The 282,653-nt window shown below is 30.4% G+C and overlaps 23 protein-coding genes, 5 long non-coding RNA genes and 1 pseudogene across 38 annotated transcripts; 14 read left to right on the top strand and 15 right to left on the bottom strand.

The window, feature by feature from the left end:
• The first annotated feature begins 2,920 nt into the window (after positions 1–2,920).
• On the top strand, positions 2,921–3,526 carry LOC114193080. The gene is made up of 2 exons (XR_003606221.1): positions 2,921–3,265; positions 3,378–3,526. It is a non-coding gene; the product is annotated as an uncharacterized LOC114193080 (long non-coding RNA).
• Positions 3,527–7,839: 4,313 nt separating this feature from the next.
• Positions 7,840–9,897, top strand: LOC114193116 (annotated as a pseudogene). Its single transcript, XR_003606225.1, has one exon. The product of XR_003606225.1 is annotated as a peptide-N4-(N-acetyl-beta-glucosaminyl)asparagine amidase A-like (transcript).
• Positions 9,872–19,644, bottom strand: LOC114193115 (probable methyltransferase PMT23). The gene is made up of 9 exons (XM_028082816.1): positions 19,372–19,644; positions 13,157–13,674; positions 12,742–12,891; positions 12,027–12,297; positions 11,804–11,914; positions 11,412–11,583; positions 10,771–11,025; positions 10,393–10,587; positions 9,872–10,279 (listed from the first exon to the last, which is right to left on the bottom strand). Exons 2-9 carry the CDS (start codon positions 13,619–13,621, stop codon positions 10,081–10,083), a joined length of 1,818 nt encoding a protein of 605 aa, XP_027938617.1. The 5' UTR covers positions 13,622–13,674; positions 19,372–19,644; the 3' UTR covers positions 9,872–10,080.
• A 6,093-nt stretch (positions 19,645–25,737) lies between these two features.
• On the top strand, positions 25,738–26,275 carry LOC114195576. Its single transcript, XR_003606512.1, has 2 exons — positions 25,738–26,089; positions 26,202–26,275. It is a non-coding gene; the product is annotated as an uncharacterized LOC114195576 (long non-coding RNA).
• A 9,991-nt stretch (positions 26,276–36,266) lies between these two features.
• On the bottom strand, positions 36,267–36,791 carry LOC114193136. The gene is made up of 2 exons (XR_003606227.1): positions 36,510–36,791; positions 36,267–36,394 (listed from the first exon to the last, which is right to left on the bottom strand). It is a non-coding gene; the product is annotated as an uncharacterized LOC114193136 (long non-coding RNA).
• Positions 36,792–39,436: 2,645 nt separating this feature from the next.
• Positions 39,437–40,821, bottom strand: LOC114193420 (ankyrin repeat, PH and SEC7 domain containing protein secG-like). Its single transcript, XM_028083210.1, has 2 exons — positions 40,010–40,821; positions 39,437–39,926 (listed from the first exon to the last, which is right to left on the bottom strand). The coding sequence occupies exons 1-2, from the start codon at positions 40,652–40,654 to the stop codon at positions 39,507–39,509; spliced, it is 1,065 nt and encodes a 354-aa protein (XP_027939011.1). The 5' UTR covers positions 40,655–40,821; the 3' UTR covers positions 39,437–39,506.
• A 138-nt stretch (positions 40,822–40,959) lies between these two features.
• LOC114193419 (sister chromatid cohesion 1 protein 1) lies at positions 40,960–47,515 on the top strand. The gene is made up of 21 exons (XM_028083209.1): positions 40,960–41,079; positions 41,174–41,247; positions 41,615–41,683; positions 41,789–41,847; positions 41,965–42,009; positions 42,141–42,160; positions 42,239–42,315; positions 42,514–42,634; positions 42,740–42,818; positions 42,898–42,976; positions 43,062–43,168; positions 44,024–44,097; positions 44,179–44,331; positions 44,529–44,694; positions 44,823–44,902; positions 44,991–45,132; positions 45,232–45,307; positions 45,467–45,585; positions 45,692–45,773; positions 45,865–45,977; positions 47,207–47,515. Exons 2-21 carry the CDS (start codon positions 41,195–41,197, stop codon positions 47,287–47,289), a joined length of 1,797 nt encoding a protein of 598 aa, XP_027939010.1. The 5' UTR covers positions 40,960–41,079; positions 41,174–41,194; the 3' UTR covers positions 47,290–47,515.
• A 1,299-nt stretch (positions 47,516–48,814) lies between these two features.
• Positions 48,815–49,869, top strand: LOC114193579 (uncharacterized protein At3g28850-like). Its single transcript, XM_028083436.1, has one exon. It carries the CDS (start codon positions 48,886–48,888, stop codon positions 49,630–49,632), a length of 747 nt encoding a protein of 248 aa, XP_027939237.1. The 5' UTR covers positions 48,815–48,885; the 3' UTR covers positions 49,633–49,869.
• Positions 49,870–57,067: 7,198 nt separating this feature from the next.
• On the top strand, positions 57,068–61,067 carry LOC114195380 (probable inactive receptor-like protein kinase At3g56050). 2 transcript variants are annotated; one of them, XM_028085823.1, is made up of 9 exons: positions 57,068–57,540; positions 57,613–57,751; positions 58,061–58,132; positions 58,222–58,365; positions 58,459–58,599; positions 58,783–59,237; positions 59,675–59,865; positions 59,962–60,094; positions 60,241–61,067. In XM_028085823.1, the coding sequence occupies exons 1-9, from the start codon at positions 57,426–57,428 to the stop codon at positions 60,825–60,827; spliced, it is 1,977 nt and encodes a 658-aa protein (XP_027941624.1). In that variant the 5' UTR covers positions 57,068–57,425; the 3' UTR covers positions 60,828–61,067. The 2 variants fall into 2 exon arrangements, with proteins under 2 accessions (XP_027941624.1, XP_027941623.1); XM_028085822.1 differs by having other exon boundaries at positions 58,040–58,132.
• Positions 61,068–63,173: 2,106 nt separating this feature from the next.
• LOC114195660 (sorting and assembly machinery component 50 homolog) lies at positions 63,174–68,619 on the top strand. Its single transcript, XM_028086206.1, has 4 exons — positions 63,174–63,792; positions 64,319–64,804; positions 67,257–67,775; positions 68,217–68,619. The coding sequence occupies exons 1-4, from the start codon at positions 63,253–63,255 to the stop codon at positions 68,298–68,300; spliced, it is 1,629 nt and encodes a 542-aa protein (XP_027942007.1). The 5' UTR covers positions 63,174–63,252; the 3' UTR covers positions 68,301–68,619.
• A 2,033-nt stretch (positions 68,620–70,652) lies between these two features.
• Positions 70,653–72,850, bottom strand: LOC114195281 (U-box domain-containing protein 1-like). Its single transcript, XM_028085699.1, has one exon. It carries the CDS (start codon positions 72,806–72,808, stop codon positions 70,748–70,750), a length of 2,061 nt encoding a protein of 686 aa, XP_027941500.1. The 5' UTR covers positions 72,809–72,850; the 3' UTR covers positions 70,653–70,747.
• Positions 72,851–83,145: 10,295 nt separating this feature from the next.
• LOC114193966 (LOB domain-containing protein 21-like) lies at positions 83,146–84,112 on the bottom strand. The gene has a single exon (XM_028083978.1). It carries the CDS (start codon positions 83,829–83,831, stop codon positions 83,286–83,288), a length of 546 nt encoding a protein of 181 aa, XP_027939779.1. The 5' UTR covers positions 83,832–84,112; the 3' UTR covers positions 83,146–83,285.
• Positions 84,113–92,144: 8,032 nt separating this feature from the next.
• LOC114193297 (taxadien-5-alpha-ol O-acetyltransferase) lies at positions 92,145–94,257 on the bottom strand. The gene has a single exon (XM_028083029.1). It carries the CDS (start codon positions 93,667–93,669, stop codon positions 92,347–92,349), a length of 1,323 nt encoding a protein of 440 aa, XP_027938830.1. The 5' UTR covers positions 93,670–94,257; the 3' UTR covers positions 92,145–92,346.
• A 12,920-nt stretch (positions 94,258–107,177) lies between these two features.
• Positions 107,178–108,497, top strand: LOC114195389 (ethylene-responsive transcription factor ABI4). The gene has a single exon (XM_028085841.1). The coding sequence runs from the start codon at positions 107,340–107,342 to the stop codon at positions 108,297–108,299; it is 960 nt and encodes a 319-aa protein (XP_027941642.1). The 5' UTR covers positions 107,178–107,339; the 3' UTR covers positions 108,300–108,497.
• Positions 108,498–120,001: 11,504 nt separating this feature from the next.
• Positions 120,002–120,750, top strand: LOC114195448 (RING-H2 finger protein ATL66-like). Its single transcript, XM_028085925.1, has one exon. It carries the CDS (start codon positions 120,126–120,128, stop codon positions 120,630–120,632), a length of 507 nt encoding a protein of 168 aa, XP_027941726.1. The 5' UTR covers positions 120,002–120,125; the 3' UTR covers positions 120,633–120,750.
• A 6,683-nt stretch (positions 120,751–127,433) lies between these two features.
• LOC114193269 lies at positions 127,434–129,093 on the top strand. The gene is made up of 3 exons (XR_003606245.1): positions 127,434–127,672; positions 127,781–127,846; positions 128,899–129,093. It is a non-coding gene; the product is annotated as an uncharacterized LOC114193269 (long non-coding RNA).
• An 809-nt stretch (positions 129,094–129,902) lies between these two features.
• Positions 129,903–130,401, top strand: LOC114193806. Its single transcript, XR_003606305.1, has 2 exons — positions 129,903–130,030; positions 130,145–130,401. It is a non-coding gene; the product is annotated as an uncharacterized LOC114193806 (long non-coding RNA).
• Positions 130,402–134,944: 4,543 nt separating this feature from the next.
• On the bottom strand, positions 134,945–135,973 carry LOC114193016 (transcription factor MYB73-like). The gene has a single exon (XM_028082703.1). The coding sequence runs from the start codon at positions 135,693–135,695 to the stop codon at positions 135,012–135,014; it is 684 nt and encodes a 227-aa protein (XP_027938504.1). The 5' UTR covers positions 135,696–135,973; the 3' UTR covers positions 134,945–135,011.
• An 8,905-nt stretch (positions 135,974–144,878) lies between these two features.
• LOC114193914 (transcription factor bHLH51-like) lies at positions 144,879–147,827 on the bottom strand. Of its 2 annotated transcripts, XM_028083900.1 has the most exons (3): positions 147,119–147,827; positions 146,029–146,461; positions 144,879–145,069 (listed from the first exon to the last, which is right to left on the bottom strand). In XM_028083900.1, the coding sequence occupies exons 1-3, from the start codon at positions 147,401–147,403 to the stop codon at positions 144,966–144,968; spliced, it is 822 nt and encodes a 273-aa protein (XP_027939701.1). In that variant the 5' UTR covers positions 147,404–147,827; the 3' UTR covers positions 144,879–144,965. The 2 variants fall into 2 exon arrangements, with proteins under 2 accessions (XP_027939701.1, XP_027939703.1); XM_028083902.1 differs by lacking the exon at positions 144,879–145,069 and having other exon boundaries at positions 145,838–146,461; positions 147,119–147,573.
• A 5,241-nt stretch (positions 147,828–153,068) lies between these two features.
• On the bottom strand, positions 153,069–167,103 carry LOC114194188 (clathrin heavy chain 2). Its single transcript, XM_028084282.1, has 30 exons — positions 166,745–167,103; positions 166,180–166,384; positions 165,233–165,321; positions 165,081–165,159; positions 164,814–164,941; positions 163,682–163,780; positions 163,466–163,574; positions 162,583–162,662; positions 162,282–162,509; positions 162,131–162,196; positions 161,441–161,557; positions 161,070–161,267; positions 160,551–160,667; positions 160,362–160,421; positions 160,098–160,184; positions 159,897–159,980; positions 159,674–159,808; positions 159,516–159,578; positions 159,311–159,415; positions 159,124–159,236; positions 158,744–158,996; positions 158,521–158,657; positions 158,162–158,440; positions 156,871–157,873; positions 156,129–156,614; positions 155,881–156,051; positions 155,615–155,800; positions 154,688–154,810; positions 153,643–153,753; positions 153,069–153,533 (listed from the first exon to the last, which is right to left on the bottom strand). Exons 1-30 carry the CDS (start codon positions 166,787–166,789, stop codon positions 153,366–153,368), a joined length of 5,124 nt encoding a protein of 1,707 aa, XP_027940083.1. The 5' UTR covers positions 166,790–167,103; the 3' UTR covers positions 153,069–153,365.
• Positions 167,104–172,362: 5,259 nt separating this feature from the next.
• LOC114194493 (anaphase-promoting complex subunit 1) lies at positions 172,363–198,384 on the top strand. Of its 2 annotated transcripts, XM_028084755.1 has the most exons (37): positions 172,363–172,693; positions 172,901–172,964; positions 173,480–173,564; positions 173,987–174,225; positions 174,378–174,483; positions 174,580–174,743; positions 176,464–176,651; positions 176,733–176,802; positions 177,750–177,917; positions 178,022–178,512; positions 180,857–181,316; positions 181,637–181,975; positions 185,250–185,333; positions 186,106–186,198; positions 186,308–186,367; positions 186,482–186,580; positions 188,505–188,645; positions 189,404–189,484; positions 191,551–191,622; positions 191,855–191,926; positions 192,366–192,459; positions 192,544–192,623; positions 192,818–192,871; positions 192,983–193,060; positions 193,178–193,299; positions 193,387–193,547; positions 193,763–193,839; positions 193,921–194,034; positions 194,122–194,223; positions 194,826–194,966; positions 195,067–195,240; positions 195,464–195,527; positions 195,614–195,753; positions 195,843–196,000; positions 196,707–196,785; positions 196,969–197,067; positions 197,886–198,384. In XM_028084755.1, the coding sequence occupies exons 1-37, from the start codon at positions 172,467–172,469 to the stop codon at positions 198,261–198,263; spliced, it is 5,418 nt and encodes a 1,805-aa protein (XP_027940556.1). In that variant the 5' UTR covers positions 172,363–172,466; the 3' UTR covers positions 198,264–198,384. The 2 variants fall into 2 exon arrangements, with proteins under 2 accessions (XP_027940556.1, XP_027940557.1); XM_028084756.1 differs by lacking the exons at positions 172,363–172,693; positions 172,901–172,964; positions 173,480–173,564; positions 173,987–174,225; positions 174,378–174,483 and having other exon boundaries at positions 174,626–174,738.
• A 714-nt stretch (positions 198,385–199,098) lies between these two features.
• Positions 199,099–202,363, bottom strand: LOC114193090 (protein ESKIMO 1-like). The gene is made up of 5 exons (XM_028082788.1): positions 201,512–202,363; positions 201,235–201,406; positions 200,162–200,367; positions 199,918–200,076; positions 199,099–199,744 (listed from the first exon to the last, which is right to left on the bottom strand). Exons 1-5 carry the CDS (start codon positions 202,147–202,149, stop codon positions 199,396–199,398), a joined length of 1,524 nt encoding a protein of 507 aa, XP_027938589.1. The 5' UTR covers positions 202,150–202,363; the 3' UTR covers positions 199,099–199,395.
• A 5,381-nt stretch (positions 202,364–207,744) lies between these two features.
• On the bottom strand, positions 207,745–209,858 carry LOC114195695 (gibberellin 2-beta-dioxygenase 2). Its single transcript, XM_028086245.1, has 2 exons — positions 209,031–209,858; positions 207,745–208,231 (listed from the first exon to the last, which is right to left on the bottom strand). Exons 1-2 carry the CDS (start codon positions 209,817–209,819, stop codon positions 207,923–207,925), a joined length of 1,098 nt encoding a protein of 365 aa, XP_027942046.1. The 5' UTR covers positions 209,820–209,858; the 3' UTR covers positions 207,745–207,922.
• Positions 209,859–212,584: 2,726 nt separating this feature from the next.
• Positions 212,585–226,538, top strand: LOC114195383 (syntaxin-binding protein 5). Of its 7 annotated transcripts, none has more exons than XM_028085828.1 (24): positions 212,586–212,946; positions 213,153–213,271; positions 213,765–213,849; positions 214,122–214,175; positions 214,639–214,730; positions 214,841–214,944; positions 215,553–215,625; positions 216,266–216,713; positions 217,542–217,877; positions 218,007–218,213; positions 218,366–218,464; positions 218,560–218,632; positions 221,373–221,500; positions 221,639–221,921; positions 222,000–222,223; positions 222,302–222,426; positions 222,957–223,074; positions 224,669–224,724; positions 225,038–225,131; positions 225,206–225,389; positions 225,459–225,524; positions 225,598–225,782; positions 225,856–225,918; positions 226,317–226,538. In XM_028085828.1, the coding sequence occupies exons 1-24, from the start codon at positions 212,899–212,901 to the stop codon at positions 226,422–226,424; spliced, it is 3,372 nt and encodes a 1,123-aa protein (XP_027941629.1). In that variant the 5' UTR covers positions 212,586–212,898; the 3' UTR covers positions 226,425–226,538. The 7 variants fall into 7 exon arrangements, 6 of the variants coding, with proteins under 6 accessions (XP_027941632.1, XP_027941633.1, XP_027941629.1 ...); XM_028085827.1 differs by having other exon boundaries at positions 221,370–221,500; XM_028085829.1 differs by lacking the exons at positions 212,586–212,946; positions 214,639–214,730 and having other exon boundaries at positions 213,254–213,271; positions 221,370–221,500; positions 226,317–226,537.
• A 2,502-nt stretch (positions 226,539–229,040) lies between these two features.
• LOC114193452 (40S ribosomal protein S26-3-like) lies at positions 229,041–231,131 on the bottom strand. The gene is made up of 5 exons (XM_028083260.1): positions 230,960–231,131; positions 230,765–230,857; positions 230,572–230,656; positions 230,345–230,478; positions 229,041–229,309 (listed from the first exon to the last, which is right to left on the bottom strand). The coding sequence occupies exons 1-5, from the start codon at positions 230,960–230,962 to the stop codon at positions 229,235–229,237; spliced, it is 390 nt and encodes a 129-aa protein (XP_027939061.1). The 5' UTR covers positions 230,963–231,131; the 3' UTR covers positions 229,041–229,234.
• Positions 231,132–233,886: 2,755 nt separating this feature from the next.
• On the bottom strand, positions 233,887–235,915 carry LOC114193628 (40S ribosomal protein S26-1-like). Its single transcript, XM_028083503.1, has 5 exons — positions 235,827–235,915; positions 235,620–235,712; positions 235,438–235,522; positions 235,210–235,343; positions 233,887–234,191 (listed from the first exon to the last, which is right to left on the bottom strand). Exons 1-5 carry the CDS (start codon positions 235,827–235,829, stop codon positions 234,117–234,119), a joined length of 390 nt encoding a protein of 129 aa, XP_027939304.1. The 5' UTR covers positions 235,830–235,915; the 3' UTR covers positions 233,887–234,116.
• A 9,336-nt stretch (positions 235,916–245,251) lies between these two features.
• On the bottom strand, positions 245,252–247,445 carry LOC114193404 (40S ribosomal protein S26-1-like). Its single transcript, XM_028083182.1, has 5 exons — positions 247,274–247,445; positions 247,079–247,171; positions 246,886–246,970; positions 246,659–246,792; positions 245,252–245,623 (listed from the first exon to the last, which is right to left on the bottom strand). Exons 1-5 carry the CDS (start codon positions 247,274–247,276, stop codon positions 245,549–245,551), a joined length of 390 nt encoding a protein of 129 aa, XP_027938983.1. The 5' UTR covers positions 247,277–247,445; the 3' UTR covers positions 245,252–245,548.
• A 7,919-nt stretch (positions 247,446–255,364) lies between these two features.
• On the bottom strand, positions 255,365–258,462 carry LOC114194571 (zinc finger CCCH domain-containing protein 29-like). Its single transcript, XM_028084897.1, has 2 exons — positions 258,201–258,462; positions 255,365–257,776 (listed from the first exon to the last, which is right to left on the bottom strand). Exon 2 carries the CDS (start codon positions 257,764–257,766, stop codon positions 255,733–255,735), a length of 2,034 nt encoding a protein of 677 aa, XP_027940698.1. The 5' UTR covers positions 257,767–257,776; positions 258,201–258,462; the 3' UTR covers positions 255,365–255,732.
• A 13,063-nt stretch (positions 258,463–271,525) lies between these two features.
• LOC114195608 (probable 2-oxoglutarate-dependent dioxygenase At5g05600) lies at positions 271,526–274,612 on the top strand. The gene is made up of 3 exons (XM_028086135.1): positions 271,526–272,249; positions 272,391–272,721; positions 273,926–274,612. The coding sequence occupies exons 1-3, from the start codon at positions 271,750–271,752 to the stop codon at positions 274,172–274,174; spliced, it is 1,080 nt and encodes a 359-aa protein (XP_027941936.1). The 5' UTR covers positions 271,526–271,749; the 3' UTR covers positions 274,175–274,612.
• The last annotated feature ends 8,041 nt before the right edge of the window (positions 274,613–282,653 follow it).

Genomic DNA, 282,653 nt, shown 5'->3' with positions numbered 1-282,653 from the left:
TGTAAAACTTCTAAAAATTGATTTAAGAAAATGAATAAAAATAAACTTACTTTGGTGAAATTTAAGATGTGACATAATTGATCTACTCTATTTACATATCATTTAGGTAGACTATGATTGTTAAAAAATGAAGCATCATAAAAAAAGAAAAAAAAAACTAAAAAAATAATGATATTTTTAAAGCAAAATTTGTCTAATAATTTTTTTATTTATAAAATTTTTATTTTAATAATAAGAATTTCAAAATTTATTGAAAAGAAATTAATATTATATTATGTTATATAATGTTATATTTTTTTATGTTAATATTATGTTATATTATACATATATATTATATTTTGTTATGTTATATTATGTTATCACTATAAGAAAATACATAATTAACAATCAGTTTTATTAACTAAAAGTTATTAGTTACTGTAGTGACCATTTAAATACCAATTCACACAATAAGAAATTATTGCTTATCAAGATATTCACCGTTATAAATAAATAAATTATAATTGATCGCCAAATTAGTCACTAATTAATTAGATATTAATTTATGAACTTTGGTAGCAAAAACTTTGATAACTAATGTTTAGTAACAAATTTCTTTTGATATTTAAAACATTGGTACTTAAATTTTAGAAATCAATTAACACCAATTATAATTTTTTATTCATAATATTAACTAATTTAGTAATCAATAATGTTTTATTCTGTAAATTAATATTTAAATTAGTCATTAATAAGACATTTAATGTATGTCAGGTGTATCATAAATTTTGAAGCTGTTAGTTTTACTTTATATAAAGTTGGGAGTTACTAATTATTTAATTTGATTGATATGATACCATAGATCAGAGAATATTTAAATTCTTTCGATTGTATGTTTCGTTTATAAATTGTTTTTCTTGGAAATTATAGCAAGATTTAACATACAAATAAAATTCTAGGATAGGTTTTAAAGATGGAAAGAAAAGTGATGATAAATAGTAAGATGCATAGTATTGGAGTTGTGATTATGATGATGATTATGTTGGGTTGCACAGGAGCTAAGGACTTTACTCCTAACAAAAAATGTGGTGCAAGATGTTACTTTCGATGTTTAATATCAGATGATCCATCATGTTATGAAAATTGCGAATATAAATGTCACCATCATCCTCCTCTCAATGTTTACGATGAATGCATTAATAGTTGCAGTGTCACCAAATCTAATATAGGTATTCATTGTCTTACAACATTATTGTCTATTTTAATCTTTTATATGTATTATTTATGATTCAATTTTGTTATATTTTTGCATCTTTTTAGTAACTTACTTTTGTGTATTAGGTTATCGTGTTGTTCTGACCGCTGCTATGAACTCTTGCTTACAAAATTGTCATGTCAAGATATAACTTTTTAAACAAGTATGAAATTAAGATTGTTATAAATAATATTACATGACTGTAATACATAAATAAATATGAGTTTGAGTTGTGCCCATTTTTCCTTCTTTATTTCTCAATAAACCTTTGTTCTCTTATTTTCTTTACATTTTTATGAAATGTTAAATATAAATTAAGAAACACTTATACAATTTAATGTATATTTGTTTCATTGAATGAAATATTAACATTTTCCTACTAATAACCCATTATTTTGCTTTTCTATTTTTAAGACAAATAAGACATCCAAAATGTATTTATAATAGTCATGTGGACCCATAAATTAGGCCTAAATTAACCCATATTTTGTATTTATAATAGTCACTATTTTAGTAACCAATAATTTTTAATGTTGTAAATTGGTATTTAATTGATCACTATAATGATTAACTATTTTTTGACACTAAAATTGGTTTTTAATTGATGATTTTCTTGTAATACACATATTCAGTCCATGCGGATATTTTTCATCAAAACGAATACGTGTTTTATTAATATCAATAGAGACAGATTTATTTGTCATCCTTACGTAAAACTGAATTAAACTATTTGTATGAAAAATATATTAAATGGTAATAAATGATTATTTATTAATTCATAATGATGCATTAAATGTTAGTATAATATAAATATAAGAGGATGAAAACTAAATAAATCTTGGCAATGACGTTTTATGACGTGACATAATTGATCTACTCTATTTACGTATCATTTAGGTAGACTATAAGCATCATAAAAAAGTCAATCAAAAGAAAAAAATTAAAAAAATAATGATATTCTTAAAGCAAAATTTGTCTAATCAATTTTTTTATTTATAAACTTTTTATTTTAGTAATAAGAAATTCAAAATTTATTGAAAAGAAATCACTTTTACTTCATACTTTTATATATATATATATATATATATATATATATATATATAATTATCTTATATTATGTTATATCATGTTATATAATGTTATGTTAATATTATACTATGTGATGTGATATTATGTCATGTTATATTTTGTTATGTTATGTTATATTACGTTATCACTATAAGAAAATACATCATTAACAATCAATTTTAGTAACCCAAAGTTATTAGTCACTATTGATTACTAAAATATTCACTATTATTAATAAATAAATAAATTATAATTGATTGCTAAATTAGTCATTAATTAATCAAAGATTAATTAAGAAACTAATTCCTTTAGTAGCAAAAACATTGACGACTAATGTTCAATGACCAATTTCCTTTGGTAGTTAAAACATCCTAGTTAAATTTTAGAAACCAATTAATACCAATTATAATTTTTTTTATTCATTTGAGTAATTTAGTAACCAATAATCTTTTATTTTGCAAATTTATGTCTAAATTGGTCACTATAGCGATTAAGAACTTTTATTACTAAAATTGATCATTAATGAGACATTATGTTATATCATAAATTTTGGAGTTATTAGTTTTACTTTATATAAAGTTGGGAGTTACTAATTTAATTTGATTGATATGATACCATTGATCAGAGAATAGTTAAATTCTTTCGATTGTATGTTTCATTTATAAATTGTTTTCCTTCTTGGAAATAACATACACACAATTCTTGGATAGGTTTTAGAGATGGAAAGAAAAGTGAAGACAAATAGTAAGATGCATAATATTGGAGTTGTGATTATAATGATGATTGTGTTGGGTTGCACAGATGCAAAAAAATGTGGTGTAAAATGTTACTTTCAATGTTTAATATGGTTAGATCCACGATGTTATGCTGATTGCATGAATAAATGTCACCGTGATCATGATCCTCCTCTCAATGTTTACGGTGAATGCATTAATAGTTGTAGTGTGACCAAATCTAATATAGGTATTCACTTTCTTACAACATTATTCTCTATTTTAATCTTTTATATGTATTATTTATGATTCAATTTTGTTATATGTTTACATCTTTTTAATAACTTACTTTTGTGTATTAGGTGATCATGTTGTTCCGACAGCTGCTATGAACTCTTGCTTACAAAATTGTCATGTCAAGTTTTTAAACAATGCATAAAAATAAGGTTGTTATAAATAATATTATGTGACTGTAATACACAAATAAATGAGTTCTGCCTATTTCTCCTTCTTTATTTCTTCAGAAACCTTTGTTCTCTTATTTATTTTTTTATTTTTACATTTTTATGAAATGTTAAATATAAATTAAGAAACACTTATACAATTTAAAATATATTTGTTTCATTTAATGAAAAAATAACATTTTCCTACACTAGAATAATAACCCATTATTTTACTTTTTAATTTTAAGACAAATAAGAGTCCAAAAACCGATTTAAAGTCGGTGGACCCATAAATTAGACCTAAATCTACCCTACATTTAGTATATTTTGTATTTATAATAATAACTATTTTAGTAATGTTATGAAATAAAGTGAATAATAGAGAGAATAATAGATAATAGAGAAGAGAAGAAATAATAGAGAATATAGAATAGGGAGCACCTCATTTGTGTATTATTATTGATAGGAAGAGCCCTATTTATAGATACAATATGTAATCCATAAAGGAAACAAATCAACTTAGTTAATACAAATATTTACCATAAAGACTAATGAATCATATGAGTAAATGTATCAAATCAATGGACAATCATTAATTCATAACACTCCCCCTTGAGTGTCCATTGATAAAAAATGTGCCTAGTTCAAACCTTATTAGAAAAAACCCTTTGGGATAAAAAACCTAGTGAAGGAAAAAGAGTACAACATTCTGTATTCTTTAATACAATATTGTTCATCACATATTCTATTTCTCCCCCTCATGTAAACTTACATCATTAAGGTGACAGAGTCCGAATTTGTGAGTCATTTGCTCAAAATTTTTTCTTGGCAAAAGCTTTACAAATAGACTTGTCATATTTTCAGATGAACGAATTTTTGGATATCTATATCATCCTTTCAATTGAACAATACACTATTGTCTTCATATATGGTTGTTGATTCCATCTTTCTCGGGGATAGTCACAAGTTTCTTGCACATGTTGAATTATAAACCTTAACCAAACATATTCACAACTTTCCTTATAATTTTGTATGATTAGACGATGTTGCTACTATGGTTTGTTTCATATACCTTCATGAAACCATTGTGCTACCACATGTGAACAAACATCTTGTTTGTGATCAACCATTGTGACATTGTGAGAATATGTAAAATAACATGCATATACATAACTCATTAGGTCTGATTCTGAATCATATTTAATGAAATAATCTCATTCGTAGTACCCTTAAGGTAACGAAACATATGTTTTACTCCAAATCATTTTCTTCTTGTAGTTGAAGAATTATATCTTGCTTAACAAATTTACAGCAAATGCAATATCAGGTCGAGTATAATTAGCAAGATACATTAGTGGTTTTATGACACTAAGATATGGTGCTTCTGGACCAAGAAGATCTTCATCATTTTATTGAGGTCTAAGAAGAACATTTATCAACATCTAACGACCTCACAACTATTGGAGTGCATAATGGATGTGTCTTGTCCATTTAGAACATTTTAAACACCTTAATCATATAAGCCTCTTGATGTATAAAAACACTTTTATTTAAATACTCAATTTCTGATTTCAAATAAGACTTTGCTCTTCAAAGATCATTCATCTCAAATTATTTCTTTGAGTAATCAGTTGCCTTTGTGAGCTCCTTAGGAGTTCCAACGATGTTTATGTCATCTACATAAACAATAATTATGACAAATTCATTTTTGGATCTTTTCATATAAATACAAGAACAAATATGATCATTTCTAGATCCTTCTTTTAATAAGTACTCAATAAGACGGTTATGCCACACACGTCTTGATTGCTTTAATCAATAAAAGAGCATGTTCAATTTTATTGAATATCCCTCTTGAGAATTTGTCTTGTTGGGTAAATAAAATCTTTCAGGGATTTTCATATAAATATGATTCTCAAAAGAACCGTACAAATAGGTTATAACATCATCCATTAGATGTAAATGCAAATATTGTTATGCAACTAGGATAATCGAATATTGCAATGTTGTTGCATCCAATACTAGTGAATACGTTTTTTCACAAATCAATACAAGATTTTGTGAACAACCTTGAACAACCAATTGTGCTTTGTATCTAACAATTTCATCATTCTTAATTTGATTTTTGCGCAAAAATCCATATGTACCCAACAAGTTTCACAACTTCAGGTGTGCGAACTATACGTCCAAAAACCTTTCGTTCAGTAAGCAAATACAATTATGCTTCTTTGCATATTTTCATTTTGGCCAATCTTTTCTTCGCCGACAATCTTCAATGATCATTACTTATTGATCCTCATTGTCATTCATAACATTCATCGCTATGTTATAAGTAAAAGTTTCGTCAATGTTAACTTTATTTTGGTTCCATATTCTATGATTCATGACATAATTTATTGAGATCTCATCATTTCAACCATTTCAGGTACTTGAGGTTCTTCTGGAACCGAACCATTAATTATGTCAAATGAATCTTTTGGGATTTCAACCTTTTCGATTAGGTCATTTTGCATATTAACTCATTTTCTCATTCAAGAGTTTTTATCTTTGGAACCAATAGGTCTACCACGCTTCAAACGTGTCCACATAAGTTTTTCAACCTTTTTTTTTCGTATCATAATAACTGATCATGTCAAACAAGGCAATCATTTTGATTTGTAAACTTCTAGTTTACCATGACATGCATTTCAATTGTACTAATAAACTTGTAGTACAAACTATAAGAGAATGTTGATAATTTCTCCAATACACTTTCTTTTTCAACTCAATCATAGAGATATAAAGATATTTCATATCTTTTTCATTGTTTGTCTCAATTTAATATCCATTTAGACAAATATCATTGAAACTTAATAAGTTTCTATTCAACTTCTTAGTAGAAGTATAATAGCTCTTCTACAGTCTTCAAATATATTTGTAGTACTATAAATAATACTAACATAGATGTCTCACATTATCAAACAAGAGAAAAATTTATTACTCTTGAGAATTGTATAAGTTGTTGCACTATCAATAAGATGCATATCTTTTGGTACTAGTGCAAACATTCGTTTTTCATATAAACGTAAATATCAATATGAGAATTTTTTTTTAACACTCTCATAATCAATGAGGTGATCAATGCTTCCATTTGCTTTAGCAAAGAAAATAACAATATCAAGATGAGTAGCATTCATATGGCCATAATCAGAATCACCATCTTCATAAGCAAAGTGTGTTTCTATGTTCTTATCATTATTTGTAAGATGCTTTGGTATACAATAAGTACAACTCAAATGACCTTTACCATCATAATGATAATAAATACTTTCATCTTTTTGTCAATATTTTCACATTTTCCTTTTCCTTTTTTTTCACATTATTGTGCCACTTCTGGTGACAAAATGTGTCTTTGAAATTTTCTTTATAACCATGTCCATAATCAAGATCACGATCACGAAAATATAAATAAAATGTTGCTGCATTCACTTCTGGGAATAGAGCAGAACCAATTTGGACATCTTTCATGATTTTCTATCAAAAGCTCATTGCTTTTTTTCATCCATACAAAGACATGAAATAAATTCATAATATTGATTGTTGCATTCACTTCTGGGAATGGAGCAAATTAGGCGGATCTCATGATTTTTCATCAAAAGCTTTATTGTTTTATCCAGCCAGCCATACATAGGCATGAAATAAATTCATAATATTTGTGAATCCTTTTTCACAATATTTTTGTCGCATGAGCAAATTAGTTGCTTAGATGCTTTATTTCTTGATTTAATGGTATCCCAATATCCATTGCATCTAAATATATTTCAACATTTAAAATCCAATATAAGGAATTCTTCCTTGTAATATCAAAGGTCACAATTCCAAATTTTGCAACATTTCGTGTGTTTAGAACTAGCACATAAAATAATTATATTAATAATAATAATAATAATTACCGTCAAAATAAAAATAAAAATAATAAGACGAAGATGAAAATTGATAAAGTTAAATAATTCTTATCACAAGAGGAAAAATATAAGGTAAAATTATAATTTGAGAAATGATTAGAAAGAGCCTGGATTAAGACACGCATAACAGTGTCGATATAGAGAAAAAGCTTCCACTAGTCCTCAATTGGTTGAAACATCGTGCTGATAACGTTATGAAATAAAGTGAATAATAAAGAGAATAATAGATAATAGAGAAGAAATAATAGAGAATAGAGAATAGGGAGCAACTCACTTGTATATTATTATTGATAGGAAAGTCATATTTATAGATACAATATGTACTCAATAAAGGAAATAAATCAACTTAGTTAATACAAATATTTACCATAAAGACTAATGAATCATATGAATAAATATATCAAATCAATGGATAATATAACAAATAATTAATAATTTTTAATTTTATAAATTGGTATTCAAATTGGTTAATAGAGTGACTAACTATTTTTTGACACTAAAATTGAGGATTTTCTTGTGGTGTTTATACTCACTTAATGCGGAAATTCCCACGAAAACGAATCCGTGCACAGATATATATTTATTTGTGCCACCGTGTCCTCCACCACTGCTTCGCTCACACCATCGACTCTCCTCCGTACACCACCTCCTACAGCCCTCCCCCGTGCTGCCCCGCCCCGTGGTCTCGCGTCGTGCTCCATTTCCACGCCCGCTGCAAGGGCGAGCAGTACGACCGCATCGCCGCCATCTGGATCGCCGGCGCCGAAATCCTCCGCACCAGCACCGCCGAGCCCACCGCCGACGGCATCTTCTTGAACGTCCGCAAGGACGTCACGAGATACTCCTCCCTCTTCGCCAAATCCAACCTCGACCTTACCATGATGCTAGAAAACATCGTGAACACAGTTCACAGGCGTCTACCACGTTACCGTCACTCTCCTCTACTACAACGAGTACGCCGTTAAGGCCCCCGTCAGGGTTCCGTTTGTCCCCTGCCCCGAGGAGCTTACTTTCAATCCAATTTCTCTGCCTAAATCTCGATCTCTTATCCAGGATCCTGGCTCCAGAGGCGTGAATGAGTCGCCGGCGGATTTGATTATTCCGATATCCGATGATGGACGGCGAGGGTTTTGGTTCAAGTTGGAGGAGGAGAAAAGTTCCTTCTCCCGGAAAGTTCGAATTCCGAGAAACACCTATCGCGCGGTGCTTGAATTATACGTTTCTTTTCACGGAAACGACGAGTTTTGGTACTCGAACCCGCCGACTTCGTACATCACGGCGAACGGTTTGGCGACGGAGCGTGGGAACGGCGCGTACAGGGAAGTTTACGCGACGATCGACGGGCAGGTTGTCGGGTCGGAGGTTCCGTTTCCGGTGATATTCACCGGCGGGATCAACCCTTTGTTCTGGGAGCCCATGGTGGCGATCGGGGCTTTTAACCTTCCCTCATACGACATCGATTTGACGCCGTTTTTGGGGAAAGTTTTGGATGGGAAGGAGCACGTGTTCGGAATAGGGGTGGTGAAGGGAATATCTTACTGGCTGGTGAACGCAAACTTGCATCTTTGGTTGGACCACGAATCAAAGGTGGTTCATGCTAATCCCGTGGTTCATCACAGTCCTGAAACTTCGATCGAACGGCAAGAGGGGTTTCGAGGGCTTGATGGGTCGTTTGACGTGGACGCGGAGCAGGAAACGCACATCACAGGGTGGGTCATGACCAGTGCAGGCAACATCACCACCACGGTTTCTCAGGGATTCTCGTTCAAGAACTTCATAAAGTTCCAACACAATGGGAGTATCAAGACCGTTAAGCAGAAGTTCAAGGCAAAGAAAAAAGTTAAGGTGATCGATGGAAAAGGTGAATCTATCACCAGGTTGAAGGTTAGACGAAGGTACCCTTTAAGGGTTGTCACCACCACTAAGGAGTTTCTCGATGGCACATACCGGCTTGTCACCGAGCTTTCTCATATTCTCAATGAGAAGCATGTAAGTGGGTGCTTCTCGAAATCCATTACCAATGCCCAGAATTCCAAGGGCTGGATCGATGTGAAGGGTCACTCTGTTGTGTCGGGTCAGGCAAGCACCACGCAGAATTATAGTTATGTTGATGGGTTCATGTGCTACTCCCGGAATGTTGCTGCGTCTAATGGAAGGATTGTCTTGGACAATTCAACGTTTGTTTGTGAATTGTGAAGATTCTTTATAGTTTCTTTTCTCGTACATGTATTATGTAGTTTCCTGCATAGGGTTTTAGTTTTATTTTTTCTAGGAAGAGGAATGTGTAGTGTCTTTTGAATCTGCATGTATGTATGTATTGCTTGCATTCAGCCACCGTGCCTGGATCTAGACACAGAAGGATCATAGCATTAGTATATGATTCCTGACAGAGTACAGCTTGCACATAACTGTGCATGCCAAAGTTATGGTAAACTCGTATCACAGCATGAGTATCCGGAAAAGAAAATATATCAGAAAAACAAAAATTCTCCGTATTACTATTACTATAAATAAATGTATGGCTAACAAATTTCACACTCGGACAAGATTACTTGTCGGATACAATATTCCTTTCTTCAAATTCAATCATTTTGCACCAACCTTTTATCCAGAATATACTGATATATATAATCCATGGGTGATTGAAGATTTCTTCATGCTCATAACCCAATGTACATTCAGTCTGAAGAGCTCGTAGGTCGCCATAAACCCTTCCTAGCTACAAGAAACTGATCCTGATGCAACGTTACAGACCAGTGAAGTGAACTAAAAATTGGAGTGAGCTTGTTAAGTATCTCCATTGAATCATGAACCACGAGATATCCATTTGGTCTCAATATGCGATCAATCTCCACAGCCACATCTAAAATGTCACATCTGACAAAAATTGTTCATTATCAGAATCATATACACTTACCTGTGTTGTGCATAAGTGACAGAGTCCTAGAATAACATGATGTTATAGATATTAGTTTCTTCAAGAACCATACCTTGGCTCAAGATATTTGAACAGAAAGCTAGAGTGAAGAAGATCGTATGTGCGAGGATAGGTACTAAAGGACTCGCACCAATCATGATACATTCCTATAAACCCTCTGTCCATTATAATACTAAGAGTATCAGGCACATCAATAGGTACTACATTCATCACCCACACTGGAAGATCAACGAGAGCAGCAGCAAATCTGCAAAATATAACAGACGTGCTATCAGTCTCAAAGAAACTTGGAGGAAACTGTCAATAACATGCCATTGTTACATCATGAGTAGGTCTGATAGAAAATCAAGGATATCGGTTATTACTACCAATGCCCTCAAGAATGTATGGGCAAAAGAGCTAGAATTTGAGAAAAAAAATGTTACTTTACCCTGCATAACCAGCATTCATGTCCATTACATTTCGAACACTTGACCAATTTATAGGAAGAGCTTTCACATAAACATCTGAAACTAATTCAGACCAGCGTTTGCTGTCCTTGAAGAACTTGTCTTTGGAAACTGAATCAGTAGGTAAGCTAGGTGGCTTACTGGTAAGCCTCTGGGGCCAAGACTTGGGCCAGCTCTGCAGTTTACCCTTATCATCGACCGGAAGAGGAGTAAGACAATTATTGAGCCTCGCATACCTAAACATAATCACAAGCATGAAGAGGAAATTAGCAAAGATAGAAACTAAACAGAAACTAGTTCCAAACAAATTAAGAAAATCAGTTTACTACATTAAATTTTGATTAGTATCTTAATATAAAGTTACACATTAATTAAAGTTAAGGGATTTTAGGAAAAATATCCTTAAATAAAACAAAAGTTGGCAAATTTGCTTATATTCAAGAAAAAAGGGTGATCTTTACTCAAACGAGAACAGGGTACTAACATCTAGCATTGCTCGCAATAGTCTCTCTGACCTTTTTCTTAGAGGTAATATTCATTTATTTTGTGTTGGAATAATGAAGTATAAATTGATAGAAACATAAGCATAATAGAAATAAGATCCCAAGAAAGGAGAAACTACCATGAGCTGTTCTTCCCATCTCCATTTTCACATAGAGGTGGATTGTTCTCTTTACGTTTCTCATAGCAAGAAGATGAGGTGGGCTTCTGGTATATAACAAGTCCAATTCCAGAAGAATCATGAGCCTTAGCCACAACCTTCCAGCACATGGCTTTTGTTATATCCACCATGGCTGCAGTTTGACAAAAAAATAAAATTCTTAAACATAAAAGCTGAGAAGACAGAACAAATTCATTTGGGACATCAAGGTCAGCTCATACAAAAATTCAACTTCTCTGTGTATTAAATAAGATACATTCTCAACACAGATGAAAAAATTATAACTAAAGAGGAAGGAAAGACAATGACACAGAGAAAGAGGATGAAGGTGAGAGAAAAAGAGAAAGACAAACCATTCCATACTTTCTGATCTCTTTCATCATCTCGGTAGACTGGTGTTGCAGACCATGCAAAGAAACCACCAGGTCTAAGAATCCTATTGAGCTCATACAAGGGCTTCCCACCTAAATTTGTGACAGTATTTGTGAATAAACATCATTATCATATATTGGTATAAACGGAACATAGAAGGAAGTCCTGATATGGAAAGTGGAAGCAAGAAAAAAAGATAAGTACCATCTGCATCCCAGTGAACCCTACACCGTGCACAATGGATCAAATCAAAGCCATTATCAGGAAAAGTCAACTTTTGTGTTCCAATGACTGAAAGAGTTGCAGGGATTCCTCGTTCCAAGGCAAACTGTATCTGAGCTTCATGTTCATCCTTTGGGGCAAATGACATAGTAATAACATTTTTGTCCAGCAAATAGCCACCAAAGCTAGCAACACCACAGCCAACATCTAGAACAACCCTGGTATGCTTTCCCCATTTAATTGCTGGTAATGTCTAGTATATAACCAAAAAATTAGCAAACTAGTGCTACCACCATAAATGTACTTCTTGAAGTCATTCATAAATCAAAACGAAACATTGCTATGCCCTCATTACAAGAAAATGTCATCGATTTTATTGGATAAAACAATATATGAATGCCAACTCTTTATATGAAATCTTAGACATTTCCATCAATCCTACTAGAAAGAAGCAACAAAGCATTGCATCTAAAATTCCTAATCAAATAAGCTCTGAGCTTTTTGATGTGTTCATTTGATATCAATATGTAGACCAAGCAAGATCCAAAAGTAGTAAGTTTCTTCTCAGTCACTCTCCGAGTCCTCCCAATTTTTAGGTTCTTCTTTTCAATAATTGATTAAAGTTCATCAGTGTATATAAAAGTCACATATATATCATAATCATGGTTAATCATGTGAATCCACATGGCAAAAATACCTTCTGTATGAACTCAATGTAATGATCTACTCCATCTTTGAATTGAGTACCACCACCTGGAAAAACCAGATATTCTCCAGACTTTACTACCCAGTGCTGATCTTTCTTGTACTCCACCAGCTTTGGATGAGGAACGTTATCATACCAAATCTGAAAATAAAGAAAATATAAAATTCCTTCTCCATTGACTTCAAGACTAGTTAAAAGACTCAAATGGTACTTAACAAATAACAACTCAACACTATTTTCATTACTTCATTAGAATAAATTGGTATGTGACAAATCATAAAGCAAAACCCGTTCAGAATACAAGTAAAGCTAAGAGTACAACAATTTCTTCAACAACCTGCATAACAATATGTAAATGACTAAAGAGTATCACAATAACAATTCATTCAACTTCTATGAATCTCACCTTATCCCTGCTCTTAGGCCACGGAACCGGGGCTTTATACCCTTTGGGGAGAGGCAACAAGCAGTGAAGACTGGTCTCAGGGCAATGTCTTTCCCTGTGCTCCATGTGCCTCCTCGACTTAAGAGCCTTAATGGCCACAAAATTATCCAAACATGGTATAAAATCAACATTCTGCGGGTCCTCACACAGCTTCCAATCAATGGTCACAGCATCCTCCTCTGGGGGCAAACCTTGGTCTTCATCAGCTGTGACATTGGTCACCTTTAGAGGAAGCTCTTGCTCTTTCGGTTTTGAAGCATGATGAGGAGGTGCTTGGTGTTGGATAACAGAATAGAAAGCAACAGGATTTGAGGTGGTGTTGGAGAAGCTGAAGAGGAAGAACGCGACACAAATGAACAAGATTAAGAGAGTGAAAATGAAAGGGTATTTCCTCTCCTTGAAGAAGTCTTCAACTACAATTGCCATTTGGGTTTCTCACTCTGCAGGGAGACACAGAATAGACATGAAGATGATGCTAGTGTTATTTTATATAATTTTATTATATAAAATTATTACTCTCTATTCTCTATTATTACTGTGGATTGACATTAATTAATAAATTATATTATTTATAAATATTAATTATATTGTACAATTGTTATTAATTTATGGATAATATATATTAAGTTTCTGATGAACGATCCGTAATAGATTGGATTGTTGAATGAATGGTTTATGATAAACTTAAGTATTCAGGAACTTGTTGAGAGGTCTCTGATCTCTGTTGGTAAGGATATAAAATTGATATCTCATTAGTCAGTTTTAAAAGAGACGACATCAAAATACATTTGAAAGATGTGCTCTAGAAAAACCTACCAGAAAGAGAGCAGTATAGTCTCACAAGTAAACAATTTCTAATCTTTCATTGATTCTATTTGAAAGATCAGGTACCACCACTCTTTCATATATATTATTCCTAATTATAGGTACGCTCTCACATTCTACTATTGTTATTAGAAACCGTTCTTAATATTTGGAAATAACTTATTGTATGAATGGTTTGATATTTCTTATTATCTATTTAAGATTTATAATCTAACAATTGGTATCATAGCAATGTTAGATTTAGATTTATGATTAAGATTTTGTTCTTTTTCTGCATAAACCTTAATTTGTTTTTCCCAATTTTATGACGAACCCTAATAGAAAATTTAGCAGTTTCTCGAACTGTTCTCTCACAATCAGGTTTAGGGATTTCTCTTCGAATGTTTTTTTTTTCGTGGAAATCCCTGATTAAAAGGTTTCAAACCCTAATTTTGGAAAACCTTTTGCACACGACCTTGTTCATCTTCCTCGCGGGTCTTTTATATCTTCGATCTCTTTCTCGCGATGTGTTCTCCTGGTTTTATCTCCAATCCAGAGCGTTTTGTGGCCAATCTAGTTTCGGACCTTCTCCTTGCATTCTCGCATTCCAGCAGCGGCGCGGTTTTGAACCCCCTTCGTCAATGTTCGCAGTGCCAATCAAGGTTGGTTCGCGGCGACTTTCCACACTCGTTTTGTGAATCTCGCTTCTTGCGTGTGGTGGTGTGCACGGTTCGTCCAGTGTTCGTTCCGGCGGCGAAATCGTGACATCACCAGTGGTGGTTTAATCTCCTGTAGTGGTGGCGCAAGGAGGATCTGCGACTCGCGACATTGATGCGCTAACTTCATCGTCCAAGGTTCACGGTGGTGCGGTGATTAACGATAGTGACATTTTAGTTCGTCGCCTGTGATGCTTCGCAATTTGCAGTGGCTGCTGAGAGGCGCTCTTGCAGATTTGGTTCGTCACCGACGACGGCAAGATGTTTTCCCTGATCTGTTATTGCGGTCTCAAAGATGAGGCACATTCTGCAGTAGGGGCGATTTTCGTTTGGTTTGCTGCGGTGGTCTCCATCTTTGTCACAATGGGGACCGGCGGTGGATCTGTTGGCGTCCCTATGTTATTTCAGGGTGATGGTTCGTGATATGGTTTGAGAAGTTTTTTTTTCGTTTCGCGATTTGTGTTTTCCATAAGATTGGTTGTGGTGTTTCTGCAATGTGGTTGCTTGATGGTCTTTTCTATTCCAATGGTGGCCTGAATTGTTACCATAATGCATTGCTCTATGTTGTTAAATAGCCATTATAATGTTACTGTGATGTTGAGCTCTTGGGAACCATGATTGTAACAATCTGTTATTGTGGCTGCTTTGGGTGTTGTAATTACATCATACGTCTTGTTGCATCCTCTTGGTATCTTCAGCAAACCTTTGGTCTGTGAAACTTTTGTGTAATATTTAGTGGTTACTGGTGAAATCGAGGAGCACGAGGCTTGCCTCAATGATAAGTTTCTTGTTATACGACTTATGGTCATTGGTTAGTCATGGAAGTAACCTTTCTCTGTCCACCAGAGTGTGTTTGTTTGACTTTATGAAATCCTACAATGGTGAGGTGCATTTCTTGACTTTTTAAATTAATAATCACAAACCTGAAGGTTTCACTTGATTGTGATTTAGCATCAGAGAGAAATCAATTAACATGATACCCTTATGTACTATTATTAGAATCTCTCTTGTTAAGCCATGTGTGAGTAGACTCATTTTGAACTATTTTCATTTCACCATATAAAAGGTTAGATTGAAATCGTGATCATAATGGAGAGGATTGGTTAAAACCATTTAAATGGTTTTATTTTCAATTGATGACAGATTCAATTTCAAATCAATATTAGCCATGACATATATGTGGGCTTTTCTTAAGTTTTCTGTTTACATTACTTTCACATTGTGTAAAAAGGTTGAAAAGGTCTGTGGGCATTCATATTCAATGACCTTGTTTTCAAGAATTATTTAATTAAATACTCAGTAAAAATTGGACAAGTCGTAATGATAGTGATATTTCGTTTATCTAAGAGTTATGATCAACACGAACCTATCTTGGGAAAAATTTTTTTTTTTGTTGTTATGTGATTTGAAAGTTTAATACCTTGTCAAGTGATTGGAAAATTCATAAAGCTTTTTTTTTTCTATGGAAAGTTTTTTCAACTTTTACGAGAAAGTTTTGTTCCAAGTTTCATTTGGTTTTGGACTATAAAATGTTTTCCTTTTACTTTCACTTGAATGTCATTTTGTATAGTGAAATCCGTGATGGATTTAGAGGAAGAAAATTATGTATTTATGATATATATAAGTTGCATGTGAAAATAATATAATTTTATATGATTGTGATCTCACCTATCGTGGGCACAATTATATAAAATTTTGTGTGAATGAAATAATTTAATCTTAATTATTTCATGAATACAACTTAATTTTATATATCATTCTCTCGACTTTTGGGTATGAAATGTTTTGTACAAGTTCTCTACTATTTTGGTGACGTGTTAGTATACTCTGCTCTCCAGTTAACATGACTATACTTGAATTAATTTTGACCCTTATTTGGAAATGTTATTATTTAAGGGATTGTTCATGCATAATATAATTTTATTATATTTTGTTAAGCATGGGTGATATAATTTTATATGATTGTGAACTCACCTATCGTGAGTACAATTATATGAAATTTTGTGCTAATTAGATATTTTAATTATCCCATTAATTAATTTTATATTACATTAATGTCAATCATGCTCGTATGTTATTTTGATTCAGGTGATATGATGTACTTTGAATTTTATCTTATGTCAATTATTTGTCTTGTACCTTATCGGTATTAGATTTCTTTATGACATGAGTTGCACATTGTCTTTTATTTCTTAATTATATTTCTTATTTATTATGATTCGGGACCCTCAGGCGGGATCATAGTGGATGAGAAATTTGGTATTATAGGCATGTTTGACTGTGTATTTAGAAACATTACATTTTATTGCACAATAATTGTGCATATTAGATGTTTATTTGTTGTTACTGGCTTCTTTCCTATGTAATTGAATTCGGTAAAAACTTTGAATAAGACAAATATTGAGGACTGGAAAGAATCTTTGGACTTATATTTGGCAAATACCGACATGGACTCTTCTTTGAGAGAAGAAGAGCCTCCAGCTCATACTCCTCAATCCACTACTGTCTAGAAAGCTTCTTGTAAGAAATTGGAACACTTAAACAAAGGGTCTTTGACGGTGTTGAAACACACCATGAGCAAGTCTATATGGTTCAACCTAATAGCTCTTGCTAAATAAGGCAAAGAGCATTTAGTTTGCAAGTTGAAGAAGTCTATTTATGACTTAAACAAGCTTCTAGACAATGACATTTGATATTTGGCCGGATGGTCACTTCTTTTGGCTTCAAGAAAAATACCACAAATCAATGCCTTTACTTGAAGGCTAGTGGGAGTCAATTCGTCATTGTTGTCTTATATGTTAATGATATTGTTCTTTCTAGTAAAAGGGTTGAACTTAACTGAGACAAAAAAATTTATGTTAAATAGCCACTTTGTTATGATGGACCTTGGCAATGCCTTTGTTGTTTTAGGCATTCAGTTTTTTGTGACAGGTCATGTGGCATTCTTGGATGGTCTCAAGGAGGATATATTGATCCTCAAGGTTTAACATGCATTCTTACTCCTCATGTGTAGCACCTATTCAATAAAGTGACAAGCTCTCTAAATGTCAATGTCCTCAAAATTGATACAATGATAGAGTTGAATTTGAAAAGTTCCATAATTACTTCCGTTGTTGATAGTTTAATGTATGCTCAAGTTTTGTATTCGTCCCTTTAAATCTTTTGCTTTAGTATTGTAGGGAGATACTTGAGTGACTCAAGTTTGGGTCATTGTAAAGCCGTTAAAAAAAGGTTTTTAGATATTTGCAGGGAACCAAGGATCACATGTTGACCTATAAGAAGTTTGATCAACTTCAGGTCATTGGTTATTCTGATTCTGATTTTACTGGTTGCCCTGACGACCGAAAGACTATTTCTGGCTTTGGTTTTATGATGAAAGGAGAAGCTATTTCTTGGAAGAGGGTTAAACGAACTTATATAGCTACTCCTGAAGGCAGTATGTTGCTTGTTATGAAGCACTTGTCAAACTATGTGGCCTAAAATTTGTTTTTTTGACTTTCAAATTGTTGAAAGTATTTCTAGGCTACTTGTAATATATTGTGGAAATACTACTGCCTAGGATTTCTCTCAAAACAACATACGTTCTAATGCTCAAAGCATCTTCATATAAAATTTATGTTTGTTAGAGAGAAAATTTTAGATTTTCGAACTCGGATTGAACATATTGCTACATAAGATATGTTAGCATATCCACTAACTAAAGGCTTAGCTAATGGAGTTTTTTCAAAATCATGTAACTCATATGGTTGTGGTTAAGTCTTTTGATGTACTGGGTTAGTGGGAGTCTGAAATGTACCCTTTATATTATCATGGTTTTCATGAGATGTAAATTTATAAATGACGTCAGGTTTATTATATCTCTTTTGGCATATAAAATGTATGAACCATTTTGGGATCACATATTTATTATGTTTGTTTTTATTTTATTTATTATCCATTATTTTTTAAATCTAAGCATATGATATGTATCCCTATCGGATATTATCTTTGTGATTCATGCTTATATTTCTTAATTGGTATTTGTGCTTATGTTGTAATTGATATAATTAATTTATTTATTAATGTTATCCAAGTGGGAGATTGTTGTATTTTATATAATTTTATTATATAAAATTATTACTCTATATTATTATTGTGGATTGACATTAATTAATAAATTATATTATTTATAAATATCAATTATATTGCACAATTGTTATTAATTTATGGATAATATATATTAGGTTTCTGATGAATGATCTGTGATGGGTTGCATTGTTGAATGAATGATCTATGATAGACTTAAGTATTCAGGAACTTGTTGAGAGGTCCCTGATCTCTGCTGGTAAGGATATAAAATTGATATTCCATTAGTCAATTTTAAACGAGACGACATCAAAATACATTTGAAAGATGCGCTCTAAAAAAACCTACCAAAAAGAGAGCAGTATAGTCTCACAAGTAAACAATTTCTAATCTTTCATTGATTCTATTTAGAAGATCAGGTACCACCACTCTTTCATCTATATTATTTCTAATTATAGGTACGCTTTCACATTCTACTATTGTTATTAGCTATTGTTATTAGGAACCGTTCTTAATATTTGGGAATAACTTATTGTACGAATGATTTTATGTTTCTTATTATGTATTTAAGATTTATAATCTAACTACTAGAGCTTACGAAGAAGAAGGGAACATGTCGCTGTCTGAACAAAATCAAAGGATACAAAAGTGAGGATCTTGTGGTTGTCCTTCGGATCCTAAAGACTGTGTACTTTGGTGGTCAGATTCAGAATTCAGAACTCAAAGCGCACGACTTCAACTCAACCCAGGTTCTTGCGCTCTGTAACCGACGCGTTGACAGTGACAATGGTAGCGTTGTGCTTTCTTTTACCAAGGTACACCTACCCCAGTTCATTAACCATAAATAGTAAATGCTCATTTTTTTTCATCGTTGAAAATGCAGCAGGACTTTAATATATACTCATGATATATACACTAATGTGATAACTATATTTTGTAATATTATGTTTTTTTGTTAAACTATTAGGTTTAAAAGGCTATCTTCGTTTTTCTTTATCTAGGGTTAAATTTCATAAGTGCGATTGTAAAATTATAATTATAAATTGGGTGCTTTAGTTTTTAACGTTAAACAATTTAAGTTTTATTAATATTATTTAATTTTCCTATTCCTCTCACACACACCATACCCTTTTTATTCAAACACCCGACCTCACGCACTTGATATATTAAGGGAAAAACCTATTAATTCCTCGGTTTGTTTATGTTTAAGATTTTTTTAATAATTAACTTTTTATTTGCCACATGATCGTGATAATGTGTTTCAAGGTGAATTCTTGTTTACAAAATTGTCATGTCCGATTATACTTTTTTAAAGAATGTGTCGAATTAAGGTTATTAAAAATAATATTATGTTATTGTAATACACAAATAAACATAAATTATGAGTAATATATCGTATTGATTTTTACAAAAGTCTTTATCTTATTATTTTCGTTATATACACATAAAATGGTAAGTGGTACTTGCAAGTAAAATTCCATTCATTTCATTTTAATTTGTATGCTACATGTATGATAATGTGGCACAATACGATCCATTAACATATAAGAAAGTTCCTTCATATTTTTAAACAATTTTACATAATAAGAGACTTTTTAAATAATATTAACCTCAACCAATTTAACCTAGTTAACCAAAAATTAGAGTATTGAAGACACTCAACATATCACACAACACTCAAGTTAAAACATATCAAATTAAATCAAACATATCAAACCGTCATAAAATCCAACAATCTATGACCACTCCACTTCTAAATTCAAATGCTCCAACCTATAATATTATCATAGCTAAAGTAGTTTTATTTACTTTCATGACTATAAAATAGCTCTAATAGCTTTTCACTATAAGAGAATGTAATATATGTACACTAATAATTCAAATTAATAATCTTAGCACATCTTAACAATTTTAAGCAAGTATAAATTCACCTTGAGCATGTGTTCAAGAGAATTTATGAAGACGGATAGTAATAACTTCGTGTTTTCTCTTGGGTTGATTTGCACGGATACTCGAGCGCAGAAAAGCGGGATACATCCACTATCTGATCACGACATGCATGCAAAGATTTGAGGGTGTTGCTTAGCATTTGGCGAGTTCAACCCTGATTATTCAGAGTGTGTGTGGCAGCGGTGTGTGATTGAGTGTATTGTTGAGTGTGTGTTGCAGGGGTGTGTGTTCATCTATTGCAAGGATATTTTGTGTGTGTGTGTGTGTGTGAAAGAAGGTGTTGTGTGTGTGTGCTAGTGCTTGTGTGCGTGAATGAATAATGTATGGTGTGTGTGCACCGATTAGGTAATTGATGTTATGTGTGTGAGTGTGTGTGCTCCGGTAACCACTGTTGTGTGTGTAATAATAATAAATATATACAATATAATAATTAATAATAATATATAATAAAAATATATATAATATAATAATTAATAATTAATAATAATATGTATTATTAATAATATGTATATAATATTTAATAATATATATATATATATAATAATTAAAATATTATTAAAATTTAATATTTTTAACTTATTTAAAAATTATTTGGTTTTATTTTTATCATAAGGGTAATTTTAAAATTCTATCTGTTAAAACTTATTTTAATTTATCACATCAATCAAATCACTCATTAACTTTTACAAAATTCATCTCCTGATCCATCCACTTTACCCTTTAAATCTACTCAAAAAATACACATATTCATTCCCTCAAATCAACACAAATTCATCTTCACACTTGATAAGTGTCAAGAATAAGTAATTTTTCCATTTGAAATTGAAACTTATCATGTATCAAATGGTGCTATTTGAGTATAAAACAAATCTCCTTAGCTTAAGATACAAAATGATGTATATAGAATTGGAGCTTTATGAATTATAATGATATTTAGTTGTTTTGCAGTAAAAATAAAAGAAAATATCAAGTATGCAGTTGAACCACAGTACTGTAGTTGAGCCATGGAAGTAGAAAAGACAGGACACCATATTTGGACTTTCTGACTTGACACAAGAAATGGACCTAAGCCTCGTGAGGAAACCCTTCCAAATCCATGAAGCTAAGGAGCCAAAAGAACCCTTCCAAGAAGAAAAGGTCACATGCTAAGCACCGGGACAAGGGGCTGAGATGAGAAGGAAACCCACTTGTGAAATAATCCATGTGGTTGAGCATCGCCTAAAAATTCCTATAAATAAATAGCTTGGGTCCTCATTTCAGGCATTGAGTGGAGACTCCACAATGTAGCAGTAGTGTAGAATAGGGTCTGTGAGGCACGAGGGAGGTGCTCTTAGTATAGATCTTATGTGTAGATGTTACTGGAATTGCATTGTAATATTCTATGAGTAGCTGAACTCCCTCGTGTCCAGGTTTGATGTAATCAATTTTGATTCTATTCACTTATACTTTTTGGGTATTTATATTTGCTTTCATTCAATTGTTTATGGTTTGATTTATGCTTAATAATGACTTGATCAATCATCTATTTAACTTGCTTGGATTGAGTTGGGAAACCAATCTCAATATGTGGTCCAATCAAATCATCATACATGTACTGGATGCTCCATGGCATACCAGAGTGGATGCTGGAGGAGAAAGTCTTGCACATTAAATCAAGGACTCATTCTACCAGGAGTTGAGGAATCACACTGGATTTGGAGTCCTTGTCCTTAGGTTCTAGTGTATCAGGGATGAACCTAGATCTACATAGAAAGAGTACTCCCATGACATTGAATGATTTCCAAAGTAAACAAGATAGTAGTGGTGTAGTAGAAGAAGATGAGATAAATCATTACATAGCCCCTACTCCACTCAATCTATCTAATAACTAATATATATTTTTACTTGCACCCTCTATCATAAATCAAAAACTCAAAAATCAAACTACCAATGTACTTGCTAAATTCTCGTGGATACGACACTTATTGATACTATTACGTACCAGTACACTTGTTGAAAAATGATTGTTGAGAAGCAGTCATCAATACTCTTCTCCAAATCCATCATACCAAAGGAACACGACCTGAATGCAATTAAGTCGCATGCAAACAACGTAAAGCACATGCATGTAAAACTTCTAAAAATTGATTTAAGAAAATGAATAAAAATAAACTTACTTTGGTGAAATTTAAGATGTGACATAATTGATCTACTCTATTTACATATCATTTAGGTAGACTATGATTGTTAAAAAATGAAGCATCATAAAAAAAGAAAAAAAAAACTAAAAAAATAATGATATTTTTAAAGCAAAATTTGTCTAATAATTTTTTTATTTATAAAATTTTTATTTTAATAATAAGAATTTCAAAATTTATTGAAAAGAAATTAGTATTATATTATGTTATATAATGTTATATTTTTTTATGTTAATATTATGTTATATTATACATATATATTATATTTTGTTATGTTATGTTATATTATGTTATCACTATAAGAAAATACATAATTAACAATCAGTTTTATTAACTAAAAGTTATTAGTTACTGTAGTGACCATTTAAATACCAATTCACACAATAAGAAATTATTGCTTATCAAGATATTCACCGTTATAAATAAATAAATTATAATTGATCGCCAAATTAGTCACTAATTAATTAGATATTAATTTATGAACTTTGGTAGCAAAAACTTTGATAACTAATGTTTAGTAACAAATTTCTTTTAATATTTAAAACATTGGTACTTAAATTTTAGAAATCAATTAACACCAATTATAATTTTTTATTCATAATATTAACTAATTTAGTAATCAATAATGTTTTATTCTGTAAATTAATATTTAAATTAGTCATTAATAAGACATTTAATGTATGTCAGGTGTATCATAAATTTTGAAGCTGTTAGTTTTACTTTATATAAAGTTGGGAGTTACTAATTATTTAATTTGATTGATATGATACCATAGATCAGAGAATATTTAAATTCTTTCGATTGTATGTTTCGTTTATAAATTGTTTTTCTTCTTGGAAATTATAGCAAGATTTAACATACAAATAAAATTCTAGGATAGGTTTTAAAGATGGAAAGAAAAGTGATGATAAATAGTAAGATGCATAGTATTGGAGTTGTGATTATGATGATGATTATGTTGGGTTGCACAGGAGCTAAGGACTTTACTCCTAACAAAAAATGTGGTGCAAGATGTTACTTTCGATGTTTAATATCAGATGATCCATCATGTTATGAAAATTGCGAATATAAATGTCACCATCATCCTCCTCTCAATGTTTACGATGAATGCATTAATAGTTGCAGTGTCACCAAATCTAATATAGGTATTCATTGTCTTACAACATTATTGTCTATTTTAATCTTTTATATGTATTATTTATGATTCAATTTTGTTATATTTTTGCATCTTTTTAGTAACTTACTTTTGTGTATTAGGTTATCGTGTTGTTCTGACCGCTGCTATGAACTCTTGCTTACAAAATTGTCATGTCAAGATATAACTTTTTAAACAAGTATGAAATTAAGATTGTTATAAATAATATTACATGACTGTAATACATAAATAAATATGAGTTTGAGTTGTGCCCATTTTTCCTTCTTTATTTCTCAATAAACCTTTGTTCTCTTATTTTCTTTACATTTTTATGAAATGTTAAATATAAATTAAGAAACACTTATACAATTTAATGTATATTTGTTTCATTGAATGAAATATTAACATTTTCCTACTAATAACCCATTATTTTGCTTTTCTATTTTTAAGACAAATAAGACATCCAAAATGTATTTATAATAGTCATGTGGACCCATAAATTAGGCCTAAATTAACCCATATTTTGTATTTATAATAGTCACTATTTTAGTAACCAATAATTTTTAATGTTGTAAATTGGTATTTAATTGATCACTATAATGATTAACTATTTTTTGACACTAAAATTGGTTTTTAATTGATGATTTTCTTGTAATACACATATTCAGTCCATGCGGATATTTTTCATCAAAACGAATACGTGTTTTATTAATATCAATAGAGACAGATTTATTTGTCATCCTTACGTAAAACTGAATTAAACTATTTGTATGAAAAATATATTAAATGGTAATAAATGATTATTTATTAATTCATAATGATGCATTAAATGTTAGTATAATATAAATATAAGAGGATGAAAACTAAATAAATCTTGGCAATGACGTTTTATGACGTGACATAATTGATCTACTCTATTTAGGTATCATTTAGGTAGACTATAAGCATCATAAAAAAGTCAATCAAAAGAAAAAAATTAAAAAAATAATGATATTCTTAAAGCAAAATTTGTCTAATCAATTTTTTTATTTATAAACTTTTTATTTTAGTAATAAGAAATTCAAAATTTATTGAAAAGAAATCACTTTTACTTCATACTTTTATATATATATATATATATATATATATATATATAATTATCTTATATTATGTTATATCATGTTCTATTATGTTATGTTAATATTATACTATGTCATGTGATATTATGTCATGTTATATTTTGTTATGTTATATTAAGTTATCACTATAAGAAAATACATCATTAACAATCAATTTTAGTAACCCAAAGTTATTAATTACTAAAATATTCACTATTATAAATAAATAAATTATAATTGGTTGCTAAATTAGTCATTAATTAATTAAAGATTAATTAAGAAACAAATTCCTTTGGTAGCAAAAACTTTGATGACTAATATTCAGTGACCAATTTCTTTTGGTAGTCAAAACATCGTAGTTAAATTTTAGAAACCAATTAATACCAATTATATATTTTTTTATTCATGTGATAATTTAGTAACCAATAATTTTTTATTTTGCAGATTTGTATCTAAATTGGTCACTATAGAGATTAAGAACTTTTGGTTACTAAAATTGATTATTAATGAGACCTTACGTTATATCATAAATTTTGGAGTTATTAGTTTTACTTTATATAAATTTGGGAGTTACTAATTTAATTTGATTGATATGATACCATTGATCAGAGAATATTTAAATTCTTTCGATTGTATGTTTCATTTATAAATTGTTTTCCTTCTTGGAAATAACATACACACAATTCTTGGATAGGTTTTAGAGATGGAAAGAAAAGTGAAGACAAATAGTAAGATGCATAATATTGGAGTTGTGATTATGATGATGATGATTGTGTTGGGTTGCACAAATGCAAAAAAATGTGGTGCAAAATGTTACTTTCAATGTTTAATATGGTTAGATCCACAATGTTATGCTGATTGCATGAATAAATGTCACCATGATCATGATCCTCCTCTCAATGTTTACGGTGAATGCATTAATAGTTGTAGTGTGACCAAATCTAATATAGGTATTCACTTTCTTACAACATTGTTCTCTATTTGAATCTTTTATATGTATTATTTATGATTCAATTTTGTTATATTTTTACATCTTTTTAATAACTTACTTTTGTGTATTAGGTGATCGTGTTGTTCCGACAGCTACTATGAACTCTTGCCTACAAAATTGTCATGTCAAGTTTTTAAACAATGTATAAAAATAAGGTTATTATAAATAATATTACTTGACTGTAATACACAAATAAATGAGTTATGCATATTTCTCCTTCTTTATTTCTTCAGAAACCTTTGTTCTCTTATTTATCTTTTTATTTTTACATTTTTATGAAATGTTAAATATAAATTAAGAAACACTTATACAATTTAAAATATATTTGTTTCATTTAATGAGAAAATAACATTTTCCTACACTAGAATAATAACCCATTATTTTACTTTTCAATTTTAAGACAAATAAGACATCCAAAAACCGATTTAAAGTCAGTAAACCCATAAATTGGACTTAAATCTATTCTACATTTAGATTTTGTATTTATAATAGTGACTATTTTAATAATTAATAATTTTTAATTTTGTAAATTGGTATTTAAATTGGTCAGTATAGTAGCTAACTATTTTTTGACACTAAAATTGAAGATTTTCTTGTAGTGTATATACTCAGTTAATGCAGAAATTTCTATGAAAACAAATACGTGCACATATATGGATTTATTTGTCATCTATTCATTGATAAAACTTAATTAAACTATTTGTATGAAAAGTATATTAAATGGTAATAAATGATTATTTATTAATTCATAATGATGCATTAAATGCTAGTATAATATAAATATAAAGAGGAGGAAAACTAAATAAATCTTAGCAATGAAGTTTTATATACAAAATAAATTTTAGCAATTCTCTTGTTATGATAAAATTGTCTCAAACTAAGATAATCTCTAAATTGTAACTCTATATCATATTAAGAAATGAGGAAATGTAAGTTTAAATTAATTTTAAAAAAATAACTTATAAATTATAAGATTTATAGTTATGTAAAATTTTAAATAAATTATGAAAAAACTTTCTATGTTAATAAACGATGTGCTTCGTAAATTATTTTAGTATAATAGGACTCTTCGTATTTTTAATATATTGGTTCAATTTTAAATCATATTTCTTTTTTACTATCATGTCTAAAAAATTATATGATGCATTACAATTAATTAATTTTAAAATATCTATTAACGAAAGTAAAAATATAAGATTAGTAAAAACTTTGTAGTCTTAAAAAATTATTTAACAGTAATGGGAGCAAGTAACATTTTAAGTCAAAAAATATTAAAAGTATCAACGGAATTTACTTATTGTTCCAAAAAAGAAAAACTGAGTGTTCTTTTCCGAATAAAAGATTTTAAGAATCCTCTGGCTTAACGTCAAATAAAGATTACTGAACCAAAAATAGTTTTTTTAATCCTGATAGTTAACCTTTTATTTATAGACAAAGAAGTTCCAAATATAATAATTGATTAACCAAAATATCTCTCATATACTAAATATCTTAATAAAATATCAATTGGTAATAAAGAAACTTAAGTCTGATTCCTAGGTCCATAGACTTTCATGAATTAGGTTGGATTCTGAACAATCAGGATGATACACGCCTTGAGCATCAGTATCTGAAGCGTAAAGGTCGCAAAAAGAAATCTTGATTTTGCATAGATCATCGATTTAGACTAGGGGTGGGCAAAAAATCTAATTTTCTTAATCCAATCCACTTTTGCTCCAATCCAATCCATTTATAATCCATTTTATTAAAAATCAAATCCATTTATAATCCATTTTATTAAAAATCAAATCCATTTATAATCCATTTTATTAAAAATCTAATCCATTTAAAATCCATTTAATGGATCTGGATTTCAATCTAATCTACATTTTATATATTTTATGGATTGGATATCCATATTATAAATCAAGATTTTTAAATATGGATAATCCAAAAAATCCAATCTAAAATTTCAATTTGAATTTTTAGTTGGGTTAGACTAAAGGTTGAGATGGACTATGCTAAATTCAGACTAGGACGGGCCTTGCTCGACGACCTATACGGATCGGGCAGGCCCGACGACCATAAGAGGTTGGATGACCTATACGGATCGAGCCCAACGATCCGGAAAATTTGAGTGAGCCCGATGAACCGAACAAGGCAGGTAAGCCTGAAAATCCGAACGGGCCAAGCGGGCTGGAAGACCCGAACGGGCCAAGCAGGCCTGATGACCTGAATGGCTCAAGCGAGCTCGAAGAACCGAACGGGTCAGGCAGGCCCGAAGACCCGAACAGGTTAGCGGGCCCGATGACCCGAACGAGTCAGGCAGGCTCGAAGAATCGAACGGGTAAGGCGGGCCTGAAGACCCAAACGGGTCAAGCAAACACGAAGACCCAAAAGGGTCACGCGGACCCGAAGACCCGAACGGACCAGGTAGGACCAATGACGAAAACAGGTCAGGCTGCCCAAAGACCAGAACGGGTCAGGAAAGCCCAAAGACCCGGATGAGCCCGATGACCCGAACGGGCCCGACGACCCGAACGAGCCCGAAGACCCGGATGGGCCCGACGACCCGAACGGGCTCGACGACCCGTACGGGTCTATCGACCTACATGGGCCTTACGACCCGGATGGGCATGACGACACGAACGGGTCGGACGACCCGGATGGGCCGAACGATCCGGGCGATCCGGACGGACCTGACGATTCAAATGACCCAGATGGGCCCGACGACCCAGACGAGCTTGACGACCTACACGGGCCTTACGACCTAGATGGCACAACGACACGAACGATGCGTCGACCCGGATGGGTCCTACGACCCAGACGGCCTCGACGTCTTGGACGGGGCCTACGACCCATACGGGCCCGACGACCCAAACGGGCTTGACGACCCGGACATGATCGACGACCTGGATGGGCCCGACAACTCGGACGAGCCTGACGACGTTGACATACCCAACGACCTAAACGAGCCCCACGACTCGAACCTGTATGACTACCCGATTGGGCCTGACTGTTTGGACGGGTCTATCCGGGTTGTCCGGCCCGTTCACGTCGTCGAGCTTGTTCGTGTTGTCGGACCCGTCTGGGTCGTCGGTCTCATCCGGGTCATCTAGGTCATCCGGGCCTTAATGACACAAGTTTTAAAAAATTCAATTTAAAGTTCTTTTATAAAAAATGGATTCTGGATTTTGAACTTGATCTAAATATTTGGATTGGATTAAAATCTTGATCTAAATATTTGGATCTGGATTTAAAAAGAATCCAAACTACTTTTGCTGAAGAAATGAATTTGGGTCAAAAATTTAATCCAATTATTTGGATATAAAATGGACGTGGATTGGATCATTAAAAATCTAATCCATGCCCACCCCTAATTTAGAAGGCTCTTTACCGCTTCTAAACTGAACTTGTGTCGTCAGCTATTCACCTTCCCGTATGAATTATTTATGTGGTTTATTTAATGAATTATTTATTATCAATTAATAATCATTTATTATCAGTTAATAATTTATGTGGTTTATTTAATGAGGTATTGAATGCTTACTTCACAAGAATAACGGGCAAATTACAAACCTAATCAAGTAGCAACGTTAATATTAAGACATCTTAAATTCATGGTCATATACCAAAAATCATAAATTTTGTAATATTTTTTCATTCGTGTTAATATGAGATATCATAAATTTGATATTAGAGCCCACATATAAGACTGTATAAATATAACTCTTCTGCCAGTAAATTTGGAACAAAATATTATCAAAATAAAGTCTTATAAGAATTTTAACAGTACCTTTATATTAGAGGGAAAAAGAATACAATATTCTAAAAATTGTGTGCATATTATTAGAGTATATACTATATACTTACATACATCCATATTTTGATATGAAAAGTTTGGTACGAACTTATAAAATATTGAGATATATAATAATGAAATATCTAAATATAAGAGATAATGTAATAAATCTTATATTGAAAAGACAGTTTATCTTATATAAACTTTGATATCAATATTTACAAGTTGAAAATTTCTCTTAATTATCATCGAATCAGATAAATCAAAACTAATTTAGTATTATTCATCATTTGACGCATTTTACAACATGATCGATTGACGATTGTACGTGAACGAATAAAAAACAACCATCAAATGACTTTATATTATTAACTTTTTTTAAAAATAAGGTCAACAAATTATTTATGCAATAATTTTTCTTTTTCAATTGTGAATTTAAACGAAATATGAAATTAAATTAGTATAAATTTAAATGAATATATATAATATTTACAAAATATAAAAAAGTAAAATTAAAAACTCATATCAAAATAACTTATTATCTAAATTTGTTTTCTCATATAAAGCATGAGAATTACAAATTAAAAAAAAAAAAAACTATAAGAACTTAGGTTACCGACTAAAAAGCTGATGGTTTAAGATAAACTGTATATACGTCACTTGTTTTATTTGTTTTTGTAAATAGTGATTATTTTTGGCATATTTAATAAAGTATCAAATTCTTTCGATATGTTTTTGACAAAAATCTTATTATATGCTAAAGAAATAAGTACTCAAGATTACTCACGTAAAATTCAAAATTTCAAAAAATAATTCCTATATTTATTTACTTTTTTCAACCAACTATCCAATATATTCTTTTTAACTTTTCACATTTTCTAATCAAACTTTACAAATGGAGCTTTTTCAAAACGTTTTTGACAGTGATATTGGAACCCTTTTTTCCTTTTTTTTTTATCTTTTCTCAATCTTTTTAACTTTTGTATATGGATTGGGTAATCCTTTTGACTTTTTTTATTTGATTTGTTATTGTTGTTTCAGAAGAAAAAACGAAAAAAAAAATTGTCAATATCAAATTTTTTTATATTATTATAATTATTTTTAAGTTAAATTACTCTTTTGGTAATTCTAGTTGTTATAAAATTTCAGTTTGTTCCTTAAATTGTTCGTTGTCTCAATTTGGTTCTCACTTCCTTAAAAATGACTCAATTTGGTCCTCACCGTTAATTTGAAACTGTCAATTTTTGATTTTTTTGAATTTTTTGAATTTTTTTAAAATTTTTTTGATTTTTTTTTGAATATTTTAAAAATCATGTGGTGTATTACAATTAATTAATTAGAAAATATGTATTAGCAACTGTCAACATTAAATTAAAAGTATCTATATAAACTAATTAATAAATTTTTTATTTAATAATTTTTCATTTTTTATGTAATGAGTAGAAGTTTTTGTCAGCATTAAAGGTATCAATATAAATTAATTAAGAACTATTTATTATCATATATTAATTTTATATTGTTTATTTAAAAAATTATATGTTATTTCCTTTTAATTGTCATATTTTAAAAATCATGTGGTGTATTACAATTAAATAATTAAAAAATATGTATTAGCAAGAGTCAACTTTAAATTAAAAGTATCTATGTAAACTAATTCATAATTTTTTATTAATACTTTTTCATTTTTCATTTAATGAAGTAAAAGTTTTTGTCAGCATTAAAGGTATCAATATAAATTAATTAAGAATTATTTATTATCATATATTAATTTTTTATTTTTTATTTAATGAGTTATTGAATGAAATTAGATAATAAAGATTTTAAAATTCATTTCAAAGAAAAGAATACATAATCAATCACATATATAAAATTGGTATTCTTTTTGTTGATATTAGAAGCCAATTCATATATTTTAATTTCTAAGATCAATAATAAATATATAATTAATTTTTAAAATAATTATTAAATATAAAATTAAAAAAACTATAAAAAAAGTTTTTAAAATAAGAGTTTAAGATAATTATTTTTAGAATAATAGTTCAAAATAAATTATTTATAAAATAATTAATTTTTAAATGATTAAGAATAAAACAATGTAAGGAAAAAATATCTTATTTATATATTGTTATAGATAATAATAAATAATCAGTATCTCTTACCTTTTATATATATATATATATATATATATATATATATATATATATATATATATATATATATATATATATATTTATATATATTCACATTATTTCTTTAAAATAGTCATTACTTTAAAAAAGAATAATTATATTTTCATTTTCATTATTTAAATAACTATTAATTTAAATTTAATTATTTTAAAATTAAAATAATTATTTTACATTTTATCCTTTTAAATTACATTTTATTTAAATAGTAATATGCTTCCATATAATTTTGACTTAAAATCAACTTTTAATACTTTTACACAAAAAATAAAATTTACTAAGTCTCTTATGATAAAATTATTTTCAAGTATGAAGGAACTTTCTTGTTAATCGATCATATAGTGCTACACTATCATACATGTAGTATACAAATTAAAATAAAATGAATGGAATTCTCCTTGTAAGTATCATTTACCATTAATGAGAATATAAAGAAAATAAGAAGATAAAGGCTTGAAAAAACTCATTGCGGATATATTACTCAAAATTTATGTTTATTTGTGTATTACAATAACATAATATTATTTCTAATAACCTTATTTCGACACATTCTTCAAATAATTATAACCTCACATGACACTTTTGTAAGCAAGAATTCACCTCATGGAACACATGATCACGGTCACCTGACAAATAAAAAGGTAATCATTAAAACGATGCTTAAACGTAATAATAAATTTGGTATTGAGAGATAATAATGTTTTATTTTGAAAAAAAAGATATTTGAATAAAATTGAAATAAATAGAATAGGGATTAAATTAAAATAAATAAATATATGTGCATACTAAATTGAAACAAATACACATATGTAAGGATTAAATTGAAATCAAGATAATAACATTTGGAATGTACTTTGCCATATGGCGATATCTTGTCACGTGGTACTGACAATGTCACGTGTCACACAAAGAATTTGACATGTGACATTTTTTTTAAATTCAAAAGTATTAAAAAATTAAAAAAATCAAAGGCCAATACGTGACACGCCGTTAACTGCATTAATATTTTTTTTTTCTGAAAAGGACCTAATTGAAATACTTTTTTAAAAATTAGGACGAAATTGAAACTTTTTTAAGAAACGGGTACAAAAAACTTCTGAATGAAAGCGACTACTATTTGACTAATTAAACCTTTTATTTATCATATGACAAGTAAAAAGAGAAAAGTAAAAAATTGAAAAACTCATAATTACTTAAACATAGTTATTGAGTCAACGACAATTTAAAAATACACCACAATAATTATTTTTAAATAAAATAAATTCTATATTGAAAATAAAAATAAAAAATCACATTAATAAATCCCTATGAAAAAAAAAAAACTTATTAAACCTAAATTAAATATTAATAATAAATAAAAGAAATTAATGTTATAAGAAATTGAATACCTATATTGTTGGGAGTAAATTTGGTGGCAATGCAGCTATTAAAACAATCATCGTATAGAGTGGGAGGAGAACCACGTTTGCATTTGTCCATGCAAATAGCATAACAAATTGGATATGCAAGGTTAGCAAATACACAACCAGGAGCACATTTTGCAGAACATGATTTTTTTTCAGGTGTAGTGCCAATGGCTTGTGTGCAACCCAAAATAACCATCATCATAATCATAACTCCAATAATCTTCATCTTTTATTATTTGTTATCACTTTTCTCGTTGTCTCTACAACCAATCTTAGAATTTTGTATAGTTCTCTAAAATCTGGTTGTGTTTCAAGGAAAATAAATACCAATTTATAGAAGAAAAATACAATCAAATGAATTTAAGTATTCTCTAGTCAATGATATTATTAAATTTTTTTGAGTAAATTTGGTCAACTTGTTTTAAAATTCCAATAAATTTAATTGTTTATTTTTCCTGATATGTCTCTATTATATAATTATATAATAATTATTTGTTTTGCTACTAAAGAAAGAATTTAAAATTACAGTTATGGAATGAAATTACATAATAAATATTTTAAAATACATTTTAAAGAAGAATACATAAACAATCAAAAATAAAATTAGTATTTTTTTACCGCTAAACATAATCGTTTGTATGTATTTTGAAGTAGTTATATTTTTACTTTGATTTTATATGAATGATGTGAAATGAGATAATAATGATTCCTAAGGTGAAAATGCTACTATTTTGATGATGTCCGGAGTATGTTGACTTCAAGATTTAAAGTGAGAATATCCTTACTTTATTAAGTATTGGACTCGTGTAAAGAAAAATATTTAAAATGAGACTTAAAGGGGGTTCTTATAGGCAAATTTGGCATTGAGGATCAAATCTAAGATACTTGGTAGAGGAAGTGGACCTATCATGAGATAACTATAACCATTGAGAGGTAAGGGGAGAATATGATAGGTGTAGTATCTTAGATTTTACTCAATATACCAAATCTTATGAATGTCGTGTCTAATGTATGATTGTGTATGAAAGAGCCATAAGGACCTTTATGTTTGTGATATTCTTTGAACTTTAATTATGGAATGTGATATTTGGATTAGCAATAAGATGCTTGATTTGCAAACGATTAATACTTTAAAATAGTAAGTATGATTTAAATTACTCTAGTTTACATCGTTGTTTGTTGTGTTGTGGTTTGTGCACATGTAATGATCATATGTTATATATGAGTAGATAATAATGTACGTGAGAGAGTTGTGAAGCAATAGGACTACAATAAATATTCGCTCAAGTCCGCATTTTGATCTTAAGAGTTTGATGCAGATTCAATTGGGATGCGAACTTATGAAATTTTAAGAGTCATCTTACAATTAGGAATATTAGGTATCATATAATATAATCAGAGTATGAAATATTAGATATAAGAGATATGTTACATGAGGAGGAACTTGTTATTTTATTTGATTAGAATATAAAGTCAAATGACTTGACGTGATTCTTCTCGGACAATAAAATTACCAAATTATTGATCTGAGAATTTTTCGTTTCTAAATGCGGATATAGACAGTATGTTAAATGAGTGCGAACTTAAGCAAATGTTTATTGTACTGATGGCCTTCCGAGAAAGTAATTATTGTTTATGTACATAATTTTTGTATTGTATATATCTTCCTAGTTGATGAAGTATTATTTATCTTTCAAAAGTTTTGTTTTTTTTTTCATGAAATATTTGTAAATATATTTTATATATTTATAGGCTGATTTATGCTTTTTATTAACTATGTAATGTTTTAAATTAGTAAGGTGAACCTACTAAATTAGGGTGTAACATGTTCCAACTAATTACAACAAAGTTATTTTTTAATCTATTGGATCAATTTCATATGATATTTCTTTTAATTATCATATTTTAAGAAGAATATTGTGTATTACAATTTATTATTTTTAAAACGTGTATTAGTGAAGGTAAAAGTATAATATCAATAAAAAAATTAAGATGAATTGATATTCTATTTACATTTATATTTAAACATTAACATTCAACTATTAAAGAGACACGAAAGAAAAAAAAGATTTTTTTAGTCAAAATAAAAATATTTTTACTTGGACAAAAATAAACTATGCACTTCCATGGATTCTCACCCTACCCATCCACACATAGCCACACCAATCCACACATATACAACACACACACACACAAAGCCATTCACACCACACACATTGCCCCACACACTCACCTCAAGCACACTTACACACCAACCTCCCACAGTCACACCCATATCCAAACATGTACAAATATTCACACATGTCCACACTCACACGCGCGCACACACACATATATTTATACATGTACACACTCAATCTATCTGATATGACATGTTATTATATATTGGGTGAAGAACGTATAATATTGTATATTGTCCTATACAGTAAAAGCATTTTCTCTCTATAAACAACATTATATTTACTTCGGTCCAGACTATTTATACTCATTACTTTGTTTAGTATTTTATTCTATATTTTTATGAGTATTATTATTTGTTATTTGACTTTATAAATACTTTGTTTTATTCGATAAAGATGGCCTTAAAATTAGAAAAGTAAAATAACGGAACATTAATATCTCATTAAATGAACAAATAAAAGTATATTAATAATTAATTGTTAGTTAATTTATATTTAACATTTGATAAGAATATAAAGAAAATAAGAGAAGAAAGGTTTTTGGAGAAATAAGGAGGAAAAATCAGGATAACACATACTTAAGTGTATTTTATAATCATGTAATATTATTTATAACAATCTAATTCTGAGATACACATGGTTTAAAGTCTTATACTTTGTCATGACATTTTTGTAAGCAAGAGTTTAAAACATTCCCTGTAGCACGATCACCTAATACAAAAAAAAAGTTAATTATTAAAAGGATACAAAAAATAAAATAAATTTAATTATGAATAAAAATATAAAAAATAAAAATAAAAATGAATGGCAGAAGAAAAGTGAATACCAGTATCAGATTTGATGGAGAAGCAAGTATTAACGCATTGATGGATGGCACTGGAAGGAGGAAGACGACCACTCTTACATTCATCCATACAAGTAGAATAACACACTGGAAATGCAAACATAGATGGTGCACAAATTTTATCACATCTCGCCTCACATGAATCGTTGGCTTCTGTGAAACCCAACAAAATCATCATCACAATTGCAACTGCAATACTTTTCATCACTTTTCTCTCCATCTCCAAAACCTCTAGCTTACTGTTTCGTAGAGGTGTTAAGTCTTGTTTTGTGTTTCAAGAAAAAAAGAATACCAATTTATAGAAAAAAATATGCAAGTATATGGAATTAAATAATGAAGTTAAATGTTTTCTGGTCAATGGTATCAGTCAAATGTTACCTGGTTAATGGTATCAGTCAAATCAAATTAATACTTATTCATATTGTTATTAATTATTAAATAATTTTAAAATATTAAATTTTAACAATATTTTAATTATTATTGATGAGTATATACACAAATTAATATAGTAATAATATTAATTATATATATTATTATTTTTTAAGAGTATTTTAATTAATATTAATTATTACATATGTTTATATATAATTAATATTAGTTATTAATACTTAATAGTAATTATTATTTTACGTATTATTAAATTATTAAATATGATATACTAATATATTAATTATTATATTTTTAACAGTATTTTAATTATATATATATATATATATATATATATATATATATATATATATAAAACTTAGTTTTTTGAATTTAAATTTTATTTTTATCACGAATCATAAATTTGAATCAATTTTATTATTATAGAAATAAAGAGGGATGTAAAGGTAAAACTTTTAAGAATCTATGCAAATCTTCACAGTTTTAAGAGATGAGATTTTGATATTATCCGATAAATTTATTACTGCATTCAATCACAAATTATTTTTATTGAATACAAAATCAATTTCATATCCATCTTTTCAATATTTTTATCACGAATCATAAATTTGAATCAGTTTTATTATTATAGAAATAAAAAGGGATATAAAGGTAAAATTTTTAAGAATCTATGCAAATCTTCACAGTTTTAAGAGATGAGATTTTGATATTATCCGATAAATTTATTACTGCATTCAATCACAAATCATCTTTATTGAACACAAAATCAATTTCATATCCATCTTTCCAAATTAGCTGATTTGTTGAATCTCTTCAAATATATTATTTAAACAACTATTTGACTGATATAAATTAAAAAAAATAAAAATATATATAATTATTCTAAGTTTTGGGTTATTTCTTTAGTGACAATTTTTTAAAGGTTAACATGATTGTTACAAAAAAAGTCATATGAAATAAATAACATGATAAGTAACACATTATTATCATTTTACATTTCAATGAATTCTGAATTTAGCAACCATATTTGGTGAGAAATAAAATTCTAACTACATGGGAGTTAGAGAATAAAAGACTTAAGAGGTAATTCTCAAATATCCGAGTATCGAGAATGGTTTAAATGTAAATAAAAGTCTCACATTGGGTAAAATAGATAAAATTAAATATTATATAAAAATGAAAGGCATGTAATACCACCGTTGCCTTAAGATTTTAGGATAAAAATAATATTAAATACCTTATACATTTTAATTTCTCATTTTCCCTTTTTCATCCAATTTTGTTCTGAGTTATGTAATTACAAATTTAATAGTCTGTGTTGCTTTACAACTGTTTTCAAGTGTTCGCAGGTTTGCTCCTTGACCTAACCTACATTCTAAACGATAATATACATGTTTGAGCTTTGATGTGTGTTTTTTTGGTTAAGTTATTATTGTATAACCTCATAGTGTAGTGGCTTAAACACATTATAAAACTTGGATGTCAAAATAACCAACCAAAATCCTCAATCAGCACCCATAATCAATCAAGCCCTATTGCCTCTACCTATACCGTCAAAACAGTTCTTTAGTTTTAGTTTCTTTTAGGCGTGTATATATGACTAGCTTTTCTCCTTTTTCGTAAACAGTAGAAAGTTTTTATCTCAAAATAGTACCAGTTTGGTTTTACTGCTTTTGCTTCCATGTGCATATCATTCGTCACTTCCGCTGGATCAATTACGTCTCTAATAATGAGAATCAGGTTCTTTAAGATTGGATGAGTGTTTGCCTATGTTGTTGTGACTTCGTGCTGGCCAAAACTTATATACTTGTATTATAGAATTAGGGAGTTGTAGAAGAATTTCGAGCTTCACATGGTTTTATGCCATGTTGATGCTTCAGGAACTTATTCAAACTTCTATAGCATCTACTTTAATTTATGTTTTCAAATTATCTATTTAGAAATTTAGCCTATGAAATCTCAATTTAGTCTAGCCTATGAAATGGGAAATGAAGTTGAGGGTTGTATTTAGCTCAAGCTTTGGAATACTGCAACAGTAAAGGAAAGACATTTTACCATGATCTTAATGCTTATAGAAATTTGTGTGTTTACTTCATCTTCTAACCTTTTTTTGTGCTTTTTTCATTATGTTTTGACAACTTATGTGGTACCATTTGTGTACAGGATGACAACACTAGACTCTCTTGTTTTGGACTCATAAAAAATAGTAGGGATGACAAAAGCTACAATACAAATATAGCAACCTTGACCCTTCTTCTGGTAGAGTAGCACTTGGAGTGCACATTTCAGCTTTTGACAAACAGAACATTTTAAAATTGTATTATTTGATGTTAAAATTGTAATGCACAATTTTTAATAGTTTAATAGAGTTTTACTTTAATTAGTTATTAAATTATTACTGCACTGGACTTGGATAAAACTTTTGTACACTAAACTATTTTGAAATTGATGTAACCCAGTGAGATTTTTTAATTTCTTTTATCATGAATATAACAAAAAAATAATCATATGAAACAATAGCATAGTAAGTAACACAATTATCATTTTACATGTCACTGAATTTGGCAACAATATTTGGTGAGAAATACAATTCTAGGTGGAAGTTAGAGAATAAAAGGCTCCCCTGTTCAGAAGCAATTCGCAGATATCATGGTGTCCCCAAATTTTGGCCATGTACAAAGGTGTAGCACCCCTCTTATTCACAACATTAAGGTTCACACCCTTCTCAACCAACACTTGCACCGTTCCTACATCGCCGCTCTCCACCGCCATGTGCAAGGGCACGTGACCTTCTTCATCTTCACATTCCAAGTCCAAACCTGCTAATTCAATAAGCACCGTCATCACATCCTTGTGCCCTTTAAAAGCCGCAGCATGAAGCGCCGTCAAACCGTATTGATCATGATACTTCACACTTCCACCACCTTTTCGCAACAACAGTGCCTTCACTTCATTCGCCTCTCCGTTCCTCGAAGCTTCAAATATTGCTTCTCCCAGCTCCACCACTTCTTTCTGAACACAAGAAAAAAAAATGAAAAAAAGCATTTTTAAGTGATGGGCCAATTATTTGGGTTGGGCTTGGCCTCTTCACTTACATTTGTGTTGGCATTTTCTGCCACGTGTACTTCATCGGTGGCGTTGGGGCTGGGGACTATTCTCAAGCCGGCTTCCAGGAGGAGGTGAACCATGTCGTCCGGCTTCAGCAGCTTTGTGGCGGCGCCGAGGAGCGATTCGGCTTCGGCCGGTGACAAATCCGCGAGCATGGAACGCTGTCGTTTGAGCAGGTTTCTAACGGCGTCCAAGTCTCCGCGCGTGACGGCATCGTTAAGGAGGAGGGGCCCCACGAAGGCCACCTTGAGTTTGATGTCCCGAGTTTTGAATCCGTAGGGGCAAGAGGCGAACCACGAGTTGATGGACTCGGGGTGAGTGGACCCGGACGAGTTCGCGGGGAACTCGGCGGTTTTCACGAGGAAGCGGTCGGAGGGGGAGCGAGGGAAGGAGCGAGGGAGATGGGACTGCGGCTTAAGGATGACTTTGAAGGTGGCGAAGGATAAAGGGGGAATGAGTCCACTCGGTGGGTTGACCAGAAACTTTTTCGGCGATGAGGTTTGGATCTTGAAGGCCACCGGTGCGGTTGGGTTTAGAGAGCGAAGCCGCACCGTGGCTCGGCATTTGCAGTTGAGTGCGAACTCTATGCGCACCTCTGCGGGCTCGCACACTTCCACCAGAGCCTCCTCCATCTACCAAAGCTCGATTCGATTCTCTCTGCGGGATTGGGATTGGGCTTGGTGGGTGAACGTGAAGTGTAGATGAGCACTGAAAGTGAGAGTCACGTGACACTGTGTTGTAAACCTAACGTCCCTCAAGGCGCGTGTCCAATTTCCATTTTACATGGTTTTCACCTTTTTCTAACGAATTCACCATCAATGGATAAAAATGAGAAAAATCGTTGATCATGTGGAGCCCACTCTAACAGGAAGAGTGAGGGAGCTAAACAACGTGCTACAGTACCTCTCCATTGACACGTGTTATAGTCACGCTTTGTTTGCTACATTCGTAGTGTTTGTTACTTGCTTGATGCGTTACATTACTACACACTGCATTTTGGCGGGTAGAAAGTGTTGCAAGGCGAAGCGAGCGCATAGTTTTGAGTCTCTTTTGCGAGGTTTACTTTCTAATTCTTCTTTCTATGCGTTTTTTAATTTGAGATAAACCGAGTTTTTTCTACTTTGGTGATACAGTTATGTATGTACATACAGATAGTTGAATTTCTCTTGAAGATGTTTTACTCTCACCAGCTTCTTGCTCGGAAGGCTCCTCTTGGCCAAATATGGTAACTCCGTTTCCATGTATTTCATTTTTGGGCTTCATGTTTCTGCTCTCTGTTTTCTGTTACTTCATCAACGATTCTAATTTTAGTCATCATGCTTGTCCATTTCTTTATTTATGTTTTCTGTTATAAAACATGCTTGTCCATAGTAGTGCGACGTTTCTATATCTATTCTCTGTAAAAATGTGATCATACAAAACTAGTTACGTCGTCGTTGATTTACGAATATTTTTGTTGCTGAGTTTTTTTTTTTTTTTTTTTCTGTTCATTTAAGTGATTCTGGATTTCAATTTTGTTTAACATCAGCGTTTTGTTTCTAAAATGAAAAATAAAAATATTAGTCGCTTTTTCTCACCGGTTCTTCATGAAGGATGGCTGCCACTATGCACGCAAAGATAAACCGAAGAAAGCTGGACAAGCTTAACATCATTAAGATCTGGTAATGGTTACTTGCGCGCTTATTTTGGTGTAGCCTAGAGTTATATACATTGCCAACTAAAGGAGCTGATATATTGTCTTCTTGTTTCTTGTACTTGTTTTATAGCGAAGAGATTCTGAACCCATCTGTTCCTATGGCTCTTAGACTTTCTGGAATTCTCATGGGTGCTCTCTCTTTCTCTCTCTCGTTGCTATCTTCAGCTTCAATTTCTATTTCAGTTAATGGGTAGAAATGTAGCATATCTCCGCGCCTCTGCTTAATTGTTGTTGCGTTTTTATCAGGAGGAGTGGTGATTGTGTATGAGAGAAAAGTGAAGCTCCTTTATGGTAAACTTTGAATCGCTGTTCTCATGATTAATGTAACATTAAAATGTTGAAAGTCCATTTTCATTGCACAACGATTTTATCAGAATTCTCTACTTTTTGTTTATAATTTTATCTTCCTTTTTTTCTCGCAGATGACGTGACCCGTTTTCTGGTACGAAGCTGAACTTTGACATTTACTGAGAATTCAGTTTTTTTTTTCTTTTTTATATTTTTTCCCTATGGGTACAAGGTTGAGATAAACGAAGCATGGAAAGTCAAGACTGCCCCTGATCCTACATTGCTCCCCAAGGCAAAATCCAAGGCCAAGTTAGTCACATTTGTATGCTCTGTTATTCAAGTTATCCGTAATATACTTCCTTTCAGATAAATATGTGACTCAGTGAGTAATTTCATTATTTTTTTCAAAGATTTAAGGAAAATATATACTTAAATGGGTTGTCTATACATCATTAATCAATATTTAACTCACCTATGCTCTAAAGTAACTCCTTTTCTCTTTGACAGGAAAGAGGCTGTTACTCTGCCAGGAATCCGTGAGACGAACGTGGCAGATATTGAACAGTCCCTTCAGTTTTCCAACACAGGCACCACAACGGGATTCCAACATAACGCCTATTTCACTATGGTATACGTATCTGGTCTCACTGCATGGAATTAGAATGGGAAAGACCTAATCAATAAAATTGTTCGTCAATTAGGTTGAGCTAATCCAAACCCTTGCTTATTGCAGCGACTTGATAGTGTGGATGAACCCTTCATTAGTAATGGAGCAAGAGAGGACCAAGATCCATCTGAATTTCTCCATCAAGGTTTTCGTCCTTGGATTTGCAAAACATATATATGTATAGTTCATGCAAGTGTCAATTTGCTCACTCTTATCATTCTCAGCTGACGTGGAGAATATTACCTTATTTGAACGCTTTGAAACATTCCAAGCTAATGCGGATCCATACAATCGCTTTGAGAGGTTTTTAGTTTCAATCATCTTTATTTTGTATTGTAGTCTTTAGTTTCTAGCGACAATCCATTTATTTTTTGGATGATTGTGGCAGGTTTGATATTGAAGGAGATGAGGAAACACTGGTAAATGTAACTTCAGGAGATCAAATTCCAACTGCGCTTATACCCTCCCCACCTCATCAAGATGAGCCTACCAGAGGTGATTAGGATAACAATCATTTGTCTGTATGTAAACATGAAAGCTTTAAATAATGTTATAGAAAATTATATATTTACGACTAGGTACCAATAATTTTTTTAGTTAAAAAATTGCAACTATGAAGTAGTTTTGGCTGTTACTCTAATGTTATTTTAATTTTTAACATTTTCCCTTTTTAATTATTGGTAGACTTTCCCAACACCTTAACTGCGTTTTTTATTTTTTAATTTCTCAGCATTTCCCTAGTCGGTACTCTACGCATGTAGCTTATGGCACTGGGTTTTTGATGGAAGAATAATGTAACATCTAGACCAAATTGGGCCATCACCTGGTCTTAGAAGCTTGAATAGTTGAGTTTTCCGTATTGAGTTAGGCTACAATTTGAAGTGTACTATAGCTTAAGGATTGTGGAGGAGTAATGGAGTGTCAGATTACTAGTGTTGTACAGGAATAATGGAGTTTCTGTACTGAATTGTATATAATACAACTTGTGTATCTCTCAACGTCCTGTTTTACTTTTCCTACCAGAGAGGAGGTTTAGTCTTGACAAATGACTATGGAAGATAAGCAATTGTCATTTTTAGTTGGTGGCGTGTAGGTAAAAATTTATTTTGGTATTATAAGTTGACTTGTAAAAGGACATCTTTCGCATAGAAACTGAAGTCTTATTATGGAAATTTAGTGATCATGGGATTACATTTCAGCTATATTACCATTTATTGTGAAGATAATATAAGGTATAGTTTTTCCCTTATGAGTCAGTCAAATATTAAAAGTAGAAATAACTAAACACTGTCAATATAAAAATTAAAAAAGAAAGAATGAAATTTGTTTGCTGACATATAACTTCTGCAGCTGATATGTTTGAAGACCTTCATCCTGAACAACAGGACATTCGGCAACCTGATGAAGCCATGCCACCCAGACAGGTTGACTACTATTTAAAACTACAATGACCGTTACAACTGATGAGAAAAGAAATGACTAAACTTAGAAGTGCAATGCAACAGGAACCTAGAAGGCGAGGACCAAATAAAAGGAAAAGAGGACAACGCTTGCATATCGAAATGGATTATGAGCAAACCATTATTCCTGTGCACATATATCAACACTGGCTTCAGAACGCTTCTGACATTGTCTCGCGAAGGGGAAGAAAGAAACAGGTTTTGTTTCTTCCATTTGTTGTTTTCCATATTTGATATTTTAGGGAACCAGACAATTTTTTAAGGAAAGATGAATGAAGAGTCCAATATCATAAAAAATAAGAAAAATAATAAAAGTGAAGCAGATAAAAGTTGAAATCCAATAATATGTTCAATAAAATACTTCCACTATAAACACTATCTTCTCTCTGTTGCAGCAAACTAATGTTTTGTCTTCAACAAAGATAGCCAACCTCATGAAGCTGCCACCTGTTGCGCTCAGTGGTGATTTATTTACAGCTGAAAATAACGATATATATTATCCAGCACCTATTCTTGACTTATGGATTAAGAGCATTCAACCACCCCACGATTCACCTTCAGGTCAGCATAGAGTCTCTCTCTGGGATGTCCGGGGAGGGGGCGATTTAAAATGGTATTAGTTGATCGTAAGAAGCTAGCCAACCTTTATATGGAACTTAGCAGAAAGTAACAAACTCAATTTTATGCAGAAAGGATTTCAGCCCACCATCCTCCAGAACCATCATTTTCATCCCCTCCAGGAGTACACAGTGGAGATTTCATGCAATTTGTTAGTCTTAAACTCCATCTTTTGGTTTGCTTTTCTTCATTTTAGGAGGATATGTAGCTTATTTCTGATAAAATTTCCAAATGTGAAGCCTTCTGAAGATTTTGACAGTAGGCTAGACAACCAGGCACCTCCAGTAGAGAAGCAGAGGAAAAATGTCCTCATGGATGAACTGACGGCTAGCCTTTTGAGAGGGCATGACTCTACTCCGCATGTCTCATCTGTGAAAGCCGGTAATTTTCATTGATTTGTTTATTGGATCTTTCAATTCTCTAATGGACGTCCATGTGTAAGAAAACACGACATAATTGTTCTTGGATATGTTTTTGTAGGAGACAGTGCACATTCCTTTCCAAGACCAGCGTCTGAACATGGTCCTGCCTCACTTTCAGACTTTGATTCCGGGAGGTAGTTGGTTCAATTTATAACCTACCAAATATTGTTCAATAACTCATTATAGTTTCAAATGTCCATTTCACCTTGATATCTAAAGGACAAAAAGATATTATAGTTCTGCACATGTTGAGTAAAATTTGTTGTAGTCTGATGCTTCAGAAATATTAACAGATTCAAAAATAAAAGGTATTCTTCATCAGCAAACAGCAGTGGAGGCCTTGAACCACTAGTAGAAGACGTAAATTTCAAGTTAGCTAGGCTGTATGAAGATGGTCCCACACCTGATCAAGGTATATTACTTGTTAAGGCTTTTTCTAACATTGGACGAGGACCACCTGTAATGGAATATTCTTTATTCACTTATCACACACATCAGTCTCACAAGTTCCTTTTCAGAACTCCTCGTGGAAACAGGACCCACTCAAACTCAAGTAAACATCAATCATCCCAGTGACAAGATAACCGATTCCATCCAAGCGTATGAATCTCTTTAATTAATTATTAATCATAATTACATTTACAGAAGTAGTTTTGGATAATAATAATGCATATTCCTTGTATTTGAACAGACAGATGAAGGCACACTTTGACACTCCTGGAGCTCCTCCCGTTGAATCCCTCCATAATCTAGCTGCTGGAATGACACGGACATCAGCGGCACAACTTTTCTATCAAATTTGTGGTATTTATTCTTTAGTTCCTTTATCTATCCTATATTTAAAATTGGTTAAAATAAGTTTAAATTAACAATTTTTATTTTAAGCATTTAATCTTTTAAAAAAAAATATTTATATAACAAATAAATAAAAATTGATTTATGTATTCGATATTATCTCCGTTAATTCTGTTCCACAGATGTTTGTATGTTTGTTAAATACAAATAGTGTAATATGATCTTTCTAGTGTTGAGATAATATACATTACGACTTTTATGTTTATTAATAGTATATAAGGATGATGTTTGACTCTCATGATAAAAAGGACTAAAAGAGAAATTTAAAAATATTTTAATAATTAATTAGAAAAGTTAATATAATAGTTCTGGCAAAACTACAAAATAAATATTATTTAAAGATTTCATCAAAATCTTATAAATTTTTAGATTATCATATATGAAAAAAAACTTTATGAAATGCTCAAAATAAGAAATTGTCATATATTAATTTAAATCTTTAAATTAATATTTTAATGTTATATTCACTACTTTACACCGTCATTCAAGTATAACGTATGACATTTAAAATGATTATCGTAAACTTTAGAAAAAGCATAATATAACTATTTATGATCGGATAATAGTATAAATATATTTTACAATGTCAATAGACTTTTTTCTTTTCCTCTTGAAACAACGGAAAACATTATCAAAACTCAAACTTTACTTTCTTTTTTCAAATAAATATTCTAAACTTTAATTATTTTTTAAAATTTATTATCAAAAAATTTATCTTTTACAAATAGGCATATTGTATTTAACTTTTTCTAATTTATCCTTACAGTTTATTGTTTTTAGAAATAGACACCTAAATTTTTAATTTTTTTCAAAAGGTATTATTTTTTATGAATAGTTTTTCTTAAAAAGGATTAAAGAATCGTTGATTTTAATCTAAAAGAATTAACTTCGATATCTTAGAAAATAATTATTTATAAAAAGTTAAAAAAGTTTAAAGATTAACTAGGATAACATTAAAACTTCATTTCTCTATTTAAAAATACTAAAGTTTAAGAATAAGTTATAATAAAATTAAGTTTCAATATATTTATTTGTAGTAAAACAAAGTTTAAGTATAAATTAAGATAAAATTAATGTTTAAGGTTTCTATTTATTAAAAAGATTGAAGGATTAAAGTATTTTTCCTAGAATATTCATTCAAGTTATAATAATGCCTAATTTAATTCTTTCATGCATAGTTCTTGCTTCCCGCGATGCCTTGAAAGTGGAGCAAAAGGTGCCCTATGGAGAGATTCTCTTCTCTAGAGGATTAAAAATGTGATGAAGTTTTGGTTCCCCCTCAGTTATCTATATTCTTGTAATTTGCTTCTTCTCCTTTGAACTCTTATTACTAATGCAGCTTGTGCTCTTTATCAGCAAGCTGTATTGAAGTTTAATTTAGTGTGCAATCATTAGTTTCTTTTGCTAGGATTACAAACAAGTTCTTCATTCCTATCCTCACTTTTCTTCTAAATTTTCTCATGATTGCCAGTGCGGTTATCATCACTTCCAAGTTATTTGAAAATTATTTTATCAATTAGAATATTGTTTAAACAAAATACGTTTATTTGATGAAATAGGTTATTGATAGATTGAGACAATTTTTATATACTTGTTATTTATAAGAGGGATGTACCGTAGCGGTTACCCAATTTTATATCTTTATTAAACTCATTTAAACTTAACATATCTTGATCAGATTGTTTTGGCTTGAGTTAGCTACATTTATGTTTTGAATTTCTTTTAAGTATTTGAAATATGGAATAATTTAAGGCATCTGTTATATTAGAAATAAAATTAGAAAAAATGTACAATAATTTTAATATAAATCAATCTACTTAATCATATGTAAAGGAAACTGGATTGACTATATTCTATTTTATTCCGTTATAATTGGTAAGTCGATAGTAGGAGGATTTGTTTAAAATTATATAGATTTTAAATATGTCACATATCATACATTTCATCCATAATTATTCTGCAATCACTCCTTACAATTACAAAAAATGTCACACTATTAGTTTAAAACATGAAACTAAATGTTTAATTATTTTAATTGAATGGAGTCGCTTGCGTATTTCTTAAAAATTGCGAAAAAGTAATTTGGGTTAGACTATCTCACTTCTGAACAATCTATGGTGAAGCTACTCGGATAAATCATATTGATCCACTTTCAATATTATCTTAGTTATATAAAATCACTTTAAATTTGTGGATGGTAAATCTTCTCTATTAAAACCAACACATTAATATACTTAAAACTCGTATTCCATGTTAACTCGTCAACCAAATGACTTTTCTAAAATACCATGGTGAACGTTAGTGGTAGCTTCTGGCCTAAAATCTACGCCATCTATTTCCAATAATATGATTTATAAGATTTATCATATTTGAAGAAAGAATAAAATCATTCAAAATATTTATAAGGAATTCTTTAAATTTATATATACGTGTGTATATGTATATCAATAAGTATAATACTTACCGCAATACGCATGAGATAGATTTGATCCGTAAATATATACGCCCACAAATTTTTCCATCCCTTTTCAACTTATACTATAACTACTACGGTAGTATTTTAAGATTCTTTTAATTTTCCTAACATTTCAGGTTTCACGTGTGAAAGCATTGTGGAAAACTGAAGATTTAAAAACCTTGACAATATAATAAAAAAGAAAGGAAGGCACATGCAGCTGTAGGTAGGGTTATGATTATGCAGGAACAATGATGATGCATCATGGATAACACCAACCATTAATAACCCTTTTTCCATTTATAACCCCCACACTCTCAACGTTTCTTCTCCTTTGCGCAGTACCCTCTCACTCATCTTCACTACCCCCAAAACCCTTTTCCCTTTTCCTAATAACTTCTCATGTGGCCACCGTGGCTTAATTCACCCAACCGGTTCCGCAACGCTCCACCGCCGTCACCGTCGCCCTCGTCATCGCCCTCGCATTCTCGATCTCGCTCATTAAGCTTTTCTTGCTCGTCTTTCAAAGACATTCAGAGCCTCCTCCAAGAAAAGCCCGAATCCAGCCCCGCCGCCCCCAAATCTCCGTCTCTATTCCGCCGCGTCCGGATCTCCACCGCCGTACTTCGTGCCTTGGGTGCCTCGCGCGCTACCGTCCCCGCTGCTCTCCCGCCGGGCCTTGACCAAGGCGTCGTCGTCTACTTCACCAGCCTCCGCGTTGTCCGCCGCACTTTCGACGACTGCCGTGCTGTCCGATCCATCCTCCGCGGCCTCCGCGTCGCCGTCGACGAGCGCGACGTCTCCATCGATGACCGCTTCCGCGACGAACTTCACGCAGTTCTCGGCCGCCGCAGCAACCTCGCCCTGCCACGCGTCTTCGTCGGCGGCGTCTACATCGGCGGCGCCGACGACGTCCGTCAACTTCACGAGAGCGGCGAGCTCCACCGCCTCATCGAACGGCTCCCGCGCTCGAATCAGAACGCTTGCGACTGCTGCGGAGGTTTCAGATTCGTAGTGTGCGATGAGTGCAACGGAAGTCACAAAATCTTCACCGAAAAAAACGGATTTCGAAGCTGTCCGTCTTGCAATCCCAACGGCTTGATTCGGTGCCCTTCTTGCTTCTTCGTGCACCCGCGCCACACCAAATAACTTACTTCATCGGTTAGTTACTGCTCACAGTTCACAGACAACTCACGGAAGAAATTAAATTAATAATTTATGTTTATAAATAATGACTTTCTCACTTGCATTTCATCAATGCGACTACATTACATATATTAATTGAAATCGTGTACTCTGAGGATCTACAAATCTGAATAGGGTTACGGCATTATTAACTGTTAATTAATTATTAATAATATTTTGATATTATTATATGGTTTTAAAGCTCATTATATAGGTTTGATTTGTTGTAATGGCACACTTCAACACTAATTATTCACATTGTGCTTGTCATGCGGAGTCATGTACCGAGTGACAGCACACAATAGTATCTGTGAGAAGTTTCGTTAAGCATGACACCAAATGATCTGAAATTGTTTGTTTGAAATTGTTTGTGTCTGGTGGTGGATGATGCCAAATTTGCTTCAAAGGGTCGAAACTGTTATCAGAGTTTGCGATTCAGTTTTTGTTCTTGTTCATACACAATTATCATTAGGTAGGTCGTGGAGAATTGTCTTGGGAGGTGGGAACCGCGTGTGTTGGACCTCGTTTAGGGTCTGGCCCATTTTCCATTTCCCTGTTTTTTTGGAGTACTGATTTGATCGCTTGGCCCACTTCTTTTATAGTGCAAATTTCTTCATGCTCAATCCTCATCTTTTATCACGTTGACATGACCCCAGCTTGTCTCATGATCTATATTGTTTTTGTCTTTATAATATAAGGACGAACTATGAACAAAAAACGTTTTTTTAAGAACTGAAATTATATTTTGAAGCGTATTCGTGACTTGTGGGATTCATTGTGCACCTTACATCAGAATAAAAGTGGGTGGGAAGTTAGGAACTAGGATGGCCATTGACTATGTTAATCCAAAACCCTCCTTAGAAGAAAAGTACGTTTGGTGCCATGGCCGTTCTCAGGAAATTGTCATATGTTTATTTTATTCAGTGTCCTAATTTTTCTCCGATTTTAGATTTTGTTTTTCACAATGAAATGAGGAACCACAAGATATCTACCGTTATATGCAAAATTTAACTCTTACTGCTTCTCTTACTAACCCGATCTCAACGCTATATTTTAGGTTAACTTTTGAGATCCAAAACTTTTGTAATGTGCCTTGTTAGCTATAGCGTAAGATATGAAGCGTGCGAGAGTAATTAACGCAATAAAATTCTGTTTCCAAATCTGTATACTCTATTCACAACGTGGAATTGGAAAGCCCAAATATGCCTCAATCTCCACACCTCATGCCAACTTCTCACATAATCCAAATAATATTCTTTTCATTATTATAGCTCATCTCAGCTGGAAAGATATCGTTGATCAAGAAATTAAAGTTCTAGTTAAAAAGTAACGCTTGGGAACTTGCTTCTTGCACCCTTAACAGGCATGCCAGGATCTTTAAATATGTTTTCAGATCAAAAGTTAAACTTAGTGGGTCTCTAGATCTTAATGCTGAAACTTGTTCCTTGCACTCTAATATGCATATTTATTTTCACTATTATCTTCCATCACTAATCCATATCCTTTCTGTAGTTTTTTAATTCTTGTCACATGATTCATCAGCTCTCTAGTTTTTTAATTCATTCAACACCTAAAGTCTTAAATTGCCAGCTTAGTCTCTTCACTAGTTCTTGGGAACTGAAATACTCTCAATAACTTGGTAACTTTCATCTGTCCCAGTCGCAACTAGACATTTCTACCCTTAGCCAAGTGTTAATTGCAAGTTGAGGAGCACATCAACGTTACATTTGTGGGTTTATTGTAGTTTCTCACTCTTCCTTGTGCAGTCTTTTTCATAATGTGTAACTATTCTATCTCATGGTGGACAAAGAAACTACTCTCTTGCTCCAATGCCAATGTTCTTTATTAACAGATGAAATTTCAATTTGAAGATCGTTGTGTTTCAATCCTGCACTGTACTGCGACAATGTCATTGTCCTTTACATGTGCATTAGCCTAGTTTTTCCTACCGCAATATTGAACTGGATTATCTTTTTGTACACCAATATGCTGCATTTTTCGATTCCACCCCACATAGCTTGGTGACGTTCCCCCCTAAGGATGCCCTCGTGCATTTTTATTACAGAGCAAATAAGGAAACCCAAAGTAGGTGCAAAATATCAATGGAGAGTCTTTGAATATTAAAAGGAATTAAATGCTAGAAAATTGACTAGATTATTAAATATAACAATAAAGGGAAATTTTCAGCAAAATGCCTATTAAAAAATGATTTTGCGAATCTATGTACCATATGCATAGAATTAGATATCTTAAATGTATTTTTAATGGACCAAAATCTTAATATATGACAAATATTTAGGTGATATTCTATTATAATTAATATTGATTTTAATTTGGTGGTGTCCATCCCATTCTCAATATATTACTTTTTTCCTTAAATTCTTCACCATTCCATTTACTCCCCTACCCACTTTTCTTTCTTTGTTTTTTTTTTCATATTCCTCTTCAAATAAAATATCACAATAATTCTTTAAAAATTATCAATAACTTAACTTTTCCATCAATTTCCATTTTCGAAAGGCCAAATCTTACGATATTGATATTCGTGTAAATATAAGCTTCATGAAGTGAAACAAAAAGGTCTTAAAATGTTAAATTTAATAATATTAAATTTGAAAAAAGTTATTGTATTAATCATTATTGAAAAATAAAGTCGTGATGTAATATCTTATCAGTTGTTTTAATTACCCTCACTATTTTAAATGTTAACTTGCTGAAAAATATTTAAATAATAGAAAATCCAAAGAGCGACAGTTAATTATAATATTTTTTTTATTATGAATATTACTATTTACATAATTTATCACTAATTTATCAGATCTTAAATGTTAGTTATGCAATATATATAGTATGAATACAATATGCATATAATTCTTCTCTTATCACGAATAAAATCAAACAACTCATTGCATCCTTTTATATAAGATATTTGTTTGTGATGAAAGTGTGAAGTAGAGGATGATGGAGCAGGCAAAAAGAAGAAAATGTGAAGCTGGAAAGAATGAGAAAAATGATTGGTGGGGGAAAAGGAGCACGTATGGGAAGTTTTTGGAAGAGAAGGAATGAGAAGAGGAAAGGAAGATGCAATGAACACAAAAAATATTGATTATGAAGTTGGTTTTTTTCTTTTTTTGTAAATAATATTGTTTTCTGACGGTCCTTTAGTTTTTTTTTTTCTTTAGATTTAAATGTTTTTCTGATCGGTGTTTGTTGTAGTTTGTTGGAAAAGGATTCTTTACTCACCTTTTGGTAAGATGATTGTGTGGTATTTTTCTTCATTGATCAGATATGGTGCCAACTGTGGCAGATTTATATGTAGCTGAATCTTCTTTAATTTTGTTAAAATTATTACAAATATTTGAAAAAAATATATTTTATCTCTTAACTTTATATATTTTTTCTTCTAGTTTTTTTCTCTCTTAATTTTTTACTTTAACTCTGAAAAGTTATTTAAGATCTATATAATTTTTAATTATCATTACTGACTTGGAATCTTAAATCTTTCTATAAATGCAACAAAATACCAATGAAAATAGACATCGACAGTTCAGTAGATGATGCAACTGACTGACGCAACAAAGAGTTTTGATATTGAAATTATTAATTACAATGATATCAAATAGTTATAAATTTCACATATTTTAAGCGAACAAAGTTATCCGAATGCTTTTATTTAAGCAATGGTTAATTCTTTTTAAAAGATGAAACAAAATTAAATTATACTATTTAACAATATACTCATTTATCTTCTCTTTTTTCTTTTTCAAACATGACTGTTTCTTTTAAAATGAATTTTTATATACGAAAGAAAATTCGATTTTAATGTTCATGTTTCAATGTTTTTCATAATTTATTATTTCATATGTTAATGATGTAACTATATAATTATTTAATTTATTTAATGTAATTTTTATATACTTATTAAATTTAATTGTCTAAATATTATTTAATGTATTACATATTGTTTGAGCTTTTCAATTATTACATTATATTATTATTTATTATCATTATTATGATGATGGTAGGGGATAACACTATTTTTTGTAACTTTAAATTTTAAATATTTGTGAGTTACTTAGGTCTTATTTGTTGCCTTTCATTTCTAATATTTCTTTAAGGTTGTGTTTGTTTAGGGTGATGATGTGCAAAATTTATTTGGATGAACTAATTTGATGGGATTTGTGACAAATTTGAAGGTGCGGAGCTTTTTTTTTTTATCTCCCTCTCATGAGTGAATAGATTAAAGAAGAAAATCACGTGACCTATACTTAAAATTCAATTTAGTCAATTCATATATTTATAAAGTAAAATTAAAATGTTCATCTATACTTCACTAAACATTGTTATAAGTTTGAAATTAAATCGTCAATCTATATGATTGATAGAAAAATAAATTAAGCATCCAAACTATTTAAACAATATTGGAAAACATTTAATCTTTAAAACTACCAAATTATAAATCTAAATAATTAGAAGTAATATATAATTATAATAGAAGTTATGAAAAAATAGCAAAAAAATAACAAAAGGTCGTTGGGGTGGATTGCAAATTAACACAGCCCACTTAAATTCAATTAAAGTCAAATGAAATTGAATGAATTTGACATAATTTAAAAAAAATTAAATGTGAATTGGAATATCTCACAGATCATAACATATCTTGACATCTTTAATTCTTATAGTTTTGTAAACTTATTTTTAATGATTTTGGTAAAGAAAGGCTGTGTCGGGTCTTTAAAGGGAGAAGTTCATAAGAGAGATACAATACCAATGACACTACTCTCAACCCAAAATTTTAAAGCAATAAGTTTATTATTCTTCATCCTTTTATAATGTTTTATTTTCTATTTTTACTCGATGTGGACTTATACTCACACTTAGATTCCCAACATTTTAAATTTATTTAGTCATAATTAATTTCATTTTTAATATGCATGTTAGTACAAGTTTCAATTTTAGTCATACAAAAGTTAGATATATAAGTTATATGTATACTTATATGAAGGTTAAATATGTTTTTAGTCCATTAACTGTAAGTAAAAATTGAAATTAATCTCTCTTTGAAATTTTGGTCCAATTTAGTTCTTCAACTTTACAAATACGTGTATTTAATCCTTTTAAGCAATTATTTTTTAAGTTGATTTGATGTTTCAAACGCGTTTCATGATAGCATTTGAGTTGTTTACACCATTTACCATTTTTGATATATTTTCGCTTCAATATTAGTTCAGAACCACATTTGAAAAGTCAAATAAACTCAACAACATTTTGTTAAAATGGCTAAATGCACACATTTTTAAAGATAAAAGACTAAATTAGTCCACAATTTCAAAAATAATCTAATTTCAATTTTTACTAAAAGATAAGAAATCAAAAACATATTTAAATATATTTTAAAATAACTACCAAGGTTACATGTTAAATACAAAACGTAATATGTTATTTTAAAATAAGATCTAATGTAATATTTATATAAATATCATGTTATTACGAAATGATAATAGAAATCATTTTTGTTTCGGGTGTAGGACCAAACACCTACAATCAACACTTAAATTACCTTTTTTCTCCTCTTGTCTGACGTTCTCCTTAACGAGCTTATACAGTTTTTTCTCTTGTCGCTCAGTCGTCCAGTCAAGCTCTTCTCAGATCCGCCCACAGTTAACATCCAGGTCCTGCATTTCCCTCCGTAGCTCGGCTCTCCTCCCGTTCGGCTGGTCGGGCGATCGAGGTACCTGTCTAAAAGGCTCCGATGTTTAAGTCATTTAAGACCGATCGGTAGGTAGCAGTAAATGTTGTAATAAAATGCGAGTTGAAGGTGCTTACCAACCTACCTTGGGCTTCTATTTATAGTTTTTGGTTTGGGCCTGTGATTAGGGTTTCTTAATCATGACCCAATTGCGTTTTAAACCTGATTATTGATCTAGGTTTTGGTGTGGCCGCCCGACTGATGGGTCGTGCATCCTGTCGGTTGTCTTCATAAATGAGGGTCCACCTGACCGATGGTCCTTGGTCCGCCTGACCGATGGTACTTGATCCGCCTGACCATCGGTCAGGCGGTAGGCCATACTGTACAATTTTAAAAACAAGTTTATGAATCATCATTCATATTTTTTAATTAAAGATTTAAAACTAAAACTTACTGTATTTATTGGATTAAAATCATACTTAAAAGTTAATTTATAATTATACTATTATATGATTAATCAATAAATTAGTTCCTAAAGTAATATTTGTATAATTTGTTAATGAAAAAAAGTCTTGGAGAAAGGCATGTCTTAGTATGATCACGAACACATAGCTAAGTCAAGTCATGGAAGCATAAACATAAATGGCACCAAAACATCTTTCTCACATCATATCATCCTTATCAAAAACACAGCCATTCATTTATTCTTTTATGTCCATTTAATTCCTTTTTTTTTCTTCGGCTCTTAAGACTTGACTAAGACTTGTGTTTCACTATATACATGTATATAAATATATTAAACCAAGATTTAAACATGGTTTATTCCTATGTAAATATAATTTTATCCAACTTTATTATTTTAAGAAATTTTTTTATATCTTGACCTTTTTAAAGTTCCTATCACTAATTAGTTTAATTAAAAATAGAAATTTTAGCTACAACGATTAAGATGATAAAAAATATTTCAAATTAAAATAATTATATTATTTTTAAGTTTATAACTTCATTAAATAATATATTTATTGTTTTATAAATGATATGGTTACACACATTTTTTTAATACATTTTAATAACAAATATTATATGAATTTCGTTCTTTTATATTACTTTTATTATATAATCATTATTTCTTAACAAATATAATTTAAAGAAGATAGTTACATATAATCCTAAAGTTTTATATATTGTTGAAAATACACGAGGTTGCAAGTTTAACTGCTTAAAGGATTATCAAAATTATTTCTAGTTAATGTGTTAGCGACGTTGATTCTATAACGAGAATAATAAACCGCGAATAACAATTAACAGAGATTAAAGCCTTTTAAAATTCCAAATATAACTCCATTAAAATTAACATTTTTGTAATGACTTTTTCCTACATGAAACTATTTATAACAACTAAAATCAAACAGAATCATATTTATAGAGTTTTAAAATAGGTTTATGCCCGAAATATATTTACAAATATCAGTAAACAATAAAAGAAAAATCGAATTTAGTGAAAAAAAACCCTGATATTTGATATTTTGTGGTGGAAAGGTGGAAGAGTGAAAATATCAAAATATACAATCAAACTCTACAAACAGACAATAAAAATATTTTAAAAAGAATTGAATTATTAAAATCATTTTCCATAATTAATAGCATCACAAGATTTTCTTTATATATTTCCGTGAAATTAACAATAACGTAATAAAAAGGTTATGTGAAGATGTTCTGTCCTTGGCTCACTCCTTGCACCGTTACTACTATTATGACTTGTTAGCTCAGTGACAGCGAACGCGCTTTCAAGTCTCTTGGGTCCATTCACTCATACAAACACAGACACAAACACAAACACAAACACCAATCTCAACTGAAGCTGTCATTAGATGTTACCTTAGAACTTGGAACCAGTCCATGCTTTACTTTACTTTACCTTATACATCACCCTTTTGCTTCTTCCTTATGTATCTTCTTCAACTACATTTTTTTTTTATTCTTAATACGTTTACACTTTCCAACTTTGCTTCCTTTGGATATTAACCTTTAAAATTCTTGCAAGAAACACGCTTTTCTTGCAGCAAGAATGGAAAAGAACAGGAAACTCACCCGGTTGCAGGATCTTTGTATAGTTTCGCGCCTTGTGGCGCTTTTTTTCTTGTTTCAGAATTTGGGTTTGTGCTGTTCTTTGAATGAAGAAGGTACTGGGATTTTTGGGTTTGTGGAATCTGGTGGCTGCTTGGGTGATGCTGAAACGTGGTTTCTGTGTGCAGGTAATGCTCTTTTGAAGTTCAGGCAGAGAATAGTGAGTGACCCTTTTGGTGCTTTGACAGATTGGGTGGATGATGATGCATCTTTTGACCCTTGTAATTGGTTTGGAGTTGAGTGCTCAGATGAAAGAGTTGTGGCCTTGTAAGTGCTGTTTTTTTTTTCTACCATTTTTCTCAGAAACTGCTTATTATCTGTAACCAATGCTGTGGTGTAATTCATGGCCACCAAAGAAAAAAAGAGGAATATTTATGTCTTTTTCTTTTTCCTATTTCTAAGTTCTTTCTCTATCTCTTCATTTGTGTCATCAAATTCATTTGGCTCAACGAATTTGAACAGTGTTTTAACTCAAGTTATCAGCTTCACAGACAGTGGCTGTTGTCATATCAGAGTTTTTCATCATTAATTAGTCTCCTGTGTTTTGAAATTTAGCTTGAGTGATTTTTTGCTCAGGAATTTGAAGGATCTCTGTCTTGAAGGAACTCTGGCACCTGAGCTTGTGAAACTTAACCACATAAAGTCCATGTAATTTTTGTTACCTGGTTTCAGTTCCTTTCCTTCATTAATTCTATTCTGGCCTTTCTTCGAATAATTGGAGGGTGAATATGCTGCAGTGTTTTACGGAACAACTCTTTCTCTGGAACCATCCCTGAAGGATTTGTGGAGTTGAAAGAATTGGAGGTTTTGGATTTGGGATACAACAACTTCAGTGGATATCTACCTGCCGATCTTGGGAGCAATATCTCACTAGCAATCCTGTAGGGTGATGACCCTCTTTGAACAGTTCAATTTCACTTATTTTTTTAAGAAATTTTTTGCATATTTACTCACTCAGTTTCTTCTATCTGTAGCTTGTTGGATAACAATGAATTTCTTGTGGGTTTCTCCCCGGAAATCAATGAACTGAGGATGCTTTCTGAGTGCCAAGTGGATGAAAATCAGCTAACTAATGCTGCTAAAATGCCAGCTTGTATAGAAAGAGCCACCACATGGTATGTTACTAATTAATTAAAAGGTGGTCCATCTCTGGAATTATGTACTTGTATTTTGTATTCTTAGTTGTGTCCAATGTATATACATATATATATATATATATATATATGCTATTTTATATGATAGGGTCATCCTGTTTCTTTTTTCTAAAAAAACAAGTTCACACAATTTTCCTTTTAAAGGCATATTGGTGAAGGTAAAAGTACTAGTCGTGGCCTACTGGCACTGCAACTCCCAAAACCATTGCATCGTGATCATGAAGATGCTCGTAATCGTGCACCACAACAGAAGCCTTCACCTTCTTCTCCTCCTTCACCAGTGCCTCCAAAACCATTTGATCGTGATCATGAAGATCCTCGTAATCGTGCACCACAAGAGAAGCCTTCACCTCTTTCTCCTCCTTCACCAGTGCCAAAGCTAACTCCCCCTGAGAAAAAAGCTGCATCAGGTTCTGGACCACTGTCTAAAACTGAAAAAAGAACTTCACCGAAGGTTCATATTTTGGTTGGAGTTATAGGTGGTACAGTGTTTCTTCTTTTTTCAACCATTGGCTTATATGTTTGTAAAACAAAGGTGGTTAATGTCAGACCTTGGGTCACGGGACTCAGTGGACAGCTGGAGAAGGCATTTGTAACTGGTAAATCTAAGCAGCACATTTTTTATCATGATAAAACTTAGATACAATTCTTAAGTGTTTTAATGTTCTTCTTTCTCAAATCAAATTTGATGTTTTACTTGATATTACATGATCTCTCGACTGAATTTTACTTCAAATCTAAAAACAGAATACCACAAAAGTCCCTAAGGAATTAATTGCCTTTAAATTTTGACTATCATGACAGGGACCTACATTATTAGGAACAAGATCTACTACTTATAAATAAAAAATTGTATTTCTGTTTTCAAGAAGGATCATGTCTTTTTAATAAAAAAATAGAAGGTCTAAATCCATAATGCATAGCAACTCAGGATTCCTGAATCACGACAAAGAACAGGAACTTAATTAACTTATTTTCAGCGTTCTTCGGTCATCTAATTGATCTGGCTTTGAATGACAGAGTTCTACATTTTCAGGTGCTCAAAAGTTAAGAAGATTGAATCTTGAAGTAGCATGTGAAGATTTTAGTAATGTAATTGGTACTTCGCCTATTGGCACAGTGTACAAAGGAACTTTGTCTAGTGGCGTTGAAATAGCTGTAACTTCTGTTCCGGTGACATCATCCAAGAATTGGTCAAAGACTTTAGAAGTTCAATTTAGAAACAAGGTATCAATAATTATCATAACAGAAGAAGACCAAACAAACTTAACAGTAGAATTGCAATCTAAGCATTGTAATTATAACTAACTTTTCTGGTTTCAGATAGATACATTATCGAAAGTGAACCACAAGAATTTTGTAAATCTTATTGGATACTGTGAAGAAGAAGAGCCTTTCACCAGAATGTTGGTTTTTGAATATGCCCCAAATGGAACACTATTTGAGCATTTACACAGTAAGTGTTTTACCATTTTTAGAGTAATTATCACCAAGTATAACAACATATGCATTCTTTAACACATTATTGGTTAAATTTGTTGAAAACCATAGAACTAGTTATTGTTGTGTTTGAGTTGGTAAATTTGTTCTTGTGAATGCCAGTAAAAGAGGCTGAGCACTTGGATTGGGTAACAAGGCTTAGAGTTGCAACGGGTATGGCTTATTGCTTGCAGCATATGCACCAATTGGACCCTCCTATGGCCCTTATCAAGCTGAATTCTCAAACTGTTTACTTGACCGATGACTATGCTGCAAAACTCTCAGATTTGAGTTTCTCATATGACATAACCTCATCTGAGACAAAAGCCATTGACATGCCAAAAGCAAGTCTAGAAAGTAACGTTTATAGCTTTGGTGTTTTGTTATTTGAGATGGTTACTGGTCGTCTCCCTTATTCAGTGGAACAAAGGAACTCACTTGAAAACTGGGCATCACACTATTTACAAGGAGACCAACCCCTCAAGAATATGGTGGATCCAATTCTTGAATCTTACCAAGAGGATCAGCTTGAACAAGTTGCTGCATTGATTAAATCTTGTGTGCACCAAGATCCAAAGCAGAGACCAACAATAAAAGATGTCAGTGAAAGACTAAGAGAGATAACAAAGATAACACCTGAATCAGCAGTTCCAAAACTTTCTCCACTGTGGTGGGCAGAGCTTGAGATTGCTTCTACAGAAATGTGTTGAAACCAGTGAAGCAGATTGTAGTTAAGTTCCAATGGTTTTTGACGTTGTGATCCTTTTTCTGTAAAATGTTGTTAAAAAGTATCTATTTTTATGTTGTAGAACATGGTCGCAAATGATGTTCTTTCGGTGCAGTTTTTAATTGTAGTTTATGGAATTGCACAGAGAATCAGTTTTTTGTGTATCAGTTGATTTCAATTCAGTTCATGAGGCGAATCAAGATATTTGCAACTCTTTCATTCTCTTCAAATGTGTCAAACAAACTATCAGTTTCTAGAATTAGATTTTGTTGGGATTTTTAGGGCTTTTGAAAATATAAGAGATATAAGAGATATATGTGATATGTTATACGGAGGAACATGTTTTTGTATTTTATTGATATACTTTATATATAGAGCAAAATATAACAAATATCAAGTATAAAATATTTAGAATATCTCACTCCTAATCTAAAATAATAACAAATTTCTAAAACTGACACATATCTCTAAAACTAAAATATTTTCTAAAAACTAATTTAAATAAAAAAGATATTAAGTAATATTCTCAACAGATTTGTTTTCTGGGATTTTACACAAACTTAGACATTTGTATGTTTTCTGGGAAAATTCCATGAAATTTCGTATTTCAATTCATTTTTTTTTTATTAGAATAAACTTCAATTTCTATCAAAAACAAAAACTCAACCATAAAAACACATGTCAAAGTTTTTTCACATTACTTGTATGGCATGTGAAACGAAACGAGCTTCTCTGGGCAAAAGGTTAACGGCAAAGCTTCTTTTGAATCATTTGTCGCTAAAGATTCAATCCTTGTATAGTTTTCATCATATATGAAAAGACTTCTGAATTCACGATATTTTTATTTAGCTTTTGCAGGACAACTTTGATAATGTCATCAATCAACTCAAATTCAACCCTATACAATGATAAATAAAAAAGTACATATAATAAGTTAGTAATTAAATTTAAATTTTAATAGAAAAGACATCAATATTGAAAAGATATAGAGTGAAATAAAAAATATGACTTAAAATACATTTTTTTAATGTCCCAATTTAAATGGAGATAAATACAGTAAATAATATACAAGAAAAAAAATATAAGTAAGCTGGCTGGTTGAGATTGTTTTTAGATTGTTGAAAACTGCTTAATTGTTATGAGTTAACAACAAAAAAAAAAAAAAAACATGAGCAGTATAATACAAATGCCACACCTGTATCCATTATAATGAAAAGAAAACCAGAGAAATTGGATGGCTTCAAACAGAGTGTTCTTCCATTTTTTACATCTCCTCCAAACTCACCTCCATTATAATGAAAAAATGGACTATGCCATCATAATTTTTTTCATTTTTCTTTAATTTATGTATGTAAAATTGATTCTTTCAACTTTACATTCCTAACTGTTAATAAAAAAATATTTTTATAATAATTTTTTTCTGATTATTTACTATCCTTATTAATAGTCTATTTTATTTATTAATTTTATTATCGGTAAGAAATTATCTGATTATTAATAATTCATTTGTTTAAATACGCTTTCTAACCATTTTTTTGTTTATTTCTGTGTAAATTTTATTGAAATATTTTTCTTTTTATTATATTTTTGTTATAAAAAATAGGCATGCGTTCAATTGAGCCATCTCGAATGCACGTGTTGTGTTCCTAATAGATATAAATAAATACAAAAATCTTTCGCGTCGACTGATATTATTTGTGATGTTGATGGAGCATATGCATGCAAATAATTATCATTTTTAATAAATATTTACTTTTTAAAATTGGAAAATTATACTTCCTTGTTTACAAAAAGCATTTTTTTAGTTTAAAATTCACACGTTGCATTGCATTGATGCGGATAAATTTATTTAAAGTGCAGATTAAATGTATTTTATATTTTAATATAATTTAATGTGAATAAATTTCTTCATAACTGAGAGTAACATTGTTCTTACAGTTTCCAATTAGTTCCAAACTGATAAATTTTAATTGTTATTATTTATTGAAGAATGTATAAGGAGAAATGAAGTTGTAAACATCACTATTTATGATTACATTCACAAGGTTATTTTCTTTTTCAAAATTATATAGTTAGTGTTGAATTAATAATTCTATATCAAAATCAAATGTAAGGGATAATGCTATTGAATTAAAAAAAAAACATAATTAATTAGCATCTGTGGCTAAAAAGACAGTATAATTTAGCCTAGTTCAGAAAAAGTGAGAATAAACTTTTTCAAAGACAATTATAAAAAACAAATTTGAAAATGAAAATATTTTATAGATTTAATGTTATTTAGTGTTTTTGTTCTTTGTAGAGACTGAAAGCATTTTAATAAACTAAAGAAACGGCTATACTAAGGGTGTCACAAACTGAACTGAATCAACCACTCCTACTCCCACTCAATATTCTTTTGGGACTTGTCGATGCCAATAACAATGACAAACTCTGAAGAACCCTCTCTTCCCAACCCTAACGATAACACTCAACACTCCACCAACGACGATGAAGAACCTCACCACCATCACGATATTGAAGAGGAAGAAGAAGAGGATGACGAATATGACGAAGACGTCATTCAGCAACCAAATCGCAGAATTCCCCAATCCGCAGCGTCCAAGCTGCGCGAACAGCGTTTCAAGGTGGAAACCCTAACGCGGCGGTTGTCGACGGAGCTGGTTTCGATCCGAGTGCACGACGTGGTCATAAACGGCAACACTAAGACTAAGGATTGGGTTATTGAGGCGGAGCTCAGAGGCATAGAGAACGCCACCAGCATGCAGGAGCTCGTGCAAGTTTCGCAAATCGCCATTTCCAGGTTACAGGACCTCGAAATCTTCGATTCCTGCACGGTTCGCCTCGAGGCTGGACCCCGAGAACTCCCAAACACGGCCAATGTCATAATCGACGTTGTCGAAACCGGTAACAAAGTTTCAGCCAAATTCAGCGTTTATAACAAACCCTCGGTACCCTTTCTTCCTATCATATTGATATAATGCATTGACTTGAACTGGATGAATGTAACTTTGATTGAGGCATTGCATGTATGTGCAAATATACGAGAGCCTATCAGGGGAGAAATGAAGAAAGTAACTCTGAACATTAGTATTGCTTAGCTAGTCAAACATAGATTTAATTGAAACTAAGCTTGACAGTCTATGGCAGATTAGATGGTCATGCTTTCAAGCTTTTTATGTATATACTACTACATCATAGTAATTAGACAAAAAGCTTACTCTAGGTTCCTAAGGTGTTGTCTCTACTATTTTTCATCAATTTCATATTCATATCGGTATTTGATATAATTCTTTAATATAAAGCTTTATTATGTGGATTACTGAGATGAAACTCTAATAATGATGAGAGAACCATACAAACAACACCTTTGGAAATGTTTTGTCCGACCATTGTTTTTCCTGCTAGGTTTTAAGTGTCAACAAGAGCAAAGGAATCTATTTTTTATGTGTGCTAACTTTTTTGTGTTGTTTGTAGACTAGTTCTTGGACAGCTGAAGGTGCTCTTAAGTATAAGAACTTCTTGGGCTATGGTGATCTATGGGATGCTTCTTTGGCCTATGGTGCCAACCAAGCGACTGAGGTGAGCATCGGGGTGCATGCCCCTCGAGTTAGAAGGTTTTTAACTCCTTTTGTGGCACGGCTGTCCATGCTTTCCCAAGATTGGCAAGAGACTTCCTCCTACAAAGATCATTTAGTGGGTGCATCTCTTGGATTGATCTCGACCAAGCACCATGACCTAGCATACACTCTTGGATGGCGTACCTTGGCAGATCCATCACAGATGTCATCCAGGTCTATAAGAAGGCAGCTTGGTCATGGTTTAGTGTCTTCTTTGAAGTATACATTTAAAATTGATAGGAGAAATTCTCCTATCAGGCCAACAAAAGGATATGCTTTTCTTTCGTCCACACATGTTGGTGGCCTCACTCCAGATCCCAGGAGCTTGCGGTTTCTGCGCCAGGTGTGACTAAATCCTTTTATTTTCCTTCAATTAATATTAATTTGATACTCTGTAAAGTTAAGTACAATGCTTAATACATATTAACACTCATGTTCAATTCTGATAAAAAAAACACACTCATGTTCTATGATTTTGGTGTAAGAATTATTGAAATAATATTGGGAGTGGCTAGAATTTACAAATTGATGCGATCAGAAAATTTTAAAATGATTTGATAGAATAAATATGTAGAGAAATATATGACCAAAATTTTATATTTTTTTTATATGGAAGGAGTTCATCTCCTTTGTCAAAGATCTCCTCTTGGGAGAATCTAGTCTCTGCATTTGGAAAAACACTAAAATTGCTTCTTCTTTTCTGTTTTTGAGTTTGTTTTTTTTTTTTCAAATCTATGAACAAAAAAAAAAGGTTTTATTACTCTTTTGGTTTCTATTTAGTCCAAAAATATCAAATTGGTCATCCAGTTTTTGTTAGTTTCAATTTGGTTCTGATTTTTTTAAAATTGATGCAATTTGGTCCTTTTTATTAAATTTCTTGAAACGAATCAACGATTTTTTATCAAAATTGACACTATGATTATGTTAATTACATCAATAAAGCAAATCATCTTTATTAAACATTTGAATTTTGATGAAAAATTCTTAATCCGTTTCAAGAAATTTAACATTTAATGAAAAGGACCAAATTGCATCAATTTTTTTAAAAATCGAGACCAAATTGAAACTTAAAAAAACTGGAGAACCAATTTAACATTTTTGAAAAAAAAAATAGGGACCAAAAGAGTAATTAAACCAAAAAATAAACATTTTTTATTAAGAAAGCGCACAAACAAATGGCCCCCTATAAGTCATTTGTTACCATGTTGGCATCATTCAGTTGGATTTTGTTGTTTGCGATGATAAAAGGGAACAAGCTACCAATGAAGCCCGGACACGCCTCATCAATGGTGTCCCCCGTGTCTGACACGTATCGGATACCGACACTCGTACGACATGTATCAGTAAAGTGTCCAGTTTGAAAGACATTTCTTTTTGTTTTTAACATGATTTTGACATGACTCCAACACAATGTTAATAACCACAAGTTCAATGATTTTCTAAAAAACTCATAAACTTGTAAATTTATCACATAAGTTTCTAAAAAAGTATTATATGATCACTACTTTTAACTTTTTTGGATATTAGATAGATAAATTAAATTCATTTTTGTGTTATTTAACAATGTGTTAGTTGAAAGTTTGAAAATAATATGTATATACATGTCGTGTCCTGTATCTTGTGTTTTTTCAATTTAACGTATCTTCTTGTCTGTGTTGTATTCGTGTCCATATCCAGGCTTCATAGCAAGCTACCCTCCCTTGGGGCAATGCTTATGATTAATGATAAATTTGTTTATTTTTTATTTTCGTAATTGCTTTGTCTCTAGAACTTGATTGGTTGCTTATAGCGTTATTATTCATTGTTGAGTTCAATATCCCTAGTGTGACTAAAATCTCAGTGCAAATGTCCAAGGAAGGATTTCTCAAGTACGCGGTTCAAGGAACTCTTTTCCATTTGCAGCCTATCCTGCATGAATTAGATGCAAAGTGCTCTCTAATATATTAACGTTTGTCATATCAGTTCTAGACGCTTTGTGTTTCTTGGATGATGCTAATAAGTGCAACTTTCATCTGATTTTATTTTATATGAAGCTAAATTTACTGGGTAAATCTTACTGTTTTTATCATTAATTGAGACCTTGAATAAAATAATACAAAATACAAACAAGAAATACAGGAATGAATAATCAAACTACCCCAAATAGTTTTCTGTGTTATTGGCCTTCCATTGGACTAGCATTATGGCGCTGTTTCTTCTTTCTTTCCACTTGTTTTTTCTAGGAGTTAGTTCATGGTAAATTGAGTTTTTAACTTATATTTCTTTTTCTTTACTTTTACGTCTCTTTAATAACTTTAACCGGTGGTAGGAAGATGTTCATTTCCGTCCTGAAATTATATAGTGATGTTATAATAGTCTATGGGTTTTAACGCTGGGAAATAAGTCCCTGCGTTTGTCCCTGTTGTTAGTCGTCCACTGATTCCTTTGGCCAATGTTTCATGTGGTACTTTATCTTCCGTTTTGACAGCCCTGACATTTTACAATAACAACTGACAATGTAAGGAAGAAGTAGCCATTACTACAAATAACTGGGCATCCATGTTTTTGCCAAAAGGGCAGATAACACGCCTCATCAAACGTTGGTTAATAAAGTTAGTGAATGACTATTTATAAAGACAAACTTGACTAACAAAATTCAATTTCTGAGACTTATTTGCGAGAAAGTTACATACAGAGACTATTATGATAGTGCTTTACAATTTTGGGGTCAAAAATGACGACATTTATTTTCTGTGCTATGTTATTTTGAAAACTCTTTGTTGAGCAACTCTGTTAACTCTAATGTTGTAATGCAGGAGTTTGGTGTTCGCTTTGCTGTCCCTTTTGGGTTTTACAATACAGCACTAAACCTTGGGATATCTGCTGGTGCTGTTTTTCCATGGGGACATGGATTCAAAACCAAGCCATCTCCCCTTCCAGAAAGGTTTTATTTGGGTGGTGATTTTTCTCCAGTTTGCACCCTAGGAGGGCCAACAACCTTATGGGGATTTAAAACTAGAGGATTAGGTCCTACTGAACCTCGGAGGCTAAGGCTAAATAGAGATGAATCTGATGATGACAGCAATGATTCCTCTGGATGGGACTTCATTGGCGGAGATCTTGCTGTTACTGCTTTTGCTGATCTCTCGTTTGATCTTCCAATTAGGTGGTTGAGAGAACATGGAATACATGGTCATGTTTTTGCTGGTTCTGGGAATGCTGCTAAATTAACTCAGAATGAATATAGGCACTTCTCTCCTCGGAAGTTCTTGGAATCCTTTCGAATGTCAGTGGGATGTGGATTTGTTATTCCTACTAACCTCTTCCGCCTAGAGGTCAGCATCTATTTTAAATTCTTTATTTTTAATTAAAATGATCAAACTAACCAAAACATGAGTTTGACGGAGTTTGAAGTGAAATGTCAGTGATGACAAAATAGAGGATTTGGGGTAAACATGTTATATTTCGACAATAAAGAGTGTGAAGAAAAGAAAAGAGAAGTATAGAATTTTTTTAATCTTGAATTCTTGTTACTGATATAAACGATTTTCCTCATTTTGGTCTTCTCCCACATTTAATTTTGAACTAGTATATGGTATAACTTGATATTTGAATTTGGCAAGGTAATTTAGGTGAACAATCTGTGAATTGATAGGTTAGCATTGTGAGGATTAGTAAATCTATTTTTTGTGGTACCCATCTCCTGCACTCCACCTTACCTTTTTTGTTTTATTTTGTATATATGTATTTCTTCACCAACTTATATCTTGTTTCAGGGTAACTACTTTTACATACTCAGAAAGAGTGAGCAAGATCGTGGGAAGACTGGATTTAGGTTTAGTTTCTCAGCTCCTTTGTAGCAGCCGTGTTCTCTGCCATTTTTTATTCTATTTTGATGTAGTTCACCAATCATCAAATAAATTTTTGCCATCTAACTCAGCACGGTATTTTCATTTTCTTACCTTAAAGCCTAGCAAATAAGAGGGCATCCAGTCATAGCATATTTTCTTCCTGAAAATAACGCACTCTATACTGCAATTTTAGATGCAATTGCCACTGAGAGTTCTTAACCTTTTCCGGCTTGCTTGGATTGTAAAGTGTATACCACTCTTTTATTGGTTGAGGTTTGTGGAGATTTTTTTAGTCATATTTTGTAAGTTTAATGCTGTTACAAATTTATGTTTTCTAAGTTTAATGCTGCTCTAGACTTTATCTCTTTTAGACTAAATACATTTTTAAATGAGTTATTTTAGGATTAATAATATACTCCCGATCTTTCATAAATATATTATTACCAACATATCGATTTATAGTTATTCTTGAGATAAAGGTTTGTGGTTAATATTTTAAAAGTATCTAACTATAACCTAAGGCTATAAAAGATGCGATTAACTTTCATTATGAGAAATTCTAATTAAGAAAGAGAAGAGAATGAGTAGTTCGTAATGAATATGGCTGGTGAAGATGAGGAAAAAGTTCAAGTTAGTAATTCATAGGGAGGCAATTTTATTAATGAACTGCTCCATGATGCGTTGGTATCTGTTTGTTAAAGGTTTGGAAGTACCTTGCTATTTGGTTTTTCCTTTTTTGTGTGTATAATAAACAACTCCATGTAATTAGAAGTACTTGATAAATTTAATATTAAATTTGAAAAAAAAAAGGTTAGATGGCATAAAAAGGATATGAAGTTTTAATTTATATAAATTATGCTCTTATGATAAAATAATTTTTGTGGTAACTACAACTTTATTTATTTTTTTGCATATACTTTTAATTCTTGCCAAATTCTTTTGTAAAGAAAAAATATTTTATTAAAATTAAAAAATGAATAATATAATATAGACGTACCTTAAAGATGTTGACATCATTAAAATTTGAAAAAACTAAAATAATTATAATATTTGAGGATCAAAATTACAATTAAATAATATATTTATCCAGATATTACAAATGAGGATGTTTGAGGGGTCTCAATATCCAGTACTGCTTATTCGACTTGCTAGTTAGGCCCGTTAAACAAATATATATATATATATATATATATATATATATATATATATATATATATATATATGTATATATATATATATATATATATACATATATATATATATATATATATATATTAAGAAAGTGAAAATTCTCTCGTAATCTTTTATTTAAACCAAAATAATTTTGTTCATATTGGAAATATTTATTCATATTGGTATAAATATTTTCAAACAAATTTCCATTGCCATCCAAGGAGTAAAGCAATAATGTTTTTAAAATTGAAATGGGAATTGAAGCAATATATAGTAGTGATTCAAGATTTAATAGTTAAATTGTTAATAATTTAATACAGATTTTATTCTTAATATACCACATTAAACAGTAATAAGAAAAAATAATGAACTGTTTGTAACTTCATGATGTCAAAATTAAACTTCAATTACAAATATTTTCACTTCTAAATATAAAATTCAAAATAAAGCCAAATCAAACATATCATATCATTTAAGTGTATATAGAAAAGAAAAAAACATATAATACCCATTGAATTTTAATTTTAATATAATTACACAGTGAAGAGACTACCTCAACCACATTAGTTAATAACCTCTACCATCTAAATTTTAATAGTGTGTCACATTGTGTAGAATAAAAGACGTATCCAAAATCTTCAACACCAACATATTTAATAATTAAGTGATACTCGTTTACTAAATTTCTTAATATCGTAATCAATATTCATCGGTAATAATTTGATAAGATTAAATAACTACACTGAAATTCTCTTTGCATTATTAATTTAATTTAATACAAACTTCATTTATAATTATTAAAAAACAAGTAAAAATAAATAATTAGCCACAGAAATTATAATATTTTTGTATCCAAACGAATCATTAAAAAAATTATTTATTATCATAAATCACTTAATGAATACAGATTATTACTCAATAAAGTAGAATTTGAATTTTTTTTTACTTAAATATTCTGTATTATTCCTCTACATCATAAAAAATTGACTTATGAACACAAATTTTGATGTTCTAAAATATAATAAATAGATTTTTAAAATACTAATATAAATGTATCGTTATGTTGAACATGTATAGTAAAATAAAATCCTAAATAGAAAATCTCGAGTCAAACAAGAATCTTCTTTAAGTTTTATCTTAGTTTTTAATAGAAAGAGATAAGATATTCTTCTAAGAGGTATCATTGAAACAAAAAATTGTAAACAAGAAATTAACGATGACCTATTTCTGAAGTATACCAATTGATTCACAAAATATACAACTGTGAAGTGATGTGAATATGATCAAACAGAATGATGAGGCTGAGAGCAGCACCTATTGAGGAGTCTGAGAAGTGCATCTGCTTTTCTTCTAGCTCTCAAAGATCCATCACAAACCAAGCTTTGAAGAGAAGGAACACTTCTTGGATTTGCCAAGAGCCTTCTTGCCACCACTTCACCCTCTTCTTTGCACAGTCCTAGCAAAAGGGTTATTGAATTTTCCTTCCCTTTCACTGAACCAAATCTCAGAAGATCAATAAGAAGTGGCACCAATGCTCTACTGTTTCTTATCTCTTCCAACCCTTCAGAGCAACCAAGAAGTGAAGCAAGCACTGCAAGTGCATCATCTGTTATTCCAGCCTTGTCATCCATCAGCAGTTCCACCAGCACAGCAACTGCACCACCCTTAACAACACTAACCTTGTTGGGATTGTAAACTGCAAGATTGAACAGTGCAGATGCAGCATCTTTTTTCCCTATTGAAGTGCCTTCTTTCAAGAGTCTTACTAATGCAGGTATTGCCCTTGCTTTTCCTCCAATCTGCACTTTGAGTTCATCCACCATAGACAAGCTGTATATTGCTGCTGCTGCATTCTCCCTTGCCTCCATCGTCTTCCCTGATTCAAGTACTTCCACTATGCTATCTACTGCTCCTGCTGCCATTATCAAAATCTTGTTGTTGTCAAATATGGAGAGGTTGAACAACGTTGTCACTGCATGCTCTTGAATTCTTGAATCTTGAGATCCCAGAAGTGTTACCAGAAAGGGAATGGCCCCCACTTCAGCTATGACACTCCGGTTAACCATGCCGGTTTTTGCAAGTAACCGAAGTTCATATGCAGCTTGCCTTTGGATATCAGCAGACCCAGTTGCCAATTTTCCGACAAGAAATTCTGCTGTCATTTTGACAGCATCTGCAGCAGCTTTGTTTGCAGAAATATGGTCGATGGCCTCCTCCTTCGTGTTCTTCTTCTTCTTCGTGTGGTTGTTTCCTTCGGTCGTAGCCTCATTAACCGGGACATTGTTGTCATAGCACCATTGCTGAACAAGGCTCTTCAATGCGTAGTTGGGTATTAAAGCAGTGTGAATCAACCTTTGTCCACTTTTGGGGCATGTGTGATGACCAGAGTTTATCCATTGTGCAATTGATGTTCTATCATATGTGTGCCCGGATGACACAATCACAGGGTCTCTCATTAAGTCAAGTGTTATTGGGCAACGAAATTCATCAGGAACATTGGGTGTCATGGACTGAGAAGATGAAGAACTATCATGAACTTTGTTATGCAAAAACGAAGATAGTGGTTTACAATGTTCTTCATTTCTACCACTCTCTCCATCTCTGAATATCATGGATTTGGAACAAGACACCAACGATATGAGGTTGTTTATGTTGGAGACAATGATGAGTCCTCCTGTGCCAGCTTGGTTCTGAGCTTCAGCCTCCAACTTTGATATTTCTCCATCATAATCTGATGGGGTTCTCAGACCAATGCTGCTGAGTATTTCTTCCACTTTTCCAAAATCAACAAACCCTTTGTTCTTCTTCTTCATTGAACTGTTGTTGGCCATTGCTTGCTTGAGTTGTTCTCTTCGTTGAAGCTCTCTAGGATCGATGAGTAACTCAGCCCTCTTTGCTTGCTTGTGAAGAAGCTCAACTTGTTCCCTAATATCAGATGTTACATTGAGCAAACTCAAGGGAAGAATATCAAGTGCTCTTCCCATTTCCTTCACCAGCACATAAAACTGGTTGGAGATGAACTCTAACTGTATCAGACTCCAAAGAGAGCTTCCATCTTTGCAGTCTTGGATCAGAACCTTAACTCTTCTTATCACAGAGAAGAGTTCCGTGAGACACAGGATTGAAGAAGGAGGAAGTGGAGTACCCGATTCTTGAATCTCTTCAAACAAAGAAGAAAGAAGCTTGATCCTTCTGATCATGGATGAAACGTTTCTTATGTGTACGAAGGGAAACTTTTCCGTTGAATCAACTTCTTTGGATATGTGAATCAAAGAATCTAGCAGAGACCCAGATGGTAAAAAGCCTTGGGAGACCATCATAGCAGACAGAACAACATCATTCATTGTGAAGAGGATGTTTTCTTCATTGTCATGTTTCACACAGGTTTCTCTCTTCAAGGAATTGGATTATTCTGAGTCTGAGACCTTCTTTAAGGCATTTTTTTACATTAAAATAATTGTCAGAGAGGTTAGCTGTTTAATTATTAAATGCATCGAATTTTTGGCTCTTTCTATTTGTGCAGTTTGTGGTAAAGACAAGAACAAAAGTACTAAAGCGAGTTGAGCATTGCTTGGGGTGGTGCCATTTGGAGGATTCTCCGTGCGTGGAAGATTAGTGGTATTTCTGAGACAGTTTTTTATTCAAAGATGAATACTTTGAGCCATTTTTGTATTGAAGCGTGAATAGTTTATGATAACGAGCCTTGTTAAACAGCTTTCAGTTGCTTGGTTTCTCCACCTTTGAAAATGTTATTGACGATCACCAAATGAATATTTTTCATGCAACTTGATATTTGATAAATGCGTGCTAACAGATGCATAACATTTCATTTTCTTGATCTGTCGTTTGAGGAAAGTTAAGCATTATACGCAGATTATGACTCCTGAAATCCTCAACGGCTCCTTCTAAATCATCGTGCCATCCACTTACCATGAAATGATGTCATGTTTGTCTTCTCTACCATAGAATCCAAAATTTCACGCTCTATAATCTTCTTGCTTTTGCATCATGTACTAAATGTCAAAGGGCCGAAAGAGGCAATAGTTTGTTTATTACAAGTATTTGCTTCTCATGAAATCAGCATTGGTAAAAGGTTATAAATTTTTATAAGGATTAAATATATTTTTTTCCTTAACTTTCAATAAATTTTGGAATTAGTCTATTTTAAAATTTTGGACTAATTTAATTTTTCATCTTTCAAAATAAATGAATTTAATCCTTTTAATCAAATTTTGTTAAATTTATTTAACATTTCAAGCGCGTTTCATAATAGTATTTGACTTAACATTGAAGCAAAAATGTGTCAAATAATATAAACAACTCAAATACAATCCTGAAATGCGTATGAAATATCAAATAAACATATAACAAAATTTGATTAAAAGGATTAAATCTATGTATTTCGAAAAATGAAGGACTATATTGGTCCAAAGTTTCGAAATAGACTAATTCTAAAATTCACTGGAAGTTAAAGGACTAAAAACATATTTAACCCTTCTTATAAATAATATGAATTTAAGATGATTTAAAAGTCTCCATATAAGTTAAGATTAATAATTAATGTAAGTGTAAAAACTTGTATATATTTTTTTTTTCAATTTTCAGTCAAAAATTATCTCAATTTTTATATTCGTTAAAAAGTTCACTTTAAATCTAATTCAACTAAACTAGCAAAGATAAAAGACTCATATAGATGATAAAATGAATGAGTGAAATTAGGATAAAAGTGTTATGGAATTTTGAAGCAGGAAAAGGTCTCTCTATGACTGTAGCCAAAAAATTATGTTTGTGGCCGGTTCGGGGCTATGTAGGTCAAACTTTTTGGCAACAGTTTGTATAATGATTTTATGATTACATGTGAGAAACATGTGAAGCTAATGTAGTTTTCTATATAGCTATGTGGGTAGGATAAAGATAGGGAAAAAACCTTATTTTAGGCAACTAAGACCACTTCACATGTCAATTTTTTAAGTTTCTTTGTCTGCATGACCCGGACAATAATTTTAACTTACAACTTTCAGTGTACGAGTTTTTAAATATGAACTGATTAAAAAGAATAACAATTGAAAATTAGTCTAAAAAATTGAAAGCGTGATCAAAACACTTTTTTTTTTAATATTTTTCTCTTACTAAACTATTTGTTTGGATTTTGGATGGAAAATTAAAAGTTAAATAAAACTTCTTATTAAGAATTATGTATAACTATATTTTATTTGATTACAATTTGTGTACATTGTCAAGCATCTTTTTAATTTTTAGTTATAAGGTTACGTAACTTATTTATAAATATAAACAAAATTAAAGTTATAGATAGCAATAACCATTCAAAAAGGTTTATGATATATTTTTTTATTTCAAAAACTTTATAAAAAATGTTTAACATTTTTTCATACACAATGTTTTAAAATAACAAAACCTACAAAAATATATCCAAATTGGACCATTAAATATTAAATTTAAGCCAAAATTTTATTTTTAGTTTAAATAATTATTTAATAAAAAATAAGCAAGACCGAGAAACCAACCTCTAATTCAATGTGAGCCTTTGGAGTGAAACATTGATGAAACTTTCCTTAGCTCCTTGCATTTGCATAACATCACCTCCATTTGATGTCTATGTTAAATAGTCAGAATTGTTATTTAATTTTATCAATAGAAGACAAAGTAAAGAAGATAAGAGATGTGACATTGTATAAATATTGAAATACAACATTTTTTTAGAAAGATTTTATTAATCTCTCAAAGTGTCCTAAAAGACTTTATATCAAGAAATCAAAACAAATAATAATTACTAATGGAAAGCCCAAGTATTCAATATTTTCAAAGTTAAGAATATATTTAAATTATTTTTCATTAAATATTTTTATTGAATGTTAGTATTAGGGATGAAAAAAATATTCAAATATTAATATAATGTATACTAAATTAATATAATGATACTTCGTTATTTATTTAAAAATTATAAATTGAGACTGATTCAAAAGTAAAACAGACAATTTCTTTTTATAAATTATTGTTATTGGATTTATTAGCGATTGTCACTTTATCTGTGACTAAAAGAACATGCAATAGATATTACTAGACACATATTACAATGATGTTATCTATATTGTACTCTTTTGTAAGAGTTTATTAATTTTATAACACTTAGTGTTAATGTCAGTCGATATTTGAATACTAAATTGTATTACGTTATTTTTATCATATTTATTTGCAATAAACCATGTATACATGTTGCATTACAATAAACACAATATAAATTTTATCATGCCTTGTGATCAGGGATGTCAAAGAGGCGGATAGGGTACAAGGTAGTAGGTCCTTTGTATCTTATCTGTTGAATAAATATCCGTTTTGTTTCCTATCTATTGTCTTGTACTATATCTATGCACATGTCCGTTATACAAATATTTGTATATTTTTTTAATATTCATCGATAATCACAGATACCTATGGGTATTTATAAAAGAAAATTTTAATATTTAACAATATATTTTAATCATAAATTCAAATAAAAATACAATGCATAACATTTATAAAATTCAAACAAAATGAAAATAACTCATTTAAATAGTGTAGTGTTGAATGACAATTTACAATTAATTTAGATTTTTTAAAATCAATTGATAAAAAATAACTCATGCAATTTCAATGTGTTGATGCTTTAATCATATTTTTTTATTTAAATTAAAATATAGTGTGTACGAGTATCCACGGATACATATGTTATGATACCCATACACATCCTGTTAACATGTGGATATAAAAAATATTCGTATATATTATCCCGTGAATACTCATTTACGATATTTATTTCCTATCCCGCTTTTATCACCAAACACCCTTAAACCAAATAAAAACACACTTTTATTGCCTATTAAAAAAACAAGTTTCCTCAAATGTGTCATTAGAAGAAAAAACAAAAAAAATAGCATATGATGAACTTAGAAAATATGGTGTGGCAATGAAGTGCCTTAGGCCCTTTTAGATTGAAGTGAGAGTCTTATGAATTTTGGGTCACTATAGTTTCAGCCCAGAACAAATATTAAATATCACTTACCTTTATTCAAATATTCCTAGTAAAACACATGTTGTTAAAACTAAATTAAATAGAACAAGCAACATAGCTATAATAGATCATAAGCATGAATAAACTAAAAAAGAATTAGTTGACAATTAACCATAATAAATATTATCTAGTATTTAATAGTAAGAAAAATGTAATTGCAATTAACATTATTTATATAATAACTATTTTGACTTATCTTTACCATCCAGAAAGAAAATTTTCAACTTTATAGACTCAGGTCGCATTTGGACATTTAAATCTCTTTATATGGAAAATTCCTTTTTCAAAGAAAAAAAAGTGAGGAAATGCATTTCATCAATTCCAAGCACGCATCCATAGTTCTATTTTTTGGGCAATAAATATGCAAAGAAGATAAAAAGAAAAAAGAACAAAAAAAGGAAAGCGTCTATCTGTGTAAACGCTTAATTATTAAAAAAAAAATCCTGAGATATTTCATATACTATTCTCATTCATAAGGAACAATGTAATTGGATTTATTTTCAAAAATATTTTAAATAAAATTATATTAGACATAAATATGAATTTTTTGAAGATATTTATTATTATTTTTAATTATAATGTTTTACGAACTTAGTTGACTTTAATATAGCGCTATGTATTTTTTTACTGTAAAAATCTCACTTCATGCATAGATTAAGCGAGTGACATTTATTTTAAAAGCTACATTAAAGACCATTAACAATAAATACACATTTAAATGTTTCATAAAAAAAGTAAAAAAAAAAAAAGATATAATAAATTAAGCTTTTATTTTCAATTATTTATTCTCATTTTTTATATTAAATACGGATGAAAGATACTTTCTAAAATATTATTTTTACTACAATTAGTAAAAATAAGTTATACTAATTAGCTTTCTTGATTAACATAATATATAGTTAGATTTATTTACATTTGACTTTAAAGAGAATATATATATATATATATCCGTTTACTTTGTATAGACATGATTCATGAACATGTATCATCACTATTGAAAGCATATTTGATGCAAACTTTAAGGTGAGTCAACTTGTGATTCCTTGAATCAAACCTACTACCTATGGAATTTCTATTACCAAAAGCCTATGCATACCCATTTAAGAACCCAAACTACTAAAGTAAAAATGTCAATACCAACTTTTACAACCATTTGACTTACGTTCTCAATCATTCCCATTTTCTTCATCTTCCTTAAAACTATTTCTTTCCACTTTTTCATTCTTCTCATCAACTTTTCATATTTTCTTGTAACAAAAAAGAAAAAAGAAAAACCTTTTTTTTTCTATCTTTTCTTAATTTACTAAGGGACCATTTAGGTTAACATTAAGGTAAACTAATTAATGAACACTTAATCTTTTCTTTTTTGAAGTTGGAAGAAAAGGTGTATATTATTGAAACGTCCATTTTGTTTTATTATAGAGAGAATAATTGATTTCAAAAATTCAAACCGAAAAGACTTCAATATAATGTTTACAGTGAAAAATTTGAAAGAATGCACAATCTCTCCACTACTGTGTGACAGTCACTTTCGAAACTAAAGAAAAAAGAAGGAATAGTTTTTGCATGCCATTGATATGGTAAGCAGTCAAACACTTCATGATATTTGGTTTTACTTTAATTTTCTTGTTTCACTTTAACGTTTTTATCTCTGAACAAAAAAGTAGCAAACACTGTGTTTATTATTTAGTAAGAGAAAAATTTGGAATACCTTTAGTAAACTGTAATTGGTCTGGCTTAGTACCATTACTCTACCTCATCTTTGGCTGATATGTTTTTTCCTTCACTTATTGAAGACTCCAGAAAGATGCTCCTTTCTCCAATAAAATATTTATAATATATATATATATATATATATATATATATATATATATATATATATATATATATATATATATATATATATATATATATGTGTGTGTGTTAGGAATCTAAGTCTAAGTCTAAATCTCACATTGACTAGAAATGAGAGAGTATAACATTATATAAGAATAAAGACTCATAAACCCATTGTCTGAAGGTTTTGGGTTGAGAGTGGTGTTAATATCTTATGTGATTGGACTGGTTATCCCAGTAAAACTCTTTTCATAAATCTAATAAGTAATATCAAAGCTTCTCCCCAATAAAACTTCCTCTATAAACCTAAAAAAATAAAAAAAATAAAAAAAAAAAAATATATATATATATATATATATATATATATACTATTTCTTTAATTTCTAAACAATATTGAAACTCTTAAGATTTTTAATCGATAAAATTAAGAAATTTTTTATCTTTTAACTTCAAGTACGTTGAGATATCCTTTGCTTTAAAATTTAAAATTTATGTATAATAATTTTCTGTTTAAAAAATTGTCTCAAATAATTGAAGAAAAAAAAATATTTAAATCGTTTTTAATTTTAGTTTTTAAGTTATATAAGATTATTGGATGCACCGTTATCATATATATTTAAAAAGATAAAAAAAAAACGAATATATTGATCATTGAGGAAAAAAAAAAAAGATGCGTTTAAGAGGAAAAATGTTCAAACTTTAAACGTTGTACTTTTGGGGTTGTGATAAAGACAAGTTCTAACAACTTGTGCCAGTAAAAAATACTGGATAATTTCTCCCATTCTCATGTCTAAGAGACAGCTAGTAACGAAGACAATATCTCCATTGTATAATTGTGTAGAACTATCTTAAGATAAAAAAACAAAAAGTATTATTTTGTTAAAAACATTTATGTTTATAACATTATTAGTTAAACTTGTAGATAATTAATGATATAAGAAGTAACAAACTAATATAAAAATAACAAATCTTTTTAGTGATTGACTTCCATCAAATTAATAATAACAAAATAACAAAAGAAAAATACAATGTAATAAATCTCTATGCATAGTAATAGAAAAATTAATGTTATTAACTTGGTTTAGATTAGTCAAATTTATGAATAACAAATTTAATATTTGAGTCTATTAAAGAGTGAACTTGAAGTCTAAGTCAATCACACAAAATAACTAGTAAGATGAGATTTATACTCTTATATATACTCTAAATTTAATTTATCTCTAGTCAACGTAAAATTTTTAACACACCTCTGTATTACATTAATTTATGGTTCAACAATAATTCGATAACAGATAAAATAATATATCCAACAAATAACAAATCTCGCTAAAATAGATACTCACCGTGATACCTTATGACATGTTAATATCAAATTTGTGTTGTATTCAATAAAACAAATTTTTAAGTACTTTATTTATTCTATATATGAACCGATCCGGTTAATCTAAATTTATTGATAATTTATAGTTTTTTTCAATTTGTCATTTGAGACAAAAATGGTAATTCAACTGGTCCCGTGAATTTTCAATAAAACAAAATAAATAATAGAGAACCTGGTTTAAATAATGGTATCATAGTTTAATAAATTGGAGAGAGAGAATGGTAGGTTGCCGCTCACAAGCTTTTGACCGAGTCAAGCTAGGGCCCTTCATTCATATACACCTCACATCTTATTTATTCTTGTCTACACATCTTCATTTAAAGTGGAAAAACTATTGCGTCTCAAACTTAGAATTTAATAATTAAATTAAGATTTGATTAAATTAAATTAAAGTCCTAATTAAATTTCATGTATCAAATATATTCATATATTTTTAATTGATTTCTTACTTAAAAAAATTGTTGAGTATTTAGAAGTGTCTTTTATTTTTGTTTAAGTATTCTTTTATTTGATTTTTATTGTAAGGATGGTATAACTCTTACTTTTATCTTTTCGTATCCAATTGTTATGAATAGTAAGTAACTGTGAGTTAAAAGTCTCACATTGGATAGAAAAGATAAAATTAAATACTATATAAGATTAAAGACATGTAACAACATTGTCTTAAGATTTTGGGTTAAAGTGGTGTCAAATGATTTATATATGTGACTAATGTCATATAATCATATGGAACCACAATCTCTCAATAACTATAAACATAACTCATATATAACCAAAACATATGAAAGAATATATAATCCAACACCAATTCACAAATTAGTTTTTTTTTCCTCTCCAATCTCATTTAACTTATGAATCAATTTGTCCGTTTCCTTTTCAAGAATGAATTGATTGACGGGTTAAAATATATTAAAAAGAAAAATAAGTGAATTAATTAACGGGTTTGAGACAAAAAATAATATCAAACTAGAGAGTATTTAGACAGAAATAAAAAAAAAGTAAATAAAATGATTGTTTTTTAACAAACATTGAATTAAAAATACTCTAGATACTTAAAACTAACCAATGAATTAAATTTAAAAAGTAAGTACGAACTCATTAAGATGATAATTAAACCACATTGAACCATTGATGTGGGAATAGGAAATAAATAAGATTAAAGTAGGTGAAGCCACATTTCAAAACACAAGATGCAATATTCTATATTTTCATGAAAAAAAAAGGGGGTTTAGGGTGTTTTTCAACGACAGAGAAAGAGAACAAATGTGGTGGTGGGCACAGGTTTTAACAGCAAAATTCAAAGATTTTGTATTAGTAAAGTGTGAGAAACTAAATTTGATGAACTAAACCAAACAAACAAGAAAACCGGAGAAAGACTACATCATAGTTATTGCAAATTATAAGGTGTTCTAGACAATATAGAATGCATGAAATATATACATGCTTTCTATAACTTGTTTGAGTTGTAACAATGTGTAGATGATGTTTATATATATATATATATATATATATATATATATATATATATATATATATATATATATATATATATATATATATATATATATATATATATATTCGAGTATTTCAAATGTGCTCCTATTCAATATTTTTTTTTACGGATAAAAAATATTAAACAATTTAAAGATATTTTTTACTATTCGAATGAGTAAAAATACAATTCTTTTAATTTTTTGTAACATGCTTTTATGAATTTTTAATTTCTCATTACCCATAGAATATTAAAATTAAGGCTTAAAAATAATATGAAAAAGTATAAATTTCACAAGAAAAAAAATCTTACATATATATTTCGATTTGAAAATGAAGTAAAATGAATTTAATTGTGGTACAAAAATCATTTAAGTTATGAATTTTTTCCAAAAAAAAATAATAATCTAATATCAAAATTCATAACAAAATTACAATAGAACCAATCTTAAAAGCTTAATATTTCATGAAATGCAGAAATAACATAAGAAATATAAAAGAATGGAGGACAAGACTTGATCACGTCCACAAAGGCTCTTAAACTCCGAACTTTTCTTTCTGTTTCTCCCAAATCTTTTTATATAGAACTCGGATCATACTTTTCTGACTTTTTTATTGCTGTAATCTATTCATTCTCCCAACTAGTTAACATATTTGATCAGTTTTTAAAATATTTGATAGATATTTTCTATTGATAGTTTCATATACAATTAAATTAATCATTTTATGAAATATCTAATAAATTATCAACAAATGAATTTCGTCCAATTTTCAATTTAACTCTTGCAACAAGTAATCCAAATTTGAAAAAAAAATACAAAATATCAAAATTTACGTTTTAGCCCCTATTTAATATCAATAAATCATAAACAAATGAATGTAAGAGATCATGACACTATTTTTAATTAAAAATCTCAGTAGTATAAATTTGCAGGTTATTTTATTAATATATTTATGATTTTATTCATCTTTTTAGTTCACGTATACTATCAATTCATCTTAAATTTTGAACAAATCAATCTTGTACAGGATTCAAGAATTTAAAGTTATCTTAGATATTTGATTTAAGATTAGGCATGGAGTGAAAGATGATAAAATGGGGAAGATAAATGTCACCTCAAACTCAAAGTGATGGTGTGGTGGGAGAGTGAGGAAAGGGATGGAAGATGATAATGCATCCATCCTACACCAATTTCTCACGCAGACCCCACTTCTTTAATGCGCGTCCTTTTCCCTTCAAACAAACAACGGACCATTGGCTCTGGAAAAACCTACCTTCCACGCCAACCGTCCGATCAAGATCAACCTCCCTAACCCTCACGCACTACTTTTGCGTTGCGTTACTACTGTTACACCCACTTCCTTCTCCTTCTCCTTCTTCTCCACTTTACTTCATGAATAGGTCATCTCATACCCATAACGAGAAATGAGTTTAATTCATAAAATCAACAATAAATAAGTTAAATTTATATAAGAAATACTCATTAACTTCAATATAAAATTTTAAAATAATAGCTTTACATGTGTTGTTTCTTATATAGTATTCCACTTTATGCTTAGATTCTCTTCGAGCACTGGAACCAGATTTTTGAACTTTTACCAAACGAAGAAGAGATGACCAAAATTTGGATGAACATCAAGATACTCATTTATATGTGTGTTTCAGGGGCACAAATTTATGTTCACTGTATCATCAAGAGGAACATCAACTTAAAATATCATATTGTTTTTATCGCATGACCGTGAAAATCGTTATCATTCTGTAGTTTTTTCTAGCATGGACAAAACTTAGATACACGTGTGTATCTTCAAGTTGAGTAACCTATTTTAATAGTTTGTGTTAATTACGATTTTATGATTCAACGGAAATATAGTGAAATATATATATATAGAACTAATTTGAATTGGCGAAAGCAATAAACTATTTAAAAACTAAGAGCAGTTCATTGCAGGAGTGCTTATTAGCATATATACAACGCAGTCGCTGCTTCTGATTGATCAGAATTCAGAAGAGTTGTTGCAACAAAAGAGAGGGAACAGAAGATCATAATATATAAGGGATTTGAATGAAATCATCGACCATTTCGTGTCTGGTCAATGGCGGAGATTGAGAGGAAGAAGAGTTGTGGCAGAAGTTGTCACTGAAATCGTTGCAAGAGAAATATTCAGGGAAAGGTGGCAAACTAACATGGGAATTGAAGGTGGTGGTGGCGGCGGCGGAAGGAGTGGTGGTGGTGGCGGCGGCAGCATAACGAGCAAGACGATCCTTAGCAATGGCAAGGTCGTGTTGAAGCTCCACCATCTTCCTCTGAAGAAGAGCTATGGCACCAATACATCCATAAATGGGGTCTCTGAGCCTGGCTTCGGCTTCATAAGCGAGAGAATTGACCGTGTCCTCTCTCTGCTCCTCGGGAACTTCGATGAGGATCTTGCTCACATTGCTGGCTCCGAAAACCTTGTGCACCTTGGCAAATTTCTTGCACTCATCAGAGCGAAAGTAAGGTGCAAATATACAATTGGGTATGCATCTTCGCTTCAAGAACTTGCAGGCTGCACAAGAGGAACTCGAACGTGGCTCGTAACCCTTCATGCCTCTCAAAATAATGCTTCAACACTTTACTACAATGTTTGTTCTTATAAGTGTATGGTTTTCTCTATAGGTATTATGCAGAATTGGTATTTAAGGCAAAGCATGTTACCATGGTCATTGGCTCAGCTAGGTCGCAGGTTAGGGACTTGCATGGGCCAGTGTTGTTCTTTTAATGCATTTTTTTATTTTAATTTTTTTTGCATCCATTCAAATTGGGAGTGCAAAAGTAGGTCCAAATAATTGATTCATGTGGACAATGGGTGGTATGAGTTGGTAGTTTTCAAGTTAGATATGATAGTTCATGAATAAAGATGAGGATATTTTGATTGATTGAAGAAAAGAAATATTCTCAATAAAAGCAAAATTATCCCTTGGCAGTGAGAGGTATGTATGGTATGGTCATTAGAAAGAAAGCAATGAGATCGAATTGAGTACTTTAAATGTAGTTGGAATCTTCAGTACAACATAGTGGAGCCAAAATTAAAGCCAGTGAAATGTTGTTTTTATGCTTTCTATATCATTAGATATTTCGTTTTTTCCGTTATTTTTACTCCCTTATCGACCTCACTATAACTGTTACATCCCGTAACTATAGATTATTATTTCTTAATCACGTCATTAAAATTTCAAACCAAATATTTTATTTCCAAAACTCCAAAACAAGAAATACAAGGTATCAGCTTTATCTTTAATAATTACCAAATTTAGCTTGAAGTAATGTTTTTACGGTTAATAATAAAATATTGATTTGTTTAGGATAAAAGAAAAAAAGTAAAAGTTGGTGGAGTGTTATTGGATTGCGTTTTTGCAAGCGTGGGCAAAGCTGACTTTAATGTTATTGGATTATTATTGATTAGAAGGAATAAATAATGTGTGGAGTGTTTGGGATTTTATAGAGAGAAAAAATAAAAAGAGTGAAGAAAAGATGAAAGAATGAATAGTTTTGGGAATAAAGATGTTGGAAGGGTAAACGGAGTCGTAAACGTGGTATAAGCACTTTGTATGATTGCAGATGACTGTGGGGGTGCAACTGTAAAGATTTGCTATCTCATTATGGAATCTAATATAATAATTGCAGATTGCATTGTTAGGTGGACTCATCATAGCCCCACCTTTGTACCGACTTGCATCACACTTTCAAATTATTATTATAAATCTATTTTCTTATAGTAAATATAAAATATTACTTTAGGTTTCACTCTATTAAATAATAATATTATGCATACGTTTTTTTTTTTCTAAGTTTTAAAATATTTTTTTACGATAAAATTGTAATCAAATTCTGAATTTTAAAAATGCATAATTCGTGTCATTGAAATCAAAACATTGATGTATCATGTGAAAATGAAAATAAAATTTTAAGATAATATCGTTATCTAGAGGAAGTAAAATTTTAGCTCGGAGAATTACGTCTTATATAACTTTTTACAACATTGTTAGATTAATTATCGCATTTTAAAATTTACGAGATATTATTCATTTTAGAGTATGAAGTTTCATTGTTATTTTATCCTTAAAAGGTGTCTTGAGAAGTGAAAGAAAAAACAAATATTTAAATTGCGTTTGACCTTGACTCCTAGACATCCTGGACAAAACTATTGGGTAAACTGAAACACATTATTTTTTTAAAATTTGACCCCAAATCTAATGCGAGAACACAAAATATAGTAATCATTCGCTTAAATCTGCGTTTTAATCTTGAGAATTTGATGCAGACTTAATTGGGATACAAACTTATGAAATTTAAAGAGTCATATTATAATATAAAATATTAGGGGTTATATAATTACAATATATAATATTATGAGTTGAAAATTTGTAGTGATTGTGAAGATATGAGATATATAAGATATATTATAGATATAAGAGGTATGTTACCAAAAAAACTTGTTATTTTATTTTTTTCATATTCTCTATATATAACAAAATGTAATAAAATATAAAGTCAAATGACTTTACATGATTTTTTAAAAAAATAAAATTATAAAATTATTGATTTGAGAATTTTCTCTTTCTAAATGAAAATTTAGATGAGATGTAAATTTAAATGAATACAAACTTAGATGAATGTTTTTTGTTGTTTCATATTTTTAATAATCAAAATAATTAACAATTTAAATATATTTTTTCTTTCAACTCTCATGGACTTTCTCTTTCTCTTTTTATCATTATTGAAGTTAGATTTTATCCTTTTTTATCATTATTGAAAATAGATTTTATCAAAGATTGACACCACTAACAACTCTAATTTATTTAAATTAAAGTTTTAGGATAAGTGATTTTCTTAACTTAAAACTCAAATAATGCAAATATTTAACTATTAAGCATGTAGATAAACAAATAAAATAATAGAAAGTAACATCATTTGAAATGTGAAAAAGGTACAAATATGATAATAAAAAAAAAACTAAAATTATTTTCTGACTAAAAAGAGATCATTCAATCAAAAGTTGAATGAGAATCCAATATTTTTTTTTTCTGATTTAATTTCTTTGATCTTCTTTGTAGACTAGAGTTAGGTATGTTGAAGTTTTGTAGACTAGAGTTAGGCACATTGAGGCTTTTTGAGACAAATTGTCTTTTGAATACATTTTCAATTATGATCTCTTAATTGGTGTAACACTAACTTCCACTCTATAACCATAATTCCACGTACATATGTTATTAAAGTAAACATGATAAATAATCAGATTTTAAATCACACTGTACCATTATTTTCTAAAATAAAAATTGACTCAAACAACTTCAAAAAAAATGTTACCACATAACTTATGAAGTCATATTACTTTTTCGTAAGTTTTAATCTAATCGTGGGTTCTTATACACGATCTAAATTTCTTTAAATTTTTATTTGCATTTCATTTTCATACCTTATTAAATTAATTTAATTATTATAATTACATATGAATAAAATATTTTAATAAATATAAGAAAAATTATTGAATATATGCATACAAATGTAATAACATCCAAACAATGATCTTATCACGCCTACAGATTTTAAGAATAAAAAGTAAATTCAGTTTAATAGTAAAAAATATATAACAGTAAAATGTTTATCACATTTAAAATTCATTTTCATCATTCTTTTGTCCAAAACATTGCCAAATATATTCCTCCAACACGCATGGCGTCTTTTTGTGCAATTATTTATCACAAAGATGCAAGACTATTAGAAATATTGATGAATAATATGTTCTTCCTTTCATTATCATATTTAGAATTATTATTATATGTTTGTTTTTTTATCTTCAACAATCATATTGTGGTTGAAGCATTTGAAAAGGTTGCTCCACATAATTTTTTTCTACTAAAAATTCTCATATTACATGAAAATTTTTTACAAATTTGTTAAAAAAATTTATAATAAAAGACTTTTTCCTGTTGTTTCTTCTAAAAAATTTATTTGGCAGGTAATTCCTTCGTAGGTAATTATTAACTACAAAATTATAAAATTCGCAAATATTTTTTACAAAATTTGTTACGAAAAGTATTTTATACAAAATATTTTGCAAAATAATTAGCAACAATTTCCTGCAATTTTTTTTTCATAATAAAATTTATAAGTATTTCTTAAAAAAATCAAAACAAAATTAACAAAAAATATGAATTTTTTTAATAATATTTGTCACATTGGAATCCTTTTCAAAAACCTAAGTCATGTTCCATAACTAGTGTTTCATGTACCGAATTTTATGCAAAGGACATTACACAAGATCTTGCCTTAAGAAATTACTAGTTTATGTAACAAAAACTTTCTTATTATTATAATTTTATACCAATTAGTTTGGTAACAAGCAGTTTTATAATAACTAGTTTCATGATCACCAATTTAGTGATAAATAATTTCATAATAAATATAAAACAATAGTATAATGAAAATATAATTTGAACCTATCGATAAAGAAACAATTAAAATAACATTAATTATTTAAGATGTGATCTTTATGAGATTTCGTTCATGACAATCATATACATTTTACTAAAGTTTGATATTTTTTTTCTAGTATTTTGTTACAATATTTTTATTTATTTATTTGACAATATCATACAATTTGCTTATGGTAGAATATGTATTTGGAACTTTTGGTCGGTTATTTACTTTTGTTACTTATTGTGTAATTTGCTCCATAGTTATATTATTGGATTATAACATTCACAATCAATTAGTGTATCTATGTTAAAAGTGTTAAATAGATTTGAAATTTAGAAGTCTTTGTTCTCTTTTTTTCCTTCACAAAGACTCCATTCATGACAACCATATACATCCTACTAAAATTTAATTTCTTTCTTACATCAACTAGTTATTTCGTTGCAAATATTCTTGTTTTCACTTCTTTGATCATATGCTACAAGAAAATAATAGAATTAATGACGGTAAAAATTCGTCATTAATACCCAAATTTTGTCAATTAAAACAAAAACTTTTGACAAAAAAGTGACATCATTCGTCATTAAAATGTTTGTCTGTAAATTTTTTGATGGCTAAGAGAAATATGACTATCGATAGTTATTGACAATTAGGAAAAACCTGTTTATTGTTAATAACGACAATCATATCCATGAATAATTACAACTTCTTCTTCTTCACGACTTTTATCGATGGATTTAACATATTATTATTCATCATCAACCCACACAAAAAAGTTATTTATTTATTTATTTTTAAGTATTCAAATATCTAAAAAAAAAAAGTTAAGCAACCCAGGGAATAATAATCACATTAAAATAAATAACCAATGTCTTCATCAAGCTCACCACCAATATATGATGAATTGTTTCCAAGAAAGTGTCCATATATTCCAAGTAAACATGACTAATATTACACATTTTTAGTCATGCTATTCAATAAAATATAAAAAAAAAACTACACATTTTGGTCATGCTAATTTAGAAAAATTTGTTTATAAAACGGTTGTTTGAGTAATTTACTATCAATATTATAGTTAAATATTAAAGTATTAACATATATAACTTGACAATCAAATTAACTAAACATTTAAACTATTCAAATATTATTGAACAACATTTTAGTATTTAAAAATATGAAATTATGACACTATATAATTAGGAATAGTAAATAATTATTTAAAAAAATTGTAAAAAAATGTTTGTGGGTTTAGTGGGTCAACCCACCTTCAACCCGGCTCGAACCCGTTTAACTCGTGCCTTAAGTGAGCCGGGTTGAGTTTAATCAATTTTTGAAAAAACTGAATTTTTCTCAACCCAATCCGGCTTAAACCCGTAGTGTGTCAAACTGACTTACAGGTTGAAATCCATTTAACATCTCTAAAAAAAAAATCATCAAAGAGCTTCAATCATAATAAATAGGTCCTTTGATATTCAATCTTTCTCACATTACCATTTTTTTTACCCTTCGATGTTTGTACACCTTCACTTTTATGAATTATTTTTTTTATACTTAAGCATAGAATCTAATCTAACAAATCATTTTTATCTTTTAAAAACTCTGTTGACCGGTTCAACAAGCTCCAACACTGATTCTTATAAGAATCGACCTTTACAAATAATATTATTAATGCTGCGAAAATTGATTCTTTGACTTTTTCTTTGACTTCTTTATTGCAACTCATTTTAATAATAAAAGTATTATATTTAATTAATTTTATAATAAACATAAATAAAAATTGAAAATAAAATAGTAATATTTATGATTGTTAAATGAAAATATAAAAGAATGATAGTGTCAAATTATCATCATCCTTAATGCTTCATGGGATTTTCATCAACGAGGGCTATACATTGGGTTCGGCCTCTTCAAATGTGGAATTGCTTTTTCCACCTTTATATTTGCTCCTCACACCTTCCAACTACAATCTAATGATGAAAACTATTTTTAAATATTCTTACACTTTTAGAAAAGAACTTTCAGAGTGTGTCAAAAATGCCCTATTTTATACACGTTTTAAAGTTTAAAAGCTAATTTGGTTATTGTAGTGATTGTAGAAGTGCGGATGGAAATTATATAGGCTCAGAAAGAAAATTTCTATATTTTAATGCCAAGCCCAAAGTCCTTGTATTACTTTAAAGAAAATATGAAAGGAGCATGCTTTTTGCAACTTTTTTCCTGAATGTGGATTAGCTATATTGGTTACTGCGGTGTTTATGCAGGTGCAGATGGAGTTCTGTTGCTAGGCCCATCTGTCAATTTATTTTTACTTTCCATATTCTTAAATCTGTAAAATAATTTTAAAAAGAAATTTACAGAATATAGAAATATATTAAATAAACGGGTACAAAAGAAAAATGGATTTTGTCTTTTCTTTTGTTTGCATGAAATTAAAGTGTGGGTGTGTAGGGTTAGGCTTAGGCTTAGGCCTGGGCTTTAGGTTTAGGATTAGGGTTAAGATTAGGGTTAAGGATTTGTAGAAGGATAAAATGAGTGGTTGGACATAGAGGACACAAATTTTTAGGAGTGAACATGAGTTTGAACTCTTATATTGGATGAAAATGAGTAACATGATTAGTAAAAGTAGAATGGGTTAGGTTTAGGGTTCGTGGTAAAAATAAATAGGATAAATATGTAAGTAGAAGGGTAGGATCAGGGTTAAAGTTTAGTTAAAGGATAAAATGAGTGGTTTGATCTAGAAAGACACAAATTGTTTGGGTTGAACTTTTTTTTAAGTTCCATATCGTGTGAAAATAAGTAAATATGACTATTATGTATGTTGAAGGATTATAGTTAAGGTTCAAGGTAAAAGTGAATATAATGAATATATGAGTATAAAGAGTTAGTACTAGGGTTTAGGGTAAAAAAAAACGAGTAAGGTTTAAGGCTAGGGGGTTCAAGGTTGAGGGGAGGGGGTTACGAATTTAGGGTAGTAAGATGGAAAATATATAAGTGAAAGGACTCCTATATCGAGTAAAAATGAGTAAGAATATTAGTATATAACAAAAAATGACTTAAAATTCTCTTGGAGAGATTGTTAGAATTTATTGAGTTTGAAGTCCCACATTAGGTAAAAGAAAATGAGTAAGATGACTATTATCTAAGTAGAAAGACCCAAAAACCTATTTAGGAGTAGATTGGTATGATTAAATGTGAATTTGAAGCCCTACATCCACTATAAAAAGTTCTTTTAGTTTAGCATACACTTATTATCCAAAATTTGGATGATTATTAAATGCTCGTCATCTTTTATCTAATAGAAGAAGATTATTTAACTAAAGAGTTACATATATTTTTGTCCCTTAACTTTTGGTGAAAATTGAAATTAGTTTCTCTTAGAAATTTGGATCAATTTAGTTTTTCATATTTAGAAATGCGTAGATTTAGTTCTATTAACCAAATGTTTTTAAGTTTATTTGACGTTTCAAATGCATTTATAAGCTAATATTGAAGTAGAAATGTGTCAAACAGTATAAACAACTCAAATATTATCATGAAACGTGTTTGAAACGTGTTTGAAACATCAAATAAACTTAGTAAAATTTGGTTAAAAGGATTAAATTCACATATTTCTAAAGTTAGGGGACTAAATTTAGCCAAAGTTTCGAAGAGGGACTAATATCAATTTTCACTAAAAGTTAAGGGACCAAAAATATATTTTACCCTTTAATTAAACTCAATTTTAAAATTTCATGCAAAAGAAAACACTCGGAATAGTTTTAAAACGTATAAAATAGGAAGGTTTTGATACACTCTGAAAACTATTTTCTAAAAGTGTAAGAATTGTTAAAAATAATTTTCATTATTAGATTGTAATTTGAAGGTGCGAGAAGAAAATATAGAGGTGGAGAAAGCATTTGAACATTTGAAGAGGCTGAACCCAATGTATAGCCCACGTTGGATGAAAATGCCATAAAGCATTAATACTAATAATATCCTAGCCAACCCCACTCTATCTTATTGGATACTCATTCATATCTACTTCATTTCATCATTCATGGCCGAAAAACCAAGATTGTTTTGTAATGGCGAGTTCAAGTTATTCTTTATGGTTCCCTGAAAAGATGGCGATTAATCAGCACAAGTTTCTTAGTAGGTTGGCCTTTGGGTTCGTCACCCATGTCCAAGTCAAAGAGATTCTTGTAATGGAACATCTAACCTACAAATACTGTCAACAGTTTTCAATCCCGTGCTTGCTGAAAACGATGCAAAGAAGAAATTTGGGCATTTGAGGAATAAACTACGAGATCCATATCATTCTTAAATGAAGGGAAAGAGCCAATTCTGGTGCTGAATCATTACTTTATTAACACAGCAACTCAACATGGGTCAACACAGTGACATCTCAAAAGATTGTAGCATGTTATTTAAATGCTTAAAAATGAAATTAGGTAGCGTTGGAGTGTCCGAGAAAGAAGTAAAATTGCAGATATGCCATGAATAATAATACATAACACAGAGTGCTTTTGGTTACAGATTAGCGTAAGAAAGTCAAAAATTGAAGTAGATGATAGAGGTGTGAGATACGTAATGGTTATAGGTAAAAGGTGAAGAAGCATAATAAGAATGAGAGAATAAGCATAGTAGAAGTGAAGAAGTGATGAGTCAGAGGTGAGAGGAACGCATGAAAAGGTGGTAATTGTCAACGGCGGAAGTGGGGACAGCGACCATGACCTTCACACTAACACACTCATCATCTCTCACCGGCAAGAACAAACAGTACCTATCGCAGCACACGGGTCCCACGTGCCAAGCCTTTCCCAAACCCACGTCAATATTCTCCAACCCTAGCCTCGACCACTGCGACACTATCAACACCCCAACCGGGTCGGGGCACCCTTTCCTCTCCCACACCCACTCCATCACCTCCCTCACGTGCTCCTTCCCCACCCTCTCCTTCGCCCGCTTCACCAAACCCGACCCGAACCCCACCCCTTTCTCCTCCAACTCCCTCGCACTCGTCTCCGCACACCCCAAAACAAACGCGTTCCCGTAATACCCCTCCGGCAAACCAGGCTTCAGACGGTTCCGCACGTTTATACTGAACACCAGCTTCAGTTTCTGGTTCCCCGGAAATCCTATCGCTCTCGCCCAGCTTCTCCACACGTGCGCCGCCAGTACCTCGAACGATGTGTACCGCGCCGCCTCGCCGGCTTCGCTCGTGCACCGCGCCACCCGCTTTAGCTCGTTCAGCCGCGTCTTGTCGAACGTAATCGATGTTGGTTTTAGCCCGGTCGATACCTTGTTCATGAAGTCGCATAGGTCCGGGACTCGGCTAAACTCGGGATGATGAGCCGAGTCCACCCGCGTCTGCTCCCCGCGCGGTGGTTTCAGAAGGTGACGCTCCCAAACCGGTTTCTGTATGCGCATGTAACTCGTCTCGCGTCTCTCGTTGGCTAACTCGGCGAAGTGGTTGAGAAACTCCGCGCTGCCGATGCCGTCGCAGAGGCAGTGGTTGATCCCGACGGCTACAGCGGCGGCGCCGTCGACGAGCCAGGTGAGCTGAACCACCAGCGGCGGAGAGCCCTTGAGCACGTCTGCCACGTGGAGCGACAACAACGGCCTCCATTGCGTAACTGTTTTAGGCGCTTTTTCAAAGTCGTTGGCCCTGTAACGGGCAGCGAAGGCCTCTATGAACACCGCGCCTTGGGCCGCACACACCACCTCCAGGCCCGGGCCTTCGGGCCGGGGCCTGACCCTGCCCGCGAAGGGATAGTAGGGAACGAGGGCTCTGGCTAATGCCGATTTTAGACGGGCCGCGGTGTTAGGTTGGTCCAGCCCAGGGCAAGGCTTGTAGACTAACAGATACTCTATGGTGAAACGAAGGAAGAGTTGCGAATCCAGCGCTGATAGAGCGAGCACGCACCTTGGTGTGGGCTCAGAAGGTGTAATCACCGATGCTTCTTTTACACGCACTGAAGTTCCCATTTTTGTTCTCTGGTTAGTTTCTTGGGCTGAGAATTTTGCAACTTTTGCTACTTTTGCAACTTTTGCAACTTGGGGTTTGGGAAGAGAAGCTTAAAATGGTGTAGTTGGGGTGCATATACTCAAGAGATGCCTGATTTAGAACAAACAGGTAGCGTGCGAGTGTTTGCTTCATACATACATATGAAGCAACAAATGGATGATATTTATAAGTCACAAGAACATGTGAGTTGCTCGTGGGTTCTTGAGCTGAGATGCTTATTCTCATGCAGTTTTATTACTGAAGTAATTGACGTGATAACAGTAATTGTGGTTTTAAAAATGGTTGAAACATGTGTAGTAATTAATAAAATTTACTAAAATTCTTAAATTCTATGTGGGGGCCCAAGTGTAGTATGGTTGTGGAATCAGAGATTTGGGGGGAAGAGTAGTGTTGTGAAGCATTTATTTAGGAAGTTGATTTTGGGGTGCCAAGATTCTCTGGGCATCTTTACGGAAGAAAATGAATATGAAAAAACAAATGCAGTACACTGTAGAACAGATGTGCCCGTTTGCAATTTTTGTCTTTTGGGTTGGATTGATAGCTATTACTCCCTCCATCTCAATCACCCACAAGCACAATTATTTTTCAGACTTTTGTTTATTACATTGTAGGGTGCTAGATTAGAGTAAAAAATATTTGCTTTACACAGAGAAAAAAAGTTGTGTATTTTTGTGGTGTTTGTGAAGTGTGAAATTGTGATGAGGTTGACGTGAGTCGTGGCTTCACCGGCCTTTCTGTCATTCTGTCCAGTTTGTGTCCCCATAATAGGGTAGCTATACCTGCCAGAAATTTCATGAACCAAAATATTAAAATGCAATAGGTGAAAAGCACTCTCTCGAAGAGGATAGCCATGGATAAAAGTTAAGTTTAAAAATATTAGGTTTGGTTAGGCATGCATATATGTGGCATACATGTTATTGATCAAGTCATAATCGTAAAATTTTATTTTGGTGCACTTTTTAATAAAAAGATACAATTTTTACTCTTTGTTTATAAAATGTGATAGAACTTCAACCCAGTATAATGTTTTTACCTACTGTTGCATATATTTCTATCGCTAACCCCGAAGTCGGACAAATTATAGTTGCATGGATCCACATAATGGAGAACAACTTAGAGAGTGGGGTCTTCGATGGTTTTTGTCTTTATCTCTTCTGAGAATATGTATTTTTTATTACCTTCTTTCGTTTGAGATATTCCAACGATTCAAATATGGTTAGATATCACAGAAGCTTGGAGAAGAGATTCTGTGCAAACATTTTTTTTTTCTTCAAGAGGGCCCGAGAAAATCACTAACCATTTTATATACTTGGGCGAAATCAAGTATCTTCATAAAAAAATGTATTTAGAAGAACTTTCTAGCACAAAATTTAGTAAAATAACTTTGTAATTACCTAAATATGAAAGTAATTAAGAGTAATTATGTTGTAAAACAGTTTTACTTCACGTAAAATTTTGAAATTATGTTAATACCGTTATGAAAAAAAAATCATGTAAAGATTGAACATTTACATGAAAAAAGTGAAATACTTTAAGTATCTAAAAAATACAAACTTATTCGCTAGAGTTAAATTAAATTTAAAATTCATTAACATTTTTACTAACTATATAATTAAGTATATAAATAAATTTGCTATTCCAATATGGTATTGTTTATATGAAATTGTCCGTGTTGTGTTGGAGTCTAAATCACGGTTTTATTCGTACAATATACATCATAAAATAAAAAAATGTATTTAAATTAATTTTGACTTAAACGATGTGATTAGATTTATTGGAATAACTCTGGTTAAGAAAGTTTTCATTCTTATATATTATGTCAATGTTCTCAGATTATTAGTGCACCGTTCAGATAATGATCGACCTCAACATACTCATTTCGATTCTGACTCAATAATAAAACGACGAGTTTCATTCAATATTTGTCATGGGCCGAGGTGACGAGTAAAGAACTCAAGCAAGATTTGGGTCGAGCAAGATTTTGACCGAACAGGATTTGGACTAGGCAGGATTTGGACCGAGCAGGATCTGGGTTGAACAAGGAATTTGAGCATGATTTGGGCCAAGTAAGATTTTGGGTTGAGCAGGATTTTGGCCGAGTAGAATATGGGCCGAGTTTCTCGACAGAGAGTTAGGATAGGGTTACTGAATATTTTTTATAACCAGAAGATTCCCTACTTTGGGGGGAGTGGAGATCATGTATGACTTTTCTTTTTTTTATAAATAAAACACTCATCTCTCTTTCCAGGGAAGAATTATTTTGGCTTTAATGTTTTTAAGTTTACTTAGGTCGAGAAAGTTTTCCTTACATTTTGTCTTAAGTGAGAAGAGAAATCACCTGTAGACTTGGTGAGCAGAGAAAAAAATATATTCCTGGTTTTGTTTCTCAAAGATACCAGACCAGAACAATTAAGGTGAATTTTATTTTTCGGTTTACAATTAAAAACTTCTCTCCTTAAATCATATATAATGAAGAAGAAAAATATATTTAAAATTTTAGATAATAATTATAAAATTTTATAATTATTAATCTTATCTCACAAAATCGACTATAAAATAAAGTTTTTATCTCATCTATATATTATTAAATTATTATTTTTTTAATGCACGTAGAACCTCCGATAATAATAATAAAAAAATGAAAGAAGGTTGGACTTTTGACATTAGCATGCATGAGGTTGAGAAGGACAGAAGAAGCAGAGTGATACCTCAGTCAAATCCAGAACGTTGGTATGACCGGCCAATTAATTCCCGCGCAGATTCTCTCTTCTACCATCGTCTCCTTCTTCCACACAAGACAAATTTATTGGCAGTGAAGAGATTGAGACGCATATGGTTCTTAATTAACGCAATAGTACACTATCATACTATACAGAAAGTAAAAATAATGTCTATGAACAGTACAATTTTCTTATTAATATTATTTCTTATTTATGAATAAAGCATATATATAGGACCTACCCTCCCCCCACTTGGATCCAATTTCAGATTAAGATCATCTCCCTGAAACCTTTAAACTAAAAGTGTTTTTGGTATTCAAAAAATAAACCATAGGGCTTATCAAAATCTTGTTGGCATTGGTTCGTGATGGATGTGCATGAGAAAAAAAAATGGTAAATTTCTTGCACTCTTTTTCTGATTCCTTCTTGCTTTGGCTACCTTTTTTTGGTCCTGTTTGCTGCATGCCCATCACATCTTTTCACAAAAGTAAGATTTATGTTATCAACTTATATGAATTATTAATTAATTAAAAAAAGAAATCATATTTACATATATCACTTTGTTCCTATTTTGAGGGAACCTAGCCAGCTATATATACCCATTGGGACTGTATAACGCTGATTTGAAGGTTTTGTTCTGAAGATTATGGAAAGTGATATATTACTTAAATAGCTACGCAAAAGAGGATAATATAAGGGTAGAATCTGTGCAAATCCAGGAAAAAAAAAAGAGCGAGTCCAAGTGCTAGCCACTATAAACGACAGATTAACAAGGCGTGTATGAGAGAATTAGAATCGAATATAGATTACATAATCACAAAAAATATTTATAATCAACAAATCTCACTTATTAATAACGTTTGGATTCGAATATTTATTTAGAAAAATAATAATAATAATAATAATAATATAAGTACAGACCTTGATTAATAATACTTGGTTTCATATTTGCGATAATTTAAAACAAAAATTATATTCGTTTTAGTTAATCAAATTATATCATACTTTTAATCATTATTTTCAATTTTTATTAATTATTAACGTTTTTTTCCTTTTCCTGTTATATAGACCTGATTTTTGTGAGATGGGATCATTTACTTTAAAGAATTAAAGTTCTAAGTGTTAGATTATTTTAGTTTAATATTAGCTGAAGTAATAATATATGATAAAATACTAATAAAAAATTTTTAATGCGTTGATTATTAGATTGTAAATATATTACAGTCATGTAAACTATTGTAGAAATATTAAAATTAACAATTTCTACTTATGTAAGAGTGACAAAAAGGTTAATCGGATCCATTTTGACCTACCTCGTTCTTGGTAAACAAAAAACAGAGTTGGATTAGTCTACTACTGATAAATGGGTTAGATACTATAATCTATTTTGCCTCCTATTAGAGGATGCTAGTTGACTGATTTGCCAGTCTTTTTTAATTTTTATTATTATTTTATAATTTTTTTTTAAATTTTGTGTATATATATATATATATATATATATATATATATATATATAATATACAAAATTTTATTGTTTTCAATAATTTTTAATTTTTAAATAAAAAAAATTAAAAAACAAAAAACAGAAAAAATGGCCTATGGACCAAGACGGGCTGACTTACCTTTTTAGCATTTTCAATAATACTCAAATTTTTCATTAAAAATGATGTTATAATATATTACATTTTTCTTCATTATTAAGTCATGTTTTGTTATTTATGACTTTTACCACTAAATTTTAATATAAATATCAATATTTAATTTTGTGAGTTATTTTTTAATATAAATATCAATATAACATTTATATAAATAATAAATTTCGTCTTAAAAGAAACAATATTTCTTTATTTTGAAAAAAATTGTGACTAAATTGAATCAAAATGGCATATGTGAAGACTAAATTGAAATCAAAGCAAAAGTTAAATATGTTTTTGGTCCCTTACCTTTCATAGAAAATTGGAAATAGTTCATCTTCGAAACTTTGGACTAATTTAGTCTCCCAACTTTAGAAATGTATGTATTTAGTTCTTTTAACCAAATTTTTATAAGTTCATTTGATGTTTCAAATGCATTTCATGATAGTATTTGAGTTGTTCGCATCGTTTAACTCATTTCCGTTTAAATGTTAGATGAGAAACATGTTTAGAACGTCAAATAGACTTAACAAAATTTGGTTAAAAGGATTAAATTCACAAATTTTTAAAGATAAGGACTAAATTGGTCAAAAGTTTCGAAGAGAGACTAATTTCAATTTTTACTAAAAGTTAAGGGACTAAAAACATATTTAACTCTCAAAACAATAACATTTGATAGTGACATTGATACATGGCAGTACCTTGACACGTGACACTGTGTCACACCAGGGACCTAGCACGTGGCAATAAAAAATATTCAAAAAAAATCAAAATTTAAAAAAAAAATAATAAAAAAGAATAATTAAAAAAAATAAAAATAAAAACCAACACATGACACGTCGTTAATATATTTTGTCTGAAAAAAACCTAATTGAGACACTTTATCAAAATTTAGAATGTAATTAACACATTTTAAAAAATAGATATCAAACTGACATATCCAAACAAAAGTGAGTACTATTAAACTAAGTAAACTTGCATAAAATCACGTGACCCATACAAATTTAAATCCTTACCGTACGAAATTATGTTATTTTAAAGTAAAACTAATTTTAAAAATCAATCATCTTTATATTGTTACATGATATATTTACATCAAATATCTTGTAATTTTATACTTTTTTATATTATATTTTATAGATATTATTTAAATTTAAATGAACTATATTATATTAATTGACATATAAATGATACATTTTAATACAAATATTTTATTTTCGTAATTTATTCCTTCGCTGTAATTTATCAATTCAAATGATGGAAAAATTATATTTAATTTTTAAGATATAAATGATAATGACATTAAAATTATAATTACTAGCTTAGATTTCTCAATCTCAATGGTTTTCTTCAATTGAAAAAAAAAAAAACTTTAGTTACTTATTTGTTATTATTGTTATAAAATAAAGGAAGCAAAATAATCACTTAAAAAATGAAGCGAAAGCACCTGAGCCCATAGAATAACTGCGCTCATATTGGACCTTAATGGGCTTAAGTTTACTGTTTGTTGGTTTCCCTAAAATTTAAAGGGTGTTTCTTCCTTCATTTTTAACTTTTCTTCAGCATCCCAAATTCTTTTAAAATATCTTAAAATGATATTTTGTTTTTTTTTAACCGACACACCTTAAATATAAGTACGGGATCTAAAAATCCAGTAATAATATATTTCAAAATCCGGTTAATAAAATTATTGAATTTCAAAATTTGATACCTTTTATTTTAGAGATGCAGATTAGTGAGCAGGGTAAAAATCAAAAAGTTATTTTGAAAATTTTTAAAAAATTTGGTGGTGCTGAAGAAATTATTGGGGTGGAGGAAGAGTATTCCATACTTAAAATACCATGTCTACAACTTCTATTAAAAAAATGAAGTGCCTTATCTTAAAAATATGAAAAAAAAAATATGAGAAAAGATGATGAGATAGTTTAATGACAGAACGAATAAGTGTTTATCAAGTCAAATGAACCATTGTTAGTCTTTCAGATAATTTAGTATCAACTTTTTCTTTTATTTTGTTTTTTTTTAAGAAATTTATGTTGTAAGTTTTTTAACATTGATATAAAATTGTTTTATTTTTATTTTTATCATTTATGAATTATCTTATGAAATGACATATGATAATTAAATTTTGAAAGGATACTTTAACTCATTTTTTTTGATCCACTTTTAATTTACCACTTCAATCACTGTTAGATCATCACATCACATTACTAAAAAAAATAAAAAAAGATGATCTAATGGTGATTGAAACAATAGGTTAAAAGTTGGTCAAAAAAATGGGTTAAAATATATTTTTCTTTAAATAATAAAGTTCAAATTTTAGATTAAGAAATTTGAACAAAGGAATTATATTTGAAAAAATAAAAATGAGTTCTAGAATGGATGGTGCAAGAGCAGGAAGTGAAGGCATAAAGACAAAATGAGACAGAAGCAAAAGGTTTTTACTTGTTCATCACTCTGTCTTCCTGAAGAAGAAGAAAGGGTCCAACCCAAAGCTATGGTGCTCACATGTATCTTTTCTAATGTTTAATATTTTAGTTTTGTTTAATTTGAGGATTTTGAGGATAAGAAGTGAAGGTGGATACTTCTAATTTGGGCTCAAGACGAGTTCCAAGGAGGGCCCAATTACCAGCCCTTTCTGACAATTTCACATGCAATCATAAATCTGCTTCCATTTCATTATTTTAAAACTGGATGAGTTTTTGGGAGTTATAGTAGAATAGCTCTGATACTGTATACTCATCTATAATTTAGTTAATGAGAGCGTGTTAATCAATTAAATGTACAAAGTGAGTATATGTTAAAGTTACGTGTGTGTATATATATTTAAGATAATGATTATAACATTTGATGATTTTTTGAATCAAAATATTGATCTATTATTAATGAATTCTTATTGATTTGTATAATTTGGAGTCCAAGATGAGTTATTTGTTTAGTATTTTAATGTTAATTTTTTATTAATCTCCTTTTATTTGTATTATGCATATTTATTGTAAGAAGTGTTTTTTTTTTCCAAAAAACTAGCAGCTCCTCCTAAGAATTTCACATGCAAACATAAAATAGTTGTAATATGATAAGTTGGTTTGTGCTTATATTTCTTGGCATCTATTATTTTGATAATATAAGTACTTTTTATTTTTTTTTATTTTAATTATTTTATCATCACGAGGTAGTTTTCAACTTATACGTTTTTTAAATAAGTGTTTTTCTTCTAGTTTACTAATTTTAAAAAACTTACTTTTAATTTCAACAAACTAAATACTCATTTAAGTATAAGTTATTTTTAAAAATTATTAATTTTAAAAACAATTATTTAAAATTTAAATAAGATGACACCTAAATGAATATATCTTTGTGTAGATAGAGCATATGTTAATTAAAAATTAGGTGAAATCTTAAGATTTGTATCAACAAATTTCAAATATCAAATAATATTTTCGTCGATAAAATTTGTCAATAGTTACATTCCTTAAAATTTATAAACTTTTAGCCCAACTTCCCGATTCCACCAGGTTCTACCACTGTGGGTCCAATCATATTAATAAACCTTTTTGGTAATTTTAAATTTTTATTACCGACACATTTTTTCGTGGATAAAGAGGGACATTTTCCCACCTAAATCTTCCCCAAAATTCTTAAAGTTTCAACACAATAAAATAGAAAACATCATTCCTCTTCCCCCAATCCCCACCATGGCTCACCACTACACCTCAACAAGCCACCACAACTCCAACCATTAACCAATCGTGACTAAACAACACCTTTTGCCACATATGCAACTCATTGTTGTTGATATCATGGTCGATGTCAATGCCAATAATAGCCAATCAGATCCATTGTCGCTGGTACTCCCCCAATGCAACAAATTGTTGGAATGTGCCAACAGAAATTGTCAGCATTGCCAAAATCGTTGTTTTCCCAAACATATTTCTCATCCATTTGAAAACCCAAAAACAAATTGGCATGTGAATGAGTTATTTCTAATGGAGAGTTAAGTGTGATTGAATGATGAAAATGGATCAGGGATGGAGTGTTTGGTTATGAAGATGAATTGAATTTGAGGGAATGATTAATGAAGTTGTGATTAATGATATCGACAAAGGCATAAGTTGGAAGAAAATGAAAGAAGATACATGGGATTTTATTGAGGAATTTTTTCGTCAATAATTACTGATGAATTTTACCGACGAATTTTTTCATAAGTAATTACTGAACAAAATCCTATTCTGCTAGTAAAAATTACTAATGAAAATTTTATCAACAACTTTTTTTTATTGTGGGTAGTTTTTCAATAATTTTGATTTACAAACAAAATTAATGTATTATTGATGAATTTTGGTCGTCGATAATATCACTTTTTCTTGTAGTGTGAATTGGATTGAAACAAGTAAAGAAATGTGAATAAACAAATTGGTTTTGGGTGGAATGGAAACACTAATGAATAAGTTGATTGTAAGAAACAGAGACAAAATGGTGTGTTCGTACCATCGAATATTAGGGATTTAAGTCAATGCAGACTATGCGGGTCAACTCATCGTGTACTTGCACAAGCTATAAGTAATGCGAAGAGGGTCTAAATAGTCCTACGAGTTACAATACTCAATCTGTCTCGCACTTTTTCTTGTAGATCTACAGACTAACTAGTATAACCCGTCCCACATTGTCACAATTAGGAAAAAAAAATCAATTTTGTCATGTTTTATAAGAAACAATGATATAACATAGTTAGGGTTATCAAAATGATGTCAATGCAAAGCTGTAATCATTTGGTTTTGGTAGCATAGAAATATATTGCCTTATCAAGACTAACTACCATGATGAAATTTTTTCCATTTTATAATCCACGGATCTTATACTTTGTAAGAATGTAAGGTAGTATATGTACAAGCTTTGCAGAGACACTATAAAAAATATTTATGGTTTCTTTCAATAATTTTATCTTTTATGGTTAAAATATTATTAAGTTAAAAAATAGTTGGTTAAGGGTGCAATTTTCAATCTTCTTGTAGGTGTGGCAAAACGGATTACCTCGTCCCATTTTGGCTTGCCCTGTCATTGGTCTGTCAAAAATGGGTTGGATCGAGCTGACCCACCAATGAAAAATGGGTTAGGAATTGTAATCGTCCTGCCAAAGGCAGGTTGGTCCACCACTTTGTTTTATTTTATTTTAATTTTACATTTTTTTAAATTCTTTTATAAAATTTGTTTATATATATACACACACTTATAAATAAATATTTAGAACGTATTTAATTATATAAATATTTTCTAAGCTTTTAGTTGATCAACTAATATATTTCGTCGGATAAATTAAAATAATTATTATACTTACATGTTAAATTACTCTATTATAACTAACAATTGGAACACAATCTGCAAGTGTCATTGGTTTAAATAATAATAGTATTGCATATTTACATTTATAAAAAAATATAATATAAAAAATTAATTTATTAATTATTTTTAGTTTTCAAAAATAAAATTAGAAAAATAAAACAGACCAACGGGTTAGGGACAGACAGACTGACCCACCAGTTTGACGGACTAAACAAATCGAATCAAACTGGACTGACGGATTAAAAACTCCAACCCGATCTATCCTTTCTTGATGGGCTGGCGAGTTGACGTGACATACCATTTAACACCATATCTGATTGTATATTAAAAATAATAAATAAATTAATTAATTCATAAACTACTTCTTACATGAACGAAACGGTATTGTAATTACAATTAACTATTTGTTTATGTTAATCTACTTTTGTCACTTTTGCATATTGGATTAGATGATTGTGTTTGTGAAGACCGAAGACTTTTGCAACCACTTTTATGACATTCTCTAACTTTCACCCTTGAAAAAAACATTTTCCTTTTTTAAGTTTTGAAGAACACTCATTCAGAACCATAAATGTGAGTTTGTATTTTTTTTCTTTAATTTGTCATGGTTGACGATTACAGAATTTTTTATTGAAATTCTATTTTCATATTACTTTGTTATTTTGTTTTTCTTATTATAACAAGTTTTTATATTTATCATATAATCTTATATTTATTATATAATCTTATCTCTCTATATATATAAATTTACTTATTTTTTTATGATTATGTTGTGTTTTTTCATATTTTGCATTATTTTCTAACAAAGTTCTTTTTGCTTTGTTAAAGTGTGTGCTACAACTTGTGAATTCAAACATTAATGTTAACTTTAATACAGGATAAGCTTTATTGAATAATAAAATATTCATATTATTTTTTTAATATATATACACACATACATATATATATATATATATATATATATATATATATATATATATATATATATTATAAAATGGAGTATTCGAGTCAACTCATGTAAACATAAAACTTAAAACATAATTAGAAAAACAACAGGGTTTCGTCCAATTACACAGTATAAAATAAAAGCAAAGAAATTCATTTTACATTAACAGCAATCCTAATACACCATTTTTTTCTTATATTTATGTTTCAATTGAATAATTACATAATATGTGTAACCTTCCTCTTATTATTGTATGAGTGGCATCAGTTAATTGACATAAAATAAAGGTTATGAACATTTTTTAATAGAAATAGCTGTTCTCTAACTTCACAATATCATTGTATCTATCCATGAATCATATGCATGACATTTTCATTTGTAGGTATATAATTGTATCGTTATAGTTATGACTCTTGCCGAGAATGATTATGGATTGAATTTTTAATGGTTCAATTTATATCTATTTTAAATGTAAATAATTATATTAAATTTAGTTTAATTTTTGTTTTTTAAATTCAGATCCAATATTTAAATCAAATTCAAAATTCAGAATTTATTTTTTTATAAAAGAAATAGAAATAAAAATTTCTTAAAACTTATGTTTTAAAGGAGACACCATCAAATTTAAAAGATTTTTTGTCGGGGCCATTCTTATTTATGGAAACACTGCAATTCATTCTTATTTCAATTATGAGATTATCAAATTAAGACCATAAAGCCTGAACAATCATTGTCATCGACACACATGTATAAATTGACTTGTGGAAATAAAATAGGTTGATTTGACCTATGAGAGATCTTGTTTGTTGTTTTAACATGAATGAAAAAACAAACTTAAAAATATAGAAGTTGTCATAAGCATGATTAGGTTCACTCTAGACAACTTTTCAATGTAATATTCCTTCATCATAGTTTTTTTTTTTTCTACGTAAGAAAATTACCTAACATGTTTGTTTTATATATACATCCATTCGTATAAGATTGTATATACGATTTTTACTAAATCGTCAAATTTTATGTTTTCCTCCATCAATAGAGAGTTGGAGCTTGAAAATAATATCAAGAATGATTTAAACAAAGATATATTACTATTTAAATGTTTATATATGCATAATACGGATAAAATTTCACTATTTTTGTACACATAAAGACATTAATATTATTTCATTAAATAGTTTAAATCTGATGTAAAGAATAATTAATTTTTGGACTGATTTGTGAAATTAACATCAATTGTATGTGCAAAATCTATAAAATATTTATTTCTAATTGATCTCCTATTTGTATTATGCAATCTGTTATAAGAAGTGTTTTTTAAAGTCCAGAAGCAATGAACTTAACCTCGTTTAATGTTGCATCTTTATTTTGTTGATAAAAATAAATTCAAACCACAGAAAGATACACTTAAAGCTTCAAGTCCCGAGTTCCTTTTGGTATAACTCAAAATAAATGGTCTTTAATGCTATTCCGATTTCAATATATTTAAACCACAAAATAAAATAAAATATGTAATATATTTATTAACTATTAAAATAATTGAAATTTAATTAGTAAATAATTATTGCATCTGGACGAATGTGATGGCAGTTTTGTTGTATGTTGTTTTTGAGAAATTTGTGAAACAAAAGACAATGAGAAAAAAAAGAACAAAAGTGAAATAAATAAATAAATAATGCCAAAGAAGAGAAAGTACTAAATACTGTCAAATGAAAGAAAATGTAAGGAGTTATAGGAAGTTGAAGCCTTGTGATTCTTCTCAAGGAAAATGTTTCATGTATATTTCTAATTTTCTAGACATTTCTAATATATAATAATAAATTAATATTTTTAATCGATTTATCTTGAATTATTTTATATTTTAAAATAAAATACTATTTTATTTGTGTCAGATAAGTATAAAGTAAAAAATGGAGTATTTGTGAATTGTCTCTCTTCTCTCAATTTTTTACCTAGTTGTTTCACTCTATCACCCTTATCACTTCTCAATAAGAAATGGAAAAGTTATTGCTTTATTAGTGGGTAGGATGAGCAAATTTGTCTTTTCATAGCTGTAATTCTAAAGAGTTACTGACAAATCTCTTATACATGATGCCAAAAATATATGTCTTGTGGTTGTAGTTTTTTTAGTTCTAATTTGATGAATTCTATGAAAATAATTTGTGAGTAACATTTGTATAAATAAGTAAATCTTTGTTTAATGCATTTGGATTGTTTCTTAAAACTGCAGAATAAATTATCTAAAGAAAATCTAGTCATTCCCAAATATGAAAAACTCTAGTGCAAAGTACACAAACCTGTACTGTACCCACAAGTTGGAAGAGAAACTAACTAGGTACAAGATAAATAAATGTCTTCTGTGACTTTCGGTATAAGTTGGAAGTTCACCATTGTAGATAAACCAAACAAAAAACAGATATTTCTGAAGCACAACAACCTTCCAAACATTATCATATGACAGTTCAATGAAGGAACTGCATGCACTTGACACTTATAGCTATGTTCTTTGTTTTCAAGAACAAACTTCCAACATTAGTAACATTTACGACACACTCCCCATGCAAATGGTGCGGTGATAGTAGGAATGTTTTAGTTACCACAAAAACACTTCAATTCCAACTTTGAATTGGAATTAAAGTTCAGGAGTGAAAATTTAGCAGTTGAAATTGTCTGGGAAAGTAGCAGTAATAAGTTTGGTAAACAGTAATGAGCATGAAGGTGGTAAAAACATGGAGCAGTGTGGAAAGAGAACTTGACTAGAAAATGAAGAAAAGAAAGTGTGTGTGTGTGGGTTTATTTATTCGATGAATGGGGTTACTTTATTCTCTCTCCTATATAAATTGCATGTTACACCGCCCTATTCCACCATTGACAGGGATGACATCGAAACCCCTTTCAGCAGAGGGTCGTCTTTGGACTAATCAACATCAACGCTGAACGAGGTACCCAAGGGTCTCCATCTTTCCCCTCAGATTAAAAACTGGGCCCAACCAATGGCCTCTCTCCAACCTCAACCCCAAGAAACCAAACCCACCGCCACCACCGCCACGCCCTCCACTCCCAGCCAAACATCTAACACCTCCAATGACACCAAAACCGCTCGTAAATGCAAAGGCAAAGGTGGCCCCGACAACAACAAATTTAGGTACCGCGGCGTCAGACAACGAAGCTGGGGCAAATGGGTCGCCGAGATCCGCGAGCCACGTAAGCGCACGCGCAAGTGGCTCGGCACCTTCTCCACCGCAGAAGACGCCGCCAGAGCCTACGACCGCGCCGCCCTCATCCTCTACGGTTCCCGTGCCCAGCTTAATCTCCAACCCTCCGGTTCCTTTTCCCACTCCCCCTCCTCCTCCTCCTCTCGTACCACCTCTTCCTCTTCCACTCAAACCCTAAGACCCTTGCTTCCTCGCCCCTCCGGCTTCGCTTTCAATTTCCCCTTCCACGCCGCCGCCCTGCCCTACCCTTGCGCCGCCGCGTATACCACCACCTTCAATTACACCGCGCAGGCTTTGCGCCCTAATGAGAATAGTAATAATACAGTGCATGCCCATCATCGTCATCATCAAGTGGTGCAAATGCCGCATGCTCTATCAACATCATATCAAAATTCGGAATCCGATGTGAGTTTAGGTGGGAATAACACCACTGTCGATAGCTCTAGTAGATCAACCTCGTACCAAAAACATGGTTTCCAGGATAATAACCGTTTGCATGTGCAACCCGACGATTCGCCGAATCATCGGCAACATCAGAACGGGGATGTCGATGTCGACGGAGTGAATTCCGTTGTGGGTTCGGAAGAAGCGAATATGGAGGCTTCTGAGGATCCGGATCTGTCGTTGGTGGGGACGGTGGGGCTTGGATCTTCTTCGTCTTTGTGGCCTTTGGCGAATGATGATGATTACAGTGGTAGTTTGTGGGATTATAATGATCCTATCTTCTTTGATCTTTAGAGAAAATTTTTAGTTGCAATTGCTTCATTAGATGTGGGATCACACATAGATTGAAACTATTGTTTGTGAATAAAGTGTTGGAGACACGATGCTGACGCTGACGCTCAAAGTTTATTGCTTGTTAGTATTAGTATTAATGATTAACTGTGGATACTGAGAGGGTGGTAGAAATAAATTAGTTTTCCCAGTTTAGATTTAGTGCTGCTGGAAAATAATTGCAGAGAACTCGAATGCATTGTTGCTGCTGCTTGGGAATGAACCCAGGATTATCTTACAACATTTCTCTCTTTCCAAATTGAGGTAAGCCTTTTTCGATTATTTGGATTTCAATGTATGATAATACATTTACTCATTGTTGGCTTGGATCCAATCTTTCTTAGTTTTTCATGCAATTTCATCTGTGGCAACCAGTACTTGAGAAATTTAATGAATGAAAAAAAAAAATAATAATAATATATATATATATCTATATATATATATATATATATATATATATATATATATATATATATATATGTTGCTCTCAGTTCTTCCTTTTACATCTTTTCTCTTTATTCATCTAATTTTTATTGATCCAAACATTCTCAAATCTACAAAATTGTGTTGTTGCTCTTGCTGGGTGAAGTAATATTGATTTGGGGAGTGTTTTGCAAAAGATTTAATTTGAAACTAGTTAATTTATTACAAGATCTTCGGACTACAAACTCTTGTAGTGGGTCTGATTTACTTTCTTAAAAGTAGTATAAGTTATTTTTAGTCATTTTAGGAAGTTTTATAATTAATTTATTATAACAAGTTTGATGTAATCAAAGTTTAATGAATAGATGTTGAACTTAAATACGCTTTTAATAAATTATTTTCAGTCTCTTTTTCATAAGGAAGGATGAATAGTGAATGTTGAAGTTGATCTGAAATTGGTTTCATACTTAGTTGGTTCTTTTTGTTTTTTTTTGTTATTAAATCATGACTCTAATGTACTTTATAATCTAAATCGAGAGGGAAAATGATTGAAAAATTTGGAGGCATAGAATGAGTGTTGCCTCTACAATTGTTATATTATATTATTGTACAGCTTATACATCTTAAATTTAGTTTAAGAATAGTTTATTTAATAGCAAACTAATTTAAAAAAAAATGTTGGAGTCGTAGATGACATTTATGGCAAACTGTGTTTATAGATGAGTTTTTTTTTTTTTGTATTTAATTTGTTTTAATAATGTATAATCTTATTTCTTTATCATTCTAGATGATATATTTAATATATGAAATCAGGCGAAAGTTATGGAATAATGTAACCTCCATTTTTTTCAAGAAGTTAGTGGTAACAAAGGTATGATGATGTTTTTTTAGTCTGTTCACTAAACTTTAGGTATGCATTAAATGTTTATGTCTTTAGCATTATGGATGATAAGTTTTATTGTAGAAAGATAAATTTAATATTCCAAAACTTGTCATTTTTTAAATGTGTTAACCTTTACTTTTCAATAACTCAGTGGTAACATTCTGTATATACTTTTATAGGTATGAAGTATTTTTATAGTTTCTGTACCAAACATTACTCTGTATTCAATTTTTTTATTTCTTTATCATTTGGATGATAAATTTAATATTCGGAAACATGTGACTATAGTATAACATCCATTTTTTCATGTGTCAGTTGCTTACATTCCTTTTTAAAAAAATTATATCCTTTATTTTACTTTTGGCCCATCTTCTTTTTTCTTTTTATATTTTATCTGTCTTTATTAATTTCAACTAAAGTTAAGTTGGGCTTATTTTATGAAAACTATATTGAAGGGTTTAAGAATGAAGTAGAATTAATTTTTACTATTCAAATTAGTTTAGAATGGGGAAATGCAAAATTGGATTATATTTTTTAAAATATTTGTCTAGTTTATTTCTTAAATTATATTCCTCTTTTCTTTACTTGAAAAATTTATTAAAGTTTTTTAATGCATTTCAATTTCATCTATTTTTTAAATGAAAATAAACTAAAAATTGGACTAAGCATTGATATTTATAAATAAAATTAATGAATTGATATGTTTTTGACTAATCATATTTTCATTCATTCTTATTTTCAAAATAAAGAGTAATAAGTTTCATTGCAACATTGCATGTATTGAGTTTTTTTTATGAGTTTTAGCGTTTTAGTTGCATGAACACTCTTTGAAAAATTAGTATATATGAATGCCTCACTTCCCTTTTTGTTGAAAATTAATTTCTTACACTGTTATGCTTTTTACATAGAAGATGTTTAATGTACATTTAAATACAAAAAAAAAAGCACTCTATTCTATCCCAAACTAGCAAAAATCATATAGATATTTCATTCTTTTAAAATAGTCTCGTAAAACACCAATGTTTGAGATTGTAATAGCTTTTTAATTTGATTTATAAAATTAATAAAATATATAAAGTCTCTGAAATTATATACCATTGATTATTTAATTTTGTTAAAATTGAAAAGATGTTGATCTGATTTTTGAAATAAGTAAAATACTAAATCCTTAAGATTAAAGTTATCACTCAAATTGGTTTTTGAAATCGTATTAGTAAAATGGGCTGGTCATTTATTTGAAATACTTAATTGTACTTTATTTAACTGATACAAATACCAACTTTAATATTTTCCCCTATTTTCTCGAACTTTAATTATTTTTAGGACGATTTTTGTTAAAATGTGAAAGTTAAGAGGAAAATATCTAATTAAGTTATTTTGTTAAACTTTAAGGGTTATTTTTTTTTATCAATTTTAATAGCTTTATGCAATTTAAAGATAAAATTTTTAATTCAATTTATTATTAACTTTGAAAAAAATTATTCAATATATCAAATTGTTTGTTTTTTTCTACTATTTTAGTTTTTTTTTAATTCATCTGAAAACACTATGGCAGGTGAGTATGGAACAAGATGTATATTGAAAATATTTTAATAATTTAAGTAGGTTAGTAACAAAAACTATGTCAAAACATATTACTTATTTAAGTTATAACTTGAATTTTTCTAACTACATATTTCTTTACAATATAATTTCATTAAAAAAATGGTTTTGTGAATAAAAAATATTTTTTTATAAGAATAGTTATATTATTTAAAAATATATTAAAAGTGTACATTTTTATAGCCATTATTTTAAAAATTAAATATACGTAATTTAATAAGTTTTCCTTTTTCTTAGAGAGTGAAATATGTAGATATTAACCCAGATCAATTTTTAAATATAAACATTTTTTCATTCACATTTATTTTTATTGAGAATTGAACAAATTATATAATTTGCTATAAGTTGGGCCCAAGTTACTAAATTAGATCGCAGGCCGTACATTAATTCTTTGTTTTTTGTTCTGTAACATTTGACTCTAATGGGCTTATTAAATTAAGGATAAACTAATTTATGTTAAGAAAAAAAAGCTGTTTTACTAGCCTTAAAACCTCAACTAAATGTAGAGTAATTAAAAAAATAAGACTAAATTTAAATCGACAACACTAATTACTAGCTATACTTATTTATTTTTCTAATATACCATGAAATTTGAAGATATTTTTGCTTAAACTTGTAACTTCTAAAAAATTTTATATGCAATAAAGTTACTCAAATGGTATTATTTCATTCGTCAATTAAATGTCAAGGCATAACCAAAAATTCTAAATTTGTTATAGGATTACTTGATCCACTAACGTAGTTTTATCACATATACGATTATCTATCTAAATACACACACTTATATATATATATATATATATATATATATATATATATATATATATATATATATATATATATATATATATATATTCATGTTGTGATAAATAATAACTCCAAAGAATTACTTATTGATCCAAAATATAATGACAAACTAAAGAAAAATCACTCTCCAACCATATTTTTTGAAAGCCCTCTCTAAGAATGCTCCAAAACATAAATGGTCATCATAAACTCAACAAAAAATAGAAGTTTGTATATGAAAAAATTATCCACATATTCACCTCTGACGAGGGATGTCAACAGGGTGGGTAGGATACAAGTGGTAGTTCCCTCATACCCCTGTCTGCTGGATAAATATTCGTCTCGTACTCGTATCTATATTCGTGTGGATATCCGTTGTGTGGGTACCCGCATATTTTTTTAATATTCACGAATACTCGCAGGTATTTACAAAAGAAACTTTTAATATTTAACAACATATTTTAACCAGAAATTCAAATAAAAATACAATGCATAACATTGTAAAATTTCAAACAAAGTGCAAATAACTCATTTAAATAGATAAAAAATAACTCATTCAAAATCAATGTGTTAATGTTGTAACCATGTTTTTTTTTAAATTAGAGTATAGCGTGTATGAGTATCTACGGGTACGAATATTATAATATCCATACATGTCCCATTAACAAGTGGGTATAAAAAATACTTGTACCCGTTGCCCGCGGATATCCATTTACAATATCCATTTTCTACCCGTTGTGAGTTTTATCCGTGGATACCAGCGGGTACAGATTTTTTTGATATCCCTATCTCTGACCTCCTCTAAAATTATCAATACATGAAGTTAAACCACGATAACCACTAGTTGCGCCATTAGTATTCATCTTAAGCCATTTAGCATATGAAACTCTTCGTATTACATCCATAAATGAAACTATCCTACCATCCCTAATGTTGAAAAATTTCAACACCAAAAAATTAGAGACAATATTACTCATGATTTGATCCTAAAACTTATATTTCGATTTATTTCTGACCACACGCACAAACTCCTAAATTTAAAAATTAGATGAAATTTACTATGATTTCCCATATTCCAAATAATCTAAATGATTACAATGACAATCACTTCAATTATTTTAAGAAGGTATTACAAGGAGACTTTATAAACTGAACAATCAAATTTTAAAAAAAAAATTGAAAATTCTGAAATTTTTTCTTCAATCTATAGATAATAAAATAATGAAAGAACAAATGAGAAAAATATTTAACATTATTATAAAAATAACCACATAAAACATAAAATATATAATTGATTTAGAGGTTAAAAAAAGTGAAGTGATTTTATATTGAATAAAGTTTTAACTGATTTCCAATCAATAGCTTGTGATCATACAACAATTTTCGAATAACTAAAGTTTTAACTGAACGGATTGAAATATTTCAAATACTCTCTTATTTATATTTTTTATAAAAATTTAATATCGGAATAAAATGGTAATTCTGTTATATGAAGTTTATATAATCATAAGCTTACAATTATACTCCTTAAAAAAAATTACAATTAAAACTATGATTATTATATAATAATATCAAAATCGTACAGGGATATTTCTTGAGAATAAAGTAATCAAATATGTCACAAAAGATAGACATTCAGATAATTATAGTAATCATAATAACAACTATGACTTTTTAAAACCAAATTATGTGCCGTTCATTCTACACAATGTAAAATCTATGTAATTCAGTCAAATACATATTCTCAGTTAATTATACAAATTCCATATTTTTCTTGCATTAACGCAGATCTGAGATCTATTGAGTGTGAAATTAATTCAACAATGAACCTTTGAATGAGTTCTTGGGTCACTTATTCCATTAAATCTTAATTTATTTTCTTCAGTGGAATATCACATCTCATTCATTTGCTAAATTCCCTGATTTCATGGAGTTTCTTTTAAAACAATATATTAATTTTCATTTTTTAGTATATATTTAATAACTGATATAAAATTTTAAGAAAGCAACACTATATGATGTAAAAGATTTAACACAAAATGATTTATACTGCCTAAAGCTAAAACTATTTTAATGAACCTTTTTTATTTATTTAAGAATATTCCAAATAACTATATTATTAAATATAAACAAATATAGTTATATTATTTAGACAAGGGCAGAAGAAAAGGCAATCAGGAGGATACATGGCCTACCTCCTATTTTTTTTTTTTAAAGTATATATAAGTTATTATAAAATATTTGTTTGGCCCTACTAAAATTTTAAAAATAGTTATTGAAAAATGGTACATAAATTATCAAAGGGATAAAGAAATGGGAAAGAGATAATAGGTAGAATAAGTAATATGACAGCAAATTGTTTATTTTATTTTTTATATTAATAAATTTTGGATGTCAACCTAAATGAGATAAATGAGATGTCAGTGTACATAATATACTTACTCTGAAAACATAACGTGAGAGAGAGGAAAAAAAAAGTTAAAGATGACAAATAATTAAAAATGTTTTTAATGTTAAAAATATTTAATCAGTCAAATTTATTTATTTTCACATATCAAATACATTATATATATATAGTCTCATTAGATGTATAAACATTTCTTTTAAACTTATAGCAATGTTTTTGCATTTATAATTTTTCTTTCTTCTCTGTGTGTGTGTGTGTTTTTTTTCTTTTAAGTCATTCATTTTGGTTTTCTTCTCCCTATCTATTAATAATTTTTTTAAATAATTCCGAATTCTCCATAATTTATTATAATAATTCTCTTCTTTTCAAGTAAACGAGGCATTGAATAATGCTTTTAATTTTGTAATATTAATTGTGATTATCCTTCGTTCAATATTAAAAGTATGTAAAGAAGTTTGAATAGAATGTAAAAACTTTGTTTTGCTTGAGCATTTTCTGTAATGAGAATAAAGAACAAAAAAAAAAAAAAATAAAGACTAAATCTTCTTCACCTTATCTTTTTCCACACTAACTTTAGGTTAGAAATGAAAAATAAAAAAATTTGATATCTTTAATAATCTTCATTGCAAATAAATTATAAAGGAATGTCTCTGTCATTACCGGTTAAGACATTCTATAAATCAATATAGTATAAACATAAAAATATAAATGTAGTATACATTTTTTGAAGAGATATACGTCTAATACATATATAATATTAATTATTTTCATCGTGTAAGACGAAGAAGATGAACGAAGAACGTAACATTAAACTATTGGTGTGTACTTATAAAATAGTTTCATCTTGGACACTGTTATGGATAAGCTACACCATGGTGTAATTGACCAAGTCCCTAATGGACCAAAATCATGTACGGTACATTCGTACATCCATAAACTATAATATATAATTCATTCAACTTTTGAAAACAATAATTTATAAAATTTTATTTTACATCCGAATATTTTTTAATAAATTGGTAACCACAATAATTTATACCCTCGCAACGTGAAATGGCCGTAAAATTTGAACTTGTGAATATTATCTATAAACATGAATCGAGGCACCATTTTTCTATATGCATTCAGTTAAAGTCAAAGATTTTCTTTCAGCACATGTAACTGGTTATTCACAGTTAAAGTCATAAAGTTTTACAGAATGGAAGTTTGAAGATAAGGGCCGGCTCAAAATTAAACAAAAAATTTTTGGAAAAATTAGGGAAAATAAATTAGAAGGTATGAATAATGATTTGTTATTTTATTAAAGATTAAATATGTTTTTAGTCCTTAAGTTTTAGTGAAATATGGAATTAGTCCATCATCTTTAAAAATGTGTGGATTTAGTCATTTTAATCAAATTTTGTTAAGTTTATTTGAAATTTCAAACGCGTTTTAAGATAATATTTGAGTTAACATTTAAACGAAAATAAGTCAAATGATGTAAACAATTCAAATACTATCATGAAATGTGCTTCAAACGTTATATAAACTTAACAAAATTTAGTTAAGAGGATTAAATCTATACATTTCTAAATATGAAAGACTAAATTGGTCAAAAATTTCGAAGAGAGACCAATTTTAAATTTCACTGAAACTTAAGGAACCAAAAACATATTTAACCCTTTTATTAAGGAGGACAGAAAGAATGAAAATTTTCTATGTTTTGATTTTCGTTCTCTTTATCATTTTTTACTACACCAAACAAAAACAAACATAAAATAATGAAGCAATTCATAATCTAACAGCGATGCATGTGTGGCATTACGTAGTTTTTGAATGATAAGTTTGTTCTTAAATTTTCAAGGAAGAAACCTAATCTTATTTGTTTGGTATAGATAATGTATTTGTTTAATGTGTTATTATTAATGTACGCATGATTTAACAAATGCTCCTCGTATTTTGGTTCTTTCATACGCGTATGCCATGTGTAATGGTTTTGATCGCGTTTAGTTTAACTTAACCGCAAAGTTTATCAAAGACTAAAGAGTATATTTTTCAAGAATAAAGTATAAGAGTAACACGTATTAATTTAAAAATAACCATTAAAATTATAATTAATACTATGATATTTTATAATAACATCAAAATCATTTAGGAGTATTTCTTGTAAAGAAAGTAATCCAAGCTTATCAAAGATTGGCATGCATAGAATTATAGTCGTCATAATAGGAACTATGACTTTTTAAAACCAAACTATGTGCCGTTTATTCCACACAATGTAAAATCTATGTTATTCAGTCAAATATATATTTTCAATTAATTATGCACATTTTTATTGCATTAACACAGATTTCATATCTATTGAGTGTGAAGTTAATTCAACAATGAACCCTTTTAATGAGTATATGGGTCACATTCCCATTAAATCTAATTGATGTTATTCAGTCAAATATCACACCTCATTTATTTGTTAAAATCCCTGATTTCATGGAGTTTATATATATATATATATATATATATATATATATATATATATATATATATATATATATATATATATATATATATATATATATATATATATATATATATATATATTAAGTTTTTTTTTTCTATATTTATCTCTAATAACTTGTATAAAATTCAAAGCAAGCAACACAATAATTTACATAAAATAAAAAGTATTTAATGAATCTTTTAATTATTTAAGATTATTTTAAACAATTAATATTTTTAAACGATCTTTTCACAAAGCGTTGATGTTTTATAATCAAATATATCAATTAATTAAAGTGAACTTGTTTAAGTTTAACCATTAATCACATGTTAAAATATGAGCATAAAGTTGTGTTAAATACATGGAACAAAAAATAACCGCATGCATAATAATTGTATTTTTACTATGATATTGCATTTTTTGAAAGGATATTTGTGGTTTGTGCAATAAGAAATATTTCTTCTATATTTTTTTAAGTTTTGCATTTTAAAAAATAATTTTATTTCTATTTGTTTGATTTATATGGTGTAAATATAGTATTATAATCACTTAACACTTAACAATCATTTTATTTTTTGTTCTTTTGAGATCTCCAACCCATATTAGGTTGAGTTATATACATTTCGAATGTGTGACTATATATTAATGGATGGTTTGATAATGACCTAATAATGGGTGATACAATAGACAAAATAAATAACAAATCTCACTAGGATAGGATCAAATTCATGATTCTAATACTATGTTAAGAAATGAACTTTAAGTCTAATTCAATCTAAGAAAATCATCTTATAAGATGATGTTTGTACCATCTTATATACTATAAACTCGTTTTATCTTTAGTAAATATGAGATCTTTAACACGCACCTCATTATATAAGATGTAAAATTATTTTTGAATTTGTAATATCGTTTAATGAGCGCACAACTTGCTTACAAAATTCAATTAAGACTTTGAGATGATAAATCCAACATTTATAAGAATGTGTGTTAAATTTGGAATTGCAAGTACAAGAAAAAGCAAAAGCAAAATATTTCATAGATAGTAGTTGAATGTTGCAAAGAAAAAAGTCATTAACTTAAAAACTATAAACTTCTAATAAAACTCTGACATGTGAATAAAATTTTGCATAAAATAATCAATAATTTGGTTTAGTACACCTATAAATAAAAGTTCTACCGTGTATAAATAATTGAAAATATTGTGTAAACTCAATGTAATTTGCATGAGTTAGATTCTAATTTGATTGGTTTTGAATATTCTCGGTAAACTCCTTTTTTTCGGAAGAGTCATCAAGATTACTTCTTCATTTAGTAAGTAAAATATTATATCATCTAATACATAAATAGAGAAAATGAGTTGTATTTGTGAAGTAATTATTTAGAAGCGATAGTTATCATTTTTACCTTGGAAAAAACTTGTATGTTATTTTTTTTTGTAGGTGAGAATAACAACAATAAAATCTTGGGAAAATCATAAGTGGCATAATACAAAATAATATCTCTGTGTTTTATCTTAAGAAAAGACAAATAAGATAGTAAGAATGATTTTGTCTACTTGTGACAGTAAAAAATATTTATGTAATTTTTTTTATAATACCAATTTTTAAGAGCTTAAAGATAAAAGAAAAAACACTGTAAAAAGAAAATTGTTAGTCTATACAGTTACATACTTGTCACATGGTTTCTTTCACAAGTTTTCTGAAAATATTTCCAATCGAAACAGTAAACAAACTCATTATATTGTCTACCTGATCCCCTCTTACAAGTAACTCTTCTTTTTATACAAGACATTTTGAACATTTAAGTCAACATTGATTACTTTTTTGTCTTTTATATTTTCATCCTTTATTGGTATTTAATGCATTAATTACAATGTAAAAGAAAGTATAAAATATTGTTTTATTGAATAAAGAAATTATAGCATTTATTGATTTCCCTAAATCCTATAAACCACACTTAAAAAACTAAAAGAATATTATTTTCAGTGAATTTAAAGATTTATTGTATTAAAATTAGTCTTTTCGAAAATATTTTCAGTGAATTTAATTTTGATAGTTTTGAATTAACGATGTTGATATGATAATTTTGAGAAAGTTGAATGCTAAATGATGCAAATTAATTTAGAATATTTATATGCCAAGATGTTGATATGATAACTTTTAGATGCAGCAAACTAATTGATTAGGATATTTATATGTCAAAACTATTAATTCAAGAGTAATTAAGTTACAAGATGTTGATATTAAAATTACTGAACATTTGTAGAATATACGAATTTCAATATGAATTAATTAATTATGAGATATTGAAGATGGAAATTTTATATATATATATATATATATATATATATATATATATATATATATATATATATTCAAGGTTAGGATATTTATACATATTATGAATACGTGCATAAAAGGACGTGATGATATTAATATGTTGAATCACCCTTTTTGGATGTTGTGATTGTGATAATTTTTTGGTTTTCATTGATCTATTGGTATTATTGTCCTTTATGAGAGTTATGGAGGTGATTGGTGTGATGACATCGTGACTCTTAATACTGGATATTAAGTGGTGAATATATCACATTGCACCAAGAATAAATTATTTATTTCAATATGTTTCTAATAGATTAAATATAAATTGTTTAGACAGCACACTGTTTTAAAACTCACCAAATAAAATACCAATCAATTTAATTTATTTAATAAACAGGAAAAACTAAAACTAAATGCTAGTTTCGAAAATGACACTCTAATTTATTTCTAAAAACATTAATTTTTCAAAGAAACTTTTTGAAAGCTTAAAAAAAAGATAAATAATTATAAGTGTGTTCAATTGTCATAAAAAAGGTAAAAATAATTAAGTTTAGTTTCAGTATAAAAAATGAAATGATTCTTTTGAGCAGAAAACTTTTGAAAACGCACTAGTAATTAACTTTAACGTGTAGACACGAGTTTAAGGTTTAATTCGTTTCCTTTTTAGATAAACACTAACACTTATAAAATTAAAAAATCCAAACTGTCATGTGCCCCACTGAGAGAGTATACCTAATCACCAAGCCAAACGTAACTATAAATAATGGTAGATAGTCCATTAGTGCAAACATTAATCTGAGCTATTGCAGTGGCAGCCACTATTCACACCACTCCCCCAAACGCCGTCGTTTTGCTGCGCCACCGCCGCTTCCTTCTCGAACCTTCCACCATGTCGATTCGCGATTCCGAATCCTTCAATTGGCACTACGACGCAGAGCTCGACGACCAGAGCCTCCATTTCCGCGGCCACAAGCTCTTCTTCATCATCGTCATTTTCTCGATCGTCTTCCTCTTCACCGCGCTCTTCATCTTCGCTCGACGGATCTGCCGCCACCACGGCCTCCTCTTCGAAGCCGTCCCACCGCACCAGGCGTCGCCGATGCTTCCTTCTCAGGACGGGCTCGACGCCGACGCGATCAAGCGGCTACCGATCATCCTGCACCAGCGCGCGGCGGCGGAGGAGTCGGAGTGCTGCATCTGCCTCGGCGCGTTCGTCGATGGCGCGAAGCTGAAGGTTCTCCCTGGATGCGAACACAGCTTCCACAGCGAGTGCGTTGACAAGTGGCTGGCGAATCACTCCAATTGCCCTCTCTGCAGAGCATCGGTGAAACTCGATCCTTCGTTACCGAGGATTTTGATCCAATCGCCACCCGTTAGAACAACTATTCCTGTCTGATACCTTTTTCAGTTCAGATTGGTAACTTAGAAACAGTTGTAGTAGTTCTCACTTGTTTTGGACAATCTTCTGCATGTGTAAATCCTTGTAAGAACTACTAATGAATCGCCGAGAAATATTCATAGTTCTCAAACACTTTCTTTCCTCTCCTTCATGACACCGCTTTCAAATTTCATAATTCACAAATATAAATAATTATCCATCCACATGTATTATAAACATTCTTTTAATGCATGACTATTAAAATCAATTTAGACACTCTTCACTATAAGTACTGCTAGTTATCTACTTGCACGGTTTGATAAGTTGGATAGAAGATTAAGATCTGGATAAGAAATATGCGATTATATGGTTTTGATTTTAAGAAATATATAATAACGTGGGAATGAAATCAGATCTGTGTCGGGAGTTTCCGAGTTTTGAACGCTTTTCAATAATTTTGATAAGAAAATACCTAGATTCCGAATTTAAAACTTCAAATAATTTTATTATTTTAGTCTAATAGGAGTCAAAATAGTTGAGTGTGGTTTGGCATTTGAATACTATTATAACACAGAAAAAAAAAAGTATGAGTGTTTTTTTTTTCAGTGCTTTGCTGTATTTCTTTATTTGGAATGTGTGAATTATTAGTCGCATTTGCCGAAGTTGGAATATTTATTCAGAATTTGTTAAATATTAATAATTTGTTGGAGGATGCCAATTGCCAAAGCCAAATAAAAGGGGTACCCAAGAAATTCCCTCACATGTGACAGAAGTCCGACGCAGAGGTTTGTCACAGTTTTATATTCGTGGTAGAGTTTTGTTGCCACGTTGGGTGATGGAAAAGTAGCAGACGGAAAAGTTCATAATATTATTTGCTTGGACCCTCATCTATACAATATTACGCTCTAAAGGTTCTGTTTGTGTTGCGCAAATAGATAATGGGTGACTTTTTGATAAATTGGGACCCAAAACGCGGAAAAGCGCGACTATGCTACGACCCCTCCCCTATTTATCATTTTCATTTGCTTCAATCCAATTAATGTCGTCCTAATAACTTTTATGTCAACACTTATGACTAATTTATATTATGTCATGACTTATGTTTAATTTATAATAGAAAAAAGTTATTTTGACGTCATTTAACGAGTTTGATTATTAGAACTCCTAGTGTTGGATAAGTGAAAGATCGAAGCGACCTAAAGAGTTAGGAGTGTTCGAGAAACAAAACTTAATTTGTGTATTTCTAAGAAAAATGGTATCAAATAGGTAAAAAAAAAGAAAGAAAATGATTTTTTGACTACTAAATTTTGACAACTTTTTCTTACAACTTTAGGTGTCATCTAAGTAGTTTTCTATCTTTTCTTTTTCTCATTCTCAATATTCAAAAATTACTTGAAAGATAACACATCATGTTGTAGGAGAAAATTATCAAAATTTAGTAGTTAAAATATTATTATTTTAAAAAGAATCCCGGTATTAAATTATCATTGTTCTTTATAGTATATGTTTTCTGTAATCACAAGTTACCCACCACTTGGATTTAGCTTACAATGCGTGTTTCATATGTGAACACGTTTTCTGCTTCCAAACGAAATTTGTAGTCTCTTTTACAGAAAAACTGAGCAAGCAATTATACTTTTTACCAACTTTAAGTATTCACACGTTTTTTAGGGAATGATAAAGATACATAATAAGCTTAGTTTGAACAAAAAAAGTTAAGAAAACGATAGTATACATTAAATGTTTAGAATTATGAAATCTTAATCTTAATATGCATGTAGAGATGTAATTTAGGAACAGGTTTTGCCGCTCCAAATTTTGTAATAAAATAGATACTTCCAACTTTAGTTTATTTGCGATGTTATTTTCTAGTTCTTTTAAATGAAACAAGTGGAGAAATTTAAGGAATGATCAAAAGGACAGCTTTTTTTTATAGTTAGATTAAAAAAACAAGGTTGTTGCTTAAGTTAAATATTCTACCAGTAAAGGAGATAAATGGTATTTTTGTATAACAAAACAACTTGCTAAGAAAAAAGTAGGCGATACAGAAATTAGGCTAATTTTTTGAATAATTTTTCTTTAAAAAAGATAATTCACATGTTACCGGGAAAAACGATTCTTTTCCTAACCTATTATTCCTTTATGAAGGTCCGTGATCCTTTTTTAGTAGAAGGTAAAAAAAAAATTATGAAGTTTAAACACTCACCAATTGGGAACTTTAGAAGATTCTCAAACCTTTTTAGATTAGATCTAAATGTTATTTGGATTTTAATGATGGCATATTGTTTGTTGTAATATTTCATGTCTTTTTCCTTCAACTATTTCATTTTCAATACCCAAAAAAGAATTCAGGTCTCAAATTGCAACCTTTCATATCCTGCTTAAGAATTAAATTTATATTTTCTTAACGTATATAGCATTATATTTTTATTCAAATCCATGGAGGCTTATAGATCTTTGCATATGATTATTCATGTATGTGTTAGGTTTTAATGTAACTTGTTGAAATCAATAGTATTTATGATACTTTCAATGATCATCACAATTCCATCTTTTAAATTTGGTCAATTTTTAGTTTTTAATATTTATATTACGTGTAAATTGAATCTAAGATATCATATAACTTAATTTGGTGAATAGTATTTGTTGTGTTTTGTCAATGGACCGTATTTCTTTTTGTCTTCCAAGTCTTTAACCAAGATGTTACATTTTAAAGCATAACAAAATCATTTCCTATTATAACATATTAGTTGCATACTATGTAACATTTCCCTTTTCTTTACACTATAACTCAATGACCTTTTTAACCATTTGAAGTCCCAACTTGTCTTTAGTTATTCTATTCTAACCTGAACTTTGTCAACCATTAATATTCCCATTCAATCCATTTCTACAACTTACTATTTCCTCCATAATTACATTATCCTATTTATACATAGTTCTGCCTACTAAAAATATCCATTTTCAAACCTATCTCACACAAAGTGCATAACTACCCGATTAACTAAGTACACAAGTAAACAATTCTCATTAAACAACACTTTAACTAATTATTGGTAAGTACTTTAACATGCAAAATTGTACTCATTAACTCTATATCATATAACTCATATTACAATAATGAACATTAATGTATTACACCTTTTCACATTTTACTCACTTGTCCTTTTAGTGTTTTTTGATATACAAAATAATACACGTAAAGACGTAATAAATCATCACTAAATTCATCTTATTGTTTGAAGACAAAAAATAGGATCAAGACACTAATAAAAATATGAAAGCATCACAACTACAAGAATTTTCGTATTTATCAATGAATTTTACTTGTGAAAATAAATTTTCAGTAAATTTAAATTTATCGATGAATATTTCTGTCGATAGTAAATATGTTGGTTAAATTTGTCATTAATTTAAAATTTGTATTATTGACAAATATTTTTGTTGGTAATGTATCAAACAGCCAATTCCATTAGTAATTTGTAATTTCTATTACTGAGGTATATTTTCATCGGTTAATCCATTGGTAAAATGAGCATCAAATGTCTCGTCTAGTTTGATGATATTTTATTGCATATTAAGAGGAGATGGGTGAGAAAAAGAAGAAAAGAATGAGGAGGAAGAGGAAGAGAATGAGAAGAAAGATGAAAATGAAGAAGAGCAGGAGGAGGCACGATTGTGGTGGTGACGTGACGGTGACTCATTAGTGATGATGGTTGAAGTTGGAGGAGGAGGAAGAGGAGTAGTTAGAGGTGACGATGACGAACTGGGGGTGGTGACAACGAGGTGAAAGGGGGGGAGGGGGAGGGGGGGAGAAAAAGGAAGAAGAGAAAGAAAAAGAAGAAGAAAAAAAGGAAAAAGAATATGAAGGGGGTGAGGAAGAAGAAGACCAAATTGTGGTATTTAATAACGAATTTTATCGATGAATATTATTTGTTAGTATTTACCGACGAATTTTATCAACGGATTTGAAGTCGTCCAAGGGATTTTACAATTTGTTGCCAAAATTTATTGGCGACCATTTTACCGACGAATTTTTGACCTTGATAAACTCGATTTACTAACAGATTTTTACTTCTATTGACAGATTGTATCCATATGTAATACACGATTTTCTTGTAGTACGTTTTTGGATGTTTCTTCACTATCTAACTCCACGCTTTCACCTGCACTAATGTTTATATATTTCTAAAATATCAACCTTATCATCCATAAAAATGATTTTCTTCCTATGTTTTCATAAAATCCATACGAGTGTTAAGCACATACATCTCCAAACTATAGTTTGTTTGTTATTCAACTCAATTGATCTAAACTAATAGAAACGTTACTTCAAAAAATTATGATATACACTACAAATTTCAACCTAATTATTGTAAAAATGTCACATATGTGCTATTTTACAACTCAAAAAAAATATGATTTATGATTTGTTTGTTACCATACACATATCACATATATTATCCCCTATTTGTACTCCTCCTATTATTCAAATTATCCTTTGAAGCTACTTTATTTTGTAAAACCATCCAAGCCAAGTGTTAAGATGAAGGTAGCACTTTTACCTCCCTAAACCTATAATGTAAGTCAAAATCCATCTTATAGTATTTCATTTTACATGTTTTTATAAACTAACTTAACATGTAAATTTCCATTCTTCCCCATTTCATACTTGTGTGTCCTACCTTTCCTTATCTATAGTTACATTTTCAATTTTTTGTTTCAAAGTTGCACCTGAGGGAACTCTTGTTCAAACCAGTCCCTTCACCATTTTAGACTTCATTCCTATAAGTTGTTATTCTATCTTCTTAGTTTTTCAATTGTTGTCTTCTTCTTTTTTTGAAACAACATATAATCTTGGACAGACTTCCATAAGTGGTTCATTTTTTGTCCACCTATCCATGAAAATCTAATTTTACTCCTTGTTCCTATGCTCCAAGTAATATTTTCCTTAAATTGAACCAATAACCATTTCCCTTTCCTTGGTTGATTACATAATATCTCTCCACCACTAAGATTCAAATATGATATTAGCATGTCATTTAAGTCTCTCTTTGTTCCATATTTAAGTTTTATCACCTCTTTTCACAAAACTTCTTTTTCCATTCATAACCTCCCTCTCCATTTTTTGATAAAATTTTATTAAATAATTTTAAGTCTCTAATCCTAATCCTCCACGCTCTTTTTGATTTTTCACGCATTACCCATTTCACCTACATTTAGTGTCACTCCCCCAAAGAGAGCTCCAATGTATATTTCTAACCATCTTACCTACAATCATTAGCATTTTAATGAAAGATAGGTAAAATAAGAGTAATGCAATTAATACTAATTTTTATCAAGCATATTCTTCCTGTAAAGGTTAAATGTTCTCATTTCCCTTTAGTCAACCTCTTTTTTCACTTACTTAATTATATCTTTCAAAATTGTGCCTTTTAGGAATGCTCCATATTTCCAAACCAAGATATCTAAATGGGATCTACATAATATTGCAATTTAACATTTCAGAATAACATGACATTCTTCACAACTCTTATACCACCTATTTTGTTTTTGAAAAAGTTAACCTTAAGTTCATAAACAAGTTCAAAAGATTTAGGGATGGATTTAATATCATAATATTTGTTGTTTTTACCTCGCACAAAAAAATATTGTATCGTCTGAAAATTATAGCATGTTTACCTCAATTTGTTTACTATTAACTTTAACTCCTTCTAACAATTTTCTCTGGTCGTTTGTTTGACCATTGCTCCTAAACCTTCAAATAGAATTAAAAAATAATGAGTCTAAAGGATTACCATGTCTAAAACCTTTGATGGTATGAATTCTTTAGTTGGATTACAATTGACTAAAGACTTAAATAAACGTTTATTCTAAACAACTTTTTACCCAATTAACCAATTTTATAGAGAAAAACACACATTTTTTTTTTATCATGTATACCAATGGTTTTCATTTAAGTGAATCATACACTTCCTCATAATCTATTTTGAATATTGTTCATATCTTCTTCTTTCTTTTTATATCCTTTATTGTTGGTTGCCAAAACATTATTGAATAACTCTCTGCCATGTAGCTTGTGTTTGGTCCATGATGTTAAACAATACCATTTTTAGGCTTTTTTTTGAAAGGACTTTGGATATTATCTTAGACATACAACCAATTAATGTACAGGTCTATATTTGTCCAACTCCTGAAGTAGGAGTGATTTATACATTTAATAATTTAATATTTAATGACAATTAAAATATTATATCTAAAAATTTGAAATTCAATAAGATTGAATTGTTTTATACAAAATTAAAAATACTAAATAAATTATAATAAAAATAATTCAAATTTGATATATTTAGACTTTAAAAATATTGTAATTTTTCATATAATATTAGGCTATCAGACATAAACATAAATTAGAATTGAGTATATTTTGAGTTTTCACATTAAAAAAATATTGCAGGATAATATCACGAGTATAAGAAATTTATAGTTGTATTAAAAACAATAAGTACTTAGCAAAAAGTGAACTACATTTTAGGAGTATAGAACTATTAATAGAAAGTAGAAAATTAAATAGTTTCCCATAAGAAAAGAGCTCCGTATATTCTATAACAAGATGAGAGTTGAAAATCAATATCCAAAGTCTAAGATTTAAAAAGGGCAAATATAAACTTCTATTTTTAAAGTTGTGATCATCTTTGCTTCGTAAAGTGCAAATCATCAATCATTATGCTCTATTTTTTTTCCAGAAATTTCCATTTTAATATAAATTGTTATGTAATGAGTGGGAAAAAGAAAATCACTTTCCTTCTGTAGCGAAACCTTGTCTTGATCCCTTGTATTGTTCAATGTGAGAACCCCCTCTGCCACCACTTCACCAGAAACAAAACCTACTCCCTCTCTCTAATACCCTCTTCTTCCCCTACTCTTTCTCTGCCTTCTCTCTACCAAACTCACCTAAAGAATTTCTGCAGTAGGTCTAATCCTCTTCCCTATTGCAGAATTTAGGGCTGAAGCAAGATCAGAACCACTTCCTCAAGCTGAGTCTTCCTTTCCTGCGCGTAAGTCAACTTGTATTTCCCCCACCTATTCTGATTTCGAATTCTAAGTAATTCCAGCCTTCTGGGTTGTGGTAGAATCTGTTCTCACCAATTACAATTGTAATTCAGTGCCTTAGGTTGGAGTTTGAGGTATTCTCCTTGGTTGAAGAGTCAATTCTAGCGGAAATTCCAAAGGTAAGGGGAGTTAGCTAACTTTTGCTCAAACCATTTAGAATCTGTCTTGATAAGTCTGAATTGCATGCTTAAGTATTGAATTGATGATTGAATTGCGTGATTACTATGTGTTGCTGAGTTTGTGATGAATCTGGACTCTTGCATGTAAGAACAGGCTTGAAAACTGGTATTTTCGCTTGGGCGAGTGGCTCTCGCCTGAGCGAAACTATCAGAGAAATCATCCTTGTTCATGCACGAAGTCTCGCCTAGGCGAGCTAGAGTCGCTTAAGCGAGAGCTGTTCTCGTCTAAGCGAGCCAGCCTAGCCTGAGCGAGAGTTCGCCCAGGTTTTTAATTTTTGCTAGTGTTAGAGTCTCGCCTAAGCGAGATTGACTCGCCTGAGCGAGAAGGCCTCTTGCCTAGGCTGGATTTTCTAGCTTGGGCGAGGGCCACTATAGTGGATAGCTTGAAGTTCTGTGTTTTAATGAGTGAAGTGATAAGAAGTATTGTAATTATGTGCAATTACTCTCCTGTATGCTTGAAATATTGTTATGAATATAGTGAGAACAGAATAATTGATGATTGTGAAGGATGAGAAGTTGTGTATGTAATGGAGTTTCAAGGGAAATTCATAAGAGCTTGTTAGTGTGTGTAAAGACATGAGGAATCCATATTGGATGGAATCCTGAAATTCCAATAATCATTCATGCTCATGTAGAGTAGAATGGATTATGTCGTGAGGAGTAGCAGGAGGTCCTAGTCGTTGGACTCGATAGAGCCTTAGATGCGAAGGGGACTTACCCTGTGAGAGGTTGGGTGATAATCCCTTGTGTCTAAATTCTCCAGAGTTTGGGAACCTTCACAGGTGCAAGCCACCAAGAGCTCCAATGTCGCTTACACAATCTAGATATCGAGTCTAGAATTTTATGTATAATTGCAATATGTTTGTGATTGATGTTTTCAATATGAATTGTACGTTTTTCTCTCAAATCTCAGTTTGCTCACCCTTATCGTTCATGTCTGTTTTTCTTTATGTTTTCTCCTTGCTATGATCACCTACTGTTGGTGTGAGCAGGGCCGAGTCCAGATGATGATGTCCCTCTCTCTAGCAGGAGCTGAGTGATCGTTGAGTAGTTCCGTGGTAGTGCTCATGGATTAGATACCATGTAGTTTTAAGATGTTTTAGTTTATGTTTGAGTACCTATGTTCTTCACTAGAAATTTATAGGATATGTTTTTGGATGACTGTATCAGCTGTATCATCTATATTGCTGCTCTCTTTACTATCTGCTCTGCTTAATCATAATATAATGTTTTATTTGATAGTGTGAAAAACTATTAAATGAGATGTTACATTCAAAAGACACATTTTGTGATTATTGTTCTGTTAGAGTTAAAACAAGTTTTAGCATTTTGTTGACAAAGGGATAAGAATTTGATTTGCTATCACCTAGGCCCATTTTCCTCCATCTTTCCCCCTTTTATTTTCTTATTCATTTCACAGAAGGTAACATAACATAAATATGCCATGAATGCATGATATAAGACTATTGCTTTCTGTAACCCCACAATAATGGACCGCACCCTCAAAATAATATAAAATAACCCACGCTTCCAACATCACTGCCGCTGCATAGGAAGAAAAGAGAAAATACGAAAAAAAAAACAATTCCGAAATCCATATTTCATATGTTTCGGAAAAAAAAATTCTGTTTTTGAAAATAATGATTTTGAAAAATCTGTTCCAGAATGTATTTCATTCATTCTGAAAATTTTAATCCGAAAATATTTTTCTAGAATTTCTATTTCATAAATTTGATTCGGAAAATTTTGTTATGAAAATTTCGTGTCAAAAATATTATTCCAAAATTAAAAAAGAAAAAATTTCCAACAAATTTTCATAATATTTATTTTAAAAGTCACTTTTCAGATAGTAAAACGGTCATTTTGAAAATTTTGATGAAAGACGAAAATTGTGGGGTGAAAGAAGTAAAAGCCATGTTATTATTGCTAACGCTTATTGATTAAGGATGCATGCTGTCTGGGCCTTTGGTTAGAGCCCAATACTTTCTAGGGTTTCTTGTAGGCTATAAATTGCTGCATCATTAAGAAGCTTTGTCTTCTTAGTCCTCTGTTACTTCTCAGCAGCAATCGGCTAGGGTTCGGATTTGAAGAAGGGTTCAGAGTTTGTTCAGCATGAGGGCCAAGGTAGTTTGATTTCTACGCTGTTGATTATTGTTGATTATTCCGTTTCCTTTTTTTCTATTCTGTTTCTATTAGGTGGTTCTGCTCTGATTGCGATCTCTTATCTTCTTTTTTTAGTGGAAGAAGAAGCGTATGAGGAGATTGAAGAGGAAGCGCCGAAAGATGAGACAGAGATCCAAGTAGTGCGATAATCCTAGTTCGTTTCTGTTGAATTTTACAGTTTGTTATGTTCTGGAAACCCAGTAGGTAGTGTTACTGGTTTCTTCTTTTTGTATTCTGATACATTTTGTTGGCTTTAATTAGTGATGTTTGCTTTTGTGTTATTAGCTCAAAACGTTGTGCGAATCAACAGAATTTCTTATTTGCATCTTTGATTTTTTTTCTTATTGCTATTTTGTTCACCCTTAACTTTTTAGGGTGGTTATAATTTTTGATTATTTCTACTTTTTTTTGGATTTAATTAATTGACCTTTCTATTAGAGTGGCTTACTGGCTTACTCCAATGTTAGGTAAAGTTTTAATAGTGCAATAGTTATAACTATTGCGAAAATTTGAAATGCTTGATTTAGGTCATTTTTCTATATCTCCTCGTACTTTTTTGCATTTTTCTTTCAGTTTATAAAATGTCTGTTGGACTTTATCTGTCATTTTATCTATGTTTATAAACATACTTTAAAAGACATGACTGAATGCGTTATATGTAGATTGATATGTAGATTCAAATCAACTGATAGCAAGTTTGGATTTTTTGCAATCTTTGTGAGTAATTAAGGAATTAAGGCAAAATATAGAGTTTTGAAGTTATCATAGGATAGGTAGGTTCTGAAGTGTATTCGTTGATTGTAATACAAAAAGGTTGTTTATAATAAAAAAAGGGACGGGGCCTAAATAAATTTAAATTAAACTTTGTCTAACAGTGAAACAAAACAAAACAAACATTTGATAGTAGAAATAAAGTGGAATCAATCTGTGTATCCTGTATAACTATTGCGAAAGTTAATGATTTCATTTTTCAAAAGCATTTGATTTTCCTTTCTCTTGCGTACATATCTTTGTATTCAATTTTCTATTTTTGTAATTTTAAAATTGACAATTACTTTCGTATGAAATTTATTTTTTAAATGACTATTTTTTGTAAATTCAATATTTCTTACATTTGATTTTATTAAAAAAATTAACTACCTATTTAAATTTACTCTTATAATTATAATTTATATTATATATAAATATATTCGTAATAAAACATATTTTTAATTTACGTTTTTTTCTTTTAAAAACTAACGGATATATTTTCATATTTTTTTATAAACTATTTTAACAATTATTTTTTAATTCTTAATTTATTTTTATATTCATTTTACCCTAATTTTAATATATATATATATATATATAATTACTCTATATATTAATATAATAATATTATGTATTATCATTTATTAATATAATATTATAAATATTTAAAATAAATGTCTAAGGCATGTATTCATTAGTTATATTCAATTGTGTTTTACTTTTTAAAATTCTTCTGGACTACACAATATTTTTTTAAAATATTATTTTTAATTAACTACTGTCACATTTTTAAAACTGATCTTTTATTTATAATTATATATCTACAATTAATAATATATTATTTATTTCATTATTTTATCTTGTATGTTTATGTAAATTTATATTTTTTTTAATTCATTACTGTAACAGTTTTTAAGTGTTAGTGTTTATCTAAAAAGGAAACGAATTAAACCTTAAACTTGTGTCTACACATTAAAGTTAATTACTAGTGTGTTTTCAAAAGTTTTCTGCTCAAAAGAATCATTTTATTTTTTATACTGAAACTAAACTTAATTATTTTTACTTCTTTTATGACAATTGAACACATTGGTAATTATTTATCTTTTTTTAAGCTTTCAAAAAGTTTCTTTGAAAAATTAATGTTATTAGAAATAAATTAGAGTGCCATTTTGGAAACTATTATTCAGTTTTAGTTTTTTCTGTTTATAAAATAAATTAAATTGATTGGTATTTTATTTGGTGAGTTTTAAAACAGTGTGCTGTCTAAACAATTTATATTTAATCTATTAGAAACATATTGAAATAAATAATTTATTTTTGGTGCAATGTGATATACTTCACCACTTAATAGTTTTAATAATAAATCAATGAAATCCAAAAAATTATCACAATCACAACATCCAAAAAGGGTGATTCAATGTATTAATATCGTCACATCCTTTTACGCACATATTCATAATATGTATAAATATCATAACCTTAAATATATATATATATATATATATATATATATATATATATATTTAATTTTACTTTCTTAATTACTTTTTTTAAAATTTAAATAATTATATATAATAATAATTTTTTTTATTTTTATCATTTTTATAACTATTTTTTCAATTTCAACTAAATACTTATAATAATCTATATATATATATATATATATATATATATGATATATCTCTTTTTTTTTAATTTTACTTTCTTAATTACTATTTTTAAAATTTAAATAATTATTCATAATAATTTTTTTATTTTATCATTTTGATAGCTATTTCAATTAATTACACTTATAATAATCCATAATTATATATAAAAAAATAAATATTTTTTTGTGTCCTGTTTTTTCAATTTTACCCTTCAAATTACTGTTTTTTAGTTTTAAATAATTATTCAAAATACTTCTTTTTTTCAGTATATTATCATTTCAGTAATTTTCTAAATTCAAATAATTACTCCTTATATAAAAATTATTTATTGTTCTATGATCTTAGTAACTACTTCAAATTTAAATAAATACTCATAATAAAAATTTATTTATATAATATTAGTTGTTATGTTTTTTATTTCAATAATTAAAATTTATTTTATCTATAACTATATTGATGACTATGTATCTATGGTTATATACACATATTTTATTTTTCAATTTTATCTTTTAAATTACCACTTTAAAATTTAAATAATTTATAAATATTTAAAAAATTACGCTAGTGTATATACTTTACAATTTATTATTATTATCGTTATTATTTATAATTATATTATTATTATCTTAAAATGTATTATAAACTTTAAAACAATTTATTAATATCCTATTATTCTTATTTTATAATTTTTTATTAATATTTTATTAGCAATAATAATTATGTTTATTTCATTAATTTTATTAATTATATTTATTTTATTTCAAAATTGATTCTAATAATTATTTATATGAAAATAAATTAACAGTAATAGTTAATTATTTAAAAATGTAATATATATATATATATATATATATATATATATATATTAAAATATGACATAATTTATCCACTTTTGAAATACTCCATCTCTATTATATAAAATTATATAATAGTAGGTTAATTCTCTATTTATAATATCGACTATGTCATAATTTAATATATTTTAATACACTTTTTTGCCAATCCTAATTGTTAGGTGAAGAAAGATTCACATAAAAAAAATTATCTCATTTTTTATTTTTAATTATTTTTTATTTATTGAATTATGTATTTTTTATTCCTTTTTTATTCAACTTTAAAAATTCATGTCAAAAAATAAATGATAAAAATTAAAGAATGAAAGTAAAAAAAATAGAAGTCGTATTATATTTACAATGTCTTGGAATGCTTCAATATAACCATTGGATGCTTGAAAATAACCAATTAGCGGTAGGATATTATGCTACATTAATAGACCATGTGTTTAGTGGAATAGTCATGAATTTTGATACCAACACAATGTAGTATGATCGAGCCTATCACGATGTTGACAGAGAGCAAGCGCTCGTGTCCATTGCCATTGTGCTCATCAAACTAAGGATAATGATATTTTGATTACTAAATTTTGACAACTTTCTCTGTATCATCTGTTAAGTGATTTTAAAAAATAAAAAATGAAAATTTACTTAGAACATGACACCTAAGATTGTAAGAGAAAATTGTCAAAATTTAGTAATCAGAAGATAATTTTTCTAAAAAAAACATAACAAACTTAACCCGTAATATACTGCAAAATAGAATCTAAAATGAATACACAATTTACAATTTTAAAAAATAACGTGTAACAATAACTAAGAAAGTTCTCATAGAAACTTTCCCACCTTTACCAAAGTATCATATTGTTATTGATAGAAAAATTGGATAAAAAAGTGAATAACATGTTAATGTATTATTCATAATGGTTAACGGGTGAATTTCAAGCAATTTGACTATGTATATAAGAATTATGTAATGTTAGATGATGAAATGGTTAACCAAGACCTGAAATCTAGAAATGTGTGTTAAATGTGGTGCTCCATAAAGGATGACCAGGGAGATTTGTATGAATAAAATTGCAAATGTAGACACAACTAATCAAGCAAATTATTTCTCAGAAAATAAGGCATGATAAATTTTACAATACATATGTTTTTTTTGCGTTATCCTTTCTTGAGAAAAGGCTTCAAAATTTATCTTAATAATAATTCAAAACATCTTAAACACAAAATACATCACTCAAAAGATCCACTTTTTAAAAAGTATAAAGTTTATTGCTTCATAGTTATAATTTTTTTTTATAAAATTCAAATTAAAAGTTAAAATGTTGCACCTAAATGAAAAAAAACAAATACTAAAAGAACAATGATATGATGATTTCCTATTTTAGACTCTCGTTCTTATACCTAAATGAAAAAGAACAAATATTAAAAGAACAATAATATTAATTATTGATTAGTATATCAATATTGTTTCTTTTAAAAGAATTCATGTCTAAGCAGTGTGGATAAAGATTATATGCACGATGTAGTATAGAGTCTTTGATGAGTTGACAAGAAAAAATAGAAGAAAGTATCAATGGTTCTAAAATGGAATGTTTATACAAATCATTTTGTAATCTTAGAAATTAGATCTTAATTAACTCCTATCAGATCTAATTAATTCGAAAATACTTAAGATTAGATGCTAAATATAAGAATGTTTTAGATCTAATGCGGATGAAGGTAAAGATTTCGATTGCACAAACTATTAACATAATTCCTAACCTCATCAGCAATCATGCGCTGCATCATCTGCATAAAACAATCGTGATCCGAAGCCCGGGTATTATTATTATTATTATTATTATTATTCACTCTAACCTCCTCTCTCACTCTTTCCTCTTCCTCTTCCACTTCTCCCTCTGATTTCTCATCAAACGGAAAAAGACTCAACGGAATCGCAATTCGCTCCTCCTCTCTCTCTTCCTCCGCACGCTGTTTCTTGACAGGGTAGTCCCACCCGAACGGAGAGGCGCGTTTAGTGTTTGGTGATGCCGACGACGACTGCTCCACCGTGCCACGGCGCCGGAGGGTGGAGTTCCAGTGATTCTTGATGGCGTTATCGGTGCGGCCAGGAAGGAGGCGCGAGATGGTAGCCCATTTGTTTCCGTGAATAGCGTGCGCCTTGATGATGATCTCGTCCTCCGCCGACGTGAAGGGACGGTGCTGCACCTCTGGACTCAGCTGGTTGCACCATCGCAACCGGCAGGACTTGCCAGAGCGGCCGGGAATGCCGCTGCTGATGAGGGACCAATTCCGCGCGCCGTGTTCGTTCACCAATTTTAATAGCGTCGCATCTTCTTGAGGACTCCACGAGCCCTTCACTCGATCGTTGCCAACGCCCGTCATCATGCCTCTCACCTGTTGCGCGGAGATGTCAAACAAAAAACTTGTGAGTGTTGTTGTTATTATTACTTATTGTTAATATTTGGCTGCTTTCTGTTTTTCTGTTTATATCATGAGCAAATACATATAAAAATTTATTTAAGAAGAAATTTAAAACTTAAAGAGTATAACCGTTCTTTTAACATGTTGTATTGGGAAGGTTTTAGTTGCAGCGTGTGATTGTTAATGTTTGTTACTTTTGGGTGGTTTCAGTTTCGGTCTAGGTTGGTGGGGAAAGTTTACAGGTAGGTTTTTAACTTCTTGAGTAATTGATGGGGTTATGAAGAGGGTGGGTTGCGAGAATGTTAATTAATTAATTAATTAATTAATATGAAGGAAGTTATAACTTCCACTTTGTCTAACGGATTCTGATAACATCTTACCTATAAATTCTAGCGCATAATTTTTGACCCGTTTATTTGTTTAATGGCGTTGTTTTCACATTGTAACGTAGCACATTCGTTTTATTTTCTAAAATGTGTTGTTTTCCATTTTAGTTAAAAAAAAATGATGAGTGTGACAGTTAAGAAGAAGCATAAATGTTATATTGACTTTATTATTATTATTAGAATTAATTATTATTTATTAATAAACGATAGATTGGGCAACTAACTAATTGATGAGAAGTCAAAATGAAGGTGAAGGTGTAACGGACATCGGTTATATTTATTTATTTATTTAAGAATAGTTGGTTGAAAGATGGGATGGATTTGGGAAGAAGGGAATTGCATGAAGGGAAGGTTTTGCAACTGTAAGTTGTTTGTGCAGTTAGACATGCATATGGTCCATACATCATTTCCACCCTCTCTTCCTTTAAATAGCTGCTTCCATTTTGCAGGTCTAAAATAAATTTAGTTACATATTTTTTGTATACAAATATAAAACAATTTATTTAATATATATATATATATATATATATATATATATATATAAATAATAAATTACTTATGTAGCTTACAAATAATAAATAATTTTTAAATTAGTAAAATAATAAATCTTTTATTTATAAATGTTATTAGTTCATAGAGGGGTTAATATTGTAGTATAGTTTGTCATGAATATTAAGATTTCGTTAAGAAAAACATTTAAACTTAAGACATATAACGACCATTCTTTGAATCGTCTTTTAACACGGATTGACGGATCGGGAAGGTTTGTTGTTGTAACCTTTGTCTTTTGTTTAAAGGTTAGGTTTTTAACTTCTTGGTAATTGGTGGGTTTATGAAAAGTGTGGAACAGGAGAATGTTAATTAATTAAATAATGGATTAAACAATGATTCTAATTTTTTTTTTAATTTGGTCATGTTTAATAAAATCTCAATTCTTTTTTCAATTTTATTTAATTTGTTTTATTTTTTATAATGATATTTAAATTATTAATAAGATCACATGTCAGTTTGTAATTTTTTTTTTATTTTCTTAAATTATGTTTTAAAAAAATTTTAGTATATTTTATTTTTTTTAATTTAAAAAAAGTTGTTCATATGTCAAGTTGACACTGTTATCCCAAGATGTGTTTGGAATGGGAGAGGAGACTTGAAGTGGGTGGGTGAATTTGAGAGGATGAAGAGTGAATTGTGGTATTGTTTTGATTAAAAGAAAGATTGTGTGATTTGAGATAAAAGTTTGTGTATGTATGATGTGATGGATATTATAAATTAAAAAATAGTTTAATTGATAAAATTAGATAATTACTATTTTACCCTTGAAGATAAATATGATATAAATTTAAATATAAATAGTAAAAATTATATTAAAATAAATTTGAAATTGTTATTTAAAAATACAATTTATTATTATTATTACATTATTTATATTATATATATAATAAAATAAAAAAAATGATTATATGATATATACTAATTTTGCTTGTTCTCTTTAAATTCTCATTCTTTTATTTAAACAGGTTTCTCAGTTCCTTGCTATATTTTTCCACTCATTGAATATTGATTGTTTTCTTTCTCTCCATGAAATTGCATACATCCGATCCATAGTGAAAAGAAAAGGCCAAAACTATAAAAATGGAAGTGATGAACTCTCATCTCTCAATTATGCGCAGATAGAAACATAGTAGTCTCCTTCGTATCCATCAATGCAAATCTGTTTCAATTCCTTGTAAAAAACACTTCAGATTCGTTCAATCACTCGTTCACCCTTCCTCTCACATAGTAGAACAGCTAAAGCAAACAAAGGTTAAGTGTCATGTTACAAATCAATATCAATAGCATGTGTCAGACCGAATGTTCAAGCGTGTCAACCTGGGTCAAAGGTCAAGACAAGTCGACTTGTTTGAAGGTTATAATGGATCGGCCTCGATGGAAGGTGGGGAGACCAACTAGCTTGTGTTGAAGGTCAAAACGAGTGGCTCAGGTCAAAGGTCGAGACAATCAAACCTAGGTCATCTTAGACCAAAGTTTGAGACTGGCTGGCCTAGGCCAATGGACAAGATTGGTCAGCCTGAGCCAAAGGTCGAGACAGGCGGGCCGAGGCCAAAGGTTGCTATTGGTTAGCTTGGGTTTAAGGTTAAGACGGGCCAAACAGGGGTCAAAGTCCAAATGGGTCGACATGTGCTAAAGTTCGAGAAGGGGGGACCCTGACTGAAAGTAGAGACAAGTCAATCCAAGTCGAATGTCAAGACGGACCAACTCGGACCGAAGGTTGCGACGAGTCGATCCAGGCCAAAAGTCAAGATGACTTTCACTAGGTTGTAGGTTGAGATGGCCTGCCTCGGGCCGAAGTTCAAGATGGCTTGCCTCAAGCCAAAGGTCGAGATAGTTTGTCCCGAGTCGCCTAGTGTCAAAAGTCGAGATAAGCTAGTCCAGGTCGAAAATCAAGATCTAAGTAAGTAAGAATACATATTAGAGCACTTTATTGTGTCTAGTAATGACATCGTTGTTTGAACTTCTTAAGTCACCTGCTGCTTCTTGAAAATTGGTTAAATGATTTATTTGTTTTTGTTACTTGTACTTCAAACATGACATATTTCTTTATCACAGTTTTTGTTTTTTAGTAGTATAGCTCATATATGTTTGGAAATAGTAAGATCTTTAGCACAAGAACGCAAGAAGAGGGGTTGATCTATATCATCTTGACTTGGTTCTGATTTCTCTATTTTTTAAGAAAATCGAGTGTGGTTCTTTTTCTACCCGTATCGAATAGAACATGCTTATACAATTTCTTTTATGAAAACCTACTTTATTTAAATAGGAAAAATCATATGGTTGATTTTTAAATAAATAAAATCACTAAATCTTTCCATTTATAAATGTTATAAATTCGTAAAGATGTTAATATTGTAGCATAGTTTGTTCCATAAAATAGTTAAATTCTGTAACCATTAGGGATGGCAACGGGGCGGGGCGGGTACGGGTATCATGATCCGGATCCCCATCCCCATAATAAAAATTCATCCCCATCCCCATCCCCATCCCCAACGGGTATACAACTTTTGACCCATCCCCATCCCCACCGGGTAACGGGTATTTTCTTATACCCATACCCATACCCATTTTTTTATTGTTCCATATATCAATTAAATATTTTTTATAAAAAAAATTTAAAAATCACATGATACTATCAAAATATTCAATATTAAAATAACATACTCTTTTTGATTTTCATGATGTCAAATATTAAGAAAAATATTATAATAGTATAAATCTCAAATTAAAGTATCAAATAACAACTAAATAAAATTCAAATAATTATATAAAAGCTAAAAAATTACACATTACTAAAATTTTATAATAACCAAAATATTTATTAATTTTACAAATGATCAGTGGTTTCATTTGCATTCGATCCACCTACACATAGAAAAAAAATGAAAAATTAGATATGATATAATAATTGAAATTGAAAATTTTAATTACTAGAATATAATGTACCTTCTTCATCAGATTCATTTTCACTCATGAGAACATCTTTTCCTTTTAATTTTTTAACACCTACAAACACCAAATGTAGAATATTAGATGAGAATTCACAAAAAATACTAACAAAAAATATTAATAAATTTGAGTAACTTACCTAGATGGTTTGAGTTCCATATCCAACTTCTTGTACACATCAAAGCCTCTATAGTAATATGATGAAGTCGACTACGGTGAGAAGTTAATATCTGACCACCAGTACTAAAAGCAGATTCAGAAGCTACAGTTGTTATTGGAATAGCTAAAACATCCCTTGCAATTGCTTGAAGGGTTGGAAACTTTAACCCATTTGTTTTCCACCATGATAGGATATCAAATTCTTGTGTAACCGGCAAATTATCTTCTTCCAAGTAATAATCCAACTCTGTTTTCATAACTGTAGTTCTAGATTTTTTCTTTTTTGCCATAAACTCTAAAAATTCATTCGCATCATTATCAACATCCTTTCCCAACTCCAATGATGTAGCTCTATAAGAAGAAGTTTCATTCTTTTTTGATTGATATTCCAAAACCAAATCATAGCACATTTGACGAATCCTACTAAGTTTCAGATCAAAATCATTACCATACAATTTATAAAAATAATATTCTAACACGTCCATCTTGTACCTTGGATCTAAAACTGAAGCAATTGCCAATATATCATGAATAACACTCCAGTAACTTTCAAATTTCTTTAACATTTGTATTGCCATATTTTGAATGGTTATCTCAGGAGATTTAACCCAATCATTTATTGCAATCTTGATCTCACAAATCTTTGGGAAAAAGATGTTGGCAGTTGGGTATTTGGAGCCAGAAATGATTTCTGTGATGTCATTAAATAATTTTAGCCTTCGACAAACATCCTTTGCAAATTCCCACTGCATATCAGTTGGCAAAGAAGTGTATTGAGCTTCACGTTGCTTTAACCTAAAAAACACATCCTTATAACATATGGCAATATCAAGCATCTTGTAAGTAGAATTCCATCTAGTTGGGCAATCCAAACTTAACTTTTTAGTGAAAGAAATTCGCAATTGTCTAGCTGTTTCCTCAAATTTTTCCATTCTTTTAGGAGTTGCTGTCCAATATGCTACACTTTCTCGAATTTTTTCCACCCCTTCTTTTAGGACGGCTAACCCTTCTTTCACAATCAAATTAAGGATATGTGTTGAACAACGCATATGAAGCAAAGACCCTTTCTTAATGAGTGTGTCCAACTTCAACTTATCCTTAATTTTTTCAATCATGCTATCATTTGTGCTGTAGTTGTCTAAAGTGATAGTAGACAATTTTGTATCAATATTCCAATCGAACAAACAATTAACTAATACATTGCAAAGTCGATCAGCTGTGTGAGGTGCGGGAACATAAATGAACCTATAAATTAAGCAATATTTTGTAAGACATATAATCTTTCTAGAGGTGCATAAAAAAAATTACTGGAAAATTTATAAATTAAAAAAGGTGTACCTCAAAATTATATTTTGCAATGTCCAATTGTCATCAATATAGTGAGCTGTGATAGACATATACCCTTTCTTTTGATTGCTTGCAGTCCACATATCCGATGTAATTGCTATTCTTCCTTTATTTGTATCTATCAACTTCATAACAACTTGTTTTTCATGTTCATAGATGCCGAGTATCTCTTTCTTTATCGTATTTCGTGAAGGAAGTTGAAATAATGGTTGAATTGTTGTCACGAATCTAATAAAACCAATATGGTCCACTATTGACAATGGATATTCATGCAATATAATCATTGTTGCAAGTTCCCTCTTGGCATTTTCTTCATTATAAGCTCCACAAGCCAATTCCTTTTTGCCACTTGAAATCTTAGAAAAAAGTGTTTTTTGTCCCCCTTTTCCTTTTGCTAAAGCCTTCTTTTGAATACATATGTTTGTATGATGGTGCAAGTGCTTTGTTCCATTCTTTGTTTCTCCACCAAGCAGTTTCTTGCAATAGTTACATTTAGCTTTGTATTTTCCATCAACTTTTATCTTTTCAAAGTGTTCCCACACAACACTTTTCAATTTCCCTTTCTCAGGCTCTACTTGTGTTGTTGAATGTATTTCATCATGAACTTCTGAAGGTGTTTGCGTAGATGGATTCAATGGAGATTGACTGTCATTATTGGAACTTTGAAAGGGAGTTGGTTGTTGTGAACACTGTGGTGGACTTGGTACCTGCAAATCTTGATCTCCTGTGCTCATTTTCTCTAGAAACCAACATACGTAACAAAAAATATATATATATTTTTATAGATATATATTTATTTTAAGTATATATTATATTATATTATATAATAATATAAATATAATAATATATATTATATTATTATGTATATATATTATATGTATATGCGTAGATATTTTATGCTTTTATATATATATATATATATATATATATATATATATATATATATATATATATATATATATATATATATATATATATATATATATATATTTCTTTCTTTTAAATTTTTATAAATTTGTAATGTTATAAATTTGTTTATAAAAGATCTCACTAGTTAAATGATTAATTTGTTTTATACGTATATATTATATATATTATATTATATTATTATGTATATATATTATATGTATATTATATTATATTATATTATATTATATTATATTACATGTATATGTGTAAATATATATATATATATATATAAAAGTATATTTTATTTATATGTATATATACTATATTATATTATATTATATTATATTATATTATATTATATTATATTATATTATATGTGTAAATATATTATTTATTTATATATATTTTTTAGATTATTTAATAAATTATAAATAGTTTAGTAATTTAAGCGGGGACGGGTATTTGGGCGGGTATATATATATCCCCATCCCCAGTTGAAAATTTCGGGTATTACCCATACCCATACCCATACCCAGTCAAAGCGGGGATTCCCCGTCAAAACGGGGACGGGTTCGGGTGATACCCACGGGCACGGGTTTATTTGCCATCTCTAGTAACCATTTAAATTACAGTTATATATTAGTTTGTTCCGTAATATTATATATTAAATAATATCAAAGTCATTAAAAATAACCATAATTAAATTTATTATGTTACTTTATTAAAAATATATCTATTTCATGCATATTTAAAGTATATTTCTTTAATAAATTATTCTTACGTCTCTAATGTAAATTAATTTGTAGTTTTTAATACGATCATAACTCATTCAAGAAAACTATTTTAAGATCTTAACATTCATGATTATCACACATTAACACATATAAGTCATAACAGGATACAACTTTGATCCATGGAAGATCCAATGAGAATTTGTTCTTCGATCTTTGTTCTTCAACCTCCTTTTTCCAATTTATCTTTTTGCCTTTCTTTCCCCTTTCTCATTCTCTTTCTTAGTGACTTACTATGAAAGAACTTTATGGCCAAAGACAAAACTCTAATCCCCTTTTATAAACTAACGTTCATCAAGTTGAATTTGACTTTATTTTATTTTATTATAACTTCTCACAATAACCAATAGGTCATTATATGTTATTAAATTACATTAGGGTCCATCCTAATATTTTAAATGAATAACATAATATAATTAATTTGTCAATTAATTCTAACATTCTGCCACTCGACCTATATGTCAACATTTAATACATAAACATATATCTCCCATTCAACTCATATATAACATTTAATACATAAATATAATGATATAATGTGCATACCTTACGCAAACTAATTCCATCATTATTCATAATCAAAGATACAAAAATAAAAAGAGTCATGGCGGTTGCACATGATTCGGTCTACACGTTCCATCCCATGTACCATTGTATCACCTTTTTCTCCTTCATACAACTTTACAATGAAAAATTCATAATGGGTTCAAACATAATATAATTTCAATGACAATAACATACTTTGTTTTCTTCTTCATAATTTTCATGGATAAACATAAAGAAGAAAACACATATTTTAGAAACGTATACATCAAAGAGCTTAGAGTGTCACATAAAAAGTAATAACATTAACATTCAACATTCACTAGTAGACATAATGTGCATATTCTTTACATGACCAACAAACAATTACCATAACCATTTTGTCAAAGGGTCAACAATTATAACATCAGTGCTAATATGTTCTATTGACACTCTACATTTTTTGAACTTCTTCTTTAACGGGAAAGTATTTCAATTTCATATGCTTAGCATCTTTTCAATACTTGTTAAAGATGGTTGCGGAATTATCATAATAAATTCTCATTAATTTGGCAATATTATCGACTACTACAAGTTCTGAAATAAAATTTCGTAACTGATTATCCTCAACTGTGACCTTAAAGCATGTCACAAATTCAACTTTCATAATGGATGCAACAATGACAGACTTCTTTGTACTTTTTCATGAAATCTAAATTGACTTCCAATATTAGTTACCAATGTTTTAGATACTTATTATTTTTTATTCTATATTAGTATGTAATTATCAAAATTTTAGTAATCATATTTATATAATTTAAGTTTAAACTCATTACGTAATCATTATTTAAGTACTCACATCCTTAAACAATGTCATTATACCTTCTGAATTATAATGTTCTTATACTAATATCGTGCTAATAAGTCATAAACGTCCACAAATACAATGTGTATCCTACTCCACCTTTAAAATCAAGTAAATGGTCAAGAATAGAATGTGGGACATGTGATTTTTCATGTATATTTTCCTCATTATTTCTTTTCATTTTTGTTTAAGACATATAGAGTACGTTTTTTTTTTTTTGTCTTTAAACTCCTCGAGGTGTTTTTATCTTTTCAACATAGAAATACGCATTGTAAGAATTTTAAGACATATGGATCACCCATACATATTGATGATAGATGTGTTGGCAATAATTACATAGCTCAAACACTTCAGTAATTAATAAAATGTTCAATTAATTTAAAATAAATTGATATCTATTTTATATTTTTATTATAATATTTTTAATTTCTATCAATTAATTTATATAACCTTTTCAATTTATATAATTTTAAATATAATTTTTTCTTATAAATTTAAATTAATATAATAAATATATTATATTTAGAAAAAAAAAACCGTATCTTGCACGGATCCAAATCCTACTTTAATTTATAAGTATTACATATACTAATTTTTTAATTTTAAAATAAATTATCCCAACAAAATTTCTTATGAAATGACTCTTTTACAGTAAGAGCTTATGAACTTTATGCTCAGAAAACATTAAAGAGAAAAAGCACACTGCAACAGTGCATTACCCTTTTCACCTTATAAATCATTTTCAATGGAAAATTTAGTGTACGTTGCTTTTGTGAAACAGTGCTCTAATTAAGGGTGTGGTCCTCATGTACAACGCTATCACTGCTGATTGCTGCATCTCATAAATCATCTCTGCTTCTGCATACAAAGAAGCAGAGCATAAAGGGTCCCATTAATCAACACCTTGCACTACAATCACCATTACTCAACTACACGTGTTAATCCTTCAATCGTTTCAAACAAATCACATGCACTGTGATTTAAGAATAAAACAGTGCTGCAAATCTCATCTTAACTAATAATATAACCAAAATACTATATATTTTTCAGAGATGAGTCAATGTTTTAAGTTGAAACAGACTCAGATTAAATTTCAAGATGCTGTGTAAGTTTATATCAGCAATTAGATTTGTGTGGCCATCTTGGTTTCACCCAAAGATATATTCTTTTTCCAATGGTAATGCATTTTTCTTCTTTTTATTTTCGTGTTGACCTTGGAAAACCCATGTTTGTTTCTAATTTGAAAGTAACATAGCAAATGTTTTTCTGATATAAATCTATGACCACAGACTAATTCTGTTGATGTGTTATTCCTGGGTTTTTACAGAACTAGTAAGGGTCTTTGCATATGCTTAACCAGTTTCTTATCCTATTCTGGTGTAACTATCTTTGATTGTGTGAAACAAATACATTATATATATATATATATATATATATATATATATATATATATATATATATATATATATATATATATATATATATATATATATGTTTATACTTATTAAATTATGGATTAAGAATTATTATCAAAGCATAGAACATCAGTCAAAATTTATTCTAATACTCATCTTATAAATAAGTTTTGTTTAAAGATGATTTAGGATAAAATATTTTGTTGAACTGTAAAACGAAATTAAGACTTGGGTTTCCATATATTATATCTTGTTGCAGATAAGCAATTGTTGAAAAATGAAACAACAATTTCATCTACTACTGACAGAACCTTCCTAAGAATAAAAAAATGAAAAAGAAAAGTGCAGAGATGAATTATGGGTGTACGTAATGCGAAGGGAAGAAGAACCTCTGCCTCTTACTTCTAGTGGGACAATTAGTGGCCACAGATAACGAAGCAATTTTGTTGACAGCAGATTTAAGTGAGTGTTTGAGAGTGGTGAGGCAAACACTGTTGTCATCACTGTCCTTTGAGCAAAGAACCAATATGCTTTTGATTCTGCCACCAACACTAGCTATGTCAGCCTTAACTGCTGTGAGTCTCAACCCTTTCAGAACTTGGATGAGCTCAGGAAACACTTCAGGTCGATCATCACAGCACACAGAAGCTTTGATTATGATCTTCTCCTTCCATATCTTCACTTTTCTGAAGCTTTCATCTTCAGCTTCGTGGAACTCAATTGTTACTTCATCGGTTTCTGTTGGAACAGTTATGGCTTTGCTCACACACATGGCTTTTCGCTTTAGATCTTTCACATGCTCTACCACACTCCCTAGTAATGCTGCTTTGTCCATCTGCACCACCACCCACACAATTTTTTTTTATTTTTTTTTTCCTGTTATAGCTTCTTTCTGTTAAAGATAGGGATGCTAGTGGAAGTAAAATCTATGGCCTATCACACAACCTAGTAAAAGCTATTTCATGCTATGATTCTCTCTTACTTTCTTTTCTCTTCTAAAGATTGGAAGCTAGTGAAATTGAAATCTGCATGACCTGTCACACAACCTAGTAAAGCTATTCATGGAATTGAAAGTGACTTTGCTATCTGAAATACACATCGAAATGCCACAAATTCACAGTGGATGGAATCTGGTACTTCAAACTAAAATATTAAAATTCATCTGAAAGATTGAATTTTTCGTCCAAATATTCTTTTTATATAGATAAACCTCAAGATCAAACTCTCTCATCATATATTCAATTATCTACCAATCATATGGTACGTCAAATCTGATTTAATTTGGCTTAATGATACCCTATACCTCCTAGAGTAGGAAATTCTAGTTCCACTTTCTTGCTTGTTGTTGAAAAGAATATGCAAACTTTTATGTAATTTGAAGATACAGCAAAGAAACTGAATAGAAAACCAGTAGAAAATTCAAATTTGAGAAACTGTGGCACATAGCAAAAGAGACTCATGATGATTTTTGTTTATTTTTTGTTCTTTTTACCTTATCAGACATGGGAATGAGTTTTCTGAGAGTTGCAAGCTGTGCATTGATCCTGTCTCGGCGTCTTTTCTCTGCTTGGCTGTGACTCTTTGAAGCACTTGCAACTCTATCTTTATCTTCTGCAATGGTTGCAGGCCACAAAGGGAAATCACTAAACTGAAGAGATGGAGGGTCAGAAGAAGCAAGAGGGAGTGAAAAAGGAGATAATTGATCACTGTTTGGTGCAGAGTTGCAGTGAGGCATGTTGGTGGGAAGAGGCCACCCAGAATAGTGGTAACTTTCCATATGCACAATAATCAGAGACCATTCTAAGGCCTGTGTCTGGTTTTGTGAGCCTTTTATTTCGCATTATTCATTCACACTGTTTGCTTAATGGACGATCTTCTTCTTATCTTTATGGTGATTGGTGTGATATGCAATGACCTTTAATGGGGTCAGATGAAAATAGTTTTTGGCCGTATGCGCCTGTCACTTCACCAGCAAAATTTTTTTCTCTCTAATAAATCTCACTACACTTTGTGAAGAAGAATCTCTCGAGTCTGAGAAGAGGAAAAAGGATGAGCCAAAATAAAAAGCAAGAGGGTGGCATGGCCCAACAAACAGGCTTATCTTAATGAGTATCCGTGCTGACTAAGAATTTGAAGCAGAAATGAAATAGTATTGCCACTGTGGAAATCACTGTGTTAAACTCTGGAATCGCTTGACCTAGTAACAGTGACTGATGTATGTAGTGGTGCAAGAACAGTATCTTATTCTTCTATGTGTGTGTATAGCCATCGAGTTTTTTTGTCTCCTCTCATTGTAATTATAACCATTTGGGCTCTCTTTCTGAATTATTCTCCTCATCCTAGTTTTTTTACTGTCAAATATTCATCTTTTCTATAATTTTAAATCTTCTTAGCAAATTGATGTTTTCTTTTGACAGATGAAGATGCTATGATCCCATTTCTAGCCATATATTAAAGAACAAAATTATCTGCTAATCATCTTAATGATTCTTGTACTTATCTTGAAATTTTAACCCTTTGACTGGGACATACCCTACAAACAAAATGCAGAATCATTGGTTTAATTTCAGGAGTGATAGGTTATACTTGATTAAGGGCTGAACTTGGTTAAGTTTGATCACAGATTTTACGGTACTATGATATAGTGTCCGAACCAAGGTTTTGGTCCTTGGCATGATGAGGAAGATGAAAAAGGTGGGTGAAGGAGAACATTTTTGTACACAAAAAAGAACGCAAGATTTTCTCGTACAATTAGACAAATGTCTGATGTAAGAACAGTGATAAAACGGATTGTCCATTGAGCTTAAGACAGCTTGTGGACCTGTTTTACCTCTCACTCAATTATTTTTTGTGATTAAAAACTGACAGAATGAATGAAGAAACACTGTCATGCTAATTCATAGGGTGTCAATGATATGTTGAAACAGTTTGCATAAACTGATCTTCAGAATTACCGTACGAACACATAAATGATAGTAGTATTGCTTAATCATAGGTATTCAATTAGGATTTAAATCACAAGAAATCTCTCCTGAATGAAAATGGATTTCTAGCAAAAAGGAAAAAAATTAAATAAAAGGGACCGAAGATTCATAATAGACAATATTAATAAGACATGATTTTAATTTATATAACAGAAATTTGACATTATTACCAACTCTTAAAATTTGAAGACAATAAATTTATTAGTTTAAATGTCCGGTTATCAAATTAATCATTAAGTATGATATTACTTATAGATCTTTTCGAATATATTCATGAAAGATAATACTAATAAAACATAAGTCCAATATTACATAAAAAATTAAGGCTTAAATATCTTTTTGGTCTTTATTGTTGTACTGTTTGTTGCGGTCCTCATTTTGACAGAATATTTAAAATTGTCTTCATTTTTACCGAATGTTTAAAATGGTCCTCATTTTCGCAATTCGTGTTTTATTTAGTCGTTTTCTGTAACGTTATTTAAATCATTAACGGAACATTGTACCACACCTGTACAGTACATGTAACACACCCTAATACAAATTGTGCCACATGTACAATACTTCGTTAATAATTTAAACGGCGTTACAAAAAAGGACCAAATAAAACACGAATTGCGAAAATGAGGACCATTTTAAACATTAGGTAAAAATGAGAACCATTTTAAACATTATGTCAAAATGAGGACCATCCGCAACAAATACTACGAAAATGAAGAACAAAAAGATATTTGAGCCAAAAATTAATATTACTTTTAATCCTAAATTTTAAATCAATAAATTTATAATTTTCTTTCTTATATATTATTCAATCTTTTTCGTATTTATGAAACTTAAACTTACCAACAAAAACAAAAACAAGTAGAGTTGTCTCTTTGTGCATGCATCAACAAAAAGGGTAAATTACTTAAAGAAAAATGATTTTTTTTATTATTAAATTTTAACAATTTCATCTTATAAACTAATGTGATATTTTTTGAGTGATTTTTTTTTTATATTCTAAAATTTTTTAAAAAATATTATAAAAAAATACTATATCATATTATTAGAAAAAATTATAAAAATTTAACGGTAAAAATATTACCCTGCTTGCTTAAATTCTTTGAATATAGTGATTGAAAAGTGGAAGTTGAAAGCATGGCACTGAGTAAAAGCGGCTTGTTTTGTACACTTTAATGGGTCTTTGATTGAAAAGGTCACATAGTGTGTCTCCAGCACAAGCTAGCAAACAAAGGAAGCTTCAATTACAGTGATTGGAGGGTCCCATTTTCCTTCACAATTTGTAACTCATAATAAAGCACCTTAAAGACTGATTCGACTACTTATCCAACCACTCACTTTGCTACCTCAATTTTCCTTCTTTCTTTTCTTCCCCCTCACTCACCCCATCTTATGTTATCTCATCCAAATTTTCGGCTTTTGGGTCCCATCATCTCTAAACATATCTCCAATATTTATATGTATCATAGCAAGAGTGAGGGTGTCACGATGAAAATGTGGGAAACCAAAATCATCATAGTTAGATGCTACTTTCTTAAGAAATAGTAAAGTCGGAACGAGAATAATAAAAGAAAGAAAGATAGATAAATTTAATTTTTTTTCGTTAACAAAATACTAATAAATAATAAATATTGTAAATTTATACAAATAAAAAAAATGACAGGTCCTTGTTTGTGTGAAGCAATGGAATGATGAGAAATTAAGGTTGGAAGGGTAATTATTAGTGGATAATAGAAAGATAAGGTGCAATCATGGATTCGTGGATTCGCATTAAATGCATGCCTCAATGGAGAGTAATTATTAGTAGACGACGGCATAAAAATAAATGGGAAAGGCAGAGACACATTGGATGCACCTGAAAAAGATCCAAATAATTATGTAATTGCAAATCATAGCTGAGAAAATCGTTTCATTCTACTTTATCATCAAATCCCATATATGTCATTCAAGTCCCAGTTTTTGTTGTACTTTAACTTTTTTTCTTCTTTTTGAGTCATTCCTCAGTCACATAATATTACTCTTACATGTTTTCAAATGATTTAGGATAAAGAAGGATACGATATGTTTAAAAAATAATAAATAAATTTGTATATTACAAGTAAACCCTAAATTTAATTTAATGTTATAAAATTAATTTGTAAAACGAGATTTATATTTATATATTTTATTTAATTTTTAGTTTCTTTTGTTTGTTTGGATGTGTAATGTTTGAAATGAAAGATGAGTAAGACATATTAGATGTAAATATATGCATTGCATGTGGTGTAAAATATAGTTAATCATCTCAAGAATTGAGATTGATGATTCCTTTTTCGGAAATATTTAACTCGTTAGCACACATTTCAGTGATGTTTTCAGGTTATTTGGATGAAAGATTGTTTTCTCAACAACAAACTTGACACTGAAAAAAATACACATGCCAAAGGATAATCTTAGAAATAACAATTTTTTGCTTGTGGTACAATTTTTTTCAAGTTGCAAATGGTAAAGGTATTTGTTTAATAGTACTTCATCATTTTTTGTTAAGATAAAGATGTTTATTACGACTTATAAAAGACATGTGCAAGTTGGTCACACTAATTGTTGCCTAGAACGGTAGATTGATCAGATCAAGTCAATGACTATGATTTAACAACAGACATTAGTGGTCATTCCAAACCAAGTTTTTAGTTTTATCTCCTAACCTTATTTGCTGTTGGGATAAGTATGGAATATTCAATAATTTTACCTAATTTAACCTTTTAAAGTTGAACTACTACTGATGAAATTTGAATAGTTTTGCATAATATGCCAGAGAAGTCCCATGAATACACTTTAACATGATATATATTTTTTATTATTTTAAATTTATTGATAATTACAAAATTGAAAAAGACATTTTTTAAGTAAGTTGTGTTACTCAATATTAAGGTAAACTTGTTATTGTGATAAAACACTATTAATACACAGTTTCGTTTTTGGCATGACTTCATCATTATGAATGACAATTGTATCAAAGGGCACGTATAATATATATATATATATATATATATATATATATATATATATATATATATATATATATATATATATATATATATATATTAACCATTAACTATTTTATGCATAAATACAAAAAGCAGAAAGGAAAAGCTATAAATAAGTTTAACTACTAATACATACTATTGATTATTTTGTTTAAAAAAGTCATTTTTGTACTCTTTCTTTTCAATAATAAAGTTTAAGAATTAGAATATTGAGTTTGAAAACATTATGTTTTGAATATTTGATTATGATTTATGTTTGAGTTATCTAAAGTAAATTTTCAATTTAGGTGTAAAAGTTTTTAATTGATATATTTATATTGCTTTTTTAACTTTATACATTAATAAAGGGTTGTAAAGAGTATAATTACTAGTATACGAGTACTCAACAGAAACGAAATTTAAAATTACTTATATAAATAAATAATGAAACAAGTATAAATATATTTTTCAAATACATTAGGATTAGTAATATAGTACATACATATAGTGTAAAAAATTAAGTAAATGTTAAATTTAAATATATTCAATACATTCTCGGGAATGTAACTCTTACTACGAAGACGAGTTTAACTCTCCGAACCAAATAATTGTTGAGAATGATTGTATTAATTGGATTTTAAGATTAACAACTCATTTGATGTAATCAAATTTATTTTATTTGTATATTTGTTTAATATATAAGATAATTTTTTACCTCTTACATCAGCAGCTTTTGAAAGAGAATTGCGAGATGGAAATGGGTGTAATTTAGAGTATCGTTTTCTCTAAACAAGGTCGAATTGATTTTCCGAAAGATTAAGCAGAATCAATCAAATGCTTCAAAGTGGAAAAGAAATTGATTTCATGGGAAAAATCAAGTGTGTATGCAAACGGTGAGATTATCCTTTTTTGGGTACATTTGGGGAACCAAGACGTAGCAAGGGTTGTATCTTTCACAACTATAGGATAGAAAAAGTTAAGACTTTTAAGAAATTGAGTTATATTCAACTTAGCTAAAGTTAAAAAGAAAATACGGTAAATATTACCGAAAAAAAATTATCATACGTTAAATAAGAACTGAAACATACTAATATAATGTTGGTGTCAACATGTGTCGCTAACGGGATTTAATAGAAATTGTCTTTGAATAAAAACATTATTTTAATATAAAACCTACATAAAATACTTTTATTTCTAGACGACTCTTACTGAATATTTTAGTACACTATTATAAAATTAATGAGCTTATGGAACAACAATAGTCGATTCACCATAATTGCAACTATATGTGAAATCAAATCACAATAAAACAGCATGCCAGGAAATAATTGATTAGGTAGAGCTTCCACAACTACGAAGTGAGGAAATCTAGGCCTCGACATGCAAAATCAAGCTGGTTGTTAAGGTCGTGAATTTCGTATATACTAGGAGTAATTAATTTTTTGTTTGGTCTAACTAAGACTAACTCATTTAATACAAGAAAAATGGTAGAATACAGAAATTTATGGTTAATTAGAACCAGCACAGCTCAAAAAATGCCTCGACTACAACCCAGAGAAAACGAACTTACAAGACCTACACAATCTAAACAGAAACTTCACTTATTTCAACTTGGAATCTCCCAGCACCACCAGAAGCAAAGAAAGAATGCTGCATCCAAATCACACAAGATATTCTACGCAAAACTTTGAAGTTTCGATACACCGATCTTCATAGGGGAGTTCACGCTATGCTTGCCATCATGGCGTAAATGTCAGTAGCTACTGCCCATGGGCGGCATGCCATAAGGAGGCATTGGGGGCATCCCAAGTCCACCCATTGGAGGGGGAGGAGCAAAGCCTCCTCCCATTCCTACTGGGCCTCCCATTCCAGGCATTGGTGGTGCAGGCAAAGCAAGAGGCAATAATTGAGCATACATGTTCTGCAACAGAAAACAAATCTCATTCATACTCAATCCTTAGAAAGGATTTATCGACACCAAACCTTTCTGAATAGTCAAACTGCTGACATAAAATGGCCACAATAATTACCTGTTGTGCAACTACTTCCTTTTCTTCTTGCTCCTTAACCTTCACTTCGTTTTGTGCTTCAATTTTGTCCTTCACTAGCTCATCGACTTTGCCAGTGTACTCACGAATAAACTACGGCAAAAAAATGACGATTAGAGAAACCTCTGGATACTACGAAACAATAACTGCATTAGTAAACCAAGATTTTTACTGCATAACTGTGTAATATCGCAAGTAAACAAGACCAACCACAATATTCAGAAGTTAAGCACCCATTACTAAGTACTAATTGAACATGTAATTATAATTTAAGTGCCTAATATAGATTGGTTTTATAATAAAGGAGGAAATATGATTAAAATGTTTCCCCATAAAAGTATTTTAAAGGGATGGATTATGATTGCAACCCATAAACTATCATACTTTGCAATAGACGAAAAAATTTACTATTAGTAGCCAGCATGCTTTTCAGGGAAATATCCAAAGCTTTGCTCTGAATTATAGCCAAGGTTACCGAATAGAGATTAAATCATAAATAACGAAGCTAATTTTTTAGTGAATCATAATTTGTTGTATCAAGTAAACAAGTTCAGATATACGGCATACATGATATATAGTGTTCAATGTAATTATGAACCAACAATAGACAACAATTTGTTAGTTGTATCTTAATTTTGTGAAACCTCTATTTTGGAAGAATAAGACCAAGTCAAATAGAGTGCATGTAATGAATGACTGAGTGGCAAATACAGTTTTGCAACAAGTTCAGAAGTGCTCCTTCAATCCCTTTTCATTTAACAATTTAAGCTTGTATAACTTTTAAATTTCTCTATTCAGAATTGGTAAAAGAGAAATGAAAAAGTAAAAAAAAAAAAAAAAAAAAACTGTTGAACCGTTTTACCTTTATCAATGATAAGAAATTGTTATAATTCATTCATGCACCGCAAGATTTTAAATCAGTTTACATCTTATGATACAAATCGATGACTAGTTAAGTCATGTTAATAGTGAATCATAATACTATAAATACAAGTGATAAAACTAGCAGCATAAAATAAAAGCAAACCTGCAATAGATATGGGAAGGCAAAGTCAATCATATTGTGCATCCAAGCTAGTTCAAGAACAATGTCTGCCCGGATCAAATCATAGCAAACAAATAGACATGAGGCAAAACATTCCTTCTTTCCCTGTGTAAGATATGAGAAGAAAAATTAGAAAATGCACATAATAATTAAATTAAAATACTATGATCATCCATAAAGACAAACAAAAAAGCTTGAGCCCATAGGTACGAAGCTTCAATGGCAATCCTTCAATCAGTAATTTGGGTTGTAAGACTAATATGTTCTGGCTGAACAAACAAGAAGTGGGCTTTGAAAAAAGAAAATAATAGACTCTACTCTAGGAATCAAATAATTTTCATCCATGACTTAGAATTGCACATACTGCAAGAAATACCATTAGTTTGCAATAACCATTTCTGTGAAGAAGGATGCAGTGTACCTAACTATGTATGGATAGAAATGTACAAAGCATGATGGTATAATTATTAAGCAAAACCCATTATCCAAGAACTAGTGAAACACATGTGCACATGTGTGTTCACTTTTTTTATGATAATAAAAAATAATAAAATTATTAAATATAAATCAATTTTATATTTTTATTGCAAAGGGATTTTATTTATGTTTTAAATTTTTTTTATTATAGATAGTTATTTGTTTAAAAATGGTTAAATTTAAAAAAGTTCAAGTTAAGAAAAGAAAAAACAGTTAAATTTTAAAAAAGTGTATGTTAAAGGGTAAAATAGTAAAACAATTAACTTAACTTTAAAAAACTGTTATATAAAGGGTAAATAGGAAATAAAATGTAGACACCAAAAAGAAGAATCTCCTTTATATAATAGTATAGAAGTAAAGATAGTACACCAAATTAAGTAAGATATTGCAAGAAAATGAATTGTATAAGCAATTCGAAACTGAATATAGTACCTGATCGATGAAATAAACAAGCAACTCCTCAGCAAGTTCACGTTCTCCAGATTGTGAGGCTGTCTCCATGGCGTCTTTGTATAGGTTATCCTTCTTTGATAAAGCAATAGACTGCTTCCACCTACCTGCCTTCTTGTAAATATAAGCAGCAACTCGTCTCATCTCAAGAAGCTCATGCTTTTCAATCTGCATCATTAATAACATTCTATAAGGTTTCCACAACTGAAACCAAAAATTAGTTAAAATTCAGAGCAAATGCCACTCACCCTTTGGGCAAGGCCTATTTGATCAAAGTTATCATACAGATCAATTGACTCGCGCAATCTATCATAATCTTCCTCCTCAACATATATCTCATTCAATGCTTCATTAACAGCAGATACATTGTTGCTTTGAACCGCAACCATATATGGTTTCACAAGACGAAGATGACCAGCCTATAGCATATTAAAGGGAAATTGAATGTTAGTTTTATGGAGAGCAACAACTAATATATAACAATTTTTTGCTTTACCTTCCGCAAGATGTCAACAACACGAGCATGATCCACACGAAGTGCAAGGACATTCAGAACATCATTTATAAGATCTGGATGCTCTTCCAAGTAGAAGTGGACAGCCTTGTAATACAATTCCACATTAGCAACTTTAACAACAACATCTTTGAATTGCATGTGATCCCATGCTTCAGGTGAATGGTTCATGATGGTAGTTGCAGCATTATCAAACTCATCATATTGTATATACAAATAGGTCAATTCCTTCCAGTGCTGTTGTTCATCACAAGCTCGTATGAGTTTGGGAATATTGAGCCTGGTTGAGAATAGTTTGATATGCTCCATAAGCTTCTCAGGGCGGTATCTAGCATATAGAACTCCTAGCTCGGTAAAGATGCCCATATGAGCCCTTTCTAACCCTAAACCACTCTCCATGAGCGATATTAGCTCATTGAAGCAACCTCTATTTTGGTAATATTCACTGACTTCCTCCAAGTCATCCACCTATAAAATTAATTAAAAAGAAAAGGTTACTGCAACAAGCATTGGAAAGTCAACAAGATAACGACCAGCATTATAACAGCACAACACCATTCCAATCATAAATCACGTGCATTCACTACATACTTCAAGGGAAATTGTTTCACTATGACAAACTGAAGAACCAGATCATCAAACCCATCAGAAATCAAAAAAACTTTTCAAATATACTTTATATGCGCACACACAGTTCACCAAAAAACAAAAATCAACACAATACCTGAATAATGATGTTGAGTCCACAAATCTGGGCCAAACGAAACTCCTCTGCATCAACACAAGCAAAGCAAACTTCCTTCCATGTCTTTGAGCTGTTAGCTTTCCTTGCTGCATCAACAGCACCTTGAAACTGTTTTAATTTGACCAGTGTGATGGCTAACTTGGCCCAGTTAGATATAAAAGCAAATATGATTTTTGCAGCCTCATATAACGCTTCATCATACAACCGGTCACCAACAGTTTGAAGATTAGCAACATTTGGCATAAGAATGAACTCCTCAATGTCACTTAGCCTATCAATCTTTGCATATGCATAAATGAGCTCACTGTCAACCTTGGGTTCTTTTGCTTTCTGCCTTACCATCAGCAAGTATTTCACCAAGTCATGGTAAACATTGGCATCTTCAGCAGCACGGATAACATCTAAAAATTGTGTAGAATCATCTGCTCGTATAAATGATTCAATTGCATCACTTACTAGCCCATCCCTGAGTTGAGCCTTGGCCACCTGACTCCAAACAGCATCTTCTTCAACTCTAAAAGCAAACTCCACAGCTCTATCAATGCTATGAATATTATCAAGCAACACATTGACTGCTTGAACATTCAAGTTGAACTTCTTAAAGATGGCAAATGCTTCCTCAAATAACTGAGCTTCTACAGCCATTTCTCCAACTGCAGGCCCATCAAAATTATCCAATCTATTGACATAATCCATAACTCTGGATGGATCGGCCTTTATAGCTGTCAAAATAAGAAGATTCTGCAAATTAAAGTTCCCACTGAATGCAGAATTCTGAAGGACAATCTTCTCAAGAAGTTCAATCAGTTCATGAGGCAGATCAGCTGTCATGAAAGCCTTAACAGCTGCAGAAACTTGTTCAGGGCTTGAGCTTTCGGGCAAAGCAGTGGATACAACCTGATCAATAAGTTGCCTTCTATAGTCATTATCAGGATCGAGAACTTTGGCCCACAGATCACCATCCATTCTCTCAACAACATATCTGTCATCATAATATAAGCATGTGAACATTGGACACAAGAAATTTGATTTGGTGGATTAAGGATCATACAATATAGGTTCTTTTAAATGTGAGGGAGTGCACTTTAAAGTACAAAGTGCAGTTATAACCATCTATTTATAGGAAAATCAATGGTTGAGAATATGATCAAACACATGTACTTGTATGACAAATCTCGAAGCTGTACTAAATTTTAACCATTGGTCTTCTAATTAATGATTGTAACTAGACTTTATTATTCAAAGTCACTTAGGAGGAGCCATGACATACCGTGCTTGCAGTTTGAACAAAGAATTTTTATTAGTGACATGGATAAGTTCATCATCACATTGTCCTCGCCGATAAGCTACCACAGCTAAGGTGGGATCACGTTTCTCACAGTACTTGCCCACAACTCTAGAATCGTAGTATGGGTTGGTCGTGAGGAAATGTTCTGGGTTGTTGTTGCTATCAATGATAATTTTACCCAGTGCATTGTGAACATGTACATCCTGGCTTCCCTCACTTACAAGATGTTCCAAGAATTGTGTGAGCAAACGAAGCCGATTCCTGCATACCAAAGAAAGGGACAGGATAAATAAGAAACGTGAGTGCAAAGCAGCAGGACATTGGTAAAGGGCAAACACCACCTCTTCTCGCATTCCTCCACAAGGGGCTCCACTGGCAGTAACGAGCGAACAGAAAGAATCAAGCCCTTGATAAAATCTTCCGGGCATTCATCATCCAGCAGCTGCCCCACAACTAAAGGAGCATTCCCTGGGTTTACCTGTATAGGAAGGCACAAAGTTTTACATAAGCAGAATGGAAGAAAGTGATAGCACTCATGAGATAACCGAGGCTACTACACTATACCTTCTGAACATAGCCTTCGATGTAGCGAAGCATGTTGTTTGTGTACAGATAGTGAGTTAGATCTGGAACAAACCCAAAACGATCGCAAACATTTATCAAAGGCCGTGCATCTGGAAGCTTAGCCTCCATCAGAAAGTTTTTGGTTTTCTCGGCATCATAGAAATTTGATTCTCTTGTCACACGCTCAACCTCCTTGATTTGACCGGTCTTTGCTGCTGCCTCGATGTACTTAAAGTGAATGTCAGGATCCTCACTGGTACATATTATTTAGAGGACATACATCAGCAAAATACCCCAGACAATGTCTCAATTATAAGTGAAGTCAATTACCAACAACAACAAAAAAAAAAACATTTTTTCTTTCAGAATAAAAGAATTACCTGGAGCTCAAGTAAGATCCAAGGAAAAAATACAATCCCTCATACGACCTAAACTGCTCAAAAATTTTTATGCAGGCATCAACACCCAATTGTTCACAATATTCTTTAGCAACCTGAACACATAAGAAAGCTTTGTCAACAACTGTTGCTAAGTTCCACGTTATAGAAGACAAGGACACCACCATACCTGCACAATGATCTGAAGGTTCCCCCTAAGATTTGCCAGCAGTAAATCTTTCATGCACTCTAATGCCCATTCTCGTGACAGTGTACCAAAAAACTCTACAAGTGACTGTAAAATAGATCTAATAAAAACTCCACAAGTATTTTAAAAGCTCAAATGAAGAATTTTAAACCATAAAATAGATCTAAAAGCAGAACAGAAAATAAACCTGAGGTTCAATTGCATGTGTATTAACAATCACACGTTTTATATCTGGCAACTCTGTGTAATGCTGCACCAAGAATATTGCAATCAATCAACAGTTTAATTTAACTTTAAGATTAACACAGAAAGTGCCAGAATAGAGCACATTTGGACAATCCTTACTTGCAAAGCTCGCACGTAAAGACCAGCTTTTTCACAAAGTTGAGCAATACGAGGACGGTCATAATGGCTGAACATGCCATTAGCCAATATTGCATCAGCAACATTAGGGAAAGTCACCAGATTTATTTCCAACACCTGAACAGCAATTCACAAGATCGTATCACTTCAGAGAAATAAGTATGAGAGTAAGACGCCCATAAAAGATGGGAAACAAAGGATGCACCTTTGTCTGAAGGAACCCATGCTCTGGTAGGTTTGGTTTTAAAACATCAAGGAGAAAAGCAGTTGCCTCTCGGATCAGATTTCTCTGAGAAGAAAGTAACCAAAATAAAAAAACATTAATTTCAAGAACCACTCATCAATGACTATGAAAATAAAATATCACATTAACATCACAATTGCTTAATCACAACATATAATCAACCTGAAGAAAGAGATCAGTTATAGTGTTGTAATCAACTGGGCTACCTCCCTCCATTTGAGACATCATTAATGCAAAATTAACAGCACCCTGCATGTCAAAATAAAAATGGTAACTTTCAGCAGACATTATCAATTAGATGTACATGTTGAGAACACAGTTACCACACATCTAACAAGGAAGCAGACAATAAGGGAGCTACAAAGAAATGGTTTGAGTTCTACAAAAAGAATTATATATTATGAACTGCAGAAGTTTCTCTCACACCTGAGGATCTGTCCGGAGAATTGTTTGCAGAAGGAAGAGGTAGTCAGGTGTGTATCCAACCTATAGCAACAAAGATGTACCACAATATTCAGGAAAAGTTGTGTACAGAAAAATGTTATGCATGTTATAATAGCAGTAAATGATTCTATGAATTAAACATCAATGTTCTTTCATGAAGTAAACAAACACCTGTTTAGAGTATATCAGAATTTTGTCGAACTCCCTCCTCTCAGCAAACGCAGCAACAACTTTGGGTGTAGCTCTGGCTTTGATATATATTTTTAAAGCAAGATCATTATCCACAGTCTACAAGGGAGCATGCACGTAAATATTAATAGAATACAACATTTCACAATAAACCAGTAGGAAAATCATCACCCTGTTTGGGATACAATTCAAAGATAGAACACATACAAAGCACTCCCTCTGGACTCAATTATAAGAAAATTCAACTAATTTCACACTTCTTAACAATAGTAGTTAAGTTCGTTAAATATTCTTGTTTTCGTACAATAAAGAGGTAGATTGCCTAAATTACTCATTAAGGATTATGCTTACATTTAAATATAAGGCTTACTTATTGAGGAACTAGAATTTCCTTACATTTAAGTCCACCAAATATGACCATTCTGTGCTTATCTTAAGAGTCCAAGGGAGTAATAAATAAGAATGAAATTTAATTCTTCAAAATTTTGATGCAACCCTAACCTTAACAAGATCTCCTAGTTCCTCGCTGCATTCAAGTTTGTCCTCTGCCAACCAGTTCTCCAACAGATTTTTCTTGTTCTGGTTCACAACCAACCGTGACAATTCTAATGATTCAAAGGAATTCAGCTTTCCCCTGGTCAAAAGTGTTCCAAAATACTGCAATAGTGGAGGAGTTTGCCCAGCTTGCACAGGAACACTCTGCCATATAAAGAAGATAATAACATTTTAAACATTTACAATCTTATTTACCAAACGAAAGGACAGCACCCAAAGGCTAAAGATAAACAACAGGAAAATAAAACTCTGAAAATGAAGCAGGAGGAAAAAAAAAAAAGAGAAAAATCTCAGATAGCAACATCCTGTCAACAAACCTGAAATTTTGCAACTGTATCAGGAGTTCGAAGGATTCCTTGTGGAGATTCAGCTGCAAGCTCTGCAGCTTCTTTATATTTTGTTTGGGCAAACAGTTCATGAAAACGTTCCACTACCTGTAATGTCAACAAGTTTGGATATCATATCCATGAATAAAAGAACCAAAAAGTACAACAATAAGAGAGATCATTTCTTAAGATGCTTGAACATAGCACAATCAAATAATCAAAATTAAAGGTTTTAGAAATATATAACTGAAGAAGAGATTAAAACATGTAAATTCCATTGGTGAAGGTAATAACTAAAGAAACAACAGATCAACAGCAGCATGAAGATCAGTCACATACCTCCCAAGACTCAAGCATAAAGTTTTTACAAAAATAGAATCTCTAAAATAAAAGAAGTTTAAAACAAATATACAGCAAAAACAGAAAGGAAAAGAAATGTCTATCAAACACCTATGAAATAAACTGAAGTAGGGTCAACCAAAAGGAAGAGTAATTAATCAACAAAGTATTGCACTTTTTATTGCAAGCTTCTAACAAGACTTCATGCAAGTGAACATTAGCAGTTACATCAAACCCAAGAGATTAATTCACAAAGCATCCAAGTACTCTGGATCTCACTGATAACACACCCTTGAAGAAATATACTATTACTAGATGTGAGTTCTACATAATTGAACATACCAGTTTCTCAGCACCAGGTAGATTTCCTCTTTTGGCAAGACTAACGGCTAGCTCCAAATTGTTTAACTGTTACAATAACCATATGTAATTTGTAAAATTATCTTTTCATACTCCAATTTACAACAAAAAAATAACAAGGTCAGAAACATACTTGACCACTGACGAAATTTACAATGGTTTGTTCATTAACAGTAGCCAATAAGACCTGGCCTCTCCTGTTGATGGCATAAAAGCCTCCCACAGATGTAGCTTCTGAGGTCAAAAATATAGGATCAGGACTGATTCTGTTCCTGTATACAGCAGTGGCTGTCTCCAAATCATAGACAAATAGTAGCCCAAGTTTCGTAATCACATAAATCAAATTGTATTTGTGAGATATCTGCCAAAAAACAGAGTAGGTATCAAATATCTATACTGTTTATAAAATGAACAAGTACTAGCAACTTCTGTACCTGCATGGCAACTGGAAAATCATCAGCAAAATCAGGGGGGAAGAAAAGATCTGCTTGTTTCTTCGTAAATGACGGCCTCCCTATAAACAGATTCATAAAGTTTGTCATGGACCAACTATATAAAAAGATTAGGTTGTTAGGTGAAGTGAAGATGCGTGAGTGATTTCATATTGCATTTCCAACATGCCCCTTGTGCCAGAACCTTTTGGGCTTGAAGCATGGATAATCAAGAGGACAGCCCGTCCTGTGCTCATGTCCAACTTTTTTCTTAGTAGAATGGGAACAGAAAGAATAGAACTCAACCATTTTATTACTGAGGCTCTGAAAAATATTAAAAAGCTTAAGCCATTAGGTGGAGACACATTATTTAGTATTACATCTCTACCAATCCGGGCTCAATAAGGATGATCAATTCATGCACATGGTTCAATTTCTTAATACCCTTACCCATTTTAAAAAATACTGAGTGGTTTCAATATAGTGCTATGAAAATTCGCTACCAAAACCAATCACATCTAATGAATATTTACTGATTCATCCACCCCCCACTTTCAAACTTATACGTCTTTATATTTACAATGGTAAACCCAATATAAATTCAATACAATTACTAAATGCATGATGAACTTTGTCTATCGCTTAAACACATGGTAACACATGGAACGCAATCCTCATAGCATGGCCTAAGTAACAATTAACAGTTACAGGACACACATTATCAACAATAACCAATTTCAACTTCTGCTTTACGATGAACATTAAAATTCATCAAGGCAAGATAGAATCAATACAGCACACGAGACAGTTTTGACAACACAACATATAGTGACCATGATAATTACAATAAGAGATAAATCATGAAGGAGCTGAAAAATATGCAGACCTGGCTGAGCACCCAGTTCTATAACATGCAACTTGGATGTAACCTGACCAGCATTAAGCGTCTTTGAGGCAAAAGAAATCAAAACAGAAGGGTTTTCATTTCCAGGAACCTGTCCAAAAACAATCATGATTTACCAGAGGCGTAGTAGCATATGCTATTAAGAAAACATTAAATAAATTTATACAAAAAATGAGCAAAATAGTAAATGAAACGCACTTTAAATTGGGCAAATGATGCAGCATGAGCCTCAAGAGCCTGACTGCGTTGTTGATCCACAGAGAAAAGTTGCATGTTTCCCTTAACCAATTGAGGCCTCTATGATGAAAAATAATATTAATAAATACACCAAAAAGGGTCAGGTCAGGTCTTGTTAAAATCACAGTAAAGATCACAATTATACACAAATAAAGCCAGCAGAAACATGGGTAAAAACTGGTAACGAATGAAAATCCTAAATTAGAGTAGAAAATTGGAAATGCGTCTCATCATGAGAGATAACTATCTCCATAGCATGTGATAGCAGTGCTATTTGCACCTTAGCATCACAGAGTGGAGAATAATACAGAAAGTCATAAACTATATCACAAAGCATGTTGCCTCCACTACACTGGAACAGGGAATCCTTGTATTCTGCCGACCATTTTCCAAGTTAAACAACAATTTTTTCATATATGTTTGTTATTTCAACCCCATATTTTTATCTAAACAACCTAACAGGTTCAAAACTTTATTTGAAGCTTCATTAGTGCAACACCCACAGTTCTCCCACCTGTTCTCATACAAACAGCCAACACACACAGTACTCAATGGTGTTGTCTCTGACCAAACCCTTCCACAAAGACTGAACATAACCACTTCTCTGTTGATTGTTCTGATATGTAGAAGAAAAGTCAAGCCTGCCTTTGTCTCTGTTCAGTTGCTCCCTTTTTTTAATATTTTACATTCATGTTCTACCTGCTCACCCCTATGATCCATCCAAGTGTTTCTCTTATGATTTTTTTTTTTTCATCTCATTGGAAATCCCTCAAGCAATCATGTCATGGCATCATCTTCTTGTAGGCTTAAACTTGTTTGGTTCCTTTACATTTTTTATCATTGACCAGTCTGTTTAGTTTAAGCATATGATGTTTATTATTATGATTATGATTATATATTTCCTTTATGTAAATTTTGTACTTTTGAGAACTTATATATATTTGTAATGTAAATTATTTAACTTGAACCTATAACCTTCAGAATAATTATCATCCCCCCTATTCAAATTCTGTCATAACAATTTAAAAGTCAAGGACTCCACATCACTATTTGAGATTGATAACTATGACTACAACATGAACCAGAGATCTACCTCAGGGGAACCAGGAGCAATGCCAATCAAGACCAACCATTTTTCTGTAGGGTCACATCGATAATTAATTATCTGGTTGTTTGCCAAATTTGCTGTTCTCTCAAACATTTTAACAGGTTCAGAATCACCTACAAGTTGCATAGATCATGAAGCATATACTAGTCAACAATTTGTAGAAACTACAAGCACACTGTACATGAATAAACTGGAGAATATAGCACCAGTGTACCACACAAATTCATTGATTTAATCAAATTATCGTCCTACCTTCAATTGACCAGTGATATACAGAGGTCTGCGTTACAAGACCCAACATCTTGGGGCTAATCCACTTCCAAAAGACAACCTATACACGATTAACAACATATGTTAAAATATTGAACCTGTTACAATATATGTGTCCATATCATTATAGTTACCTGCTCAGGCATCTGATATGATTTCATCTTTGCTTTCAGCTCAATATTAAATATTTGTAGATGATCTTGAGTAGTCCCTTGCAGTTGGGCTTCAAGAGAATGAAGTAACTTGTAAGTGAAGAAAATCCAGAAGTAAACAATATTTCAAAGACAACATCAACAGAAGCACAAGCACAACAAACTGAAAACTTCAATGATTGCTTAACGTTTGGAAGCAATATGATCTATGAAAATTGCAGCTCATCTTATTACGAATAATTTTATTTTAACCGTTGAGAATCTTTTCAAACGTGACATGACATCATAAAATTTATGTACTATTCCAATATTTGATAGGCCTATTGTGAAATTGCATGTTATTGAAGTATTAGCAAAAGAAAAAAATGGAGAAAAAACATTTATCACATAATGATCATATATTTTTATTAAAACTAACCAGACCAAAGTCATTGTTTAAACGTATTTTTTCCAATATCTACATATCTACATATCTACATTTATAAACCCTCATCTAATAGAGTCCATCTTTTTTCCAATAAATATTATATCACTTACTTGTATAAAATATCTTCATTGTACAAAATATAAAATACGGAGGATATCAGTTTACTTCATCTTCTTAAACCAATCAAAGATCCCTGCTTGACAGTTATGTGGCCCTAGTTATCAAGGCGCAAGTACACATGTTTAAATAACTAAGCATGTTGTAGTTGACTACACATGTTTATTCGAATCCATCAAACAATCTGGTCCACAAAAAGAAAAAAAATATATATATATAAAAAGAAAATTGTGCAAAGAAATCAAGCTTCCAATGGATCTTGATATCCACAAAGACATAATTCATGTAAATACCAAGGTACCCGATAAACGATCGGGAGTATTAGTAACAGAACACAACTTGCAAGACATAAATTCAGGAGAAGATTATGAAACACGTGTCTTACCTTTCAAAGCAAGGATTCTAGAATTGGGATTCATAAGAGCCGAATCTGCAGTGATAGGCCTCCTCAAAGGCTGATTTGGCATGGTCATATCAATAATGACCACGCTATTCTGAGGAGAGGTTTCTCGAACACATATATACTTATCCGATTCCATCGTCACGTGTGTGAACGTGATGAATTGCGTATTGATGCCAATGCTCGGCAACTGCAATCACAAGTGAGATCATATGACACAAATCACGCCACTTAATACACTACTAGCAAAACAATTCATCAGCAACATCGAACAATTATGTTTCACACTCTCCAGTTCAGAAAACAAGAAACAAAAAAAAAATAGAAAAAACTCAGATCTGCACATACGTAACGGTAAGCAAACTAGTAAACTAAAATTGCAAAATACTCGACTAGGAGACCAAAATTGACCGAGTTTGCAGCAAAACTGAGTAATTATCACATGGCAGTGCACTTGTTGTTACTTCCAGAAATAGAACTGTAAAGTGCATCAATAAAGAGAGAAAAACAAGGCTCGCGTGAAAGAGATCGAAGAAGGATGAAAACTCACAGTTAGGGCTTCTTTCATGGTGATCGGAGCATTCGCGGCCGCCATGGTGACTTAGATCGATGACCAGAAAATCGAAGACTCGGATCTGCAACCGGCGATTGAACTCGTGAATTTAGAGCGGAACAGGACAGTGAAGGAGAGTAGAGAGAGAGCTTGAGGAGGATCCAAATCGCTGCGAGATCTGGAAGCAGCGGAGCCAAAGACTTGGACCCTCTTCAAAGCGAAGAGGAAGGAGAGAGAAAGAGAAAGAAGTGGAAACGAAATGGGATATTGGACTTGTGACACGAATAAAACGAGGGAGAGTGTAATTGAATTGGCGTTTACACTGCCGATACGAGAAGCATAAATCTCGTCTCTATTAGACACACCGAGCAAGAGAAGCGAAAATATTTAGGAGCGGTAATAAACTAATAATAGCGCTAAAAAATGGAAAATCCTTTAAGAGGGACTGTAGGAGCCGTGTCAACGTGCCTTACTACGAGGGCATGCCCTTGATCTTGAACACGTAGGAGGGTGTCTTGTCTTTTTCATGTCCGTTTGAAATAGCGCAGCGAAAATAAAAAAAAGAGGGCTTTTCAGAAAGAATTTGTTTGCACTCCCAAATTTTTTATTACATTTTATTTTCTTTCTTTTGTTTACCTATTGTGAGTATATTTAATTGGAGTTTCCAAAGTGAGATTTAGTGTCTAAATTGGAAATTAATTAGTTGACAACAAATATTCCTAATTAACCGTCACTGTAATAGTAACATAGTTAGTGATTTATAAATTTTCATACATACTACATTACAAACAGACATTTTTCTTACATTTTATATATGGATTCACAAAAATAATATCAATGATATCTAAGAATCTATTTAGTTCATTCCTATATAATCAATTATCATCATAAATACTTGCAAAATATTTATATGTTCAATTAAACTCATAGATTATATAATTGTCCTATAACATTTCATTCATTCAGTCATATCTCAGACTTAGATCGTTCTCATATAATAGGTAAATTCCTTTCATCTGTAAGAAAATGTTCATTTTCACATCATATTCTTTCAAATTATGAAAATACCAATCAACTCTCACCACTTAATATCTTTGTTTATATGAGTACAATATTAGTACGTTTTAAATAATCTTATTCTCGAGTTGCACATTCTATAACCATAAACACTTGCAACAGACTTATATGTTGAATTAGACTCAGAGATTTTCCACTTGTCATATATGACCTCTCACAAACACAAAGTCACGTATCAAAAGTTAAGTCTTCCTCAGATATAAGTTCATTTTACATGCAAGACAATGTTTCTTTTCACATCATTCTTTTAAATTATAAAAATCTCTTTCAACTCTCACAATCTCGTATATTTTTCAATGTGAGTGTAATATTAATAGAGTCTTAATAGCCTTATTATCGAATTGCACACTCTATAACCACAAAGTATAGTATTTTCTCCCTAAACAACTACATTCACATCAAACATATATCAAATCAAACATGTAATTATATTATTTATATATCAAACTTAAGTGAAAAAAAAAAGTGTGGAAAAGCACATAACTAAAGACACATTTATAACTACTATTGGTACGTAAATTTTGTATTGCTTGCTTTGATTTTCCTTGTTCTTGCAACCTTACATAAGGCTCATGAGTTATTTATTCCTCTAACTCATCTTTGCAAACATGTGAGAGAGTTTAAAGTAAAAGTGGAACAACCACCACCACCATAAAATGTGGATAGTTAAAGCTGAACAAACAAGTATTTTAAAGTCACAAAAGACAAAGATGAAAAGTAAAGAAAACTTTTATGAGATAAGAAAAAAACATGTTTGAGAAGAAAGGTAGGGTAAAAAATAGACATAAACTTACATTAGTTAGATAAAAGAACAAGAAAGAAAGACAAACAAATAAAATATACCATTTTATTTAAGTCAAGTGGTATATTTGTATACTATCATCTACACACAAGTTTATCACATAATAACAACCAACGAATTCAAATATATATATTTTGGAGGCAAAATATTTTTAATTTCAAATATTTTAATAATATTTTAACAAAATGAGGAGGTACACCTATACACTACTCTCTCTCTCTCTCTCTCTCTCTATATATATATATATATATATATATATATATATATATATATGGCCATTATTTCTAATAGTATTCTTATCTCAGCTCCATACACACGTCCAACACCTCCTGACACAAAATATTTATCATTCTTTTTGACCATTATAGTTGTTATATATAGTTTTTCTCTTTTCTTTCTAGCTTAAATATTGATTTGGTCATAATTTTCATTTTTTTTTCAATTTGGTTAAAATATTTTCTCTTGTTCAATTTTGTCTTAATATTCATCAATTTTATTTGATTTGTTGAAGTCATTTAAATAGGTAACAGACGGTGAAAAAGTGTCTGGTATATGTCATTTGTGTTTTTTTGTTTTATTTAAAATTTATTGTTTTTTCTTATTTTGAAAAAAAGTTCACTTGTCAAGCTAATATCCTACCATGTGTTATAGTTTGTTTTTTATATTGAATTTAGTTACGATATTCATTATTTTTGCTCAATTTAGTCTAAATTCTTTTAAAATAGAGTAATTTTGTATCCCTTCATATCGATACCAAATTTAATTTTTATATAAATGTTATAATGATATTTTATTCAATATTTTTATTTTACAGTTATATTATAGTTATAGTTAGTTTAAAATTAGAACATAAATTTTAAAAGGGTGCACTAATACCAATAGTTTAAAATTTCAAGAAGTTAAAAATCACATAAAATATTACATAACACATAAAAATGTCATACAACATTATATTACTTTATTTGATTTTTAACTTCTTAATATCTTTATCGATTGTGTTATTTCTTACTTTTAAAATTTTCAATTTAATTTCAAACCAATTTTAAATTTAAATTTAAATTATTTAATAAAAATGTGAGTTATAATAAAAATATTAATATAGCATTTATATAAAAATTAAACATTATATCTATTTGGAGAATGACATCATTGTTTAATTTAAAAAATAAAAATATCAAATTAAACAAAAAATAACAGCCAATCTAAATATAAAAAGCTTAACATAACACTGATCGACACACTTAAAACGTGAACATGTTTTTAAATAACATAAAAATAAAAAACTGAAAGAATCTACAAATTGACAACGGTCTTTATTCACCTTTTATTAATTATTTAACCAATATTAGAAAAATAAAATTAAACAAAATTAAAAATGAGGACAAAATCATATTTAAACCATGTTTTTATATACCATTTCTTCATCTACTTGGTGTAACATAATAGTACTTTCCATAAATACTTTTTATTCTTTTCACCATTTTTCTCTTTTCCTCTAATTTTTTTTATGTGTTTAACTATTTGTTTTAGACATGTCAAAGAAGACTCGTCAGGCTAGCCTGCCAGCTCACCAAGTAAAAGGCGAGTCGGATAGAATTTCCAACCTGCCAACCCATTGTGGCCTGATTTGCCTAACCCGCCAACCCATTTTTTTAATACTTAAAAATTTAAATAATCAAAATAAATAATTTTTTTTATATTATATAAAATAATTTATATATAAAAATTATAAACAAACAAATTTAAAAAAATTAAAAGAAAAAAAAGAATATAAAAAAGAAAATGGCGGGCTAGCCCACCCTAAAGCAAGACAAGTTACAAAATTCAACTCGTTTTGTTGTGACAAACCAGTCTGACCCGATCCATTTTGGACAGGTCAAAGGCAACACGAGCCAAAACCAAAACGGATCAGACTAACTCATTTTAATACTCTTGCTTGATTCGTCATGCTGTGCATATCTCACGTGTTATTTTTTTTTTTTTTAGTTTTTCATTCAATCTTTGCTATAAGGGAAGTCTCTCTCGTGGTATTGGAGCGGATATATTATCACAACACCCACCACTAAAATCATGATTTGAAGTAAGAAGTTTTCATACAATCCAGACTATTTAAAGGGTGTTTTTTTCTTCTTCTTTCAATGCCTTCTTCATGATCTTCCATAATTATTACATAACTATTACATTAAATTTTTTTAAACATGCAACCCATGTAATAATAAATCAAAATTTTATTTAAAATTTATCAAAAATCATAAATTTTCTAATAAAAAAAATAAACGCATACATGAACTAGAGAAAAATGAAAAACTAACCTCTTGTAGCAAAAACAAGGTTGTAGATAGAGAAGGGTGGATTGCCGGCAAACAAAGCTTCATAGTGCAAAGGGGAATTTATGGGCCGACGTTAAGATGAATTGATGTCAGGGCGAAAAGAAATTGACGTTAAGTGACAAACGTCATTTTTGACACTTTATTTATAAAAATGTCACCGGTCATTTTTTTTCATTTGTATTCTCTCTAGCATCCGTTAACTAGGTGATGTTATAGACATTTTTTGTGTTAGTGTGTTATAAATTACACAATTGAAAAAGATATGCTTAATTACAAGGATATTACTTAGAAGTACACTAAAGACACATGTTAAAAACAATTAATACGCATCAAAATCTAATTAAATAATTAAATAATAAAATTACTATATTTTTACGTTATTAAAATTAAAATATAATTAAATATAACTTTTTTTAATTAACATAAAAGACAACAAAAAACAATATTTAACATATAAAATATTTACAAAAAATTAAAGTATTAATTTAAGATTTAATTGAGTTTTCAAAATGCTTATTTTTTCTTTTAAAAATTTTAAAAGATATTTTTGTTTTTATAAAATTAATTATATGTATTTATATTATTTTAATAAATATAATTAATTATTTTATTTTTTAATATAAAAATAATAAAATTAATGCATATTTATTATTTCTTAATCAGTGATAATTATCTTCCTAATTACAAAACCTAAATTTGTATTTAGTTATTATATTATTATACAAAATACATTCCATATGATATGATGTAATTTAAAAATTAACAAAATTTATTCCAATTTATATAATTTAAAATTATGAAATTTGAAAATCTAAAAATATATTAAATGTTACATAATTTATTATTCATTTTCAAATTTTACAATTTAAAGATATAAAAATGAACATTTTAAACATTTAAAAGTGTGTAGGAAAAATCTTTGTGCGTAAAAGGAGTTGCCTTGGGTAGTATTCTCCATAACTTTTCTTTTCCACTTCCATTATATTTTATATTTTAGTTTATGTGATTTGAAAGGTAAATTTTGTATTTTAAATTATATAATTCATAACATATTTTTGTTTTGTATTTTGAAACGTGAAATCTGGAATGTAATTTTCTACATTCAGAATGAATAATATATCCAAATTACACAATTCAAATTATATAAGTTAAAATAATTTTTATTTTATTTTCTAAATATATATAACCTAAAATATAAAAAAATGCAAGAAAATTTATGAAAGTGAAGGTGGAAACTATTTAGTTACAGGAAGAAATATAGCTACAGGAAGAAATGACCCTAGTTCAAATATTTAAAGCCCAAACCCGTTTTTTTTTTTTTTTTTTTTTTTTTTTTTTTTTTTTGTATTTCCTGTTCTGAACGAAAAGATCAAAATAAACTAAAAATAAAGAGCGGGAGCCGAAAGCCTAGTTCTGCTGCAAAACATTTCCTTTCACTCTTCTTCTTGTGCTCCATAGTCGTTGCCACCAAACTCATGCTCCATAGGAACTTGCTCCGAGCTCCGAGTAAATGTCGATAGGAGTACGTTGCCTAACTGTGTTGGGCGAGTTCAAGCCGTTTGGCCTCGTCGCTGAAGCTCTGGACGGCAAACCCCCTGGCAGTGTCACTGACAAGTACGATTACTTCCTCTTCGATCCAGAAATCGCGCGGGAAAGAGACGCCGAAGATGAATGCGACAACGTTTCTTCAGCACCGAGCAGTTGTGGCGATCACGAGCTTTTCATCCGCGGCAATCGGTAATTTATCACAAAACCCTCGCTTCTCTGCTCAGTCGCTTCCGAATGTGCGGAAATGGAGTTAAAGGAATAAGATAAACGAAGTTTTTTATTGTGTTCTTTTGCTGATGTTCGTTTGCTCCTCGTGGTTATTACTTCGTCTGAGGCTGCACGCTTGGTGCATCGCATTGGATTGCTTTATCTAATGTGCGTGCTGTTTTGTGGTAGGATTACATGGTCGACGGGTGCGAGAGTGTTTAAGAGATTTTCCTTGCCGTCTGACATTGTTAAGGTACGAGTTTTGAGTTTCCATGCTTTGAATTTGAAACGAGACTGCTGTTTAACCCCCTATTAGAGCTTATTAGAACTCATGTACTATTAAATTTTGTTGAGTGAACTGAACGTTGTTCATGGAGCAATATTATGGTTTCTTTGTGGACGTTTCCTCTCTGTCATTTTTTGTGGGAATTTCTATTTGAAATAGTCCATCGGGCCTTCAAAAGTCCAGGTCACCTAGGAGTTGAGGTTAAGGAGGCCGCTTTATCTTCTTTCATCTTAATCCTCCTTTCCCCATAATAAAGTCCTCCTTCGAAACATTGTTTCTGGACTTGGCTTTGCGTTTTCAAAGATTAGGGAGGTTGAAATTTATCCAATCAGCCAATGGCTGCAGCACTGCCCGTGCAATGAGAACGTGCAACAGTGGAGGACCAAGTCTCAAATTTGTTTATTTCTTTTCACTTGTAGTAAGATGCTGTTTTTGTTGCATTTACTGAGCAGTTCTGATAACTAATTATTTTCAAATTTTAGGTGTGCTGGTGCCGTCTCGGTCATATTACTGAAGCTCTTCTGTGTATATTACAAAGTGATCGTTTGACCATCTATAATACATCTGGTGAGTAATAAATGAGGTTCAACCATCATATCATTCAAAAGAAGAAAAAAACACGTATGATATCAAAGTATGAATAACATTGAGCACTTTAAATGATAATCATGGTCAAAAGGTGGATGGAATTAAAAGATATTAATAAGGTTAAATTAAAAATTTGGTCCATTTACTTCACAAGACTTTTTGTTTTCGTTCATACATGAAAAAGACATTTAAACATTTGTCCTTGCCCTTTGCCAAAATTATCAGTGTCAGATGTTTGCTGAGGAGCTACGTTTAGTAGCCAGTAATGTTAGATAAACATTACTCATTTCTGTGAACAGACATTAGCCAGTAATGCCTCTTATATATCAGATTGTCAATATTTCAAGTTTTCAATTTTGTTTTTGGTGTTACAGTGGCTGAAATTTTCTCCTGTTTTATAGGTGAAGTGGTATCACTTCCACTTCCTCGTACAATCACATCTATATGGCCTCTTCCTTTTGGTTTATTACTCCAACAAGATGTTGAAGCAAATATACCTTTGCGTGTTCCTTTTTCATCTGCAAGTCCTTTGCTTAGTACGCGTGATATGCTGCTTAGTTCATCTAATCCTATCCAAAAAGGAGAGGGTACTTCAGTATCCTCTCATCTCATTTTGATGGATCCTCTGGATGAACACCGAGTATGTTATAAAAATCTACAGATTGTTGCTGAAATTTCATCATTCTAGTTTTTATCTTGTTTCGTTGTGTTGTGACATATTTACTTCTATAAATTCTTGTCTTGGTATTTCTTTTTTTATTACTCACTGACATTGTTTTACTGTCACTGTAGCCAACTTTTATTGAAGAAAGAGGAAAATTGAACATGATGAAGGAATATGATGAAAAGACAATTTGGACAAGTGATCAAGTGCCACTCATGGCATCCTACAATAAAGGTTCCTTTCATTGAAGTTCTAACAATCAGATCCTGGTTCTCTTCTGAATGACTAGTTGTCTTGGTAATTTTTATGATGGTGTTACTCTGAATTCAGGAAAGATGCAGCACTCTCTGTGGGTTGCAGAAATTGTCAATTCTAATGTTGATGATGATTCAGCTGGTAGTTTGTTACCTGTAGATCCCATGAGTGTATTGCCAAAACATTTGTCCTTTCGGAAAATATGGCAGGGAAAAGGTGCTCAGACAGCTGCTTGTAAGGTTTGACATAGTCTATTATTAGACTTCCTCATAATTTTCTGGCTATTGTTCATCTATACATTGCGCATTTTTTTGTTTTAAACGGGAAATGCAATTCATCAGTTAATGATATCATTGTTTCCTGTGGTTTTCAAATATTAACATGTGAAAATAATGTAGATGCTTTATATGACCTCAAAGCTGTTTATCTGTTTTTCTAGCATAGCTGATGATTAATTAATAATTAAAAGTTTGTTAATTTAAATTTTCTCAGTTGAACATATTTAGTAAAAATAATTATTCAAGTTTTTCAATTTATTTGATTTTTAATCTGCTTATAGAAGCAGACCACCTTGATGCGGTGGTGCTTCTTGACCTTTGTTCTATTATATACAATATTGTGGTAGTGTTTTCCTTTACCCTTTTTATTCTTTCTCACTAGGTCAGCCATCTGGCTTTTGTTTCTTGAATTCATTCCATCTCGCTTTGCACATTCTTAACACATTTGTGTTATTTTTCAATATTTTAGTAAGATCCTACTTCTATGACTTTTACTTAGTTCCTTCTAGGGAATGTTTGGATTGCTCACTTTTTGTGAAAAAGTTACTCCTCCACCCGTCAAAAAAATTTGCATAATAAGATTTAATGTTATTATTAAGAGATGGTGGCAACACAAAAATCTGCCTTAATTTGGCAAATGGAACTGCAGCCTATGGTATAAGGCAGTCAAAATAAAATATATCATATACCTAAATACCATTGTTGAAAACTTCAGAATATAATAAATAAATTAAAACAATGAAATATATTTAGAAAAAACTAGTCACATATTTTGAAAAGTACAATTCACAGAAGTACAAATTATGCATTGCACAAACTTAAGAGGTAATGTTATAAGCCTCATTGCAAAGTTCAGAGAAAACAAAACTCACTGAAGGCAAAATAGAGAGACTCAAAACAGAGGAATTGAAAGAAAAATTCAGACAAAGAATGAATATAGAAAACAGAAAAGTAAATGGGGGTGAAAATAGTAGAGAAACAAAGAATCAATAGTAGAGAAGCAAAGAATCGTAGAAGGATCAAAGAAACAGAGCCTCATGAACAGAGAGGCAACTTAAGTAACCGAAATAGTCAGTTGCCATAGATGGGGTTTTTGTTTGAGGTGGATACGGGTTGTTTTACTTTGTTGGAGGTGGCCTCGTCTGCCAAAGATGGTAAGATATTTTGTTGGAATCCACTTCTCCCTTGTCCGATAGTCACCATTATTTAATGTTTTAACAACATTGTTAAGAATGTTATTGTAAGATATATTAAACACAAAAGAAGTAACTGGTTAATCCATTAATGATGTTTTGTGTAACTATATTATCCAAAACATGTCATTGCTTTATTGTTTGAAGAGTTATTTTATTCATTTAAGTTTCTAACTTTTGTTCAGAATGACAGAGTATATTCTGTTTAGGTTTACTTACAACAGCTGTCAGTTAGAACTGTTGTTTTATCTTTTTACAGTTCAAATACTTATCTAAATCTTTATCATTCAATGAAATGAAATACAGTTAGATCACAATCTAAATCTGTCTAGATTCTTTTTGATTTTACTTAGAACAGTGAAACTACAAGTCAATTAAATAGCCGGATGGATGGATTGGATTCTCCTTTTCTCTTTGGATAATTTATCAATTAGTTTATACACTTCAGTTATTCTTTTCTTTTGACTCTTTCTTCAAATGACTATTAGGTCTTCATGGCTACTGATGACGATGCAACTCCTGTTGTCTGCTTTTTTCACCAAGAACAAAAAAAGTTGTTATCTCTTAGTCTTCAGATGGTTGAAATAAATAATGAGATTGTGTTTGATGTTAAACCTGATATGGGATGGAACATACATGCCATTGCGGCTTCACCTGTGACAGTAACCCGCCCAAGGTACATATCCCATCTATTTCTGCATTGATTTTATAGTAATGTGCATAATTTCGAAGTTCTGTTCAAATCTATGTTTTCCAGGGTCAAAGTAGGAGTCCTTCCATATTCAGACATAATGGTTTTGTCTCCTGAAAATGTTCTGCTTCTCTATGTAAGCCTGCACTTAAATTGACACAAATTGATTGAGTCATTCTTCATATCCTTTTAATGTCCTTCCTGACTCCTGGTATTTGTCTCAGTCTATAGACTATCCTTTCTCTGCATGTGTTTTCCATTATATTGTGTTCTGGTTATTATTCTTTGCATAGAGTGGATTTGATACCTCTTTTGAGCTGATGCTTGGATTATTATTTTTTTTTGCTTGCTGCTGTGGCTTTGTAGGGTTCCTATTCTCCTGCTTTATTTTTATCTTTGTTTCAACTTCCAATTAATGCGTTTATATAAAAATTGCTCTCTTTCTATCATATTCTTTTATCATTTGAATATTTGACGTGAAGTTTCTTTATGTTTAATGGTAAATTTTGGGTATTCCCTCTGAGTATTGTTGTGGTTATAGTTTATTGATTGGCATATAACTGATGTTGTATATATGTATTAGTTTTTACTGACATACGTTTTTGTTCCCTGATATGTACTGGATATGGTTTCTCATAAATATGGCTATAAGCGTGGCAGCTTTAATTTTGGTTTGTTTGGAAGAGCTTCTCAAAAAAGACTTCTAGAAAAGAAAAATAAAAATAAAAAATGAAATTGACCTCTTCGTAAGTTAAATTTAAGTTTGTGCATAGGCTAATATGTAGAAACCTTCTCATATAATTTCTTTGAAATTTTATTTTTAACTTATTTATACACTAACTTTTACCTATGGAGAGGTCAATTTCATTTTTCTCTTCACATTTTTTCTCTTAGAAGTTCTTTTGGAGAAACTCGTCTAAACAAGTTCCATCAGTTCTTTTTAATATTTTTTATACATTTTACTGCTAGCGTCAGTTTTTCTCAGATTGTCACCCTTGTCCTCTGATAATTCATTTTTTTGATTCCATCAAGATTGCAAAAGCATAAAGCTTTATTTAATGATATGTCGTGTTTATATTGTAGTCTGGGAAGCAGTGCCTATGCAACTATGTTTTACCTTGCTTAAATAAAGATAAGATTTTGCATGATCCGGAGATTTCAGAAGAATCTTCTCTTCGCAATGACTTAAAGATCACTGGCCTTGCTGATGCTGTTGAGGGCAGAGTCAACGTGATAGTAAACAATAGGCAGGTATAATGACTTGTATTCAGAGATGATCTCTTTTCATTTTGTTATCTTGGAAGTTGGTATAATCTGTTTCTTTACATCTTTTGACATCTGCTCTGCATATGCAGATCTTTAGATGTGCTTTACGTGAGAGTCCTTCATCAGTGTTAGCCAATGATTGCATCACAGCACTTGCTGAGGGGCTTTGTTCTAGTTTTTACAGACATCTTCTTGGTCTTCTCTGGAAAGATGGTGATCCAGCTCATTCACCAGAAGCTGAACCCATTGTTGACTCAGAATGGAACTCCTTTTGTCATGTAATTTTGCAAATTTGCAGAAAAAATAGAATTATATCTCAAAAGGGCTCTGATTCAGTGCCACATTCTGCATGGGACTTCCTTATTAGTAGCCAATTTCATTATAATTTTTGCAAGGTAAACTCCATATTTGGAATGCCTTGCACAGTGTCACTTGATCAGCAGGAATCAAATTTCGACAGGTCATTTGCAGATGACCCACAAAATTCTGGAAAGCCATTCTATACTGATCTGTTAAGGGAAAGTATGGAATCTCTTCATGGACTCTATGAAAGCCTGAAACTTGATAATCTTCGCAAAAGGTATGTCTCTAATCTTGTGATTATATATTTAGGATGCCTTTTAATTTTAGTCTCTAGTATACATCTTATGCATTTTCTGGTTATCTCTTACTTCTATCATATTTGGTGTTTGGTTTTGTAATGCTGCCCTGTTGTCCGGGAAGCAGCTAATTGGCTGGTTTAGTAAATCTCGCCAATAATCAATATTACTTTTAGCTGTAAATACAGTGTTTAGTTTAGTGAATTTAGGCAATAATCAATATTACTTTTAGCCGTAAATTCAGCTTTAAATGGCTGGTAATGCTGCCCTGTTTGTTATATACTGGAAGACTTAAAAGATAAAGTGGGATAAACCTGTGAGATTATATTGTGACAATAAATTTGGAATCAACATAGCTCACAACCTTGTACAACATGATAAAACCAAACACATTGAAGTGGACAAACATCTTATGAAAGAAAAGCTTGACAGTGGCTTGATTTGCATCCCATATGTTTCTACTCAAGGACAGCTTGTAGACATATTCACCAAGGGGCTTAACAATGGTAACTTTGAGAGAATTATATCCAAGCTGGAAATGGAGAACACTCAATTACCAGCTTGAGGGAGAGTGTTGAGATATTTTAGGAAGTTTTATATTTGATTCCTGTTTTTTTTTTTAATTTTGTATATTGGTGTATCTTGATTTTATTATTAGTATATCAATCCCACGATCTTAGGGATTTGTTTCCTAGAATATGCAATACTTATTTCTAAATTTATCCAATTAATGTATCTATATATAAAATTATTTATAAAATTATTTAATGAGCTTGCAATATGCCAACCCTGTCTCTCTAGAATGTGAAGAGCATATTTTCTTTGTGAAATTACAACACCTTCCTATGACTGAGCCACTTCAATGCCTATGAAGATCATATTTTCTTTGTGAAATTACAACACCATCCTTTGAGATCATATTTTCATTGTGAAATTACAACACCTTCCTTTGACTTGAGTCACTTCAATACCAAGAAAGTATTTTAGATGACCAAGGTCTTTGGTTTGAAAAGGCCTGAATGAGTGTTCATTTAGTTGAGAAATCCTAGGGGCATCATTTTTTTTAATGACTATATCATCCACATTGGCCATTAGATAAACACTCCTCAGGGAATGTATGACAATGAAAATTTGGATGATTAGTCTCACTTTGTTTCGACACAAATATGTGTATAGTATGACTAAATTTACCAAACCAAGTTAGGGATGGTTGATTCAATCCACAAATAGACTGACCCAATTTTCAAACTAGATCATACACATACTTCCTCTGAGAAACAAATCCAAGAGGTTGCTCTATGTAGACTTTCTCTTCAAGGTCATCATAAAGGCAGACATTTTGAAGGTCAGGCTGGTGGAGTGACCAATGATGAATAACAACCATAGTAAGGAAAAGTTGAATTGAGGTAATTTTGGCCTGAGGAGAAAGCACATAACATTAGTCAATGCCATAAATTTTATTATATCTCTAGGCCACCTAGCGAATTTCAGGACAATCAACTTCAGTAGGCCCATATACAACCACCAATCTTCTTCTAGGGGAGGAGAGGCAAGCTTCCACGTGCCACTATCCTATAGAGGTGTCAATCCTTCTTGGTTCTAATTACAGCTGTCATAACAAAACAGTTAAACAATAGAGCTAGACTATTGCTTTACATGAGTAAAAAATAAATGTAAAGTCTAATAGATTCCACAAGAATTTCCATTCTGTCTTCTGCCTTTATGATTTATTCTCCTTCTGGACCACTGATTTGTTGTTAAGGTCTATGTCGAGGAGCAGAGCTGTATCATTTTATCTGTGTTATCCAAACAAAAAGAAAAGAGTACCATTGATGAGATGCAATGTTAATTTTTTGGATTTAAAAGAGTTCAAAATGTTGGGGGTGGGGGGACCATAGCTCCGTTCTCTGTTCACAGCATACCTATTAGTTCTCTTCCTGCCTCTATCTTCGTTCTCTCATCATTTCATGATGTGCCCATTGCTACTATAAGTTTGAAATCAATGCCAAAATTTTAGCTGAGATTTTCATCTGTCATTTACTACTTCATGATGTTATGCAAAATCTTAGATTTTAGCCTTGTGAGGATGCCACCAGACTTACCTTACTAATGATACATCATGTGACCAACAAAAACTTTTTCTGTTTTCTGAGTATCACAGCTAAAAGGTTAATTTGATTGTCTTTTGGTTTTCATATATTGTTTCCACCATCTGGTTTAAGTATTTCATTATGTTCTTTAGGCTGTAGCTTCCCCTGTAATTCCCACTTCTAGTTTTGTCTTAAATATTGATTCTATTTGATAATTGTTGCCTATGATCTACAGGGATTTGGAGCTTCTTTCAGTTCTCTTATGCAACATTGCTGAATTTCTGGTTGAGGAAAACTACTTGGATAATTATATTCGTGATTTCCCTGGCCTCAGTAAAAAGTTTCTGAAGCCAGGAATGTCCATTTCGCCTAAAATTTGTCCGAGTTTATTCAGATGGTTTGAAAATTGCTTGCAATATGGGTGTCATTGTGCTAATGTGAATGATATTCCAACTTTAGTGTGCAAAGAAGGAAGTTCTGTGGTTAGCATAGCCCGGAAAGTAGTTTGCTTTTATAGCATATTATCTGGTGCCAAATTGCAGGGAAATAAGCTGTCTACTGGTGTTTACTGTAACATTACTATGGGATCACATTCTTCAAAGGAGGAGCTTACTGTTTTAGCAATGGTTGGTGAAAGATTTGGACTTCAGCAGCTGGACTCACTACCTTCGGGTGTATCGCTTCCACTTCGTCATGTAAGTTTGACTCTGTTGGTGTCAGTCCGTCAGAGTTTTAGAACTTTTTATATAAATTAGTTAAATCATTTTACTAATTTGTTTATGGAGTATGTTCAACATTTCAAGTTATCTGTCATCTTACAAAATTCTAATGTTCATCTAGATGGTATCAGGAATTGCCTAATGTTTTTCTTATTTCTGAGCTTTTCTCATCTGACAGTAAAATTTTCCACATGTAATTTCTTGCTATTATAATTGATATGCTTTGAGCATTATGTCTTTCGAGTTTTGACATATTTTCAGAGCATTTATGTCTAATTGCCGTCTTGCCCTTCTAGGCATTAGATAAGTGTCGTGATTCACCTCCCAATGACTGGCCAGCTGCTGCTTACATACTTCTCGGACGACAAGATTTAGCAATGTCAACTTTGGCACGTGAATGCAAATATAGGGGCATTGAAACACCGAGCAATGTGAATGTAATCTCTATGTCCACACCTTATATGCTAAATCTGCATCCAGTGACAATATCTTCTACTATTTCTGATGCAATTGGATTGGAAGGAGCAAAGTTTGAGGATACAGATTCAGTTGACGGGTCTATGACTGATGGTATGGAGCATATATTCAATTCTAGCACACAGTTGCGTTATGGTCGTGATCTTAGATTGAATGAGGTTAGTTTTGGCACTTTGCATAAAGATTTTGGAACAAAACTGATTTGACTATTTTTCCTTGATATATATTTTCAATCCCTGTTGCGGCTTCTATTATATAGGATTATATAAAAGGTTATGGCTTTTGCTGTCCTATTGATTATCAGTCATTTCGGCAAAGTGCTGCTGCTCTTTATTGTCTGTGCTACTAGCGATTCAGAGGATTTTTTCCGTTTTTTTCACTTTTCTTCCACAACAAAAACTGATAGAAAGATGTATAGGGTCGCTATGGATTGGATTTTTAAAAGCCCACTCCAAATTATTTGAAATCCAAATCCATTTAATTGGATAAAATTGATTTGGATTTTTGGAATCTAATTGAAATTTGGATTTAAATTAGTTCAAATCCATGGTTGCGTGTAATCCATCTAATTTGGATAAAGTTGGCATTAACACCGAGACTATTATCTTTGAAAAATTTAAACTTAGTTTTATTTGAATTAGTTTAGTTGTTATATTTGTTTACTAAATAATTAAGATAATTTATAAAATTAAATTAAGTTTAGGAAAGGAGTAATCAAGTATAATGACTAATAGCAATATGGTTAAATAGGAAAATAAGTGTTCGATAATTTTAATTGATGTTTGTCCTTTGTGTATTACTTTTTCTCATTGCTTAATTATTTTTGCTTGTCAATTTTTTTTTTTTGATTTTTGATACTTTGCCAATGTAAGTACCTATGTATACTTTATGTGTCTGTCAATTTAAAATGAGTCGTAATTTTCGTGTCTCTTTCAATCTGAGTCTTTAAAAAACAAAGGATAGTTTGTAATGAACAAAACTTGTTGGAGTGTTTAGGCTTGTTAGCCTAGTTAAGCTTATTAACTTGTTTGTAAGTCTTTTTATTAATTTGACCTTGTAAGCACGCTTTTAGGTCAAGCCAAACTTTTAAACAAGTCATATATAGGCTTAGAAAAAGGTCTATAGTTGGTGAATAGTTCAACAACATTCAAGCTGAGGCCAAGGATTCCTTGATTGAGGCCTTGCTAATGAAGCTCCAGTCGAGGTTGGGCCATGAGGCCGAGGGTGTATCACTAATGCTTGGTCGAGGTCGAGTTGAATCTTTGCCTAAGTTACCCCATCTAAGGCCAACTTGTCAATGCCATGGCCGTGGTTCAAATCAAAGTGGAACTTTGCGTATCAAATAAAAAATTTCTCGGCCAAACTGTAGAAAAGATTGTTCTAACGAAATGATTACTTGGGATGAACAGTGATTTTAGATTTTTTAAAATATAGAAGTGTCCAATTTGTATCCAACCAATTGGATTGGATTTAAAATCCGAAATTGATTTGAAACAGATCCATTAAAATGAGCTTAAAGTGATTTGAATATTATGGATTGGATTTGAATATTTAGATTTTTCGCACACTCATGGTGGTATATGGAACTTTATAATGTTAAGCCTTCTTATATTTTCGTATGACATCCGGTGCATCATAGTGTTACAGATAAGAGGTGTACACTCATTTATATTCTATAATTTGATCATGTTCTTAGTTGATGTGGAACTTTCAACACATCTACCACTCATGTCGAGGACATCTTGACTGCGGTACTAGATATTTGTTGATGGACCAATAGTAGATGACACGATATATTTAACAAATCTTGTTAAAATAACATCTTATACCACCTTAAAAAGTATACTTCAAATCTAATTTAACTTCACAAAATTGGTTTGTAAGGTGATGCTTGCACCCACTTCTTATATACTATAATTTGATCATATATCTAGTCAATGTAAGATCTCAGAAAGTGGATTTTAAACCTAATTCAGCCTCATAAAACTAGTTTGAAAGATAAGGTTTTGTAATTATTTACTAATTTCAGCAATGATATCAACATTAAAGATTGGTTTAATTCAAGATAAACGTGCAAAAATTACTAAACACTAAAGTTATGGAATAATTTAGGAAGGACTTCACCAATGTTGTTTTAATGAACCATACTAATGCAATATTTCCTACACAAGCTCTCTATCTTGTTCAAACGTCCACATCATAAGCATACTAGCCCCTAATTACTTAGAAGCAAGTTTTAAGTCAATATGCCAAAACATTAATTCCTTAACTATTTTAACACACGACTTGTATTAAGATTTGATGTATAGAATGACCTAGAGATTACGTCTATTCCTAGAACCCAATCTCATGGTTGTTCTATCCAAGGTTAAGTTCCAATTTATTTCCCAATGATTAGATACAACCAAATAGCAAAGATTTCCATCATGCACATTAATAATTGAGATAGAACATATGAACAAAAACAGCGATTACATTGCATAAGAAAATTACAGAAAGTACAAGTTCATTACATCCAACTCCAATGAAAGAGGAGTTTAGTGACTCCTAAGCATCTAGAAAACAAAAGATGGATGAAATTGATGGAATGAATGATGTGATTTGAGTTCTCCTTGCCCTAGAATGGCGTTTCTTGTGTTTTTCCCTGGTTTTGTCGTGTTCCCACACTCCAACACGTTAGTTTTGTGTAACTTTCGAAACTATAACCACTTCAGAAAACCGTTCTCTTGCTGGGCGACCTGGTTATCTCGTTGTGCAACTTGGTACGCTCATTGGGCGATAAGGTCCTTACGGTACAACCTCACTTCTTCTCCAATCTCCTATACAATAATCTTCAATAAAACACAAAATATACCTAACCTAAAAGAAACCTAAAACAACCTAAAACTTCCCACAAAACACATGAATAAATATAATTAAGAGGTCCAATCAAACATGAATAATAAGTATTTTTCATACTTATTAGGTTTCTATTCACTTATACATTATAATTTGGTTATATCTCTAGTCCAATGTGAGTTTTCTACATACCCCCTCACACTGAGGATTGAACATCTCTAGCATGAAAATAAATATTTGTAGGTGGTCCTACAGCAGGTAACATGATAGATCAAATCTCGCTTACATAAGTTTTGATACTATCTTAAAATGTAAATTTGATACTATCTTAAAATGTAAACTTGAAGCATAACATAACATAACCTCACAAAATTGGTTTTTAAGGTAAGATTTGTGTCTAATATACTTGATCATATTTTTAATTGATGTGAGATTTCCAACACTATCAATACGTGTACTTTTATCTTAAACTAACAGTTTTTTACTAGTCCACTTTTTAAGTGATTGATGTATGTTGTGCTAGTGCAGAAGTTATTTACGAACTTATTTCTTTCTTTTTTTTTTTCTGATCATGGCTATTGCTACTTTTACTAGGTTAGACGCCTTTTGTGCTCTTCAAGACCCGTGGCAATTCAAACATCTATTAACCATAGTGCTTCTGATCAGGACCTCCAGCAGGTATGTATTCTTGTGGTATTTGATTTATTTGTGTCAACAGTTTTGTTATAATATGATTATTCAATCACTTGATATGCTGCCAAGTTTCATCCTGCAACCTTCCTTCTTTTGTCAAATTTCTAATATAACCCTGTATACGATCTTGGTGATTGTGATATGCATGTATCTCAGAAATTAAATTTGCTGTTATGTATTGTCATATTAACTTTAACGGGAACTCTTGCCCATTTGGTGCTGTGCAACATGCCTGATTTATGTAAACAGTATCTCTGCAATATAATCTTCACAACCCACTTTTATGCGGAAGAACTTTTTCTTCTGGGCGGCATTGATATTTTGGATAGATATCCTACATAGACTTGGGATTTTCATAAGTGTCTTTGGTCACATAATCTGGATGTTTGTTCCCTTCATATTTTTGTCATAAATTTGTATTTCTTCTGAGTTTTCATGTTCAGTTGATTTTGTTATTATCATCATATTGAAGTTAAGTTATGATTTATATATTAGGTCGTACTATTTAATAATTATTGAGGTAAGAAAAAGTAATTAATGTACTCTGAACTTCACTAACATGAGTTTTATCTTTAATTATGAATGTTACAGCAATTAATAGTCTTAATTGTATTAAAGGAAAATATTATTTATTTACTTTTCACTTTTTGTTTTATCTTTACTCCCTGTTTATGATTTATTTCTATAGTTGAATGGGTATACTTTCTTTTTTCTTTTCAAAATCTGCTTTTAATTAATTTCTTTTACTTTTATGAAGGCTCAGTTGTGGCATCTTGCACAAAGGACCACTTCACTTCCTCTTGGACGTGGGGCATTTACTCTTGCAACCATATATACACTTTTAACTGAGGTTCTCTTTACATTTAACTTCTTTTTTAATTCCACTTTGCCTTCACTGAGAAATTTGAAATTACTTCTCGAAATGTACTCTTTCTGATAAATTATGTCTTGAATCTTAGGCTTTTACTGTCCCAAAGCTCGTATTAGCTGGTCGGTTGCCAGCCCAACAGAATGCTACTGTAAGTGGATATCATATTCATGGCAATATCTGTGTTCTGTAATACTTGTTATGACTTGTAGAACTTATTAGTTTTTTGTGTTTGTTGACATGAGTCATGTCTGTCTGTTCACAGGTTAATCTTGATCCAAACATCAGGAACATACAAGAACTCAGGTCTTGGCCTGAATTTCATAATGCTGTTGCTGCTGGACTTAGACTAGCCCCTCTCCAGGTTTAACATTGTTCCTCAAGTTACATAGTTTTGAATAGTTTAACTTTGTTTCTGCCAGTAAATTACTATTTTTTTATAAGAAAGAAATTTATTGACAGGAAGGTAGATACAAAATGAGGATACAACTTCAAGGTTTAAAACCATACAACTTCTAAAATAAAAATATAAATATACTAAGAAACGAACAGCAAAACTTGCCAATCTCTTGAGATCTAACAAGGACACTCTATTTGAAAAGGCTTGGTTATTGTTGATATATTTGATTATTGTAATTTGGCAATTGTTGGATATTGTTAGATTTCATTAATTATTGTAATAGGCAATTCTAGGATTGCATAGTTATGGTAATTGCGAAATTAATTTTTCTGTAGTTATTATCCACCATACAGAAACTACACTGTGCCTTCTCTTCTCATAGTGGTATCTAGAGCCTAACAAAAGGCTATCCTATTTTGTGACTTTTGGGTTGACTGTTTGTTAGCTTCCACTGGCAAGTTTACCCATGCAACAAGTATGGACATCTTTTGCATACAAATTGATGTAATTGTTGGTGCTCACAATTTGTTGTTATAATTATAGAAATAAGGAGCAGATCCTATATAATAAAAATGATCTATATTATATATGTATTATTAGAAACATTTACCATATCTTTATTATTAGAGGATGTCAATTATTGTTAAGATATCATTAGATATTGTTGGATATAATTCAATATTTACCACTTTTTAGGTGTCAAACAGATTTTTTACTAATTTATGTATATGTATTTTTCTCCATGGTTTCAATGATTAATTTGCCTTTCCTCTTTTTATTTTCTTATTAAAGTTGTTGATAGAAATTCTTTAAATATGAATTTATCAAGGGTGTCCATGGGGAGACGGTTTTTTCTGAAATTCTTTTCTTTGTCACTGTTTTTGCTGCCATGCTTCACTGTGCTCAACCCCATTTCGTGTTTCACGAGACTTGAAGTTTGGTAACATGCACAGGTTCTTTTTTGTCAATGATACTTGGCATCGTCAAGGACTTTACCAATCCCTCATGAGTATAATTGCATTCTTCCCACCTTGATGGTTCCTGGTTGAATATTTGAGTAATTTGGGATCTATTTGAAAATTTGCAAATAGTTCAGGGACCTAGTCAGTAATTTAACCAAGAAAATATGTATTAGAATTTTAAAATGAAAAATTTACTCTTCCTACCCTTTCCTTTCCGTCCAAATCCCAACTTCCAGAACCAAAGGGAAGGGGTAATGGGTCCTTTTCTTTGTGTGGTAGATTGTGGATGAACTTTGTCACTTGGATTGGTGGTTAACAAATTCAGTTTTGTGTTTATCCTTGGGCTTCATTTTTGTTTAGAACTTGGATTATTTCAATAACTAAACAGATTATTTATCTTTTGGTGCTTTTTCTGTCCTTTTCCTTTTACCAAACAAACATAATTGTTAATGGAATCTGTCAGATATTATAGGCATACATAAAAAGCATAAAAGGTGTCTATGTGTTTTAAAGCAATTGTTTAGTCTCAGCAACGTTTTTACTTAACAAAGTGTTGGAAGTCCCACATCGACTAGAGATAAAGTCCACTTTTAACATGATATCAGAGCCAAGTTAGAGCCTATCCTAGTGAGATTTCTTGGATATTCTGTTCCATCCGCTATCGTGCCGCTAACGAACCACCCACTAATTTCTTGTCCCACGCACGAGATGAATATATCTCGGCGTGAAGGGATGTGTTGGAAGTCCCACATCGACTAGAGATAAGGCCACTTCATAGTATATAAGTGGGGTGCAAACATTACCTTTCAAACCGGTTTGTGGGGTTGAGTTAGGCTTAAAGCCCACTTTTAACACAACATTTGGTTTGGGTATTTGATATCGTAGCTTGCATATTTCTTATAATTGCATATAAATCCCTTTTGCAGGGAAGAATGTCAAGAACATGGATTTTGTATAACAGACCTGAAGAGCCAAATTCTGTTCACGCTGGACTTCTACTTGCACTAGGATTGCATGGATTTCTGCGTGTATTAGCTGTTACTGACATCTACCAGTATTTTTCTCAGGTTTAATCCTCTAATGCTTCATTATCATTTCATTTTATTCTTTCATTTTATTCTAGTGGTGATGATTTATTGTTACAAAATAGAAATAATTAATCTTAAATTTCTATTGAAAATAATATGTTCCATAGCATGCATTATATGTTGCTGCTGCTGCTATGAGCTCAATCTTTACTTTTTTGGCCCTTTTTAGAGTTACTTTTCAAGTCAGATTGTGTCTAATTATTGGTTGAAAGCTGCTAAACTTAAGGTATTTGGTGCTAGTTACCAAGTGCTGCAGTCATGTAATCTGCATTGCTGCTGCCCCTAGCTAAAGGAACTGCATTGCAGTGTGTTTGTGTCTTGTCTGTTGTTCCTGCAATGCAATTTCAGACAAATTTTCTTTTTTGGTGGGGGGTTGGGTATTTTTAGTTGGTAAAGGTGCAAGCAGACAATTGAGGTCGCTGATGGAAAATACAGTGTTATTTTAGAGTTCTCAGAGTTCTTTTTAAACTGAAATATTCTTATGAGAGTGATTGGAGTCATAACTAAATTCAATCAACTAAAACATAAGTTGGAAACTGAATTTGCTAAAGGTGGAGTCAGTGAAATGTTTGATTATGGGGGCCTTATTGTCACTACAAAATGGTTGATGCCACATAATTCTTTTAATTTCAATGAACTCAAGGACAATTTGTCCTATCTTCCCTCTTATGTTATATTATCATGTTTTCAACTTTTCCATTTTGTATGAAAAAGTGATTTTTCCTATGTTTGTTCAGGAGCATGAAAGTACCACTGTGGGATTGATGCTTGGTCTTGCAGCTTCTTATGGAGGCACTATGCATCCAGCTATATCAAAGGTATTATCAAGCACAACTTTTCGATGAAATTGATGCAGATCTCTGCTCTTAGATGCTAGATAATAGTTTCAGTGCACTTGAAAAATTGTTTTACTAGCTTTGAGCTCTTCAAGTTATCTTATGGATTGCATTGTTTTTTTTTTCAATCACTAAAGAGCTTACCGTTATAATATACGAAAACACAATTTGATACAGTGGAAACAGAAGTAGAGGCATCTCAAGCTGAAGTATAATGTAAAACACCCATGGCGGTCAATCCATGAAAATTAAATCTTGGATATGCCTAGTTCAATTGTTTTCCATGAGCATGAGAAATGGTAATACTTTAATTTGAATGTGGTAAAATAAAATAATAAACCTCCTTAATTCTATAGTTTTCCTTAGAACTAATTTGCTAAGCGACTGTCAAGTTTGCTTAAAATAAATTGATTTCAAGGATATGGTTCTGTTGATGAGAATGCCTTTAGGGTAACAATTTGAATCAAATTTTCTTGCTCCATTACAGTCTATCCTCCATTATAGTCTATCTGTTAATTTTCTTCTTTTATCCAAAACAGGGGAACAAAATAATTGATTGTTTTTGGTGGGAGGGGGGAGTATTGTAGCAATCATTTGACTTGCAATTTGAATGGTGTGAATCTATTACGCCACTCATCAATGCAAACCAGAGAGTGAATCAGCTCATGTCGGGAATCTCACTTGAATTTGTTGACTTGTGTGTATCATCCATCTGATTGTGTTGTGTGCCAAAAAAATGAAGGTGGCTCATGCCTAGGAATAGACAGAAAAAATATGTATGGACCAAATAATGAATCTAGGTTAAGCTCTAATATCATTTTATAATTTGGACTTAAGGTCTAACTTAATCCTATAAAACCAACTTGTAAAGTTAGAGTCCAAGCTTTATAGGAATTACATTGGTAATATTTATAGTTGATGTAAGATCTCAACATACTCCTTCACACCCAAGACTAGACATTCAAAGTGTGTAAAAAATGCCGGTAATCTTCTAATGCCTGGGAAGATATTTCTGAAACATAGACTAATATAGTCAACCCAATAACGGAACTAGTGTAGACATTGATGTCATCTTACAATATTGGGCTCAGGGCTTGGTTCCATCATACAAGATTAGTTTGTAAGGTGATATTTACTTATGACTTGTAGGGAATGTGTTGCCTATCTCTAGTCAATCTTAGATATTAACTGATGCAATTTGCAATTTACAATTTGAATCTTGATTTGAAAACTTTTGTTTAAGAATTAACATTAATCCTTAAACATACAGAATATTTTGTTTTAGTTGTTGTGCTGTTTAATGCATGAAATCAATATCTTTATATTGGACAACTTCTTTGGTAGCATTTGTACTAATCCCTCATCTTGTGAAGCATTTATACTTCTATTTGCTTCATGCATCCGATATTGATACTCTGGGATTAGGGGCTGAAACAAGGGGTGACCTGGGGATGCCATGGCCACCCCAAAAAATTTGAACTTTCTATGAAGGTATTTTTTTGGGCCCCCACTGAAATAAAAACTGAGGTATTTTTGGTCAACCTTCTACATAAAATCTGCCTCTGCAACAGTCTGGGATAGTTCACTGATACATATCAATGAAGTATCAATACCTTTATGTCTCACATATCTGATACATGTGAGGTGAAGTGTCCGCACTTTCAAAACATTTATATCCAATAAAACAAAAAGCATATAAGTATGTGGATAATATAGTAATATGTAAACATTGTTCTCTATATGAATTGGTTAAAAATGAAATGAGATTTAAAGTGTTATTCCTATATATAAATAATATAAAGTAATTTACGATGACAAGGAGTTTTGGAAATGTCTAAGAAATATGTTATTAGTTTGTTTTTGTTCTATTGTAGTTATATATTTATTATGTTTTATGAATTTTTATACATTTTTAGATATGTATCTTGCACATACTGTGTGCTGTTAGTTTTAGTGTAACCAGATCATCGTATTGTATAAATGCATCATATTATCTTCTCTCTTGTCCCTCCTATGTTTGGAGAACTGATAAAATTATCCTCTCACAGACACTTTATTTTCACATTCCTGTACGACATCCATCTTCCTATCCAGAGTTAGAGGTTCCAACCTTGCTCCAGGTATCTTTTATGTTTATTTTATTTGTTCAATTTAGATTAGCCTCTTTCACCCCTTCCCTCTGCTGGTTCTTTCTATCATCAGAAGTGGAATTGTAAATGCCCAAAGTTGTACCTTTCTCTTGCTTGCTTCATTGTATGTCCTGCTGAAATTCATTATTCATTTAATAAGATTCAATTTGCATGCTATACCACCCAACGATATTTTCATGCTGAAAGTGTTATATTTTTTCAGTCGGCTGCTTTAATGTCTTTGGGGATTTTATATGAAGGTTCAGCTCATCCACAAACAATGCAGGTTTTATTGGTAACTATATTTCTCATCTTCATCTTCTGTTTATTCAATGCTTGAACTTATGCCTGAATTATTCTATTATTGTATGCCATCAAGATAAAGTCAACATGAAGATAGATTATAGTCGTATTATTACTATTTATCATGCTGATATATTTGTAATTCATTATCATTTGTGCACTAGTGTGTTTAGGACTTGGTTTATCAAATTTGTTTGCTTGCATAATGTGTCTGGTAATACATATTCTTATATCTCAATAGCAGTTCGTAAATTTCTTTCCATATTCTTTTGTTTTGCGTAATACCTTTCTACTCTAAATAATAATATCAATCTCTTCACTGGTTGATTAGGGCTTGCAGGGTTTCTTATCTACTAAATTGTTTGACCTATGTTTCTATTTATTTTCTTCTTTCAACTGGTCTTCCCCTACAACTATTTGTAACTTTTCAGGGTGAAATTGGCCGCCGAAGTGGAGGTGATAATGTTCTAGAGCGAGAGGGCCATGCTGTTTCTGCAGGATTTGCACTGGGTCTTGTTGCACTGGGTATTAGAGCTTAAATAAATATCAGGTTTTGGATTTTGGTTTTAGTTTTCTGGTCTTTGTCTAACCAAAATATGTTGTCTGAAGGACGGGGGGAAGATGCACTTGGTTTCATTGACACGTTTGTGAATCGCCTGTTTCTCTACATTGGTGACAAAGTACACAATGTAATCGAATTCACAAATTTTCCAATATTATTTTCCTTCCTTGCCAAGAACTTCTGTCTTTTTGTTCTATAGCAGTTAATGAGTCTTAGTTTTGAATGTCTGGAAGAGATCACGCGGTTGTGATCCTGTCTTCTGGCACTTTAGGGCTAATAATGTGTATAATTCTATATAATGATCAAGTACTTCTGCAACAGGAGAGACCTCATTTTTCAGCAGTCTCAATGGACGAATGTCGTGGTTCTGCACAGGTTCAGAGAATTCAATTCATAATTTTTTTTCCACAATGAAATAAAATTGTATGAGCTATTATAGTTAGGACACTCTTGCATAATTATTTTGAACATTTGTATTTATTGTAGATGATGGATGGGACAACGGTCAATATTGATGTCACGGCACCTGGAGCCATCATTGCCATTGCTTTGATGTTTATGAAGGTGCTTCTGATGAACACACTCTACAATAAATAATAGATATGGCAACGAAGTCTTTATCTGCTGCAATTTAATTTGCTTCCTAACTTTTCTAACTTTGGTCTGTATTGTTTTGGACAGACAGAATCTGAGGCTATTGTGTCTAGGCTCTCAATTCCCAATACATTTTTTGATTTGCAGTATGTGAGACCTGACTTTATAATGCTCAGAGTCATTGCTCGAAATTTAATAATGTGGAGCAGGTTTGAACTGTTTTATTTAGGTTGCAGCAATCTACTTGGACCTGTTTGACACCCTTTTGATCCATGTTTGCTGCATATTTTTTGTAGGGTTCATCCCTCAAAAGATTGGGTTTGGTCTCAAATTCCTGAGATTGTCAGATGTGCTGTAGAAGGGATTGGAGGTGATGACAATGATATTGACGATATGGATGCTGAGGCTTTTATACAGGCCTATGTTAATATAATAGCTGGAGCTTGTATATCACTTGGTAATATGTTCATTAGTCTTCACACTCATTTTATGATAAGTTTAAGAAAGTGCTTGTATGTTGATATAATGCAAATTCTTTACATGAAAATATTAATCATGCCACTGAATGAAATTATTTAAATCTCCATTGCGCTTCTATTGTCCTAGATATATTTTCTTGTCCAAAGTTCCATCTATCTTTCTTACCATGAAGTGTATTCTTAACCATGTTAGGACTGGTATTTGCTGGCACAAGAAATGAAAATGCGCAGGAATTACTTTATGAGTTTGCTATTTACTTTCTTAATGAGGTCAGTACAGATTTACGCTGCCTAACTCTCCAATGCAAGCTAAATGATTGGTTCTAAATGGTTTATTTTTTTATCTTGCAGATCAAGCCTGTCTCTCCTACAAGTGGGAAGGTTTTCCCGAATGGACTCTCTCACCACATCGATCGCGGCACATTGGAAACATGCCTTCACCTTATTGTTCTATCTCTATCTGTGGTGCCTGCTTTCTCCTTCTGCCACTGTCAATTAATTGTTTATTAATAATCATGTCCAAAATTCTATGGTTAAACTTCTGTATACTAGGTGATGGCTGGGTCAGGACATTTACAGACCTTTCGGTTGTTGAGATTTCTAAGGAGCAGAAATTGTGCAGATGGGCAGTCAAGTTATGGCATTCAGATGGCAGTAAGTTCTGCAAGTTGCCTTACTGTTTTGTAAGTTTTATTTGAGGAAATAAAATCTTGAATATCAAAGGGGTTGGCTATTGAACTGCCCTACTTTAGGTGGTGGTTTGGTACCATCATGCTAAACAGCTATTGATCTTTAATTTGTCTTTTTATTGCATGCCCACAAGTATTCTGTCTTTCTGTGTATACGAATATTTCTCTATATTTTAGACATATATTAGTTGTGTTTTAGATAGAAGAATCAGTGAAAAGTATTCTTCAATCATTTGGTGTCTGGTGAACTAAAAAGTCTATGCTTTGTAATCATGTATATTGAGTTTCTTCTGCTTGTGCTTTATTATAAACATCATTAGACAAAGGCTTATGGAGATTCAGATAGCTTTTGTTATGATAGTAATATCGAAGTATCTCCTTGGAATTCATACATTCCTGTACTTCATTTGGTAAAACATTTTTTTTTACATCATTACATGATCTATATTCATGCGACATCTTGTATTTGCTTAAATTATTTCTTTTTCATACAAGTTTGATAATTAGCTTTGCTCTGTTTCCCTTCTGTTTTTTTTTTTTTCCTTTTTTGTAAACCTGTTGTTTTAGGTAAGCTTAGCTACTGGTTTCTTGTTTCTTGGTGGTGGAATGAGAACATTTTCGACAACCAACCATTCCATTGCTGCTTTGCTAATTACTCTATATCCACGCTTGCCAACTGGTCCGAATGATAACAGATGCCACCTTCAGGTATATCAGATTGATGGAACTACTGTAATTTGTGATAAAAGGTTATATGTTCATTAGTTTACAGTTGGACATTATTTTCTGAAAAGAGTTTTTTTGGAAGGCATTTCGCCATCTATATGTACTTGCAACAGAGGCACGATGGATTCAAACAGTTGATGTTGACACGGGTCTGCCTGTTTACGCTCCTCTTGAGGTCACTGTCAGAGAAACTGAGCATTATGCAGAATCCAGCTTTTGTGAGGTCACCCCTTGCCTTCTGCCAGAACGATCAATTGTAAGTCTGAATGTCTGGGTGGGGCCTATGAATGAAATCTTTGGGGTACTTTAATTTGTCCTGTTCAGTTAATCTTTTTTTTTTTGGGTTTCACATTTCTTTTGTTTCTGACTGAATTCACTTTTATTTGATGGCTTTGGCCTTGTAAATTTCCTATTGTTGAAGCAATGAAAAACATTTGTAGCCTTTTACAACTAATTTGTATTGGCATTGATGGTTACAGTTGAAAAGGATACGTGTTTGTGGGCCTCGCTACTGGCCTCAAGTAATAGACTTTACCCCTGAAGGTAAACATAAACTGTTATGCTGTTTATATGATCTGTTAATTATATACTTCTTAAACGAGTAACTCCAATTGCTCATTGAATAACAGATAAACCTTGGTGGAATTTTGGAGACAAGAATAATCCATTTAATTCTGGTATTCTTTTTATCAAAAGAAAGGTTGGAGCTTGTTCATATGTTGATGATCCCATTGGATGTCAGTCACTGCTATCACGTGCAATGCACAAGGTTGAAATTACGTAGTGTGTGATACTGCTAGACATGTTTATAATTTATACATTTGTTATATGCTCATTTTATTTTATTGCTTGATCTAGGTGTTTGGCCTGACAAGTTTGAAAGCATCTGATACAATCAGGGACATTCATAATGGATCTGATTCTATCACAGTTGATCAGTTGGTTGGTACCTTCTCATCTGATCCTAGTTTGATTGCTTTTGCACAACTCTGCTGTGATCCCTCTTGGTATAATAGGTAAGCTCATATTTGTAGATTATTTCTGTTCGGTTATGTTTTTATGTGTCTTTCACTCTACTTTTTTGATTTATGTAATATTTCTTAAATCTTTTTGATGAATAATTATCAGTTTTATTTTATTTGACTTGCACAAAAGGAACACATCTAAGTATGGGTTTTGATATGCATACTGGAACTATCTGTGTAGAAAATTAAAAAAAGGAAAGAAATTGTCAAGAAAGGAGAACACTGGTTGCTTATCCATACTAGAAAATGTATTTTGTACTAGATGGAGTATAACTTTTTTATTTAAGAAGAACTTGACAAATACTTTGAAAAACATTTATTTGTACATTTTGATAGGGGACTGTGTGATTGATTGATTGGGATGTACGGGAGCCTCATTTTTATCTATAGTTCACAGATACAATACATTGCATGCTGAAAAGTAATCCAGTGTTGGGTCACTTTCATCTATCTTTGTATCATATTAAAGCATACATACCTGATTGAGGGTTTCCTTCAAAAAGGTTGTTTTCTTTTTTCATTTTTGGTTCTTAAACCATTTACATTTTATTATTCCTGGGATTCAGTTTGAAAATGATAGATGATGAGTCAATGAAGATTCAAGTATAAATAATTATGCAGACTTTATGCAGATTGTATGGCATTCTTCTTTTTGTAGAGGTGCAATATCTAAATAAATTGATGAAAATGCTTGCAGATCTGATGTTGATTTCAAGGAATTTTGCTTGCAAGTATTATTTGAGTGTGTGAGCAAAGATAGACCAGCTCTTTTACAGGTAATATACAAAGAAGGTTTGTTATGCTAAATTTAAGAAAAATAGATGGTCCAATTTTAAAACTTATATGCCGGTTGCATTTCCATGTTGATCATACATGCCACATTTCAGATAATGAGATTTTGCACTTTTCAAATTTTGAATGTTATGATATTCTGCTTTAATGATGATTTTATTATGCAGGTTTATTTGTCATTGTACACAACTGTTGAATCGATGGCTGAACAAGTTACTAAAGGTGCCGTTGTTTTTGGTGACTCGCTCTCTATATCTGGTTTTAAGGTAGTTCTATCTCTAAACTGGTTTATAAGCTCATCTCGTTAGGTACACAGCTTTTTTCTTAGCAATAGTGATATTTGTTAGGATTTAAGTACAATAAGAGAGTCCAACTTTAAAGACTAGTCCATTAGATGGGAGGAGAATCTCAAGGTTTAGGTACCACATCAAGTAACTTGTTCTGATTTGAGACTCGTCACATTGCCACCCTCTTTAATGGCCAACATCCACAACGGCTTTCACTCTACGACTCTAATTCAGTAGCACCCCTTTTATCTTTGATGACTTCACTGATCAATCAGTTTGCTATTTTCACCTTAATCCAGCTCTTTTCATAAACCAACTCTCAACAAAAACACCAATAATTGTTAGGATATTTTAACCACAGGAGGAGAACCTTACATAAAATACTAGTTCATTAAATAGGAGAACATCAGGCCTTAAGTACCACATCAAGTAGTTTATTTCACTCGATGTGTGACTCCTAAAGTCTCTGATTTAATACTATGGCTAGTAGACCAAGTTAGATTACACTCATTGTTTTGAGATCTAATTGTGATTGGTTAAAATAAAATAAATCTAATTCTTTAAGTCGTTTAATTTTGTGCACGAGGACGAGTCTTGATGCAATGGAAGATTGTTTGCTTGTGTTTGTGATGTATCAGTCATGGTTGGTCATGACTAAAGTATGCCTCTCCTGTCGCTAAGTTGGTAGACCCAATCCAGGCCCTCATATGTGCGAACCCTCATGCACCAGGCCACTGGCACTGGCCCACTCCTTATAAGCATGTGTTTGATTCGATGCTAATTGTTTATGCTCGCAGCTTGCACTAATTTATATCGAGGCACTGATGACTGGAAAATTGTCTTCCCCAAAAGGAGGAATTGTTCAATCAACATTTGTTGGTTCGCTTCGGAAGCAGGTGGAAGAGCTCTTAAATTGTTCCCAGGAATTGAAGGACGATTTCCATAACTACTTGAAATTGGGAAAATGGCCTGATGGAGAATCCCAAGATAAACGCTCAATACTTCTGTCGTGGTTCCTTCAGTGGTTTGATGTACCAGCATCATCTGTAATTAGGACAGCTGTAGATAGAGTCAAACCTAAGCTTATGTCGTCATCTTCAGTTCCCTTCTTGCGTCTGCTTTTTCCAAGAACTCACATTCGTGTGATCAGTGAGATTGATAGATGTTTGTCATGATTGTTGATCAGCTGTAATATTTATTGTTATTATTGTTAGTATTATTATTAGGATGATGATAAAGATGTGAATTGTAATATTTTGATTTACAAATATTAATGTACAGTAGTCTTACACTGCAGGGGGGTCCAATTACTAGCTAGAGCTAGTTGTTTCTAGGTCTAGCTAGTACAATCTTTTTCGTAGGTTTCTTACGTATCTAGAATTTTTTGCTTGCATTTTAAATTTTTTACATTCAAGTCTTATGCATGTGATTGAATAGACAATAATTTTACTGTACGGTGCTTGCTATTATTTTTAATATTCCTCTATTAGGGATGTTAAGAGTTCATTTGTTTAGCTTAAAAAATGAAAATTATTTTTGAAGAAAAGATATGAATCTGATGAAAGCTTGTTGACTATTTTTAAAAATTACCCAGTAGCTTTTGATAAAGAACATGAGATAACTATTTTTTTTAAATGGTTATTTTTATAACTAAAATCGAATAAAAAAGTTTAATACCAAGGGAATTAAGTTTAAAGAATGTTTCAATGTGTCATGCACAAACTTTTTGTCAAAGAAGATACCAACAGGATATAAAAAAGTAGTTTGATTGATAAATAATGGCTAAGTAGTTGCTTTTTATCTAACTGTAGAATCGTTTCCTATCAAACTGGTCGTAAATTTGATGTTAGACAGGTTTTGTTTTGGTGTAATTTTATTTGAGTGAAAATTAGATGCAATTTCTGAAGTATCATATTTTCCAACATGCACGGACAAAGGATCATAGTATACAATTATTTAAAAAATTAAAAATATAAACTATTTAGAAACTGAAAGTTGAAGCAATTATTCTAAGAAAATAAACTAAAAACCTTGTTGCTTTATTTTCTCTTCATTCAAGGAACAAGGGTTCATTGTACATTTAAGCATCTTGCTGTGTTTCCGTACTCGGCTAAATTGGCTTAAGAAAGAAACATGAGTAAATAAAAAGAAGGTAAAAAGGCCCAATTCCTAAAAAGAAAAAGAAAAAAAGTCGATAAAAAGTGACTAAAACTTACAAAAACGGAAACAAATGCTGGGGCATTGAAGCGAAAAAGGAAAAATAATAACAATTAAGGAAATGGTGAAAAGGAAATAAGAGTATGTGGGTCAAGATTGAGAGATGATTCGTGTATAGAAGAACTCATTCCAAGTGTCAGGTAATCCCGGTAAACACCAATGGATGCAATCTGCATAATTAGTAGGATCAGCTTGCTGTTCCGGAGTTAGCATTTTGCCTTGGCGTATGGTGTAAACAGAAGTGTGTGCATCTTTTCTCAGCTCTGATAAAGTAGTGATGTTAATGAAGTACACCGGCACCTTCATTGATTCTGTCACATTGTTCGCAATTGCAAAAAGTCTACGATCTGTTCCCACATCCAATGGCGTTGACATGTTCACCACAGGACTGGTTTCTTTTGCACATTTTATTCCATCTGGGTTGTTCCAATTCTCAGGCCTACATAACCACATGCTTATTAAATGTAAATTTTATTGTACCTTCATGTCTTTATCTATACTTCTATGTTGCGTCTACATCACTGTTTCATATTATAAAATCAATGCATGCTGATTCTTCTAATTTAAATATGAAAAAGTATAAAAAAACTAAAACGTGGTGATTAAAATTACTTGATGTGCAGAGGGGACGTGCTGCTGAAGAAAACTTTGGTTCGATTTGGGTCAATGTTCTCATCTACCCATTTGGACCATGTTTTGAGGACTCTCTCATACGCTATTGGCCGAGGAACTTCATCGTACTCTGTGGACCCTTCATCGAATGATCCTCGTCTGTTGCATAACACAAGAATTCACTTCCTTCAAAATTACGAAACCTTAAATAAATGGGAAAAAAAAAATGATCGTTTGTGCTTACAGGACTTTCATAGAGAAAGTGTTCATCCACCAAATGTAGGTGTTGAAGATCAAGAAATCTGCATCTTTCCAATTCACTCCATGCTTTTCGATGGACTCAGGCATGATTATACGGTTCAATATGCTGTGCATGTTTGGATCGTCTGAATTTGACTCTACAAGGAACGGTGCCCAATAGAATTCCACAGTGGTAACATGCTCTGGCTCCTACACAAACATAACCAACCACCTAGTAAGTAAGTACTACTCTGCAAGAGTGCATTCTAAGCCATGTTAATTGAATATTCCCGACAAAATTTGTGCTTTCTTAACTACCAAGAGATAGCCACAATCTCCCAAAACAAGAACTTTCACACAAACGCCAACACAAGTAGGTAGCTTCCAACTTAAAAAACTTCACATTAGGCCATCACGCACAAAATGATTCTATTTTCAGCTTTGCACCGACTCTAGCTCATAAGGGTAAAGTCTAATTAATGAAGAAAAAATAGCACTTGTGCAGTCTAATAATATAATATATCTAATGGTATCTGATGATCTTTTTAGGGAGATTTACCTCAGAAATTCAACATGAAACCGTGTCAAACTCATTTAAAAAATGTCACCATTTCTAATATAAAATTTAAAAACAATGAGTTTATGCCTTTTTATAATTCAGTTTTCTTTTCTTTTCTGACCACGAGACTTACACTTAAATTTTCTAAAAATATGCAATTATGATTTCTGATTATGAAAGGGGGCTGGTATTGGGATAAATTTGAATCTAATATCTAACTGTCTATTTTGAACTTCCTCATTGGAAAACTAACTTCAGACATAAAAATTCACACGCAAACATGTTTGTAGGAGTTTTTCTTGAAGTTCATTATAAAACGCCATGTTTATTTAGAGGAGTTTTACTACAAGTTCATTAATTGAAATTTAACCTTTTTAAGTTCTTTTTTTATCTTTTACGTAATGCTAAATTTATTTATTTTTTCCCTTATTATTCTCACTAGGAGTTGATGAAGAAACTCATCTTTCATTCCCAAGTCTCACTTCAACAAGAGAAAAAGGAGAAACTGAATTACGAACCTGGATTTTGAAGATGGCAAGAGAACCAGTCTTGTACCATGTCTTGTTATGCGAAGGAACCGCAGAATTGACCATACAAACCATTGATTCCCACTGGTTCCTATTCAGTGAATCTCCAACAAACATAAGCCTCTTCCCTCTGATCTTCTCAAACAAAAGCTTCGGTTTGAACCTTCATAAAAACGCAACCAATATAAGAACACCACCAAAAGAAAAAAACACAAAAACTCAGAACATTGAGGAACGAAAAACAAGAACACAAAAAAAAAAATCATACTTTGGCAGAGAACAATCTCTTGGCTTCCATTTCCAGTTCTGATACAAAGAATCAGGTCGTCCATTCTTCATGCACGTAACTTGCGACGTGAGAAACTCACACTGTTCTTCTTTATACAAAGGGTGTGTCACGTTATCCAAAACCCACTCCCCAGTGTACAAGTCACAATCTTCCGGAGGCAACTCAACTTTCTCTTCTTCTTCTTCTTCCTCCTCTTCTTCTTCTTCCACTTCTTCCTCTTCCTCCGCACGTGGCAGTTCAATCTTCTTCTCTTTCTCCACAACACTTTTCAAATCATCAGAATCTTCATCCTCTCCGCCACTCTTCTCTAGTTGCGCCCTCGAACTCTTGGAAACCGTCACCGTGACAGTGTCTTGAACAAAACCACTCTCTTCCACGTCCTTGGTTCCCCCTTGAACAGAATCAACCTCTTTCCCTACTCCTTCCTGTGTTTCACGCGCTTTGTGGCTCGAAAATGGGAACTCGGCAATGGACTTAACGTCCTCGTTGTACATGAAGAGACCAAAGAGGAATATGGAAAACACGACCACGAAAATAGAGAGGTTGTTGTTCTTGCGACCCTTCATTGCCCCCATTTCCGAGGTGAATAGAGGAGTTTTCCTTCGAAGAGGCTGCATGGGGGAAGAGAGAAGAAAGAAGTGATATCAGAAAAAGAGTGACAATAACAATAATCTCTGAGCAAAGAAGATGCAGAGAGAGGTAGAAATATAGGCACGAGAGGAAGGAGAGACATTGAAATTGTAGTATTAGGTTGGGTTTGTTCGTTTAATTAAGGTTTGGTGAAATGGTGTTGTCTTTCAAGAATATAGAAGAGGCTATTGGTGGAGGAAAGTTGTCTTTCTCAATTCTCAAGCTAGGATCTATCTATATAGTTTTTTGAGGGAAAATTATCTATATAGTTTTTTGAGGGAAAATTATCTTTTGAGAATTTGGATTCTCTCTTAAGTTTTTTTGTGTTGTTTCTATACTTTGCCTTCATAATATACTGATTATTTTTGACGTTTTAAAATATATTAAAAAGATATTTAAAATATCAACACAGTGTATTTTTAAGGCTCAATAGAAGACAATACCAGAAAAACAAGTAGAGAATCTGAACTTGTTTTTTGATGAGTTATGTTTGTTGTAATCAAGAGATTGTGATCCTAAATATATATGATATTAATTTTACACATCTAAGATATTTGACACCACTATTACTTTAAAATTTTAAGACAATGTGAATATGGACCTTTATTCTTATTATATAGTGTTTAAATTTATCTATTTTATCCGATGTGAAACTTTTGACTCACTTTTGATTATTCCAACATTTTTTTTTCTTATAAATATGTGTATGAAAAATTAAAACTTTGCTTTTATTTTATTGTTGTTATGATTTTGGTTGAGTTTGAAGATGGCTGTTCTTGTGTTTAGGAGAATACGTGATCTCAAAGGGAGCTTGAAAGTTGGTAGCAATCACAGTCAGTGGCACAGGGTGGTGGTTTTTGGAGTTTTGGTGGACACAATGTTGCTGTCTTTCGGTTTTCACTCTTCAGATTTTAAGGTAACTTTAATTGATGGTGAGAGAGTTGTGTTGTGCTGTTTTGTGTTCAGTTTCCAACGATAGAGTGTAGATTCAACAAATCTATACAAGTCAACTTATTTAAAATACCAAAACATATATGTTAAGTTACCATATAAAATGAATCGAGTGAGTTTGATTTTTTCTTATAATAATTTGGAGAAATAAGATTAATTTAATGAGTGCAAGAAAAATGATAAAGATTGTGAGTTTAATGACATTTACCGATGAAAAATAATACAAATTGAACAGGAGAAATATATAATATATCCGTGGAAATAATGACAGAGAGAAACATTAATTATTAAATGTTGAATGAGTTATTGTGAAATATATATATATATATATATATATATATATATATATATATATGTATGTATCACGTCTTAAAAGGTACTAATATTAAATAAGAAATTTAGACATTGATTTGGATAATTTAATATTATGACATAGCAGTCATGTGCCACAATCCAAACATGTGAGAAATAAAAAGGTACACTTTTCAACTTAGACTTGCATTAGACCAAACTAAAAGGTGAGATAGAACATACAAACATACAAATAAAGAGGCTTAATAATACAATTAAGAGGAGAATGAATTGGTGAAAAAAAAAATTCTATTACCTGATATACTTCTAAGAATACTTTTTCAATCACTTAATCAAGAAGATAGAAAAAAAAATAGAAGAAAAGGAACATTAAAAGGTTTTGACTAAATTTTTTTTTATTTTTTTTTTCAATTTTATTCCATTATTTGGAACATTAAATTTCGGTTTGGCAAAGCAAAATATTAAATAAATAAACACACTTTGAATAGAATTTTGGTCCATTTTGGATTTAGAATTCATTGTATAGGTGTCAATTGGTTTGTTGAAAAAGAGATATTTTTAAATTAAATTATGAAGCATTTAATTTCTTTTATTTTACTTAACGCTACGTGTAATAATTTACAAAACAATTTTACAGTAAATTATAATATAATCTTTATACATCGTAAAGACAAAATACTTTATAACTTAACGTAGAAATATATTTTTTTATAATAATTTAAACACGAAAAATATATTTAACCTTCAACAAAATATACAAAAGAAAAATTCCAATCTACAAAATACAAAGAGAAAAAAAAAAGTTAAATTATGTTAAATATATAGAAACTCTTTAAAACTTAATTATAAATAATTAAAATATAATAAATGTATTGAATATTCTTAACCATCTAGATTTGTGAACTTTCTATTACTTGCCTTACCTAATCTTCCGATAATTTAATGAAGATTGACCCAATCTTTGCCTCCAATTTTCTCATGCAAGAAAGATCTTGCACCCTTTCACAAGTAGCTCTTAATAAATACTATTTTATTTAGATTAATGTGTTCTTCTTGGTTTCAATTCCGTGTCGAATTTATTCTTCTGCTAACATCAATAATAACGGTACAACAGTTTTGTCAAAATTTGTTACGAATGACTTATTCAAGCTTTTGAGTTTTTTATTTTTATTTTTTATTTCTTGGACAATTCTATACTTGTGTTTCTCACCATAATTTTAAACAAAAACATATAAAATAAAAGAGAGGAAAAATTGAATGTAGTTGAAGAGTTAGTAAAAAATGTGAAAACCACACCTTCTTATCAACTATATTATACGTGTTTTTTTCTTTTTTGTAGTTTATATCAATTGATTATCTATCAACACTTGTTAGTATATATATTTAATATCAATCTTTATTACCTGAACTATTAAAGCAGAACTTTAATATATATATATATATATATATATATATATATATGTAAAGTAATTTAAAACCAGTGTTTTATCCCAGATAAAAGTTGTCCTCTACTTACAATTGGAAGTGTAAACCATGTTCTTTGGGGTTATTTATTTTGATGGGTCCAATGTATATAAAGTTTGCAATATTAATAATATGATTTGACTTGACGCTAAAATTGATTAAAACAATATATGAATATAAAAAAAAAATTGCAGAGAAGAAATAAGACTCTGATTAAGGATGTCAATGGAATGGATAGCAGCTATTTTATATTTTCTTTGTTGGACAAGTATCTGTTTCGTATTTGTTTTTATATCCATGTGGATACTCACATTTTTTTTAATATTTACAGTGTCCACGAATATTTATAAAAATAAAAAGTAAAATATTTAACGACATATTTTAATCGTATTTTCAAATAAAATACAATACATAACATTCAAAATTTTCAAACAAAGTCCAAATAATTTATTTAAATAATGTTGAATGACACTTTACAAATAAATGATTTTAAAAAAAAAAACTAGTTAATAAAAAATAACTCATTCAACATCAATGTATTAATATTTTAATCATTTTTTTAATTTAAATTAGTGAGTATGGGTATATACGGGTATTGATACTATGATGATATCTGTACCCGCTCCGTTAACATGCAGGTATAAAAAATAACCGTACTCGTTATCCGAGAGTATTAATTTACAATATTCATTCCTTATTTGTTGCAAATTTTATTTATAAATACCTACGAATACAAATTTTTTTGACATCCCTAACTCTAACATAATTGGAATTTAGAATCTATTTGCTATTAAGAACATTTTATAAAATATAAAAACAAAATTGATATATATATATATATTAAATTAAAGACAAATAAAAAATATATATTTAACCTTAAAAAAATAAATAATAGTGATGAATGTAAAAGAAGACATATCTAATTATTTCTCATCTCCTATTTTCTGCTAATTTTATTTGAAGACGTAATTAGACTAGAGTGTTCCTTTTTCCCCTATTAAATTGGTACGGTGATGATTAACTTAGTGGGAAGCTTCGCAAAAGAAATATATATACATCATATTTGAAAGATAAACTTCCAAAAGCATCAAAGCCAGACATCTTATTAACTTTGAGATGTATACATCATATTAGCTAAACGGCAACATCACTGTGTCAAACCAAACTAAAACCATTAACGACCCCTGCATAAATATGTGGAATATCAACACCTAATTCTAACTAACATCTCTAAATTATTACAAAAACAAATTAATGTGGTCCAAACTCCAAGGATGAATCATGTTTCATGCTCACCACCATTTCTTTTTCCTTTCTTTTTAGGCTTTCATACTATTCTGTTATTGAACAAGGCCCTTCCAACAATTAGATTCGGCCTTTTCTTTTCTCACCCATTTCTTTCTACACCTCCATACATTTCTATTCCGAAATATATAATTTGAAATATATTTTTTATATTCTAAATTATATATTTGGAAATATAATATATTTTTGAATTTTGTAGTTCGGAATATATATTTTTTATTTTAAATTGTATATTTTGAAATCAAAATAAAAAATATATATTTTAAGTTATACATTTTAAAATAAAATAAAAAATGTATTTTAATATATAAAATTTATATTTGAGCTTCAGAATACAAAAATTTATGAAAATGTAGAACAAAAATTATGGAGGTGCATAAAGAAACTGACCTATTTTCAACCGAAATATATTAAGGCACACTGAAAATGGAAGACTTTAGTGTTTGATTCTTAATCGAAGCATATTTTTCTTATATTAGTTTTGGTTCATGTGACAAAAAAGAATTATTTAAATGCAAAAAGAATAGGAGTGTGCTTTGAACAGTGGAATACAAAAATGGAAGACTACGTGTGTACGAAGTAGACAACATAATGAATGAGCAACGCTTAAACAATAGAAGGAGAAGGTGTGAACAATGGTGGAAAGTGCGACCTTGAGAACCTGCAATGAAGACTAAAATGTGTCATTATGTGCTTTCTCATCGTGAACAAATATTAAATAGACCAAAACAAATGCGAGAAAGTGTGGAAAACAAAAAGCAACAAAAAATATTCGTGATGAACAAAAATGAAAATGGAAAGGAAAACAAAATATTTCGATGCATAAATTTTACATTGATGTAATATTGAGGCAAGAAAGTAACTTTTCTAAAAATTTAAAGATAGACATTTGTAAAATTAAAATTTATAGTTATGCAAATATTTTAAAAAATACCACATTTTCGTTATACCTTTCGGTGAAGCCTTTGCTATATCGATATAGGTTTGAGAAAACTTCGTTTTGTTGCTTTTGAAACCAAAATCTATTAGAAGAAATTAAATCATCATTTTACTCTAGTGTATAAATAAACTGATAAATCAAAAATCTGGATAGACTAGTGTAGTGCCATGAAGCCTATTCTATAAATAAAAAATTATAGAATAACTTTACTATAATTATTTTAAAATTTTATATTTAAGATGAGTTTAGTCAGTCAAATGTATAAACAAGATAATCCGAGAAAGTTGAAATCAAATAAAAAGAATGTTTTTATTAAAAATATTGATTATTTAAAAAATAATAATTTAAGTTATACTTTTAAGAGTAAAAATACAAGTATATTTAATGTTCTTTTATCGTTACTTTTAACCTAATATAACAAAATCTAGTTTTTCTTCTTCTTCTTGATAGATAGATGGATGTATTTTTTTAACCTAATAGTTCACTGAAAGATATAATTGAAAGTATGGTAATGGCAGAATTGGACCCCAGTTCTTAGAGTAACTGACACACACTGAATTATAGATCGAAAGCTAAAGTAAAAAAAAGAAAAAAAAAGTTAGCCACAGAGTTCTCTAACTTCAAAATCAATCCAATAAATAAATGAAGCATATACATCTCATTATTGTAGTCCTCACATGTTTCCCTTTCACCCATCTAAAACTGGACCAACATCACTCACATCACAAATTAATGAATCTCACAAAAACAACACCAAATAACAACAACAACAACTTCATCTTCATCTTCTAAGCAACACGATACCTATCCAATGGATCTTTAAAAAGAACGAGTTGGTGGTACACCCTCCAAGCGTAGTCCTCAAAATCGAAAGAGTTGAACACCCTCTCTTCGCCTTCATCACCACACTCATTTTCTTCTTCAACCTCTTCCTTTTTCTCACTGTCAATGCTTTCCTTCGGAAGAAGTGGCGCCACTCTGCTTTCTGTGGGAAGAGTTATCAGCAGTGACATTGTTATGCAGCGTGAACCTTTTTCTTCTTCAACTGTCGCCGCTGGTCTCCCTCTAACTTTCTTCAACTTCCCATTGCTCCACACCTACACAGTAATATTGGCATCCATAAAGTCACTTAGTGGTTAAATAGAAAAAAGAAGAAGAAAAAGGTTTCTCGAGGTGTGAGGGATTTTGCCTCGTACTCTTTTTCAGAGCTGAATTGGTGATTTTTCAACTTTAGGGCACATCCCTATGAAAAATGAAGAAAAGAACACAACCCGACATAGGGACATTGCTAACCACTGCATTATGAGCTGCTTCGGTATAAAGAAGGGGACCCAACCAACATAAATTTATCTGCTGCCTCAAAATCAGGATTTCTACGACAACATGTACCACGCAAAACAATAATGCTTATTTCATTTTATATAATCGTCATAAAAATATTTTTATTGTACTTTACTGTTTTGACTTTATATATATAAAAATCATAATTTGTTGTACTTAAACAAGTATGTTAATTAAATTAGGTAATAACTAAACCTTTAAAAAAGGGAAAATTGTCAGATAATTAAAATGCAGCCTCATTAGCTGGAATAACATAGTCCAAATATTCAGCTAATGTTTTTTCAAACTTCAAATTATGGAAGTTTCAAGATCAAACTATGCATGCACTGGAGGGACAGTAGAGTAATTACAACTCACACTTTAAACTATAGCCAACATGATTATGTGACAAACTCACAAAGTAGGAGAAATAAAAAATAAATAAAATATTTTAAAAGAAAAAAGATAACACAGCATAATTAACAAATATCCAAACCATAAAGCAAATAACATTAACAAGCCACAAAAACATTTATTAACTAATTAAAAACATAACCTAAAAAATAATTAATTTACCTGCGCAATATCACCAACAGTGACCAAAATCGACTCCACGTGCGGCAGCACAGAAACCCATCCCGAATCCGACAGCATCGAGTACTTCTGATTCCTAATCTGGTACTGTAGCCCGATTATAAACGGGTAAAACCCACCCGATTTGTTTCCTGCCACAGACTCCGAAATCCATAGAAGAGAACGTAAGCGGGTCGGGTCATCCCCCGTCGGATTCTCGCACCCCAAGGCATGAGTTAACTCATCAACGATCTTCAGCCCCAGGCTCTCCAGTGCGCGTGCGAACTCGCGCAGAGAGGCTAGAGCGAGCTCGGTCGACTCAGTCAAGCACGCTGAGTCGAAGCGGAATGACTCAACGAGCCCGTCGTCGTCGTCTTCATCGCCGCGGCCGTAGCCGAGAGGCCAGCTTTCGGGGATGAGAGACTCCTTCTGGTCCCGAGGAAGGTCGAACAGCGCGAGCGCTTCCGACTCGGCCGCGTTGGCGAGTTCGGGGGGGACTGAGTGATCAGTGAGTTGCGCGTAACCGAGTTGCGAGACGCCGGAGAAGATTTCTTTTAGGGAGGAGAGGGAGGGGGGACATGAGGCGGCGGAGGAGGAAGAGGAGGAGCGGCGCGTGGGGAAGGAGAGCGTGGGCGGGAGGCGGTGGAGGAGGCGCGAGATCGCGTCGGCGGCGTCAGAGGAGGACAGGAGATTGTCGTGGTGCGCCGCTGGTGTTGGCGGCGGAGCTGAGGTGGCGCCTCCATAGAGGTTCGGTAGGAGTTGGTGTTGATGCTCTTGAGTTGAAGACGCCATTACGTGAGACAATAATAATAATAATACGGTGAGAAAATGTTTGGAACTGTGTTGTTGCTCTTATATGTTGATGGAAAGGAGCGTGTGAATATGGGAAACAAAGAACGATTCACACGTGTGATGGAGCAGTCTATTTTCTTTTTTCCACGACTCTGATAAGGTTTTATTGCTAACATAATGATTATTCGTTCTCGTGCTTCCAAATGAGACAATTTAGTTAACAATGTCTTAGTTGGCAGTCATTGAAACAAATGGGAATTGGGTTGGAATATTTTTAAACGCATTTATGACCTAATGTATATCTTATGGAAATTGCCAACTACATTAAGAGAAACATTCACATTTGAGGACATTTTAATTTGACATTACATTATTGATTATGTTAACAGTATCTCTCTTCCGCAGCCGCAGCTGTGTTTTACTTTTTATTATAAAAAATAATGAATTGTGTCTCTCAAATTGAACTTGAGTGAATAATGATAATTGTGAATACTGATTCGAAAATGATACTAAAGAATTTAACGTTTGTGACTTATATAAACTTATATATCATATTAATAATATTTTATCCTCTTCAAGGTATTTTATTATTAGAGGTTAAACTATTTTGGGACAGAGTTCAAGTAAACTAAATCACATTCAAATGTTTGAATTTATATTACACTTTTTCTTAAATAAAAAAAGTTATATTTTGATTAGTGATTATAGATTTTGACTTAACAGTGAGAGTTCAATCCTAAAAGTTGATATCAGATTCTCGTTACGAATTTGATTCTCCATAAACAATTGTTAAAAAAAAATTATGTTACACTCCTATTGACAATTTTATTCTCTGCACTTTAAGTTTACAATAAATTAGTTAAGGTGATGTTTATAAACATAGAGCTGTTTGTAACAACAATATTGTATCATGTTTTAAAAGTAATATGTTTGGTGTGTCTACCGGTCAATGTTAAATGAACAAAAGACAAGTAACAGTGACATAGAATATCTTGAATGAAGAGATGAGTCTAACCCCAAACCCACCACCTTCATTGTTTTTATCTGTGACAGATTTTGCACTAAAAAAATGGTAGCTTTAGAAGTTATGCAGGTTTAGGGTTATGGGTGGTGATAGTTAGTGGCAGCCTTGTGTGTTTTGTTTTGCGAGGAAAGATGCACCTCTCATGGCAGCAAAGGACATGCACAGGTAAAAGCTGGATAAAGCTCTGACCTCCATGTTTGTTTATTCATCTTTTTATTTCATTTTTTTACATCAAAACTTATTTTTAATGCTAACAAATTAACAAAATTAAGAACAAATAGTTTAATACACTTATAGTGAAATCAACTTTTCAAAAATGGAAATGTAGAAGAAATTCAAACGTAATGTTTAAAAACTAACATGCGATTGTTGGAAAGAAATTTTTTAAAATTTCAAGATAGAATAGGTTAAATATCTTGTCCATTGAAAATAAAATGTTAGATTTAATTAGTTATAATTTAGTTATTAAAATCTAGTAGAAGCTTTTTATGCGGATATAAAATAACATTTTTCAAAATATATAAAGAACATATATCTAAGAATTGTCGTAGATCTTTACTTGGTGATATGGTTCAAGTCAATACCAAGACTCTTGTGTGGATTGGGAATAAAGTCAAGCCAGTAAAAGACAAGTCTAACATGTTAGAAAAAATAGTGTGAGGAATTTTGAGCATGTTAACCATAATGGAATCGTTACTTAGTCATAAAACTCCAAAAACAAGGTTTAAACAAATATTGCTATTGATATTTTTATCAACCCTCTGCAATTGCCAACATTCTTATAAAAATCTAAAATAAGTTACTCTAAATATATATAGTGAGACTTTTACTTTTTTTTCATTAAATTAAATAGAACCTACTCAAGATATTTGCAATGCTTTTTGTTGAAAACTTAAAAATGAATCTAAATCTCAATAAATAAATATGAGAAAATTAAACATCATATAAAAATTTAGAAAACTATAATTTTAAGATTCTGAATATAAAATAATATTAATCTTTCGTGTAAGTTAGGTTCATGTTTAATTCATGTTATATTTCTTGAATATCTTGATATAAATTCATAACAAAATCAAATGTTTCTTTAACCAATTCGATGTATAATATAAACTAAAGGTCATATAAGAAAATCATCATACCAAAAAGTGCCTAATTAAGTAAATTAATATGAAATATATATTTATTTTACTAATGCTTCTTTTTTTCTCAGATAAATGTGATAATCACCTTCAGTAACGTTTATTTAACTATTTGACTGTATTTGAATATTTAATTCAAATGCGCATTTTGTTATATTATTTTTTTATTTTTTAGCGAAATATATTTCCAAAATAAAATGAAATTATATTTAAAACTGACATAAACATAAAGCAAACTGTTTTCATTTAACTATTGTCGGTCACTCGACATTCTCACATCTGAAGAAGTAAATTAGAAATATTTAAAAAAAAAAGAGGAGAAGTTACAATTAATTACATGTAGGAGAAGTTTAATCATTCTTACAATAAATGCATAGAAATCAGGCTAACAGTGATTTAAGATTAGATTCTTATACTTTTAAAAGAATAACTTAATATGATTGTCTATGATATAAATTTATCAGTTTTTATAATAATTAGTTTAAGAATTGTATGAGAATAATATAAATACCGTAAGAAAAATAGATTAACAATGCGTATCTAACTTTTCTTTTTAAAGAAGACATGTTTTCTTTTATTTTAAAGAAAAAGAGGAGGTGGACAGAGAAAAAAGCAAAGTGGCTTCTATGGGTCGATCTTAATTTTCGAACTATTTCGTGTGTAACGAATACTACTAGGTGTTCCGGCGATCAGATCAGATCCCCAAATCCTCTTTGAACTTTTAAAAGTTGAAATCTAACGGTCCATATGACCCTCGAGGCTTGGCATCACCGTCCATTTCAATAAGAAAACCGGGAGGATCACACACATGCACGGTGCACCATACTGGTGATTCACACGGCACCTGAAGCACCAAGAAACAGAAAATCGAAATACAAAAACCAGAAGAAGCTCTTGGATTGGATCGTCGTCAACAATGTTCTCTCGATTATTCAACAAATTACAAGCGGAACAAAATCCTCAGGTACGTGCTCAATTTCCGCCATCAACAAACGCTATTCACGTTCATTGCAGATTTCAGCATCTTCGATTTTTTCCTTGTAGTGGTTACCAATGCCGGTGCTCAATGTTAAGGAGCCTTTTGTTTCTTTTGTAGTTTCTATTTCTTTATGACCAAAATCCTGAAACTGATGTTGTTTCTGAACGTTTTTTCCCGTCGCTGGGCATCAGGACGTGGTGCACCCGTCGGCGAATTTCGATCCGCAAGTTGTTTTTCACTATGGCGTTCCTTCTACCGCGTCTATTCTTGCTTTTGATCACTTCCAAAACCTATTGGCAATGGGAACACTGTGAGTTATAATTGGTTGTGCTTGTTGGCTTTGCGTTGGAACAACGCGTTCTTTCCATGTGTTTTCTGCCTTATTGGAATTCTCCGTTCGAATAATATCGAAATGGAGAATTCTTTTGTTAAACAGCAGTCTATTTTTGATGCTATTAGAACTAGTTGATGAAATAATACGTTGTGCACTTTATCTTATTGAAGGGAATTTTGTATGTTTGTGTGCCTCTGGAATATTATTTTTAACTATGTCTCTTATTTTCTAACTATTCATAATTTCATCATTCCATTGCTGTGAAGATTGAGGAGTAGCTTATTAGCTTAGATGTAAGAATATCTTTGTTTCTTTTTAGATGATTTCAGTAGTTATTACTACATTGAGGCGTTGAGAGGTAGACAATAGTTACTAGTAATCACTTATTACTGCACTGTGATGTTGAGAGCTAGACAGTTTCGATTAGTGGCTTTTTTAGTTGACTTTGGCATTTTCCTCCCCCTTGTAGCGATGGAAGGATAAAGGTGTGCGGTGGCGACAATATTGAAGGGATTCTGATCTCTCCCAAGCAAGCACCCTTCAAGAACTTAGAGGTTTGTAATTTTGGACCAATGTTGAAACCTGAAACTAAAGAGTGTCATCAATCATTTAATGTTGTATTGTATATTACCCCGATATTGTTTTACATTTTTTTCTTTGAGTATTAGATCTCTGGAATCCATGTATATGTGGTGTGGGTATGGCATTTATTTCCATGTTTATTGATGAGTGTTGTACATTAATTAAATTTTAGAAGTCCAATGGAATGATTTTGAGGAATTTCATGAAAAATATTATATCTCATCTTTTTGAACTTTTCTCACAGTTCTTGGAAAACCAAGGTTTCCTTGCCAGCGTCTCAAATGATAATGAAATACAGGTAACTTACAAGTTTACTGGGGTTCTTTTAAACTGCTATATGACCAGGCACCCTCCAAATATGCTTTGTAATTGTTTGCAGCAAAATATGTTTTTGATGTACCAAAGTATTTTAATATTCTCTTTTAATCCTTATAAAAATGTAATTCATTACTAGTTCTTAGATTTTCACAGAAAATGTGTTTTTTTACTGCTGATGAGGGACAAAAACCAGATCACTTTGGTCAATCTGATGACATAATCATTAAAATTTTAAGTGACTAAAAATGAATTTCAAGATATTTCGAGGTGTGAAAAAAGTATTTAACCAATTTCTTTGGTATTCCATATGAGCGTTCTTTCCTTTAATGCTTTTGTTGTTTAACAATGTTTAACTTTTATACCAAGTTTTCCCTCTTACTCCCATTTTCTCCTTTCATCTGTTTCATTCACTAATCTGCTCAGTATGTTCCTGCTAATGGCAGGTTTGGGATTTGAAAAGCAAACAAATTGCTTCTGCCTTGCAGTGGGAATCCATCATAACTGCTTTCTCTGTTATTTATGGCACCAGTTACATGTAAAATACTTGTGCAGATAATTTTCTGTCTGCATTTGCATGCTACTTTTTCTAATAAAATCTTTGTAAATGGGTGTATAAAAATTTTACCCTCTCTTAACGAAATTCAGGTATGTTGGAACTGAGTATGGGATGGTATATGTGTTGATGTTCGATTCTGAAGACAGAAAAATTAAAATATTGCCCTATTATGTTCCCACAAATGTTATATCTGGTAAGTACATAATCTCGTTACTCCTTTACTACTTTTTCTAATATTTATGTATGCTTACGTTTTGTACAGATGTTCTGTAACCAGTTGACTTCAATCTTTAAGCTGTTAGGTGATGAGATAAGAGTTTTTTTGATATATCCCTTCTTATAACGAAATTCATTTAGGCTTGAGCTGTAATTAAAGTCAGATCCAAAACTATCTTATGTTGAAATAATATTTTGATGGTTTATTCAGAGGCTTTTATACCATGTTAAGGAATTGCTTGACCAAAAGGTGTAGAAGCTTTAACTCTTACGTTACGCTAATGGTGTAGTCCTTCATGGTTATGTTTCTTGTGTACCTGTTTTTATATATTCCATCATATTGAGGCTTTATAAATTTCTATGGATCCTTATTAATCAACTTAGTAAACCTTATGATAATCTTCAAGGAAATGTCCCTAGTGGAGCAGATTATTTTGGTATGTCGTAAATATAACATAAGTTCCTACTTCCTAGCAAGCCGTACGCTTGTTGTCAATATATAATTTAGGATTTTTTGCGCGGCTAATCAAAAAGTTCTCAAAGTCAAACAGCTAACTTGTTGCAAACTGTTTCTCACCTTTGCAGAAGCAGCTGGAATGTCACTTGATCAGGTTTCAGTTGTCAGAGTTCTCCATCAACCATGTTCTGATGGAAACAGGCAAGACAGGAACAAACTTAAAGTTTCTCTAATTGATTTCCTTATGTTCTATGAAGGAATTGTGAGACATGAGTTTTAGGTAATTTTGCATCTCAGATTAGGCTAATTGGTTATTCTATTAAATAGTCATATATTTAGGCATTCTCTAAATCATGAGTGGGAGTAAGTTTGAGCTCAGATAGATTTTACCACAGAACATGGTTAACTTATAACCATAGGACAAAAATTTCGTTTATAATGATTTTGATGAAGTATATATGCAATATTTTAGCCATGTTTTTCGGGGAAAGAAAAATTTTAATCATTTTTGTTGTGCGGCAATGGACTGTACTTAGGATTTTCAAATTCAAATGATCGGAGTTTCCTTTTGTTTGAAATATACAACATGAAGAATAAACTTAATCCAGATGTAATTCAACATGGAGTTTCAAATTCAGTGCTAATTCCTTGTACTATACGGAGGACATCATCACAAAATTAATTTGACATGTTTAACATTGGTTGACACATAACATACATTCTTACACATGTATACATAGTAAACGTACACTTTCATGAATTTTAAGGGAACTTAACTTTCGTATAATGTGTTCAGTATGCTCATGTTTTAGTTGATTTAATTGAAATTGTCATTTTGCAGATTGCTAATTGCATATGAAAATGGTTTGATGGTACTCTGGGATGCTTCTAAAGATCGAATTGTTCTCATGAGAAACCACAAAGACATCAAATTAAAGAGAAAAATCGTGGCTAGTTATGCAAATGGCCCTAGGCCTCAGCTTTCTAATGATAAACTAGAGCATGAAGAGCAGGAAAAGGAGATAAGCTCTCTATCTTGGGCATCTAGTGATGGATCAGTTGTTGTTGTTGGTTATGTAGATGGTGATATATTGTTTTGGGATTTTTCAAGTGCTGACTTCCCCCAAGATAAACAAGTCAAAACATTGTCGAATGATGTTGTCAAGCTTCAATTATTGTCAGCTGACACAAGACTCCCTATTACTGTTCTATACTGGTTAGCCAATAACAAGGGGGGGAAACTTTTTGTCTATGGTGGCTGTGAGATTGGGTCTGAAGAAGTTCTGACGGTAAGCTTCATATGCATAGTGGCTATTTGATTTTAGTTTTTTAATAGTTATTGTAATAAATAATTGAAAAACATCATGATGTTCACATTTGCAGGAAATTATGCGCAGATGATAAAAAGTTTACTTTGTTTTTGGTTATAGTTGTGGTGTTTGAATATAATACCAGCAAAAAAAGCCATAATAATGACCGTCCAAGTTCAAGTAGTCACAAGATCCTACTTAGAAAGGTAGTCTTGAGAATGTTTTAGTGGGTTATGGGTGGAAGATTGTGTGAGCTGGGTATCTTGGTAGTAGAAGCATGGGTCTTATCCTGGTGGTTAAAGAGGCTAGAGAAACACTGTCAAGGATCTATTTATGTCCACTTTGAGAATGTTTCTGGATTTTAAGTTCCTTTGTAAAAAAGACTGATTTCAGACCTTCAATTGAAGGATTAGATAGACCAATTCCTATCAAAAACACCACATTAAAAAAGAAAGGAAGCAAACGGTCTTAGATTAGTACAATAAATTAATATTGGTCTGTGCTTTTTTATTCTCTTTGAGCTTTTTTTGTGGTCGTAAGTGCCCAGTATACATCTTATTATCCTGATAAAGTTAACGATGACTTATGAAGAAAACACTGTTCATCTCTTGTTCATTATCACTTCATTTTTGTTGAATAACAACTTCTGTTGAAACTGATTGTTGCAATAATTAGTATTTCATTTTTGCTACATTAGATTTGAAAATTGGGCATGTCATGTTGCCAGTGTCAGTAGGCTGTTGAGTTTCATAAATTTTATGTAGACAATTAATGTGTCACTACAATATGGTCTTTTCATGTTTACAGGTTTTGAGCATTGATTGGTCCGGTGGACTTGAAAATCTAAGGTGTACCGGCCGCTTTGATGTTACTCTTCATGGTTCTTTTGCTGATATGGTCTTGTTATGTCGTGATTGCCATACTGAGGGAGCTTCTAATGTGCTATCTGTATTGACAAGTCCTGGACAACTGGATATTTATGGCAATGATTGTCTGTCTTCTTTGATGTCCCAGAAAGAAAAGAAGACTTCTGTTCCCACAGTGCAGTATCCAATCGTCGTACCCACTCTTGAACCACACATGACAACTGCAAGGCTTGATGTGGTATGTCAAGATGTAAAGCCATTTAAAGCCTTGTTCAAGGTAATGTACATGTATTAGATCTAAAGATTCTTTCTTTTCTGTGTCTAGCTGCTAACCCTGTTGTCAATATTGTATAATGTTGAGCTTGCAGTGTCAACTCAACACTAATAGCAAACAATGTCTGTGTAGATTCTTGAAGCTGGAAAGCATCATTCAATACAAAATCAGAAAAGTATTGCTACAAAGTGGCCTTTGACTGGTGGTGTTCCAGGTCTTCCTTTCAAAGAAAACCATCCTATCATTCAAATATACATAGCTGGTTACCAAGATGGATCTGTTCAGATATGGGATGCCACATATCCTGCTTTGTCACTTGCTTACAATATAAAATCTGAGGTTAGTGATCAGGTTATTATGCAATCTACAATCTTTTATCCAGTGGTGATTTTGCCCCCACCTCCACCTTTGTTGCATTTGTATATTTATTGAAGCTCATATATTGGAGACATGCTTGTCAATTGTGAAGAAAAATAATTTTTAATTGGCAGGTTGGTGATGTTAAAATTGGCAATGCAAGTGCGCCAGTGTCAGCATTGGGCTTTTGCCCTGATACTCTACATCTCTCTGTTGGTGATGAAAGTGGTGTTGTAAGATATATTAGTATTTAGAATTATTCATTTTCTTTTTATTCAGTAATCTTGACCTCAAATGCCTGGTAATCGTATCCTATGAACATATGTAGGTACGTCTATATGCTCTAATAAGAAGCTCAAATACCACATCTTTACACTTCGTGACAGAAAATGGAACTGAAGGTTTGGTACTTTTTTGTTTTCTATTTGAATTGCAAACAAATTTTCTCATGATTTGTTTCAAGTGTTGAGTCGCTTTTACAGTTACTAATCTTTACATACCTTGCTCCATTGCCATCTTGTGATGACAAGTGTAGTGGAAAAAGTTTTGTTTGTTTGAAGAGTGCAGTTATGTTCTGTCTTTGAGTATTGCGCACCTGCTTGGGATGTAATGCTAGAAAGGCTAAATTTTAACTTGAACTCTTTGCTTCCTTGCCTATCCTGGGATAGGTTTTTTTACCTAATTATATTGTATTTGTTGCAGATCCCTTATCAACCAAAGATATAACTAAAATTATAATATGGAGGGTGCAAAACCTCATCTAACCAAGTAGGCTTTGTGAGGTTGAAAGGCTTAAAGTTCACTTTTAAGATTTTATCATAACATGTGAGGCTATTCTGGCAAGGTTTGTTGGACCTATAACTCTAAAAGACAGATTATATGGGGAAGGACAAGATGAACTAGAGTGGTGTAGGTACACCAAGCTCGTTGCGATGATTTGACTGAGCCACCTATGCAACACAGTTTTGGGGCATGCAAAGAGGGTTAGAATAGTTGTATTTCCTTCCTCCATAAACACATTCTCCACCCAATGCTTCTAATTTAGGATACAATTCTAGCAATGAATCAATCACGTGGACCATGAAACTCTCACTTCATCAGAGTAAGAATGGGCTAGATGAAGGTCAATGGAGGTCCTTGACCATGGTCATGGATATCCAAGACTGAACATGGCTTGTGCATTAGAGTGTGATTTGTCATGCATGTAAGTTTAAGTTAGACTAAAAGTTTATTCTTATATGACTATACTCGATATTCTCAACATGAGATATGTTAGCTTAAAGTTCACTTTCTAAGTCGTAAGAAAAACAATAAAAGCCAGGTATTACTGCGGTTGGTTTACGATAAGCCTATCATCCATTATTTTCTGCATGGAAAATGCTTCCACAAGAGTAATGAGAATCTAGACAAGTGGACAGAACCCACTAAACATTAACCTAACACACCTAGTACGAGGAAGAATGACATTTACTAATACTTATATTTTTACTGGGAACTTATAATCGTAATGCATTTTTATGTGTATGAATAAACTGTGTTTAGTAAAAGTGTAGTAAAGTATGACAACTATTATAAAATAAAGCCAACCCACTGTACAAGCTTTTTTTTTTGGACAGGTAAAACATGTTAAGTTAGATTCACGGGCCTCCAGTTGATTGAGAAAGATTACATTAATATAAGTTTAAATAGAGTCTCGGGTTTAAATTCCAAAATGTTTTAAATACTCAACTGGTCTTGATGAAGTTTCCTCTGTCCCCATTTCCTTCCCATGACTTTTGTAACCTTAGATTTTGATGCCTTGAATTTGAGCTGTTATGAACAGTAATTAGTCTGAAACACACAAATCTATGGGAGGAATCAAGTTACTCTAACTTTAGAACAGTTATTCCTCATCCTAACCTTTTCTTTTCTTCTAATCTAGTAGTTCTAAACCGTAACTCATGTTATTGATCGATTAGAATAAAATGAAAGGTTATGAAGTTACTTTTTGGATAGTTCGATCCTTCTTTATATATATATATATATATATATATATATATATATATATATATATATATATATATATATATATATATATATATATATATATATATATATATATATATATATATATATATATATATAGTGGATCCTATTTCGACCCGGACGTTTTCGGGATGCCCCCAATAACCAACGAATGGCAAGTGTTTTTCCTTGTGCGGATCCTATTTCAACGGGAACTTGATGAGTTGATCCGTCTACGCGTCTTGCTTTTACTGCTATATCGGGAGTTACTCCACGTATTGCTTGACGTAAAACAGATAGTGGATTTGTTTCTGTCTTTTGTTGAATCTTTTTCATAGCTCGATAGAGAATTTGATAAGCCAATGATTTTTTTCCGTGTTTCAGAATACGGTTAACCAACATGTTAACTAATCGATTACGATAAATTGGATCGGATTTTGCGGTTTTTTCTTCTGCAGTACCTCGCCGTGACATGAGCGTGAAAGGAGGAATCCGTTTTTTTAGAACTTTTATAAGGGCTAAAATCATTTATTTTGACTTTTTGGCACCATATTGTAGGGTGGATCTCGAAAGATATGAAAGATCTCCCTCCAAGCCGTACATACGACTTTCATCGAATACGGCTTTCCACAAAATTCTATATGTATCTATGATATCTAGTATGGAATTCTGTTTACTCCACTTGAAATTGAGTATCCGTTCCCCCTTTTCCTGCTAGGATAGGAAATCATGTATTTTACATATCCATACGATTGAGTCCTTGGATTTCCAAAATAGTGTAAAGTGCTTCGAATCATTGCTATTTGACTCGGACCTATTCTAAAAAAGTCGAGGCATTTCGAATTGTTTGTTGACACGGACAAAGTCAAGGAAAACCTTTGAAATTCTTTCCATATTGGACCTTGGACATATCATAGTTCCGATATATATATATATATATATATATATATATATATATATATATATATATATATATATATATATATATATTCCGATTGCTCCCTGATTGCCGTGGGGAATTTGAATAGCTTGATTGACAATGACCTAAGTTACTTTTCATGCATCTGTTGAGGCTAAAAAATGATTTGATATTTATAAATTCAGATTTTAACCTGGTTTTTTCTATTGGGACAGCAGTTCATGACACGCATCAAGGGGATGGACCTAATTGCAAAGCTTTGTTTACCCTTCAAAAGTCTGCTGTATACGGTTTACACTTTGCAAACCATGGAAGAAGACTTATTGTTGGGTATGAACATGGGCAGGTGAGATATCGATTAATTTTTTGCCTTTTGAAGGAAATGGTTTATTTATTTTTGGTCACCTGATGGAGTTGTTGAGTGGCTATTTAAATTAAACTACTACCGAGTTCCCAACTTATATTTTTCTAATCCACTTTACAGGTGGCTATGCTTGATATCAGTTCATCAACAGTTTTGTTTCTCACGAAAACTGAATCTAACACTTCGGCAGTTGTTTCTATGAATGCAATATTTTCAGACAGTCGCTCGAGTAATACACAGGATTCTGTATCTGATATTTCTGACAATCCTGGAATGGGGCTAGTCTATGTTGTGACAAGGGATGCACACTTTGTTGCGATAGATGCTGTGACAGGGAATATAGTTTGCAGTAAAACAATTAGCCCCAGAGTAAAATCAAATGCAATTTCAATGTATATTATAGGCAAGTAATTTTTATGATAGAATTTGATATTATAATCTGTTGAAAGTTTTTATAACTTATGTTGCTGTTTTATCTCAGACCGTAGCACTTCTACCCTACCCGCTGAAAAATTATCCCCCAACTCCCCTCGGAAGAGTGATTCTGCAATGCAACCTAACGTCCAATCTGAAAATGCACAAGTTAAAGTTGAAACTGCTACTACCGTAGAAAATTCATATTGTGGGCAGATATTATCGAACTCACTCATTTTACTTTGTTATGAGAGCGAGTTGAGCATACACACTTCAAATTTTGTGTTTGAGGTGCTGCACTTCACGCCCATCTTCCTTCAAATTTCAATCCATTCCTTCTTACTGGTTAATGAAATTTCCTAGTAACAGGGTAGTAGTAACTACTTTCGCAAGGTGGACCTTGTACAACGATGCTGCTGGACTACAATCTTTAAGAAAAATGAAAAAGAGTGTGTTCTGGCACTTCTGTATCAAAGAGGGAACATTGAATTAAGGTGAAGTGCCGATACTAGAATGAATATTTATTATTCTTATACTTTGTTCAGGTGACACTATGCAATTCATGAGTGAAGCCACATTTAAATGAAAATAGCCAACGCAACCCCAGCCATCAAAAAGAAGAAATTTAAAACTTTCTTTCTTTTAAAGTAAAAATTGAATTTTGTGATGGTCTGTATAAATTAACTTGCTATCCTTCAAATAAATAGTAGGAGATACATTGATTTTATATTATTTCTTACTGAGCCTTGGAATGACCCCACATCCCAATATTAAAGTCCCAGTTTTGCTGCATGGAGCATCTTCAATAATTTTTCATCCTGATTGATTATACTTTATACTCTGTAGGAGAAATCGTATACATTTGGTCTCTGAATATGTTGTAGTTATTCTAGACTAATGTTGGTGTTGTGTTGCTGTATCATTCTAGCTTTTTGGGTTATCATGGCCCAGTTAGTTACATTCCCCACTCGCCCTGTTTTTTGATTTTGATAAGTCTAGATGGATTTTATCTCGCTCTGAGCAGGTCCTTGCCAGCTTTGGAAGTGTTAGGAGAAATTTCTTTAATGTCAATACTCAGATGGAACTTGGAAATTAACATGGAGAAGACAATATGTTCTTCGTCAAATGGAAAAATTATCCTGGTTTGAATTTTTTCATTTTTTTTCAATGAAGTTATTACTTATATCCTGCCAAAACTTACATGATCTATCTGCTGTTTTAAACTTGATATGTAATTTAATGTCTGAGAAAATTTAAAATATTTATGTATCTGTTGAAAACTGATTAAGAAAATAAAAATATACTGTAATGGACATTTGGCAGATTCTGTGTTCCTAGGTCCTATTGGTTGGATTTGGACTAGATTTCATCTTTATTTACCTTAAAAGAGATTTTTTGTGTATAAAATCCCTGCTTTTCTTAATTTGTTTATGTATCTTAGTGTATAGTTTTTGTTTTATATTTCTGCCTTTGTAATTCATATTCGATCAAGGAATGAAGAAAACATAACTTTCTTCCTAATCTACAATACCAATTGTGCAATTAACCAATATATTTATTCATTTAAAGATATTCAAACAGTTAATTATGGAGGAAATATAGTAAACTGATTTTTCATTTTGAAACAGTTAAAGCAAAATTCTCCAGTTTACTCCGTTTTCTCCTTTTCCCCTTCTGAGATAGGGCTTTTATTGTTATTTTTTTCCTCCTTTTTCAGATTTTCTTGCAAGGGTAACTAATATTCCAGTTTACCAGTGATCTAAAATAACCGGCTTTCATGCTTTTCACCAGTTACTTGTCGAACAACTTATGAAATACAACGGTTTATCTAATTACACTGAATAGTCCGTGTTAATATAAAACTGTTTATGAACGTTCACCCAGCATCTTGAACAATAGGGGAAATCCATTCATATATTGTCAAAATCTCTATATAACCAACTAGTTAGAACTTAGAAGTTTGACCCTTGCTCTACCCTTATTGTCATCATAAATAGTGCAAAAAAAATGGGTAAATGATGTCCCTGCCACTAGGCCTAGGAGATGTATATATTACACTGCCTTCCATTTATTTTGAGAAAATACACTCACTTCCTATGATAAATTAATATATGGTACGCTTTTAATCTATTTTAAAGCGAATGAGCTTCTTATGGCTGATATTTTTTTCTATCTGATTCTCTACTTCTTCAACAATTATTTGAGTCCATATTATTGACTTTTGGACTCATAAAGATGAAATTAAGACTTTGGTGAAGTTCCAAAACCAATAGCAGAAGTTTTTGATATTCCATTTAATCTAAATACCTGAAATTAATATAATTTTAAAATTAATTGTCACTGGTTCTGAAATTTAGACAGGAAAAATGTCATTGAAAAGCTCATTAATAGTTATTCACTATCATTAAGAGGTTTGTTCATATCAAAATGAAGCATAGTATATTTTTATCTGAACTGATGAGAGTGTAATTTATAGGGGAGTGCAGTGTAATTTAAGGGGAAAGGAATGCAATTGTGTGAGGGTGTATAGCGATATAAAACCATTCTGTGAGTTTTCATCTAGCAGCTTTAACATCAATACTATGAGGAAAAAAAATAATTAAAACCAACATACGTTTTATGGTTTTGGATTATTTAAAAAACATGTTGCAGGCAACTCCTGCTATTCTTACAAATGAAGTAATTTCAAGGTTGTTTTGCTTTTATAATCAAACTCATGGCTATCTTGTTTTACAGGTCAATGGGAATGAAACTGCCTGCATATCACTATTGAAATGTGAAAATGAGCTCTGGTAACTTCACTATTCCTCCCTATTCTGACCATATTCGTTTTATTGAGAAATTAGACATCAATTCTTAACCCCACAATTTATAGCACCATCGTTAATATTTGAACCATTGGATAAATCGTTTCAATATAGAAAATTTTCATGTGACAAGTTAAATGAAATCAAATTTGAGGGCTGCTATAAAAGAGTCTTGGACAACCGAAAGGTGGTTTGTGAATGTGATCAACCTAAACAAATGCTTGAGAAAATTATACGTGTATAGTCTCACTAGTAATTAGAACTTCAGTTTCCATTATGAGCTTTCAAATTCTTGTAGGATTCCAGAGTCTTTTCCTTGTCTTCATGATGAAGTTCTTGCAGCTGCAGTAGATGCTACAGCAAGTCTATCTCAAAACCAAAATGAAAGACAGGTCTAGCTTTTTCAGGCTTGCAGTTCTCTCCCATTATTTTTTTTTTCTAGACTTGTAATTCAACTTATCTATAGGGAGCATCCGGCATCTTTGTTAACATAGCTAAGAACTTTAAAGCGGGGAAAGCAGATCACAATGCAAATCAAGCAGTTCATACTGATAGATTGGAAAATTTAAAACAATTATTCTCTACTCCCCCTTTCTTAAAGTCTTCCTCAAGCACAGTAGATAACCAAGATCCATTTTCTCTTGACATAGGTTTGTCCTCAACATTTTCTACTGCCAACTATTCTTTATTTTCTTAAAATGGTACCTTATCTTTTACAGATGACATTCAAATTGATGAAGTTGTAGTCTTTTCATCTCCAAAGAAAATCCATATTGACAACAGAGGTACATCATATTGTTTTATTTCTCCCGAAAGTAATATATGATTTATCGTTTGAATATTGAGGTTGCCTTGCAGATAAAGGGAAAGAAACAGACAGACCGACATTATTTGAGAAAGGAACGGACATACTGAAAATATTTAATGATAAAGGGAAAGCCACGGACAGGCAGAAATTATTTGAAGATGCAAGCACAGACTCGAAACCAAGAGCTAGAACAACTGAAGAAATTAAAGCTAAATACAGAAAGACGGGGACGGGGGTAAATCGTCGTTCTGAAAACCCTGTAATTTACGCACTTTTACTCACATGTCTTGACTTTTCATTGGTTTCAGGATGCCTCAGCAGCAGCTGCACTTGCAAGGGATAAACTTCTAGAGCGCCAACAAAAGCTCCAGGTATATTATTATTTCACTCCCTTCTCCATTACCTGTATCTTATTTTTCACAGTTTCAAACCTCTTTTATTCAAAGAACAAAAGAATCTGAATCGCCAAAAAAAATCCATTTTTTACGGGACTCTGAAAGCAGACATTTCTTGTTTTATCTTAATATGATTGGGTACCATTGAAGTTAGTTGACGGACCTAGCTTTTGTTGAGATATATCCCATTCCTAATACTTAAAACTCTCACTTCGGTTCTTAATTACATAGTTTAATACTTAAAAAATATTACTTAAATTGCCAGGTTCTTTCACAAGATTACTCCTATGAGAAATCAAAGTGTTTTACTATGAATTGAAAGTTAGCTGGAGTTCTTCCAAATGTGCTTATTAACTTTTCTTTCTTTTAACTAGTTGCTCAACGAACGCACTGAGGAGTTACAAAATGGGGCGCAAGACTTTGCATCCATGGCAACTGAACTTGCTAAAAGAATGGAAAATCGTAAATGGTGGCAGTTATGATTGTTTCCATGATTTCTTGCTTTCGTCAATACTTACGTTTTGCTTGCTTTTGTAAAATCACATTTAGACCACAGTAATATGTGCTATAATTATTATTATTATTATTATTATTATTATTATTATTATTATTATTACATGAAACAATTTTTAATTATAATACACCAGTGGAAATGTTAAATGTTATAATTAATAGTGTTTTAAAAAAATATAATATTAAAATATTTAATTTAATTTATAAAATAATTAAATTTAAATAGAGAGTAAGATTAAAATAACAGTTATTTAAAGAATCAAATTAACAGAAAAGTACACAAAAAGAAAGAATCATTTTTATATTTATCTGAGTGGCTTGATGATTTGGAAACTAGAATACATATAAAGGTTTACCTACAAAATATTTTATAATACTCAGGTGAGACCCTTGCCTAATAAAGGTTTACCTACAAACTAGAATCTATAAGAATGTATAAATAAATATAAGAGTATGTTATTATATAAAAGAACAGTATGAGACCCTTGCAGATTTTTTTCTTTTTTATGTCATTGTTATTGTTGGTTTTTTGTTTAAATATTATAAATATATTATTTAGATCTAGATTTTGTTTAATTAACGACAATTTGTCTATAAATATATTATTTAGATCTAAATTTATAAATATATTATTGGTATATGTATTTATTGGATTTACGAAGCTTATAAAATCAATTACAAAATCCACAATAATAAAAACTTATTAGATATCATATAGTTAATATGATAATAAAAAATATATAAATCAATTAAATATATAATATATTTTAGTGATATATAATATTAAGACAAGTAGGAAATGTAATCAAATTTCTGAAATTTGACCGTATATTATTATATTAATATGGGTAACTGAGTCAACAAATATATTTTCATATACTATTAATAGTTTTAATCAACAAATACTAAATGGATCTTGTTGAATTATCCTCAAACATATCTATTAAATAAGGTAATATATATATATATATATATATATATATATATATATTTATATTTATTGTATATTTATTGTTTAATATGTATTTTGTAATAATTTAGTAAGAATGTAAATCTGCTAAATTGAGATAATACATATGGAATATTATTATTATTATTATTATTATTATTATTATTATTATTATTATTATTATTATTATTATTATTAAAATATTAGTGTAATTTAATTCTTGTGTACAGAGCATAATTTTCGATCTGGTATGTTATTAATAATATAATAAGTCGTGCTGCACAAAGCCCGTGAAGGTAAATTGAGATAAGTGAATAAAAGGTGAAAAACAAATTAATAAAATAAGAATTACAGTATTTTAATTTCGTAATGTTTATTTAAAACATAAAATTTGAAAACCGAGATATTTTTTCATGGCAGCTTGACAATTTATATACATTTTTTATATTCGATATTTTATTTCAAACAATTCAATATTTTTTTTTCTTTTTCATTTTTAACAATTTGAAAAATAAATATAAAAAAAAGTCATTTTGTAAATTGAAAAGTCATTTATGTATCAATTATCAAATTCAAAAGAATATTTAAATTTAAATTGAACCAAAAATGCAAATAATTTAATTAGTACAAATAAATACAATAATATGTAACTAAAATTCAATAAATTGTAGAATTAATTCATCATAAGATATTTGAATATCAATAATATAGTAAGTCCGTTCCCATTTCACTTTCCATGTGCAATTTACATTCAAAATAAATTATTCCAAAATGAATTGAATCATAAGTTTTCAAAAAAATTATTAAAATTGTATAATTTAAAAAAATTATACATTCACGTATATTTTCCGTTACAATGCTAGACTATATAACTATTAAGAAAATTGATTTAAATTTATTACTATAAACTAAGGTCCTGAATAACACAAATCTAATAACAAAATATATACATTTAAATTTTGATCAAATGAAATTAAATTTCAAATTTAACTTGGTCAACCAATTTAAGTTATACTTAACAAAGTTAAAAAAAAAAAATCATCTTCAGTGGCTTCGGTCATAATGGTATTTAATAAATAACATAATAGAAGGAAAAAATAGTAAAACAAACCAAAATAATTTTTTTAAAAAAACGGCCCAATTTCAATATAAACAAAACAGATGTGATCTTTTCAAATAAATTAAAGTAATATAAAAGACTTGAGTTAAATTAAATAAAAACAAATTCAAAGCTAAAAATATACAAACAGATCAATCCTATATCATCCAAACCTTGAAACATTTCCAAAGAATTAAAATTCAGTGAATATACAACAAACAGGAGACAATATTAAGAAACTAAAAAGATTTGTTTCCGAAAAATACATAACCAAAGATGTGAATTTTAAATTACAGAAAGTCCGTATATATCATGTTCAACTTGTATGATACAAACACTCAAAGTAGAGAAAAACTTAACGGGAGATATTCTTTTCCAAAACACTTTAGGTTATCGTATTATATATCAGTTACCACTTCCATGATATAACATCCGTTTTAAATGAAAACTTAACGGGAGCATTCCTTACCAAGTTGCCGGAATTATCAAATTCCTAAATTTATCGTATAAAAACCTAATCACGTATAACCGGATATATCAAATTCAAATAACTGAAAGACATCATATATATATCAGGTTCCATTATCATAAAAGTCAAGCAGTTATAACCAGAAAAACATTATCCAACGATTAAAGCAGATAATTAAAACAAAATATCCATCCACAAAATTCATTTTCAAAAAGAATTTTCAGCAAAAAAAAACATCAAGACTTTTTCTTAGGATATGCTCTTAGGTTCGAGCAGGAGCTCCTGCAACGGGAGGACGAGGTGCTTGACCAGGCTGACCAGGCCTTGGTGCATCATCCTGGCAAAGTACAAAGACAATCATCAAGAACAATCCAACAAGATCATGTCTCACATTAATTCATAATACAAAATAAATATTAGTCAGTCATGAACAACAATCTCACATCCAAATAGAAAGTTTTATGCAACTAAATCCCTTTGTACATTCAAAGGAGAGAATAGATTTTCCTTTTAAAAGTTAACTAAACTAGTAGATATGTATGTGCGCATGTATCCATCAATTTCACACCAAAATAGAGATAAAAGTAGATACAAATATGTATAATGAGTTTTCGACCAGACAGCTCAACTATAAAAGTAAACAAAATATAGTCTGATATAATGAGGTTCAAATGACAGATGCTTTAAGTATTGCCAAACTCTCCAACCACAATATCAAGAATAAACCACAAATTTTGGTCCTACAATATTACCCTCCTAAGTAAGCCCTAAAATGATGAGATTAATTATACAATCCAGAAGTACTGAATATCCAACACTTTAGTCTTAAATGGATGTATATCGACGAAATGAATACATAATCTTAAGGCTTATTCAAATTTGAATACTAACTATTATTTCAAATACTTCTAGAAATCATTGATTAATACTTTCAACTTTAATGAACAGGTTATTAGGAGGGTGATAGCTCAAGAATACAATTGACTACTTACTCCAATATTGATATGACCAAACGGGGGATGTGAAAGGTAACATTCAACCCCATCAAGGTAGCACAAAATAAGCAAAATACTTTTTATATTAGAAATAAGAAATAAGGAAGAGAGTATTTTTAACATAAAAACATTTTTATAAAATCAACACGATGAACAAAGGGAATTCAATCAAAAGACTCAATCTGTACGCAAAACCAAGTTGTATCTGCTGCTAATGAAAAACTTCATTTTTCTAAAAATTCAAGTCATGAAACACCAGACACAAGTTTATCCAAACTATCCTTAATTCAGGCGAAAACACAACAACATTAAAACAAAATATATTGAACAGAGCAGAATGGAAACGGGAAAAACAGAAAAAATAATTATATATTTACCCTGCGCCTGATGAATCGCTGTGGAGGCTCACGCTTTCTCCTGTCAGTGCGGGATCGAACCCGAACAACATGAGAGTGGATAGCACACGAAACACAGTACTGCATCTTCACATACAGTTTGGGAAGCGTGTATTCTACACGTAATAACAATGGAAAGTAAAATAAATAACAAAAACATGAAATTTTCACAACAATGAAACAATAGAAGCTAAGAGTTTTATTATTACGCTCATAGACACAAGCCTCCTGCACATCTCTGACTGCAGCTTGCTCAACAATGTTCCTCACGAGAAACCTCTTGATTGCCTTATCCTAATTTTATTATTTTTTTATTTTCCAGAAAAAAAAAATAATCATCGTCATCGAAACGAATGGAATTGGAAATTGGAAAGCAGAAAGTCAGGAGAGTGAAATAAAAACCTTAGGGCAGCATTTGCCGCAGTTGGAGCAACGAATGAATTTGACGTGGCCGCGACCGTGCTTGTTGCGTCCTCCGTTCCTACGCTTGAACGTCTGCAGAGAAAAAAGATCGATCGAAGAATGAGAAAAGAGAAAAGGGAAAAGAAGGGTTTCGATCAAATTGCAGAAGGTAGGGAGAAAGAACGGATCTCTAACCATGGTGGATGTTTCTGCAAATTCCTCTAGGGTTTCTGTGGGGTGCTGCTGCTGCGGCTATAGGGAAAGCTCAGACCAGCGTATTTTATATGGGACTCTATTTCTAATTAGGTTACTCTTCGCACTTGTTACTCTTGGCAAAATAAAATTTCATTTCTTGATCTTCTAATTTTATATAACAGGTAAACCACCTTATTTCTTCTATTTTTAAGAAACCACCTTCTATAACAGTTTCTAATTGGGTTTAATTTTTTTATTTTGTAATTTTTATATGCAGCCCACTTCATTTTTTTAATTTTAATAAAAGATTTCGCCTTTTTATATTTTAATTTAAAAATATTATATTGAGTAAAACTTCATTGAATTAAAATATGGAATTTATGAAATAAAGTTTTAGAACGTACCAAATAGATGTCTGTATTAGAATTTTATGAAAATTATTGATTTTAAATTTCAAAATTTATTTATTTATTTAAGTTTAAAGTCAGTATATTATTTATAAAAAAAAAGAAAAATGATATTATTGTTTTATTTAAAAGCATAACAAAGTCGAATGTTTATCTTTAAATTATAGGAGATATGAATATAATTTAAAAGCGTAATTTTTTAAAATTACTATCTGTTTTCAAAGTTTAAAGTAATTTAATAATAATCATTAACAAAAAAAAGGCTGGTTTAATATTTAAATATATAGAAACAGTTATTGAATTTATGTGACAAATTATTCATTAAGTTGTAATTTAAAAAATCAATTTAACATTGAATCAATAATACTTTATTAGACTGTAATATTTATGCAATAATTCATATTGTTTTTATATTTAGTGAAGAAAAAATATGTTATTAACGTAAAGATCCTTTGTACTTATTCTTTTGATAGAGGAGTAATAATTCTCATGAATTTGTGAAATCCTTTATTAAAAACTTTACATGTTATATTTTTCAAACCATCACTTGTATACATAACTTATCTATATAAGTTAAGCATTTCATTATTTTTAATTTTATATTCTATTATTGATGTCTATTATTATTTATTGAAAAATTGAATTTTGTTATTAACATTTTTTTGATTAATCTCGGCGTGATGATATTAATCGTGATTTATGAGGTTTTTATTGTTTATCAAACGATTAAAGAAGCTTCACCGGTTACTTTTGGCAAAAAAAAAAAAATTAAATCATGATAATAGCTGCGAATATAGTTTTCGTAATTTTAATTTTTAAAAGAGTAATTTTTTATTTAATTACCAAAACTAGTATTAGGCTTATTGATTTAAAAATAAGTAGTAAAAGAAATGTGGGTATTAATTTTTCTATATTATATTTTGCAAAACTGAAATGGTATAATAGTATTATAATTTAAATCTCTCTCATTTATAAATTAAGTTCTGAATATTAACTATAATAGGATAATTTAACATTTAAATATAATAATTATTTTAATTTATATAACTTTGGAGGTTTAATTAGTCGAATGCTATCCATTTTCAAAAGGATGTATCAATGTGGTATTCGTTTTTAAAAATGTGTCAATCTAGTCATAACTTTTGAAAAAGTGTCTTAATTAGGTCCAGACAAAAATTACTAAGACCGTTAACTTAATTCATGACTTTTACCACTGAATTTTGATATAGATATCAATACTTAATTTTGTAAGTCATAAGTCATTTTAAATATCAATACCATTAACCGTGTTAATAATTTTTTGCTAAAAATGATTTAATTGAGACACTTTTTCAAAAATTCGGACTCAATTGACATTTTTTTAAAAACAGGTTCCAAATTGACACATCTAAATGAAAGTGGGTATTATCCAACTAATTAAACCAACTTAAAAATATTAACTAGTCAATTAAAAATTTAGAAATTATTTTATATGATAAAATATACTTTTCATATTCTCTTATATGTATATGTAAATAAAATTTGAAAATAAAAAAGTTAAAAAATTAAAAACAAAATAGAATGATTAAAATATAAATAAAAAAGTAAAGGTTGTGGGTCAGCCCATTCCGACTAATTTTGTAACGGATCAACGACTGCGTGGGTCTTGGTTAGTTCGTTTTGTGACTCCCGTTATTTAATTATGTGTTTGAAAACGTTGTGTTACAAATTTACAAATGAAAGAATAATTTAATTTTAATTTTAGAAGAAAACAATGAAAAAGCATTTTAAATTGCCTATTGTCGAATAATTTCAATATGCGAGTCAACTAAATCATGGTAAATTTAAAGTATATTCAGTTTTTTTTTTAAATGTTTGCCAAAGTAAATTCAGCTTCCTTAGTATGTATATTGAAATAATTCAAACAAGAGTGAAGGTGCATTGACTCCATCCGCAATAACTTTTCATCAGTTTTTTTGTTAATTGTCAAAGATGTGTAAGTTTACACTTTCATTTTCGGTTATAATCTTTATAATAATATTTAATAAAAAAGTGTATAATACGATTGTAGTATAATAAAATAATAAGTAGAAACAATTCATTTTGATTGCAAAATAAGTTGAAATAACAAAATTCACTTACCTATTAATTAGTCGGGTTACAAACTGAACGAACTCAGTTTTAACTAAATTCATGGTTAGTGATAAGTTAAAATGACTCTTTTTGCCGCTATTAAAGGGCATAGTTAATAAGTAAAATGTTTTAAATATACAAAGACTTTTTATCTTACTAAATAAATAACTGAAAAGAAAATATGTCTTTCGTAAATTGTTATTTTGGATATTATATTTTTAAAATATAGATAAAAGAAACATAAATAAATATATATACATATATATATATATATATATATGCACAATGGAGTAAATTAATGAGGGATAGGAATATTGACGTCTTCCTCCAATTCATTATTCCAAATCCAAATCAGTTTAAATCTTTGAAGCAAATACCTACATCACTCTCAAATTCTTGCTACCATCCTTAAAGCAATATAAAGGCAGATACCATGTTCAAATTACTGAAAGTCATCATATATATCAGGTTTCACTATCATAAAAGCGGCGAAGTTATAACCAGAAATATAATATCCAAAGAGCAAATATTTAAAACAAAATATCCCTCCACAAAACTGATTCTCAAATTAAGCCACAAAGAAATTTTTCTTATAATTTAGTTCAGCAAAAACATCAAGACCTTTTCATAGGTTGCTCTTAGGATCGGATAGGAGCTCCTGCAACGGGAGGACGAGGAGCTTGACCAGGCTGACCAGGCCTTGGTGCATCATCCTGGCAAAGTACAAACAAACTCATCAAAAACAATCCAACAAGAGAATGTTTCACATTAATTCATAATACAAAATAAATATTAATCAGTCATGAACAAAAACCTCAGATCCAAATAGCCAGTTTTATGCAACTAAATCCCTTTGTACATTAAAAAGAGAGATTATATTTTCCTTTTCAAAGTTAAATAACTCGTTGATATGTATGAGCGCATGTATCCATCAATTTATCACCAAAATAGATACAAATATGTATAATGTGTTTTGGATCAGACAGCTCAAATATAAAAGTAAACAAATATAGTCCGATATATAGAGGTTCAAATGACAGATTCTTCAAGTATTGCCAAACTCTCCATCCACAATATCAAGAATAAACCACAAATTTTGGTCCTAAAATATTACCCTCCTATGTAAGCCCTAAAATGATGAGAGTAATTATATAATCCAGAAGTACTGAATATCCAACATTTTAGTCTTAGTTGGATGTATATGAACGAAATGAATACCTAATCTGAAGGCTTATTCAAATTTGAATACTAACTATTATTCCAAATACTTCTAGAAATCCTTGATTAATATTTTCAACTTTAATGAACAGATTATTGGGAGGGTGATAGCTCAAGAATACAATTGACTACTTACTCCAATATTGATATGACCAAACAGGGGATGTGAAGGGTAACATTCAACCCCATCAAGGTAGCACAAAATAAGCAAAATACTTTTTATATTAGAAATAAGCAAGAGAGTATTTTTAACATAAAAAGCATTTTTATAAAATCAACACGATAAACAAAAGAAATGCAATCAAAAGACTGAATCTGTACACAAAACCAAGTTGTATCTTCTCCTAGTGAAAATCTTCATTATTCTAAAAATTCAAGTCATGAAACACCAGACAGTACACAAATTTATCACAACTATCCTTAATTCAGGCGAAAACACAACCAAACAATAACAGATTATATTAAACACAACAGAATGGAAACGGAGAAAACAGAAAAACTATATATAGTTACCCTGCGCCTGATGAATCGCTGTGGAGGCTCACGCTTCCTCCTGTCAGTGCGGGATCGAACCCTAACCACATGAGAGTGGATAGCACACGAAACACAGTACTGCATCTTCACATACAACTTGGGAAGCGTGTATTCTACACGTAATAACAATGAAAAGTAAAATAAATAACAAAAATATGAAATTTTCACAAAAAGGAAACAATAGAAGGTATAGAAGTTTATTATTACGCTCATAGACACAAGCCTCTTGCACATCTCTGACTGCAGCCTGCTCAACAATGTTCCTCACGAGAAACCTCTTGATTGCCTTGTCCTATTTTTATTATTTTTCAGAAAAAGAAAAAAATTTAACCATCGAAACGTATGGGATTGGAACTTGGAATCTTAGTGAGAAAAGAGAAATAAAAAACCTTAGGGCAGCATTTGCCGCAGTTGGAACACCGAATGAATTTGACGTGGCCGCGACCGTGCTTGTTGCGACCTCCATTCCTGCGCTTGAACGTCTGCAGAAAAAAAAAATTGATCGAACAATGAGAAAAGAGAGAAGAAAAAAGAAGGTTTCGATCAAATTGAAGACAAAAATTGAAGAGAATAGGGAGAAAAAACAGATCTCTAACCATGGTGGGGAGTTCCGGCAAGTTCCTCTCTAGGGTTTCTCAGTGCGACTAGAGTGAAAGGTTCAGAATAGTGTGTTTTATATATGCCATTTTCTAATTGGGTTAATTTTTTTATTTTGTAATTTTATATATGCAGCCCACTTCATTTTTTTAATTTTAATAAAAAGACTTTCGCCTTTTTATATTTTAATTTAAAAATATTATATTCAGTAAAACATCATTCAAGTATGAAATTTATGAAATAAAGTTTTAGAACGTAACAAATAGATGTCTGTATTAGAATTTTATGAAAATTATTTATTTTAAATTTCAAAATTTATTTATTTATTTAAGTTTAAAGTCACTATACTATTTAACAAAAAAAAAATGAAATTATTGTTTTATTTAAAAGCATAACAAAGTCGAATGTTTATTTTTAAATTATAGGAGATATGAATATAATTTAAAAGCTTAATTTTTTAAACTTACTATCTGCTTTGAAAGTTTAAAGTAATTTAATTATAATCATTAACCAAAAAAGGCTGGTTTAATATTTAAATATATAGAAATATTTATTGAATTTTATGTGACAAATTATTCATTAAGTTGTAATTTAAAAAATCAATTTAACATTGAATCAATAATACTTTATTATTAGACTGTAATATTTATGCAATAATTCATAATGTTTCTATATTTAATGAAGAAAAAATATGTTATTAACATAAAGATCCTTTGCACTTATTCTTTTGATAGAGGAACAATAATTCTCAAGAATTTGTGAAATCATTTATTAAAAACTTTAGATGGTACATTTTTCTTTATATAAGTTAAGTATTTTTAAATTTATATTCTATCATTGATGGATGTTACTATTTATTGAAAAATTAAATTTTGTTATTAACATTTTTTTATTTATCTCGGCGTGATTATATTAATCGTGATCTGTGTGGTTTTTATTGTTTATTAAACGACTAAAGAAGATTCACCGGTTCCTTTTGCACAAAAAATAAATTTAAATCATGATAATAATTGTGAATATAATTTTCGTCATTTTAATTTTTAAAAGAGTATTTTTTATTTAATTACCAAAACTAGTATTAGGCTTATTGATTTAAAAATAATTAGTAAAATAAAATATCTATTAGAATTTTACTTTGGACCATTTATTAGTTATAGAAGGCTTTCCAACTTGCTTTTTAACAAATTATAGAAATAATTTTATAGAGCTTAATTGTATATATTTTATTGCAATTATATATCTGTGATGAGCACTATTATTTATGAATTTTTTTTCACAAAAGTTTCTATTGTTATGCGACAAATTCTTAGTTTAAATTACAAAAAGAGTGGATTTCTTTAAAATTCAGTGTGTATATAGCAGACGGTTTTTAAATAAAACAATAAAAAGTCATACATAAAAACTATTTCGGGTAAAAAATAAAATAAAATAAACCGTAACGTGTTGTACAGTTTTAAATACCGAATATTTTCTTTAAAAATGACGTCATCCTGAATTTAGAAATAACTACAATATTATCTAAATTGTGTTTAGTAATACTACCTCAACGCAACGCAACCCTATGATAAAATTAAAATGAATAAGGACTTAGAAGTTTATAATTTTAGTTTAGATAACTAAAGTTAAGTTTTATGAAAATTAAAAATTAAGTACTTTTATATTGAAAAAAAAAGTTACAAATTATTTAGTAGATGGCAAGATGAATTCAATCCAATGAGTCATCCTCTCAGTCCATATAAAATGGGATAGGTCGGGTTAAAAATTTCAACTCACAACTTATTTCAGCGTGATTTATCCGACTCGTTATTTTGACGAATCAAAATATGGATCTAATACTAAATTAGATCCATAGTTTGTTGACCTAATACTAAATTTTCTATATTATTTTTTGCAAAACTGAAAAGGTATGATAATATTATAATTTAAATAATTAACATTTAAAAATTAAGTTCCAAATATTATTTATAATAAAATAATTTAACATGTAAAATATAATTTTTATTTTAATTTATTTAACTAAAATTATTAACTAATCAATTAAAAGTTTAGAAAATATTTTATATGATTAAATATAATTTTTATATTCATTTATATGAATATATAAACAAATATTAAAAATAAAAATTTAAAATATAAATAAATAAATAAAAATGACATATCAGTTGAGTCTAATTCATTTTATATAAATCAATGATTAAAATGATCAAATAGACATCTTTGGTCCATTTTTTCACCCTTATTATTTAGTTATATGATTGAAAACGTTGTGTTAAAATTTTACAAATAAGAAAATAATTTAATTTTGTTTTTAGAAAAAAAAAATAACAAGAAAGCATTTTAGATGTAGTATTGTCAAAAAGATTTCAACTTGTGAATCAACTTGATTCATCGTCAATCGAAAAATATTCATTTTTTTAATGTTTGTAAAAATAAATCTAACTTATTTAAGACGTGGATTAAAATAATTTAAACAAGATTGAACATGGAATGATTCCATCAACAATAACTTTTGATCAGTTTCTCTGTCATTTGGAAAATTATGTAAATTTACACTTTAATTTTCGATTATAATCATTATAATAATATTAAATAATAAAAAGTGTGTATTTATATTGTATTATGATAAAATAAGAATAATGATACTTTAATATTTTTGACACGCTTTTAATCATCATTACGATCATCCTTAAATAATTTATTTTGATTTTTTTAGTGATATAATGATCTAAAATAATTGAAATAATAAGTTAAAATAAATAAAAAAATGAATTAAAATATTATTATCCATAAAATATTTAGTAGAAACAATTCATTTTGATTGCAAAATAAATTGAAAAAACAAAATTCACTAACCTATCAATTTGTGAAGTCGGGTTACAAACTAAACGAACTCATACTATATCTCTAAGAAATTCTTAGTGTAGGTAATTTACTGAGATAAACATCGTAACTAATTGACACATGGTGACTGATGTTTGCTGACAGTCGGAGCCTTCTTCTTCAAGGCATTACAGTTGTTCGAGGTATTTGATTTTTTTCTTCTTCTGTTATCTTTCTTCCTCTTCTTCTTTTGCTTTCTTTCTTCTTCTTCAAGTTTATTGCTTCTTCTTTCTTTTCTTCATACCAACGTAAGTGTTTTTTTTTTGGCTGTTTATTTGTTTTGGCTGATTGTTGTTATTGAAGGTTCATAGAAGTTTTGGTTGGTGTAGGTAATTTATTGTTCTATTTCTTTCTTCTTTTTTGGGTCGTGGGTATTTTTTTAATGCTTCTTCTTTGTTCTTCTTCATAGCAGCTTATGTTTTTAATTTTTTTGTTCGTCTTTTTTATTTTTTTGTGATTGTTGTTGTTGAAGGTTGACAGAAGTTGTTGTTGGCATACTTAATTTTTTATTTTATTTGTATTTTTTTTTGTTCTTCTTCTTACTCTGTTAATTTATGTTTGCTTCTTTTTTATTGTAAAGGTCAAAGATATAATTTTTCCAATGTTTTTTGTGTCGAAGAAAAGGTTGATATTTTTGTTTTTAGAAACTGTTGAACATATTTTGTTCTTTTTGATGTTATTGGGTTTTACTGCTTGAAGTAATTAGTGATTGACGTTAGCTGTCAACAGATAACATCTGTTTTGAACCATTTGCTTCGTCAATTTGTTTTATTCTCCTTCTTCATACGAAGTTACATTTTTTTAACTTCATATTTATTGTTCTTCAATCAAAACATAACCTTTGCTTCGTCAAGGTTACTTTTTGTTGTTGTTGTTCTTCTTCTTCTTTTTCTTTCTTTTTATTTGTACTTTGTTAATTTTTTTTACTTGGTGTTTATTGTTCTTCATGAAAGGTTTGGTTTTTTTAGATTGAAGTGCTTTGACATTGAACAAAACAAGACTCAATGATAAGGATCTAAGGCCCTTTGTAAAAGCAGATTAAAAAAGATTCAATTTGTAGTTTTTCTTTTCTTTTCTTTTTATGCTTCAAATGCTTTTCTTTCTTCTTCTTTTTTATGAACTTTTATATTGATTGTTAGTGGTTGGATTTAACATTTTTCAGTTTTGATTTTTTTCAGGTTTGGAGAGATAAGGCTTGAGGATAAGGATTTAAAGTCCTTTGCAAGATTTGGGTTTCTTATGGTCAGGCATTTGTAGTGCTTGAGACTCTTAAACTCTACAACAAACTGTTGGCTCTTGGGATCAAAGTTGTGTTCATCACATAAAGACCACCACTGGGTCTGAAGGATGTGTGACTGTTTCCAACTTGAAGAATGTTGGATTCGACAAATGGGAGAAACTAATTGCGAGGTTAGTTTTGTTTGTTCTAATGAATCTTAAACTAAACATGTTTTTTATATGCTTGTAGTATTTGATGAACACTGTTGTTGATAGAAAGAAAATTTATTTGATGAACATGGTTTGAAGAAGTGGTTTTTGGGTGCAGGAATCCATCCATATATGTCATTGTCTTTATGTTTTTCTTTGTTGTTTCATGCTCCCATGTTGAAAAAATATGCTTGTAAGTGTGCATTTAAGTTTTCCCGCTTCTTCCTCTAATGGCTGATCAAATCTTTAAATGATTCCATATTTAATGCTTGATTAAAATATTGATTGACGTATTAATTGACAGACAATTGATTTTCTTCTTCTTCTCCCAAAAAATATATTTTCATTCTTCTTCTATTTCTTCTTCCTCGATAAAACGACAAATCTACATTATCGGAAGAAAACCCTTCGACCTTAAGGTTAGTGCTCATTAAGTGTTTTTTTTACTTCTTTTGCGATGAATCTACATTGAGTTTTCTTTCTTTTTCTTCGTGGTCTTCTTCTACTTTGGGTTCATGGTAATTTTGTGTTTTTTGGTTTTTGGTCATTCCATAATTTGTCAAATATTGATTTTGTCTTTACCTTCTATCTCTTATATTAGAGCTTGGGTGCATCAGATGGTTATTTGGTTAACCACAATCCTCACGATCCTCAAGGTTATTATTTTTTTCAAAGAACTTATCTTTTTTGTTTCTTCATCTTCAAATATACCTATACATTTTTGCCATTCTTAGTTTTTGGGTTGAGATTATTGCAGGTAATGGATGTTATGTTTAAACACTATGGTTGTTGGATTTGTTGTTGTATTTGTAATGTTACTGTGGAGGGGAGTTCGTTACATAGCTATGTTTTTGTTCTACACTTAAGTGTTTGTTATATTTCGTTGTAAAATATTGAGTTTGTGAATTTCGATTTTTGTTATTGTAAATATTTATGTTCAAAATCTTCTATATCTTTAAAACTTTCATATTATATAAGTTATTGTTATTATTATTATTGTTATTATTTTTATATCAATTTTCTTATTACAAATTAAAAGAAATAAATTCAGTTGAAAAAAACTAAAACCAGTATCTTATATAACTACAAATAAATACAATAAATTTAATACAACAAAGTAAAACAAAGGGTCTATTATTATTGTTTATAATGGAATCGCAATAGAATTTCAAAAAAAAAAAAACAACTTATCATATGTTGCCTACGGGATCATATTGCACTAGATACATTCGATTAACTACAACGATAACAAAAAAACATACAATTCATTTAAATATTGTATATAATTATTCATTTTATTATTATTTATAATAAATGTGCTATTAAATGTAAAGTACATCTCTCTTATTAATTGACCTTTCTATAATAAGTAATATTATAGAAGATAAATGACTATTTAATTTAAATAATAATTAAAAATGTTCTTTTTAAATTCTTTAATTAATTGATATCTCTATAATAAGTAATATTATACATTTTATAATTATACCTAATAATCATTTTAATAACTGTATAATACATTTGTTTTATTAATGGAATTTTTCTATAATAGTTAATCTTATATAAGGTAAATTATTATTTTTATAACTATTAAATCGATCATAATATCACAGAAATATAATTTAAGCATTGAAAGTAAAATAAGTTTATTATAGTTAATCATAGTCACACTTCATAATAAATAACGTCAAATTTGAATAGAAAGATTTATAATTGATTTGACCATACTTTATCATGAGAATAACTATTTATAATTAATTTCAATTAATTTCACAATACTTTATAATTGAACGAAAAAAAAAACTACTTCAATGAAATAACCTACCTATAGTAAACAAATTAACACAAAATATTAGACTACCAGTGAACCAAATTAATAGACATATTGAACCAAGTTAATAGACATATTGAGTATAGTATTAGGAAATTGATTCACAAAATCTAAAAGTGTCTCCACGAAATCAAACTACATAGGTATTAAAAAGACACCTAATAAATATTGTTTGCCGCCAAAATCAAACCATTCTTATTGATTCTAAAAATGTAGTAATGATTTGACCACTGTAAAATAAATTTACTTCATTAAGCGTATTTAAGCTGTGTGAAATATGAATTATATTAATAATTAATTAGAATAATTAATAGTTAAGTGTTGTCAAACATTAAAAATTAATTATCAATTATACAATACAAAATAACTAACAATAATATATCATTTCATGTTAATTATACGAAATATATTTTTCCTAATATAAATTGATTATTTTAAATTAAAACAAATTTATATTTAAATATAAAAATAACTAACAAAAATATATTATTTCATGTTAATTATAGAAAATATATTTTTCCTAATATAAACTGATTATTTTCAATTAACACATATATATTTAAATATAACAAATAACTAACAAGTACTATAACAAAAACATACACTACCAGAAAAACTCATATTTTCTAACAATTTTGTTTTGAAAATCTTTCCGTAAGAAATACTTACAAATTTTGTTTTGAAAAAAAAATTACAAGAAATTTCTACCAATTTTTTTGCAAAATATTTTGTATAAAACACTTTTTGCAATAAATTTTGTAGGAAATACTTGTAAATTTTATAATTTTGTAAGAAATTATTACCCATGAAGGAATTACCTGTCAATTAAAATTCTTAGAAAAAATGGTAGAAAAAAGTATTTTCTTGCAAAATTTTTAAAAAATTTGTAAGAAATATTTCATGTAATATGATAATTTTTAGTAATAATATTATAATGTCATATTTAAATATTAGTTACTTAATCACATTATTGTTACTAATTATATTGAATAATTTAGCTAATATAAATTTATTATTATCAATAACCAAAATGATTATTTAAATAATATATTTATCCTTCTACATAATATAACGAAATCAATAAGTACACAAATTAAATTATTATTCTCATAACTTAATAATAGATTTCTTAGCTTTATTGAATTTCATATATATTGAATACATTTACAATATATCAATCATAATATTACAAAAATAATTTACGCATTTAAAATAACAATATTTACTATTTTGTTATTATTATTTTGAATCAAATGTGTATTGAATATGTTTTTTACATTTTACTTACAATGCCAATTTTAATATTATTTTACAATGTTATTTGTATAATAAGCATTTTACTGTATGAATAAGCTATCTTTCCAAGATTTTGCCAAAATTTGTGGTTCAAGGAAGTATTATATGGTAACAAGTAAAATTAGGATATACACGGTTAACATATCCATAGTGTTATATGGTAATAAGTTATCTTACACTTTTATTTCGAATTGGATTGATTGCAAAAATATGGGTCCATTCCACTACTACTTTTATGATTTTGTTGTTGTTCATATTGCTAAAATGATAAAGCTTTATTTCTATTTTAAATTTGTATCAATTTAACATTTCCGAAGTAATAATTAATTTATTTTAAAATGGGATTGGAAATATTTAAAGGATTAAAAAATTTATTTGTTGACTTATTTAAATATTTAAAATTTCTTTAATGATGTCCAAAAAATTATTTGTAGAATTATATTTTGTCAATATTTTTAATTATATTTACATTATCTTCCTTAGTTTGCAATATACTCATCATTACATTATTATATTATAATTTTATTTCATTTTAATATTTCTCTTCAATTATTAATGTTGTTTTATTATTATTATTTGTTATTATAAATATAATGAATTGTTCTATTTTATTTTAATTTATTTCTTTATTTATTAATACTATTATTTTTAGTACTCAGTGGAGGTTGAATTTGTATTTATTGAAGATTGGAAAGATTTATTATATTTTATTTTCGTATGGGATCATATTATATAATATGTCTACATTTTACTTTAGCAGCTTACGGTGCATACACATCTTATTTTAATATAATTCTATTTAAAACCTTTATTATCAATTTCACATTGTATTTATTTTATACAGGACCAATATCATGCCTAAATTTTATTTTAACAACAACACGTGCATATGCATTTCATTCTAATGTAATATACATTTGTTTTTATCTACATTTTTTTTTATTTAAAGATGTTAACATCAAATTCATGTTATATTTTTTTTTGTATGGGACCATATTACATACTATGACAACATTTGACTTTAGTAGTGATCCGTGCATACGTATTTCATTTTAATATAAAATTCAAGTATTTATATGTACATGTGTTTCTATTTTAGAATTTTATTATCAATTTCACCATGTATTTATTTTATAGAGGACCATATTATACATTATGCCTAAATTTTACTTTAACAACTCATGCATATGCATTTTATGTTATATTTGTTTTCTACAGGACCATATTACATTTTAATTTATCAACGACCCGTGCATATGTATTTCATTTTATTATAATATACATGTGTTTATATCTACATGTGTTTCTATTTAAGAATGTTAACACAATTTCATGTATACATCTAATGTAATATACATTTGTCTCTACATGTATTTCTATTTAAAAATTTTAACATCAATTTCACATTACATTGTATATAGTACCATATTACATAATATATCTACATTTTACTTTAACGACATATTATTATTACAAATTGTTATAGTTAAATAAATTAATAATATATATAATAATAAAATTAATCATTATACAATTAAATCAATAACAATAATAATTATTCAAATCACTAATTTTTATATACTAACAATAAAATCTGTTTTAAATATTAAAAAATATAAAACAAAAAAAAAAAAGACCATGCACAGGTCTGCTGGTAATTTTTCCGATAATAAATGACATAATTAATCAGTAAAATGCTTTGACACACTTACAAAAAAACGAAAAAAGAAAATGTCTTTTGTAAATTGTTATTTTGAATATTAAATTTTTGAAATATAAATAAAAATTATATATATATAAGCGAAATTAATATTAAAGAAGTGTACATCATTTTGGATTAAATGTTTTTCTTATAATTAATCGAAGATGAATCATGTAGTTGATATTAAATTATAATGAAAGTTGCATTGGGTTTTTTAACAATTATTTTATATCACGGAAGGTTAAAGAGATATACACAATTTAGTAAATTAATGAGGGATAGGAATATTGACGTCTTCCTCAAATTCATTATTCCAAATCCATATCAGTTTAAATCCTTTAAAGCAAATACCTACATCACTCTCAAATTCTTCCTACCATCCTTAAAGCAATATAAAAACAGATATCAGGTTCCACTATCATAAAAGCGGCGAAGTTATAACCAGAAAAATAATATCCAACGACTAAAGTAAATAATTAGAACAAAATATCCCTCCACAAAACTGATTTTCAAATTAAGTCACAGCAATTTTTCTTATAATTTAATTCAGCAAAAACATCAAGACTTTTTTTCTTAGGTTGCTCTTAGGTTCGGACAGGAGCTCCTGCAACGGGAGGACGAGGTGCTTGACCAGGCTGACCAGGCCTTGGTGCATCATCCTGGCAAAGTACAAAGACAATCATCAAGAACAATCCAACAAGATCATGTCTCACATTAATTCATAATACAAAATAAATATTAGTCAGTCATGAACAACAATCTCACATCCAAATAGAAAGTTTTATGCAACTAAATCCCTTTGTACATTCAAAGGAGAGAATAGATTTTCCTTTTAAAAGTTAACTAAACTAGTAGATATGTATGTGCGCATGTATCCATCAATTTCACACCAAAATAGAGATAAAAGTAGATACAAATATGTATAATGAGTTTTCGACCAGACAGCTCAACTATAAAAGTAAACAAAATATAGTCTGATATAATGAGGTTCAAATGACAGATGCTTTAAGTATTGCCAAACTCTCCAACCACAATATCAAGAATAAACCACAAATTTTGGTCCTACAATATTACCCTCCTAAGTAAGCCCTAAAATGATGAGATTAATTATACAATCCAGAAGTACTGAATATCCAACACTTTAGTCTTAAATGGATGTATATCGACGAAATGAATACATAATCTTAAGGCTTATTCAAATTTGAATACTAACTATTATTTCAAATACTTCTAGAAATCATTGATTAATACTTTCAACTTTAATGAACAGGTTATTAGGAGGGTGATAGCTCAAGAATACAATTGACTACTTACTCCAATATTGATATGACCAAACGGGGGATGTGAAAGGTAACATTCAACCCCATCAAGGTAGCACAAAATAAGCAAAATACTTTTTATATTAGAAATAAGAAATAAGGAAGAGAGTATTTTTAACATAAAAACATTTTTATAAAATCAACACGATGAACAAAGGGAATTCAATCAAAAGACTCAATCTGTACGCAAAACCAAGTTGTATCTGCTGCTAATGAAAAACTTCATTTTTCTAAAAATTCAAGTCATGAAACACCAGACACAAGTTTATCCAAACTATCCTTAATTCAGGCGAAAACACAACAACATTAAAACAAAATATATTGAACAGAGCAGAATGGAAACGGGAAAAACAGAAAAAATAATTATATATTTACCCTGCGCCTGATGAATCGCTGTGGAGGCTCACGCTTTCTCCTGTCAGTGCGGGATCGAACCCGAACAACATGAGAGTGGATAGCACACGAAACACAGTACTGCATCTTCACATACAGTTTGGGAAGCGTGTATTCTACACGTAATAACAATGGAAAGTAAAATAAATAACAAAAACATGAAATTTTCACAACAATGAAACAATAGAAGCTAAGAGTTTTATTATTACGCTCATAGACACAAGCCTCCTGCACATCTCTGACTGCAGCTTGCTCAACAATGTTCCTCACGAGAAACCTCTTGATTGCCTTATCCTAATTTTATTATTTTTTTATTTTCCAGAAAAAAAAAATAATCATCGTCATCGAAACGAATGGAATTGGAAATTGGAAAGCAGAAAGTCAGGAGAGTGAAATAAAAACCTTAGGGCAGCATTTGCCGCAGTTGGAGCAACGAATGAATTTGACGTGGCCGCGACCGTGCTTGTTGCGTCCTCCGTTCCTACGCTTGAACGTCTGCAGAGAAAAAAGATCGATCGAAGAATGAGAAAAGAGAAAAGGGAAAAGAAGGGTTTCGATCAAATTGCAGAAGGTAGGGAGAAAGAACGGATCTCTAACCATGGTGGATGTTTCTGCAAATTCCTCTAGGGTTTCTGTGGGGTGCTGCTGCTGCGGCTATAGGGAAAGCTCAGACCAGCGTATTTTATATGGGACTCTATTTCTAATTAGGTTACTCTTCGCACTTGTTACTCTTGGCAAAATAAAATTTCATTTCTTGATCTTCTAATTTTATATAACAGGTAAACCACCTTATTTCTTCTATTTTTAAGAAAACAATTAACACTTTCGCCTTTTTATATTTTAATTTCAAGATATTATATCGAGTAAAACTTCTTTAAAACATGGAATTTTTATGAAGTAAAATTTTAAAATATAACAAATAAATGTCTATATTTATTGTTTTACGAAAATTATTTATTTTAAATTTTTAAATGTATTTATTTAGTTAAGTTTAAAGTCAGTATACTATTTAAAATAAATGAGAAATGAAATTATTGTTTTATTTAAATGACAAATGAATGTTTATTTATAAATTATGGGAGATATGAATATAATTTAAAGTTGTATTTTTTTAAAATTATTATCTGTTTTGAAAGTTTAAAGTAATCTAATAATAATCATTAATGAAAAAAAGGTTAGTTTAATATTTAAATATATAGAAATAGTTATTGAATTTTATGTGACAAATTAATCATTAAGTTGTAATTTAAAAAATCAATTTAACATGAATCAATAATACTTTATTGTTAAACTATAATATTTATGCAATAATTCATACTGATTCATATTTAGTGACGAAAAAATACGTTATTAACGTAAAGTTATGTAAGTACCTAAAAGGTTAAAAACCTTTGTACTTGTTCTTTTGATACATGAACAATAATTCTCATGAATTTGTGATCCTTAAGAATTTGTAAAACCCTTTAATAAATGTTACGTTTTTCAAACCATCAGTTGTATACAAAGTAAGTTAAGTATTCCACTATTTTTAAACTTTGTATTATTGATGGCTGTTATTATTTATTGTAAATTTTAATTTTGTTACTATCATTTTGTTGATTAATCTAGGCGTGATGATATTTATTGTGATTTGTGTGGTTTTTATATTTAAAATTAAATTAATTTAAGATACAAAATATTTAATAGGTTAAATTATTTCTTTGATCTCTATTTTTGTAACAAAATATCAATCTGGTTCTCAATTGTGTCACGTGTCAGTTTCTGGACTTTTTGAATTTTTTATTTATTTTAAAAAAAATTAAAAAATTTGTCACGTGTCAAGCTGACATCGTGCCACGTGACCGTGACAGCATGCGTCACAATTATGTCAGGTGTCATTTTATCATTCTCAATTTGGTACCTGTATTTTAATTTTTGTCTCAATTTAGTCTAAATTTTTGTAAAAATTGTGCAATTTCATCACTCTCCAAATTGAAACAAAAATTAACTTTTATATAAATGTTATACAAATATTTTTACTAAATTTGATTTTTTTATTCAAATTGATATTTTTATTATATATTTTCAACAAAACTAAATTTATTTAAATTTGTTTCACATTCAATTTTACTTAAAATTTTTTCAAATTTTAAATTTATTTATTTTTTATTGTTATAACTAGGTAGGGTTTAGGATTTAGAGTTTAAGATTTGGAGTTTAGGGACCAAATCGATATTTTGCTACGAAAATAGAAATTAAATAAATAATTTAACCAATAATATGTTTGGAAAGAATTGTGTACTCAAAGTCTATCAATAAGGGATTCATTTATCTCTTTTTTGAAGTGCGATTAGTTTATATACTTTATTTATTTATTATCTTTTTAGTATTATTATTTTTACCTGAAAAACAATTTTAATTACAATAAAATAGTGGACATGTTTGTATGTCTTTTTTTTGTAAAATAAGTAGTTTTTTAAAAATAAAATAGTAAAATAATCATTTTAATTTATAAAACAATTAAATTTAAATGAACAGTTGCCATATAAAGAATAAAATTAAAAGAAAAAAGTACACAAAAAAAAAAATCTTGTTTATATTAGGGTTTATATTTGGGTTTCTTGAACCTTAGAGAATCAATTATACGATTTATAATAATAAAAAATTACTAAATATATCTTATAATTAATATTATAATAAAAGATAATATAAATCAATATTAAAGAATATATGAGATGTAATCAAATATCAAGAAATATAAAGTTGAAATACACAGAGACAAATTGTTTTTGTTAGAAATATTTTTTTAATGAATTCTGTCATCACGTTTCTTTGACAGACCTGCAAGTTGGTCCGCCAAACTAATCCCATATTATTACCTTATATGAAATTGCACTTGTTACCCTTCCTAATTTTTTTTATTTTCTAATTTTATATAATAGGTAGACCACCTCATTTTTTTTTTATTTTAATACAAGACTTCCACCTTTTTCTATTTTAATTTTAAAATATTTATATGAAGTAAAACTTCATTAGAAGATGAAATTTATGAAATAAAGCTGTAAAATACACAAATAAATGTCTATATTTATTTTTATGAAAAATATTTATTTTAAATTATGAAATTTATTTATCTACTTAAGTTTAGAGTGAGTATACTATTTAAAAAAAGAGAAATAAAAGTATTGTTTTATTTAAGGCCTGATTATGTTATGAGTGGCTAATAAAGTTAAAAATTTTCGATCGAGTCATAATAGATTTTTGTTGATTGTTTATTGAGTCTTTGTAATTTTAAAATTGGTTTAATTATGTCTTTACTTCCATTTTAGAGTCAAAATCTTATAATGGTACCCAAATTTTTAAAAGTTTTAAACTGATTTCCTTTCTTATTAAAACGTCTCATGTTTACCCTTTTCGTTAAGTCAAGGTTGACGCCGTTAGAGGGAGTGCCACGTGTCAGTTCCTCGATTTTTTGATTTTTTTTTTTTTAAATAAAAAAAATTGTCACGTGTCAAATTGTCATCATGCCACGTGACAATGACAGTGACACGTGTCAGTATTATGCCACGTGTCATTTCCTTAGTCTCAATTTGGTCCTTTTATTTTAATTTGTCTCAATTTAGTCACAATTTTTGTAAAAATGAGCAATTTTGTCCTCTTCAAATTAAAACAAAAATTAATTTTATATAAATGTTATGCAAATATTTTTATTAAATTTGATATTTTTATTCAAATTGATATTTTTATTATATTTTTTTAACATAACTAAGTTTATTTAAAATTATGTTTCACATTCAACTTAACTTTACTTAAAATTATTTTCAAATTTTAAGTTTATATGTGTTTTATTGTTACATAAACTAGTTAATTTATGAATTTTTTCTATTAACATTATTTTCTATTAACAATTTTTAAACCATTTTAAATAAAGTTCAATGTAAAATATTAATTAAATGAACTTAATTTGGTTAAAAATATTTACTTGAAATATCAATTTTGATGGAAATATTTGTGTACATTTATATAGAAATTAAATTTGATTTCAATTTGGAGATGTACAAAATCGCTAATTTTTACAAAAATTGGGACTAAATTGAGACAAATTAAAATAAAGGGACCAAATTGAGACTAAGGAAATGACACCTGGCGTAATACTAACACGTGTCATTGTCACTGCCACATCACTGCCACGTGGCACGATGACAACTTGACACGTGGCAATTTTTTTTTTTTTTAAATTCAAAATAAAAAAAATCAAAATAAAAAAAAAATTCAAAAAATCGAGGAATTAACACGTGGCACTCCCTCTAACGGCGTCAACCTTGACTTAACGGAAAGGGCAAACGTGAGACGTTTTAACAAAAAAGGGGACCAGTTTAAGACTTTTAAAAATGTGGGTACTATTTTGAGATTTTGACTCCAAAATGGAGACCAAAGACATAATTAAACCTTTAAAATTTTTCAAGTTTATGACCTGATAATTATCATGCATTGTCACCCTCTTTAAATGTCGTCATGTTGTCACATAATATTTTGTTATAAGAGACCGTTAACACAACATTTTTCTCAAATATTTACTGTATTTAACGAAAATTATTTTTAATTTTAATTAAAATCATAAAATTAGAAAATTATAGAATATATATATATATATAATAGGTAACTATATAAGATTATGAAATTACAAAATTATATATTATATGATTATATAATTATAAAACTATAAATTACAAAATTAAGAAATCATTAAATTATAAAACTGTGAAATTATGAAATAATTACTACGAGAAAATATCTATTAGAAATTTACTTTGGACCATTTATTAGTTATAAAAGGCTTTCCAACTTTCTTTTTAACAAATTATAGAAATATTTTTATAAAGCTTAATTTTTATTACAATTATATATGTGATTAGTATTTATGATTTATTTTTCATAAAGGTTTCTATTGTTATGCGACTACTTTTTAGTTTAAATAAAAAAAATGTGAATTTCCTTCAAAATCAGTGTGTGTGGTATAGCAGAAGGTTTTAAGAAAAATAAAAAAGTCATATATATGCACTATTTCCACTAAATTTTTTTAAATAAACTGTAACGTGTTATACAGTTTTAAATACTGATTTCTTCTTTAAAAGATGACTTTCGGTTTTAGAAATAACTACAATATTATCTAAATTGTTTTTAGTAATACTACCTACAAGGTAAGCCTACTGATAAATTTAAAATGAATAAGGAGTTAAAAGTTTATAGTTTTAGTTTCGATAACAAAATATAGTTAAGATTTATGAAAATTAAACATTAAGTACTTTTATATTGGAAATAGAAAGTTATAAATTATGTTAAAGTATTTGAAAAAGTTTTTTAAAAATTACAAAGGAAAGAAAATAATTGAAATTTGTTTAAAAAAAATAAACAAAAAGGTATTTTAGATTAAGAATTGTCAAAATGAATTTTAATTTACGACTCAACTAGACTCATATTGATGTGGTTTGGATTTAAAATAGTCGAGCTTTTACAAATGTTTATTAAAGTAAATATAGTATACTTAATATTAATATGTGTTAAACAAATTCAAGTTAAGTTGTTGACATGTATCAATAACCTTTCATTAGTTTGTTTATTATTGTTTGTCGAGTTATAGGTTGATCCTCGGCTTTTTTGTAAAAAGGGGTCACTTTGATTAAGAATTTGTAAAAATGGGTCCGTTGAATTTTTTTTTGCAAAATAGGGTCAAGTCGTGGTGGAGGACGACATTAAAGGTGAAGTCGTCCTCCACCGTGCCGGTTTCTTTTTTTTTTTTTTCAAAAAGCGAAACCGTGCTCTCAGAAGCCGGTTTCTATATATTTTGAAAGTGAAGTCGTCCTTGGGCCTGACGACTTCACTTTTTGTTTTTTTTTTTACACATTCAGCTTTATATATATATATATAATTATATATTATTTAGTTTTTTTTTAAATATTTGTTTACAGTAGAGAAATAAAGTGATATCCTCAATGGCGATTTTTTCGCCAGTTTCTTCTGATTTGGTCAAAACGTTCTCTACTTCTTCGTTTGATTTTACAAATTTAGTATTTTATTAAATGATACTTGATAGTTAGTAGACTAACTAAACCACAAATAAAATAAACATTAAAAAATTAAATATTCAAATATAATTATCGAAGGATTTTTTAATATTTTTTTAATTTGTATCATTTTATCTTCTTAATTTTGTATTAAGGTTTAACGATTAAGTATTTTAGAATTTTTTTAAAACTATTTTTCATATTTTTACTTAAACAAATATTTAAAAAAACCTAAATAATATATATATATATATATATATATATATATATATATATATATATATATATATATATATATAAAGCTGAATGTGTAAAAAAAAAAAAAACAAAAAGTAAAGTCGTCAGGCCCAAGGACGACTTCACTTTTAAAATATATAGAAACCGGCTTCCAAGAGCACGGTTTCGCTTTTTGGAAAAAAAAAAAAAAGAAACCGGCACGGTGGAGGACGACTTCACCTTTAATGTCGTTTGCCACGACGACTTGATCCTATTTTGCAAAAAAAAATTCAAACGATCATTTTTTACAAATTCTTGGTCAAAGTGACCCTTTTTTACAAAAAAACCGTCTAATTTTTCAACTATTATCTTTATAATAATATTTAGTAAAAAAGTAAATACTTTAATTATTTTTATAAATTAATCAACAGAAACAACTCACTTTGATTATATTGCAGTAAATATGAAAAAACAATTTAGAATAATAGAACAATTTTAAGTAAATCAATTCATTATTCTATCAATATGTAATGAATCAAGTTGGATTACCAAATTTTTAATTCACGAAAACTCAGACACATTATAAAATACATATTTATAGCATCCAAATCACCTCTTAGGTTTCTTGATGAATGAATCATCAAATATGAATATGGATTTTGATGGTGAAAAATGTTTTATAGATGAGTCATGATAAGTAATAGAAGTCTCATTGGACTTTTTACATATTAGGGTATATCGACTCTAATTTGGTAAAGATTGAAATGTGTATTGGTGATGAAATTATTTTGGTACTAGAAAAGGAAAAAGGAGTTGTATTCTGGTTTACACTTGATCAAGGGATGACTTGGGGTAGGGTATATTGATTGGTTATTGACTTAATGTTTTATGTGTTAGAGGTTGATGAAGTGTTTGTTGGTAGGAAAGAAACTATTCATGGTATTTTTGAGTTGATCTTGGTTGAAACTTGTTGAAAATGGATGAAATTTTTGGTTGGAGTAGAATGTGGAGTTGATGAAGTGTCTAAATGGTATAAGTTGCATGAATTATATAAGGAATTTGATAGGTTAAAATGACAAAAGTTGTGTGTTAGGTATTGTTATTAGAGGATTTGATTACTTTATTATTATTATTATTTGTTTATGTTTTGATATGAATTCATTGAAGGGTGTACTTGAGATAGAGAATTTTAAGTTGATCTAAGATGATAGGAGTGAGGAGATTATGTTACTCTAAGATGAAACAAGAATGAAACGCAACAAATATAATAAGAAAATTAATTGACATTAAAGAAAAAAGGAAGTTTTTTATACAAACTTCATAAAAATAGATAATTTTGATATTTCTTTAATTAAAAAAAATCGCATTCTAAACAATAATAAATTAAATGAAACATATTTATAACAAGAATATAATTTTGCTATTTTGGTAACATGCTTGGATATTATCCTTGAGAAAATTAAGCACGTGGGTTGTTGAACTCATACAACAAACTCGAACCAAAACCAACTCACTCAACCAAGGATTCAACAACCTTAAGGGACCATTGAAGTCCCTGTCTGTGCGCCACATAACCCTCTAATCTGGATAACAATGTTTCAGACTTCAAACTTCTATCTTTCTATCCAACTCAGCTACATAAATAAAGTCTTATATTTATATTTAATGGCTTCGTTTTCATAATAAATAAAACCTTTCATGATAAATCTAAACAAGACTTATTCCACCCCCTCTTTCATTTTCTTTGTTGACTCGTCATCCATGCATCTTATCGTACAGATAACTGCAACTGAATGAGATGGAGAAGGAATTTTTCAGCTAAAAATTTAGTTTTTCTTTTTTCTTTCTTTTTTCTGTCTGTTGCATTCCAAGTTTCAACCAATGCTCCGGAAAAGGAAGCAGCTACAACCAATTAAAATGGCAAACACTCTATTTTCCCTTGAAATTTGTTTTTCAAAATTTTTACAGTTGTTAATTACTAGACTTATAAAAGTTTATCATTAAATAACCCATTGACAAGTTCTCAATTCCGGAATTTTCGGCAAAGAGCTTTCCGAAACAGGATTAATGATAAGATAATCAATCTGCAGGACAGACATATAATGTCAATTTACAATTTTATTTTATTTTACCCATTTGATAAGAAAAAAGCCCCATCATCTTTGACTGAATTTTCAATAGCTTGTACAATTTGTCAACAAGTTTTAACAAGGAGAGGAATGAATTTCTAGAGGCTCCATCAATTAATTAAATTATATAAGAAGAATATTCATTTTTGAATAATTTGAACCATTCATGGTTCTAATCTTGAGCTGCTCATTGCTGCCGCCGCCCACATCCACCTATTTTTCTTTCATTTCACACATGATTGTTTATAAGGAATCAAGTATTTTATGTCGGAAAGAATAAACAATAAAAAAATTCACAATGGATAAGAATTGCGCGACTTAATCAATGACAAATAGTTTGGGTCCACTTGATAGAGAAAATACATGATCATCCACCCCGTAGAGAAATAGGGGGAATAGATTATAAATTATATTATACAATAAAAAATCCAGCATCGTTTCTTCAACGTTTCTTCCAAGTCGTCTTCTTCTTCTTCCCTCGTCTAGAAGTTGGAACTCCGTTCAGATCTGTGGATTAACCTGAACTTTGTTCTTTGCAACATGTCCTATCACTAACTATACTGTGTAATGTTGGATAGTAGTGGCAGTTCAAATAAATAAAATAATTAAATAAATAAATAAACTTGTCAGCAGAATAAGCCAGAAGCATTGCCATGGCAGCCCTTGCTCATGCCACCATCTGCTCCTGCTCTATGTACAGCTGCTCCACCCATGGTGGCAGCAGATCATACTGTTGCTTCTCACCACCAAACATCTCCGACCTCTCAGAAGGAACATCCTTAACCAACGAATGAACCCACGAAACATCTGGCTCAACATGTTCATGCTGAGCCATGGGGGAAGCAGTTACCCCATTGTTCCTGAACCCGAACGAAGCAGATTTCCTCAGCTTGTTCAGCTCATCTCCGTTCACACCCCAATCCAGTTTCCCGGTAGGGGAACTCCAATCCGAGAGGGTAGAGGACACCCTGCAGGAAGGGTTGGAGGGTGAGGACAGGCCGAGATGGTGGGTTGCAGCGCCACGATCGATGAAACTTTGGCTTCGCTTGGCGAAGGCGGCGGACCTGGAGTTCATCACTGCAGCTGCCACAGCAGCTGATGAGTCAAACCCAAAAGCCGAGGGCTTCCTCACAGGAGAGGAAGGGATGTTGGATGGATAACTCGCACGAAGGTGGTTCATGTTTTGGCGCATCTGAAGCCCAGTTTGGGAAGGTGTTGAAGATTGCACAGAAAGTCCGTGTAGCTGTGATAGCACAGAAGGGTCAGCAGAGGCTAAGAGATCATCAAGGTTGGTTGGATTCAAATCAGCGATCCTGTTGAATTCCTTGTTGCGGAAAGACGGTGAAGAGATTCTGGCAATCTCCTCTATCAACTGTTGCTGCTGCTGCTGTTGTTGGCGTGCTGGACTATCCAGACCGAGAAGTTCCATCTCCATCTCCAGATCCCTAGCACTCAGAGCAGCCTTGAGTCTGCTACCTGGGAGCTGAAGTGATGGTGGAGTGAGGTTGATTTTGTTCTGCCACAAGTTTCCACTCTTTGGAGATGAAGCTGCTGCCAATGGAGACATGGGTGGGGTTGAAACAGTTGGCATGGGCAAAGATGTGGAACTGAGAGCCAATGGACTCATGGATGTCATGTCTAGTGCAGTGGTTGAATAGGATTTTGGTGAGGGCATGGCTGAGCCGGTGGAAGCATACACAGGGCGTAACTCTTCAGGTTTGTGGGCAAAGAAGCAGACTTTTCTGGTGCAGCCAGTCTCGTCCTTGCATAGCCTTGTTCTGTACTGGGCAGGGTGGAGCCAGGACTCGAAAACACCGTGAGCATACTCGCAGGAATCACTTTTCTGGCAGGTCCCTTTGCGGAATTCGGGGCAAGGAACACAGCTATAAGGGTATTTCCTTGGGTCTCTCCTCCTTGCGTTCTCGCCGGGATGAACAAACGGACACTCGGTCCAGTCGTGGGAGTAAGCCCTTGAGCATGGCTTCACCTTGAAACTGTACATCCTAAACTCGTCTGATCCATACACACCGTTGTTGATATCAGGCAAGGATATATCAACGGGATACTCTTTCTTATCACTTCCTTCTTTTTTCTCAGCACCTTCTTTGAAGGGAGTGGCCAACATCTGCAGCTCCATCTCCTGGCTCACCACTTCATCTCTTTCGCCGCCGCCCCGGAGGAGCAACTCCATGGCCTTCCTCCGGGATTTGGAGGAAGAATCAAAGGCAGGAGCAATCAGATTAGCGGGTTTGTTTCCACTAGCATCAAGGGATTCAGCATCAGCCCCGGCATCTAGCAAAAGCTTGACGATCTCAGGTGAAGATTCAGAGCCTCCGGAGGCAGCACAATGAAGAGCAGTGGCCCTATCAGAACCACAGGCCCTGTTCACATCAACAGTTCCTGCCTCGAGAATATACTTGAGAACCCTAGTGCTCCCAAACAAAGAAGCAATCATGAGGGGGGTCCTGGTTTCAGATCCCATCTTCTTTGACCCAATCCTTCTCCCATACCAAAAGCCAGACTCGTTGACATCTACGCCCTTCTCGTCTACTTCTCTTTTGAAAGCTTCGAAATCATCGCAAGCAGACAGTTCAAGTAAAGTCGAGAAGTTGCAGAAACCATCAAGATTCTGCTTCTGAAGATTGTTCTCCATCACGAGGCTCGGGGACGACGAAAGCTTACTCTTTGAATCACTACACATGTCCTAAATTCTGCAGAAGACAACATAACCTCAATCAATAAGCCTATCAATTAAAAATTTGTCTTTCACACAGCACAAGAAAACAATCAAACCACCAACCTACAAACAAGATTTTTCAACAACTGCGGTTCCAAATCCCTAAATATTAACGGCCCACGAAAAACCGTGGTAAGCCAATTAAATAACAAAACCTAGATCCTTAACTGATACTATCCGAGACAACAACTTGCTTGTTTTTCCGATCCCTAACAGGAAACAAACAAAGAAACTAAAAGGGAAAAAAACAAAAAAACTTGCAACATCTAAGACAAAGCTTGAAACTTTGATCTACCCAGAAGCAGACCCACGAAGCATATTCTCCTCAGACCCACCCCATAGCGAAAGATCAAACAAAAACAGGTTTTATGAGTGAAACGAGGAGAAGAAAGACATACCCTTTTGAGTAGTGGATTAGACAGGGAGTAGGAGTAGAAGAAGTGTATGTTGGGTGCAAGGGAGCGTTGTTGTTTGTAGAGAAGAAAATCGAGAAGACCTCGATTGAGCAAAGATGAGGGAGAAAGAAGGGTATGAGAAGGCCTTTTATTGTCAGCACACCAGCAACAGCTATTAGGGAAGGGAAAGGAAGAAGGGAGGAAAGTGTGACTTTTCTTCCTTCCTCTTTCTTCTCTCTCCTTTCTCTTTCTCTTTCTCTCTCGCTCCCTCTTTGGTCAAAGTCAATTATTCAATGCTAAAGCCAGGGGCCCACCAGCAGCGTTTGCTTAATGTCACTATCTTCCCAAATGCAAATGCACATGTGAATGAAATTTCAAATGACACTCAAATGCAACTCAAACTTCACATCGACCCCACTGTCCATTACCATTACCCCTCCACGAAACTCAACGGGCAATTCCGCTCTCACGTGCCTTTTGAGTTCTGATTCTCTTCACTACTTACGCGCTAGACCACTATCATCTTTCTTCTTTCTTTAATCATTTTTTTACTTTTCAAATAAAACAACGAAGAACTCAAAATACGTTGAATTGTTGAATTGTTGAATTGAAGATCAGACGATAATTTTTTCAAAACAGTCTACAAATTTTAAAGTTTTTAATCTTTACGGATTATTAATCATTTTAAATATGTTAATGTAATCATCAACCACAGTTTTGATTATAATATTCGTGATTCAAATGATTATAAATTATAATCCAGGAACACTAGTAACAGTTAAGTTTTTCATCTCCAAGTGAACAAGAAAATGAAAATGAAAAAAAAATTGAAATCAAATAAATTTGCAAAATTTTAAAAGAATAATATTTGTAATAGTACGTTCAAATAGAATATAGATATATTCAACATCATAGGTTATAAATAAGGTTTGTAGACATCCATTTCGGGCTAATAATTCTTTTAAGTGATTATTTTGGTGAAAGAACCTCTCATATTTCTCAACAAAGTGTGTTCAATTTTGCACATGCAGAAATTTAAATTCTAGCCAAGGTATAAGTACAGCACAATTATATTATTTATATTATTGCAATTAAATTGAAAGTTCATGAACTGTGTTATCATGTCATGACATTCACTTGTCATTGAGCATTTATATGAACTAAAGGACCTTGCAGAATTACTACATTTAATGAAATTATCTGACATCAAATTATATATTCATTTTGAATATCAAATACTATAATAATAGAAATATTATGATATTAAAAATATGATTTGTGAAAGAAAACGAATGATACAGTATCAAAGAAAGTAGTAAATAAAAATTTTACTTGAAATATTATTGAACGTGGGATAAACTAACTTCAATCAATTAAATAAGCTATAAGTTAGATAAAAATTGTCAAACACATTCTATATATCTTCTATTTTCTGAAAGTTTTACTACTTAATCCATTTCCATTTTACTGGGAATGATTTAAGGGAAAGAATAGTCAATTTTATAGCATTGAAAGTGGAAAATAATCACTGCTGAAAAAGAAAAAAATTTTAAAAAGGGGACAGTGACCCAATCCACTTGTTGGCTCCATTAATTTTATGTTGTTCCAGTTAAACTTAGTCCACTCTAAGACCTATGTAACTAAATAATAACAATAAAAATAATAAAATAATTGCATAATTATGTTAGGACAGAGAGAAAGAGTGTGGGGACCACAGTAGAATGAGTATTGGGTATGGCAGTTCAACACATTAATAGTTTGAACGCGTTTTGGTTCTGTGTCTGGCTCTTTGTATTGTATAAAAAATAAAATAAAATAAAAATGTTTATAATAATGTTTGATTGTGTTATACTTATGTGAGTGGGTCGCAGTTGGGTGACAGAGAGCACTCAGCACTAACAAGATAAGTTTCTGATTCAGCCTTCCACTATACTTTACCCTCAAAAAATCAAAACCTATTTCTCTCACAACAATCACACCTATAAATTACAAAACAGGACGACACCTTTGACGTGGTCGTAAGAGGTTTGGTTCCATGCATTGTTTTTGCCCTTTCTTCTTTTATTTATTCATGGCTCCAGCTCCAACGTTTTTTAGTTCAGAAACTATTGTTGTTTTGCTTATAGTTGCTTAATTGGATTTGGTTGAATGAAGTGGGAGTTATGGGTTTGGCATTGTGATTAAAAACTAAATCCATAGGTAAAAAAATAAACTTTTTAGATTTTGTAGAGGAGTTTAGAATTTCTTTTGTTTATCTTGTGGTTAATTATATCAAAACTCGGTTTTAAATTTTTCTCAATTTTTATATTGAAATGTTCTGCTTTAATTTGTTATTTTTATGTCTTACACAAATGTGCATTTATAATATAGAGCGGTCGAATGGAACAAGAGAGCAATAAATTATGTACATAATTATAATTAAAAATGACATTGGAAAAAACAAAAGTTTAGAGACTTTTTTTAACTAATAGATTAAAGACTTTTTAATAAAAATTAACATAGTTATTTTGTTAAATAATGTTATTTTAACTTTAGTTCTGGATTTACATGCATATATTTCATAACACCGAGACTTTTAATTTGATTTTATAATTCGTAGCATAAAAAAATTGTACATTTGCACGACTCTAAATTTGTCAGTATGTTTTATTGACAGAGTTATTGATTTTGCAATCAAATTTGAATAATAAATATATGTGATGAAATCAGCTTGCTATTAAATATTACATCACAGAATTCATTAAAAAGAATTGTATTATTTAGTGATGATTTGTTAAGAAATAAGTATTGATTTTTTATGACTGTAACCAAAAACATTTAAAATGTATTTTCATGCAATGCAGCTCCATTGATTAAGTGACAAATCATAAATAATATCATTTTTCTTAAATGATTAAGATTATATTTGAAGCTTCGATATCCATAAAAATTGATTAAGTGACAAATCATAAATAATATCATTTTTCTTAAATGATTAAGATTATATTTGAATGTATGACTTTGTTTTTTAATAAGTGAGAATGCTTAGACTTTTGAGTTGTGTGGAAGAAATAAAAATGAAATTTTGTAATGATATAAAAATAAATTAGTTAACCATCTATAATTTGATTTTGTGAGAATCTAGAAAATGATGACCAATCAGTGTTTAAAATAACGAATATTATATTATTTTAATATTAAAAAATTAAAATATAATAGAAAATTAATAAAATGAGTTTCATTATTACTTATAAACATATCATTTCTCTAACAACATTTTCTATGGTCCCTTACTTTTCTCTCTAAATTTTGGATTTTTCATTCATAAGTTCATCTATTTGAAAATTCAGAGACTACTAGGTGATCCATGTGGTAAACTTTCCACTCATGTTCGATCAATTTTTTAAATTAAATAAGTTGATTTTCCACATTTTTCCTTGATTTGATGCTGATCTGTGTGCATGTGATGATTTTGGCTCGCATGTGGCTTATGTGTCTTCCTCATTAGTATATGTTGATTAGTGGTTGTAATGATGTTCCCTGGTCATGTATGGTATGTCTTTATGTTGAGTAATGGGTCTTGATAGCTATAAGGAAGATTTAATACTCCTTGAGTGATTTGAGTCATAAGGTAAGGAAAACTAATTTAAGTGTTTTAAAGTTATAAAATATTGAATTGATAAACTGTATGATGATGTTGTGAATTGTTGGTGCGTTGATATGTGAAATGATAGATGATTGTATGAAACATGATGTTTTAAAATTGAGGTTGTTACATGTAAAAAACACCTGGATTGGTTTTGTTGTTGAGAGTTTTTGGTACTCATGTTTGTGGTTGATTCAAATTTGGCATGTGTTTGGTATCTGTGAAGGTTCTTGAATTGCTTAGACTTTGCTCGCTCGGAAGGCATAATTATGCAGAATCATGTTCTGCTGAATTATGTAGACTCGCTAATCGAAGGATAGTTCGTTTAGTGAATCCAAAGCCAGAGGCTCAATGAATTGGGAGTCATTGAGTGAGAATAGACTCGTTGAGCAAATATAAAGTTAGGGGCTTATTAACTTAGGAGTCGCTGGTCGAGTACCCAATCGCTTAAGGAATCTAAAGTCAAAGAGTTTATTGACTTTGTATTCGTTGGTCGAAAAACACCATTGCTAAGTGAATTATTAAAGAATTTTTCTCCTAGGGTCCTAATGATACACTCGTTGGACGAGCCATCTGATTGCTGGAGGAGTGGACATTTGTGCACTTTTTGTCTAGCGAGGATATGGTCTCGTTGAGCGAATTGATCAAAAATGAGTAGTTTTAGTTGTTAAGTGATCATTTGTAGAGACTTTGTGATTTCTATGACTAACTGTTTGTGAAATGATTGGTATGTAGTATGAAATTGAGATTGTTGAGACTAATTCAAGGAGAATTAGTAGTAAACTACACTAGTATATGCATTGATGTGGGGATTCAGTTCAAAGTTATCATGACGCTCTAATAACTATTCAATTCTCAAGTGGAGAATATTAAGGTGTGTGGTGAGAGGAGCATGAGATACTGTTTAGAGGTTTTATCTTAACCAAAGACGTTAACGGGCTAACCTTGTGTGTGATAGAGTATAACTCTTTATCTATCGCGCTTTAGAGCACTGGATGTCACTACAAGTGCACAACTTACCAAGGTCCAAAATTAATGCATGTATTTAGATAATTGAGTCATAACTTTAGGTCTTTGTATGAAATAAGATGATTAAATTTGTATGATTTAAGTAATTGTATTTTGAATGATTAACCATTTTTTATACATTAGCTTACCATTTTCTCTGTGTCTTGTTTGCCTTGTTTTCTTTTGTAATGATTACCTAATCTATGTAAACATATGTAAATCTTGTAGTTGGATTGGTGCAAGGAAGGGATGATACAACTCTTTAGATAGTTTCTTTAGTACTCCTATGCTTATATTTTGAAAAACGTCAAACTTTTGACATGTATAAACTTCAACCTATCAAGGGCACTTTTTACTTTTCGCTTAAACTGTGGAGATGCATGTAGCAATTAAGGGGGTGCATCAAGCAAAACAATATGTGAAACTTGGTTTGCAAAGTCCACACTTTAAGCAAACTTGTTTTTAGCAAGCCCACGCCCACCCTCACGGGTTTGGCAAATATGCCGGCAATCTACAAAGAAAAAAAAAACTGAAATAATTTTAAAACGTAAAAAGTTCATATATTTTGAAAATATAACATAACCTGCATCTTATGCCACCTAAAAAATATATTCCTGTATTTTGTATTTATACTAAATAAAAGTATCATAGCACCATTGAATAAAAACGATACCATATATATATAAACTTAAACATCTTATATTAGCATTGTGTTTTATAATTCAAAATATATTTTTGAATCTAAAAATACATTTTAAAATTAAGTATTTTGAAATATAATTTGAAATAACACAATCCATAATGCATTTCTATATTACACATGGTGATATGCATTGTTAAATTAAAAAATATAATTCAGATTGAGCAATCTACAATATGTTCCATATTTTCACAATTTGAAAATCTTAATTATATATAATTTAAACTTTTATAACTCCTCATGTAAACATATGAAAAGATCATGGGGTGAGGAAGAAATTCCCTTAATTAAACCTTTTTGATGCTTGGCCATAATTTCTCATCTGCTAGTCCAATAATAAAGTCATCATTCATAAACAAAATAACACTCGCACTGTACGCAATTATACCTCAGAAAAACTGCGTTTTAGTTCTTATGGGACGATTGCGTCTTAGTTATTAAAAAATTATTTGAATCCGAGTTAAATCTGATGAAGGAAGAAAATAAGAATGTTTTATACAAAACAATGTAACACCTTTTACTTTGTTTCACTGACCTAAAAGTTTGCTTAACCAACATTCTGACAAAGGACTTTAATTTATTAGATTGTAACCTTTTTTTATATATCATTTATTCAAATGTTTTAAATAATAGTTAGTTAATTTATTTTTCATCATTTCATTGCATTTTATTCCGTTCCATCGAGTATCATCAATCAATCATAGGAAAAAACTGATGGGCCAGGTTCAGTATGAAAATTTAATTTTGAATATAGAATTTTCGGGCTGGGCTTAGGAGGTTGAATTTTTGAAAACTTTTGTTTCTGAAACAAATTTTTTATAATGTGTATAATCGTAGGGGCTTCTCCCTACACCTCCAAAAATTTTTCTGTACCCAAAAATGACATTATTGACCATAATAATATTTTACTTGTCTCAGTGATTGGGATAATTAAAGTGAATTTACTGCGATTGATATTTATTGCAGTGCTACACCCCCAATTCCTCACATCCGTTTCCTTTCTTCTCCTCCCTCCGTTCTCGTTATTTTGTGTTGTCTGAAGTGGTCCCAACTTTCCATCTCTTTCATTTGAAAGTGTTATTTCTAACTTTCCACTCCAGACAACACAAAATAACGAGAATGGAGGAAGGAGAAGAAAGAAAATGGATGTGAAGAGTTGGGGGTGCAACACTACAATAAATATTAACCATAGTAAATTCACTTTAATTATCCCAACCACCGAGACAGGTGAAAAATTATTAAAATTAATAATGTCATTTTTGGGATACAGAATAATATTTGGAAGTGTAGGGAGAAGCACCCTAATCGTATTTAGAATGGATTCTCTAAAATAAACTTTTTACATTAAGTTTTTTTTACTTGCATTTGTCATGTGTTGTCCGATAACTAATAAGTTAATAGTTAAGTTACATTGATAAGCCTATTTATTTTCATCAAAAAAAAATTAAATTATGTTTTTGATCTTTATTTTTTCTTTATCTCTTACAATATTTTTCATTTCTGCTCTTGTTTGTACCTTTTATTAACATTATTTAAGTGATGAATTGTCCCTTAACTAATCTAGTCAATGTGCACAATATATATATATAAAGAAAATAATCAATGTAAATCAAATAACGTTGTCTTCTTTATTTTGGTTTTGTATCAAGTTATTCTTATTTAACTGTGAAACCCACAAAGAAAAGATTGATAAGTTTAACTTGTTTTTAGAATTTTCTTTTATCTTTTTCTTTGGGTTTCAACAAGGAAAAAAACACCATTTGCATTATATTTCTTACTTTTTTCCTTTAAAATTTTTTTTATTCACAATCAAAATACAAATAGAAAAGAAGACAAGTTTACTCATATTTTGAAAACACAAAATAAATGTAAAATTTTATTGATATCAAAAGAAAAAAGAATATACATATCTAGATAACTAATTAATTGACATATAATCGTAAAATGCAGAGACAAAAATCAATTTTTCTTTTATCTACAAAGATATAAAATTTTATTGAAAATTATATATAAAATTCACAAATTTATTTGATTGAACAAAATTAAGTTAGTTATACAAGAAAAACATAATAAATAAAATTAATGAAAGAATATAATTTCTTTAAGTACTATACTAAAATATTATAATAAAATATACTGAAATATTATAATAAAATGTGTGACAAATTTTATAAGATATGAAAATAATATACTCGCATACTATTTTCTTAGTACGTGAGTATAAATTTATCAAAACAAAAGGTATAAAATATTCTTCCACATTACACTTTGCCAGTGCTATCATTGTTCTCACCATAATCACTATTATCGGTTTACCTGTTCTTCACTACAAAGCAAGAAAAAGAGAGAAAGTTTGATTTTAAGAGAAATTTTACAAAGGAAGAAGAGAGAAAGTTTGATTTTAAGAGAATTTTTTTTCTAGAATATATTTTATGTTTCAAAACACTTGTTCTAAATTTTTTATTCTGAAAATTTTATTATGAAACTTCGGTTTTAAAAATAGAAATTTTGAAATTATGGGAAGTGCAGTTAAAAATCATGTAAGAGTAAGAAAAAGGCCCAACAACAAAAGTGGAGAATAGTTATGGGTCTCTCTGAAGTAGGGTTTTATAACTTTGAAGACACCGTTTCTCCCTGCACCTCCAACAATTTTTTTTTTTTAAATTTCCAAAATAGTCTTTTAATTTTGATCCGCTAAATAATATAAATTCTTAAAAATGAAATTATCAGATGTCGAAATTCAATTAAAGAAATTATCTAAGTGAAAATAATTTTTTGGGTTAAATATGTTTTTGGTTTCTTAAGTTTTAGTGAAATTTGAAATTAATCACTCTTCAAAAATTTTAACTAATTTAATCATTCTTCTTTAAAAATGCAAAAATTTAGTCCTTTTAACCAAATTTTGTTAAGTTGATAGCGCATTTCATGATAGTATTTGAATTGTTTACACCGTTTGACACATTTTCGCTTAAAATATTAACTCAAATATTATCATAAAATATGTTTAAAATGTCAAATAAACTTAACAAAATTTAATTATAAAAACTAAATCCACGCATTTCTAAAAATAAAAAATTAAATTAATATAAATTTTGAATAGAAATTAATTTCAAAAATCACTTCAACTTTAAGAAAAAAACATATTTAACTCTAATTTTTTTAATCGGATATGACGTTTATTTAGTAGTTTTATTCAAAGTTAAAAGGTTATTTAAAGAAGTTTGAAAATAATTGGAAATGCTGACAAAATTGTTGGAGGTAGCGAAAGAAACCGCGGTTTGAAGATTGGAGTAGTATTTGTTATTGAATGGATGAGGTGTGGTTAGATATAAAATGGTAAAACTATGCATGTTTTTTAAGTGTATTGTTAAAACTATCCATGGTTAGATTGCGTGTATTGTTAAAATTAATTATTGTTATTGTATACTTTATTTAAATTTAGATGCATTTTAAATGTGAAAAAGGTGTAAAATAATTTGTTATTGATATGATGAGTTTTTGGATTACAAATCATTTCTAGTAATACACGGCTCTCAAGTCATGGATTCTTCTATTACTGTTGCAAAAATATGTCCCAACAACAAGTCAATAACTAATAAACTAACATTCCCATCAAATATTTAGGTTCAAAAGAATTAAGTGGTTGGAGAATAATATTAGAAAAATAATAATCCAAAAGTACGACAACTAATGCCAAATACATAACATTTAAAAGAAAATTCTAACTTTAGTAAATTTTATAAAATTGAGCTACATCCAAATTATTTTGTAAAAGTAATCTTTACCGTATAGACAATTTTATAAAATTGACATGAGTGTAAATTACTTTATAATAAATGACAAAAATTTATCCAAATCCAATATTAACATATACAAAAATGCTTACACATTTCACACACACATACACATATATTATTGAGTAAACTTTATGGAACAACATAGTATTACAAGTAAGATTAATTAATAAAACCATATCATTTGAATTTTGATATATATTCAATCGACAATTAAAATGTTTTACAAAGTACATTAAAAATATGTTAGTATTTTTGTGGTTTTAATATATAAACCTCAAAGTAAACAATAATTAATAATTCTCATTATTCCGAAAGCTGCCAAAAATATAATCTATTTGATAAGATTTATTTTTGAAAGATTATCCAAGGAGTTGGACGTAATTAAGTTAGCTTTACTTAAAATATTATTTAAAAGTGATAAAAATAATTATTAATAGACTTAATTATATTTTGAGTCCCAGATAAATTTGAAAACTTTCATATAAATTCTTAATAATTATGTTTGTAAATGTTTATGGTTGATTGAGTCGTTCAAATCTTAAAACTTTTTAATTGAATTTCTATAATTATAATTAAGTACGATGGTTTAACTTTCTGATGTGCTAGTATCTTAAAGTGTCACTCTCTATAAATATCACCGTCTTTACCATTACTTGTTTTATTATTTTATATATATATATATTAATTCTTTTAATATTTTAATTTTAACTAATTTTAAAAATAATTTTCATTAAATACTGTAAATATTTTAAAAGATGTTATCATCATAATCTCTTGTAAAAAAAATATTATCTGACGATATTTACGAAGAGTGACCGTACCAAATAATTATAATAACATGTATTGTTACTACAAAGTTGAGAGAAAAAATTCAAAATATTTGAATGAATTTAATGAATATCAAAACGAGTTTAACATGAGATGAGAACGTGCTTGACGTCATAAAATATTTTGAGGGCAGTTTTAGAGTACACAAATGTTAATCGACATTTATTTAGAAAAAAAAACGATGTCAATTAATACTTGTTACAAAAATAACGATTTCAAATTTGATTTAAATATCTACAATAAGAATCGACATCATTTTTTAATATTTTAATTACAAATATATCACCGGTTATTTTTTAGAATTTTTGGAATGCTGTGACATAGAAGATGTGATGTTGTAAGATCTTTTTCCATCCATCCTATGTACTGTCCAAGGATTATATGACCACTAATGTCAGGTATCGATCATACATTAATAATATTTAAAGAATTAAAATTAAAGGCAAGAATTAAATATTTAGATAAAGAAAAAAATATAAATTTTATATAAGCAGTGAAGATAGAATAAGTAGGCAGGGTGTGGACCACTCTAAGTACTTAGCACATATTGGTTTTGGAAAGGAAAAGTTTATACACGTGAATCATTTCAATAAAAGTCCCATAACAAAAATTTCAAAATATTGGAGGCTACGATAATTGATGAACTCAGAAAATTGGTGTTCACAAAGTTAAATGAAGTTCTTCACGGCGCCGGAAAAATATATGGGCCATCCCTTTCAATCCAACTATGTCGACATAAAAAATAAAAATCTAAACCTCCATAAGACAATTCCTGCCTCTCTTAAAAAGTCGTTACCGATTAAAGTTAACTTCTATTTATTTCTAAATTATAAATTAATCTTTAGTTATTATTATTTTTATTAAAATTTTAATAATTAATGTTAATTACTAATTTAAATTTAATTGATAATTAATTATACCATTTTATTCATATGACTGCTTTAAAAATTAAAGATTTTTAATTTATAAATTAGTTATTATAATAATCAAATATTTTTTATTTTTAAAATTAGTTGTTATTTAAATTTTTTTTGTAGTGTATATATAATAATTTTAATTTGTACAAATGCTTATATAATTATTATTTTTTATCTCTTGAAAATATTTTGTCTCAATCGCAAGTTAAACAATATCGTTAATATCAATTCCGCATTTTTTGATAATTGTTTATTTTTGTTCTTAATGACGATACTAATGTTCTGACCGTAAATTTGTCACAGTTTTATTTTTAAAAACATCTCGAAAAATGAAAAAAGAATAAATATTTTAAATGTATTTGGTCTCGATTCCTAAATCATGTGAAATTATTAGGTATATGTATTCCGAAACATATTTATAAACAAACTTAGCAATTTAAAGGAAATTTTTTGGTGTTTCATCTCAGTAACATATAACATGTCTTGTATCCAGTGACTTATAACACATGTATTATTTATTACATTAGTCAGTTGTACTAGTTGTACTAGACGTTTTTAGCAACATCATTTTTTCTTTCTGTATTTTATAAAAATTTCATTATATCCTTGAGTCACTATTACAGATATAGAAACATAATTTTTTAATAATTTATTTTGTACTTCTCCTTGCTTTAATTATTCATCTCCCTTTGTCTAACATTCGAAAAATCCAACGTAATTTCCAAAATTTCCAACTTGGACCAATCTTTGGTTTCGTCACCTTCTTCCTCAATAATTGCTTTAATTTTTTTAATTTTTGTTTATAAATCTATTATATATATATATATATATAAATTTATTTATATAATATATAAAAGTATTATTTTTTATTATTTTTAATTTTAAACATAAAGAAAGAAACAGGTTGACGGGTCAGGACGGACTGACCCGTTTTGGCTTGCTAAACTGGTGGGTTAGACAGACCGGGTTACAGCAGGTTGGCGGGCTAAAAATTTCAACCCGACTCACCCTTTTTTTGGCGGACTGACAGATTGACCCGACAGACCTGACCCATTTTGACATATCTAATAACACCTCACATCTCATCCGTTTGTTTCGATTTTTAAAGGATAAGCTTTTGTTTGTTAAATCATATGACTTTCACTTTCCCTTTCACAACTATTTTTTCATTATAAATGAAAAATTGATGTTATTCTCACCCAATCTCATTCACAATTTTTAAATAGTAGAGCACGTGTATATATCAAATTGTGGGGGTGAATACAACTCTTACTTTCTAAGAATATTGAGACATGGAGATCTACATTCGTTTGTAAGAGATTGATGATAAGGAGAGATGCTAAATGAACGCTTTCTTAAGATTATTGTCCTAAATTCATCTTTATTTTAATATATAAGAAACTATAATATTTACTAAATACGTAATATCATATTTTTTAAATTGGGTAGGAGAATGAAATAAATATATACACATATGCTTCCATGTTTTATATTCACTCATGTTTTAAATTATTAAAATAATTTAAAACATTTATATTAACTTTTATTTAATAATTTGGATTGCTTTTATTTATATAATTAATATTGGAGAAAAATATTTATATATGAATTCAGCATTAAATACTTAATAATATTAAATTATTTTCTTATAATAATTTTATCAAAAAGAATTTAATAAATATTTAAAATTTTAAGAATACCAAGATATTAACATAGATAACCATTTGTTCCATGAAAGGACGAAGACCAGACAAATATTCTAACATGTTAAATATGAAGATTTGACTGACTTTTCTTTTTTTCTTTTTTAAATTTCAGTGATAGAGATGAAAAACTTGAACCTACCTTTCTAGCTCTCCATTTTTATCCATAGGGTATGATTTTTCGAAAGTTAGACAAAAGGTATGAATAATGCACCTGTGTGTTTGAAGTCTTAGATTGATTATAAATAAAGTTAATTTAAATTTGTGTGGAAATTTTACCTTATAAGATAATGTTATAAGGTTGCATTATATTTAAAAATAGCTCACTTTTTAATATGATATTAGAGTCATAAATTTGAATCTATCAAAATTTATTTTTTGTTGGTTGTATTGTTTAATCAAAAAATACTATGAGTCCATAACCAGATCATTCATATATATTATAAATAGATTTTGTAAGATTTTAGACTTAAGAGTCTATTCGTTAATATAAAATGGAAAAGAAGAAAAGGATAAAATAAATTATTAAAAAGTCGATGGTATGAATTAATGATATAGCTATGCACGCAGACAATAAGGATTATTATTGTGATTGTATTTCCACATTTTTTTTTTTTTACATATAAGATAGGGTTTACGTTAATTTAATTTCATTTACGTCAACTTCAGCGAGACCTGCCACCGCACCCCACCCCACCCCTCCCCCACCATTGCAAAAATACCCACTAAATTGTCTCATCTTATTTTTCTTTGCATTACCTTATCAAGCATTCACACCTATCAAATCCCCACGAATTCCACGTTTCATTCACTACTTGCGCCCACCTCTTTCTCCTTCTCACAAACCACGTACCCCAACTGTTACAACGAAATCAACACTTTTTGTTTCATATTACTTCCTCACATGTATATATATATGTCCATCGTATTATGTTTCATAGTATCCACAAATAAACCTTTTTGTTGTAGCAAAAATGACGAAAACCAGTAGCCCGCAAGATTGGCCCGAGCCAATAGTCCGGGTTCAGTCCCTGTCCGAAAGGTGCACGGATTCAATCCCTGATAGATATATCAAGCCCATCAGTGACCGTCCATCTTCTGCTGTTCTCGACGATGATGCCAACATCCCAGTTATCGACCTTGCTGGGCTTTATGGTGAGCCCGAAGCCCGGGCCTCCACTCTGAGCCAAATCTCCGAGGCCTGTAATGAGTGGGGCTTCTTCCAAATCGTGAACCATGGGGTGAGTCCTGAGTTGATGGACATGGCTAGGGAAACTTGGCGCCAGTTCTTTCACTTGCCTGTGGAGGTGAAGCAGCAATATGCAAACTCCCCAAAAACTTATGAAGGCTATGGTAGCAGGCTTGGAATCGAGAAAGGTGCCATTCTTGATTGGAGTGATTACTATTTTCTTCATTACCTTCCCTTGTCCTTGAAGGACTGCAACAAATGGCCCTCTCAGCCTCCCTCTTCCAGGTATATATATATATCAACAAAACTTCATATCAATATTTAAAAATCATGTTTTTACGGAATCAAACATGCATGCGTGATACATAAACTGGTTTTTGTATTGAGAGAATGAATTGTGGAGTAAAATTTGCATTACTGATGCAGGGAAGTGTGCGATGAGTATGGAAGAGAGGTGGTGAAGCTATGTGGGAGGTTGATGAAGGTTCTGTCGATAAACCTAGGATTGGAAGAGGAAGTGCTTCAGAAAGGTTTCGGAGGAGAAGATGTGGGAGCATGCATGAGGGTGAATTATTACCCGAAGTGTCCACGACCAGAATTGACGTTGGGTTTGTCTTCTCACTCAGATCCTGGGGGCATGACTCTCTTACTTTCAGATGACCAAGTTCCTGGTCTTCAAGTCCGAAAAGCCGACAAGTGGATCACGGTGAAGCCTCTTCCCCATGCTTTTATTGTCAATATTGGTGACCAAATTCAGGTGAATACTCTTTCTTTCTCTTTCTCTCTCTGTGTCTGTCAATAATTATCCTTGTTAAGAATGTTTGGCTACGAATTCATGATACATGCATCTGTCACATGGAGGGACATATCAAGTTGTGGTGTTGATTTTTTTTTTTAGTTTTGTCCCTCGTCGGATTTTTGGATGCATGTGGCCTTTTCAATGTTTCTCCACACACATGATCTCATTTCACGTACGGTTTTGTTTATTTTGGAAAAATATATTAATTCTTAATTATATTTACTTAGTTCACACATTGACGTCACAATACTTCACAAGCCAATATTTACGTGGTTCACTGTTTCGTTAGTTTTCCTCAGTGAAGATCCCTTTTCAAAGCAAATTAAATCATTAATTAAAATATAATGCATATTAGAGATAGTGTGATTGGAACTAGAAAGAGATATTTATCATAAAGAACGTTCTTTTCACTGTTTGAGAATCATCGTGCACACATAAAAATGGATAAACATTTGGCCCGTTGGCCACGGGAACGATAAGGTCGTTCTTTTATTTGGCATGACATTTCTAAACAAATAATTTCATGCCATAAGCTGAGTTGTGCTTTTACATTCTAAATAAGCTTGTGACATATACCCTTATCATATATAAATATATTTACTATTACATAATTGGATTTTTGACATGGTTGAAAAGACCAAACATTTTGCACCTAGTAAAATATTATTTCTGCCATGACTGTATAGCATGCAATATATGTAAATTATGTTGACTACTAAAAAAAGGTTATAGCACGCTCCAATAATTGATATATATACTTCAGCTATATAAGAGTACTGTTTAGATACCTGTAATCTATATCCTTGTTTAGATTCTAATATAAAAAATTTTAAAAAACACAGTACAATATGTAAAAATAAAATAAAAATGCAAATGAACACATAATAACGAGTGCATGACGTTGTTGTTTCTGTCTTGCCTTAAAAAAGAGTGAATAGCATACAACCACCGCATGAATTAGTGATGGTTTTAAAAAATTATCCTCAAAAACATATTAGGTGCATATTTTGCTTAATCAACGCCGTGGTACGACATTGACGTGGATCTTTGCGTCTGATTTTGGTTTGCATGACGATGTTACTTTCAATTGAAGTTTAACGTTAGGTTTTGGTCGTTTCTTTTATCGTACTAATTTGTACATGTTTATTCTGTTTTTGAGAAGGTTCTAAGCAATGGAAACTACAAGAGTGTGGAGCACAGGGTGATGGTGAATTCAAACAAAGAGAGGGTTTCTCTTGCTTTTTTCTACAACCCTAAAAGTGACATACCCATAGAGCCAGTGAAGGAGTTGGTAAATCCAGAAAAACCTGCACTATACACTCCCATGACCTTCGATGAATACAGACTCTTCATCAGATTGAGAGGACCATGCGGAAAATCTCATGTGGAATCGTTGAAATCTCCAAGATGATACATCGTTATCAAGAACATTGCATGGATTGTAGTAATAATCATAAATATGTATGTGCGCCAAACAAATAATCTCTTCATATATATTCAGATATGTAAATCCTGTACCTAGACACCAACTTGTCTGAAAAATTTGCCTAAAAAGTTAAACCCCAGAGGATAATTGGATAATATATAGATATATATGGAATTGATGTGAGGAAAAAAAAAAAAACTGTTGATATATGTATGTTAATGGCTGAATTTGAGTGTTCCACAAAATTTCTACTTCTGTAACTATGAGAGATTTGTGTCCCCACATTACCAATTGATGACAGTGAGAAGTGCACCATAATTTTGGGGGCGATATTGGTATGCTGTATCCTACTGTATTAACTGTATGAGGCAAAGTTTATTGCCACTGTTTCAAATTCAATGCACTTAATTAATTATTGAACTCCACTGAGTTTTCTTTTTCCTTATCTTGTTCTAGGATCTTTGAACCCCTAGGTTTAAAAAACAAGAAGTGATGGCTCAGAACCTGATCTTTGCTTTGCAATGAACACAACCAATCACGTACCAAGAAACCACTTTTCATATGGCATCAAAACAAAAACTACTACACTTTCATGGCATTGAGATTCGACTGAAATCATTCCATAGTGGCAACCAATTATAAGAAAACATCCTCTGATTACTAGAAGGGGTGAAAGAAATGCAATCACATTTTGATCTCACACTTGAATAAACATGCACTTGAAAAAACACATGCTTAATAATAATGGGAATAGTAGGTTTAGACCAAACTAACAAGAAATTATAAAGAAAATGATAAGTTTTAGTTTGATAGAGACGTTTGTGGGGGAGATTTTGAAACACCTGGTGATGATATAGATGGGGTCACCATCTGAAGCAATAATAAACAAATGACTGATTGAGGTAACGTTATGGAAAAAAAGTATGGGTATAAAGGAAAGTAGTTTCTATATGGGTAGGGGGAGATGCATTCACCAATTCTGAAAAGAAGTGTGAGAGGTATGTTTCGGTATGTGGGGGCATTTCATGAAGCCTATTTTAATGGTTTAATTAGTAACTTTGTTGATATATTTAGAATTATGATTTAATTTGATTCTTATATTTTTTATTAAGTCTTTATTTTTATAAAAAAATTTAATGTGATCCATTTCTTAAAATTGGTGTTAATATTATTTGGAAGGATTATGTGCCAAAATTTAAGTCAATTTTTATTTTGGAATTCTCCAATTTTACATGAAGTGCTTTTTTTTTATTTTTACAAAAATAAGACCTCGATTGATTCGTTTATAAAAAAAGACTCAAAAAAAAATTACAAATCAAAATGAATTAAAAATTTAAATATAAAAGACAAATTACTAAATCCAGATTTAGGCCGCATTTCAATCCTCCATGGTGAATATTCAAATAAAAATATTTATTTATAACTTTCATTATAAGAGGTACAATAATCTTACTAATAAAAAAATATGTACCAGACTAAGAAGTACCAAGTAATGTTAAGAAATATTAGACTTATTGACAAATATTTGTCTTGTCGAAAAGTACCATGAAAAATCGAGAAAGTTTAGGCAAAACTGAAAAACAATAATCTTGTCAATAACATTACTAAAAAAAATTCATATTTTATGTCAATTTTGTTTTGAATTTTTTTTTGTAGGAAATACTTACAAATTTTGTTAAGAAAAAAAATTTGCAAGAAATTGCTATGAATTTTGTTGCAAAATATTTTGTATAAAACACTTTTCGTAACAAATTTTGTAGGAAATATTTACAAATTTTATAATTTTGTAGGAAATAATTACCCACAAAGGAATTACCTGGCAATTAAAATTTTTAGAAGAAATGACAGAAAAAAATCTTTTCTTACAAATTTTTTTAACAAATTTACAAGAAAAATCTCATGTAATATAAGAATTTCTATTAGTGTAAGTATCTATTTTGTAAAAATGTACTAAGTAAGATTGAGATGTACCAATCAAGATTGAAAAGTATTAGTTTTATTGAGAAGTATAAGATAGGATTGAAAATGCCTTGATATAATCATATAAAATGTTTACATGATAAATCAAATGATAATAAACATCTAAAAATTATCATCATGGTTAAAGAATGATATGAATCTATCTTCAAGATCTATTTAGGTAAAGGTCATTAAAGATAATATAAATAGACAATAGCCTAATGTATTTATTATTAATATTATTTTGTTCATCTTATTTTCATTAACCATTAGCCACACATACTAATTTGAGTATTAAAGTATCTTTTGTATACTCTTACCTACCGAGATGGAGACTACCAAAACTAAGAAACATATCCAAACCACAAACTTTCAAATACAAATAACCACACAAGGAAGACATGATTTTGTAAGATATGAGTAATAAAAAAAAATTATAGAACAAAGTGTACTACAACGAAGTTTAATATCCACATTATTATACAACTTTTCATAATGTCTCACTTGGTTGTCTTTTTCAATGAAAAAATAAGTATCAAAGTACACCCACCCAAGACAAGACAACAAAAATCAAACAAAGATATAACTTGTTTAAAAGATTTCTTGCTCAATATTACCCTAAACATAATAATAAAGTTTGACATTACTTACAACTTACACCATTCTCATTAAACAACGATACAATCCTCTCTCTCAATTGGTTAGCAAGTAATTATGTTCAGACTCTTGAATACTTTGCATACATAATCTCTAACAACATTGTTGTGTCTTTCCAATTACTACTACAAAACTTGGTTATGTGTATCTTATTTACCATCCTATTTTACATAATCAACGATCATAAAGATTAATATATCATAAAAATATAGACAGAAATTCAATAATTATTATATATCACCATTAAAAAACTCATATTTCCTGTTATTTTTTTAGAAAACATAAGTTTTTATGAAAAGTAATTATTTATGAAAGAATTATCAGCCAATTAAAATTTTTAAAAAAAATAACAAAAAAAAATCTTTTTCTTGTAAATATTTTTATCAAATTTAAAAGAAATATTTCATAAAATATGATTGTACATCTCTCTACTTCCATCAGACGGTAATAGTAGTTATCATAATTATTGAACCTTCTTGGTAGCATATAGCTATCAAATAGAATCATGAAGACAAACACATCCATAATTTTTGTTTAACCAAAATACAATTATTATAGGTCCGTACCGATTCTTGGTATGAATGCTTAATTTGATACTTCCTGTTTTTAATTTAAATGCATAATATTTATACTCATTTGTCAGTTTTATAGAAACATTTTTTTTTCAACAAATCTAATCAACATTTTTTCACGGATATATAATTTTATTTTTGTGGTGCATCTAATTTTACATGTCGCACTTGATTCTGGCTTTCATTTTTTTCATTAATTAAGACGGCAAGATTCTCTACTTCATTGATTGTCTTCAGTTAATCTGAAACAAAAGAATGTGCCGATTGATACAATGATAAAATTATTAGACATAATTAAATAAAAATATATATATATATACAAATATGTAAGAAAATATATTAATTAACTTTTTTCTTTATAAATAATTGTCCCAGTTCATATAACAATTTCTCACATAAACTAGAATATATAGACTGGTTTCCTCTTACACCTAGCTCTAACCAGTGGCCAATGTTGAACAAGACTGTTCAACAACGTGGGTCATTGCTCCAAACATAGTATTACAAAAGTTGTTAATAAAATAAATAAATAAATAAACCCACATGCCAGCCTAATAAAATTCATGTCACCTGTGAACTTTATCTCTAACAAGAAAACAAATGTAACTGTGTTGAATATTCTAGAGCTCCACCATGCTCAAAAGTCAGCATTGTCAACTATTTATTAAGGTTTTCACAAAAAAAATAAAATTATATCCAATAACTATATATACTTTTTAATCACGTGCATGAAACTGTACAACAGTGACGCTTTGTTTAATTTTTCCAAAAGCCACTCATGTTGTCTCATAGTGAAAATGAGTCACCCTAATCTGGAATGGTTCATTTGGGATTACGTAGATACATGATAGGGTCGTTTAATTGGTTTGGAACTTTTTTTCTTTCTTATGAAATATTCTAACAGGTAAAGTTATGCGACAAACTTCTTAGTTTAACAGACGTTTGTTCCAAAGAAAAAGTACACGTTTTTTTTTCTTTCGTGATTCATTTCAAAGATTTAACCTGTTACTAACACAATTTATGAAAAATAAACAGAAGCAACCAGTGGATTTTGAATCAACTGTCGTTGGCGTGATTTGAAATGTTTGAATTTTGGAGAAGTCTGAGTGGTAGTTTAACCTTTAAGGTCAGCGTCATGGCATGAAAATGGGAGGGAAAAATCCAATCTTATGACCTTTCAATCTTTTCAAGTAAGAAAAGTATAAGCATCTTTGGATTCTGATCAAATTGTTCCACTTGTGTGAACCAGATCAAGTGGCAAACTGAAAACCATTAAGGAAAGTTAAGATGTGAAAGTGATGTGTTGATTAACTATATTTTGTCTTTGATGTCGTGAATGAAGTGTTTCAATAGTAGAGGTGCCTACACGAACTCTGAAAAGGTAGTGCCCCTCAATTTAAATATCAACATGAAAATTTTACACAGTTTTTGTCAGCCTTGATAATATATTTGAAAGAAGATAATAAGAAGTAGATTTTAAGATTAATTCAATTTATAATACTTCATTAGTACAATAAATCTAACAAATAAATCTTGTTAGAATAAGTTTCAGACGATTCTAATATCATTTTAAAAGATGAACTTAAAAAGGTAAGCGATGATAGTCAACCGTTCAGTCCAATCCTGAGAAAAGGTTAAATCTTGAACTAATTGTGGAATTATTAAGCTAAACTAAGATTAAAATGTGATTGGACAGCTATTAGGCCATCATCAAGGTAAGAGGCCCACTAGAAGGCTTATAAATATAGGATGTTTGATCCTTGATTGTGTTGGTTTTTGTGTTAGAATAGTACGATGCCAAGCTTTTGCACCTACATGTACGAGGTCTATTTTTGTAATGGGTTAGAGCATCACACAAATGTTCTTTTAATTATTTATTCTTTGTTGATCAAAAAGAAAGAAGACTTATAAATATAGATCACGTTACATTTATTATATTTATTGAACTCTTAATAAATCGAACACTAACTTAAGCGTTAGAGTGCCTTTGACAGGTAGCCGACTGGACATTAAGAATCGAATGGAACTAAAGAAGACTAGAGCCACTTGTACACAAGAAAAAAAAAACCGATTTAGCTAAGAGAATGGTGTTTGGGATGTTCTTAGTCCTACATACAAAACTATTTACTTATATATTGCAAACTTATCTTATTTTTAGTTGATATAAATTCTATTAGAAGAAATATTGATCACGAGTTTAGTTTTTTATGATGTTAGTAACAGTTTATCAAAGAAAAGTAATGTTGATTGAATAAACAATTTGTTCAATTGTCGTTTTCCAAAATTAGAGAAGTGTAAGTAATTAACAGAAAAAAATATCTTTACATATCCAATGGGGAACATAGCACATGCATCAATCTAGTGGTCAAATCATAATGAATTATATCACAATGTAGATAGAGGTTTAACCTAATTGAAATTACAAATGATGTGTTAAATTTTTGTTTGTTACCTAAGTTACGCTAAAATAAGACTAAACATGTAGGGGTTTCACTTTCACAAACTTAAGTCGTGTTTTATTTTTCTTTAAATTATAAAAATTGACCCATGAAAGAATCCCCTTCACGTCTTTAACTTTGTTTGGACAAATTTTTCTACAAATAAAACAAACTAAAAGTAAAATAGATTAAACTATAACTCTATCATTTAACTTACTAAAAATTGGTGTTTATGAGGAAATTTAAAGTAATTTTTTATTATTTTGTCTTACAAGTACTTAGATAAATATCAAACGTTCCTTTTCTTGTTAATTTTTAAAATATAACTAGTTGGTCTACTGTTTAATTTTAGTCTATATTACGAATTAAAAGACGTGATGATTTAGCGAGTTATTAAGGGCCTAATTGGTTGCATTTAATATAATATTGCTTGTATGTACATTAATTTGTTTTCTATGGATGTCATGTTTGATGATGTTGAAATGGCATGGGATGTGGGTAGCGACAAATTTTTCATGGAATGTGATTTCATGTTGTGATAGTGTGTTAGTCCTCAGCATATAAAAGAGATAATTAATAATTGGGTATCGAAAGTTACTCGTATGAATAGGGAGATGATATTTTATTGGTTTAGTTATGTTCTTAAGTTTGAAATTACATTAATAACACATTTCTATGTTGTTTTGAATATTTTTATAATAAAATAATTTTAATTTGATAAAGATTCTTATAAATAAAAGTATTAATTAATTTATTCAATTTACTAATACATAATATTTTTTTGAATAAATAAATAAAAATTGGAATTTTATTATTTATAAATTATAAGTAAGATAACAGTACAAAAATGTAGATAAACTCTTAGAAAGCCAAACTATTTTAGAAGTTTCACAAGATAAGATCAACTTTAAATATATAATTGGATGTAAATCTTAGCAAATAAATTCATTTTGTGAAATTGAATTAGACTTAAAATTTATTTTTTAACATAAATAAACTATATTAATATATTGTGTGCTTACTTCGAAAATATCTCTTTCCAACGGGGTAATCTCGACGGGAAGCCTGCAAAGCCATTAACGCCCAAGTTATTTTTTTAGACATTATAGATAAAACATTAATAGTAATGAATAAATCATTTCACCTCGTGAACAATGTCTTTATACTACCTTAATGAGTCTAACTTTATGGGCCTAGGGTTTGTTACGACTATTGGCTTTGGTATTTTCCTAATCAACTTTTATTACTTTAAACCTCTTTTCTTATCTTTTAATTGGCCAACGAGGATTTGTATTATCAACCAACTTTTCTAGTACTTTAGTACAGAAATTTTGATTTCCTCTAAGGTTGTCATTTCCTTACTTTCCATCCACTTAAGGTTGCGGTTTTCTTTCCCAGCTCCTTAGCATGACTATGTTAGGTCGATGTTTTCTCTCCCCGCTCCATAGCATGGCTTAGTAATGTTAGGCCAAGGTTGTCCTCTCCCTACTCCTTAGCATGGCTTAGTGTTGTTAGGCCGATGTTTCATCTCCCAGCTCCTGAGCGTAGCTGAGTGATGTTAGGCTGATGTTTCATCTCCTAACTCCTTAGCGTGACTGAGTGATGTTAGGTCGAGGTTTCCTTTCCTAGCTCCTTAGCATAGTTGAGTGATGTTAGACCGAAGTTTCTTCTCCCAGCTTCTTATATTAATTAGTAATGTATATTTTTTTGGTTCAGACGTATTAAAGTTTCTCTTCGGTTGTTGCCCCTATCATGTTTCTTGGATTGGAGTATATTCAGCCCTTTGATCTGAGGCATATGTGGTGGTTGAAGATGTCCTTTCTACCCAGTACATTATTGAAGTGAGTTTTAAATTATTTTATATTATATATTTTTTTTTGAATAATAGACATGAGTGTCATGTCTTGAATTATAAGTTTTATTTATTTTTTCTTAACTAAGTTTTAAAATTTTGAGTATTGACAATTGAATTTTTATTAAAATTTGTTAGTTAATTAAGTATGTAAAAATTATTTATTTTTTAATTGAGTTTCTATCTTTTAATTTTTCAGCTAATCGGATAATATGATTATTTTCTTATTCTTTTTTAGTCGGAGTCGGTTGTCTCCGTATGTTATTTTTAGGGTTAAATATGTTTTTGATCCCTCAAGTTTCAGTGAATTTTGGAATTAGTCCCTCATCAAAACTTTATACCAATTTAGTCCTTCATCTTTCAAAATGCGTGAATTTAGTCTTTTTAACCAAATTTTGTTAAGTTTATCTGACGTTTCAAGCACATTTCATGATAGTATTTAAGTTAATATTGAAGCAAAAATGTGTCAAACAGTGTAAATAATTTAAATATTATCATGAAATGCGTTTGAAACGGTAGATAAACTTAACAAAATTTGGTTATAAAGACTAAATTCATGCATTTTGAAAGATGAATGACTAAATTAGTCAAAAGTTTTGATGAGGGACTAATTCCAAATTTCGCTAAAACTTGAGGGACCAAAAACATATTTAACTCTTATTTTTATTTTGTGTCGAGTCGATAAATGATGTAGTTTTGTAATTAACATAACTCGTGACTTTTATTATTGGAAAACGAAGGCAAACAAAATAAAAATGTAAATACAAGAGAGTATAGAGGTTCGTTTATTATGTTAATCATAAAATTGCTCGTTTAATACTAGCACAAAACTAAGTAAACCGATGAAAATAACGATCAATGTCATTTGATTAATAAAAAATATTAATAGTAAGTACTTAATTTTAAAAATGTAAATTTTTTAAATATTTAATAAATACAAAATTTTAAGAAAAACTCAATTAAAAATACACGAATTTATAAAATAT

This window comes from Vigna unguiculata, chromosome 8 (genome assembly GCF_004118075.2).
Source record: "Vigna unguiculata cultivar IT97K-499-35 chromosome 8, ASM411807v1, whole genome shotgun sequence".
Taxonomy (NCBI): domain Eukaryota; kingdom Viridiplantae; phylum Streptophyta; class Magnoliopsida; order Fabales; family Fabaceae; genus Vigna; species Vigna unguiculata.
This window is presented reverse-complemented; position numbering and strand designations above follow the sequence as displayed.

Bases quoted from the DNA above. Each gene is read 5' to 3' on its own strand.
- LOC114193115 (XM_028082816.1), bottom strand. From the start codon at position 13,621: ATGGCAATTGTAGTTGAAGACTTCTTCAAGGAGAGGAAATACCCTTTC. The intron at 12,892-13,156 runs GTGAGATTCATA...CTTTATTTTCAG, and splicing joins GGCCTAAGAGCAGGGATAAG to ATTTGGTATGATAACGTTCC. The intron at 11,026-11,411 runs GTAGTTTCTCCT...GATTATGTTTAG, and splicing joins GATGGGAAGAACAGCTCATG to GTATGCGAGGCTCAATAATT.
- LOC114193420 (XM_028083210.1), bottom strand. From the start codon at position 40,654: ATGGAGGAGGCTCTGGTGGAAGTGTGCGAGCCCGCAGAGGTGCGCATA. The intron at 39,927-40,009 runs GTAAGTGAAGAG...TCTTGTGTTCAG, and splicing joins CAGAAAATGCCAACACAAAT to AAAGAAGTGGTGGAGCTGGG.
- LOC114193419 (XM_028083209.1), top strand. From the start codon at position 41,195: ATGTTTTACTCTCACCAGCTTCTTGCTCGGAAGGCTCCTCTTGGCCAA. The intron at 45,308-45,466 runs GTAGTTGGTTCA...AAATATTAACAG, and splicing joins TCAGACTTTGATTCCGGGAG to ATTCAAAAATAAAAGGTATT. The intron at 45,978-47,206 runs GTATTTATTCTT...TTTCATGCATAG, and splicing joins ACTTTTCTATCAAATTTGTG to TTCTTGCTTCCCGCGATGCC.
- LOC114193579 (XM_028083436.1), top strand. From the start codon at position 48,886: ATGTGGCCACCGTGGCTTAATTCACCCAACCGGTTCCGCAACGCTCCA.
- LOC114195380 (XM_028085822.1), top strand. From the start codon at position 57,426: ATGGAAAAGAACAGGAAACTCACCCGGTTGCAGGATCTTTGTATAGTT. The intron at 58,133-58,221 runs GTAATTTTTGTT...AATATGCTGCAG, and splicing joins CTTAACCACATAAAGTCCAT to TGTTTTACGGAACAACTCTT. The intron at 59,238-59,674 runs GTAAATCTAAGC...CTACATTTTCAG, and splicing joins GGAGAAGGCATTTGTAACTG to GTGCTCAAAAGTTAAGAAGA.
- LOC114195660 (XM_028086206.1), top strand. From the start codon at position 63,253: ATGCCAATAACAATGACAAACTCTGAAGAACCCTCTCTTCCCAACCCT. The intron at 63,793-64,318 runs GTACCCTTTCTT...TGTTGTTTGTAG, and splicing joins GCGTTTATAACAAACCCTCG to ACTAGTTCTTGGACAGCTGA. The intron at 64,805-67,256 runs GTGTGACTAAAT...GTTGTAATGCAG, and splicing joins GCTTGCGGTTTCTGCGCCAG to GAGTTTGGTGTTCGCTTTGC.
- LOC114195281 (XM_028085699.1), bottom strand. From the start codon at position 72,808: ATGAATGATGTTGTTCTGTCTGCTATGATGGTCTCCCAAGGCTTTTTA.
- LOC114193966 (XM_028083978.1), bottom strand. From the start codon at position 83,831: ATGAAGGGTTACGAGCCACGTTCGAGTTCCTCTTGTGCAGCCTGCAAG.
- LOC114193297 (XM_028083029.1), bottom strand. From the start codon at position 93,669: ATGGGAACTTCAGTGCGTGTAAAAGAAGCATCGGTGATTACACCTTCT.
- LOC114195389 (XM_028085841.1), top strand. From the start codon at position 107,340: ATGGCCTCTCTCCAACCTCAACCCCAAGAAACCAAACCCACCGCCACC.
- LOC114195448 (XM_028085925.1), top strand. From the start codon at position 120,126: ATGTCGATTCGCGATTCCGAATCCTTCAATTGGCACTACGACGCAGAG.
- LOC114193016 (XM_028082703.1), bottom strand. From the start codon at position 135,695: ATGATGACGGGCGTTGGCAACGATCGAGTGAAGGGCTCGTGGAGTCCT.
- LOC114193914 (XM_028083900.1), bottom strand. From the start codon at position 147,403: ATGGAAAGTTACCACTATTCTGGGTGGCCTCTTCCCACCAACATGCCT. The intron at 146,462-147,118 runs GTAAAAAGAACA...GTGGTGGTGCAG, and splicing joins TCATTCCCATGTCTGATAAG to ATGGACAAAGCAGCATTACT. The intron at 145,070-146,028 runs GTAAGAGGCAGA...CTTTGTATGCAG, and splicing joins CACTAATTGTCCCACTAGAA to AAGCAGAGATGATTTATGAG.
- LOC114194188 (XM_028084282.1), bottom strand. From the start codon at position 166,789: ATGGCGGCCGCGAATGCTCCGATCACCATGAAAGAAGCCCTAACT. The intron at 163,781-164,813 runs GTAGATCTCTGG...TTTTCATCATAG, and splicing joins TTGCTCCTGGTTCCCCTGAG to AGGCCTCAATTGGTTAAGGG. The intron at 158,441-158,520 runs GTGGTGTTTGCC...TTTGGTATGCAG, and splicing joins GTGGAGGAATGCGAGAAGAG to GAATCGGCTTCGTTTGCTCA.
- LOC114194493 (XM_028084755.1), top strand. From the start codon at position 172,467: ATGTCGATAGGAGTACGTTGCCTAACTGTGTTGGGCGAGTTCAAGCCG. The intron at 176,803-177,749 runs GTAAGCCTGCAC...TTTATATTGTAG, and splicing joins AAAATGTTCTGCTTCTCTAT to TCTGGGAAGCAGTGCCTATG. The intron at 194,967-195,066 runs GTATATCAGATT...TTTTTTTGGAAG, and splicing joins ATAACAGATGCCACCTTCAG to GCATTTCGCCATCTATATGT.
- LOC114193090 (XM_028082788.1), bottom strand. From the start codon at position 202,149: ATGCAGCCTCTTCGAAGGAAAACTCCTCTATTCACCTCGGAAATGGGG. The intron at 200,368-201,234 runs GTTCGTAATTCA...ATGTTTGTGTAG, and splicing joins TTGCCATCTTCAAAATCCAG to GAGCCAGAGCATGTTACCAC. The intron at 199,745-199,917 runs GTAATTTTAATC...GTGGTTATGTAG, and splicing joins ACGTCCCCTCTGCACATCAA to GCCTGAGAATTGGAACAACC.
- LOC114195695 (XM_028086245.1), bottom strand. From the start codon at position 209,819: ATGGCGTCTTCAACTCAAGAGCATCAACACCAACTCCTACCGAACCTC. The intron at 208,232-209,030 runs GTAAATTAATTA...ATTACTGTGTAG, and splicing joins CTGTTGGTGATATTGCGCAG to GTGTGGAGCAATGGGAAGTT.
- LOC114195383 (XM_028085827.1), top strand. From the start codon at position 212,899: ATGTTCTCTCGATTATTCAACAAATTACAAGCGGAACAAAATCCTCAG. The intron at 225,132-225,205 runs GTCTAGCTTTTT...ACTTATCTATAG, and splicing joins AAAACCAAAATGAAAGACAG to GGAGCATCCGGCATCTTTGT. The intron at 225,525-225,597 runs GTACATCATATT...GTTGCCTTGCAG, and splicing joins AATCCATATTGACAACAGAG to ATAAAGGGAAAGAAACAGAC.
- LOC114193452 (XM_028083260.1), bottom strand. The intron at 230,479-230,571 runs GTAATAATAAAA...TATTACGTGTAG, and splicing joins GGAGGCTTGTGTCTATGAGC to AATACACGCTTCCCAAACTG. The intron at 229,310-230,344 runs GTAAATATATAA...GTACTTTGCCAG, and splicing joins AGCGATTCATCAGGCGCAGG to GATGATGCACCAAGGCCTGG.
- LOC114193628 (XM_028083503.1), bottom strand. The intron at 235,523-235,619 runs GTTTTTTATTTC...TAATAAAAATAG, and splicing joins GCGGCAAATGCTGCCCTAAG to GACAAGGCAATCAAGAGGTT. The intron at 234,192-235,209 runs GTAACTATATAT...GTACTTTGCCAG, and splicing joins AGCGATTCATCAGGCGCAGG to GATGATGCACCAAGGCCTGG.
- LOC114193404 (XM_028083182.1), bottom strand. The intron at 246,793-246,885 runs GTAATAATAAAA...TATTACGTGTAG, and splicing joins GGAGGCTTGTGTCTATGAGC to AATACACGCTTCCCAAACTG. The intron at 245,624-246,658 runs GTAAATATATAA...GTACTTTGCCAG, and splicing joins AGCGATTCATCAGGCGCAGG to GATGATGCACCAAGGCCTGG.
- LOC114194571 (XM_028084897.1), bottom strand. From the start codon at position 257,766: ATGTGTAGTGATTCAAAGAGTAAGCTTTCGTCGTCCCCGAGCCTCGTG.
- LOC114195608 (XM_028086135.1), top strand. From the start codon at position 271,750: ATGACGAAAACCAGTAGCCCGCAAGATTGGCCCGAGCCAATAGTCCGG. The intron at 272,250-272,390 runs GTATATATATAT...TTACTGATGCAG, and splicing joins TCTCAGCCTCCCTCTTCCAG to GGAAGTGTGCGATGAGTATG. The intron at 272,722-273,925 runs GTGAATACTCTT...GTTTTTGAGAAG, and splicing joins ATATTGGTGACCAAATTCAG to GTTCTAAGCAATGGAAACTA.